We start from the raw sequence: 229,631 nt of genomic DNA, 5'->3' as shown, positions 1-229,631 counted from the left end.
ATATATATATATATATATATATATATATATATATATATATATATATATATAACTAAATAGCACTGTAAAGTGAAAAACACGTTTTTGTTGCACTTTTGTTACCACGCGTCTAATATCTCACAAAAATTAAATATTCCATCTCACGAGCAAAAACATAAATTTCGCGCGGCAATCAACGTGCCAAGGTGTTTCATATTATCAGAGGACCAACCTGTCAGAGAAATGTCGTTAATTCTTTTTTTTAATATATTTGAAACAAATTCCTATGGAAATTTCTCCTATACTTAAAAATTATAAAGATGCCTGTGCAAGTTTTTTGCAGAGAAAGTTTTTTCAATTTCTTACAACTCGATTACGTATCAGTTGTCGAGGAGAATTCGATTCTCGATGGGAAAGGGTAAAATAAAGGGTAAAATTCTCGTTAGAATGCACGACGAGGAAGCTGTCAATACTAGTAGAATAGATCGGCCACGAATAATGTCGCGTTTGTTCATCAGCCGGGAAAACATTACACCGGCAGAGTGGGGACCGTGCATAAAAGTTAGCGTGTCGTGTGGTCCGACATCACTCGATGAGTGTTCGCCAGAGAGTGGACAGGTTCTGTTACACAAGGCAACGATATTTTGTTTAAGACTTGTGAAAGTTGCTCCTTAATCGGCTATAATCGTCGGTCAGCTGTCTCGTTAATTCGTCCAACTTCAACGAGCTGCGAAAAGGAAATGCTGCGCCCGTGAGTATACACGATTTTCGAGTTACTTGATATTATTTCCGTTATTACCGTTCATTTCAACATTTTTTTTTTTCAAATGCACGCGACAGACATGCCATGTACATATTTGTGTTTCGTAACGAAAAATCCAATCGTACGGCGATAAAACTTCTCATAATCATCGGATTACGCAGTTGTGATACGAAATAATATCGTGTACGATAAGAACGTATTCGGTGTTTTGTATTCTTTTCTTTTTTTATTTATAAAAAATTAATAATCATTGACTGAAAGTTGCTGGATCCTGTAGCATGTAGGAAACTTGTTATCGCTAGAGCAACAGATTTTAATTACTATTTATTTTATCTAGCTATTATGAACTACATCTTTCATTTTAATACTATTTTAATGTATTTCAATTACTATTTATTTTATCTAGTTATTATAAACTATATCTTTCGTTTTAATACTATTTTATAATGTAATTATTTTTTTCTTTTAAGAAACAAGATAATGTTTATATATATATATATATATATATATTATATATTATATATATTATTATATATATATATTATATATTATATTATATATTACAGTTTTTATTATAATATATTATATATTATACAGGGTGTTTCGTAACTTGTGGGACCCACTTCGGGAGCTGATTGTAAAATAATGAAAAGAAATCATATAAATATATGTCCTATCTGTCTTCGTTTATCAGATATAATGAATTTTATAAACAGAGCAAACTCTCTGTCCGGCCTCTCTTTCCATAGACCGCAATAGTTCGTAAGCAAGAATTCGCACTGTTTACAANTGGAGCTCCGCCGCATTTTAGCCGAGTGGCCAGGCAATTTTTAAATCAACACTTTGCAAATAAATGGATTGGTCGTGGAGGACCCATTTGCATGGCCTGCTCGTTCTCCGGATTTGAATCCATTAGATTTTCATTTGTGGGGACGTTTAAAATCTATCGTATACGCAACGTCGATTGAACATGCTGAAATACTACGAAATAGAATAGAGCAAGGCTTCCGACAAATTCGAGAAACACCAGGAATGATAGAGAGAGTAACCAGATGAATGACAAAACGCGTGCAGGCTTGTCTTCAAATGCAAGGTGGCCATTTCGAGTATCTTTTTAAAAACAGAAAATTCATTATATCTCATAAACGAAGACAGATAGGACATATATTTATATGACATTTTTTTCATTATTTTTAGGCGTACAATCAGCTCCCGAAGTGGGTCCCACAAGTTACGAAACACCCTGTATATATATGATCAATCAACATCAGCTAATAGAAAATACATCGAAAGATAATCAAGTTGGAACATTCAAACATCATCACACGTTCTTTACACGAAAAATACAAGACTTTTAACGTAGTCGTCAGTATTAATAATTTGTTCCTCTTGTACAGTAATTTACTAGCAATACTGGTAATAATAATAATTTTACAATAAGATTCAAATTTCACTAATAATATTCAGTCATAGAAAAGAGTATCTGGTACTGTCGAATTTTCTTCTTACGCGACTAGTCAATCCAAACACAAGAATTCTCATAAATCCTCGTCAACGATAAACTTATTGTTAGTTACAGGCGTTTATCTTGTGTACTTTTAAATGAAAAAAAAAAAAAAACAAATTTGTAAAAGCGAGATTTACTCCGCTATTCTTATCACGTTGTAGTACTACGTGATTGATTGTTGGAAGCAATTATCTTATTGCAGCCGATTGAAAAATACAAAGAGCACGGATGATTAAGGCACTATGACCACGCGATGTTATAATTTAAACCCTCTTACTGCCTCTAGATGTATATCACACGCGTTAGAAGTCCCTATTTATTGTCCATCCGCGTAAACTTAACATCACATTTGTAAAATTTTCCTTTTTTACCGCGTTTTTCCTTTGCATTCTGAAATTCCCTTTGTAAAACGTTACGAAATTTCATTAATAATATACGATACGGCTACACTCGAAGTTTAATAAATCATATGAAAGTTACAACACACAGCGAATTAGTGTACAATCGTTTTTTAACTGTGATAAACAGCAAAATTGAATATTTAAACTCGTTTTAATATAATTCAATCGCTTTTCTGATTTCTGCGAAACACGTACTATATTGTAATATCTACATCATATTTTCAGACTTGAGTACCACCGATAGTTTTGCAGCATTATAATGAATGTTTCGAAACGTTTTGCAGAACGGAGATAACGTTTTTCATAAAAGATTTTTACAAGTGTTGAAAAATGAATTACGAACTCGTTGAAGTCCTTCGGTTACCATGTTATGAAATTTCGCTAAAATGATATCTTGTGAAGGACGATTTCTACATGCTGTACCATGAACCATTTTCGATCGATTTAATGCACCGATTAATGTTGCCGTAATTCGTTGAAAGGATACAGAAGGACACGAATCAGATGAGAAATATATCAACGAACTTTTGCGAACTTGAAAACTTTCAGATCGTTGGATCGAAACGATTGTGCTCGATCTTACAGCCACTATTTGAGAAACTAACGTTACACATCAATGATCAAGTTTATGTACATTTTTCTATTTCCGTCCTAAATGTAGATATATATATTTAAAGTGTGGATAGGATAATTGATAAAAATACAGCGACTATAGCAATAAAATCCCTTCGACTCCTGTTATTTTTTTTTTTTTTTTTTTAAAGAATCTTGTACTTTACAAACATTCCAAAATATTGGGAATAAATATTTCTAACAACCACACGATATTAATCTTCAATTCTTCTGCTTTTTTGAATCCACGACTTCATAACATTTTTCATCTAAGAGAAATTCTGACTAACGTTGAACGTATATTTTCACAGAGTTAATTAATTAATAACGGCATAGTAAATTCACAAAATTCACAAAATTACAACGTAAATTCCACAGACTATTGGTGGCGGTCCTCGTGACGGTGGCATGGGGAATACCAACACCCGAGGATGCCAGTAACGCCGCAGCAGATTCGGAACAAGACCTCCAAAGGGCCAAAGAATTTCTGGAACAGCTCAACAAGGAATATGGGGAATGGAACAACAAGTACACGCTGGCAAATTGGGCGTACGCGGCGAATTTAACGGAAGAGAATTTGGGAAAGAAACTGAACGTCTCCGCGGAGGTGGCACGGTACTTCAAATCCGCCTGGGAGAAAGTGAACGAATACCCTTGGAAGGACATTAAAGATTCACGGATCAGGCGACAATTCAAGAAATTCAGTGTCCTAGGACGGTCAGCGCTTCCCGAAGATGTAACAATCGAATTATTTTATATATTACAGTCTAAAGTCTCGAAATTTCTACTCTCACAATCAGATTCCTACAAAGAGAAATTTCTCCCAGAAAGAAGAACTTTTTGTAAATTTCATTAACGAGATACGACTGTAATGATTATAAAATTTAAATTGCGTATAGAAGATATAAGAGATTTATTAATTAATTTGCTAATAATCTTTACAGTGTACGTTTGCAACAAGTATCTTGTTAGTTCTATGCAAATACATTTTCGTGTTTATTTCAAATTTTACCAGTATAATCGCGATAGCCGTGTACTATGAAATTCCACCATTTCTGCAATTAATTGAACATTTGTTACAGCGTTATCAAGAGTACGAAAAAATTGTAAGCGACATGGAGAACATCTACAGCACGGCCAAAATCTGCGATTACAAGAACCGAAGTAGATGCGACCTCGCTTTGGAACCGGAACTGACGGAAATTCTAATGAAGAGCCGTGACCCCGAGGAACTGAAGTACATTTGGGTGGAATGGAGGAGAGCAACGGGCGAAAAAGTGAAATCATTGTACCCAAAGTACGTTGAACTGAGTAACCTGGCTGCCACATTAAACAATTTTTCCGACAACGCGGCTTACTGGCTGAAAGATTACGAGGCTGATGACTTCCCTGAGCAAATTGGTAAGTTAGATGTTAGAAAATAAATTAATAAATATTAACATAATATTTTATATTTTTTTAAAAAATATTTAATAATTACAATTATTAAATAATAATATATTTCAAGAAAATATTTAAAAATATCTAATAATTATAAATATTAACATAAACGTTTAAAAACAGAAGCTAAAGCAAGAAGCGCGAAATAACAATCTTCTGGACCAAAAAAATTGAAAATAGTGCTCGTTTAACTAGTATGAAAGACTAATCTGATATTTTAATTAATTAATTTCGAAATGAATCAGAATAAAAATCACTGGACTATAGAATTTTTTACTCGTTTTACAAAATATTTTCAGAGGCACTCTGGCAACAGTTGAAACCCCTTTATTTGCAATTACACGCATACGTTCGCCGAGAGCTTCGAAAAAAATACGGGGAGAACGTCGTTTCGAAAGATGGCCCTATCCCAGCGCACTTATTGGGCAATATGTGGGCGCAAACTTGGACGAATATCGCAGACTTCGCTATTCCATACCCGGGAAAGCAAATGCCAGACGTCACTCACGCCATGATTAAACAAGGTTTGATTAGCGTTTAAATATAAATTGGCAAGATGTGTAGCATAATTCATTCCGTAAAAAAATATTGACGATAGGAACTGCATAAGTATCTATAACGTGTAATTTTTAATTATTTTGTGTATATTTGTGTGTATATTTGTGATCGTTCATGTTAATATTGTATTTCTATTTTAAATTTTAGTACAAAATTTCGAGTTCTGTATTTGACGAGTACATAATTCATCAAATCAAATTTCAAAAATTCCTAAATATTAATAACATAAATTAACACGAAATGAACATTAATGCTAATGATGTAGATTAAAAGATATAAATACGATTAAAAAGTAATATAAAAGAAATATAGTATAGTATGTATGTAATACAAAAAAATATATATATATACATATCAATAAAATATTTGAGAATCATTCAAATAGAGATTCTTTAAAATCTATTACATCAATATTTTATATAAATGAGTGGTATATAATTCATTCTACAAATACAAGATTAAAAGTTGAATGCCAAACTTACAGACAAGTCCCTTTAATTTCTGTACAAACGATTCCTCAGGATATAACGCTACAACTATTTTCCGTGTTGCCGAGGACTTCTTCACCTCGATCAATCTCACTGCAATGCCCGATCTGTTCTGGCAACGATCGGTATTGGAAAAACCAAAAGACCGCGAGTTAATCTGTCACGCGAGTGCTTGGGACTTCTATGATGGCAAGGACTTTAGAATTAAACAGTGTACCAGAGTTAACATGGAAGATTTGTTGACTGCACATCACGAGATGGGTCATGTGGAATATTATCTGCAATACAGAGATCAACCAAACGTTTTCAAGGAGGGTGCCAATCCAGGATTCCATGAAGCTGTTGGCGATGTTATATCGCTTAGCGCATCTACACCGAGCCACCTGAAAGCCATTAAGTAAATAACACGTTAATTGCACATAATTTAGAGAATTTTGTTTCACATATTTTAATTAGTCCGGCTGTAAACCATATATATTTTTGAAACTGGAACTATAACAATAAAGCGATAAATTGGCCAAATTAAATTTTATCCCTTTTGTTATATTTTAGATTATTAGATGATGATTCAACCGACACGGAAGCCAATATTAATCATCTTTTCTTGAAAGGCCTCGAAAAAATTGTCTTCTTGCCATTTGCATATATGATGGATAAATGGCGCTGGAATGTGTTCCAAGGACAAGTCACATCAGACAATTATAATTGTAATTGGTTAGTATTATTGCTAAGTTATATTTAATTAAGCTACAAATTTGGAAAAATTATAAAACGATTGATTTAATTCATAATTAGGTGGGACCTTGCTGAAGAATTTCAAGGTATTGAAGCTCCAGTAGATCGATCGGAAGATGACTTTGACCCTGGTGCGAAATATCATATAATAGCTGATGTTGAGTATATGAGATATTTTGTGAGCTTTGTGGTGCAATTCCAATTCCATAAAGCACTTTGTGTTGAAGCAAAACAATACGATCCACAAAATCCGAATTCAAAACTATTACATGAATGTGATATTTATAATAATACAGCAGCTGGAAACCTATTGAAGTAAGTTTCCATTTTTCCAATTCTATAATTTATTTAACATATAAAATTACTACTATGAAGCTTGTTTCTACAATATAGGAACATGTTGGAATTGGGATCTTCTAAACCTTGGCAAGATGCAATGGAAAGAATCACAGGTCAGAAAAACATGGAGTCTGCTGGACTCTTAGAGTACTTTAAACCATTGACAGATTGGCTTACAGCAGAAAATAAAAAAACTAATGAATATATTGGATGGAAACCTAGAGCAAGGCGTATGTATAGTTACAATCAAATACACTTTTTCTTTGTCTATATACCATCTATATAACCGAATAGTTATGCAATACAAAAATATAATTACAAATATGTATTTTACGTGCTAATTTAAAAATTTTCAAATTTTGTTTATTCCAGAATGCGTACAAACCAGATCAGAACTCGCATCTTTTGAAGAAACTGAAGCAGAAGAGTAAAAAATATATCCTTTTGAACAATATTACTTCAAAAAAGTTACTTGTCCATTTTGACATAAAAGATGCATCAAAAAGTGATTTATATCATTTTTTGCAAAATAAAAAATAAAAATATATAAGTGTTAGGAAATGATAAATTCTTACTTTCTTTTAAATAAAAGTCACATCCCAATTTTATATTTTTGTATTATTTTGCTTTTCCTCGTCCTTTTCCACGTTTACTGGGCTTATTATTATCTTTTTTGCCTTTCTCCTCAGTTTTATTAGTATTTTTACCCTTTGATTCAATATTCTTGCTTGTAGCTTTCTTTGCCTGAAATACATTATAATCAATAAATATCATAATTATACACGTACAATCTTAATAATGTAAACTATTTTCTAACAAACCTTAATCATTTTATCTGTATCAACATTATCGTCATTATGATCAGAATCCATTTCTTCTTCCTCTTCTACCAAGAAATCTTCTTGTACACTTGACACTGCTTTTTTCTTTGATGTATCACTCACTATATATGGTACAGCTACAGAATTTTTATTATATGCCCTTGTAAAAGCAGCTTTTACCTACGAGATGAATTTTTGCTATATTATTTTATACCTGAATATGCTAAAATGATTAAAAACTATTTAAAATTTATAACATACCTTGCTATCTATAACTTGAAATGGATCACGATCACCAGGCCACAAAGAAATTTCTACCAGAGAATCTAAATCTTCCCTATTAATAACAAAAACAATAAAGTTTAACGCCAAAAATTAATACTATAAAACATTTACTATAAAATATTTATATAATAAGTTTTAACGAAATATTAACCTGAGTAAGTGATAATTGTTCATAACATCTATTGCTGCATTTACATTTTCAATGCCATCAATTACTAAAGGTCTGATAATAGTATCTCTGAGAGATTTAATATAATCTAAATTTATAGCTTCCTTACTTGCACTAGTAGCCAAACGTGCATGTAAAGTAATTTCCTGCATTAAACTGCAAATTATATCATTAAGAATTTTATATAATAATACAATAATAATTGACAGAAAAAACTATTAACTATAAAATTACCGATTAAATTTACCAGCTTTTGAATTACGTCCAAGCCAAGCTGGAAAACTAATTTGACTACCGATGTGACCAGACATTACTGTTCCAGGAATTACAGAAGAATAACAAGCTTGTACTGGTAAAAGAGACCAAGCATTATTACTTCTTATAGATTTTTCAACTATATCTCCTAGTGCTAAACTTTCAGCACTTTCTGCTATCCTTTCTAACAATTTATTTCTGTATAAAAATATAAAAGTAACGTTAAATGTAAATAATGCTGAAATTAATGTAAAAAAATTTTTGTCTAATATTAATTTTTTTTAAATACTATGAATATTTTTTTATAATTTCAGACATATACGACAATAATTTAAATTGTGTAATTCATACAAAAAGGAATAAATATATCATTTTACAGAAATACATACTTTGGAGCTTGCGGTATAACTAGTAAATAATTTTCTTGCACAAATAATGGTGCTATGTTGTAATCATGAAAAAATAAATCACTCTTATCATTTATATTCATGTGTTTATGTTCTTCTACGGAAAATACTTTTTTTACAACATCCCAAGGACCCAATTTCAAATCTTTGTTTATATGTTTCTTCTCGTTTTTCTTTTGAGAACCAGTTTGCCCAACAAATAATGCCAAATGATTAATAACTTGACGAATATCCTGATTAGTTGATTCGATTAAACGATCAAGATCTTCATTTGAAATTGTAATATTTTCTTTAAAACATATAGATTTCATTGCAGCCTGTATATAAAAAAAAAGCTATCAAATAATGAATAATAATAATGAAGTATTTTTTTGAATTCGATGTTATTTTACCCTAATCTGTTCCAATCTAGGTTTTGGAAAACGAAGATCAAACGTATAATTAGCAAGCGTTCTCATTTTAGGATTATTTCGATCATTGCAAATGCAAACAATAGGTATATCAGTTGATTTGATCAAATTAATTAATTCCTGTAGACCACCACGATCCTCATTACCAGCCATTCCATCCACTTCATCCATTAATAACACGTGTTTCAATGATGGTTTATTTTTAACATCTATAATATTATTATTATAAAATAAAATATATGTCAACAAAAATTTAATTAGCTATTTTAAAAATGTTTACAAATAAATATACCTTGAAAATAATTTTTTAACGTAGTGTTAGATAAAAGTTCTGATACTTCTTCTTTCAAAAGCTTTTTACTTCTAGTATCAGATGCATTAAATTCTATGAGATCAAAACCTAACTCATTACAAACAACTTGGACAGTTGTAGTCTTCCCAATTCCAGGAGGACCAGATAACAAAACAGCTTTGAAGAAAGCTCCATTATCATCTTTTGCCCAAGGACCTAACATAAACAAAATTAGTAAAAGTTTAAATTGTATTAAATACCAGAAATGTTTTATACATGAAAAATAAAATAATTACTCGGTCTTATATGTTTCACTTGACCACTTTGATTTTTATGCCAATTCGCTAACCAACTATATATTTTTTTAGCATTACTTTTGTCTCCTTGTTGCCCTAGTACTTGTTTCATAGTTTTTGGCCTATATTTTTCAACCAATGCTTGCACTGGTATGTTTCCATTTACCTAAAAAAAAAATTTAATATAAAATTTTTATTTTATTTAATGTAAAACTAGTAAAAAAATTAACATTATTTTATTTATTTATTATTCCTTACATCTTGTGAAGTGTCCGTTTGTATTTTTATATCTTTTATATCGTTTATCTCTATTTTATTTTGTACAACCGATTCTTTATGTTCATTATGTTGCTTCTCAATCAAAGGTTTTACTTTTGTATCTTTATCATCAAGTTCTTGTATTTGTGGTGATACTTTTAAGGAATCTTCGATTTCTTTATTACTATGTTCTTTTTTGCGCGGTGAACATATTTTTGTTGTCTTTTTTGTTTCTTCATTTGATGTAATTTTTATTTTCTTTGAAGGTGATGATTCATCTGATTCTATCGATCTTTTCTTCGATCTCTGTTTTGATTTTACAGGAGATTGCTTCGCATTATCAGACTGACCAGCAGGTCTTGTTCGTATTAGCTCTAATAAATCATCTTCTGATATTTTTTTTATGTTTAAGCTATTAGCCTAATCATTAGTTTAAATCATTAGCAAACTGAATTTTTTGTATAATACAATCAGTCTAAATAAAACTTAAATATTAATATTTATATACTTACTTTCGACAATTTTGTAGGACCAGCTTGATCACCTACTATAACATAGTCAGTCTTTTTTGAAATTTGATGTAAAATTCGTCCGCCATATTTTTTAATAAGTTCTTCAGCTTCCTCTCTTTCTAAAGAATCCAAAACACCAGTTATTACAAAACTCAATCCTACCAGACAATTTTCAGCGCCCTGAAATTTAATTACTTTTGTCTTTTACATATATACTAAAACATGAAAAAAAATTTTTTACAAGTGATATTATCTACATACAACAGGGATTTCTTTTGAACCTGGATTTCTGGCTCCACCTCTTTGAAGATATTGCTGATACATCGCAACATGTTGTTTCCTTTTTTCAATTTTTTCTTCATATATATCAGAAGTGTCTATCTTTTTGGGAGAAGTTTTCTTTGTTTCTTTATGTTCAACTTGCATCTTAGAAATAGTAGAAGTTTTAGATTTCTGTCTAGATTTACTATTGCGTTTGGAATTCTTATGTTCAATATCTTCATTTGAACTACTACTAGAATGTTTTTTATTCTTTAATTCATGTCTCTTATTATCTTTTTGTTGATTTGATCTATTAAATGTTTTTTTCTTTTCATTTTCTTCATTTTTAACAGGTGACTTTCCTTTATTTTCAACACTGCTCTCAGATAATTGAGAATCTATAAATATAAAAAAATAATATATTAATACAGTATATTAACGCTAAATTTGATATATTGATTATTGCAATTTGCTTATACTAATACCTTCATCAACTTTAGTCTCACTTAAATATTTCTGTTCAATATCAGATGTATCTAACTGGCATAAAGTAGCTTCAAAATCATCATCATTATGACCTTTAGCCTCCTACAATATTGAATAAAATTAATATATATATAATTACTTTATAACATTATTAAAATTATTAAAATTCATCATCACCTTCTTTTGTAACGATTTAGATATCCCAGCTGCTTTTACAGATTTCTATAATATTTGATAAAATCAATATACTTAAAAAAAAAAACAGTTCAAAAATTTTAGAATAGATAGTTCATATGAAATGAAAGAAAAAAGATCTAATAAATATACACTAAAAAATTAACAGTCTCAAAGTTATAAACAATTTCTCATTTTAGTTAAAGCAAATGATTTATTTCTTTTGGAAACTATCATTTGCCATCACCCTGTATACATATTACCTTCTTTTGTTTAGATATTTTAGGTGCTTCTTGCCTGCTTACTGGTGTTTTACCAAACATATCAGAAGGAGAAAGAACTTTAATGTTTTTGTCGGAATCAGAATTAATTATCTCCTTCTCCGATGTCTTTGTTTTCTATAAATAATCACATTGAATTAAAATTATTGGAACAAATATCGCAGTTGTTTCGTTTTAAAAAAAGGGTAACTTTGAAAAGTTAAATCATGATAAATAAATATATTGAAAAACCTTGGACCGCTTAAGCGGAGACTGAGGTTTCTCGTCTTCATCTTCATCAGACGAAATAATCCGTCTTTTGGTAGGTTTCGTCGGAGCGACATTGGAACTCGTTTTAACAGGTTGAAAATAGGATCGTATATCCTAAAAAGAAACAGAAAGCATTTAACTGCGGAATCAGAATTCTAGTTTCAATAATGTAATTCTAAAATGTAATGGGAACAAATGCGTTTAACCTCAATCGTTGGAATTTCGTTGAGAATTTCGAAACTTACTTTTGACATCTTTCAAACGTATCTCAATTTGATAGAGGCACAGTATCTAAATTAACTGAATGATATTTCATACGATAAAAATTAACAAATAAAGAGATGCAAGAATATTACTCCAATACACACATCACATCAGCGCGCGCTTTCGCGATATATACTATTGTAGATATGTGATACGTAAATACGTGTGTACATACACATGTAACTTCGAATACAGATAAATCTAAAACTATTTATATACAATGTCTATTATAGGAAATAAAAAGAAAAGAATGAAGATTAATTTAGCGGAAAAAAAATGGAATGTTGAACTATTGTAAGAGAATCTTGTGCAAATATTTTAGCATTGATTAGTTCAATTGACATGCACTATGAGATTGTATGTATAAAACTATCAAATTCGAGAGGGCAGCACAAGAAGAGAACAACACGTGTTTCAAGAGTTCTCGGTTTGCCTCTGGTAATTTATGTGGAAAGGTAATGTGCAGTAGTTAAAGATTTATTTACTTTGTTTATTTTGCTTAATATAATTATTATTAATTTGTAAATATAAATTTATATTTTGCAGTACTCATATAATATATCATACGTGAAGAAATAACCTTCACGATGGTAAAGGAACAATTTAGAGAAACAGACGTAGCCCGAAAAATGTATGTATGAAATTACTTTAATTCACTTTTTCATGGATTTTTTAAAATTGCTTTCATTATGTTTAGAAAAATATATAAATTTTATAATATATAATAGATCTTATAATCTGATAATTTGGTCTATTTATCTGATTAATTGAATTTTTGGAAATAGAAAACATTAAATAATAATAAGCAAGAAATAATAATAGTAAAAAATAAAATAATAATAACGCTTTTATATTTAATTGGTATGTCTTGCTTTTCTTTAACTTTACTCATTTACTTTTTAGCTCTCATGTATCATTTGGAGTGGACAGCCGCCACAACATGGAAAGGCAAGCCCATATACATGTTGTGGCAAAAAATTTATACAATCAGGATGTTGAACATACTCCAGTTCCATATGGAGTTCTTGATAAGAGGATGGTAATTACAATATATGAAAATCTTCTTTATATATTATATTATAATACGTTCTTTATAAATAATTATTAATATTAATGTTCTCAAGGGAACTTGCAATAATACCACCAATTGTGCATCATGTGGCAAAACTTTAAGTGAGTGCATTGGACACTTTGGTTACATTGATTTGGAATTGCCTGTTTTTCATGTTGGTTATTTTAAATGCATCATTGGTATTCTTCAAACTATTTGCAAAGTAATTTACCATTTATTTTATTTAACGTTAAATTGATCAAATATAAATTGATTGATAATTATAACATCTTAATTTATAGAATTGTTCTCATGTTTTGCTATCTAAAGCAGACAAAAGAAATTATTTAGCTAAGGTATTAAATCCTAATTTGGGATACCTAGTACGTAAAGCATTACGTAAACAAATTTTGGATAAAACTAAAAAAGTAACAGTTTGTCAACATTGTGGAGCTCTTAATGGAAATGTTAAAAAATCTAGTTTACTTAAAATAGTTCATGAAAAATATAAGGCAAAGAAAAAAATAGATACCATTGTTCAAGAAAAATTAGCAGAATATAGCAATGTGCTTGAGGATAATAAAGCATTAGAAGGAATACTTCAAAGTGGATTGGTCAATATATTAAATCCTTTAGAGGTAAAAAAGAAAATTCATTTGTAATATTTTTTTTATCATTTTCTCTTTTTATAAAACAATATACTTTAAGGTACAAAGCATTTTGGAAAAAATACCAGAAAGTGACATTCCCTTATTAATGATGAATACAGAGTGTGCATTACCAAAAGATTTAATATTAACAAGAATTCCTGTCCCACCAATTTGTATTAGACCCAGTGTTGTGTCTGATATAAAAGCTGGTACAACAGAAGACCATTTAACTATGAAATTATCAGAAATAGTTTTTATCAATAATGTTATTCAGAAACATAGACAAAGTGGCGCTAAAGTACAAATGTACAGTGAAGATTGGGAATTTTTACAATTACATTGTGCTCTTTATATAAATAGTGAAATGTCTGGTATACCCGCTAACATGCAAGTAAGTTACAAAGAATTATTGAATTTATTTTTTGCTTTGAAATCAGTAATAAATCGTTGAAAATCTTAGCCAAAAAAATCAGGAAGAGGATTGGTTCAAAGATTAAAAGGAAAACAGGGTCGTTTTCGTGGCAATTTATCTGGAAAACGTGTGGACTTCTCTAGTCGTACTGTTATTTCACCAGATCCTAATCTTAGAATTGAACAAGTCAGTGTTTATTTAATAATAATATTATTGTAGTGAATTATTAATAAATGGTTCTAAACATTTAAATAACATATGTTTTATATTTCTTAGGTTGGTGTACCCATTCATGTCGCCAAAATTTTAACGTATCCCGAGAAAGTTAATCCATCAAATATAGAACTAATGAGGAAACTTGTAAGAAATGGTCCAGATATACACCCAGGTGCAAATTTCGTACAACAGGGAAAAACACAATTTAAAAAATTCTTAAGATATGGTAATCGACAAAAAATTGCTGAAGATTTACAGGTAATTTTACATTGATTTTTATGTTACAACCAAAATCACACACACACTAATCTAAGCTTCCCAATAATACTTCATGTTGGCCTGCAAATAATTATATATATTTTGATCAATAGTATGGTGACATTGTTGAAAGACATCTGAGAGACGACGATGTAGTATTATTCAATAGACAACCATCTTTGCATAAATTAAGTATTATGGCACATAAAGCAAAAGTATTAGAGCATAGAACATTTAGATTTAATGAATGTGTTTGTACACCCTATAATGCTGATTTCGATGGCGACGAAATGAATTTACATCTTCCTCAAACTGAAGAAGCAAGAGCAGAAGCTTTAATTTTAATGGGGGTAATATAAAAATTTTATATTAACTATATTTTATTGTGTTAATGTATAAACTACAATAATTTTATATATTGTTATTTGCTTGTTTTTAGAATAAATCAAATTTAGTTACACCACGTAATGGAGAACTTTTAATAGCTGCAACGCAGGATTTTATTACTGGCGGATACCTTTTGACACAGAAGGACATGTTTTTAAATAAAGCTCAAGCAAACGCATTAGCTGGTTGTCTTTTAGCAGGACCTGATATTGCTATGTCTATAAACCTTCCTCAACCAGCTATTTTAAAGCCAACTATGCTATGGACAGGAAAACAAATCTTTAGTTTAATTTTAAAACCTAATAACACTTGTAACATTAAAGCTAATTTAAAAACTAAAGGACGGGCTTACACTGCTAACGAAGAATTATGCATTAATGATTCTTGTGCGTATACTTTATTAATGCATACAATTTTATAATAATAAATTATTTTTTAAAACTGTAGGATAATAGTGAAAGTGATGCAAATTGCAGATGTTATTATACGGAATTCAGAATTATTAGCAGGAACCATGGACAAATCAACTTTAGGTTCAGGATCAAAACAGAACATATTTTATATCCTACTACGTGATTGGGGTGAAGATATTGCAACAACAGCTATGTGGCGACTGGCAAGATTGGCAAGTTTCTTTCTTATGAATAGAGGTTTTTCTATTGGTATTGGGGATGTTACACCTGGACAGACACTTCTTAAAGCTAAAGAAGAACTTCTAAATGCCGGGTAAGTGTAGAGTCTTAAATATTACAAATAATATAGATTTATTTTTTAAAATTATGGTTTAGGTATTCTAAATGTACAGAATACATTCGTCAAATGGAAGAAGGACGTCTTATATGTCAACCTGGTTGTTCAGAGGAAGAAACATTAGAGGCAATGATATTAAAGGAACTTTCAGTAATTCGTGATCATGCTGGTAAAGCATGTTTAAAAGAACTTCATCCAAGCAACAGTCCATTAATTATGGCATTATCTGGCAGTAAAGGAAGCTTTATTAATATTTCTCAAATGATTGGTATGCTTATCAATATATATGTATATACATATGTAATATCTGTATACAAAAAATATTTTATTATTGAATTATAATTTGTTTAATATTTTAATATTTTCATTCTAATTAGCGTGTGTGGGGCAACAAGCTATTAGCGGTCATAGAGTTCCAAATGGATTTGAAGATAGAGCTCTACCACATTTTGAAAGACATTCAAAGATTCCTGCAGCTAAGGGTTTTGTAGAAAACTCATTTTATTCTGGTTTAACACCAACCGAATTTTTCTTTCATACAATGGGTGGAAGAGAAGGTCTTGTAGATACAGCAGTTAAAACTGCAGAAACTGGTTACATGCAACGACGATTGGTGAAGAGTTTAGAAGATCTGTGCCTTCATTATGATATGACAGTTCGTAATTCAGTGGGAGATATTGTACAAATATTGTATGGTGGTGATGGTTTAGATCCCACATACATGGAAGGTAAGATATTATTTATAATATTCACTGTGAAATACTAAAATAATTATTTTAACAGGAAAAGACTGCCCAGTAGATTATAAGAGAATATTAGATCATGTAAGAGCCAAATCGCCATGTAAAAATGAGGAACCGCTAGATGGTCCTGATATAATTAAAGCTACATTCGAATTATTAAATTCTAAAGATTATGAATGTCTCAGTGAAGAATTTAAACAAGAATTATCGTGAGTACAGCATTTATTTCAGTTAAATATTACTAAAAAGAAATTATTAAATATTACTTACTCTTGTAGCACATTCCTCAAAAGTGTAGGTCGTAAAATAGTACGTCTTCGACATAATACTCCATTAAACATACCTGTAATTTTTCAACTTGAACGACTCACAGTTTCCCAGTTAGTTGAATTTATTCATACCTGTAAAGAAAAATATATGAAAGCAAAGATAGAACCAGGTACCGCTGTAGGTGCACTTGCCGCACAAAGTATTGGAGAACCGGGTACACAAATGACGTTAAAAACATTTCACTTTGCGGGTGTAGCATCTATGAATATCACTCAAGGTGTACCACGTATTAAAGAAATTATTAATGCAAATCCTAAAATTAGTACTCCGATCATCACAGCAGCTTTAGTATGTTCTCTATTTAAATATATTATAATGCATCTCAAATTTTATGTATGCAAAAAATGAATATATTTCATTCCTTGTTTCATTTTGATACTAGGAAAATGATACAGATCCGGAATTTGCTAGAAAAGTAAAAGGCAGAATTGAAAAAACTACTTTAGGAGAAGTGACAGAGTATATTGAAGAAGTTTATTTACCAGATGATTGTTTTCTATTGATTAAGTTAGATATTGATAGAATAAAATTACTAAAATTAGAAGTAGATGTTAACTCCATACGTTATTCGTAAGTGTATCACTTTATACTTGTAACATAAAATAGAGTATTTCATAACAAAAACTAACATAAAGTAGTATACATTTAATTTATACAGAATTTGTACATCAAAATTGAAACTGACTCCAAAATTAGTAACTGTGAGAGGAGATTCTATCATCACTGTAAATCCAAATAAAACTAAATACAGCTTAAATACAGGTCTCTCACTACTTAAAGAGATGATTCCAAATATTGTTGTAAAGGTAAATCATAAAAATACACATATTATGAATAAATATATTTAATTTTAAAATTGCTCTTGTACAATTTGCAGGGCTTACCATCAGTTTCTAGAGCTGTAATTCATAATGATGATTCAAGTGGTAAAACAAAATATAAATTGTTTGTAGAAGGAGATAATATGCGAGAAGTGATGGCAACTCCTGGCGTTTTAGGCAAAAATACCACTTCAAACAATACTATTGAGGTAAATACAAAATTTATTTTTTTATTTACTTGTCAACTATATAAATAATATTTTAGGTTTTCAAAACACTAGGAATTGAGGCTGCAAGGGCAACTATAATGACAGAAATCAAATTAGTAATGGAAAATCATGGAATGAGTATTGATCGAAGACATCCAATGCTTGTAGCAGATTTAATGACTAGTAGGGGAGAAGTTCTAGGTATTACAAGACAAGGTTTAGCTAAAATGAAGGAATCGGTGCTAAATTTAGCTTCGGTAAAATGTTAAATATATTTATATTTTTTATATTATATTTAAATGTTACATACTAATAAATAATTATTTAACAGTTTGAGAAAACAGCCGATCATCTATTTGATGCAGCTTATTATGGACAGAAGGACGTTATTTGCGGCGTGTCTGAATCAATAATAATGGGTATTCCAGTTCCTGTAGGAACGGGAATCTTCAAATTACTTCACAAATATCCTTTTCAAATTTATTTCTTTAAATTCAAAGAAATTAGTTTCAATTTTATATATTTTACATTTTTTTCAATTTTACATTAGTTTCTATTTTAATATATTTTTAATATGTTTTCCTTATTAATGAAAACACAGCTGATAAAGATGAACCGATGAAGAGAGATTTGATATTTGATGATCCACAATTCAATAAAGTTACAAAAGTGTAAATTAATTATTATATACTTTGTAGAAAAGAATTTAATATGCATAAATGAAGAATTTTAATAGATAAGGTAAAAATATATGCATATATCTTTAAATATAGATGTGTACTTGTTGCTAGGGAACATGTTTGATCCATATTTGTTGTATATTAAATTATTTGTAATATAGTATGTCTAAAACGAATCAACAATATTAAATACAGTAACGGTTTTACAATTTTAGTATCTTTTTAATAAATAAAATTGTGTAATATATTCTATAATATTTTATTTGTCAAATCAATTTTTGATTAAATATTAACGTAAGAAAAGCGTATCGAAATGGTAAATGAAACAAAATTTTGGAATGAAATCCGGAAGGACTTATCAGGACATAAAAAAAAGAAACCCAGAGTTGTTCCTGCTTTTACTATTCAAGCTTTACAGGTAATATTTCAATATTGTAAAAGTTATATTTACGTGGCTTAATATCTATTTATAATATATTTAGGAAAACACTATAGTTGAAAAGCCTCCTCGATATGAATTATATAAACCACAACCACCTAAACCATCAACTTTTCGAAAATTTTATGAATGGGGTGTATTTCCAGTTGCATTGGAAAAGGATAGTTACGGCATAAAACTTAGCTGGAAAGTTAATATCGAAGATTTAGATTTTCATCATTATTTGCCATTATTTTTTGATGGATTAACAGAAACTGAACAACCAATTAAGTTCATAGTAGAACAAGGAATATCTGATATGTTAGAACATGGTGGTCCTAAAATTTTACCTGTTGTGCCACAATTAATAATTCCCATTAAAAGTAACTTATTTTTTATTTTAGATAAATAATTTTACAAATTGTATGATTTTATAAATTTTTGTTTATTATAGAAGCCTTAAATACAAAAATGCCAGAAGTTATATGTGCAACACTGAGAGCTATTCAACATCTTGTACGTTCAGCAGATTGTGTTGGAGAAGCTTTAGTACCATACTTTAGACAAATCTTACCAGTACTTAATTTATTAAAAGATAGAAATGGTAAGATTTTAATTTATTGTAATTGATAAAAATGATACAAGTTCAATTTTATTTCAGTGAATCTTGGAGAAGGTATTGATTACTCACAACAAAGAGGTGAAAACGTCGCAGATATAATACAAGAAACTCTTGCATTGCTTGAAATATATGGAGGTGAAGATGCTTTTATAAATATTAAATATATGATTCCTACATATGAATCTTGCATGATGAATTAAATATTTTTTATTTATTGTTCATTTAATAATAATTTTAAACTGTAAAATTTTAGAAGTATAAAAAGATGTCTATTATCTTAAACATCATTAATACTTATAAATATTATACAAAACATATATAATATATATCATACATAACCATACATAATGTGAATTTGAATGCATATAATTTTATTTACACTTTTCCTGTATCTTCTTTTAATGTTACTGTTCTGTTAAAAACAAGCTATAAAAAAAATAGATATAATTAGTAATAATATTAATATTTATATTATGGTTATAATTACCTTTTCTGATGTTGTGTCTGGATCTACAGAGAAAAAGCCAATACGTTCAAATTGAAATTTCTCAAAAATTTTTGCCGAATTTGCCAAGCTTGCATCAATATATCCAACAATTTCTTTCTTGCTATATGGATTAATATCAGTCAAAAAACCATTTGGCACCTCATTAGGATCTTCAGGATTTTTATGTTTAAATCTAAACATTATAATATAAATAAGTAAAAAATTATAACTATTGTATCAATAACAATAAATTATTATGTTAATATAAACTTAATACTCACAAACGCTCATATAATCTAATGGATGCTAATAGAGGGTTTGATACCCAGTGTATGAAAGCTTTAGGCTTATTAGTTTCACAGATGGGTTCTTGTGTAACAATCAGATTTACGATATTACCCATATTATCTTTTTTGATTTCTTTGATTTTTAATACTACCCCTACGTGCTTCAAACCAACAGATTGGTTTAGTGTTAAACGTCTAAAATCTTTTTCCGCTTTCTGTAAATACATAACGACATTTTTAATGAAATAATAATAAATCTTTAAACTGAATGAAGTATTATATACCTCTTTGAAATCAGATGCTTCAATATATACAATTTCATCAAAAACAATGTCGTGTTGTCCTTTATCTGGTTCATTAGGAAAGTTAGGAACTGTTAGTTTTATAGCATTTTCATGAGGAAAATTACTAATGGTTACTTTTAATGGTTCTAGAACTACCATATGTCGACTTGCAGTTAAATTTAAAACATCTCTAACAGATGCTTCTAAAACGGCTGGATCAATAATTGCTTGAGCACCAGTTATACCCATCTGTGCACAAAAATTATTTATAGCTTCAGGCGGAAAACCTCGTCTACGAAGAGCTGTTAATGTAAATAATCTACAAAAAATATACATAATAATAAATATTAAACATTTATGTTTTCAAGTATATTAATATAATAAACTTTTACATTTATATGATATTAAAAAATACCTTGGATCATCCCAATCAGATACAATACTCTCCTCAATTAACTTACTGATTTTTCTCTTAGAAACAACTGTATAGCATACATTTAATCTACCATATTCCCACTGTACAGGACAATAAATGTCTAAAGCATTACAAAGCCAATAATAAGATGATCTCCTTGATTGAAATTCTTTCGTGCAAAGAGAATGAGTTATATTTTCTATACTATCACACAAACAGTGTGTAAAATCGTAAGTTGGATAAATACACCACTGATCCCCTGTTCTATGATGTGGACTATATTTTATTCTGTATGCAACTGGATCTTGTTTTCCTTCTTCTAATGTTACTTTCATTCGTAATGTAGCTTCACCTTCCTCAAGTAACCCATCTTTCATATCCTATTATAAAAGTATTATAAAGTTAATTGAAATATTTCATGATATAATTTAAAATTTTTTATGATATTAATTTATCTGAAAGAAATAATTATTACATTAAATAGTTGTAAGTTTTCTGAAATTGGTCTGTCACGCCAAGGACTTGGAGGTGGATTAAAACCTTTTATTTCTTCACTAGATTGATGACAGACATATGCTAAGCCTTTTTCAATAAGAACTATGGCCCATTCATATAATTGTTGAAAATAATCAGAAGAATGGGTAATTTTAGCTGGTTTATAACCAAGCCATTCTACCATTTCACGAATACCAACAAAAAATTTTTCTTCTTCTTTTTCAGGGTTTGTATCATCATAACGTAAATAACATATTCCATTATGGGCTGCTGCATATCTACAATGAAATTACTGCTTAAGATATAATTCAAAAACTGCAGAAATGATACTGATTATATAAATATAATCATCATATAAAGAAAGATCAGATATTAAAATATATATATAATTTATAGCATACCCAAAATTAATATTAATTGCCTTTGCATGACCAATATGTAAAATTCCATTAGGTTCTGGTGGAAATCTAGTTATTACTTTGCCATTTGTTACTTTCAAATGTTCTTGAAGTAATTTATGTGTATTTGGTGTTATAATATATCCTTCAGTTTTATAATTTTCACCTGGTTTATGAAAATGAACTTTAGTTTTCATTAATTCACTTATTGTCTGAGCACCTATTTTCTCATTTGTTGCTGGTATAGTGCCAGTTTCAGCACCAGATTTATTTCTCTCTTTTTCTAACTTTGTTGCTTTCATTTGTTTTGCTTGTTTAGGTAATGGTATAAGATCAGAATCACGTTTTGGACCTAACAAATCAAGCATTTGAACATCAAATTCATTTTTTATTGCTTTTCCATCTGCCCATTTTAAAATATTACGCACTTGTTGCATCAACGGACCAACATTAAAATGATACCTATGGAATAATATTTTATTTTATAAAATACAAAAAATTCATAACAATATGAATATTAAATTTTGAATGTTAGTATTAAGTTTACACGTATACCTTTTCTCTACTATTTCCATTTTATGTGTACTTATTACTTTTTCCACTTCATATTCTATTTCTTCTGGAGATATAACAATATCTACACCGCATTCTTTCTCAAAATCAGATACATCAATATTTCCTTCAACTCGATTAAGTAAATAATTTAGCCCGGTATCCAATCTTTGAGTCGTATCTAATTTCTTTTTAGCTATGTATTGAGCAAGAAATGGTAATTTATCTGCAATTTGAGTCTTAATTTTTGAAGCAAGATGATATAACAAAATTCCAATTTCTGAGGAAATAATTCCATACTTATTAGCCTATAAACATAACACATATGGTTCAATGAAACGTTACAAGAGTATAAAATATGTTGCAAAATCAATTTTTCTTAATTATAAATAAATATAAAAATTTACAATGTACAATTCATATTTGCATCATTAAACAATTAGAAAAGTAATTTAAAAAATATGCCTATTTAAATAACTAACCTCTATTATAGCAAGTCTTAAATTACTAGAAACTTGCTTATTTTTTAGAGTCTCTTTAGCTTTTTGTTCACTTAAACCAATAGATTGAAATAATTTTATGTCATCTTGTGATTCCATCGTCATCTTTTCTTCTTTCCTTCAATATCTAATTTAGTATGATCTTAGAAGCCGGAAAACAAAACACGTACAACATATACGTGTATAGGATACTTGGTAAAAAAGTGCTTGATAAATACAAGAATTTTGGGGCAATACCGCGATAAAGTATGTAACCTTTATTAAATGAATTGTTGTATCTTTCCAAGTATTAGAACTTACATATTTATTGCTATCTTTATCTTTTACAACCTATCAAAATTATGTTTTACTTTTTTATATTTTGTTGGAGAAAATGTGATAACTTGAAAATGTAGAAGTATTAGCATTAATAATTATATTAAATGTGTATTTATTAATACCATAAACGCAATGAAACATATTTGAACTTGTTTAGATATAAAATAAATTTCACGTGAACCACCCTAAATGAATCTTTCTATAAAAAAAATTAATTTCTTATCTTCTATAATTACAATCACATCTCTCGTAATCCCCAGAGCAAAACAAATTGTAAAATTTGATATATTATTATTTTTATATTTTGTATGAAATTAAATATATTCTTATCGAATTCAACTGTAATAACTCAATAATCTCCTTGTCTACCGCGCAAATATGTCTGTTCTTGTCGCACGCTATCGCTCTCCTTGTCTACCGCGCAAATATGTCTGTCCTTGTCGCACGCTATCGTTCTCCTTATTTACCATGCGTATATGTCTGTCCTTGTCGCACGCTGTTGCTCTCCTTGTCTGCCGCGCAAATATCTCTGTCCTTGTCGCACGTTATTGCCCTCCTTGTCTAATGACGCTAGACAAGGAAAGCAATAGTGTGCGACAAGGACATCCTTCGATCTATTGAAAAAAATATTCAACTTTTTACAAATACGTTTTTCTAGGACAAAACACACATAGAAAGAAAGCGGGAAGAAAGCCTAATTTTAACGAGGCATATAAAAAAGTTCGCAAATTATTCTTCTTAATTAGGTTTTTTTCGTAATTAGTACGAATTGTCACAAAATGGACATGATGGCGCCATCTAGCGGTAATTCAGCGGTACTAATTATTTATAAAAATACTTATTTCTGCATTTTACGGGAGAAATGGGGTATGAAAAAAAAGCTAAAGGTCTAATTAGGGTAATACTATCAAAAAAGTTCATAATTCATTTCGCTAAATTAGGTTTTTTCGCAAATGAAAATTTCTCTGTTTTATGGGGTAAGAAACACTAGCGCCGCGTTCTTTCTATGTGTGTTTTGTCCTAGAAAAAACGTGTTTGTAAAAAGTTGAATATTTTTTTCAATAGATCGAAGGATGTCCTTGTCGCACACTATTGCTTTCCTTGTCTAGCGTCATTAGATAAGAGGGCGATAACGTGCGACAAGGACAGACATATCTGTGCGGTAGACAAGGAGAGCAACAGCGTGCGACAAGGATAGACATATTTGCGCGGTAGACAAGGACAGAAATAGCATGCTACAAGGACAATAATATAAATTAGTCATCTATCCTAGGAGTGATCCACACGGTGCATGCTTAATATGTGCTTTTGTTTATTATTTAAAGCTAAGTTACACGTGTAATTTTATTTGGTTAAGTTGTACATATACATATATACAATAAAAACCTCAATTGTTTGCTCTTGCAATAGGTACATAAAATCTGACCACTTAAAATTATTATTTATAAATAAAATACATTTGTATATATATATAAAAAAACTAGTAAAAAATGTGTGAAAGCACTGACGATGATTTACAATTGTGTCCTACAACACTGGCTGCTTTAAATGAGTTTCTTAAAGAAAAGGCAGAAAGAGAAAATCAATTAAAATATATTTTAGGAAATCAAAATTTAGATATTTCTTTTGATGAGAATTGGGTAAGTCAGTTTTTATTAAATAGATTGTTTTACATAATGTAATATTTTTTAGTGATTTATATTTATTTGTAAATTTACAACATTTATTACATAAAATATTTTGTAAATATAACTTTTATTCATTAATTTGACAATTGATATTTTTAATAGTTTGATAATTTAAATTCTAGCAACTAAGTCAATTTTGGTATGATGAAAAGACAACAGATACTCTTGTAAAAGGTGCTATACAATGTACAAAATATAATGGAAAAATTGCATTAATATCTTGCCCTACACTTTATAATAAACTGAAGAAAAATTGTGGTGAGAGACAAGGTATAGAAATACATTATTTGTAATTTAATATTATTAAATATGTTGCTACTAATGTTAATGATTTACTTTTTTACAGTAACCCTTTTTGAATATGATGAACGTTTCAGGATATATGACTCCGATTTTATATCATACAACTATAAATTTCCTTTACATGTACCTAGAAATTTGTCAAATTTTTATGATTTGATCATAGCTGATCCACCATTTATTTCTGATGAATGTTTAACAAAAACAGCCCTTACAATCAAATTCTTAGCCAAAAAGAAAATTGTGCTTTGTACAGGTATTTTTGATAATCAATTTTCAACTTTCAAGCTCTTGATTCTTTATTCCTACATTATACTACAGGTGCTATTATTATGCTTCCTACAGGTGCTATTATGAGTGAATTGGCAGAAAGATTATTGAATGTTAAAATTTGCAATTTCATACCTCATCATCAAAATAATCTTGCAAATGAATTTTACTGTTATTCAAATTTTGATTTTGATAAAATGTTATCATAAAATGTAGTAGAGTTAGCGTAATAAAGAAATTGTAGTATTCTATGTAACTAATTCAGTTCAATATAAAAAGAAATTTCAACTTTCGGTTATTCATTATTTTCAAATTGTATTTTTGATTTATGTTACTTTCAATATTTTAAACTTTGATTAATTATTAATAACAATTATACTAAGTGTATCTATTTGTTATGTGCTTTATTTATTATTTAAAATTAATAATATTTGGTTAAATTATATGTACATATACAATTAAAACTTTGGTTATTTGCTTTTCCAACAGGTACATAAAATCTGATATTTAAAATTAAATGTATTTATATACACATATATGTAAAAAAATGTGTGAAAGCGCTAATAATGATTTGCAATTGTGTCCTGCAACATTTGCTACTTTAAATGAGTTTTTTAAAAAGAAGAAAGAAGAAAGGAAAAATCAATCAAAACATATTTTAAAAAGTTAATATTAAAATTTTTTTTTATAACAATTGGGTAAGTCAGTTTTCACTGAATACATTAGTAATATTTTTTAACGAATCACATTTGTAAATTTGTAACTTACAAAATATTTTATAATATAAATATAAAAAACATATAATATAAATATAACTTCTATTAATTAATTTTATATCAGATAATTAACATTTTTAATCGTTTACTAATTTGAATTTTAGCAATTAAGTCAATTTTGGTATGATGAAAAAACAACAAATACTCTTGTGCTATATGGTATACAGAATACAATGGAAAAATTGCAATACCTTATATCCTATACTTTATAACAGACTTAAAAAGAACCGTGGTGAGAGATTTAATAATAATTTATACAATATTAAATATTACATATATACTGTCAATATTAATGATTTATTTTTTCTTTTTTTTTACAGTCACTATTTTTAAATATGATGAACGTTTCAGAATATACAATTCTGATTTTACGCAACTATAAATTTCTTTTACATATACTTGGAGATATGTCAAATTTTTATTATTCGGACATAGCTAATCCACCATTTCTTTCTTATGAATGTTTCGAAAAAACTGCCCTTATAATCAAATTAGCCAAAACAATATTGTTTTGTACAGACATTTTTGACAATCAATATTCAACTTTCAAATTCTTAATTCTTCATTCCTACATTGGAGGCACTATATGAAAGAATTGACAGAAAGATTTTATTAAATGTTAAAATTTGAAATTTCATAACTCATCAAAATAATTTTGCAAGTGAATTTTGCTATTATTCAAATTTCGATTCTACTAAAGTGTAATAGAATTGATGTAATAAACTGTAGCATGTTACTGATTGTATAAATTCAACATAAAAAGAAATTTAATTCAATTTATTTTTTTCAAATTACGCAACTTATGTTACTTCCGATATTTAAAACGTATGTTTTAATATTATCCTATAGGAATATTATATTTTTAAAATATTTCTCTAATTAATCAAATAATTTTCAATATTGCAAAAAATATTTTTATATAAATTTAATTTCTTTTAATTAACAAATAAAAGGTATTGGTAATACTGATACTTTTGTGACATATTCGTTTTAAGTAATAAATTTAATAATTTAATTTACAATTTACCACACACGTTATTTATTTCACAATGTCTACTATATAATGTGCTCTAATTTTATGTACAAACATTAATATGTAAAGTAGCAATTAATTATACGATTATAACAAAAATTGAATAGAAATAAAAATTTTTTCAGTTTCCGTATTTAAAATCCCTAGATAGAAAAAAAATAATCTCTAGGTAAACAGATCTGAAAAGAAGACACGCGATGGAAAGCGTAAATATTTACATTTCTTGAGTGTTTGTGAGAGTAATTTTTATTTATAATCATGATAGACGGAAATATTTCCATGGAGGAGGACACAGAATTACGAGATTTGGTAGTGCAAACCCTTGAAAATAATGGTGTTCTCGCAAAAGTGCGGGTATGATAGAAAATCTTTTTAAGAACTGTATTTTTTTTATAGGTTATGTTCATCTCGTCAAACGATTTTCTTTCATTAAAATTACATTAAATTGATTCTAAAATTTTTTATGATGTTATAGGCGGAACTCAGGGCAAGCGTATTCTTAGCTCTAGAAGAACAAGAATCCGTAATGGTATGTTAAAGTTTTGTAGAGTAGATAAATACAAATAAATTTCTTTTTTTAATGTATTTTTATATAAAAATTGATTCTTTATACGACTTTAAATATATAGAATAATAGAAGTAAATTTTAAACAAAAATTGCAATTGAACTTCAATATTTATCAAAATAAACATTGATAATGTTTCTCACAATAAAGACATTGATTTTGAACATATGGTGTTATTCAGCGACATGAAATAAAAAAATATGCTTTATAGATAATAATCAGCAAAGTATACATCAATATTTAAAAAAGACTTTATAGAAATTAATTCAACTGTTGATCAAGATTGATGTTCTTTCATTTCCACTAATATTTTTTTTATGTTCACCTAACAAACAATAATATATATGAATATTTTCTGCTAATGTTTAGTTGCAGCTTTTTTAAATATCCTCTATGTTATAAAGTTTTCATTACGTAAAATTTATATTTCAGAATCCAGAACCACTTCTCAATAAAACCGTAAAACAGTACCTGGCTAATTCAGAAGGAAAATTATTGTTTTCCTTGGTTAGGGAGTTCCTAGAGTATTTTGGTCTTGATTATACAATATCTGTATATGATCCAGAAACTTACTTTGGAAAAGAATATAATTATGTTGGAAGAAATAAATTATGTGAAGAATTAGGTATTGAATCTAATGAGCCATTACTTGGAGAAATTTTAAAAAATAGCATGAATAGTGCCTTTAATAACACACAGAAGGTATTTAAATCAAAATAATCCCTAATTTTCCTGTTTTTAAAAAATAAAATATTTATACATTAAATTATTTAAATATTGATTGTATAAACAAATTATGTATATATATATATATATAAATATTTTTATAGAATGAAACTGACAGCAAATTTAGTACAACTGAAACAACAACAAATATTGCTAATACCACGTTTGAAATTTCCATTCCAAAAGTATTAAATAATGAAACCACATTTTTGTCAAATGATAATGATGTATCAGATAAATTAGAAAGCATTTCACAGCAAAGTCCAAAACTTCCAATAAATGTGACAATAACTGATAAAAAAAATAAAGAAACATCTGTTCGTGTTTCCATAGATGAGTTAAATTGTGAGATACAAAATGATTCTCTCAGGAATAGTACAACTTCTGAATACAATGAAAAGAATGATGGAATTGATAGTAAAGGGAACAATAGTACGAATTTTGATACACTTGTTACAAGTCCAAATGGCACAAGTACAGTGATGAATCATACAACAAAGGAGACTGAGATAGATACACTCATTCAAACAAGTTTACTAAATAAAACCGAGCCTTTAATTAAGTTTGATGAATCTATAGTTACTGAAATGCAAACAAATCAAAATGAAGATATAAGTAAGCAAAATAATATAAATAGTTTGGAATTACAAATAGTAAATAATATACAAAACAGAAAACCAGTTAATACTGGAAACAGTTTTGGAAGAACTGTATACTTTGGAGAAATTATTGTTGATGGAAAAAGAGAGAATATTAATGATATACATAATACAGACACCTTTTTACAAGATTTACCATCTTTAGATAAAAAATCACATTCTATACTTAGTAATCTCCCGCCATTAAATGGTAAAAAAACTAATATTAATGACTTAAAGGAATTGATGGATATTGGGCTTGGTAGGTTGTTGCATATCGTAACATATTTTTTATACTTTTTGTATCATAAACATGGTATTTCCAGGAACTGATGGTATAGATAATTATGAAGAAGATTTTGTTTCGTCTGCATCTGGTAGTGCTTATGATCAAAGTCCTTCTAAGAATCCTGAAAAATCAGATAGTCCAATAAAATCACAAACGAAAAAACAAGATAAAATTCATAGTAATAGCGAGGATATAAGTGAAGAAATTGAAGATATAAATGATATACTAAGCAGTACATCGTGTGTAAGTAAAACTTTATATGAATTTAAATTCATTCTTTGACATATAATTTTCAGTATGAAAATAATTTCCTTTATAATATTTAAATACTTTGAATATTTGCATGTATAATTCTATTCTAGCTTGAAGATATAAACATGGATAAAAATATGTCAAATTTTGCAACGGGTATTACAGCAAATTGTGCAAAGGAACTGTAATTCATGAATTGCACCACTAGAGAGTTATTGTAAGAATTTTAAAATGTTATTTCATTTATAGCATTGATATTCAATATCCTATATCAGGGCATCAAGTATATTAATGCAAATTGCTATGGATTTATAAATTTGCAAAATTATTTGATTTCTAACATGGCACTGCCGTTTATGGCTCAATACTTATAAGTTTCCTACAAAAAACGTAGAAGGGAAATGTCTGAATATATATTTATAAATGTCATATTTTCCCTATTTTATAAGAACTTTTTATCAAAAATGTATTTTTATAAATCATAAATTTTATTTTAACAATATTTAAGAATTTTTAAACAGAAATTCTATCGAAATATTCTATATTTATCTACATTGGTGACATGAAAAACTTAGCTTTTTGTAAAATAATATCAAATATTATTATAACTAAACAGATGAACTGCCATTATTTTTTGCTATTATAATAAAGTAAATTATATTTATAATTGAGATTATTAAAAATAAGGCTTACGTAGAAAAAAAATTTTTATAAAATACACATTATAAACATTTATAATTTTATAATATAGTAAGAAGGAATTATTTAAAAATTAAAAATGAATTTTATATCAAAAATAAAAAATATTATTTAATTAAAGTGAATATACTTTTGCATTCTTATTTCAAATTATTAACTAAATTAAAAAGAAATAATATTAAAATTTCTGGTTGTATACTTTCAGACAAACTGCCTTCTACGTTATTCTGTAAATATATCTAGTATTATTACTTATAAAATCAATTATCTCAATGTTAAAATATCTTTAAAAAGCGAAAAGTAATCAGTTACATTAATGGTTGTTGAATACTTAGTTATATCTTTCTAAAAAATTCTGTAACAATTTTGTTATGCTTATCAAAATAATTCCTGTGTCTGATTTTATGACTGGAGCGTCATTACCTCATTTAACTAAAGTTACTGGTATAATATTGATAGCAATATCAGTAAATCGTCCGTCTAAAAATGGATTGCCTAAAAAATATATAAAATTATTTTTCTTCAAAGATAATGGTGCTAAACGCATGAAACTAAAAGTATTTATAAAAGTTGAAGTTGATATTCAATGAAAGATTAGGTGCTTATATGTTTTCTTGCATCCATGAATTGTAATATTTAAATAACTAATAGAAGCTTTAGATTAAGCAATTCAATTTTTGGGCAATCCAATACCTTGATAAACATATTGGTATAAATATACTATGCCCCAAATAAGATGCAATAACTAAGTACAATTCATAATGGATCAACTGGATGCTTGACAAATCAAAATCTGTTTGTAGCAATTTTACAGCCTGCTTCCTTCACAAAATTTTTAGTAGCACACGATTATTGTAATATCATCAATAGTAAATATTATAAATGATTCAAACAAAGAGATTTCATAGTTAATTAATGTGTTTCAAAATTCTATTTGTACAAGATTAATTCTATTAAGATATATATTATTTTTATAAAAATTAGTCAATAGTATTAAAAAATATCTTATTTTCCATTATTTTAATGGAAAACTTTTTGACATATATTTGCTCATAAATCGTTTATATTTGAAAACATAAAATTTTTATTTTTTACAGTATAATATAATGAAATCCCTCAGTTTGAATCAGCTTTTATTTCTATGTATATATTAAAGCAGGTGTGTTCCTGACCAATCAACGTGGTTACATTTTAATATTGACATAACATATAATTTTATAAAAACAATTTCAGGACGATACTGAACATTCCTACACTTTATAGAATCTAAAATAGATACATTCCATTGTTATTAAGATTATTGCACTTTTGTTGTATTGTTAGTATTAGTAAAGAAATTTACATAATAAGTATTTTTCACCATTAATTATAAGACAGAAAGGGAGAAAGTAAATTAAGAAATGTTTTACAACTTATCAAATTATATCAGCAAATTTTATTTTATATTCTGACAAAACTAGAAAATGTTTTTATAAGCATTTTTTATGCAGGGTACATAACATTCTTATGTTTATGTAATTTTGGAATTGATTTCAATTAATCTTAAGCTGATTAATATGAAATTAGATATTCTATATATATTTTAATATATACAAAAATCTCGCTATATATATAAATATATACAGAGTGAATTAATAAATCATCTGAAGTACGAAAACTTTTTTAATCAAATCAATAAATAATGAGATAACTAGATAACAATTTTTATTGATTCACTCTTTATATAAATATTTTTTTCCGTTTTCTCTTCGGAAAATTTATAAGATGTACATAAGTGGTACATAATGAATACGTAATCTTTTATTTTATATTACATAACAGACGTAAAAGTAAATACAATATAAAAGAGGTTGAAAATATATTTTTAAAAATTAAAAAAGATATTAATAAATTTTTTTTATATATATATATCTTTGCAGCTGTTCTTTGATAACGAAAAAATGTGTAAAACTAATAACATCGATTTGTTATATTATGAAGGATCTGTATCGATCTGTAAATATAATGGGATATAATGAGATATGCAGTAGTATGTGAATTAATTATAGATTTTGCAAACATTGATATGAAATAGTTGTAATTATTGTTATTTACTAATTTATAATATCAAATTGAACAGATGAAGTATTGATAAATCACTCACAATATTTTTTCATACAGTGCTAAAGGTTTATTTTTGTAACCACGTTGACGTATTGGTAGCTATATTGTGCCTTTTAGTGTGTATGAATAAGAAACAATGCAAATACATACTATGGAATTGCGGGATTTACAAAATACCTAAGTTACTTATTTATGATTTTGAAGTACGATGTAACAATATTCATGTATATGTTATTTATTTTATAAAGATTTTTCTCTTTTGCAATCATTGTGTACTTTACATCTTATAATCAATCCTAACTTAAATTTCATTGAACCTTATATATTCCTAATCATTTATTAATTCTGTAATTCTGGAAAAAGAGGATATTATGGAGAGGATATAACATTAATGTTGTGGGTATACATAAAGGGATAATTTTTAAAGTTTCACTACTTAAATAGACTGACTTTTAAAGCTATTTAAGTTTTTATAAGAAAGCTATTTAAATGAACATGAACACTTGTTTGTAACAAAAAGAGATTATAACACTTTATGTGATCAATTCTATATATAAAAAGAGAAAGCTTGTACATTAAATAAATTACAAGAGATAATAAATCCAAGCTCTTCATTTATTTGTTAACATTTTGTACAGACAGGTGGCAGTGTGTCAGTGTAACAGTAAAATTTGATCTTTAACTTTTAAAATTTTAGAAATATAAAAATCTACTTTTTTTTAAAACTTAGTCAAAAGTGATACTGTTATATACAAAATTATTCAATATTTATAAATGACACACAGATTTATTAACAAATATACATAATAATTACAATTCTAATATTTCTTAAACAATATTTGGAAAATAGTTGATATATAATTACACAATGTACAACCAGAAACAATTTATTAAAATTTTGTACTGTTACATTCTATTATGCTCTCTCTGTATTCGAGTACTGTACGTTTTTGAAACAAGATGAAATGCATCCATATATCGATCCATACACATTGCTACACATTTCTGTAAATAAATTAAAATTAATTACTATTATTAACAGAATACTTAAACATCAAATATTATAGTCTTTTATTTTTATTTAATTTATAGACAATATAATTTAACTTAATACACGAGAAACAATTTATTTATTTAAGAATAAATTATTTAAAATGAACATGAAAATTGTTCATAATAGATAATAATTATATTAATTTCTTTATATTCCTTATTTAAAATAATATATCATTTAAAAAATTGTTTATATTATACAAAGAATGACTAACAAAAATTGACTAAAAAATTGTTTATATTATTCAAAGAATGACTAACAAAAATTGACTAAAAAATTGTTTATATTATACAGAGAATGACTAACAACTTTATAAAGGTATAATTTAAAAAGATATTTTATCACTCAATTTTACAAAGTATTTATTATATTTTTAGCCTGTTTAAATAATTTTTACTACAATAAGTTTTACTACAATGAAAAAATGTTTAGCTTTATTTTATATTTTCAAAAATTCAAAAGAAATAGGTTATATTTTATATTAAGGTTATGTATGGTACATTCCATGAATAAGTTACCTGCTCGGTATTATCCAAAGAAGTTCCAGGTTTAATCACGCATTTTTTGAAGCATTTCTCTGTCATTTTCTGAAAATACGAAATTAAATATACGCTATTCATTCATTTTAAATTCATATAATATATTTCTGTAATCGTACCGAAAGCATTTCTTGGGCATTTGCAACGGCAACTTCTTGTTTAATTTGTTGCATAAGTTCATTTTTTTCTTTATCGGTTAAGGATTCAGATGTAAGGGAATTCATATTTACAATAAAATATTAATAAATGTTTTTCAGGTAACAATATTAAAATCAAAATCACTTTGTTCTGGTTATCAGATCCAAACTACCATGTTCTGACCGGTTCAATCGATAAACCGGAAGCACGTGAACTGCTTCATGCAAGGCTATTTACAACAATTCGTTGAAGGAATGAAATTATTGTAAATAAAGTTACGTGTTTTATATATTTTAAACAATTTACGTGTTTTAGTAGTGTCAGTGAAGAAAGATTAGATCATATTAAAAAATAATAATTGTAGTATGTATTAATTTTCTATCATTTTCCTGATTTTAACTCATAATAATACTGATGTATTAGTATAGAGATATTTATGATGCATATATTATGTGCGTATAAAATGAGAAGCGTGCCAATAATTGGCAGCACTGTTTTTAAGTCAACTCGCGGCTGTATCTATATCAAATACAAAATTGAAACATTATAAAATGCTGTTTTGCGAATTATATATATTATTTAAAAAATATACCAGTTTTAAGTTTCCTGTTGTTATTTTATAATTCGATACGTTATACTCGTTATACTCGTTATACGATACGTCCAAGATGAAAAAGAATGTTAATGAAAAGAAGCAATTGAAACTTCATGCTGAAAATCGAAACAACGTTGTTTCTGAATTACAACGTGCATACGTGAAATACTCATCCGAATTAGGTTGTTTGATAATTATTACCTTCATTAATAAATTTTAACAATTAAGTTTAATAATTATGCTCGACAATTATAAAATATTAACAAATATCGATGCAGGTAATTTTACAAGTAATCCATCAAAGGCTAATGGAAACTCGTATTCGTGTGCTGTTGAAGATCTTTTGATAGAAATGACTAGGAAAGAATTACAAGGATCTAATGACAGTGACAATACAAATTGTTATCGGTGTAAACATTTGTTGAATATACCTCAAACCTTTGAGAAGATATCGGATAATACTGAAGAATGTATAGCTGATTTAAATTTTGTACAAAGTATAGTTTGGTTAAGATCAGCCATATTGTTTATGAAAACCATTCCCGTAGAACAATTTCATTTAGTATTTTATAAACAATGGAAGAATACAGGTAACAATACAAAGTCTTGGTATTTAACATTTTTTTTATAAACTATATTCTATATATTACAAAAAGATACAAATTATGATGTAGTTATTAACAATAGCATATTTAAAGTGATGTACCATATACATATGTAATATATTTTCTAGAAAAAGATTTTCATTCTTACAATCAAGATTCATCGCGTGGTATTGAAGAAAATGATTACGGAGATTTGAGCAGTCCATTGAGTAATCAGAAAAGCGATACGAATTTCGATGATGATTCAGAATTTCTTAGTAGTATCGATTTGTTGTGTAATGAGAAATATAGTACATCATATGCGGAACAAATAAATCAAGAAACTGAAATTTTCTCTCAAAAACGAAACAATCCTTCCGTTTTCACTTCATTTCAAAGCCTCGAAAGATTTTTCAATGTGCAAACTTGCACGCAACAGGGCACTACTGTGAATAATTATATTGTCCAAGATTCGGACAAGGAATATTCCTCTGGCTCTGACATGTTCAGAGATTCTCTGGAAATTGAAGGCAATATTAACGAGAAAGACTATGAATTGTTGGAAGAAAGCGACCTTATCAATGAAGAATCGGCAGATAAATTGTCAATATTTTCCGAAAGCAGCGATATCTTAAAGATAACTTCCCTGGGAACGAAAGATGATCTTGCTGTTCCTTCAGGCGATAATAATTTTTTAGACATTACTTTATCTAACGAGAATTCTTTGCCATACAAACAGAATTGTAGTCAGCTAAGAGAACAATTAACTTCGGAATCGAATAAACCGATACAACAAACGTGTGATTCGATCTTTCGCAATGAAATTCCTATCATTTTACCGAATCAGATTAATGACGTTTATTCTCCTAAAGAAGATAGTGCTTATGATACCTATCAATTGAGCATAGAGTGGACAAATCGCATTTGCGAAGGTAGAGACTCTGTTGTATTGCCTAGTCAGAAAATTGATAATATTACTGCTTATGAAAAAGAAGATATTCCGTACGATACACATAGGAACAGTTGGATTTCCAAACGAAATTCATTTTCTTCACAATCAGAGAATAATAAAACTGTAAAATCGTGCTCGCAGAGGTATAAAAATTTGATGGAAAATACGGAATACGAAGAAAATTGCAATAAGAGAAAGAAATTAAAATCTGTACATGAATTGACCGTATTTAATACTAGTGAAAGAGAAGTGAGAAACATTTCTTCGGAATGGCTGAAATTTACGCTTGACACTCTAAATGTGGACGATATTGCTTTCCAATCGATGAAAATGATTCTCGCAGTTCTTCAAAACGAGAAAATAGCGAGACAATATATGAGAAAACGATGTTGGAAAAATACTTTAGAGGAACAGGCAGTAAACGCGATACTGGATTACTGTGATGTTTCTGAAGCTGAAAATAAAACTAATGTATGTACGCAAGAAATTGTGCAGGTAGTGACAGGTATGCTGGATAAGAGTATAGAAACTGTTGAATTCAATAAGGTAAATTATAATTATCATTAGACATTTACTTAGATTTTTAATAAATCTACTACACTTGTTTTAAAATTTCACTTCTCCAAAGTAAATTCATTCATTTTCAAAAATGTAAACAAATAATTTATTTTAAAACGTAATTTAAAAGAAACATTTCTCGTGTTTTATATATTGTAAAAGCTCTTCCTGTGTGTCGCGCATATAAGTGCATACAAGACGTGCAAACTTAAAAACTTGTTTCGCAAAAAAAAAAGACATTCTATTAATATTTGGATTCGAAATTATTATTTTTCTATTTAACGTTATTTTTCTATTTTATTTCTTTAGGTTGCAATACTGATTCATCAAATCTCCATTATTTTACAACTATGCATTTCAATAAAAGTTTGCATTGAAGTAATAAATTATCTAACTATAAAATTAAAATCGTACGAAAATGTTTTAATCACTTTGATAAATAACAAAAAAGCCGATGTACATGGTATAATAAATCAATTACATATTATCTTTTATTCTTTAACCTTTTGTTTACAAAAATATCGATCAATTTCCTGTAATAAAGAAGCTAATCAATTTGAAGAAGACATGATACCACCTGTTGTTGATTTATGGAAGAAACAGTTAAATTTTGAAGGTGTAATAGTCGAGGATAGCAGGCAAACAAGAGAACGAAGGTGGTTAATGATTTTGAGCGATTTTACAGTAGTAGCTATGGAAAATTTTGTTCAATTTGCCAAAAAATCACAGAAATTAGTCGATTTACTGTCCTGTGAGTAAATGACTATGCTTTAAATGCATCATTTTAAATGTAATTTTAACATAGCAAATATTAAATATTATAATATTTTATATACAGCAGTTATAAAAAATATTTGCGCGTATTTATTATAGCATTTACATTAATAAATTCCAAATATATGAATTTTCATATCATTTAATATTTTCATATGATAATGAAAATAAAACACGTACTGCATTGGGAGTTAGGAATTATCTACAAATACTTTTTACGGCCACTGTATGCATATAAAAATGTTATAATAGCTTGTACATTGTGAATATGATTTAATAAAAAGTAAATTTAATAAATAAATAAATTGTTTATTTGAGTTGTTTTTCGTAAAAATTTTAGAATTATTTGTGAATTATAATGCGTAGAATTATAAATGAATTTAAATAATTAATTAATAATTAATATTAATTAAACATTAATCTAAAATCGTTATTAAGGATATTGAGATTTCTGTTATAGAAAACTACATATTTGACACAAGAACGAAGGTACGAAATAATTAAGAGTATACACCAACTTGTGACAAAAATTTCAATTTATCAACACGAATTGTTAAATAAACTAATTATTAATAAAAAAGTAAGTATAATACTTCTCGATGTATGCCATACAGATCCACTATAAATCGTATTGTTTAATCTTACAGGCTTGTCAGAGAGATTAATCTTCTCCCAATTACATAATCGTTCTGCGTTTTGCGGTAAGATGTCTAGTATCGAGTACAAAAATGTTTTAATCGGGCAAATTTCTGTACAATTTGGCATTTTCAATGGGATAGTGATACCATCTACTCCTGTGTAGTAATTAATCTGAAATAATAATAATTTTAATAATTAAACACTTCAGACTTTTAATCGCATTTTTTTCAAGTGCATTTCTGATTAATTTTTTGAAAGAATGTACCTTCACTCCATGACTTTCTGTTTCATTGTCAAAGTACAGCTCGAAAATCACAGAAGCGGCCTCGTTAGGAATGTGTGGCGACCATAAGTTTAAACCTTTTAAAACACCAACGATATTTCTTTCGTTGCCGCTGTATATCATGAGCTTTCGCTCTTCAGGAATTTGTCCATCGATATACATCAGCGAGTTTGCTAAAATTTCCTTCAGGATCGTTCCCCCATTTAATTGCTTTTGTAACGGAGTTTGCCAAAGTAGATCGTACTCTAACAACGACACATTGTACATTCCTCCGTCAGGGAAAATATCTTTCGCCCAGTGTGGAAGAGATTGATTTAAATCAGCCTGGAATAACATTTATTTTCACTTGTACTTTTGAAGTTTTATTCAATCAACGCACTCGAGAGACACTCGATAAAGTTAAGCAGAAAAATATATAAATCTTATCTCAAAGAGTTCTTGCTCACATGTATGACTAATAATAAGAATGTATCGATTGTACATTTATTTGCTCGTCTGTTTTAATTTTTATTAATTTAATTTAATTTCTCTTAATTTAATTTTAAATTAACTTAATTAATACATAAATATTAACTTTATATAATTAACATATAAATGTCAATTATACAAAATTAATGTTTATATATTAATTTTTATTTATTTAATTTAATTTTTCTTAACTTAATTTATATATATTTATATTAACTTAATTTAATTTTAATTAACTTAATTAATATATAAATATTAACTTTATATAATTAATATATAAATGTCAATATATACAAAATTAATGTTTATATATTAATTTTTATTAATTTAATTTAATTTTTCTTAACTTAATTTATATATATCTCACTTTCGTCTCGAGAACAGCGTACAGCAAAGCCACTTCCGATGGTCGTTGAACTTTTATTCCAGCAGACCGAGATATATGATCGAATAAAGATGAATAATGCGTCAATCTTTCTCGCACTTGAAACATGTTCAATACTTTTTCCATTTCGAGAATGAAACTCGGACACTGTGCTCCCAGTAACAAAGTATCTTCACGCGCGAGTGTGTAATCTACAAAATTGATAAATCGCAATATTTCTCTGCCAGTTGTTTGCATTCTCTTTACTTTTCACTCACGTTTTGCATATCTTTTTTGTTTGATTGTTTCGTAGCGAAAGTTGAAAAGGATTTAATTAAAATTGTATTTTGTTTCATTCAGCTTAAGATTCGGATACTTACCTGTGGGTATTGGCTGCCAGTTTAAATCGATGCTCCATTGTTGAATCTTTGCCGGAGGCCAAAGACCTGCATTCACTAATTGACCAGACAGCATCGACAATGGATATTCGGCCGTTTGCATTTTCATTGTCTCGCATGTGTAAACGTCACCCAAAAATTCATCGTACACCTCCCGCAAATGGACTCCTAGATCGTACATGTTCAGCATGCCAGTCTGTTAAGTAAAATTAAACTAGAGTTATTACTACTAAATAAACATTAAGAACAGGTAGCAAAAATGAATAATGTTAAACATTAATTTGGAAACACTATGTTGTATGTTTGAATTGACACGCAGGATACAAAGATGGTTAGAAAAATTTCAATCAACAGAAAATAATAAGTTTTACTCCGATGTTTGCCTTTAGATTCCCTCCTATATTTGTTTAGATCTGTTGTTTGTTTAGCTCTGACGTTTCCGAGAAACTTTTTAGAGGGAAGATGTTCAAAAGGATTAGATTATGAAATTGTTCAACGACTGAATAGATAGATAAATTCTTGGATGATTAATAGGTGTTATCGATATTACAAGATACAATTTTTCTTCTTTTTTTCTTTAGAAAAAATCTTCAATGAACTTAATTATATAGCTGATGATACAATTTTATTAATTAGTCACATTGAAGTATGTGATTGTACTTTTCTTATCTATTGGTTGAATATAAACAACAGACGAATATAATTAAATGATATACATATCTTTCAATGCTAAATTTTTATTTCGTGTAGCGAAGCCAACGAAAATTAGCATTAAATCTTCTTTAACGATGTACAGTTAATTTTCTTTATAGCAAGGCACAGAAACTTACACGAGGCATGCCGATTGGAGCGGTATTGAAGTATTCATAAGATAAAGGATGTGGTAAATCCGTATCGTTGCTATTTATCAATTCCAAAATTGGAGCGTACGTTTTATGAGCGAATATCTGAAAAATTTGTTTAACTGTAAATAGCATTATACCGCTGAATTTGTACCCTTTACGAAATAATCAAATTACAAAGGAGAAAAACTGTCGTATAAAATGTGCGGTTAGTTAAATAAGTTTCAGTTTACTGGAATATCACGACTCTTACGATCTGTACCAACTGCAACTCCGGTATACATTCAACAGGCTTCCTTACAATACAAACTATACACAGCATAAATACAACCACTTTCATTTTCAGTTTTTTCTCGATTTTTGGTTCACGATCAACAAATCCCTAAAAAAACAGTTCGACTTTAAAATAAAGATCTTCTTCTTCGTTCCTGTTTTTTCGGTACAACATTCGTACGCACGTTCTATCTTATCTCTCAAGAGATTCTACGAAATCAAGAGTAATGTGTCAAAATGAAACATTTTTTTCAACGTCGTTTTCACTTACGTTTTACTCTTTCGTTTAACAATAGAGCAACATGACGCTTGAATAGACAGACATACGCCTCGAAGCCTTTATACCGTTTTGTTTAGAGGTAATTATAATTATTTATCCTGACGATACCTGTGTAGTCACTGCAAAGTATGTAATTGTGATGCTGAGACTTGTTCTAACTTTTCATGGTAACTGGCGTCGCGGTATTTGCTTCTTGCTAGCGCGACGATAACAATCAGATAAAATATCTCCCGATGGTGTCTTCGAGCGTTCGTGCATCGGATCTGTAAATTTAATCGGTAGCCTTCGCGTGAAATCGTCAATTTATCATTAGGTAACAATCTCGCCGGGCTTTGTACAATTCCTGGCCAAACAGGCCTGCTTTTCAGTTATAAGCTCGGCAATCAAAAGATCACGGATCTTATAAAATCGAAAGTTCTCTCTCTGTCTGTTAGACTTGTTTGTGATACGCTGGTTTTTGGAAGACACCCAAGCTCAAAAGTAAGAACGTACATTAATTGTTTGTCATTTTTTTTCGAATTTGTATTCTTAACGTCATCATTTTGAGTCTTTTTTGTCGTTTTATCAACTCTCTCTCATCGCGTTCTCTGTGGGAAAACCGAGTCGCTCGTGTTTATCTTTAATTTCTCTAGGCTTTCAAAGAATGTAAAAAAACTTTAACGAAGTTTTCGCTACATATAATAAGCTTATTATATAATAAGCTTTTAAACCAAATCTTTAAGAGATTTTCTCAGAAGAAACATTTGCCAGTGAAATTTCACATAGAGCATAAGTGAAGGTTGCTGGTTACTGAGGAATTGATGATTTTTAAGGGATTATTTAAAATTTCGGTAGCCTTACTATGATTTTCATGTCGGTTTGGAAAAGTTCTGTTTCCAATTTAATTTTAGTGATACTGATATGAAAAAGTTACTTAAAGTAACTTAAATTTCAACCGACTCCATTTCTGAATTTAAAGATTATTCGAAATGTATTGTAATAATTTGTTTGGTAAAAGGAGTCGTAAATATTTTTAACAATCAATTAAAAGTTCTTCGTTTTTAGTTTTGTTTCATGCGAGAGAACTCAGACACATCTTATTTGGTTCATTAAATTTATTTGCTTTAGCATATAATTCTCGTCAGATTTAATAAGCAAACAATTCGTGTGATATCTCGAGCATATGAATTTGTAATAACATGTAATTAACGAGCAAATGTCTGAATATCATTAAACCAAGTAATTGCAATAGTAAAACATCTGAAGAAAATGTAGTAACTTCCTCTTCGAGGAATTAAACGTCAGAATTAAAATTAGATCGTGAAGTAGAAATCCAGATAAATTTTATCATTAGTAATTAATAATACTCCGAGTCGATGATTGATATTTCGTAATTTAATCGCTGTACTGTGACTCATGTGTCATGATCAGATGAAAATACTCGATTGTGCTTGAACATAAAAAGATATTAGATTAACAAATTGTTATACTTACAGTCAAGCATATACAGTGGACCAAAAAAGAAAAACATTCGCACACCTAGTTTTTCTGCAAAATTTTTATAAAAACAGTTTTTATTACATTATTATTGTTTTTGTTACATTAACAAAATGTATATATATATTGTTTTTGTTACATTAACAAAATGTATAAATATATTGTTTTTGTTACATTAACAAAATCTGTTTTTATAAGTAGTTTACTACACGCAAAAATAGCAATTTTCAATAACAAGTTACATGAATTACAATAATAAAAGTAATATAAAAATTCGAGAATCAAAAAATTATGAGGGCTTTTCTTTGTAGTTCTACCATGTGTTTAAACAAAATATGAATTATTTCAGTACTTAAAATAATATAAACTTATAAAAGAATAATTACAAAATTAAAAAAGATTTATATATATATATATATAATAAAAATATCTATATATTATTAATAAAATTAAAAAATTTAATACTCCACCATTAAATGCAAATTAAACACAAGTGTGTCAATACTGCAATTATTGAAAGTTGTTATTTTGTAGTGAACTATTGATGAAAATAAATAATGTATCATTTATTTTTACAAAGATATCGTCAAAAAATTGAGTGCACCAATACTTTCTCGACACGCTGTAATTATCGTCCAATAATTGTCCAACAAAAAAAACGCATTAAGTTTGATCTTAATTACAAGTAATTTTCTTTAAACGATAAGAGCAACGTGAGCTAAACAGGATGACAATCCTACTGATCATTCCGTCTACCTCTAACTTGGTTTTTAGAAATGAGTTTTCTGCGTATCAGTCGAACGTTATGTATGTACTTATACGGTGATAGCATAAATTGTGAACCTTATCATCGAGAAAATTTCAAGTTTGAAGATTATGTTCACGTTATAAAACTCGCTGCCACGTGCTACGCATGCACTTCGCGTTCCACTATAATAACAGGCATATGGACGTGACGTGCTTCTACGTTAGATTAAAAGAAGCACGTCTGAGTTATCTCTCTCGAAGACTATATGCGTCAAATAAAAAAAAAAAATTAATCTTGTCTAATTCGATTGGCAGATAGTATTGTTTATTTATATTTACGCCGTCATATATTTATTTTGTATCTGACATTGTCATCGATCACTCTTGAATCAAATTTCGAGCTGAATCTTGCACCACCTGGTCGCTTTGTTTCTTTTTCCTTTTTTCCAGAATATTACACAGATTTGTACTTACCGCGACTTAACAATCGTACCCGTGAATTGCTGGTCGAATAATTATTGAGACAATTTCACTGCGGCCGTGTGTTTGCGATTAGTACGCGAGTACATAAGCTGAAGGCCGAATATTTAAATACCGGGAACGTATAACTTATCACTTGATACAGTTTGGCTTTTTTTCACATTTCGTGCATAATATTTGGAAACGTTGCGCAAGAAAGCTATTCGTTTCAAATCCACGGCCTTAGTCAGTTTCTAATACCTTAACTGGAATCGAAGGTAAGACGACAAATTTGTTTCAAAGTGCATTCGTTTTTCGTATTATTACCGAAAGTAATAATTATTATTTCGCTAGTACAACATATTAAATTCTTATTTTCCTCCGTTGGATTGTCATTGTTTTATTACTGATACTAGCCACTGAATTCTCCCGAATTGTGTATTTATATTTGAATGTTTTTCAACAAGTTATAAGACATTGCATTGATGAGGATTCCAAAAGTAATTACGAAGTTTTTTTTTTCCTTTCGTTTGTAAACGTACTATTTTTGTTCGGACATAACAATTTTTTATGCACTGTAACAAGCATTTTCTACTGATAACGATAATAGCATAACAGTGAGACAGAGAACAAAGAGTACTTACATGCACAAATGAATTATTCGTGAAACATTTGATGGTGTTTGCAAAGATTTTTTCGTGAAGTCGAAACATAATTTCTATTTATTAACATTTAATGTGTTCACGTATATATATATATATATATATATTTATATATAATTAATATGTAAATATAATATAAATAATAATTAATTTAATTATTATTTATATTATATTTCTATAGTGATACAGACTATAAAAATAATGTAAATAATATAGAATATATATATATTAAATATAATATAAATAATAATTAAATTAATTATTATTTATATTATTTCTATAGTGATATAGACTATAAAAATAATGTAAATAATATAGAATATATATATATTAAATATAATTAAATTAATTATTATTTATATTATTTCTATAGTGATATAGACTATAAAAACAATGTAAATAATATAGAATAAATATACATATACATGTATAATTAATATATAAATATAATATAAATAATAATTAATTTAATTATATTATTTCTATGGTGATACATACTATAAAAATAATGTAAATAATATAGACTATATAGAAGTAATATAAATAATAATTAAATTTCCCAAATAATACCATATTTCTTTTTCATTTGATTTACATTACAATACTACACGCGCTATTAGCAATCATTTAACTATTTGTAAATGCACGCGACGAAAACCAGGAAGGTGACCCCGTGCGGGAAAATTAATGATTTTTTAATCATGCATCAAAATGTCAGTCACACCACTATAATGTATTAGTCTATTTCTTATTCATTATTCCTCCGCAGATTTATGTAATTACAAGTTCGTATCAGCAAAAATGGAATTACAAATTCGCGTCAGCAGATTGGCTGTTATTATCGAACAATCTCTTTTGTGAATATCGTCTCTACGGATCTGCAAACTTCACGGGTATAAAAATTTACAATCGGATCGTGATTACACTATCTTGTAGTCTTTCTCAAACATCCATACAGAGTAACGAAATTTTCACAAGAAGATACTTTACATGGTAATTAAATTTTATATCTGCGTCAAAAAATGGACCAACGAGACATATATTATTTTCTATATTTTGGAAAATAAGTCATTCAGTCATAATTCTAAGAACGTTAAACTGATAACGTATTACCAGTACTCATCTACTTTTTTATACGTAAGCACGTCATTCTTCATTATGATATATATATATATATATATTCCATATACTGAAATTTAATCAATTAGAAACAATTAATCATATTATCAAATGTAGTCAAAATCACCGAAAAAAAAATCATTGTAATATTACATGACATTATTGTATAATAATTATTACAAATTTGATTATCATACTTAATGAACTTTAAATACATTGTAATTGAAATATTATACTTTTAAAAAGATATTCTAATATTCGTGATATTCGTAATTCAACACGCACAAAAATAATCATTATTTCGCAAAGAAATTGAAATTATAATTTCAGCGAGTGATAATTTTGTTTGCAGAGATAACGACTGTCATAGAGTTATTTTCTTAAAGACTCTGACGTGTCTTATCATTTGTTATTTACAATTATTCTTGAACATTTATATTATAATACCATCACGGTAATGTACAAAGACCCGCCTAAGTGTTCCATATCTGCTTTTTACAATGGGTACTCAAGGCTTCAAACAAACAGGCTTCTGTTAATCGGTAAGGGTACTCCTAAAGGACTCCCCTAAGTGCTTTATATCTACTTTTTACAATTGGATACACAAGGATAAAGTTATGTGCAGAGGATACTTTTGGGTCAGACTCTCGTTTATTATATGTCAATATTAGTTTACAATGCTAGTTTATTCAATTTGAACGAATTGTTTTGACGCGGAACAGAACCTTCCGAGACGATTAGTCAGATCCCTCGACCCTGCTGCAAATTGCCAAATGTCCTGTCGTATTTCAATCGCTTGCCTTGAAGGGAGAGAGACAGGATGTGGAAGGGCTCGGTAGGATAAAAACAAAGTCAAACCTAGGTAAAAGGACACTTGTGAAGAAATATTCTTGGAGTCTCGTAGAATCATTCAGTCAGTTACAGTCAATCTCACACGAAGAGAACTACCGTGCACATCTCCCAGATTCTCATCGTACACACTTGTAAGTCATAATTAAATATAAGTATTTAATTGATACAAGCAATCCATCGTTAAAACATCTCTCCGACGGCTGTAAAAGGCAAGACGAGAGAATCCGAGCAAAGCGGGTAGCAACCATCGTTCACCGTTCAGCTGAGACGTAACACGAATCATGTCTGTAAAAATTCAATAGAGTCGATGCGATTTTCCAAGAAGAAGTTATCCGCCGTGTTTAAAACGCGCGTAAAATTGCTGAATAATCTCGTGAGGATCTTGTTTTGAACAAAATTTTACAATCTTTCATACACTTTCGTTCATTTCTTTCTTTTTCGTATGTTCATTCGTATGTACATTAAATAAGTTACTTTTACCTTTGAAGAATTAAACGAAGCGTGAGATAAGATTGAAACGTTAACGATCGTGAAAGTTTGACACAGTGAAATGGATAAGTTATTATTATACAGTATACACCATAGTTATATAGTTACTACACTAAATTAAATAAATAAAAGACGCAAATATCATCTACATGTAAGAACGTTTATATAAATGTCTGAATCATCAGATGTCACATTATCTGATAAAAAAGTTGAATTAAATTTTTTCGTTCCTCTCGAAGCATCGTTCTTTTACCAAAAGTAAAATTTTGAGTAAGAAAAGTTTACTAAAAGTAAATTTACTAAAAAAGTAAAGTTTCAATGAAAAATTAACTTAAAGGAAATTTTCTAAAAGTAAAGTTTTAATAAAAATTTACTAAAAGGAAATTTTTGAACAAGCAAATAACAAACGATTAAGAAAATATCAACGACATATTTTTGGATGGATGGACAAAGAAGTACAAGCCAGAATTACAACAGGTTATGATTAATTAATATAGAAACACAATTCTGCAGAATATAATGAAATATAGTTTCTTCAGAAAGGCACTTTAAATATTTAAACTTAAAGTGCAATGTAAACTCAGGTGAAAACATAGACAATGTCTCATCCCATTGTATTTACAAAACATACATGTGCACTTCGTCTTTGTAAAAATGATGATCAAAATTTTGCTTGTACTATTTTTCCTGAGCCAACAAAGACACGTAATACACACGTATGACAATTGGAAGGAAACAGACCTAAGGGAAGTGGTCGAGAGGAATGACCTAATAGGAAATTTGTGTTCTTTTATATCGTGACGTGACGATCCTGTTAATTCCCATGATGTGCGTTTACGTTCTTCTTCTTCTTCGGGATCGCCGTTCCAAAGCGCGTCAGAATTATAAAAAAAAAACCCTAATATGGATTTCCTTATCATACTGCGTGTAACTACATAATGAAAGCTATAGCAGACACAATACATTCAGCATGGAAACGGGGACTTCCATTTCATACAATTACGGTGCATATACGGTATCTAATGACATCGAGATCGAATTGAGAAACGAATTCCAGAGAAAGATATGTCCCTTTGACGTGCGTTTGTCCTCCTTTAAATATCATTTGCGCATAGGCGACATGTCCAGTGTTTCGCTAACTGGTGTCATAATCGGTACCTCACCGTTATTAATTGCTTGTCACATCGTGCCGTTACGATAGGCATTCAAACAGTGGAGACATAAGTGTGCTTACTTCAGTTCATCTTCGAACAGGTATAGAAAAATTCGAAAATACGATAATATTGGAAATAGCCTGAAACTGAAAGCATCACGCGTCTGATATATTCTCTTCTTTCAACGTTTTTCTCAAATTTCCCTTGTGCAATGTTGCAAATAAATATATATTATTATTATGCATCAATATTTATTACATATTATTATTATATTATTATATATGTATATTATAATTTTAATATTAATATTACATATTATATATTATTATTATATTATTATATATATTATAATATATTTATTATATATACATTATTATTGTGCATAAATTTCAATATTATTTATTATATTTATAATCTTTGTAATAATAAAATTGTATTTATTATATTTATAATAATAATATTTATTATATTTATAATATTTATAATAATAAAATTATATTTATAATATTTATNAATAATAAAATTATATTTATAATATTTATAATAATAAAATTATATTTATAATATTTATAATAATAAAATTATATTTATTATATTTATAATAATAATATTTATTATATTTATATTTATTACAATTTTAATATCACATTTTTATATTGCACAAATTTTAATATTGCATACACTATACTATTATTAATAAATATGTATATATATATATATATATATATACATATATATATATATATATATATATATATATATATATATATATATATATATATATACATGTACATTAAAAATCATTATCGACAGAAAATATTACTACAACTGTTCTTCATGCAGAAAACGTTACGTTAAGATATTTTATCATTGTTACAAGATCTATATAAGATACTGATTTCTGTTAAATCATTGTCTCATTTCCGTGCAAGATAGACACTTGAAAATTTATATTCTACACACGCGACAGAAAGTTACATTTCGTTCTATCCATTGGTGCTTTATAGCCATTTACATTTTAATTTAGAAGGCTGTCTATTTGATCGACAAATGCATCTTGAAGATTCTTGTCGACAACCGAGATACACTGATTTGAAAAGCACGCAGGTTGAAAATATTTGTTGAATGTCATTGCCGTTCATTCAAAATCGAACGATAATATTTATAATAATTTCATTCACGGAAGATTTACATTGATTCCAGGTTGAACACGGCCAGCATGACTTCGTTTATGTTAAGTCCCAGAAGTTTCTCCCTAATCTTGGCTCTGGCTGCAATAATTGGCGTTACAGCTGTTCGAGCGGAACTCAAACTAGTGAACGTGGTAAGAAGCAAATGTGATATTATTTATGCACGTTTTCCCAGTCACAAGACACTCTTCGAAAATTGAAATATTCCAAAGTAGAAACACGAAATTTTCGCGACGTGGAACCAGTTGAAAAAAAATTTAATCTACAGACTTTCATACGTATTTTATGATTCCAGATATTCCGACATGGCGATAGAACGCCTGATGCCAGTGATGATGAAAAATATCCGAACGATCCCTACTTGAATTATTCTTATTATCCAATGGGTCGTGGCCAACTGACCAACGTACGTATCTCCCCCTTTTTTCAAATTTCCATTCGTTTCTGAATGACTCTCGTTAATGGTAGCATTTTTTTCTTTTTTTTTTTTTTTTAGACGGGTAAAATGCGAGAATACACACTGGGACTATTCTTGAGGGAGAGGTACGAAGATTTCTTGGGAGAGCTTTATATACCTGATGAAGTCTCAGTTCTTAGCTCGGACTACGATCGAACGAAAATGTCTTTGCAACTAGTCCTCGCTGGACTTTACCCGCCGAATGACACTGTGGAACGTTGGAATCAAAATCTGAATTGGCAACCAATCCCCGCGAGATACCTGCGACGCTACGAAGACAACTTCTTTCTACCGGAGAATTGCCTCTTGTAAGTATAGACAGCAGATTTTCATTCGATCTACGAGAAATATCTGACAAACGCGTGTAACATGTGAAAACAATGAGATGTTACATTAAATTTTAAAATATTAAATTATAATATATAAATTTATGTAAAACACTAAATTATATAATAATTACNATAATAATTTTAATATATAAATTTGTGTAAAACATTAAATTATATAATAATTATATAATAATTTTAATATATAAATTTGTGTAAAATAATAACGCAAATATTACAGCATTTAATTCCATTTAGAGTCGATTTCTTTGATTTCGTTCATAGAAAATGTAAATTTGTATGAAAATCTGATTATAAATTACAAATAGAAGAGTTTACTGTATTATCGTTTAATAAATAATAATCAGTCAAAGTCACTGCCTGTGATTGACTTGACGATGATAATTACAATTTTTTTTCGATTTCAGATTTTTAGTTGAATACAACAGAGTGTTGCAATCACCGGAAGGGAAACAGCAACTGGAACATTATAGCGGATTTATGAAACAATTGACAGAGTGGACTGGGAAAAACATATCCACGCCGTGGGATTTGTATTACTTGTACCATACACTGATGGCCGAATCCTCTTACGGTTTCGTCTTGCCAAATTGGACAAACGGTATATTCCCATACGGAGAATTATGGAACGCAACAATATTTTCGTACCATATCGCCAATTCGACTCCTCTGTTGAGAAGACTATACGGAGGTAATGTAACAACATAATTTTAATTCACGCAAAGTTAGTTATTAATTGTCACATCTTAGTCAATTAAATTAGTGACAATATAATCAAATATTAATCTTACGCATTTCGTTTCTATTGAATTTGTTTTATTCTTGTAATTGTATGAATTTTGCATGCTAGTTCGTAATGCGTTCTAATGTATTCTATTATACTCATATTATTATAATTTTAGATTTTGCCAAATTTAAAATTACACTCTTCAATTGCCATTTCCGATGTTTCAATCTCAATGTTTGGTTTATTTTCTTTTCAATTTCAGGCCCGTTTCTCCGGCTCGTTACAAGGCACATGTTGAATCACATAAGCGGCATAAAAGATGAGGGAGAAAAAATAAATTTGTTCAGCGGACACGAGAGCAACGTTGCCGCCGTTTTATACGCTCTCGGAGTCTATTATCCGCACGTTCCTGAATATTCAAGCTCGGTTATACTGGAACTTCATTACATTGGTAACAGTTACTACGTGAAGGTACGTAAAAAAGGTCGAAAAAATTTCGCTCGCCTCTTGTAATTTATTTTCTAAAATTTTGTCTACCTCACACGTGGTTTCATCAGGTGGTTTACTACTTGGGCATTCCATCCAAAGGAAATGAACTTCAGCTACCTAACTGTGACGTGCTCTGCCCTATCGACAAGTTTTTGCAATTAATCGAAGATGTGACGCCATCGAATGAGGAAATGATTTGTGACAAAGGCCTGTCGAGTGCATTCGTAGATAAGATGACAATCGAGGAATTAGATCTATTGAAATACAATCTGATAAAGACTGCAGGAGTCATTGAGTAAATAACGGAACTGTTGAACTGTGAATTACATTCCCTTGATACCAAAGAAAATGAATTTAGAATAGGTTTTAATTAGGTTTTAGGATTTGGAATAGGTTTTAATAGATTGGCGGAAAGATTGGATGTATTTTTAATTATGATATATATATAAAGTTTCATGCGTAAGCATATCACCGGTATTTTTATAATTTAATTATTTGTATTACTAGAAGAAATGAGAAATTAAGTTTCTTTAAATGTGAAATGATATTTATACGTATTATAATTTAGTATTTAATTATTTAGTATTTAATTCATTAAAGTACTTATCGCGTGATTAATTTAATAGAATATTTATTCTTTTTGTCAAAACACCACCCAACACTATAATAGACTATTTATTTTGTCAAGCATCATCAAATATATTCACAGTGAAGAAGCATCGTTCCATTTTGAATATATATTTATTAAGCGAATCAATTTATATTTATTAAACATATCAATTCATCTAAAATCAGTTATTTATGTCGAAAATATTTTCTTTTCTCTATTGAGATCTCGTTGAATTTTTCCTGTAGGCACATTATGTAGCATACATTATGTATCCCGTACATATGTACTGTAGCATTATTTGATTTTCAGTAAAATAAAAATAAATTATAAGAAATATAGAGCGATTTATGTTAATAATCAAATATTATAACATTCTGCCGCTAAACATTGAAATTGTTATAATTTTGTAAAAATAAATCGTACAATAATAAACGGATTCATTTTAGAATTTAGCGTCAAATCGCTTTCAAAATGCATTCTTTTTCAAAAAAAGGATGAATTGCAGGATGCAAAAGCATTGAAAAATTTTTTTCCTGGCTGAATCTACAATCGTTTGAAAATCAAAGCCTTCTCCCGAAAATTTAATGTACGATTTTTCTTCACCAATTTATTGAACTTTGAATATCAGGCGAAAACGATTTCTTGAATTTTTTTCACCTAAGTCTAATATTCAAGGATCATTAAATTTTCGAAAGTCGTTGTAAAGGAGAGGTTCCAATCTTCAAATTCCATTGTAGATTCAGTTGTGAAAAAATTTGTTTACATACTATGACAATTTATAGCATTTTCAAGAAGAAACATATATTTATCCATTCGTAACGTGATGTAGAAACATTTCAGTATAAAACGAATGTATGATGATAGAAATTCCGAAATTTATTATTACGGAATTTCTTTTCCAAAAATATAACAATTTCAATATTCAGTCGAATATTAATGCGATACATTTCTGTATCCATTTATATTCATTTATTTACATGCATTCAGAATTCTTCTATCTTATACAATTACTTACTTTAGATACTTACTTTAGACGAAGCAAAAAAGATCCAGTGAGTCTTAGATCCATATATACTTCCACCTACGTTAATTTTCTTTGTTCCCGGTACCAACAGCTCGAAACGATTTGCTCAGTTTAGTCTGCATCATTCAACATTCACACGTATTCATAACTGTTCTTTTTCTTTTTTCTTTTTTTTTTCTTTTCCTTTAGCTGAAACTGTACTTACGTATCTCGTAAGACCTTGACACTTGAAATTACTGTAACAGTATTTATCTGTCGGAGAGCGTTCTGTAGAAAACAGACGATGCTCAGAAAATCCATCGCCTAAGTAGTTTTAAACAGCTGTTTCAACTTAGCGCAATACACGAGTAAGTAGAAAGTTTAAATGAAAGCGATAAACTTTGCACTTTTAATTCTTTCAATGACACTGTTACTAAATAAGAGATTCCTCGGTGATTTGCAAGATTTATGACACAATGCATGCTATAATTATTCGAAGAATAATTGAACTTACAATTAGTGGAAAGAAAAAAATGTTACGTCGGTGGAAAACGTAAAAAAAGATGCAAGAAAAATTGCCTGACTGGTGTTCCTTTGGAAACTAATTTTTTTTCATATATTCTATGTTAACAATGCTTCGAAATTCTTCAAATCGTTCTTCGCTGTGACTGGTTGACAAATGCGTTTCTTTCTCGAATTTACAAATAAATTTACAGTGACAAAGTTTCCGAGAATTGTTTAATGTAATAATGATAATGATATTACGCGTACGTGATCGCGATAACTCTAAAGAGATAATTGTGTTTCATCATGCTCATACATTACGTTTGCAATATTAAAGCGGTCAGCTTCAGCTGAGAAATTTCAACTCGCAGTCAGAAACGTATAAAAAGTATGTTACACGAGTATATTAATTATACTAAAAGTTAGAATATTTTTAATCAATTTTAATTCACACTTTTACTAACTAAAATACATGATCAATGTTTCAACATGACACCTTAAAATTGTCGCAAAAATAATAATGGCTAAAACAGCAAACGCGAAGTGTCGATAAGGTAAGGCGCTTTAGAACAATAAATCATCGAAATTTAAATGTGCAATGATAACGGTGGCCACGCATAAAACATCAGGAGGGGGAAAAAAAAAAGAAACAGATATGGAAAACACGTGGACAAAAATTAAGGAGATAACCAAATCTGCCAAAAACCGAGACAGCGTGCAATATTTTTGTGTGTTCATTAATCACTTTTAATCGAGTTCCGGGTGAAATATTCGTCTGTATTTCACTTCGTAACCATGAGAAAAGAACTCAATATGGTGCACGAATAAATCGATAATATTTAGTTTTTATCAATGTACTATCTTCAGTGATAAGAGCATTATACACAGAGCTGCATTGGTCGAAGATTTTCAACTTACTACATTATCAGTCCCTTTCACTCCTATCTCTTATTAGGTTACGGAAATTTCGTAGTTATCAAAGAGCTAGTTTAACATTGATGTTCACCGGGAAACGTAAATTGAAGGAAATTTGAGAAATTGAAAGAAATTGAAGAAAAATTTGTCTTTCAAGTAACGTGTAATATATATTTCAGAAACATGGGTGTCGCTTGGATTTTTAGGATCGTAGTTTGCATCCTTTGTTGCCAAGCGTCTTTTGCCGAGCTAAAACTGGTGCAAACAGTATTCAGACATGGAAACAGAATGCCATCGGGGATCGATTACTATCCGAACGATCCTTACGTTAATTACACCTACGAGCCAGCAGGACCAGGAGGTTTAACTAACGTACGTCATCCCTTTTGCAATTATTATTAAATTGCATGGACTATATAATTGTACAATTTGCACGTGTTAAAGTTTCCTTGAGTCTCTTCAAATTGCACACGATAAAGTAATACGTCAATTCTTCGTGGGCAAGCTTATCCGGTCCCTGTCTGGACTTTCAAAAGAAAATTTTTCAAGCTTTTGGAAAAGTGTGAAAAAAGCTTTAAATTGCTCAGCAACGTCAAGTCATTCACTTTCAATAGATTTTTAATAGATTTCTCTAGTCGTGAAAGTTTCAATTATAAAATATATATATTTATATATATATTATATATATATATATTGTAAAATATAAAAATATATTTTATATATATTATATATAAGTTTTAGTTTTATTTTAAAATTTCAATTATAAAATATATATATTATATATATTGTAAAATATAAAAATATATTTTATATATATTATATATATATTTTAGTTTATTTAAATATATATATTATATATATATTTGAGTTTCAATTATAAAATATATATATTGTAAAATATAAATATTAAATATTATATATATATTGTAAAATATAAAAATATATTTTAATAGGTTTTAATAAATCATAACACAGCTAACATTTCACGCCTGCTAAATTTCAATGACACGGACGAATTGAAGAAAACATTTAATTTCAATTAATTAATTAAAAAATTAATAATTAATAACATTAAAGAGAATAATTAAAATTAAAAAAGATTCTAATTAATATTTTTTTTAAAAAATACTGATTAGACCGGTAAACTGGCTTTATACAAACTTGGCCAATATTTCCGCGAAAGGTACGGCCAATTGTTAGGAGAGATTTACATGTCGAAAGACGTTTGGTTCCGTGCTGACGAGGTAGAGAGAGTAATCATGAGCGGGCAACTCGTCGCAGCTGGTCTATATCCGCCAAACAGACAGCAAAGGTTCTAAATTAAATTTCAATTGTTGGACAAGTAATAAATACTCAAATCTGACTTGCGAGAGTATGATAAACTTCACAGATGGGAACCAAATTTAAATTGGCAACCCATACCGGTATGGACATTGCCAGCATCGATCGACTGTCTCTATAATGGGCAATTTTCTACAAATTTTCATGCATGGAGGAATGACGTGGAGAGGACAGATGCGGCACTGGTTGAATTTGAGAAAGAGCATGCAGACGTTTACAGATACTTGTCGAAACACACTGGTGGTAATATTACACAATCCAGAACGATCAATTTGCGTCAGTATTTGTTTGCACAGGTAAATAACATCACATTTTCCCCAGCAAAGGTTACAGACGTGGATAGTTAACGATACTGACGCTAGAACTACCAAAGACTAATCATAGAATTTTTATACAATAGAATACACAAACTTTTATTCATGTATTTTATCAAAAAAATCGTTTGAACCACTAAAAATACACCGTTTTACTGTTTTACATCTGTAATATTACAGATCTGTAATTTGACATCTCTAATATTGCAGATCTGTAATTTTACATCTCTAATATTGCAGATCTGTAATTTTACATCTCCAATATTGCAGATCTGTAATTTTACATCTCNAGATCTGTAATTTTACATCTGTAATATTGCAGATCTGTAATTTTACATCTGTAATATTGCAGATCTGTAATTTTACATCTCCAATATTCCAGATCTGTAATTTTACATCTCTAATATTACAGATCTGTAATTTTACATCTCTAATATTGCAGATCTGTAATTTTACATCTGTAATATTGCAGATCTGTAATTTTACATCTCTAATATTACAGATCTGTAATTTTACATCTCTAATATTGCAGATCTGTAATTTTACATCTGTAATATTGCAGATCTGTAATTTTACATCTCTAATATTACAGATCTGTAATTTTACATCTCTAATATTGCAGATCTGTAATTTTACATCTGTAATATTGCAGATCTGTAATTTTACATCTCTAATATTACAGATCTGTAATTTTACATCTGTAATATTACATAAAAGAAAATTATGAATCAGTCATTTTGACCACTTCTCTAGCGTTGATGTTTGAAATTCTTTCAGAAAGACATTGGTTTGAAATTACCGAAATGGACGAAATCCGTCTTTCCGCGCGGGAAACTAGATGAATTAGCCGTACACGATATTTACATTCGGACGCGTACTCCGCGAATGAAGCAGTTACTGGCTGGTAAAAACTTTTAATCGTCTCAATTCATTTTTTTTTTTTTTCGATTTTTCTCATTGTCGGAGATTTTCGAAGATATTTGACTGTCCGACAGAAGATTTTACTTGACAGGAATGTGGATTCGCGAGTGGTTGAACCACATTGACGATCATTTAAATAAGAACGATACACGAAAAGCGTTCATGTACGCGTCGCACGACCTAAACATTGCTTACATACTCGTGGCGTTGGATAATTTTGACGACGAGATTCCTCACTACGGTGGTTGCCTGATGTTCGAATTGCACGAAGATGACGACGAATATTACGTACAGGTGCAAATGATCTTTCTATTAAATATTCTTCTGTAATATCGATTTCGTAATTACTAATGTAAGAACGCGAGTGAAATTTTTTTAACATCTCCAAGAGGTTGTTCAAGTTTCACATAATTCTTTTGTATATATACAGGTGCTTTATAGAAACAAGGGGAACGTTCGTACACTCAAGTTTCCCAATTGTGACAAAATGTGCCCATTGGAGAGATTCAAAAAATTCGTAACACCCGTGACACCGACAAGCCCGAAAGCAGTATGTGAATAGAAATGAAGGAAAACAAAAAAAAAAAAAAAATGTGAGAAGAGACATTGTCAACGTGAACAGTAGTGAACAAATAGATAACTAAGAAGACTTCTATAATGATACTTCACTGTCTGATTTGATTTGAAATGAAATAACTTGATTTGAATTTCTTTCTGACTTTTGACAAATCATTCCAGAAGTATCAACAAATCGTAATCTTCGCTTTGCAAAGTCGAAACTGCTATCAGAGATCAGTGTTATAAATAATACGATGTAAACTGCAGAAATTATAATTAGATCTCTACACGATTTAATTAATTACTTAACTTTGTTTAATCCTCAGTTAATGCTATCTAATCTTGCCTTTTTAAAGTTATTTTTAACATTTTCCTATAATCTTACACGTTCAATCGGATTGTAGGCATTATGCTAAATAATCCGTTTCTTTTAGCATTTTCAAATGAGTATTTTTGTGTCGATCATTTGAAAATCATTTAAATAAAATTAAATAACGTAACGATGTAACGTATGAGTTTCAATTGCACGAGCAATTATCTTGACTTGAACATTCGTATAAATAATCGTTAACAAAAGCAATATTTGTTTCTTTTGATATTTAATCAAGAGTTAAACGGATTAGAACTATTTAATAGCTATTAAACAGCGTTTGTTATCACGGTTTGTTTATTTTTTGTTTCAGAAATAGCATTCACTTTAAAAATAGCTTCGCGTCAGACTGAAAAGATTGTACGTAAATTCCAATAAGGTAATTCCCCGCAATAACTTCCTATTTTTCAGAACAATCATCCCACAATCAGCCAATAATCGACGACAAATATTACAAAAAGGAAAGAAGAATTGTACTCGGTTGAATTTAATTATCGATAACGTTAATCCATTATCTCGAGTCGATAATATTTTAATCAATTATGATTGATTTCATTGAATTAATTAATTTGATTAATTTCAATAAATCCAGGTGCAGCCTGGATACACAACTATATTTCTTGTTTTAATTACCTCGACTTTTAATTTAAAGGTTTAATTACCTTAACTTTTCAATTTAAATTTTTAAGAAAGACAACATTTTTATCGAAGCATTTGGAAAATCTTATTCTCTTGAGGAGAGAAGCTTCTTCTATACAAACAATGAAAATTTTAAAATTTGTGTAAATAAGAAAAATGAAACGTTCAATAATACAAATAATTATAATTATTAATAATTATGTAGATGTACGTGTAGAATTGTATTACAATAAAATACGGAGAACGTTGCGACGAGTAAAAATTAAAATATTACGAAAGAATAAACAGAGAAAATCCCCTATTAATCAAGAGGAAAAAACGTTGCAGATTCAACGAAGAGGTCAGATTGGTTAATTGAACTTCTCGATGTATGACGAAGATAAAAACTGACTATATATAGCCGTCGTATTTTCCTCTTGAAATTCCCAATCCCTAATCGATGAAACGTGACGCGCATTATCTCTGTTTATCGTTATACACAAAGTCGATCACGTCTGTGATTTTTTTTTTTTTTCCCCCTCGTCCCATTAAATTCAATCGCGTCGAATCATAATCCCAGTATTCAGCAGTCGAGTTGGTCAGAGGACTGATCTCTCCGAGATCTTACAAATGTAAATTACACATTTCTCGCTGAAGTTTCTTGTTGAAATCGATTGATCGGCTTAAAAAGAAAAATGAGTGAACTACCAAAATATTCGTTGAAAGAAGTGGCAAGACGTGATGGAAAAGAGGAAGCAAGAGTGTGGATCGTGATTCACGATATGGTGTACGATGTGACCAATTACAGACACGAGGTAGGCCAGAAAAGAGTGTGAGAATCGAACGAAGTTTTATTTATTTGAAATAAACCAATTTATTTTTGAGATAAATCGAGCTAAAAACTCGAGCGGAATGCAAGAAATGAGGAGACGAGAGATGAAAGTGACATTTTCTTTTTCCCCACCGTTATACGAAATTAGAGAGCATTGACAGATTTGCAACGTAAACAATTTTTCGAACGAATTTCAGCATCCTGGCGGAGCAGAGTTAGTGGACGAGTACGCAGGGCAAGATGCGACGCGCGGATTCGATGATTTTGGACATTCCTCAGACGCGAAACGTATGTTGAAGAAGTTCCTTATTGGTGTATTAGTGGAGGTAAAACTACTTTACTTCTTTCACTAATTTGTTGAAATATTTACTTTATAATTATATAATATAAAATATAATAATAAGTAATGTAAAATAAATAGTATTTTATAATATGAAATATTTACTTTACAATTTGTTGAAACATTTACTTTATATTGCAGGAAGATAAAATAAACAATAGAAGGAGAAAGAATGAAATCTCCGTTGAAGCGAAGAATGGCCGGAGAAGGTATGATAAAAGTTTTTTTCCTTTATGATAAATTGTAATTGGACATCGAAGTGTCTTTTGTGTATGATAATAATGCAGCGTTTTATTTGCAGATTTTTGTCAGTATTATGTTTCAAGTGTATAACTTGACACCATTGGGGGAATAGTTAGATAAATTCATTGACGATCGAATCACGTTAATTTATTTAATACCTCTCATACCAATGTACATGTAGAGCTAATTACAAACTGCTATGCGAATAAGAATCATTAGTATCACGTACAAGATTTATCAAAAGAAATCGCCCCCTTCCAACCGACATACGGAACTCGAAAAAAGAATTGAAAGTACTCGCGAAGCGTTGGCAGCATGCTAAGTGTATACGAATAAAAAAAAAAACCACGAATCAATCAACGAATGAATGTCCGTTTGTTCCTAAAATTGTCTCGCAATATTGTTCGTTTCTTTTATCTCGCTCTTACGTTGTAATGTGTTATAAACGGCACGGAAAAACAGAGAAATGAAAGATAAAAATCCGAAAATACTAAATCTAAAGATATCGTAATCAATAAATCTAAATCTAAATCTCTCGACAAAATTAATTATCATCGAATAATAATGGAATCAACTGTCACATCGGTGATCGATGGTTGTTCTGTCTTGAAGACAGAATAACAGTTCGTCTACAATCAAGAAAGCGACAGATACGAAAAAGTGAATAAACACGTGAAAATCAAAATGCCTCTTTCTCATGTATCATCTATTGTAAAATTATAAACCGTGTAAGTCCTCGACGAGATTATCAACGTTTATGTTAAATCCAACCGCCCATTATCTGGCCAGTTGCCTTCGACTTCCCTCTTAATTGTGTCGTGGCTACAGGAACGTTGTCTTCCCGCGGCGCGGGTTTCGGTGTCTCCTTCTTCTTCTTCTCTTCCTCCTCCTTATTCTTCTTCTCTTCCTCCTCCTTCTTCTTCCTCTCTTCCTCCTCCTCCTTCTTCTTCTTTTCCTCGTCGTCGGTGCTCGCCTTCTTGTCCCCTTGCTCCTGCGACGACGATTTCGCAACCGAGGGTTTCTTCGCCAGGGCAGCTTTGCCCGGAGGCGACCTCTCGACGTTGTCCTCCCTCGGGTCCTCCGGGATCGGCGACGGCGCCCTCACTTCCGCCCCGCCAGCTTTCTCTCCAGCTTTGTCCACGCTACCGCTGCTGATGGATTTCAACAGACTCTTCTTCAACGCCGGGCGACCGCTCGGTACCTCGCCTGCGATTCGCACGGATTTCTGCGATCCCTCCCCCTCGTTCTTGACTTCTACAGAGAGGAAACAAAACGAAAGACCAGCGGTCTTTGTCGTTCGAGATTGTCTGGCGATTGACGACTGGAATTATCTGAATGGCCAATGTAAATGAATCGTCGTAGACGAACTAGTTCACCACGAAATTTTATGGCTTTACACAGGGATAACTCAATTATAGTCTTACGGATTAGCCATTTTGTAGGTTTAGAAGAGATTTTCATTATTTCCTCCTAAAGCTTTTTATCCCAGTTTAAAACAAGCTTTCGTCCAATTTAAAACGGGGATAGAGAAACTATTGACGTGTCTGGAACGTTATATTTCCTTTTCGATATTAATTTACTAATTAATTTTAATACAAGTCGTCTGAACTAAGACGCATTAAAAAAAAGAAAAAAACGAGATATGCTCACCACCATCTTCTGCCTTGACGGGCCTCGACCGACCCATCATGAATTTCGCGTAGGCGATCCTCGTGGTCGGCGACACCTCCGACAAGTTAGGATTGTAATCGACCAGACGATTAGGATCCAACGAGGCCAGGTCCGAGTTCGGACTATGTTGCAAGTGTCTGCGTATACTGCGTCGCGTTTGCTTCATCGTGGCCTCGGTCGTGCTGCCAATCGGGTCCTTGCTAGTCGTGTTCTTCCGGACCATAGCGTTCCAATCTTTCTTCTTACTTCCGCTGCTCTTGCGGCCGATGGCCTTTGCAATTTGGCTGAACACGTCCTTGGGCTCTTTCTCACTCTGAATCACGGCGTTCACGATACCCTCCACTATGCCGATTTGGAAGTCCTTTTGGAGCCGACGTTCCATCACGCGTCCCTTCTTACCGGAAACTAAAATTTTATTTTATACACAAGTTAAATTAATTCCACATCTCTCTGTTTAGAGACGATTATGGGAGGAGAATGAAGACATTCGACAGTCTAGCCGTGGGAATCTCTGGCCTATGGAGCAGAGGTATAGGGATGGGCGGAAAAAGCGGAATTAGAGAGACTACAAAGAAAATATATTAAATGGACGCTTGGCAGGACGCCAGACTATGTAATCATGGTGGAAACGAAAAGGGAGAAACTGAAGATTAGATTGGCATAAAGAAGGAAAGAGAAAACGAGGGAGGAATAGTAAAAGAATGCATAGAAGAAAGGAAAGCAGGAAAAGGGAAAGGCAAGATCACCTCGAAACGTGTGGTTTTAGCCAGATAGGAGTAGAACAATTGTGAAGAGAAGGGAAACCAGCTAGGGGAAAATACTAAGGAAAAGAGAAGCGGAAATACAAAGACAAAGACAGTGGAATAGAATTCAGAAGACAAGATACAATTGGAAGTATAAGTATCTGGTAACAAGAGAATTACCAAAATATCTGAAAGAGAGAAGGAAAAATGGAGAGCAGAAGGTGATAGCCAGAGCAAGATGCGACACCCTAGAAAATGGAAGTAAATTTTGGGCGAGCGAAGAAGAACGGAAATGTCAATTATGCGAGGATGGGGAGGGAACGTTAGAGCATTGGAGAGACTGTAGAGAGATGGAGAAAACATATGCAAGTCTGGAAGAGATACTGAGTGAAGAAGGCGGGAAAGAAGCGGTAAAATGGCTTAGGCGAATAAGGAGAAAGGAGAAAGAAAGATAAAGAGAGACAAGGAGAAGAGAAAGAAGAGATAAGGTCTAAAGAGAAAAGAGCAACAAATAAACATGAAATACAATGAAAGAATTAGATTAAGTTATTAAGTAGACAAAAGAATAGCATAGTTAAGATAAATGTAAGTATAGGATAAAGCAAATAGGATACAAATATTATGTAAATATTATAATATGTAAAAGTAGGGAGATAAGTGCAATGTGAATGTGCAATGTAAAACCAAAGTGAATTTCAAGGCCAAGAAGGCTGAAATAAAAATATACTACTACTACTAATTCCACATTCTCGATCAACTGGACTATCGGTTCAGATCATTGAAAAAAAAGAAAAAGAAATTGCTCGACCGACACGATGAAATACATTAATCAGAGTTCAAGCGTGAAACGTTTCCTTTGGAAATGAAAATACAGTATACATGTATAACTATAACTATTTTATCATTTATATGTGTATTTGTTTATTATTATGTATGTATTTCATGTATTATTCGTCATTTGAATATGTATTCATACAGTATACATGTAATTATAATTATGCCGAGGATTCATCATCACGTTTTGATTTCAAAACGTGTCAACAAAAAAAATTCATAGTTTTCAAATGTAATTCTACTTAATATTCACGTGTGATTTGAACAACTTTGACAAAAGCGAAACGCGGGACGACGGGGAGGTCACGATGGCTTGGAAACTTACGCGCAGCGTCTTGTTTGTCGATCGTCGGCGTTCTCATTCCATTCTGTCGTAGGATGTCGATCAATTCGTATCGCAACGTGGAAATATCCTGCCTGATTTCCATAACGTCGTCCTCGGTGATACCGAACTCGTCCCGTTTCCTTTGCTCCGCGGTTACGTAACGCCTTATGAGCAATCGCATCACCGTGTCGTGTCTCGCCAGAGCCTTTTCCCTCGACTTTTTCTGCGAGTCGTTCGTTGAAAGGTATCGTTTTTGTTTTTTTTTTTTTTTTTCTTTTTTTTTCTTTCAGTTCAATAGGGTCGAAATTTAATGTCACAAATCCTTATGTTACGTTATCGCGAGCCCTAACTTTGACAGCAAGTTTAATTGCATTTACGAATCCCTATCGAGCCTTACTTAGATCTCGATCTACTTTAGAACTAGCGACCAAACGAAAGTACGTACAATCAAAGATCTGGTTTGCCGCTGGCTCTTCCCGCACTTGATAATCTTCTCGAACGTTTTACCAGTTGGAACCATATTGAACGGCGGGGGCACCGTGTCCCCGTCCTCGAAGTAACTCATCCACAAGTGGCTCCTGGCGAACTTCCACTCGGTGTCGGCTCTTTCCTGCAAATTAAGAGGAAACACTTCACCGATCGTTCGCTTTCAATGAAAATGTTCTTTGACACGTCGTAACGTAACATAACAATTAATATATAGCACAGTATAGTATATATATGTATATATATACACTGTAATATACTATATATATAACTATAGTAACTATATATATAACTATAGTATATTATACTGTACTAACAAGTTATACTGTATAATAATTAATATATAGTACAGTATAGTATATATATGTATATATATACTGAACTATACTATATATATAACTATAGTTAGTATAGTGTATTATACTGTACTAACAAGTTATACTATATAACAATTAATATATAGTATAGTATAGTATACATGTATATATATTATATTGTACTAACAAGTTATACTATATAACAGTTAGTATAGTATAGTATACATGTATATATTCTATATTGTACTAACAAGTTATACTATATAATAGTTAATATATAGTATAGTATACTAACAAATTATACTGTATAACAGTTAATATATAGTATAGTATACTAACAAATTATACTATATAACAATTAATATATAGTATAGTATAGTACACATGTATATATATTATATTGTACTAACAAGTTATACTATATAACAGTTAATATATAGTATAGTATAGTATACATGTATATGTTCTATATTGTACTAACAAGTTATACTATATAATAGTTAATATATAGTATAGTATACTAACAAATTATACTATATAACAGTTAATATATAGTATAGTATACTAACAAATTATACTATATAGCAGTTAATATCTAGTATAATATAGTATACATGTATATATTCTATATTGTACTAACAAGTTATACTATATAACAGTTAATATATAGTATAGTATACATGTATATGTTCTATATTGTACTAACAAGTTATACTATATAATAGTTAATATATAGTATAGTATACTAACAAATTATACTATATAATAGTTAATATCTAGTACAGTATAGTATACATGTATATATACTATAATACAGTATAGTATACATATATATATATACTATACTATACTATATATATTGTATTATATATATAGTTAGTATATTATACTATACTATAAATCTCTACGCTCGTCACGTGTCGATGAAAATCCAGGAAACAAACTAGTCGTACCGAGATGATTTGGTAGGAATTAGACATCATGGCAATGAGCATGTTCAGCAGCACGATGACGTTTATCACGGAGTAAGAGCCGAACATGAGGAGAGCCCAGAATCTGGTGAAGCTCTTTATCCCAGTTAGATCGAACGACATCAAATCTATCATACCGAAGCTGGCCCAGAAAAGCGACTGCGACGTCTCGAACAGGCTAAAAGCGATGATTAATTGAACGAACCTATCGTGTTGTTAATTTGAAATATGTGGAAGAAGTTTAGCCAGTTTTCAAGCGATTCATTTTTCGTTTTCAAGTTTCAAGCTTTCGACAAGCGGGACAACACTTTTACGTACTTGGCGAAACGTCTCCAAATCGAGCAAGCCTTCTCCTGATTGTCGAAATCAGGCAGATCCGGAAAGTCCTTCATGTGATAACACTTTTGCTTCTCCAAATCCGCGTAGTACCACATTAGCTGATTCATTCCTATATCAATAAAAAAAAAGAGATTTCAAGGTTCTCAAATCTTTCTCCCATTTTTCCACCTCGTTTCAGATATTAGAACTTGAATGTTTCCGATTTGAAAATAAATTGAGGCTGTATATACAGGCTGAATAATGAACGTTAGCAAGTTACTCACCGCAGCCGAAGGCGAACAACACCAGAGTATAGATAAAGAAGAACTTGATAATGTCTATTATCATCCTCCCCAGGGAAATTTGAAGTGGTCCGAGATGAGGGTTCACGCTGAATATGTGGACTAGCTTCAAGAAACTGCGAATGGATCATAGCACTCAGATCATATTAAAATCACCGTCTACCTTCGTTCGATCAAGTGTTATTTTTATTATTCAGATTGCAACTTTAACTGAAAGTAAGTGAAAAAAGGAGAGCCTTCTCTGGACAGATACGAAACAGTTCTTAGTTACAGATTGAAGTCGAACTGTTGAAACGAGTGTTTTTTTAAATTAACTTTAATTAACTTTTCAATTTTCCATAGCGGAATGAATAAATTTTGATAATTTTGCGTTTACCTGAAGATCATACCAGCAGCAAAGGCACCCTCCGAAAGAAGCATAGGATCGAAGGCATGCCATTGATCTCTGGGATACCAAGGATCTACGCCACTCCAGTATTCCCTCTACGAAACAAATAATAATATAAATAATATAAATTTTTTTGTTATAATAATATATAATATATAATTTATTATAATAATAATATAAATTTCTTTCATATTTTTTGGAATGTAGATACGTTGATAATTATTATTAAAACTCAGAAAAGTATATAATAATTAATAATTATTAAAACTCAATATATATTTTATTATTAAAGTATATAATAATTAATAATAATTATTATTAAAACTCAGTATATACTTTATTATTAAAGTATATGATAATAATTAAATAATTATTATTAAAATTATATATTAATTAGTAATAATTATTATTAAAACTCAGTATATATTTTATTATTAAAGTATAAAATAATTAATAATAATTATTATTAAAACTCAGTATATACTTTATTATTAAAGTATATAATAATTAATAATTATTATTATTAAAACTCAGTATATACTTTATTATTAAAGTATATAATAATAATTAAATAATTATTATTAAAATTATATAATTTATTATAATAATAATGTAAATTTCTTTCATATTTTTTGGAATGTAGATACGTTGATAATTATTATTAAAACTCAGGAAAGTATATAATAATTAATAATTATTATTATTAAAACTCAATATATATTTTATTATTAAAGTATATAATAATTAATAATAATTATTATTAAAACTCAGTATATACTTTATTATTAAAGTATATAATAATTATTAAATAATTATTATTAAAACTCAGTATATACTTTATTATTAAAGTATATAATAATTATTAAATAATTATTATTAAAACTCAGTATATATTTTATTATTAAAGTATATAATAATTAATAATAGTTATTATTAAAACTCAGTATATACTTTATTATTAAAGTATAAAATAATTATTAAATAATTATTATTAAAACTCAGTATATATTTTATTATTAAAGTATATAATAATTAATTAAATAACTATTAAATAATTGTTATTAAAAGTATTTATTAATTAATAATAATTATTATTAATGCTCAGAAAAGTATATACCTGAACAACAATCCACGCGGTCACCCTCAGCATTATCCAAATCACATAAAACATATTTTGAATGAAGTCCACTATGTTCCAAAGGTCCGATATGTACTCTAGCAATCCATCCGACCACAGTGATCTTATTTCCCCGACAACCAAGCCTAAAACATTCAGAGCTAATTACTCTGCTGTTCAAGCGATCACTCTGAAATAAATCAGAATACAAATCACGCATGTTCAATGATCAGAATAGAAGATTAAAATAAAATAAAATAAAGTTACCTTTTGTCGAATATAATATAATATAACAATAAAGAAGATGGTACGAAACAAAGTAAAATAAAATAAATGAAGAGACGCTCTTGTTGTCTTCTTCTTTCATTTTTCTAAAGAGTCATTCATCAAGATGCGAGAGCAAGTGATCACTCTAAAATAAATCACAATACAAACCACGCGTGTTCAACGATCAGAACAGAAGATAAAATAAAGTTACCTCTGTCGAATGATATAACATAATACAACAATAAAGAAGATGGCACGAAACAAAGTAAAATAAAATAAACGAAGAGTGAAGAGACGCTCTTGTTGTCTTCTTCTTTCATTTTTCTAAATAGGCATTCATCAAGATCTGTTTACTGATTACGTAGATGATGACACCGGATTCGACGAAGCCTGGGATGCACCCACGTTCCCGCCTCTTCCACCCAGCCAGTATCTCCAGCATCCAAGCATTGCCGAATAATTCGATTGCCAAGTACTCGATACGTTGCGACGCCATTCCGAGAAGCACTGATGGAAATTTCAGTCAGTATACCAGATACTAAACCAATCGGTTTGAGTTCTCGTCACTCGTTATAATTAAATTTCCGACAATTAATTCTTTTAGGAGCCGCGAGAGGCTCGCCGAGGTAGCTGAGTGAAAACTTAATTCTTTTACAACTTGCTTGATCAAAAGTCGAAAGCTAATTCTGACTTTTTCTTTTTTTTTTTACTTTTAGAACGAGGTTTGTTAGAACTTGCTGTTTTATTATTTTATTATTTAGAGTCCATTGAATTCAGTTGACCAGAGGAAAAGAGACGTGTAAACGATTCGAGTTACGTAGGAATGTGTTATCAAGTTTCACTCGTTTCATTCGAATTATTTATTTAATCATTTAATGACTGTTCAGTCGCCAAATTCAATTATCGTGAATTTAGGGTGTTGAAAATTCGACCAAGTCGAACAAGTTGTTTCTGACAAGTCGGTCAGAAGTCAGGAAGACTTACTCAAGAAGAACGCGTAGGAGGAGGAGTGGCAGATGAATTTGACGAAAGGTTTCTTCATGAACAGGCCCATCGGCGACGTCGGCGAGAGCATGTAGATCGTGCTGTACACCGGGAACATCGCTCCGAGCTTCCCGATCTCGATAAACTGTCCGATCATGCTTTTCCTTCGAAAGCCAGGCAAACCGTCGTACCAGATAGCAGCCAGTAATTGTTGAACGTTTGGATGAGCCACGAACTGCAGGCAGAAAATCAAAAAAAAAAAGAAAAAGATGAAACGTCGTCTCGTCAAAAATATTATACCTAGACGAGTAACTTCGAGAAGAAGATCGTAGAAAACGGCAACGTGTCTGCCTCACCTGTTTCTGCTTGTACTTGATGGCAAGCTTGAGCCGATCCAAGGTTTGCCGCTCGCCAGGCTCCCAATTGTCGCCGGTGGGATTGTAATTCAGCATTATCTCCAACTCCAGAGACGTGCGAGCGTGGTCCAGCAACGACTGTGAAAAAATTTGCGTCTGCTCTCGCATCTCCTACGGGACAGGAAATTCAATAGAGAAATTGATGGACAGTTCTCGGATGTACGACTGTTTGTGAGAAAGACGTTAGTGAGAAATTGTGATTACGTTGTACTCGAAGCGAAACTCCTGCTCCATTTGGCTCAGCCGACGTAGTTCCCAGGAAAGTTCGAAAGCGGTCAGAAGGGGATCCCTCGATGACAAGGCGATCAAAGACGGCGACGTGAGCGCGCGATACGCGTTTATCCGTGCCTGCGAATGCCTCAGGGAATCCTGTTCGCTGGATGTCACGCACTCGTCGCAACCGCATCTGGTTCAAGAATTATTGATTCAAGGGGTGTTCTTGAAAAAACTAACGAGTAACAGTGGCGAAACAAAAAATAAATAAATAAAAAAGATTTCTAAAAAGAATGATAAAAAAGAGATGTAAAAAGGTTCCAAGTTCTTCTTCTTTTTTTTACATTGATTTTTACATTGATTGGTTCAAGAATTATTGATTCAAGGGATGTTCTTGAAAAAACTAACGAGCAACAGTGGCGAAACAAAAAATAAATAAATAAAAAAGATTTCTAAAAAGAATGATAAAAAAGAGATGTAAAAAGGTTCCAAGTTCTTCTTCTTTTTTTTACATTGATTTTTACATTGATTGGTTCAAGAATTATTGATTCAAGGGATGTTCTTGAAAAAACTAACGAGCAACAGTGGCGAAACAAAAAATAAATAAATAAAAAAGATTTCTAAAAAGAATGATAAAAAAGAGATGTAAAAAGGTTCCAAGTTCTTCTTCTTTTTTTTTTACATTGATTTTTACATTGATTGGTTCAAGAATTATTGATTCAAGGGGTGTTCTTGAAAAAAACTAACGAGTAACAGTGGCGAAACAAAAAATAAATAAATAAAAAAGATTTTTAAAAAGAATGATAAAAAAGAGATGTAAAAAGATTCCAAGTTCTTCTTCTTTTTTTTTACATTGATTTTTAATTTGAAAAAATTCTTTTAAATCACGAGGGGAAAGTAAGAGATCAATGCTATTTAGGATTACGGCTCGAGTGATGGAAACTTGATGTGAAGCTCCAGGAGGTGTCATATTTTTTAATAGAATCGAACGCGAACACGCGTTGCTGCACGCGACACGTTTTGAAATCGGCACGTGCCACTTTTTTTTTCTTTTCAATAACATAATTAGCCCGCTTAATCGAATAACTGCATCATAAGCGGCAGGCGAGTATTGGCGTGAAGCCAAAAAATAAAGCGGAACTGGTCTAGTTCGAGTAGGTACTTACCGATACTCGAATTAACACTGTTTCCAGACAACTTTAGACAATTGTTCGTGGATGGATGACGAAATTCAATTGAATTTCCATTTAATGTACATTGAAACGCGAATGAGCAGAGGAAAGCCGCGTTTTGAGCACGTTCGTGCGAAATTAATGATCATGCACGAAAGAAGAGAAAACAAATTGATAATAGATTAATTTAGCATTGCGAAAGTATACCTGGCGTCGTGAGGTGTGGGAAGCGTGGCGCCACGATCCAGCAGGATTTTCAAAATTTCGTAATTGTTCTTATGCGCTGCCAAGACCAGCGGCGTTATGTCCGGTGTAAAGTTCGATGACGACCTGTCGACAGCTTCCCAACTCTGCAGAGAAATGATAAAAAATCCACAGAAAAATGACGAAAGAAAATTAAACGAGCAAAGTATGGGAAAGTGATGGGCAACAAAGAATGTTCGTTCCTTGAGACTTTCGATGATGAGATGATAAAAATCCACAGAAAAAATGGCGAAAGCGACGAAATTGACGACAAACGAAAGAAAATTAAAGTATGAAAGTGACGGGCAACGAAGAACTTTCAAAAGCAAGAATATTTTATCAAAGGGACGAGCTTACGTAAGGTTGACCAGACTGGTGTATTCTTTCCTCCCATTCGAGTAGGATCTCCACAGCTTCCACATACTCTTCCTTTATGGCGTGTAAGAGTGCATCCTGAAAGTAGCAGAAATTATGTTTGCGGCATGCTTTTAAACGCGTGGTCTTTTCGTGTCGCAGCAGAAGGAATTTTATCGGTGGTCTGCATACATTGTACGCTACCACTTTTATTCCATCGTTTGCTACGACACAGCCAATTTAGTCGTATAATATCACGAGGGAGTGTGATATATTATACTGCTGCATACTAAATCGAAAGAACGTATCTTGAGAGAATCAACGATTTATTAAGAGACAATCCACGAGACCGACGAAAGTCTCTGTCGAGTTTGATCGTTAATCGTATTGTCAATTACCTTCACTTGAATGCCTAATTCGAGAAGCAGCCTGATCAGTTCAACATTCTCGTTCTCGATGGCGGCGATCAGAGCAGACCGGTTGAGAGGATCCACGCAATTAATGTTGAGGATCTCCGGGTGATCCTTGTTCTCTTCCAGCAATCTAATGCAAGATACAGTGTTTCATTTCTCTCGCGTGATTTTTCCCATGTATTTACAAAAAATCGTAAAATAGACTTCTTAACTTTAGATGCTTAAGCATAAATTACGAATCTCTCCAGTTTCAGATCATCAGCTGTATTGTATTCCCACCAAATGCATTCACGTGTGTCTAATATATTATACATTCCTATACAAAAGTCTTAGGACGAATTTATTATATTATAATATTGTAGTATAATAATATTATAATATTATACTATATTATTTACTGCAATATTATATTATATATTGTGTTATAATATTATTATTATACTATATACTATAATATTATATTATAATAATATTATAATATTATACTATACTATACACTATAATATTATATTATAATAATATTATAATATTATACTATACTATACACTATAATATTATATTATATTACAGTATAGTATTTAGTATAATTATACTATATATATTATTATATATAACAATATATAATACAATATTATATTATATACTATTATAATAATAAATAATATAATAAATACTAAATAATAATAATATTAATAATAAATACTAAATACTACTAAATTAAATACTAAATACTACTAAATTAAATACTATTATAATATAACGTTACATTTAGTAGTATAATAATGTTATAATATTATACTATACTATATACTATAATATTTATATTATATTACAGTATAGTATTTAGTATAATTATACTATATATATTATTATATATAACAATATTATATTATATACTATTGTAATAATAAATAATATAATAAATACTAAATAATAATGATATTAATAATAAATACTAAATACCACTAAATTAAATAAATACTATTATAATATAACGTTACATTTAATAGTATAATAATATTATAATATTATACTATACTATATACTATAATATTTATATTATATTACTGTATAGTATTTAGTATAATATAATATAATATTATATCCGCAATATATAACACACGTTTCATACGCTACATGTAGTTTATGTATTTCAGTTCAAAACCGCGATATACATATTTCTCTTGCCCTTTTCCGTCTCGAATACCCGTCGTTTAAGCGTCGAGTGCCAGAACCAACAATTGACGAAACAAGGAATCGAGAAACGATCCTCGCTCTATAATCCTGCGGTTCTTCCAGTTTCCACAGATCGATCCCTTCCTCAGGAGTGTCTGTTACGCTACACCAACCCCCCCCGTCGATTTATCTTCGAAGGATTACCTTTTGACAGTGGCACAATCACCTCGTTCCGCGCTGAGCAGGAAGTGCTTCTCAACTGGGCCAAGAATGTAGTCCGTGGGCGGACTTAAAGATTGCATCGACGGCGCTCTCCCCGTTGCTTCGTTCGCGAGAAGATTCTGCTGCGACTCGGACGGATTCATCCTGGGAGACTCTCGTGTTACATTCACTCAAACTCGATCATCGATTTCCACAGGAACAACCTGCGAACAGGCGCCGCTGAGGAACATTTGCATTTTTGAACGTTTTTTCGTTGTTTCAGGGATTGGAGACTGGAGGACTGGCTAAAGTAAAAGGGAAAAAGATGAATATTCTGCGTTTCTCTTGACATTCAGAGGAGAATGAGAGAACTATGAATTAAATACAAGGTCTGATCGGAACATTCGATCACGTTATTCGGGAATAAAATTTGAGGGCTGGAATTTTAAGGTGATTTGAGTTTGAAATCGGTTTTCCCTTTGAAGCCGCGTATTTAGAAAAATGTGAGTGAAAAGATTCGTTCTTGCGTCCGTTTTAGGAATTTCAAGGTGATTCGGTTTGGACTCGATTTTCACTTTGAAGTCGCGTATTTTAGAAAAAAAAAAAAAAAAAAATGTGAGTAGAAAGATGTAAAATTTATTCAAAAACAACCGTAGAAACGACGGTTGTACGTTACAAATTGTAGAACGATAATTAGAGAGTAGCAGTACGTTGAATATTGCGTGAATAAAACGCAAAACGATTGCAGTTGTCTGTGACTAGAAATTGAATACGATGCCTGATAAGAAAATATTCATCTAATTCGCGGCAACACATTAAGATTCTGAATGTGAAAGACAATGGAGAGAGAATCGGGGAATGAACTTCGACAACATCGCGTTGCTCAAATTAAGTTTCCTCAGGACTGAATATCGAAATTGAATTATGATTTTCACGGAGGGAATGCGGAGCAATCGATAGGTATGACGTATCCGCGATCATAAGATTATCTTCGGATCGTTACAAATGAATCCTGCATTCTCCACACACGGATCCGCGATTCTACTTTCCCTCTCTGTCGCGACCTGTCTTCTGTGTTCAAAATTCCACGGAAATTCGGAAAACACGGAAAAGATAAATTAATGGAAGAAAAAGAATCTATTTTTATTTTTTTTTGGTTTGTTTCTCTTTGAATCTTTCCCGACATAGATTAAGAGCATCAAGTTTGCTTTAACTGACGTGTAGTTAATCCAACAGAGATTCAAGTTTCGTCTTCACGACGAAAACGCGTGAAATTACGTCTCTGGTTACACGAAATACGACCACATCAGTGAAACAATTTCGTCTAGTTAGCTAGATCAACCTAAATGTCACTTTCTTCAAAGTTTCGACGCTTTGCAGTTACAGTAGATTTTCTATTGCCAGTACAGTAGTTTTCTATTTGTCTCTAATCCAACATCTGCTACTCTTAAGTGTGGTATTTCAGTCTTGTATCACACCATCGATATTTGAAGTTATCAGCGTCCATGAAAGTCTATTATATTTGAAGCCTACGAAATTCTATCTGTAAACACATCCCACAATTGTACCTCGATCACAAAAGAGTACATTACCTCGCGTTAGAAAACTATCTAACTTCTGATCTATTGCAAGTAGAATGATCCAACAATTTTCACAGACTTGTCTCGATTTACCACCACTAGCACGACAAGTAGATAAATAGTAATTCTCTACAAATGCACACGCCACGCGTACACATACACAGTGGTGTGAACATACATCGTACCTCGTACGTATCACGTAGATCAACGTGAACCAATCATCCTGATCCTCAGTCAACTCGTCAGATCAACCCTCGACAGACTCCTCTGTTCCGCTCTCTAGTCTTGCACTCGGCTCGATCTCAGCCGTTGAGAAACTTGGTCGCAGCCGACGGTGGAATAAAGCCAGCGGTGCGTTCACCAGAGCTCGACATAGTTGCTCGAAGCCATAGGACGTCGGTCAGCTGGGGCATGGATTAAGCACAAACACGTGGTTCGCATCGAAAGAGGAACACCTCGTGATCACATCCCTGCGTGCACATCCACGTGCACGAGATCCACGGAGAATCTCGCGAGTCTGTCATAATTCTTCGGATTAATGGATCACGACAATGAGAGAGAGAGAGGGAGAGACGGGTGTGGGGATGCTTGAAGAGGAGGCTCAGCCTCGATCGTTCCTCTTCGTTTGTCCCTGGACACCTGAGGACAATATGGCGAAAGAGAACTAAACCTGTCTGTGAAAATAGCTCGAACGAATTTCCTCGGTACTGATTGGGAGAAATAGCGACATTTAAGAAAGTTTAGTGCTTGCCTTTGTTCCCTACGAGAATTTCGTTCCGGGGTTATTTCTTGTTCCAGAAGCAGATGAGTTTCTTTCCATCATGACTTCTTCTTTACGGCGTGGATAACTCGATTTTATTTATCGTCGTTGTTGTTGTTTCAATGTTACTTACCGTAACTTATGCAAGAGGCTGAATGTTTGGATTAAGGTACCCTCGGGGATCGGGGACACTTTCGTCCGAGGTATTTCAAGTTTTATGTTTTGCATAAACGAAGCGAGCGTTGTGTTGGTAATTAGCTCGGGGGGCTTGAATGGTCAGGGACGAAACACCTTTTTTTTAATAACGGTATTCTCTCCTCCCTCAACGATGTTTATTTATGACAACTGCGAAATCTAGAAAAAGTTACGATGATATCGATCGATTACGACTGGCTATGATATTTAATCGGCTCGGGAGAATATGTGTCATGGTTATTCAGTACTTACATGCATTAAAAATTCAGGAGAATCAATTTCAAATTAAAGTGTAGACACTTGCTTGGTGTCTTATTCCAGTGACGATGAAATTTTGAAAAGTTTTCCATAACGTGCAGTGTCATTCGTAGAATTTTCTACAGTAAGTGTTCTACTTTGTTTGAGTGCTTTTGCGAATCGTATAAATTTGAAGAGATGGTAGTGGTAAATACCGATTTGGCCCAGGTCACCCTAAAAGAAGGAGGCGACACGTGTTATGGAGAGGGGTGAGTGAATCATAAACGAAAACCACATTTTCTAGCCACTTTCTTTTGTCCCTTTAATCATTTAATTATACATGCGTATTAAATTTATATTCACTTTAAGAATAACGTTCAGGCTACAGATAATGTGCAGTACTGTAATACTAGCTCCTATTATAATTGTAGGATACTTGGAGAAAATAACAGCCAAGTTTATAAAAAAGAGAACGCCAAAGCTATATCTCCCTTAATAAAAATATATCTCATTTTTAATTTCGTCAGATAGAACTTTCCTATTTAAAGAATTTTATCTATTTGACAATGAAAGAATTCGATTGATTCAATGGTGTAACATAACAAAATTGAATTGATTCAATTATATTAAAGAATTTCGACCAGTTTTTGAATAGAACATTGTACAATTTTTGTTATTCCGGGCAAATTGTTCGCGTCATTTAGGATACAAATGAATATAAATTTTGCCATAAATTAAAATTATTTATTTTCATTTCCAATAAAAAACATTGACACTGCAATTGGCCGATCGAACTCGAAAAATAACGAGATATGTAGTTATGTTAAAACGAACGAGGATATTTAACTGGTATGTATTTCTTCTTCAATTTTCCACGTATTAAACCAACATTTGCGACCTAATTCATCGGTGATTTTCTCGAGGTTTTGAAATAGTTGTCTTCTAATTTCTTTTACCCTACATTACTTTATGGAATTGCCTGATGTGTTTTAAAGTTAGCGAGATATACAGATAATTTAAAATATTTTATTCTCCTAGGTTCTTATAGACTTGGCGAAAATCTTCTCAACTTAGTTTTGTCATCGACAATGACGACGATTGTTGACACGTTGCATAAAACGCTTAGATTTTTACTTCTTCTTTTTTGTATACTTTGAACCGTAGATATTCGATTCACGTGATTGATATCAAAGCCAATGAAATTTCCTTTATTTACACTGAAGACGCAGGTGGATGCACATTAGAGTACCCGGAAGCGACGTTATGGTACAACGTTATTTTGTCGGCCAGTTTGTTAATCGGACAAACAGATCTTTATGAAAAAATGACCACCTACGCATTGTGATACATCGCTTGAAGATACATAAATAAATGATTAGAATAATCAACGACGATGTAAAATTTAAAAGAGCTCCTTAAGAAATATTTTCTTATTACTGTTAAAGTAAAAATTAATTTAAAAGAGAAAGTAATTAGTGAGGTAGATCGTTACAGACTATGGTAAAAATTGACACAAACTTCCACTGTAGCGGTTCGTACAATTAGTAGTACTTTGTTTGTTATTACAACTATTTCTCTAAATAGTGAGATACGTTTGTTGCTTAAAATAGATCAGTGCTTTCAAATACGTAGAAAATCATCGAACGAACAACGAGCACAGTTAAATCAACTAATTAATCACTTGTAACATCAAGTCACATTCCTGGCAGAGATCATAAATTTGATCAAAGTGAATAAAATTTAGCTTCGATTGTACCTTTCTGTTTCTCGTTCTTCAAATTATTATTAAAATATCATTTCGCGCCGTATTTATCATCTATGAATATTTTATTTCTTGTCAACCATCTTTAACTGAGAAAGTACTCTCCATCCCTTGGTCCTGATCCGCAAATTCGATCCTCCAATTTGTCTTTTAAATAAAATTAAATTACATGCATCTTTCACAAACGCTGTATAAATAAAAGACATTTGCGAAAAGTGTTGTAAAAAGGGAGTGTCATCGGTGTGAAACATGTATGATAGAAAATTAATGTAAGACAACGTATCAGTGTTAACGTTCAGCTACTAAAGAAATTAAGGAGGATTAAAGTATATATACAAGTTATCAAAGTACTTTGAGAACTCAACGCATTCACAGCCTAATTAAATAATAACGTATTGACGAAAACGCTAACTCGAACAACATCAACTTGCACGTGATCACTCAACGATCCACCGAGTCGTCACGAAACTCAAACAGCTTTCGTTGAAATTCTAAAATTTGATTTCTGATACAAGACGATACAATTCGGAATTTCATTTGATTCCTATTAAGCGCCTGTTTTACCTGAAGGGCCACGACGAAAGCATCAGCCAGCTCCATAAAATCATTTATATACCTTAATAGCTAAAAGCACGAGGGAAGATGTAATAAGTCTTCGTGAAGTCGTAACAGAGAGTATGGATCGACCGATAATAACGTTGTTCCATCGGAATTTCTGGATCGAGTGCGATGCGGCGTCCCGAAAAATGAGCTGTTGACGACGGGTCGGCACAAAAATCCCAAATTACGAGAGCATCTTTTAGTCGTGTTTCGAGTCGAATCGATTCTCCAAGAAGTCCAGATTGTTCCTATGCTCGACATCAATGTTGTTCAAAATGTCACACAAGTGAAGTAACTTCGCATCGTACGGCTGAAGTTCCTTGATCTCGTTTGACAGTAGATCGGAGCATAATGCCGTCATGTCGACCTCCACTGGATAGACGTGCACGTTTCGGCCGTATCTGATGAAAAAGAATGGACATTACAAGAATTATGAATATTATTATAATGATATTATATCTCATAATAATAATATAATAAATGTAAATATAATATATATGTAATATAATAATAGAATAATATAATAAATATGATACAGATATAATAATATAATAATATAAATATAATATAATAATATAAATCATACATGGAATTAGGAAGAAAGCGATACTTATAAGAGACGATTGCAGATGATCAAGAAATTTAAAGAAATTCACAAACTTGTCCTTCTACTTCACTCACACTTTAAGCTTTTTTTTCACAAAGGAATAAAATTCTGTTGCCATTTGCTCTTAACGGAACTAGAGAAAAAAACGAGTGTTATCAAAAATTCAAAAGTAACAGACTATCAATAATCCTAATTCCTTTACTTTGCGTTTTCCCCAAGGAAATAAAGTTGTCAGATTTTATAACGAAAAGTTGTCAGATTTTATAACGAGGCAGTTTTTATAACGAAACGATCCAACGATTGAAATTTCAACGAGTTCAACACACGGATTAACTGTGATTTTAGTTCAAATGCACGCACGTGTGTTCGATTCGTCACACTCACCTGATAAAATTCAAATAACTCTTCCCCCGCTTGTAATCCCTATCGCCATTCTTGAAGTCCGATCGGCCAAATCTAATTACGATATCCGGCGACTTCCAGCGAGGATACCTGTTCACTTTTGAGCTGCCGTCGTTGTCGCTGCTGAAAACTTTCTCCACGTTTCCAACGGGATCGCTGCGGCCGTACCTGATGAAGGAGGAGCCCATGTTGCTTCGCCGTTCCTTCGAGTCAGCCTCGTCCGAGTTTCTCCCCAGTATGTACTGAAATTCGTCAGGCGTGTTCTTGAAGATCCTCAGGCCTCCATCGTTAGTTAGTATGGATGGAGAGACGGAAACGCAGTTGCAGATGAAGGGCAGCACGTACAGCAGCGAGCTCTTCTGAAAAGAAGAATTGATATCCCTTGACCATCAGATGGAAATATTTATTAAATGTTTGCTGGCGAACTTGTGAGACAATTGAAATCTGAAAATTCTAAGTTACGACTGAGCAAGTTATACACACACACACACACACACACATGCATTGTGTTTAACTAGAAGGTTTTATCACACAACGAATGAGATCGTTATTTGTGATTGAAGAAAAGGATAAAAAGAAAAAAAAGAATAGGGAACATGTAAGAACACCTATGGGAAAGAACTTATTATATATTCTACGTAATAAGGTGAACAAATGGTAACATTGTTTACGTAACTTTTGAGAACACTGAAGCCTTCTATTGAACAGGACGCACAATAGGAAGTAGTTATTAGGGTCCTAAGAATGCAAGAATCGCTCAACAATGTTTCTTTGTATAATTTCACAGATATTCTTCCAATTTTCCCGTTGTTCGCACGTGGAGTGAAATCGCCTAGTATATAGAATTCATTTTTTTTTAAAACTGAAAGCACTTTCATCGAACATTTTTACATATATTAAAACTAGGATATCTTTTCTTTTACAATCTATTGGAAAAATCATAAATTAAAAATTAAGAATTGCACAAATTCGCAGGATTCCTAATATGAAATTTCACTTATTCTTTGTCTTCTCCTTTTTTTCAATGTTTCCGAACGATTGAAAAAGGGAGCTACAACATATAATCAATAAAACTTGAACTTTAATTAAACTTAAACTTAAGATTAACTTAAAATTTTGCCCTATATAATAATACCTAAGAAAATAATCGAACACCATAATAAAGATTCATAATTGATTGAAAATCTTTCAAAAACTTCTTGCGGTGCAATTTCAGCAACACTTTCACTTACGAGCAAAGAAACAATTGCAAGTTCGACAATTCTATTTATACAAAGATATGCCAGAGTCTCGTATTAGAGGAGAGATTAGGCGACTTTGTTCGAAACAGCGTGATTAGTGAGAAAGCTTTGAAAACACAACCAGTTAAAAGAATTATAAAACTGTAGAAATATAATATAGGAAATGAGGATATAGATCGAAGTTTTCTCATAGCTATCGCCCACACTGTTGCAACTTTCAGCTCACGAAATATCTCGTGTCGCAGTCACGAGATACCAGAGGACAGAAGACAGAGGAGCATGGGTCAAAAGATTCTGTTACAGATTCCTCGAGATTATTCGAGATATATGTTAGCCAGACAGAACCGGGGGCCGATGATAAATAATATCGGCTTGTTATTAGGTGTCTTAACAGGATGTTTAGTAATAACGTGGTATACGGAGCCAGATTAATACGACGCCTTACGTTACCTTAATTAACCCGGTACACGGTCATCCCTCGTAATGACCGCGTCGCCTACATTATCTGCTGAAAAGCTACGGATTTACGAGGCCAGCTCGCAAGAAGAACCGACATAAACCACGGTTGAAAACAATATTGATATACTTTACCGAATTATTACTATTTTTCATTTCCAGCTAGCTTCTATCCTTCTTCAACGACGAGTTCAGAGGAGTGCAATATGAATCAGAGCCACATAATCAAAGGGAAAGGATACAAAGAAGGGGATTGCAACGACGATGAAGAAGGAAGATTTGTGGAAAAAGCGGAAAAACGCAGGCTTTCTCTTGTGGGAGATGAGATCTCTTTTGGGGAAAATGACGATAGAGAATATTGTATATTGAATATTCAAAGGATTGAGCTTGATAGAGAAAGATGAGAAAAGATGGATAATCGTGCGCAGATGCTGGAAGGAAGGGAAGAATTTTTTTTTATGACAAAATGTATTTAGATATAAGATGAAGAAAAGAAAATAAAAGAGCATTATCGTTGAATGAATACTAACAGTCAACAACGAACATTGTTTTCGCTATGAACAATTCTTTTACAATCACAGGATAAGTTATGAATTCCGGTCTTCCAGTCTTCGTTAGTAAGTTTCAAGTTTACAGTCGCACAAAACCTGTCGGAATGCTGTGAAGAAAAATTAGAAACGAGGAGAAAGAAGGCGGACGAGTTATGTAAAATTAAAATTCACCCTTCATCTGATATCGTATTCGTTGCCCGCGACGGAAGAAGCCCGACTTCGTAAATTATGTTATCCCTCGTCCTCGATACATCTACTGCTCTTTTAATAGCAATTTATACGTCGAACAAGTCGTAAGAAAAGTGGCGAAACAAGATAAGTACAGCCGCAAGGAATTTTAAACGTATGCCACTGGCAAAAGGAACGTCCTCTTGCAACTTCGTCGAAAGAAATGCAATTAACTTTCGAAGAACACAGGGGACGGCAAATAGCCGAGTCATATTTAAATTGTATGTTCTCCGTGGTTGTTACATTGTTACATGACTCTATTAATTTGTTAAATTACGTATTATACAAAGTTAAATTAAGGAAATTACACAGATTTATGAATTTTATAATGGACACTTGCTCATTTTTGACAAGAATGTAATTTTATTAGAAATCGAAGGAGTGAAAAGAAAATCGTTAAACTTCTGTTGTTGTTTCACTTAGCTTCGATAATTGATGACTTGATATTACAGATAATCATCGAAATACGTAGATTGATTTGTATAAATGATCGGTGAACTCTAACTGAGATTTCATTTATCGAATATTGAAAGAACAAATTGTGTTCATACAACTGGTGTTCAACTTTTTCATTTGAATGATAGGGATTCACATTTCATAAAAATCAGTGATTCAATTAGCCAAATATTAATTGAAATTTCTAATAAATAGAGTTTAGATAAGTGGACAATGCTACTGTGACAATATTTCTCAATCAAACAATGTATACGAATTTAATCACAGATGGTTCGATTAGATTTCTCAATGAAGAATTCTTGTTATCTAAACATTTTCATTCAAATGATAAGAATTCACGTTCCTTCTCGATCTCAGATAAATTCAATCACGTACTAAATAAAATTCCATTCCAATAAATGAACATCTGCTGTATACGAATATCAATTATAATTGTTTGCCCGTGGAAATGAAGTTCTACTGTGATTTGTTTTACCAGTAACATTCGTTGCTTCGGTACGTTCGATTCGTTAAATGATTTCGAACAGTGTGTATCACAGTGCTATAAGTAAGTTGTTTCGAAAGTTCTGGAATACTTCTTACACATTTTGAAATTACCTTTCTCACAAAGTTTTTCTCTTCTTCATAAATTGATTCGCGTATTCCTTTTTTTTTACTGAAAAAAAAAGTAAAAAAGAAATAAGAAGAAAAGAGTAAGAAACTAAGTAGGAAGGTGTAACTTTGCATTTGAAATGCAATATTTAAATTATTTAAAATTTAACAAAAAAAAATGTCAATATTCGAGTTAACGAGAACAAGTGAAATTAATTCACATGGTTTATAAATAATGTTTTATTTACTGTTTTGATTGAAGTATCGATGATAATGAATCGCCAGAACGGAAAAACAGATGCAAAATAATTAAGAACATAGTCATAATATCGTAGTAATCAGAGCAGAAGGGCAATGAAAATATTCGAGTGCTTTTAATATTGCTTCTGTTATTTTCTCATTATTTTCTATCGACTTTCGCTTATTTTTTATTCTTATCAGAAAGAAAATGAAGACGAAGGAGCATAAGATAAATAGTATTTGGGGGAATGGCGAGTGCAAAGAGCAACAACGAAGTTCTCGTTCTATTTATTATCAATATTGAACGATGATTAAGTAAATAAGGAAAATTGAAGTGAAAAAAAGTAGGATTAATGAATCAACTGTTAAAGATGATGCAAAAGTGCCAACACCATGGAGTGAAGTGTATTATTAGAATATATGGTGTATGAGATAATGAGAATTTCACCGTAGAAGATCAAAGGATAACAATGAAAAGCGTTTATGACAATATGGGAGCAAAATCTTCAATAGATTTCATATCGAGGAATTTAAATGCTAATACTTAAGAAAAATCTTAGGTATGATTACTATTAATCGGCAGTGAGCGACGCAATCATTTTAATGTTATAAAGTGGTACACTATGGTATGTAAGGCTGTAAAATTTTTTTCTCAAATTTGTACTTTCGGAAGTTTCTTTTAGGTTGCTAGAGACAAAAATGATGGTCATTTTTTAGGGAAACAATGGTTTTAAAAATTCAAAAACTGTGATAGCCAGATTGCAAAAGTTTCATTTGAATATCTGTTTTGATGGTGGTTACCTTAGGTCGTTAAAGAAATGAAAATTATTTTTGACATACATAAAGGCTTTTGAAAATTCGGTCTCATAGATAATTCTTTATTTGCAGCCTGGCTACTACCGTTGCTGTTAATTTTATAAGGTGATAATAACCAGCTGGCTTCCGCCGGCCGGGGATATACTTAGTCCAAACCTAATCCATACTTCTTTTTAAGAGAAAGGTTTTTTACTGGTCGTTATTTTAAAAATATTTATTTCTGTCACAAATGACTATCATTTAACAATCTAAGATACTCCTCAGATGAAACTTTTGCAGCCCGGCTACTACAGTTCATCAGACTGAATTTTCAAAGCCTTGAAAAATCATTATTTTCGTTTCCAGTGTCTCGAAATACCCTTGAAAATATAAATTGGAAAGAAAAATTTTGCACGGATACTATATTTCAAACAAAAAAAAAAAAAAAAAAAATTATCAAAGGTCGAATCACGATCTTTAAATTGCATAAAAATGCGAAAATCATGATCACAGCGCGCAGTGCATTATTTACTAAATCTAAACTTATCCCAAGAAAAGAAGAATAAAATAAATAAATCGAAAGCCAAAGAAGATAGAAAGATAGAAAAACAGAAAGTGAAACGAAAAAGAAGGAACCAGAACGACAAAGATCCACTGGTGCACCAAAGATTCACAAGAAGAACATTGAAACACTCACCATGTTGTAAATCTCGCTATTACTATGACTATCGAAGATCTTCCTCGATGGTCTTCGAACGTGTCAAGTTGCTCCTCTTGATCCTGTAGTTTCCGGCAAGTTAATTCGTTGCACAAGACGAAGAAACAGAAGAAAGATAGATAGGGAAACAGAAGGGAGACGATTGCGTTCGCAGGAAGGATACGCGACGTTCGCGGCCTGTTGCTGCTGTGGAACAAGTGTCCGGGGTTAGAGATGTCACCCTTTATATAGAGGCATCTCGGCGCATCCCCCGTAGCCGCCATGGATACGGACCGACATAGAGACGAGATAGCCTGAGTTATGATTGCCCGAGGCGTATAACACGATACCTCTATATTTTGATTCAATTACACCATCGGCTACCGACCTACGTAATCTCCTTTATTTATGAGTCTTAACAAATGATAATCATCACAGGCCAAGAATGATAATCTTGGTACCCACGATTTCAGAGATAGATCATGTTAACCGCTTCTTTCCCCGTAGTGACACGATGATCTTCACGATTGTACGAAATAATGGCTTGAGATTCTGTTCGAGTGATTTAGTGGAACAAGAGTAATGAAATGAATTACACCGATCAATTTGTAATCGCATCTTTCCATTTGTGTTTACTTGTATTTAAAAATATCCTCCAAGTGATTTATATTCTAATATTTTATTCTAGAATTGTCCTTCGCTCATATGGCCGTTTAATATGGGATCTCTTCAATATGAGTCCTTAGCTTATCTTCGTTATGAAACTGTCGAACGTGATCAATCGCACATGTTTGTGAATTGCATCGCAAAAAGTTTTCGAAAGATTTATAATTAATTAATAATTAAAAGATTTATAATTATAAATATCTTCAACGTGGTTTTAGCGTTTGGTCATTTTTTTTAAGTACTATTACATAGCACAAACAACAAAGTTGTTACTGAGATTTACTGATTATCTGTTGTAAAATAATAAAAGATTAATCTTTAAAGTTATTGAATAGTTATCATTATAATTTCCTGATATGAGATCATTATGAAACAAGTCTCATATAAGGTACGCAATTATGTTCATTTTAGGCGAGGATTCTGCTAAAAATTGGATATTGTCAGATAATGAAAGTAGTTTGAGAAAATAATATTAAAAAAACGACAAAATTTTTCAATATTCCTTAAGGGATTCTAGAATGTTACGTAAAAAAAAATACCGACGTTCCTCTTGAAGAATTGATGTCAAAGCTTCTTGGTAGAAAGCCAAGAAATCGAAATTACCAAATTTCCATTAGGGAATATAATAAGCAATGACGAATCTGTAACAACTTCATCATCCTACAAAGATAATAAAAGAAAGCTTGACTAAAGTAAGTAAAATCAAAGTAATGAAGAACAAAAGAATAGTAATAATTGAAAATCCCATTAAAAGGAAATGCGTAAGTGAAAGTTCAAGTGATGAAGGTGATGAAGGTGATGAAGATATTATTCTGAATGACGAAAGCGGCCATGAAGAAAATTATGAATACTCATTTTGTACAAATACTCCATACTCTTCTGATATATGTACACGGTGAATAGTGGGTTCAGTGCACAAAATGTTACTGTTTTTTCTTATTTGCGAATTTATATAATTTTTGTTTTTAATTTAGTATGAAGATATTAATTTTTTTTTACTCCATTTTCTAGTAAACTGTAAAAAAAAGATATCGTTTTATGTGTAAAAAAATTAAGTAAAATAAAAATATTTAGTCAAGAATTATATTATTTTTAAATAATTTTACCTTATTTGGTCTAGATATGTAGATCGTATTTAATTTATTTGATAGTTGAATCTTCAGAGAAATATTGGAAATTTGATTAAATATTTACATTGCACGGATAAAATTTCAATTTTATTAAAACATTGTAGTAATATTATAGTAAAACATTGTAGTAATATCTTTTATTTATTTCATTATATAATTGTCTTTTATTCATTTCATATTCAGTTAAAATAATCGTAATTTATGCTTCTTGTATAGTGGATGATTGTATGAAAAATTACAGGAAGTTCAATAAAGATTTAAATGAATATTCACATTTAAAAAAAGAAAATATTCTCTTTTTCTCTCTCTTTTCCTTTCTCTCACAAGCTTATTTACTTTTCATCATTTGTTTCGTATTTGTTTTTCATTCGTACCACGCTTTTTATCGATTATCACTACTTCTACAATATCTTAATGTAACACCTAAAATTTTATGATGTAACACCTAAAATTCTTTTTTTAAAATATACTTTGGTTTTACTTACTATTAATTTTAAGAATTCTTTTCACCGATAAAAGTCAAAAAAGTTAAAATTAGTAAAATTCTAAGTAACTAATTTCATCAGTTCCTTTTTTTTCCAAAGTTTTTGTTTGCGAAAAAGCATTTCTTTCTCTTTATTTCTTTTTTTAAACAATTTTTCGATCTTCTTGTTGAAAGAACATTCGTTTACTATAATTCTTTTTACTATAATTCTCAAATGGAAGAAAAAGATGAAGATGGAAGAAAAATAGGAAATAAACCAAAAAAAAGGAATATTATAGTACGTATCTTAAAAATATATATATACGTATATATATATTTTTTACCAGATGAAATGGAGTCTTTTACGAATCGAAAATGAAGTGCAACAGGTAGAGATATTTGTTTTGTGAAGGCGAATCTGGGTCACTTGTTTCCCATCGTACAACAATCGTGACACAGGTGCAAATATTTCCTCCGTGTTCGATATATGTACGTGTCTGTTAAATGTTTTTAGTCGCTTCCCAGTTGTGAAGATGGAAAACATAACAAGGACGCATTTAATTTCAATTAACCATAAATTTTTTTCCTTATATAAACTGTAGAATAATAAATCTACGGTAATAGAAATTCATTTTGAAAAGTTAAAAAATCCTTTTTCTAAAAAAAAGGATAGATGCATATTTCAGAAAAGGAAACAAAATTCTAACACTATGCTTTTTATTTTAAATTTGTGTATTAAATTGAGCATTATTTCCGCAAAATCGATTTCTCTACTATCTTCGGTGAAAATAACTCTAACGTAACATATAAATAAATGGCCATAGAATGGAAAATGGGCGTAGAAGAAAAATATTTGGAAAATAAATTAAACTCTTACAAATTGTATCAATGTTGACATTTGATGAAATTAATTTGCATAAACTTTACGCATCATTGACGTAACTTCTAGCTCTTTTTGGAGGCATAAGTACAACGACGCGACGCCGTAACTTTCAGTAATGCGCAAGTATTGTCCAACTCGACTCGAGGTTAAACTTTAAAGTATTCAGACGTAATTCTCAGCGACGTGATTGTACCTTCAGAAAAGTTAACCGATTTTTATTCTCGTCGTTCTTTCTTATTGTCCTCTTTATTCCTTCTCTCTCCCCTGTAGGTGCGCAACGTATCTAAGTGCAATATAGCGCGCCTTATCTTGAAAAATGTTTGTTTCCTCGCTCACCTGCAACCATTGTGCTTGCTATACGTATGAAAAAGGCGGACTGACTCTGAAAGTATATAATCCGATGTTAAGTCGAATTGACGAAGAAGGGGTCATGAACTGTCTACTGAAAATCTCATATCTGTGCATGACGTCGATGATAAACCATAAAAATCAGTTGAAAGAATGATTTTAATACTTATTATTCAATTAATCATTTCGATTTCTTAAATTCCAAGGAATTGAACTCTCTGACTCTAAAAAAAAAAAATAAAATATTTAGTAAAAAATTAAATTAATGTTCTTTACGATTCAATTAATTTCTAAAAGCACCAAGGAATAGAAAGGATCGTCAAGTAAGCAACATAAGTTTGTGCAAAAACGAACTATATTTTGTATTTTAGGAATTTGATTCCACAATAGGCGATTTTTCACGAGAAATATACCACAGACCAAAGTAAAAATTTCATTTTCACTTTAATATCAAAATATCTGTGTGTACGATCATGTAGAAGATTAAGAATAAACGATTGAATATTATTATATACATGGAATGTTACTGTGTTTCTAAATGAAATGCAATAGTTGCCAAGAATTTAGTTTTATTTGTGAAAACGCGAATGCTCCTGACTTTTATTCCGTAGGAAATATAAATAAAGTTGAAAAAGAAGTTAAAGAGGAATAATGTATTAATTAAACATTAAATGGTGCACTAAAATTTTATCTTAGCAACCTTAATTTATTTGTACCTGAATTCAAATCAACGTATTTCCTTTTTTAAAATTTTATCCCTGTCATTTAATATTATCATTTAATACGCTATCTAACACTCTTTCTTGTATTCTTCAAAATTATTCTTTAAATAATATGAATATACTATTTCTAGTATATTAAAACTAAATAAACCAATATCTTTTATTAATGAAAATCTTTAATTAAGAAAAAAACGAAAATATCACCTCCTTAATTTTTCTCTTCTTTCTTTATAATATTATCTTATGGCAGGACAATTATTGTATTTCGCATAATTAAAAATACAATTGAAATCTTTCATTTTTGCAACATTCTGTGGAATCTTCTCTTTACATTCATGAGAATCTCTTCAAGTTAAGCTACCTAAATTCTTCTTTATTGGTACACGTTAAAATCGGCTCACGGAACGACATTTATGTCACACATGTGGCCATTATAAGTTTATTTAGCACGCAACCACTTATAAAATAGTATCTGTAAATTATTTTATGTTCAGTCTTTGTAAAAAATCTCCTTAAGAGCTATTTCTTGTTTCACATTTTCTTCTTCTTATTTTTGGATACAAAAACATTATACAAATGAACAACAACAATTCCAGTTATTTGCCGTATCGTTGCTCACATTTACTGTACTTTTCCAACAGATACGTGAAATCCTTCGCAGATAAAGTATTGTGTAAAGGTAACGTGCTAAAAGAAACAAGAAATAATACATTTTTAATGCAAAAATGTTAAAAGATATAAAAACTACGACAATTGAGATAAACTTACTAGAATTCTGTTATTCGTGTTTGCCATGGCAAAACACCATACGTGGAACAAAAGCGGCCATAAATTACTCCCATGTCAGGGTCTGGGATTCTCCGTGAATTTAATTTTTCATTAAGTAAATCGATATTTATTTCTTCTGGCTTAATCGTTCCAGTGACGACAGCTTCAGCTAATGTCTTTGTTAACGATACTATTTCCTGTTTCCCATCTAATGGACACAACAAAGATATTCGCGTTTTCAGCTTGGAAACTAGAAATTTAAAAAAAGCAATATATTAACATGTTTATCAACATTATAAAATTAAAGATACATATATCATGAACTAGAAAACACTGTTTATAAAGAAAACATACCAGTTATTCCATTTTGTGTGAACCCTGCATTTGGTTTACTCCAATTGATATGCTCCACTAAATCAGGCCGTCTTTTTGCGAGTTCGTATTTTAATAAATTCTCATTTTGGACTAAAAAACCTATAATCAGAAAAATGACAATAAATATAATTTATAATTTAGTAGAATATTAGTTAGAAACACTATATATAAATTATATAAATTTGACAATTTTAAAACATTTTATAAATTTTTCCATCGATTTAGTAACAAATCAATAGCCAAATTATTGTATTTTTTAAATAATAAATATTAATTGAGATCGAGTACATCATAGTAACATCGCACGCGCGTTTCATTTGTCCTTGCTAGATAAGATTAACTAAACTTTATATACGCAAAAATCTTTTTTTTTTTTTATAAACCTACTACATTTTATTTTTAATATTTACATTTTTACCTTACAATTTATACTCAAAATTTTAGAAAACTAAATACGTTTAATGCATTATAATTATTATCATATTATTTCATTTCCTGATATAAATGTGTAAATATAGTAAATATTAAATTACAAAAATCTGAGATTTTCATATAAACATTTCTTTTATAAAACATAATGTTTGTACAAAATTATTTAAATGAATTATTTAAGTTATATGATAAAGTTTATCAGAATGTTACATCATTATTACAAAACAATTTACAATATATATTATTAACAATACATTTTCGAACAAAAAATTAATATAAGAAGAAAATAAAGCATTACATAAAAACAAACAAAAAATTTTAAAAAGAGTACTTTAATATTAAGTTAATGCCAAGTAATGTTTCGACTTTTGAGGTTAGAATAAAATCCATGAAATAAATATGGAGAGAAATATTAATGACACAAGGATATGGTTACACAATGTAACATTACGTTAATATTATAAAAAATTTACAAGATTTTCTAAATAATAATTAACTATACTAAATATTTAAATAATAGTTAGATTTAAAATAAAATGTAAGTTATGAAATGCTCCAAATTTTGTTGATAGGATCATTGTTTCTACATTCTTTTAACAAAAAGAAGTATCTTTCTTCGCGTATAAATTATTCCGTAAATTGATATGCAAATGACAAATCTAAAATGACTAGCAAAATGTTTGTCTTTCAAAATTCGAACAGAATGATTGGCATAAAGAATATATTCGAATAGTTGAATATATTCGAAAAAAAGTGGAAGGATAATGATAAGAACAATGACGTTATAAAGCAATAAACAAAAATGAACGTTACCACTGATGTCAAAGAAACTGATGTAAGGTATACCAAGGGTAATACACCATCCAATAATTCGCACGCAGTCACAGATAGTGTCCTCCTTCGCGCCGAAAATGATCACTACGTGCCTCGGTAGATTTTTCATTTTCTTCGCAACACGCGTTAACATGTCAGTCTCTGTCCTTAAATTATCATTATACCAAATATCGATGCACTTACGATGAAGGATCATACAATAATTATAAAACGCGGCAAATAAGTCACATGAAAGGTGGATCAGCATGAGTAACATGCGAAATACAGTGAACATTATAACGTCCGGTAATCGTTTGGTCTATGGAACATAATCATGCGGAACTAAATGTGATTTTAATGTTAAAATAAAAATCTTTCAAAACTACCCGGGGAACGGCCACGAGGAAACTCGTACACCTAGCCACTAATCCGTCTAGCAGACGGTCTCCTCACGTGCACCTGCTTACACCGAATGACATACGCACCCTTCTGTCAGCAAGGAATACTAAAACACATCTTGCCAGCCGCCAAATTACATGAATCGCCTAGTTACTTTATTAAGTTCGTTGTTAACTACTTTACCAGCGAGATATAATTCCGATATAGTCTATTCTTAATGACTATTTCCGTCTTATCGAAACGATATATTCAAATTTATGCTACATGTAATTAACGTTTGAACAGTGTACAATTTTTACTGCTAGTTACATTGCAGAGAAGTTAGAATATTAGATGATGAAAGTTTCCAATATTAATGGTGGTACATTTACTAATTATTAAATGATAATCATGATCACATGAGATAAAAATAAAATATGCTTGATATCATTTCAGTGATGTTATTAAATTGGCGCGATGCGTTCAATAGAGTTGTCCGACAGAGATGGAAGATAGTCTGGTAGTTCGACTGGTTATTGAATTATAATTGTAACAAATCACAAATACTAATAAGAAGTTTAATATATTGAATATCTGAATATTAAAATGTTATTAATTAATGATATCGTAATTGCTCTTAGTTTTCAGGTTATCTTTATCTGATAAGCATTGTCATTAGTATCATTTTAATAAATTACAAGTATGTTATGATACAAAAAAATTAAACCATTATTTATTGATAGGTCTTTTAAATAAAATAATAGTGCGCTCTAAAAAAAACTATTGAGAAAAATTAGGTATATTGATATAACTTGAGAAAAATTAGGTATATTGATATAAATTGATTTCAAATTTCAGTTTAAAAATATAAAATATAATTATGTTAATTTTATTTTAAAAAATGATGATTAACCCCATTTATATATAAATTTCGCAATATTATATTCATGATTAATACTTCAAAATTAAATTTTTAAATCATTTCATTCGTTACATGTTCATAACATACTGCACATGCGCAGAGTACATCATATGTGTAACTGGTTTATAGTGTACATATACTACACATAGTATTTAACTCGAAGAAGAAAGTGCCGATATTTCGTGATAACTGATTGTAATAACATTTGTGTATATATATATATATATATAAAATTAGGCCTGACATTATATAATTAGTAATTTTAATTATGAAAATTGTTTCATAATTGCATAGAAATAAAGATATTAACAATTTATTGACTGGCACTTGTACAGGTTAGGCACGTGGTTTTGCTTTGTATTTATACCTAACCTTATGATATTTGTATTTTGAAATTTATAGAATGAATTTTTTTTTCAGTATTTTTATAAAATAAAAAAAAAATGTCATTCCGAGGACGTGGTGGTGGATTTGGTAGAGGAGGAGGCGGTGGCGGATTTCGTGGTGGAAGAGGTGGAGGAGGATTCAGAGGACGTGGTGACAGGGGTGGAAAAGGGTAATTACTATATTTGATAATTTTTCACTAAATATAAAGTAATAATTCATATATTACAGATTTGATCAAGGCCCACCAGAGCATGTGACTCCATTAGGACATTTTACATGGACAGTTCAAGATGACTTAGTTGCTAAAGTCGACATAGAACAAGTACCTTTTTTTAATGCTCCAATTTATACAGAAAATAAACAACAAATTGGGAAAATAGATGAAATTTTTGGTAATATTAGAGATTATTATGTGTCTATAAAATTATCAGAAAATATAAAAGCATCCAGTTTTCAAAAGGATACACAGGTATATGTATATATATTTTTAATATATATGAAATTACTTACAAATTCTATTAATATCATTATGTTTTATTACAGTTATTTATAGATCCAAATAAATTGTTACCTTTACAAAGATTTTTGCCTAAACCTCCTGGATCAGTACAAAAAAGAGGTGGTGGTGGAGGTGGCAGAGGAATAAAAAGACTTGCTGGTCGAGGTGGTGGTAGACCATCATTTGGACGAGGTGGTGGTGGTTTTGGAAGAGGAGGTGGTGGCAGTGGTGGTTTTAAAGGACGTGGTGGAGCTGGTGGTGGAGGAGGAGGGGGAGGAGGATTCGGACGTAATAGCTTTAGCAGAGGACGTGGAAAAGGAAAATGGTAGAAGAGTAAAATCTGATAATTAAATTTTATATAAGGATGTATAAAATGACAAGAATTCTTTAAAAAAATTAAAATATAGATAATTTGTAACATATGCACCTGAATATATATGCTGAAAACATATACAAATATAATTTATATAACAGCACTGCTAAATATTATTTATTACTTCTGTTTTTATAATTAAATGTATAATATAAAACTACCTTTTATATACAATTAAATGTAAGAGTTTTATAAGTTTACACTTCATCAAATTTGATATGCTTTCCAAGTTCTTTTTCTGCTTTTTTTAATAATTTATTTCTCCCTCTTTGTTTAGTTTTTACTTTCTTACTCAATTTTTGTTCCCTATCGTGCAAAATTTTATCCCAATACATCTTTTCTTCTTCACCTGTGTAGTAATACAAATATATAAACAAAATTATTACCTATATATTAAAGTATTCACAAGGTTCTTTTACCTTCTAATAATCTCATATGTCTTTCCTCATCAGATTTTTGTACAAATATCTGTGCAGCTTCAGCTGTATCACACCTTACATAAGCAACACAAGAGCCATCTTCAACATCCGTGTACTTTATAGAACTATTATTTTTTAATTCCATCTGAAAAGATTTAAAATATATACTTACTTTTACTAATTTACTTACTTTTTTCTTATATTTTCATAGTATGTACCTTTAAAGCTTTTGAATCTGTACATGGTTTATTCATTTCAATTTTAATTATAACGCCTGGTGTAAACGAAAAACGGCATCCAGTCATAGCACTCATTTTATCTTTTTCATCATTTTCTTCCCTTTCAGATTTATTTTTTTCATAATTTGACCATTGGTTCCATCTTGTTTTTCTCAAATGTTGTTTGAGTTGTTTCATCTTACTCCTTTGTAATTCTAAGTATTTATTCCTAAGATGTTTCCAATCTTTCTTAGCCATTACCTGTAACCCTATGCTATAACTAAAATCTTCCAGTTTACTTCGCTTTTTGCGTTTTTTTCTTTTCTTTTTCTTTTCATTTGTATTTGTACTTTCTTGTTCCTCATTAGTCAGAGTAATATTATCATCAGTTTTCATTTGTTCATTTTCATCACAATTGTCTGATACCTGTTCTTTCTTCATAGATACATTTTTTTCACGTTTCAATTTTTTTGATGTACCTTCAAAAGAAGAATCACTTTGTTTCTCATTACTTGATTCTACTGTCTCATTGTGTACATCACTTGAACCTTTCACCTTTTTCTTTTTACTTTTTATCAATTCATTATTCGATTTTTCTTTTGTTTCAGTTAGTTCTGCAGTTTCTGTATCTGAGTGTTTTCTCTTTTTTGTTTTCTTTTTATTATTATTTTCATGATTTTCTAAAGTAGTACTAGTATTTGTATGTACTTGCTCTTCATTACTTTTATTCATTTCAGTGTCTTGTAATTTTTCATTATCAATAATATTTTCAGTACAGACAATGATTTCATTTGTTTCATTTTCTAACATGTTCTTTTCCGTATCATCAAATGTGGTAATGCTTAGAAGTTTATTAGGAGTTGTGTATGATGGTAAAACACAACCCTTTTTTTCAAATGCCTAGAATATATCAATTCAAGATTAAGTATGAAATAATTAAAATTTTTTTATTGTTATGTATGTTTCTCTTACCTTCAAACATTTCTTAGCATTCTCAACTGTATCAAACTCTACAAATGCAAATCCCTTTATCTTTCTATTAATTTTAAATCGCGGAATAGAAACATATACAACTTGACCATATTGAGAAAATACTGAACTTAATGTTTCATGGTCTGCATCTGGAGGTAGATTTTGTACATAAACTGTACATTCATCAGTGTTTTCTTTTATTATTATTGGTGTCACACGTCGAACTTTCATTCCATCTTCAGATAAAGATAACATTGTTGATACTTGCACAGCTTTAGCTATCCTGTTTATATCTGTAGTCAATTCTTTTATTTTATTAAATCTTAGAAAAACATTGAGATCTACATCTGAAACATTTAAAGATAGATATTTAAAATGTCAAATGACAGTAATTAATTAATATTGTAGTAATTTTAATAATTCTTACATGGATCTTCCTTAATTAAATTACTTAAAAATCTATCTTTACTTAGATTCGCATCACCAAAGTAAAATTCCATTTGTTTGAGTATAGCAGCATGTAATGCCTTTTTTCTAAGTCTGGGTTTTCCTCTAGAGATGCTTGTAACTTTATTAACTGTTTCTACGTGTGAATCCTCTACTGATTTTTGCACTTGTGGTACAGGAACTCTTTCCGAATCTAGCTCCATATCCGACTGTTGTTCTTCCATCACCATTGTTATTCCAAGATTTATATTAACGTTGGAGGACTATGTATCTTCTGTTTCTTTTCTGTCTCTAAGTATCTGTAAATGCATTTTCAATAGGTATGTAAATCTGAACCTTAACCAAATTTAATAGGTGTATTTGTTAAAGTTAGAATAATTACTGTAACAATATATATATATACACTTATATATATACACTCATAAGGATAAAATTTCTTACACATCAATCCAAACTGTAAAGGTTTTCCGGTTGAAGAATCTTGTAAACATATAGTCCGAAATCATAAAAAAAGTAACAGTTAGATCATCTAAAGAAATATATAGGAATATTTCAAAAATGTAAAAATCACAAATCTATAGGGAATTTATTTCGTTATTTTAGGGATCACTAAAACTTTAATTTTTGAACATTACAGTTATTAACAAATGTCTGTATATATGTATATATATCTATTAAAAGTAAATTAGTAGATACATTTTGAAATAGAATTTTCAACAAATGTTTAATTATCTATATGTAAAAATAAAATTCTGTATGTTTTAGAAAATATCTTTTTTGTTGAGTTTCTTTCTTTAGTCGATTCAATAGTTAATGGTTGTCACCTCTGTGTATGTGTAATCACTGAAGTGAATTGTTCAAGAATCTCAAGTCATTCATTGATTCGTATGTTTGGTTGAAATTAATCAAAGAAACTCTATTTAAAATAATGGATGAAATGGGTATTATCCTGCCTGATAAGGTATATATTTTTTTCGTATTTTCTTTTAATATTTCAAAAATAATTTCAAAAGTCATGATCGAATTAAAAATTATTCATTATAACCTCAATTTTTATTCTTTTTCATTTCTTTATATTGATGCTTATATACAGAAATTGTTAATATCTATTGTAACGTGAAATTTTGTAATTAAATTTTAGGATATTGGAGAAATAGATTGTAAACCTGTAATTGGACACTATACTGGTGCTGGCGATGAACTGGATGTTGAAGATCTTTATACAAAGTACAAGGTAAAAAAATTTGATGTTCCTTTTACATTCTTCCTATATAAGAATTTTGTACTTGTAGAAACTACAAAGAATGTTAGAATTTCTTGAAGTTCAAGAAGAATACATTAAAGATGAACAACGTAATTTGAAAAAAGAATATTTACATGCTCAGGAAGAAGTAAAGCGCATACAAAGTGTGCCTTTGGTTATTGGGCAATTTTTAGAAGCTGTAGATCAAAATACTGGTATTGTAGGTTCAACTACAGGCTCTAATTATTATGTGCGCATTTTATCTACAATTGACAGAGAACTATTAAAGCCTTCTGCCAGTGTAGCTCTTCATAAACATAGTAATGCTTTAGTAGATGTACTACCACCAGAAGCTGATTCAAGTATTTCAATGTTACAAGCAGGTGCTTATTTGTTATTGTTGTCAATCTAGAAGATTAAAAAGAATTATTATTTCACATATATTTTATCCTACAGATGAAAAACCTGATATCCAATATAGCGACATTGGAGGTATGGACATGCAAAAGCAAGAAATTAGAGAAGCAGTAGAACTACCTTTAACTCATTTTGAATTATATAAACAAATTGGAATTGACCCACCAAGAGGTGTGTTAATGTATGGTCCTCCTGGATGTGGTAAAACTATGCTTGCAAAAGCTGTAGCTAGACATACTACTGGTATGAATTATTTTCAATATTATATATTTTAAAAATACTCGAGTAAACGGTACTCAAGTTTTTCTAACTTGATACGTTCAATATTTTTTTAGCTGCATTTATTCGCGTAGTAGGGTCAGAATTTGTACAGAAATACTTAGGTGAAGGGCCAAGAATGGTCAGAGATGTCTTCCGTTTAGCGAAAGAAAATTCGCCAGCTATAATTTTCGTTGACGAAATCGATGCTATAGCTACAAAAAGGTTCGACGCTCAGACTGGTGCTGATCGCGAAGTTCAACGTATTCTTTTGGAATTGCTTAACCAAATGGATGGTTTTGATCAAACTACTAACGTTAAAGTTATAATGGCTACAAATAGGTATGATTTTGATCTTCGTTGTTATTGTTATGAGAAATAATTCGCATAAGTACAATGATATTTTCTTTTTAGGGCTGATACATTAGATCCTGCATTATTGCGTCCTGGCAGATTAGATCGAAAAATAGAATTTCCTTTACCTGATCGCCGTCAGAAACGTTTGATTTTTTCGACAATCACTGCGAAAATGAATTTGAGCGAAGAAGTGGATCTTGAAGATTACGTGGCACGACCAGACAGAATTTCTGGTGCAGATATTAACGCAATTTGCCAAGAAGCAGGAATGCATGCTGTTCGTGAAAATCGATATATAGTCCTAGCAAAAGATTTCGAGAAGGGTTACAAAAATAATATTAAAAAAGATGAATCTGAACATGAATTCTATAAGTAATTAGGGAGAGAATGTATTACTATGCGCCACTTACATCTTACGATTATATATGTATTTGAAGATTTATGTATTGCTATAAATCTAATAATCAATATACGTTTATACAATTTTTGTTTTATCAATTGCACATATTGTTAGTTACATTCACCAGTTTACGAATTATTAATGATTGTTTATAGATATTTGAGAATGGTATTTTAAAAAAATTTGTTCCGTATACATAATTAATTTATTTAAAATCATAAAATAAATCATTACGATATTAATTGATTTTCTAAATTTATCAAAATTTGTCAAATCAAATAACTATGTTTTCGTTTTATTAAAATTCATTGAAATTAAATTCATTAAAATGTATAAAATGAGTAAAAATTATACTAGTTTTTTTTTTACGACGAAATAATGACAAATGTCATTGTGAGCGTCCATCATGAAATATGACATGGATCTGCATCAATGTTTAAAATAATTCAATTAATTCATTGCTTAGAAAATACATTGAAAAAAATATCGCTATATATTGAATAAAAGTGGTTTATTTTATTTGTTTAATATTATATTATTTTTATGTCAACTAATACGACGGTCGTAATTCTAACCTAAACGTCAGCAACTGCTACTATCTTTTAAATTTTGTATCATATTTCCAAATTGTCGAACATTTCCAGATTATTATTAATTTCCTTAATTAAAATTCTACTACAAAATGAATTTACCACGAATATTAATAATAAGCACCGAAGAAGGAAAAGCTAATGAAATTGCTATGAGTAAGTTGAAACTATATTTGTATGTACGATATTAAAAGTCTAATAAATTAATTTTTTTAAATAAATAGATAAATATTTAAATGAGAATTGTTCAATGAACTTATTTTTATATGTCATTTTATTTTATAGATATTGGTGGAGAAAAGTTATCTAACCAAGACCATTTTGAATATCATTTATGGAATATTCAAAACAAATATTACAAAACGCAGGTGTTAATATGTGTTACAGAAAATCCTTCCCAAGATATTCCGGTTGATGATATAGAAGCATTGATTGTACATCATGATCCACAGGCAGTAAGATATTTAACTTCTAAGTAGAACTTTTGTCAAAGCAAATGATCTTCAGCACCGATTTTCTTAGGAAAATGCAGATCAGAATTTAAAAAAATGGACATCTTTGATTGCTTCTTTGGCAGAAGCTGATGTGCTACTGTTTTCTTGTAATTTTATAACAGATACTATTATTAGGAACAAAGGTACATGCAAGTAACAATTGTCATATTAAATTATGGAACATTAAACATGTACTTAGTGTATTTCAGTGATAAAGTGGTGTCTACAAAACAAATTTGAGCTGATTGAATTAAATAGACCTGATGTAGATGCTTCAGAAGCTGATTCAGAAAATAACAAATATGGTATTGAGAGGATTATTGAAGCTTTACACGCTCATATGTGGCCAAATATGATACTTAAAGGTTCTCAATAAAAAGCTGGATTATTTGCTTGAACTAAATTGGCTAAAATACTGTTTCATAAGTATTTGTAATTCGTTGTAACGTTATAGGAAAATCATCGAATGTGGAAGAACAAATTCCTGATATGAATGAGGTTGAAGAGCAGTTTGAAAACATTGAGTTAAGTCGAGATTCTACAGAAACATTGCCAGTAGAGAACATGTTAGGTCAGTTGAAGAAATATTTGTTATGAGATTTTATTCCAGCTTATGTACACTATTTTTTTCAGATGGAATTATGGGTGAAGAAAATGCAGATTTTGGAGAATTATTTAGTCAATTGAGAGCTATGAAAGAACATGCAGCAATGTTGCCGACTAATCAAAGACGAATAGCAGCTGAACAATTAGTCACTGCTTTCTGGAAAGCAATGGGTGGTGATCCATCAGAAATGGAAGATTAATTCGTATATTAATCGTGTAATGCATACGAATTCATATTGGAACTTTGATATTTTTGATGTATTAATTTTTAAGTAAAGAGCAGCAAGAAAGTTCTCATGACAGTTAATTATGAAATATTCAAAGTTGTTTAAATAAAAATCGGACGTAACGCAACAACGTTAAATTGCAATAAAGCATAAAATTAAAAGACATAGTATTGCATGCATAAAGAGTACAGTTAAACATGCAAATATTCTGTAGTAAAATATCGTCGAAGTTATTATTTTAAATGATTTCTTTTTATATAAATATTTTCATCGGAACTTTGTATAGCTTCATCATGGACGCAGTTAAATTAAGTACAATATAAAAATACATTATTTCAGGTCAAACGTTAATGTGCAGTTGTTATTTATAGGTAAGAATCTGTGCATAAGTCTGAAATTATAAAGTTATAATCTTTTTCAAACATCGGACCGAATGAAATGTACAGTAATGCTTTGCTAACTGATCACGGACTTTATCCAGTAATCAAGGAAAGTATTTTAAGAAATTCTGAATACACATCTCTTTCTGCCTTTGAATGCAAATACATATATTTATTTATCTTATATATGTGTGTGTAAAAATAGATTGTAGATGTAAATTCATGTTTTTGTAAACATAATTTAAAAAAGTAGACTGAACAGAGATTTAGTTTATTATCTAAATCTTATAACGAGTGTTCTATTTCGAATATAGAGTTTTACATTTAATTTGAAGTCTGAACATCAAAGGTTCACTCAGTGAATTTTAAGAATTAGTGGAGATAAAAATGGTCAGCTAGCAAATCGAAAATCCCAACTAGTTAACGTGGCACTACTGTATTTAGTGGTTGTTCGTTGTTACTCGTTTATTTCTGGAACATTGGTATGCCTTGTTTTCGCTGAATCAGCGAGCGTTTATAGTTGCCGGCCTGTCGTTTGACTAAAATGTCTGACGCTTTCCTCGCTGTGGCTCCGTTTAATTTGGATGAACACAGGAATAGATTAATAAAATTAAAAACATTCGTGGAATTAAATAATCGAGCGTACAACGTTGATATCTTGTCGTTTTTATCGTCAGCAACATGTATCCGCTGGTTACTTAGCATTCAAGATGAAGTAAGTTCTCATAACAACCAATAATAACTATACTTACTGATATTTAGTCCTCTATTAACCTTTTCTCCTCGGATTTCTATATGTTTAATTGGATAGTGATAGCGTTGTAAATTTGGGCAGAAAGTAAATGTAATCGCCATAACCTTTTAAAATACGTTAGAAAATTGAACCTCCTTCACTTTACTTGAGATTTTCTGTGATTAGAACCAATTGATGTTTTAACGTTTTATCTGTCTGTCGAATCGGTTTCGTAATTAGTTTTTTATTTCGAAAATTATCAAACTGAAATTATTATTCGGTACGATAATGTACAGAATACAATTGCGGCAATAAAATTTTTCTGTATGTATATGTGAATGTTTGTATTTAAACATTTGATTGTATTATATATGAAAGTGGATTCTTTTCTCATAAGGCGTATTATAAAATATTATAAAAGAAAAGGATCAGAGACAATAAATTTTTGTTCTTTTTGATTATTTGACTACATATTTCTTTTCTTATCGGTGGGTACCAATTCACAAAGTGTTAAATCCTTTTTTTCTGTAATGCATTAGAATAGAAAAAGTGTTAATAATATTTTTCATTTAAAAGAATATATACAAATAGCAGAGTTATAATTGTTTTATATAAGAGAGTTATAATTTTTTTTACATAAGTATAAATTATATATGTTCTATTTTATTTTAGAATCTGATATACATTAAGCATGAAAAGTAAAACTTTTGTTGATGCTTGTAATACTAATTTAAAGAATAATCATATGCATGATAAAATCAATCATTGTCAATGACAGACAAATGTAATCAATTTTCTAGAAGGTAAATTTTTATACCTCTCTGTTTATTTCTACAACAAATTAATTAGGTTGTACTATATTCTCTTATTATGATGTCATTTTGTATGTAGAAAAATCCTAAAGGAAAAGTATTAACACAATGTCACAGTTAGAAGATGCTTATGCTCCGGAGGAACCAACACCAGACATTCCAATATCTTTGCTTGATATACAAATGCCAGAAACACCAGATAGTACAAAAGGCCAAACTAGTGATGGAGATACATCTAGATTAGAGAGTCCTAAGATACTCAAGCCTGTTTTAGGAAAATTAAAAGCTAAAAAAAGATTAATGGCATTTGCCAATAAATTTAATGTGCCATCAAAAATCCAAAATAAGTCCAATCTGCTTCAAGTGCACTCTACCAAAATTTCTAAATCTAAAAGTATGTCAAGTGATAATGGAAAGTCTTCAAAAAATGACTCAGTCGTGAATGTTAACCCAGATAATTCTGTACAATATCATAATCGTCATTCAAGTGGTGGTAAATCAAAAAAGAAAACAGGTAATGTACAAACAAAGTACAATTTATAGTCATTGCTTATGTGAAATTTCTTTTTTTTTTTTTTTAATATGGAAACATTTCCATTGTGCAGAGGAGAAGATACTGGCTATTGAAGAAATTAGAAGAGAAGAATCGAAAAGTAAAATGTTATTAGCTGAGGCTATGGCTGCAGGTATTTAATAATATATTTTAAACTGAACTAAATTGTTGACACTGATTGACTTATCTTATAGCTAGTTTAGAAGAGGAAACTTATGCAAATAGAAATGGACAAAATTTATTAGAAAATGAAAAGATTATCAGAGAAAGAAATAGACAAGATGATGTTAATGTTTCTTATAAAAGTGCTTCAAAATCTACAATAGAAAATAAATATTCAGGAAGGTATAAGAACATTTATCGTTTTTATATGATAAACAGTTAATTCTTGCATTTTTATATGTATAAATAATGTCCAAAAACTATTTTAAGAAGACGTTATGGAAGGGAAGAACGAAGGGATAACACGAATAGAGAGTCAAAAGATTACAATAATAGCAAAGAACGATATTATAAAGTCTCGCGCAATAAAGAACAACGTAGAAAAGATAAAGGTAGAAAAGTTGATAAAGATAAGCGAGAGGATAGTAATAGGTATGAAGAGAACCGAGATAGGAGGGATGAAGAAAGAGATAAAAAGAATAGTGATAAATGGGAAGATGTACGAGAAAAGAAGGGAATAAAAGAAAAAAGAGAGAGTTTTAAAGAAAAGAGAAATGAGTCGCAAGAAAAACTTTCTGAAATCAAAGAGAGAAAAGAAAAAGAGAAAGAGAAAGGGAAAGAGAGAGACATAATGAATTCTTCCTCATGGGTGGAGTTAAAAAAGTGTGGTATAACAATAGATGATATCATCGAGACTAGAAGATACGATCATTCGGAACGAACAACAAAAAACAGGTTTGTTTGAATTCTTAAAGTATATTTGTATTATTTATATTTTTTTATGTATTAAACAAATACTCAATAAATACATATATTACAGAACAGCCGAAGATTACTTACGTCACTTGGAGCAAATGTTAATGATGAACGATTATCGTTTAAAACGTTACGCTTTTATTGCCGAAGGACTTGAAGGTCCTAAAGAATATCCTCCTGAATCGATAAGAATAACTAAACGAGGAAGGCCTCAATTATTTTATTCTGAAAATCCCCGTATGTCTCTTTTTATGGACCATCAACAAATTCTTCAAATAGTCACCACCGATCATCGTGAAAAGATGCGGAATATATATGAGGGAGATTATATACGGTATACCAAAATATTTCTTGTCACGATAATTTTCTTTTACCTATTCAGATCTTAACAATTCTAGAAATGACATGGAAGAAACGGAAAACTCTCAACATGTACGTAACTGGTATCCAAAGACAGGCATATGTAAATCCGGTGAAAATACCAAGTGGCATGTACCAATTAATGTACAACTGCCAAGATCAAAATGGGATAGTGAAGATGAAGATAAGTTATCTGATACCGAGAAACAACAAGAAAATGAAGTGATATCAAAGAATATTGCTTCGGAACAAGGTAAATATTTTTTATTTGTTACATTTAGAAAGTAAACGAATATGTACGCACTAAGTTTATTTTAGAACCTGAAGAATTTTCTCCAAGATTAAATACAATAGAGGAAGACATTAATAAAGACAAGGAAATAATCAACGAAGATGAGGCTTCCAGTGTTAAAAAAATAGATGACAATAGGCAACCATCTCCTTTGTTACAGTCAGCAGGCAACGAAAAATTAGCGTCGGAGTATGAACAATTCATGAAAATGGTTTGCAATGACATTCCAATATCGAAAGAGTTCTCTCCAAAACTGAACAAACCTTCTGCCTCGACGTTAAGTTATCATGAGTTTAACATAGAAACTAATTCGCCGAATGACAATAATTTCTCATTTGTAGAGCATGATATATCTGGAAAGTTGGATGAGAGTGATTCAAATAAAATTGAGGAGAAATTCAAAGCTAATGAAAATCGACAGAATTTGGAGAAAGTTTCGAAAATCGAGGATGATCAAGTATCGTCAAGCAGTTCTCATATTCAGGCGCAAAAATCTGCAACAGCTGATAATAAAAATATACGTGATAAAAATGAATCAGAAGATTCTAAATCAATACCCAGCGATTGGGAAAATGTTCGAATCAAAGTAGAACGTATGAGCGACGAAAATTCTGACTCTAAAGAAACAAGAAAGAAAAAAAGACTGAAAAAGACAACTTCTAGCAGCAGTGAGTCATCTAGTTCATCAAGTTCCTCTGACTCCGAAGAAGAAATAAAAAGGAAAAAGAGGAAACGGAAAATATCGAACGATTCGGACTCTTTGTCGGATTCAGACAGTAGCGATAGTAGCACTAGTAGTAGCGATTCTTCTAGTTCTGACGATAAGCGGAAGAAAAGGAAGAAGAAGAAACGAAAAGCTGAGAAAAAAAAGAAAAAAGCAAAACGAATAGCAAAGACGAAGAAGAAAAGAAGAAGAAAAATCAGTTCTGATTCTAGCAGTAGTGATTCGTCTCAAGATCGGAAGAAAAAAAGGGTAGTAACAAAAAAGTCTAAACAGAAGAAAGAATCAAGCAATAAACAAGATAACAGAGAAGATATAGTAAAAACGATACAAAAATCACCATTGGAATCGTCCTCGTTGGAAAATGCAAAGCTAATACGTTCGCAAGTTCCATTAAAGAAAATTAAAGAGGAAGTGAAAATCGAAAATAGAAAAAGATCTGCCGATAAGCATGATGTTTGGAGCAAAGAACAGGATATGGTTAGAAAGGTGATTTCTGATAACGATATTCGCAACAAAACTCGCAAAGATGAAGAAAAACGAAACAAAGTTGAAGAACGATACTTAGAAGAATGGGAAATGGATCCTGTGATCATACCACAGAAAGGAGAAAAATTATCAAAAAGTAATGTTGAAAAAGTAGAAAATACTAACGTAGAAAACATTCGGAAGATAGAGGGAAAGGACGAACGAACTAAAAAGGATGACAAAAGCAAAAGTGACGAACATTTTAAAGAGAAATGTTCAAGTATTAGCAAGGAGATTATCCCGGGAAGTTTGAAAATAGAAGAAGACATTGATGGAAAGAAAAAGAGGAAAAGAGATAAAGAAAAAAAGAGCAGTGAATTTCTAACTGAATGGGAGAAAGAAAGCGAGCGCATATCTCAGCAAATAATGCAAGACGAAATGAAGCTCTCTAAGAAGTTAGATAAACAAAAAAAGGAAAAATGGGGAGAAACTGAGTTTGATACTCTCAATGTTCCATCATTGACACAACTTGAAAGGGAAGTAAGCAGTAGACAATTATTGGCTGACGAATGGGAAGTTGATAGTTTGGAAGCTGTGCCTGATTTAATGATTAATAAAAGGAGAACTTCTCGCACTTCAAAGAAATTAGAAAAAGAGGTTCGATATGATAAGAAAACAGATATGTATATTACCATAGAAAAGGAAACTTTAAAGGAGTGTAAAAAGAGACAAGATAGATTGTCTGCAATGAGAATTTGGGAGGAAGAGCAAGAAGAAGGGGAGAAAGAAGCTATGATGCTTCTAGAACAGAAGAATAAGAGAAAAAGAGATGATTGGGATATTGAAGAGGAATCATACTTAAGAGAAAAAAGTGAGAGGAAAGAAAGCATAGAAGATAATATTGCTATAATCGATAACATTCATAAGGAAGTAAATATAGTTAGTAAAACTGCAGATGCATCTATGAAACATGACGTTATTACTAGAAAAAAGGGCAAGAAAAGTCGTTGGGACATGGCGTCACAATCTGAAGAAAAAATAGAACTCAAAGCTCCTGTTATGTGGGAAGAAGAGTGTACAGAATGGACCAAAGGAAATAAATTTGATCACAACATTGAGAGAGTGTCTTTGGAACATTGTGATTCGATATTACCTAATACGAAGATAAGAGATGAAGATGTTTGTATAATTGAACAACAATTGAGAAAGTCTACAGCCAAAAATTCGACAGGTTCGGATATTATTGATTTATTTCCTAGAAAATCTCAGGATATAGATTTGTTAGAATCATCCTGGACTCCAGAAGAGCACACTAGAAGCAAATCGCGAATAAAAAGTTTGAATAGTTCACAGGAAGATGTGTTCTTTGACAAAACGAAGGAGTTGACTCCTTCGAAAGAACAATTAAAGGACATCTTTGAAATGGATGTGAAACTAACGAAAAAAAATACGGAACTGTATAGCCCCAGTTCTCCAGCAGGCTCTCAAAAGTCCGAGGATATGGAAGTTTTCAAAAATAATCATACAAATTCTTTGAGCCTTAAGGAAAATTTCTTACATGATAAACCAAAGAATGAAACTGTGGTTAAGTCTGATGATGAATCAGTTCCTAACATACCTCTTCAAATAAAGTATTGCGATGGTAAGTATGCGACATCAGCAATAAAGGAAGAGTTTGAAGAGATTCTAGGAATAAAGAAGACAGAGGATCAGATTCTCCGAGCAAAATTCGACATGAAAGCATCTGAGAATTCACCTGAACTTCAAATCAAAGAACCATATTCAGACATGAGTTATAAATCATTACGAATGGATATATTTACAGGGTATGAATCCGATGAATTGCGTGGAAAATTAATTAATAAAAGTTCGGAGACAGCATCTTCATCTGCCAGTACAAAAGGAACAGAAGAGACGAATGAGGGGAAAGCAGCGCTCAAACTAATTCCCAAACAGCTGTTAGTCCGACGAAACAACGAACGTGTGAAAACAAAATTAATTTCAGATGATCCCATGCAACACGCCGCAGCTCTCTTGACTATCCAGAAGAAACTTCGAGAATCGCATGCTGCAAAGAACGACATAAAAGATACATCTTGCGAGGAGCCTTCTGCTGAATTTAAGATTGAATGTGAAAAAACAAGTAATATACATGCGCCAACTGCGGCTGAAGTTATTCCCACGGAACAGACCACTATTACGGACGTTAAAGTGGACTCGAAAGACTTGTCAATAACAGTGAAAACCTCGATCACCACAAAATCGGAATCGCCAAGCGCTGTAAAGCTTGATTTCAATGAGTACAAGTCTGGGAATAAAGGAATCAAACTGGAAGAACTTAAAAAGTCTAGACCGCGTAGTAGTAAAGATGTTAGTGACATAGAATGTCGGATAAGATCGCCAGGCGGAGAACAGAAAAAGAAAAGTCCCAGTAGGAAGGAGAATAGGGAAGATAAACGAATTAGCGATCGCAATAAAGAAAAAAGAGACAAGAAATTCGATGATAGAGAAAGAGGAGATAGGAGAGACAATAGGGGTTTGAAACAGGAGTACAACGAAAGCAGAAGGAGATCCAGCCCTTCTGGATCCAGCCGCAATAAGAAAAGCATTTCTTGGGAACGAGAAGGAAGTCGTAGCGAAAGTCATAGTCGTAGTTGGAGCAGAAGTAGAAGCAAAAGTCCAAAAAGAAAGGAAGAGTTGTTTGCAGGCTCTAGTAAAGAAAAACGATTAAGTAGAATCGATGAAGATAGATGTAGTAGATCTAGAATAGATGATAGGAGAGAACGACCTGTAAGAAGTCCTCATCGATCTAATACTGTCCCATATGGCAAAGGTAATATTTCTTAAATATTATTTAAATAAATCTTATTTCTTTTTTTTTCTTCTTTTGTTTTTAACCTTCAGTTTTTATCAATATTATTGATAATAATTGTCTACAGAGCATTTTAAGAAGCATGGAACTAAAGGAGACCGAGATGAGTGGAATAGAAGGAAATACGATTTTATGGAAAGAGAAAAGGAAAGTAGATCATACGAGCCAATAGAAGTACTAAGAGAAAGAAACGTGGATTTTGACAAACACAGGGAGAGTAGATTTCGCGAAGATGAAGGGGATCGATCATTATGGCCGTACGAGGCAGAGAACATGCTTCAAGATGGAAATGAGTCCTTAGATTCCTACCCTAATAGCCAAGATTTAGATCTTGATTATGAAGAAAAATCGTATTACAGAGATGACAATATTGAAAGGGATATTATGGAAGGCCCTTTTCGTCCCTCATCAAAATTCAAACATAGGTATTATTAATACATTAATTGTTAATGAAACAAGTATTGATACTAGTAATAAATATTAAAAAAAATTATATCATTTCAAAAGAAAAAGTAGGCCCGCTGCAAAGAGAAACAGACAATGGGAGAAAGAAAAAGAACCTTTGGATCTAGACAGACATGGGCACGTTCGAAGAACAGAAAAGTTGCTCCCGTCTAGAGGTCGTTCTCCACCACGATCACGAAGATCACCTCGTAGATCGTCGCACGAGCGTTTTAGACACGAATCTAGGTCGCGGTCGAAGTCGTGGTCAAGATCGAGATCACGATCTAGATCTCGATCAACCTCCAGATCCCGGTCAATAATGCGTTCAAGATCAAGATCCAGATCTGGGTCTCGATCAAGGACTAGATCTACTTCGGGATCCAGAATGAGAACTCCGGATCATTTTCGAATGACGGAACGATTGCGATCTTCCAGGTGAATTTTTTTGAGAATAATTCATGTAAATTAATCGTTCGTGTTGGATAATCAGTAAGTCTATCTTACTGTCAATTCAGATCACCTTCTATGGGACGTGGTAGAATCAGCGAAAGTTCAAGGGAAAGGAAGGATGAACACGATAATATGAAACTAGATAGCTATATCGAAAGAGGTAGACGAATAGAGACGATCGTGCAGTCCGTATCTGGACTACCTAGGGACTCGACCGTGTTAGATTCGGAAATGCACATCGGTGACAATATGGAGACGATTGCAGCAGGTTTCCAATATTCAGCTGAAAACGAAGTTGGAAATGAATATTATTATACAGAGAATAACTTGACTTATCCACCGTGCATTGATGACTCGACGGCGAGTTCTCCGAAACGTTTGTCCCTCGATGATAGGTAATATAATAGATAAAAATCGTGTTCGGAATCCTAGCCCTAACTACCCTTCCTTTCCACTGTTTCCTGAACCATTATAAGATCTCAATATTAATAAAATATACATCTAACTTTAAATATTATGCTTATGTTTATATCTTCTGGTTAATTTTAGACTCGAACTTGAGTTAGGAATTAAGAAGCAACAGGATGGAACAGCAGTGTCGAATGATTATGGAGAAAGCTTTAATTCGAACGTATGTTACCCATCATCGCCTCAGCAACAGCAGCAAATGCTTTATCGTCAACAACCTACCGTTTTACAAGTACGCCATATTTAAATTAATCAAAGGATCATCATATTTGACATAATAATCGTAGCTTATTTTATTTTTTCTTGTTCACACTACATTTTATTTAATGTTACAAAGATATTAAAAAAAAAAAAAAAATAGGCAGCATATTTTCATGTAAAATGTTGAACAGGTGGGCAATGTGTTGCAAGTGGTACCTGCAGATTTTAATGGAGTTCCAGCAACACACAGAGAACCGACCAATTCCTCGTCAACATCGGTTGTACGGGGATCCAGCCAAGTAGTTCGCGTAGGTAATGTTCTTCAAGTTGTACCAACGTCATTGGACTGGAGTGGTAGTGGACAGCCTTCGTCAGTCGACCAATCAGGAGGGATGATATATTCAACTACAGTCCCTCAATCTTCTCCAGTTTCTTCAGTCCCTATGTCTGTACCTGTTCCAGTTCCTGTCCCCATGCCTGTACCGGCCGTTCCATCCGCCGTGAATTCATCGACACCAGTTTCTACTTTATCCCCATTGCCCCTGTCCGTTCCTGTCCCTGTCCCTGGTCCTGTTCCACTTCCTGTAACACAAACAACGTTCTCCAGAACCGAAGTAACACCGCAGAGTAAGTCAACAAGAGTATACTCTTTTTTTTATATTGCATTGTTGAAAATGCTTATGTAAATGTTTATTCAAACAATCGATTGATTTGTAGGGGTGCCTGTTCTACCGGTCTATAATTACGATGTTATCTTAGAAACTCGCAAGAAAGAACGGGAGGAGCGTAAACGATTGCGCGAGATTAAAAGAAAGGAAAAAGAACGTAGGCGAATCGAAAGGATTAATCGGCGTGCTCTTCAATTGTTAGAAAAGAACAACATGCGCCAGTCAGAAAGCACGAATCAGCAGAAAAGTTCAGCCTTGGATCCGTCGGTTTTGAAAGCTCTTCGAGAAAGTGAAGAGCAATGTGACACGGAGGAACAGCAAACTTCTGCTACTGTTTTTGAAAAGGAAGAAGAAATAACGCCGGTAGTCGCGTCTTCTGCTCCCACGGAAGAGGAAGAAGTACCCGTTGAAGAGGACGAGGAAGAAGAGGAGGAGGAAGAGGCTGAAGTTGAAGATGATGAAGAAGAAGAGGAAGAAGCAGAGGATGACGAAGAGGAAGAAGAAGAGGACGATGAAAAATCACGGTTAAATAAATCAAAAAACGAAGTTGATGAAGCTGTTGCAACAACACCGATGGACGAAACAAATAAAATCCAAATTGAAACGGAGTCCAAAGGATGGCCGGAATTACTCCCACCGCCTTTGAAAGGAATTTTAGTCGCATCAGGTTTCAGGTATGCGATTGTTCGTATTTATATTTGACGAAAGAAATTCATCAATCATGTTTTATTTTCTAAATGTAAATATATTTATTTAGAAGGACGTCGGTTCCTAATGGCAATTTGGATGACCTATCTACTCCCGAAAATGATAGCGGAGACAATACGGATAAAGAAAGTACTGAAATAGATAAAAATGAATCGAATAAAGATGAAACTGGTGAGAACAAGCCAAGCAAATTGAAGAATCAAACGAAGAAAACGAAATTGATGAAGCAAAGTAAACGAAAACAAAGGAGTAAAAAATCTGTGCAATTCGCGGATGGAATTAAACCTGGGGAAGGTACTAGTCCTAGTGGTGGTGAAGGAGATATGCCTTCTCCTCCACCACCAATATCTGTTGCTCGGAGTGGAGCTCGTGACGTTCGAAGATCCAGTTCCAGAAAGAGTAGAAAACAAGAGAAAAGAACACGACCTCCAAAAGCAAAGAAAAAAGTGAAGGTCGGTCTGTTTATAAATTTAATTTCGTTATTTTCATTATTGCTTTTTAAGGGAGAAAGGAAGAATAAGAACGCAAACTTTTTGTTATAATATGTCAAATCAATGTTTTACTAATTAATTGTTCATTAGGTGAAGATCATAAAACTAAAGAAGCCCCGAGTCACTCCATTAACAGCAATGATGATGGATGATTCGGATGAACTAGATGATCGTTCTCCGCCACCACCACCTCCAGGGTCACCTCCGCCACCGCACCTTTGGCCGAGTTATCTTTCCGCTTACAACGCTACCAGTCGTACTAATGAAGCTCAATCAACGGCTACAGTTTCGAGCACTGTTCAAACTCCTCCACCACCTACTCCGCTGCCTCTTTTAGTTCCTCCTCCTCCTTTGAATTATACGATACAACCTTGCAGTAAGGCGTAAAAATTTTTTGTATTTTAGTTGACGTTATTCTATGATAAAATGTAACAATCGTAGACGTTAAGCTTGTAAAATGAACGACATGAACACTTATTTCTCTCTGAAGAAACAAAGAGCGTGGCCTTGATATAAAGGCTTTGTGAGATCGTTGAAATTTCTTCGTAGAACTTAGACGCAAAACAAATGTATTATTGTTAGTAAATTCATCGACTGTTCGCTTTTTGTAAATAACTTCATTCTTCGTGATATTAATTGATTGATCGCTCTTGGAATGAAGAGAATTCGTGTACGAATAGTGTTCTATTGCGTCCACGTCTCTGCAAATTCGCGTTGCGTTTATATATTTTTCGATACGAAGAAAGAAACAGCGAAGGAAAACAGAGGGAGAGGATACAATGGAAAATTATAATGCATTACGAGTGTAATTTATCTAAAAAATTTGAAGAATCGATTGTTAACAACTATATTGTTGATAATGTAACATACCCGTAAAACAAATGAGTTTATCATTGTATATTTTACTTCTGTAATTTATCGATTATGTTTTATTTAGATTTTAATGCAAAAAAGGGTCTTAATGTAATTCATTCTTTTTTTTTTCTTTGGTCTTTTTTTAATTATTCAAACTCATTTTACTGATGAGATTGAAATTTGTATATACGTGGGGAAATATATATGATTAGCCCAAATTTCATATTAATTAATGAATAAGGCAAATAAACAAGAAAATGAAATTAAGCTTGATCAAATAATTTTCTCTAAATTTTTAACATATGGTGTACATATCTTGATTGATCATTTTAATGTGTGAATATTGTAATTTCTTTTTGAACTACCGCGAACAAACTTTCTTCTTTTGCACCGAACTTTCTTATCTGTAATATGGTGATGTTAAATCTTATCTATAATAGAAACGTTAACTGCCCATAATATCTGAATTATCACGATAACTTTTTGAGAAGTATCGATTTGTATTAAATAAACGTAATTCTTTTAATAAGGCTTGTGCGTTCATTTCAAAGTACGAAGCACGTATCGATTGTAGTCATAATAGTTTTATAAATGGTATACGTGGTGAGAAAAATTTGTTCAACAACAGATAAGAGTTATAGAATTTTTAGCACTTAAAGTACACTGATACTCGTGGTAAGTTCTTCGACGATCAATAACATATTGAAGTGTTTTCCACTGGAGTTTTTAAAGAGGAAAAATTTGTAACATTTAGAAAAGACAAAAATGAAAGTAGCCATAGTTGGAGGTGGAATAATTGGTTTAACTACAGCCTCACAATTAAATCGTGAATTACGTAACGCTGAAGTCACTGTTTTCGCTTCTGACTTTAATGATACTGTCAGTCATGTGGCTGCTGGATTATTTAGAGTTGGTTCATCATATTCTGGACCAACCGAAGAAATAACAAGGTTCATGTGCAAAAGCAAATCTTGTATCTATTTTTACATAAATCTTTCCATCTTATAATTGAATTTTTCTTTTTAGAGATTGGCTGCGAGATTCGTATGCATATTATGATAATATTCGAAAATCTCACGAAGCTTCTTCCGCTGGTGTAACTGCTATTTCCGGTTACATGTTCGCAAATTCTTCTCCGGAAACCGTAAAGGTTTATTTTATTTATACTTCCAGAAATTCCTTTCTTATTGCGATTACATTTCATTACAAATAATGATAATTAAAAATAGAATTAGTTGAGAAAAAACTGGCATTTGTTCTTTAAAATAGAGTCATTGGATGAAAGATTTGGTACCAATATATAGAAGAGTTACGGATGAAGAATTTCAATTAGTGGAAGGTAACTGGAAATATGGGTCATTTTTTAGTACTCTCCTCACCGAATGCAAACTACATCTGCCATGGGCACGCAAGAAGTAACGAATCTGATCTATTGATAACGCATCATCTTTATAATTATTATTAAAGAAATATTTATATTCTAGATTAGAAGAAAATGGTACCAAATTAATTGTAAAGAAGGTAGATTCTCTAAGGGAACTTGTATCCGATTGGGATTTAATCATAAATTGTACAGGTCTTGGTGCACGATATTTATGTAATGATAGATATCTTGTTCCTATGCGTGGTCAAGTATTCAAAGTATGTTGCCCTTGATGTAAAGTTTATTTTGTGAAAGAACAAAATTAAATTTGTAAATGTTAAAAAAAAAAAAATAGGTAAAGGCACCATGGATGAAAACATTCTTTTATGGCGAGATAGATACTTACATTATACCCGGTTTTAATGGTGTAGTTACTCTGGGTGGTTCAAGATATTTTGGTTCTGAAAACAAGAAACTCTGTCCGTATGAATCTAAAGCGATTCGCGAGAGATGCGAAAATTTACTCCCAAGTCTCAAGAAAGCAGAACTTGTAAAAGAAGAGGTTGGCTTGAGACCACACAGAGAAAACAACGTCAGAGTGGAAGTTGAACATATCGTAAATGGGTTTTCTAAAGCTATTGTTAGTTTCAATGAAACATTACTTATTTCAGTGAATGCATTTTGTTGTCATTGATAAAATACTGTATTACAGCTAGTGCATAATTACGGACATGGAGGTTACGGAGTATGTACAGCACCTGGAACTGCTAAGTATGCTGTTCAATTAGCAAAAGAGATGCACAAATCTACTGCAAAATTATGAAAGATTAATATTGTTTTAATTTATATTAATGAGATATTAATCTAGTTATATTTATAGAAATTTTACAACAATTGCTCACGAATATACAGTTTATTAACGAATTTACAGAAGAAAATCGTTAATACGGGCTAATACTGCGTGGTAATCTTTTCCTTTCTTTCGTTTTACGCGCAACATAATATACTTGTATCTTCAGATTGTATTTACGCATCATGAAACTGATAAATCTCAAACGAAAATAAAGTGGTTCTTTCATTATCAACATGTATTTCGGATCGCTATCATTTCTCTTTTTGTAATGTACTGCCAAAGGAAGCAGAATTATATAAAGGATATTTATCTTAAACATCTTAAACTTCTGTACGCTTCGAAAAACTAGCGAAGTTCTACAAATCAACGTATTCATCTGTGTTGTCTTCTAATCAAGAGACCATACGTACTTACAATGCATATTAATGGAGACTGTAATGCATCATAAAAAAGTTATTCAACTTGCAAGGATCGTTAAAAACTATCACTTTTACAAGTGCTTCGTCAAGTGTTTGCTAAACACATTAAATCGTGATGATAAAAATCATTGGATTCCCATTTGCTTTCTGCTACTTTTTGCCAGACTTTACATTTTTTCGTGGGGGAGCACCCCATCTAAGTGCACTACTGTCCACTGTTAAACGTGGTCTCTTATACTGACTACTTTTAATATGTTCTTCGACTAACTTAGGTGTTACGCAGATTACGTGTTGTCCCTTCCAGTATTTTACCATATTCATACTTTGAAGTGTTGATATGATATCTGTTTGTGATATACTTGTCATTTGACTGCAAATTACAAAGATATATATTTAATGTTATTATATAATTTAATTAAAATTTTATCTATTTCAATGAAAAATTACCTCAGATCTTTAATACTAAGAGTACCCCGGAAATCTCGCAGAATTTCTAAAAGTATCCAACTCCAATAACTTCTATATGATAATTTTCCTAGGTCACTCAATGGTTTCTCAGGACTACCAACAGTTTGTTCTATTCTACTTAATTCATAACTAAACGCGATTAGCAGTTTTCCATATCCTTGTCTTTGAAACGGTGGTAAAGTTAAAATACAAGCAACATTGTTACCATCAGGTGATTCTTTTTCCTGAAAGCAAATTAAACATGATAAAAAGCATAATTGATTGATAGAAAAAAAAAGTATAATTTGCAAATCACAAATGCGATTAAGAACAGAAAAAAAAATACCTTTGAAAAATAACCAACTAAATGAGCTCCATGTTTGTCAACCTCACAAAGAATATAAAAAAGGAATGGTTCTACATCAAAGTAAAGTGTTTTATGGTCTAAAAATAATTTTGCGAGTAAGCATAAATTTTGACAATAAATTTTATGCTCTCTACCATCGACTTCCCAAATGCTTAGTGTGCCTTTACGATATATTTCTTTTCCAACTGGTTGTCTATGTGTACATTCACTCTGAAAATTAAAAACAAGTCAAATTTTATTCCAACTACTTTTACAAGAAATTAAATAACACCGTTTCTTTACCATGTGATATCTGTAAGTTTTTTCAAGGCGCATGTATTTAAGACAATATTCACAAATCCACAGCTTTGGTTGTTTCCCATATTCTTCTGGATATGGACTAAAATACCAGGTATCAATTTCATACTTTCCTGGAAGTGAACTTTTGAAAATAATGAGACCCTTTTCACACATAGGGTTCAGTTATTACAAGATACATATTGATGATTACCGATTTGAATTTTGTCAATGTACTTGACCTTTGTTATTGCTTCATGTTCCTTTTCTAAAGCAGCAGTTGTAGGATCCATTTCAGCATATGTCTGTAATTAAAAAATAACTTTTAGTAGACATATTTGTAACTTGATAAACACATTCACAAATGTATACCTTTTGAATATGATTAATTTCATCATGCCTCCTTTTTTGATTTCTTGTAATTTTACGATCTGAAGAATCTGCCAACAAGTCAGTACCAGAGTTTCTATCTCCAGTTTTCCAACTTCTATCGCTCATATCAAATCTGCTTGACATGATTCTATCTCTGGGCACCCATTCATCCAATCTTCTGTTATGACCTTCGTAATGTACATAATATTCGTAGTGACTTTCGCTCTCATTATATCGAGTCTGAATAATCTCTGCCGGATCTAAATGCAATAAAAGAATTTTTTATTTAATATCATATGTATTTCTTCTGTTCATGCACTTCCAAGTAAAACAATAATAAAACAAAAGAAGTTTATAAGAAGGATATATAAAATAATACTGAATCATATAAAAACTTTCAAGAAGAAAATATAACAAGTCACATTTTCTATCCTTTTTTACAGAGTAACAGTTTCGCATCATCACTTTTCATAATTTTAAAGATATTGCTCTTGATATAGAAATATTGATCTTTCAAAATTCATCAAATGTATCTTCAAATCTTTCTAGTTTTAACAATTTTATATCAAAATACTGCTCCTCGATCACAAGATAATATCAAAATAATACGCTTATCGTGTTTCTTTTTTGTAAAAGAAAGAGATCATATGACATCGTTTGTGATGTTTTCAAAACGAGTGACGGTCATCGAAACCGGTAATACAAACATAAACACAAAGCGGCGAAAAATGCATGCGGATAATCGTCTATAAAGAGTAGATAATTCTTCACGCATGATCGTCGATAAAAAAGATCACAATCACGTGATAATATATTTACGCCAAGATTCGTCGGATCTGCGAACGAGATAGTGTTCGCCTATATCGAGTGGCAATTCTTCAAGACTATCCGCGTCATCGCCAGAGCCCTTCCCGCCATTCGTCAACGTGTTCTCACGCTTTTCTTGCTTCACCATCATTTCCTTCGGTCCTACGATGCAGTTTTCTTTGTTCCTTTGTTCCGACTCAGCCATTTTCCGAACGGGAAATCACTAATTGTTGAAATAGTGCGTGCCGCTGCGAAATAATCGAAAATAGATGAACATTGCACTCGCTGATGCAACGCGACCAATACGGCCATGAAATTCTCCGCACCATGTTACGTATATACGTATGCAATACGTTTGTACATACATATATGTGCAAAAGTAACTATATACGTTTCATTCGACGAATTGAGTCAAGAAGAGGTAAATAAAACCATGTGATCAAAATCTAGGGGAAAATACTGTAACAAAAAATCAGATACATACATATCAGATTTAGTAACTTAATAAACTAACATCATATTCTCATAGTATTCGTAAAAAATTTCGTCGCCAAGTTTTTTAATTGTTTGTTTTTTAATTCCTCATTGGAAACGTATAGCATGTAAAGTCTATTACGAATTAATTTTTCACTAGTATTTGATACAAAAACAATAATAAATAACTTTAATAATATAATAGTCAATAATTTAATTTTTTTTATCGTATTTAACATTTTCAGTATTTGAAATTGTACCAGAATAGAATACATCCAATGAGAACGATCGAGATAAAAAAACGTGATTGATTTGAAACTATAAATGGCGCGCACAGAAAGAACATAATGCCCATTCCATCATAACTGCTTCCATCTATAGTGAATTATGCAGTGCTTTGTAAATATCGATTTTTATTCGAAATAAGGATGATCCAAACAGAATTTATCTGTATCCTTCCAATTTTTGTATGGTCAAATCAATTTCGCGATCGAATAGTTGACCATTGCACGATTATCCATACTATTTAACGAGGTACGCGTGAAACGCTAATAGATTGTTTTTTTTTCTGTGATTATATAACCTTTTAGTTAATTAGATTATTGTGTATCGCAGAAAAACAAGATCATGACAAGGGTTTTTTACACTTTACAGTAGAAAATGTACGAATCTACTTATTGGTCTTAAGATTACCAATGCTATCAAATATTAAAAATCTTAGAAATGTTACGACGAAACAGGTAAAGTGTATTCATTGTGCAGTTGACACTTTACACTACGTTTAACTGACTTTCTGATTAAACATTACTATCTTATTACTGTCATTTCTTTTGCTTGTTTTTAAGAATATTAATAAAACATTTGTTTAACAAATTGTACTATACAGATTAAAAAACAAAGCCATCGCAATTGCCTTGCTGGTGCTGGCTGCTGTAATTTACAATGAGTTTTCAGTGTACGATATACAAAAATTAAAGTGGTCAGTACAAGAATGTTCAGAATGTGTCAAAGTGCTAATTGTTGCTGACCCTCAGATATTAGGTGAAAAGAATGAAAATTATTTTGGCTCTTGGTTAGCACAATGGGATAGTGACAAGTACGAATAATAATTAACTTGTTTATCAGATCAGTCTTCTATCGCTTTGTTATTATCAAATATAAATATTGATGTGAATTTTGTTCCACAGTATCTTATTTGCAGGTACTTGGAGAAAACATTTTCCAGAGCCTTAGACCACTCTGATCCTCATGTTGTTGTATTTCTTGGAGATCTTATGGACGAAGGACATGTTGCTGGTGCAGAAAGTTTTAAATCTTATAAAAGAAGATTAGATTCTATCTTTCAAATGCCTGACCATATAATGGTATTATTATATACAATTAATCAAATAAATAATATTGTTCATGATAAATTTAAATATACTTTTGTTTTAACAGAAAATTTATATACCAGGAGATAATGACATTGGAGGTGAAGAGGATGCAGTTTCATCCAATATTAATAATAGATTTAATTTTGCATATAGTCAGCCAGATACTTTAGTTTATAAGACAGTAACATTTTTCAAGGTAATAAAAAAAAAATATATTAATATATTACAATATAATATTATATTAATATATATATATATTTTCTAGGTGAACAGATTAACACATACAATGCCAGAAGCACCAAAAGATGCCTTCCTTAATGATTATGCAGAAAGAAACACAACAAATGTAGTACTTAGTCATATGCCTTTATTATTTATGCCTGGTACCTTCGTCCAAAATGTATGTGATATTTATTCATTTATTAGAGAGTGATATTATTTTTAGTTTCTGTTAATAACTATATTGTAATATTAGGTACTGAAAGAATTATCTCCCCAAATTATTTTTACTGCACACAAACATAAGGCCATGCATATCAGTTTAGATACAGCAACAGACCAATTAAGTGAAATTTGGGTTTTACCTCCCTACGAAACTCCGTTATATCGATTAAGAATGGACGTAGGTGATATTCACGAGTTACAAATACCCACATGTTCATACAGAATGGGTACTCCGCATACGGGTTACGGACTTGTTTATATCGGTAGAGAAAATATAACATCGTGTTCATTTATGAAATTGTCAGTTTCTTTTTCCTTTTAATTATATTTTTTCTTTTTCATTTTTAGATACACAAGAGAAAGTGGTAGAATTTACAATTTTATGGCTCCCAGGAAGATTTCCTCAATTATGGCTTTACGTTTTCGTTGGAATATTTATTTTAGCTTTTAGTATTTGCACGTGTATCTCCAGTTATTGCATAAAAGGCCATGCAGCATATAATCGTATGTCCTCAATATAAGGCAACATATAATCAAAAGTACACAAAAAATACTTAGATATTAAATAAGATCTGAAATATGACAACTTGACATCAGAAGTAAGGTATAAAGATCCGTCCACTGTAAGTGATTCTGTGTCAAGTTTCGAATGGAAAAAGAATAATGTGATAGTAATTAGACGCTTCGCAAGGAAATTTACTTATTATCAAACATAAGTGGTATAATTCTTAGAACATGTTCCTAAATGACTTAATATGATTGACACTTAAAGATAAACAACTTCATTCATTCATGACTTATATAAATTAATTACTTAATTTTATTTTAAATATTATTCTAACACGATGCTATATTTATTTGTTTTTTATTAAAATAAGCTCGTAATTGTTAATTACAAGGCTGAAGTAATGTAGTTTTATAGCATATATGAATTTTTTTTTATCTGTAATATTCAATAGCATAGTACTAAGTATGTACTAAGTATAGTACTAAATGTATATAAAATGAACGCAGAAATATCATCTATATTGAAAGTCATCTATATTTCTCCTGTTCAAATAAATTGAAAGAGATTATAATCGCTATATTGACATAGCGTGACATTGTTAATTTTTTTAGAAGAGACGGTTTATATTTGTGTGTGAAAATGTATATACGTTTGCCTAAAATAAATATAGTATATTAAATTTTGATTTATCATTTTGTATGTTAATTATGCCTAGTTCATGTAATTATGATATAAAAAAAATTTATTAATTATGAGATAAAATGTTCAATGTTATATTTCTTGAATCTTTGATCGGTCTTTTAAAAAACCGCCAAAATATTTGAAATGGAAATGTAAAATAAATCGTCCAATCATTGTCAGCATGCGCAAAACATGTAAGGTCGCGCATGTATCAAACGACAAATAGCGCACATGCCGGTTCTGTTTTGCGTTGGTTTTTGAAAAAAAATTACTCGGTGAAAAAGTTGATAAATTAGACTCGTTTGTATATATAATTTATATTTTTTTATTTTGTACAATGGGAAAGAGAAAGGCCACTGATAATGCAGGAAATCCAAATCAAGATTTATGTGATTTTCTTATAGGTAAGTTATTTATTATATACTCTATATACATCATTTTATTAACGAAACTGTTGTAAAAAAGATCACCCAATAAAATATAAACTTTAAAATTACATGAAATATTTAAATGTTATAACTCGTGTAATTAGTAATTGTACAATGAAATTACAGACTTAGCAAATTATGAACGAAATGTTAGCAAAAATATTTACAAATACAATGCCTATCGCAAAGCAGCAGCCACTTTAAGTGGATTACCAGAAAGAGTAAAAAATGGTCAAGAAGCAAGAAAATTACCAGGAATCGGAGAAAAAATTGCTAAAAAAATTGATGAATTTCTTAGTACTGGAAAGTTACAAAAGTTGGAAGATGTACTTATTTTAATTTATTTGTTTAATAACAAAATATATTTCACTTATTTTGCATTGATATTGAAATTTGATGTTTATACAGATTAAAAAGGATGAAAGCAATGTTGCAATTAATTTGTTAACTCGTGTGTCCGGTATTGGACCTGCAAAAGCCAAAGAATTAGTAGATAAAGGAATTAAGACTTTAGAAGATTTGAAGAAGCATCAAGATAAACTAAATCGTCATCAAAAAATTGGCCTGAAGTAAAATAATCAGATATATGGAACTTGTTACATACTTCTTTCTGTAATAATTGTAACTTTTTTTTAGATATTTTGAAGATTTTGAGAAAAGCATTCCCAGAAAGGAGATTGAAAAGATTGAAAAAATTATAAAAAATTCTATTGCAAATTTGAATGAAGAATATATTGTAACTATATGTGGAAGTTACAGACGTGGGAAGAAAGAAAGTGGAGATATTGATGTTCTATTAACACATCCTACATATACATCTAAAGAAAAAGAATCAAAGAAAAAAATTTCACTCTTAAAAGACGTTGTAGAATGTCTTGAGAGAAAGAAATTGATTGTAGATACAATATCACTTGGATCAACAAAATTCATGGTAACTTATTTTACTATTTACCAATTAAATTTAACTAAAGGAATTATGTTTAAAAACGTTTTTAATTTAATTTTAGGGTGTCTGTAAAGTATCCACTAATAGCGAAAAACCATTTAGAAGACTCGATATCAGACTTATACCTTATGATCAATATTATTGTGGTGTACTTTATTTTACTGGGAATGATCTTTTCAATAAAAATATAAGAGCACATGCTTTGGAAAAAAACTATACTTTGAATGAATACACGTTAAAACGTCTAACACCTGAAGGTACATATATAATCTATAAAAGATTTTACAGATTTTATATGATCTTACAAAATTTTATATGAACATTTGTATACATATCTGTGTTACATATGATATAGGAACTCCAGGAGAGGCAGAAAAAATCACTTGTGAAGAAGATATTTTCCAAATTTTACGATTGCCATATAAGGAGCCAAAAGACCGAAATTCATAAGCAGTAATATATATCATAGAAGAAGAATTATACGTTGGTTATTTATATATTTTGATTATCTAACAAGTGAATTATTAAAAATGTATTTAAAATAATAAAACAAAGATTTATTTATTATCTTTATTTATAAAAATTAAATACAGCAATTAAACTATTTAAAGCTAAAATAATTATGCTTCTTATTTGTTAATCAGTGTTAATAATATCAAATGCAAATATGTCATTCATTCTCTTCTTAATTTATAGTCGCCTTATTAGGCCTTATCACAATGTTATTTTATGTTTTTTTTTGTTTTAATAAAAAAAAATTTTTTAAAAATGTTTCATTCATATCAAAACATTATAATAACTTGAATATTTTTAAACAGTTATAATAATATCATTTCGATAAAGAAGATACGCAATTATTGCCCATAAAGTTGTTGTCCACAAGTTCATAGCTAGAACAGATGCGTGGGAAGGATGAGCAATATTCCACGCCCATGGGAATAAATCTTTTGTCAAAATATGACCCACATAAAGAAAAATTGGATTTATCCCTATAAAAAAATAATAAATACATTTCATACAAATTTCATGCAGAAAATCATACTTGTTTACATAACAATTCTTTTATGCGTTAATACATACCAGCATAAATAAATGGAGCTCCATTCCATAACTGTTTATAATCAATAAGAACGTACAAAAGTGCATACAATAAGAAAGCTAAACTAGAACTAGCCAAAACATACGATAGTGTCATCATTCTTTTACTAACTGGAATCACTCCTCCTTGAGTTTCAAAATTGCATAAGATTCCAGCAATAATACCCTTAAAAAAATAACACTTCCAGTAGTGGAAATCAAAAAATCTTTCAAAAGCTTCAGTTTCAATTACTCACCGTAAATATCGCCCATACAAACCACCTGATCACTCTAGCATTTGGCTGGTAATACAACAACAAAATTTTGCCAGCATGAACTCCCAAATAAACAATAAATATAGCGGATATAGTGTTCATCAATCCTAATTATGGATATCAAATTATATATGAAATTTTTTTATTAAAAATTTGAAGTAACAGTTTTATAATTCATTACCTTCAGGGTCATATGGTAAAATTTTACCATAAATAGAATTATTTGTTTTATTATACAAGTGATTTCCAAAAATCAATCTATCTATGTAACCAGCTGCGCCAGCAGTACAATTCATATAATGTTCACGATAATGATATTTTCCACCTGGTCCAAAGTAGCCCGTCGGGCAATTCGGTACCGGAAGAAGGAAGGTAATTAATGTATGCGTAGTTACAATGCCTGCCATAATTAACCACTGAGGCCAACTATCTAAGATATCTCTGATAACAACGAAACGGCCGAACTGGAGTAAGATATCCTAATGAGTAATTTTTGTAGATACCAATTAGATAAATGTAAGAATTATGCGTAATAAAAATAATTATATTCAAACCAGGGAATGAGGTTTCATGAAGATTGTTTCCAATACGGCGCATACGAAATATGATACAGCCAATAACTGAAGAATACCAGGAAAACGAAGATCGTTTAAGGATGTACTATGTATCGAATTTAACATTAATCCAAGAAGAATCAATTTTGCTGATCGTTGAAGACCGCATAAAGCTATTTTTACACGTGATGTTGTCAAACGAAGTTCTGTACGTTTTGAAATTGTTATAGTCAGACCCATAATCCATGCGAACCTGTAAATTATTCATTGTAATGCTTGAAAGATTAAATAATTGTAATAATTATAAATGATTATTTACCAAGGAAGTACTAAATCAGCTACAAAAAGTCCAAACCATGCACTATGATTGAAGAAAACATATTTTCCTCCTCCATTATTGACAAATATCATCAATAATATTGCAATTCTAAAATAAATGCGATATTTAAATTGGCAAAGAAGTGAAAAACAAATTAAAAATATAAAATTACCCTCTGAATGCATCTACTGATTGTACTCTGCTGCTGAATTTTGTAGTTCTTATTACTGGATGTGTCAGATTTTCTTCCTGAAGCCTATCTAAATCCTAGAATAAAATATAATCAAACAAAAGGGACTGGAGATGTATAATAAGATACTAACTATATACAATACAAACTATATTTACATCGTGTACGTTATTAGACGATAATTTTCTCCTTATTATTTGCATAATAATTTTAGATGTTATCCATACAACTGCTAATAACATGTATATTGCAAATGCTATCAAAATTGCTGCAAAAAGAAATTTATTAATATTTTATGATGGATTACAATTATGATAATGTATCACAAAATTACTTACGAAAGTAGGGATTCCCTGGTTCATGTATCACATAAATATCAGAACATAGATGAGCAGCTGATATATTCCATCCATAACTGCCATGTTCTTTGAAGGTGTATGTTGAGCTATAAAGATGATTGGGAATGAATATACATATATACAAAAATACTTGTCAGTGATATATAGCAGAAAGAATACTTACTGACAATACTCGTAAGTCCTGTTTGGTTCAACACTTTTGTAGTATATGTGTAATGGATATTTTGTGTCTATTACTAAACTTGTGTTACTCTCTGGATTTAAAGTGGTTATTGGGAAACCAGTACCCTACAAATCAATGATTTACACATAATTTATCAATTGTCTAAAATCATACATCTTAATCTCAAAAAATGAAATGAACGCATACCGTATAAGCTTCCCATGCTATTGCATAAAAGATGACAGGATTAAGATACAAATTCAAAATGCTCAAACATGCTTGGTCTATCCCGAGCGAAGCATTTGAATTAATACAAGGATTCAAAGTGGCATCTATCATTTTAAAATAAATACTTGAAATGATCACATCTGCAAATGGGAAATGGTATTTTTACAAATTCTCGTTTAATTTATCCCATGTAAAGTGTATGGAATCATATCTGAAATCAAATACATAACGATATTAAAACGAATCATCATCAAATTATTAGTCCCGTTAAAAAACAATTTTAATGTTAAATGAATTTTTCAAAGTAATATATACTTTGATTTGTATAATTTGTCCCAAAACAATCAATTCACGCATTTACAAATCTATTTTGGCGCAAATTGGAAACGCATTTTTGCAAACGAAATGCATGACTTTCTCCTTTCATTGCAGAAACTGAGGTTAACGAAACATCGTTGACTACACGCGGTCAAATACAAATGAACGTTTACCAATAAATGATGATATGTGAATTAAATCGAAACGCGTTATCAAACATATAATGCGTCGTAATTAACAAAAACAATCATACAAACACATACAATGCACTGCGTAGTGGGCGAAATATTCTTGCACTTAAAGATACATGGGTTACGTAGAGAGATAGTATCGAAACGGATGGTAAGTATATAATTGCAAAACCATAATTTTGCTATGAAATGAAGTAAACAAAAATTGCTTCTCAAAAGTTGCTCTACTCACAATATTAGCAGATACAGGAAAATATGGTAGATTTCTCTTACTTTTTAATAGTTTAGTGAAAACACGTCACTTGCATAGATATATATATATGTACATATATAGATAGGCTAAATACGAATACGCAGTTGCGATTTATGTATTTTGCGTTTGATATTTCAATAGATACGATAAATATATATGCAATGTGCATTGTACATATATTATCAAAGTATAAATAAAGACAGTCATTTTCGCTATTAATATTAATTCCTTTCTTTTTTTCGAAATATCATCATTCGCAAGCAATGTCTCTAATCTATGTAAATTACAATATTACAATATAGAGAAAGTGTTTTCTGTACGAAAGTAACAGTTTATTTTTTTCAAAAATTTCACTGAAATTTTATCCAGTTATTATTTGTTGTCAATTTATATACTCGATATTTATTGGACGTAGGATGATACTTTTCATTCTGTACTTCCGGGAATTGCGATTCTCTACGGATTACCGCATAATCTGTAGCATGCGATTTACTCTCCTCGAAGAAAAACTGGAAATTTCCTAAGTTTTGTTTGATTTAACAAAGGAATTTCATAGACTACTAGAAAATATGTTATCAGGTATAAGGTTGAATAAAATATAATCATACAGTTAAGATATAAATTATATTGAACCATATCTGTCAAGGACAGTATGAAAATCAATCAGAAATAATACAGGATTTGTCATCATCGGTATTTAATATTGATACAGACGATACCACTGGTCATCAATGATTCTGAATCATGTCTTGAATAATGTAAAATCTTAATCTTTTCACAGATATTTCTACAAGTACATGAAGATAAACAACAGTTAATTACAACTATTGATAACTAGTTGAAGTTTGATATCTATAAAAAAAATCTTAACACAAGTATCGTTGTACTGTTGTACTTGAATTGTTGGACGTTTATGCATTTATGAAAAATTGAAAGATGTGAAAATGCACGTAATATACAGAAACATATAAAATGATTGGAATGTAGTAAATATTATATATTATAATAATCAGAGCAAAACAAATTTCCGCCCGGATCTTATCTGCATCTTAAAGTTACTGTACCATATATACCTACATGGAATTTGACATAGAGGAAAAGATAATAAATTATACGGAATATTTTTAATAATTTCTTTATTTATTAATTTATCGTATGAATTATATTATAGAATAATCAGAATGGAGATTTTGTTATTTTATAAACTATATTAACTTTAACTATATTGATACTATCAATATCCGTTTCATGAAAACTTTATATTGATACTATCAATATCCGTTTCATGAAAGTATTAAGCGGGATTCTTAACTTAAAATATGCAAACTTATTTGATAAAAATATCAACACCAATTTAATATCAATCTAATAAAAATTTGAGATCTAATATATCTAATTGTATATATATTTCAAGAAAATATATCTATGAATATTTTAAAATAGTTTTGGTCTTCGTTTTGAAAGAGGAAATGCATATTTAATCAGATATTTCTATAAAATCTGCATAGAGCATCCTATGTTTGGAAATTAATTCCTGCCGTGAGTGGTCACCGTTCGTAAAACACATCCGATAACGATCGACTATTGATAAGGATAAAGTAACGTGAGAATCCATCAGTCAAAGATCAACTGGGAAGACAACAACGTGCCTACAAAATGTTTGTCTTAATGTTCCATTTGATCAGCTTCGGTCGTGCCGTTATGAAATATATTTTGGAAAAACATCTGGCGATTTCTTCTCCAGGCAGCGAGCCAAATTCGGAAGCAGAAGAGGTAAATGAGATACGTAATCACGGTATCGAATCATATTTTTTCATTTTGCAGAAACTTCCAAAACACATTGCATAGTCAGTTTTTATGTTCATCGTGTAATTGACGATTATATGAGAATTATGTATAATATTATATATGATATACACTGTCGCTATTTCATTTTATCATTGTTTGTAGTATTTTTCGTTTTGGTGACATGGGGCCATAAATATCTCATGGCTCTGATAATGGGGCCCGAGATACTGATCGAGATATGTGGTATTGGTGGTTTTTGAATCAATGATATTTCTTTCGATCCTAAATTTGATTTTTAAGATTTCTTCTTATTTTTGTCCGGTACGCTGTATGAAATGTTATCTGTAACAGAGCACTGCCAGTGATCACAATGATTATGTTTGGTAAATTGTTCCTTGAAAATTGGATGTTGAAAGAAGAATGTTATATTTCTTTTCGCACTCCCTAGGAGTCGAATTTTCTTTGTTATCTTTCGAATTATGAAAAACACCGGATGCATGCAGTTGCTGAACATCAGCCGTGATAAGAGATACGGGAACAAAGAGAATCCACGTTAATCAATAGCGAGGATCAATGAATGAAAAATAGCGAATTTTCGATGATCGCGTCACACGTTTCTTTCTGTCTTTGTTTTAAAAAGCAAAGTTCTTATCGAACGGAGCAAGCAGAGTTCAATATACGAGCCATTTCGATACGATTAAATTAGGTTTTTCCCAGAAAACCAGAAATGAAAAAGTTCATAAAACGAAGTTCATTATTTTCAGAGCGTTCTCACGAGAAATGATGATGTACCCGACGCTCGAATAATGCGTGGTATGTCGTATACGAACGACATCGTTCATACTATCTCAACGCATAAAGATCTGGAGATTTATCCGATGAACCTGGAAAAGCGCGGCAAATGCGTGATATTCAATCATAAAATTTTTGACAATCAGAGGACTCGAGAGGGGACCGAGTACGATCAGAAAGCGATCGAGTATACCTTTAACAATTTGGATTTCGAAGTGACAACTCATCCGGATCTGAATTACGAAGATGTTATGGAAGAGATTGGAAATCGTACGTCTTTAGTACGTTTTAGAATTTGATATAAAAGGACGAGTACACATGCTCCATTGTTTTTCAGTATCTAAAGAAAATTACGAAGACTGTGACTGCATCTGCATTTTTATATTAACCCATGGCACTAGCGGTGATTATGTGTACGCGAGGGATTATCGCTATCGACTATCCGATATCTGGGAGAAATTCACCTCGGACAACTGTCGAACATTGGCCGGTAAACCGAAGCTATTTTTTATACAGGTGAATGTCTTGATTTTAAAGGAGAGAAGAAATCAATCGATTAAACCAACATTGTAACAAGTAATCCATCGTTTGATAATTGTCATTCCTCGCAGGCTTGCAAAGGATATTCAACCATGCACGGCATTCATGCACAAGGAAGGTCTGCTACGGATTTAGCCGACGCGAGTTACACAATTCCCACTCATGCAGACTTCCTGTACGGCTATAGCACTGTGGAAGGTAGAGTTTCAATCAAAATAACGTCATTCTTTATATATAGTGCTCAAGTCTAAATATATAGCGCTTAAGAATGATAAAAAAGATCGCAGACAATCATTTTTATCACTTAACGCATCTGTACATGTTGTACGTGAAATTAAATAAAATTTAGTTAGTTTACCACTGAAAAGTGAATTAGTTTAGTAATAAGTTTAAGTAAACTTGTCTTTGTGATATAAAAATCACATTTTGTGAATTCTTTCTGGATCTCTCGTGAAAATATAGTGTTAATATCGTTTACTGGTTGCAAGAAATATTATTTGCAATCGATAGATCGTCGATCATTTCTCGATCGAGGAAAGAACTACTATATTATACTTATTTTGTTCGCAGGTTATTACTCGTTTCGTGCCAAAGAAGGTAGCTGCTACATTCAGACTCTATGCGAGGTGATCAACGAACACTGGAGGACTACCGATCTATTAAAAATGTTAACAATGACATCGCGAAAAGTCGGTTTCGAATTCACGGCTACGCATGCAAATGTACGTATAAGTGGGACGAAGCAAATGCCCACCTTTAGTTCAACACTGACCAGAGATCTATATTTCATGCCAAAACATACATCGTAGAATGGTAACAGTCTGTTTTTGAACGAATGATCTTTCAAAAATAATCAAAATAGTCTTTCAACGTTAGTGTAATTAATGTGTACCAGAAAAGTGATGAAAATTTTTGCTCAGTGGAACAGAAAAGAGGAAGTTTAAACACTCACCTCTCTGCCCGTAGGGGCAGTGTTTGAACGTATTGGCCTTGAGTGATTAACTGATTTTACACAGACTTTAATCGTAGGTCGTTTCATTGTGATAAGCACGCACGCGTGAATAACTTAATTCTCTTGCCGTGACTTACGATTCTACTAATCACTTAATTTTCTTTTATTAAGCTGCCAATTTATGTTAACGGAATTCATAGTATTATTCGTGATTCGACCTTCTCATGACAAATGAATGGTACAGATGGAGTTTTGCATCCTTACAATTATATTTACATCCATACGTGTATATGTTTGTATCCTTTGAAATGAAGTGTACTCACACATATGTGTCTGTACTTCTAAAAAGGAATAATCTCATGTTAATAAATAGTATATTATTTATATGAAATTCTGACCAAATTTGTATCGTCTATTTTATATAAATGTATTCAATAAAAATGCACGTTTAGAAAAACCAAAACGGTCTCTCCTATCTTATGTCAAAAAATGGAAATAAAAATGATAATGCTACCATAACAAAGTTTGAAAGTTTATCGAGATTCGTTTCATTTTATTAAAATACATATATGTAGGTATTTCCTACCGATCTTCCTTGCATTGGAATAACTTCTAGAAGCAGAATTATTTATCGAAACGGATATCTTCTTTTCCTCTTCAACGCTCCAACGCTAAAGCGTGCATCGTTCCTCTTCAATTTCTCGGTCGTGCAACTTCCTCTTGATCAGTTTTATGTTCCTGTTTCTTTTCCTTTTCTTTCTGTTTTCTCCCCTCTCTCTCTCTCTCCTATTCTGTCTTTCTTTTCGATAGTCGCTCTTCGGTGCAACATTTTCCGCGAATTTTTCTCGAGCACTTGTTCCTGCTCGATCTCCCATCAGTATTTAATTGGCTCTCCGATCCAAACTGCTGTCTGCTCTTCGAAATGAAAAAAGCTCGTTAACTTTAAACAAGCGATACCGCCGTGCCACCAATTACCGGCTCGCTGAAAAAAAAATCCGCTTTGCGGGTTGCCCGTGAAATTCTGCTCGAAACTGTACGACGACGATGTTCAAGCTGATACACACACACATACATATCCTTTCTTTCTTTTTTTTCTTATTTCAAAGTTATAGCGCGTGTTCGGAGGAATCTGATGGCTGGACTGCAGATATTTAACTCGTATAAAAACGTGGAAACTAAGCGTAGATTTTGTAACGAGTGTTACATTTTTGAAGATTTTACATTTTACAGAATGTCCTAGGACTCATGAGTATTGAAACTTAGTTGGCTAGAACAATCTTATTTTATCTTGGATCATTCGACAGATGATTTTTAAGCTTGAAAGGAAAATTTTAAAACCGTGGAAAATTTACGGTGACTTTGCTCGAAATACTTGAATGAATATGTTTAGGAATCTATGATCCGTGTTTCCAGCAAGGTTATTCTTCTAATTGGCAAATGATCTTCGCTGATGGATCTGATTTAAATCGTACTCGTGGGCGATGAAAATTGGTTCAATCTGAATGCAACGTAATCGCTATGATTAGTCTCGTTCCTTTTGTATGTTAGTATATATAGTAGATACTTTATAGAAGTTTAAGGTACGTTAAAGAAAGATCTAAAAATATGTTTATACGAGTAAGGATACGAGCAAGAAGAAAAATGTAGAGTTTCTAAGTTGATAGACAAAAATTATAATTTTTCCTAGTTAAATAGAATGATAATAAGATGTACAGTTCTAAAAGTTATGGATTAGAACGCAAAGGAAATGGGATATTCTGCACGACATTCACACGTCCTATTAAATCAAGCATTCAGCAGCCTGTTCGTAGAACCTCTTGACAAACATATCCCTACAGACTTACGCTCAACATGACGCTACGTCTCTCCGTTGAGCGGTTAATAAACCGCGTCATGATATTATCAATGTGTCCAACCGTGATGCATTATAATCATCTGGACGTTGTTCCATGCCTGAAAAGTCATCGTTATCGCGTGAATTAACATTGACTGATTTATTGTTCTTATTATTGATTGCTCTAAAAGAATGAAAGGTGTAAATATTTAGTATGATAGTGCCGTAATAATAGCGCACAGAATAATAACAGCAAGGAACATAAGTCACCGATTTAATTATTATTTTAAGAGTACATCATCTCTTCGTTTGAGAAATTGACGCTCCACCTTTCAAACTACTATACTCCATCGTTAAACTACTATACAAGGTAAACTGTATATCTTGTTTAAAAGCGTTTAACTTAATCCAATCTCAAACGCCAACCGTTCCATCTCCGAGCCAATTTCCATTCAACAAAAAGAAACAAAAGAGAGAGAGAGAGAGAGAAAGAGAGAGAAAGAAGGAGACAAGTTGTCCTAACTCTGTGGACGAAGCAATCAGTGCAATTACCAACGGAAGGACGAGTAGCAGTCCCCTCCGGACACTTTCGCTTCTGTGTTAGGATCGTGAGAAATAGTTCAACTAACGACTTCCTTTGACGTGGATCACTTAGTGGATCGTATCGTTATCGTTTCATAAAAATACTTGAAACACGCGCGCCGAAAGTTCTCGATTAGGCGACGCGTGGAGGAGAATGACCAGGGTCATAGTCGATGCCAATGGAGCACTTTCGGCGTCGACGGGGGCATTCGTACGTCGGGAACAGGGGCGGAGCGGAGCAGAAGAGGAAGTGGGGAGACACGATTCTGGCCGTGGAGCGAACGTAAGAGTCAGGAGTTTGCGCGAACAGATCAATACTGCCCCCGCGCGTGGATATGTCTCTTTCCATCTGCCCTTTTCTCTCCTCTCTCTCTCTCTTTCTCGTGCTCTCTAGCGTAAAAATCCCGTCGGTCTGTCCCGTTCTCTTTTATCTCCGCTCCCTTTTCCACTTCCTCTTTCTCGCTATTACTCCGATTCTTCTCAACAGCGGTGTCTCTACTTCTCCATTTTTCCTTTTTCGTTCTTTCGTACTTCCTTTCTGCCTCATCCCGCCCTTCATCGAGTCCAACGTATATATGCACATTTTTTTCTACCTCTTTAATCGTTCTTTCGACTATTCGTCCAGCATGATTTCCATCGTCTTCTCTCCTGTTCGTATATTTTATCGCAAGAGTTCGTGGCAAATTCTGTTGGAAATTATTTTCAGGTCCTTGAATTCTCAATAATTCCTCTCCAACTTTCATCCGGAGAATCTACAGAGAAGAACTTTATCGTAAAATTTATCGTTTCTTTCTAAGAAAAAAAAAAAAAAAAAAAGTATTTAATACCTGTTTCATCTATTACTCTGGCTTCTTTAGTACCGCGTCTCCATTTCATTTTTCCTTTTCGTTCTTTTCTTCCATTCAATTTGCTCCACCGTCCATGGAGCTGTATGTACGTGCGTCTTTTTCTATCCTTTTAATCTCGTTCTTCCGACTTCCGTCCCTCACGGTTCTCCTCGTCCTTTCCGTTGGTTCCTCTTCCTTTTGCTAACGCGTCACTTGATTCCTCTCTCTCTCTCCATCCTTATGGTCGAGTTCTCGCGTGAGCCTTGGTTTCCGGCCTAGCAGCGGATCTTTTCATCACCACTCCTTCCGAGTTAGAGTAATCGTGTACATATGCCTCCGACAGCCATGCTCGTCTTCGTCGTCGGTTCTTTTCTCTTCTTCTCTTTCAGGACCCTTTTCTACTTTTCATTTCTCTTTTACACGCTGATGGATCTTCCTTTCTTCGGCTGACCAGTTACGTATCGATGTTTCAATTGTATCCACGTGATGGGTAGAATTGTAGTATTTATCTATAATATATGTTTTGGTATTATAATACGTATTTAGCATACGTAAAGTAGCAGTATTGTGTGTATATTTACAATTCTAATTTATAATAATATTTGTTAAATATTTGAATATATATAAATAAAACCTACTTGTCGTAATACTCGCGAGTATCTAATATCTTCGTTTCCGTGTTGTGAATGAAACCTGAATAAAAGAGTCACCCCTTTGCTCTATAATTAGTAAACGATATTCAGCTCCGTCACATGTAACAAAGGGTAGCAGAATGAATAATCTCAGTCCACTCCATCGATTTTCATCTCATTTCTACTTGATGTGTAACTTTCTTCTTTCATCTTCCTTTTTTATTCCCATATCTGTTTATTTTGTTCTTCAGACTTCAGCCTGAAATCCGGCCCTACCCTTTCAACAAATAAGTTCTACTTCTAGGCAGGACTACACAACCGCTTTCATCTTTCCGCGTGTCGTGCGTAGAGTTGATGCAAACGACACAACAAGGCCGTGAATTAAAATGAATATTGAAGCCTATTAATATACTGGATAAACCAACGATTTAGATACTTTTCTAATCTTTACAAAATATATACTTTCATCAAATATGTTATTAGCTTTTATATAGTTTCCAGTTTGTTGCAAGCTTTATGTATTATAATTGTAATAACTTTAAATTCTTTTATGTATTTTGTAATACAAATAATAAATTTGCGAGAGTATACTTCTTCTATGACTGTGTAACTCACTTTCAGTACATTTTTTTTACCAACTTCAATTCATGCTCTATCCAAAGCACATAATTAATTGCCATGTTAATACGCAAATGTAAATGTTTGAAAATATTGGTAACATTTTAACTAAGAACGGCGATGTAACGCCTGACCGATTTTATGAGCTCACTATATCGCTTCTAGCGACTATACGCGCGTTTTCCCCGCGACGTACGACCCTTCTCTATTTGTATCGTAACCTCCCTCGACCTTCCTTTTATCTTCCTCCATGCTTCATCCCTCTTTTTCGCTACCCTCTCTGTGAGCCCCTAGCCTAGTGTTTCTGTTTCCGCGTACGTTCTCTCTCCTCCCCCATTTTCCTACTTTTATCCCTCGTTCCGTCCTTTTTTTACTCGCCGCTAGTTCACCAACCCTCTTCACCTATCTTTATTCCTCTTTGTTCACCGCGTTAGCTAGCCTCTATCCTCGCCCGAAGCTCTTCAACTATCGTTCCTAGTCGACGTTTCGTAGCCTCTTCCTGTTTCTGCATAACGCCGGCGATATTTCCGTCCTCGTTTCGAGAATCGCGCAGCCACGTATACGCCGTCTCTGTTGCGCAAAGTTTCTCGTCCGTTCATTCAACACATAACGCGTTTCGTCGTTTTTAGATCCTCGTCTCGTTTTCACCTTCGTCGCTTCTCGTTGTTTGAACGCAGTTTTCAGCTCTGCCGCTCTGTTTTCCCTTGATCTCTCCCTTTGTGTCGCGTTTCTCAGCGTTTGCTCTTCCATCCTCCTCTTGATTCGCATGCGTTTCTTTTTTTTGCGACCGCACCGTGCCTAATGTTTCATCCACTCTTCGATTCTCTGTTCTTTCATTCGTTGCTCATTGCTTTAACATTCGACTCTCTGTTTTATTTATCGCCGCGAGCTCGCGTTGATGCCGCAGAGATTTATTCAGATATTTGGAATTTAACTGTGAAACCTTAGAATTCTCGCAAATTGAGACCTGCGAAATTGTGAGATTGAAGTCGCTAAATTCGAATTTCTACTTACTCTCAATTAGCCCCGATTGATTATTGATTCGCGTACAAGTATTGATCCGAGAATCGAGCGTTGAACTTCCAATTCGTAATTCTAAATTAGCCTGCATTGTCCGTGGTTACATTGCTCCCTCGATTCGCAATACTCGCGATGCCATTTCCATTTCAAGCAGCAACCTTTTTCTACTTTGTACGTTGGTCTGTTTCCATCAGCATCACTGTCTATATTTATCGTTTATCCTCCCTTTACCTAGCTGTCATTCTGTTTCGCGTTTCTCCGCGTCTACCGCGGCTGTCTACCGCGTCATAGGTTTTCTGTCACTTTTCTATCTCCCGTGTCGCGTTCCTTTGCTTTTTGCCCACGGTATCTCTCTATTCCTGTCGCAACAGCAACTTCGTCACATTTCCTCTTAATTCGTAATCCTTCTCCGTCCAGTTCTTCTTCTCCCTCCAGTTTTTCCCACCCTCCTTCGCTGCTGTACATGATGCTTTATCATCTTCAATTTTCTATCTTATATTTCCTCTATGGATCATATTTGTTTTCTTTTTACACTTTGTTTTTTTTTTTTTCTTTAGAATGACGAACGGGGCGCTCTTTATCTTTTTGATCCTCGCTTCCAACTTTTGCTGCTGATTCAATATAAATTGAATCTCACGTGTTTTCATTATCTGAATTTTTCTGATTTTTCAAATAATCATTTTTTTCGTGTCTTTCGTTCCTTATCTTTCCCCAACCATTTCGTTCTTCCTTTTATTCGCGATGCAAGATTCATTTTAGACCCCTCTTTCCGTCGTATGTCTCGTAGCTGGAAGCTTTTTATCATCATTTTAATGGGAAATTCTATTTCACAAGCTCTTATACTTTGTATTAACATCTTACTTTGCATTTGAATTTCTCCTCGTGCTTGAGTTTTTCTTTCTCCTTTTCTCGGTGTTTCATCTCCCTGGATCATAAGATTACCTATCCACGTCCCATTTTTTCCTCTTTCCTATTCTTTCATCTCGTAGATCTCCTGTATTTTCATCTTCTATCACTTTCTTCCTTTGGTTTATTTTTTGTTTCTTTACATGTTTATTGCCTTTTGATAATTTCTATGTTTGTCTGTTCAATTTTTCTTCCACTTCCTGATGTACTTTTGCTTCTCTTTCTCATGTTTCGTTTCATCATCTCTCTTCAACAGGGACTGGGCTTATCCCAATTCTTCGATAATTCCTGTCTTCATCTCTTCGTTCATTTCTGTTTCGCCACTCAGTAGGTTTCGTCTCTTCCTGTTCCTAATTTCATCTCTTTCTCTCCCTTAAAGAGTATTCGTGTTTCTTTCTTTCACTTTTGTTTCCCTTCAATTTCAACTATCTTCCTCCCCTCCACAACGGGTACAGTGTATATACACGTCTCTCTCTTTTTCTTCTTTCCATCTCTCTTCGTTTCTCTTCCTCATTCCACCATCTCACTCCTTTGCACAATTTCTATCCTTGTTACACTCTCTTTGTAGCCCCATCAACACCCTTTTTCTTACTCGCACTTCCGCGTATATACCTTTCAACATCTCTCTCTCTCTCTCTCTCTCCTTTTAATATTACCTCTTTCACCCTCCGCAGTAGCTATCCTTCTCCCTCTTTTTCTGATCCTGTTCTGCACGAGAAACAGAGAGCTACATACAAGCAATGAGGAAAGTAAAATTAAAGAGAGAGAGAAAGACAAACGAAAAAAAGAGAGGAGGAATGGAATAAATATCGTTAAACAGAACGAGAGGACAAAAACAGAGAGAGAAATGTTGAAAGGTACACGGGAGCGAAGAGAAACGAAAATGAGAGAGGAAGAGGGATGCTGCGAAGGGTGAAAAGAGCGAAGGGAATATCTTCCCCTCCCTCCGATCGTAGACACCCTCCCTCGTCCCCTTGCGTGGTAACAGCTTCCATCTTTCTCCCTCTCCGTCTGCGGCACGACCCCCTGGCAAGGTGGTGGTCCAGCGCGCACGGTCTATCAGCCGTACGGGATGCTGCGAATCCAGAGTACTAGATTCAGTCGTACGCTTGGCTCCCTCCTGTCGCCGCCGGTTCTGCTCGCGTACGCTCTTCTCGCGCACGATCCTCGTTAAAAGCGTCCGCGTGTCGCGGCCACGAGCCAATCTTCCACCGACCTATCCGTCACGCGTCTTCACGCCTCGTCCCTTCTACTCGTCTCACCCCCACGCGTCTCGTCAGTGTGCTTTCCACGCGTCTACGTTCTTTCTGTTCGTCGACCCCTTTCCGAACCGGCGAGCCCCTTTCGTCGTTGTTCGGCGTGAACGAAAAAGCCAGGCACCAAGCCGATCTCTGGCTCAAGGAGATCCGATTCCTACGCCAGGAAATCGAAGCGGCAGCGGCAGCAACATGGGCATTCTCACGTGAGAGGCGTGTTCCGGGGGTAAGTCGCCATAACATCTTCCTTCCTTTCGCTAGAGAAGCCAGCCCACGATTCTTCCGCGATTTGCTTCCTCTCTGAAAAGACAAGTGCAATTTCGCAGTCCGTGTCTTTCTCTCTGTTTCTGGCCAAATGTTTATCTGTTCGCTGCGTCTTTTTTTGGTGTTTCTATTTTTACGCTTTGTTTTTGGAATGGAAAAACAACGTCTTCTTTCCAACTATTCTTCCTTAAGGTTTGTTCGTAGAAAGAAAGACGGAAAATTGGAAATATTATTTATCTGTTGTATTTTTCTTACGATTTGTTTTCCGGGGAATGTAGAGAGAGAAATATTATGTCAAGTCTGATCTTTTGTCTTCTTTTCCATGGAGAAATTAGGGATATTCTTCTCCTTTGTTTTAGTTCGGAAATTTATTTTCTGAAAGAAGAAAACAAGACAGTTTTTAGAATAGGTTCTCTTTCTCTATTTTTTGATTTTTTTTGATTAAGTTTCGTAGGAGACTGCTGAAATCATCGATTACCGGAAAAAGGAAAGTATGGTAGATGTGATTCAGGGGTTAAGTGCGCTAATAAACTTGTTTTGAACGGAGGGTAGGCAGCTGTATAGGGTGACTCACCTAGAGATAATTCTCTAGGAATAAACAATAATTTGGAATAAAATCTAATCGTGAGACTATCATAAGATAAATATTATTTATTTAAAATTATTTATGCGTATGTTACATTCTATTTGTCGAAAATTAGACAAATTTATTCTCGAAATTTGTTGTCAAATTGATATTACAGTAAAAATAATAATTTGTTGATTAACAGCACTATGATTCTCAGCGTTTCGTATATTTGTAATACCTTGGACCAATTAATCATCCTGCAGTCTTTGAAAATAACTTACGAAACTTGAAATTGACTTAGAACATCTTTAATCGACTTTTCGTTTGACACTTCCATTGATACTGGTTGAAAATGATCAAACAATTTTCTTTAGAGAAACAAACAGCCGCTGTAAATGAGATGCTTCGTCGAGAAGTACAATCTCCCTTTGTTCTCGTCTTCCTCTGTCATATTTGGAATACCGTTGTAATGGAAACATATCGGACAAGTAGAATAGAATGCAGTCTGAGAACTAATTCTACTTAATGAATTAGTAATTTTGGTAAAAATGAAATTGTCTCATATTCAGTAGAAAATTTAGACAGTTCAGATTCTCCTATTGAATATTAACTCAACTCGCAACTTATTCCAATTGAAGATTTTGTCCTCTCCGCTGCTTTTTTCTTAATTATGAAAAATTGATTTCTCTCAAATATTCAAGTACAATTTTACCGATCAACTAGTCCCAATTTTTTTCTATTTTTTCATCCTTAAGAACAATAAAAATAGAAAGCAGCTATCTTACTATCAATGACCTTCATTTTATGATCTTTTCAGAGTTTATTTAAAATTCAAAGTACGTCATCTGGAGGTTATTTAAAACATTCGCAAAAATAAAATTTTCTCCTTAAACAATCGAGCAAATTGCTACATGACGATACGATAAACAATATATCTCTTTGTTTTTACCCTGCTTATTTTCTTCCTTAGTTTATCGATTGAACGCTGGTCACAATTGAGGATATTCTACGGTGAAAATGTTAAATCGAGCCAACCTATTTCTTCGGAGGAAATTTCTTCGCGGAACAGAAGAATAAACCCAGCAACTTCTTAAACTCGTTTCCTCTCCCCGGAGTCTCAGAGTCATTTAATCCTCGACTCTTGCGTTTTCCTTCCACCTCTTTTCTTTCTTTTTCTTCCATGCCTAATCCTCTCTTTTCTATATATATTTATTTTCTTTCTCTTTATCGTTCTCTCTCTCTCTCTCTCTCTTGTTTTCTTCCTTTTTTAAAAATCTCTTCAGAAACGATTCGCGGTCTACAGAGTCTCTGAAACGTCCTTTCATCCGTTCCAATTCATCCAACGCACTTTTCTACAAATTTATAACGAGCCGCGCGCGCTATTTATTCTTGTCTCTGCCCGGCAACATTTCTGGTCGTTAATTTTTTTTTCTTTCCCTCCCCTTTTCCTTCTCTCTCTCTCTCTCTTTTTATTTTTTCTTACTCACTTCGTCCTTACCACTCTCTCCTTTCGTTACACTTAATTAGTAAGCAATTTCAGTAACGAACCGGCCTTTGTCGGACAATTACTCGCGTTCCGTTTCACGCGGTATCGCGCGCCTCATCGCGTGTGTTTTCCTTTTCCGTTTATTTCCTTTTTTCTCTCATCAAATTAGTTTTCTTTTTCTTTCTTTAATCTTCCTCATATTTCGCATATCTACGTATATATATTTAGATTTATCTACAACTTGGATATTTACTGGTACTTCAATCTTCTAAAATTTCTGTTGACGAATTTAAGTGAAATCAGCCCTTTCATTCATTGTCAGACTGCGTCCGAGTCTACTGTCCGAATCTTGGTGCGTTCAAATTACTATTTTTGTTTACTTCTCCTTCCCTCCGATTTCTCTCTTTCCTCCTTAGGGTTTCTGGATACTGTAAAAATTTATTTAAAACGTGTATCAAATAAGTTTTGCACGCATATCAAATAAATATTATCATCAAATGAACATTTTCCCCAAAAGAGTATAGTAAGAGTAAAAATGAAGAAAAATCTTCGAGGAGATATATTGACGAAAAACGATTCTGTTTATGTCTGTTTCGTTTGGCTACGATGGATTATTTATACCCGCTCACCAATTGGTCAAGAGTTGGATACGCAAATTTATCGATTGTCGGTTTTAGGTGTTTACCCGATTTAATGCGATGTTTCTGATTGGGTAGAACATGCAAATACCAGGCATGCTCGTTCTAATTGGTTTCGCCAATAAATAGGGTGGAAAGGGGTGGAAAAGTATGAGGAATAACGAAAAAAGGAGAGAGAGAAAAAAAAGAAACGAATCTTAATAGTCCGTTTAATTAAACGACTGCTTAATGTTGCTTTCCTAATAGAAGCAGCTATTAAGAACTTTAATTTCACGCCAATTAACCCATCGAGCACGAAGCTGATATCACAAGAATTTAATCGTCAATTCAATTCGAGATTTATCCAGACTCTTTGCATTTGATTAAAATCAACATAAACATCGAGTTGGCTTATTAAACTTTACTAAAATTCAATATGTTTGTCAATTATCGATCGACAGATTTTATCATTTATAGATTCTAAAACACCCAATACTATTAAAATACATGACATTTATAATTATAAAATATTTTAATCTCGCAAGGAAAAAGAAAGAAGATGTAAAAAAATTCCAGAAAAATACGTTTTCAGCATTCCATTCGTAATTTCAGCGTGTTTTAGAATTTTTGAAAAGTAGAGCCTTTCGAAAATATAAGCAGTTAAGGAATGCTCGTAATTATGAGAATTTCTTCAGCATCGGTAAGAACGAAGCGGTCTCTTTTTTTCTGCTGGTTTCCGAGTGAAAAGTGTGCGTTTCTTCTTTTCATAAAAAAAAAAAGAAAAAATGTCTGCGGTTAACGAATTCGCTGTGAAGCCATCGTGAAATCGTGAAGATGCGTCCTGAACGCTCTTAAGTCTCTTATTACGATCTCCGCGAGGAAAGTCGCTGAAAAGCCTGGGATATATATATATTTTGACCCGGGAACGAACGATGGAACACGTGAAACGAGACTCTGAAGGCTGTTTTTTCTTGTAATCAGGCCGAGCTTCAGATATAATAAAAGTATTTGGTTGAACGATTTTTATAACTTCCTCTTTTATTATCGTTCCTGTGAATTTAAAGTGAAATAGTTTCTTCAATTTTAATAATAAAGAGAACAATATATAATCTCCCAGTTTTATAATAAAAAGAAATTAAAAAGAAAGCTAATGAAATCCTTGATACTGTATGTATCTTGTTTTTTGAAGAGACAAAGTTCAGTTTTTCATCTCAATTGTAAGAAAACAAATTTTCAAACATTAGTGCAGCCGCTAGTATAATCTATTTAGAAATTGTTTGTTTGGATACAATTGTTTATTTGATCAACTAACTTGTTGAAAAGAATAAACGTTCGTCGACGATCTTATGTCTGAATAATACACACGAGTATCACCATAATAGAATTTCAGTTATTTAGCGTCATATTTGATCTTACAGAAGGAACGCTCTTACAATCTCATCATTACTTTTTCCCCTTTTTACCAAGTTATTAATACGCGCACTTGACCTGACAACGCGACAAATCCTCCACAAAATCGAGCAACGAAGCTTACGTAAACAGAATCGTACAAAACAAAATAACCAGATAATTATAGAAAATTAAAGCAGCCAGCTATATCGCATCCGTGCCTTGGAAAGTGACCCTTGCAAAGAATTTTGATTTCAAGCAAAAATCTAAATTTTGGTAAATATTGGTAATTCGCAAGGACATTTTATAGCAAGAGTGCGATATTTTTACATTTTATAAGACGAAGTACACTAAAGTAGTACAGACAAAGAATTTTTAAAAGGATCACCTTTATTTTTCCACTCATAATCTCTTCTCCTTTATCCGAGTTATTTCCCGAAAAATTGTTTTTACTTTTCTTTGCACCAAACATTCTTACATACACAGACAGTCCTGAAACATTATTCAAACATGAAATACATCGAACGCACGGAAGACAATAAATTACAAAAATAGAATCAAAAAAAAAAAAAATAAAATAAAATAAAATAAAATACGCGAGATCGGAAAATGAAATCAACGGCCGAAGTGAATACTTGACACGGCGAGTGCAAAGAATTCTCGAACGTGCGATTGCACGATCGGAAATCGTTGAAAGAGCGGTCCCGGGAACGGGAACAAAAACTCGAAGAGAAACGCGTGCCACCCCTTTTGCGAACGGCGCTTTGCCCGTTCAATCGAGGCGTGCGGCGCGATTCTTTTATTTTGCCTGTTTTTCACCCCTATTTTTCAGGTGGTCTGCCAGAAACAAAAACGAATCCGGGGAAGGAGCGAAAAAACGAAAAAGCGAAAAAAAAAAGAAAGAAAGGAAAGGGGCAGCGACTCGCGAACGAATTAATAATGCCGCGCGAGAGGAGCGCGGAGGATCGGCTGAACTTTACGTGAGTAAAGCGGCGAGCCGGGTCATGACCCGACGACCCATCCATGTCCGATATCTAGGCCACACTTGAATTTTAATCCACGCTGCAATTGCCACCGCGGTCGATTAGCTCTTCCACCGTTTGCCCGACGAGTTTACCGAGCTTTAACTTTTGCTTCGAACCTGCCTGCCTGCCTGTCTGCCTAGCCTGGCTGCTTAACGCTGAAAACGATAGCCTGGTGTCCGAATTTTATTGGATAGCCCGGCACGCGATCAATACGAGGAACCGGTGCTTGGTTCAGAATGCCGAAGATTGGATAGAATGAAAATAGAAGAGGGAATTTTCAGTGGCTCACCAAAGTATTTCAACAGTTTAGTGTTCAGTTAGACGGGATATCCGTTCGAACGATAGAAAGTTCTCGTGATAAAAATTCGGCACGAGTCTTCCGAATGAAATTACCCGACTGTAAATACATTTTATTAAATTCGTTTATAATAGAATCCCAAATAATTTGTACAACTGAATTGTTCATTTTAATCCCTCTACTAATGGTTTTTCGTTCGTATAATTCCGGTTCAATTAAGTGAATTTAACCAGCCAAAATTCATTTAATCGGACATTTCCAATTGAAATTTAGCTCAAATAAAAGGAATTCTACTATGCTTAATTATCTTCTTGTCTTCGCAAATGTAAATTTGAACGGGCATTTAATCCTTTATTTCCTTACCAAGGACACTATTGAGATTGGAATGGAAACAAATTTTAGGAATTGTTTCATAATTTGCCGGCTAGCAATCTCTGTATTCCAATGGGGATTTTCTCATTAATCTTCGGCAGGTTCGTGTGGCAAATACGTGTCGATAAGTATCAAGGTTTCGACGGCCGACGATTTGTTCATTTGCAAATCGCCGAGGGAGGCTGAACCGTTTCTGTTCTACAAGGGGCCTGAATGAAAGAACAATTAGAGTATTACGATTGTTCTGCCGATACTGATCACAGACACCGGAAAATTAGTGTCGAACAGATTCCAGTCGGAATGCGTCTTTGTTACGAACGGAGGAGACAAGCTCACCCCTTCCTTTCACTCGCATGCAATTAGTATAGATGCGTTCTTGGCATCCCTTTAATTAATTACCATCCTTGTCCAAAGTGTAAACTCGAATGTAAACTCGGTAATGATAATTGCTTGGCAATTGCTCGATCACATACACACTAACGTATTCTTCTCTTCTATTTGTCATACTTTTTATTCTACTGCGAAAATTAAGACATTTATAATTTCTTCAAATACCTTTTATAGAACTTCTAGAGTAATTTACCTAATTTCTTACCTACGGTTCTTGAGTAACTTTCTCAAATAAAACTTTAGAAAATGTTACTTCAGAAAATATGTTAATTTTGAGATCATTCCGTCACAGGGGATCACGCAACAATCCCGGAAGAGAACAGAACTGAAGGTGCAACGATGGGGGTGTACGTGATAGGTTTAGCCGGCGTGATTGTGTTTTATGTGGCGGTATTGGGTGTCGGCATTTGGGCGGCTGTTGTGAAGAAGAAAAAATCCCGTCATGGCCAAGATGGTATGATATTGGCCAATCGTGGCTTGGGCCCGGTCCTCGGTATCTTCACACTAATCGGTGAGTTTTACAAATTGAACAAATCATCGTTCTTCGTGTACAGTCTAGATGATCAAAGAAACAAAACGAGGCGATTAAAAACAGAACATACATAAAGAATTCTTGACAAAATGATTGGCTGAGAGTACCGTAACGTAATTTAAATAATTCAACTATATCCACCAAGAATTCAATTAAAAATGAATCTACCTCTATAATTAGGATTATCCAAATCCATCTATCCCTTCTGAAATCCCAAGTTCATTAATCCGGCGGAGAATTGAATCCGACGTGAGAGTTCCTACTTAGGATCGTTAAACTCTGATTCTGGACTCTCTCTCTCCCTCTCTATCTCTCTTTCTCTCTCTCTCTCTCTCTATACATACCTATCGAAACTCTAAGTATTTTAATCGCAGATTAGCATTATATATACATAATACAACATAACCTCTTTCAAAATCAGAAACGTGAGATCCCTCGCTTATTACGTCGATACAAAATCCGTTTGGGGAACTCGGACATTAATCAAGCAACAATCAACGCTTCGACGAATCCCTTTCACTTCCGGAAGAATTCCTCCGAAGCCATTTCTCTCTTCTTCGCTCTGCTTCTCCTGTCCCTTGAACGCGTACGCGCAACGTTTCACGGAGCACGAGCATAGTAGGACATCCGGCGAATGTTCCCGGCTTTGTCGTCGCGTCAATCGCATTTCTCATTTATTCCTCCGGTTTATTTCCTCTTGTTCCCGTTCGTTTTCATTCCGTTCTTCTATGTCTCACTAGCTTCCCCCTTCCTCGAGTCAAGTTTGCCCTTCCCCTTCCTCGTCCCCTCTCGCCTACATCAGATTCCGTTGAATCTGTTCCACCGAGAACCGCGTTTCATTTATACATGCACATATCCAACCATACTCTATATCCGCAGTGGAAATCATTTTTGCATCCGTCCATTAGCTTAATGAACGCTACGCGGGAAAATATGCCACGGAAAATGCTCGCGCTCGGCCATAACTGTCCGTATTATGTTCTTTCTCCACCGCTCTTACCACTCCTCCTCTTTTTTACTCAACGGCTGAATGGTAAGAGCAACGACGGTTGGAGGGCGGGAGAGAGGAGAGGGGGATTTGCACGCGTTTCTGCGGTCGTCCCGATTGTTCTAGCGACGGTTCGGTCAGCCACGCCAGGATTTCGGGTCGGGGAAATTGGTTTTACACCGGCGATAGCTTTATGTATGTTTTATGGTTGAATTGATAAAGGATCGGTTGGTCCGATGATGCATGAATGGGATGAGCTCTCGATTTTGTACGAATTGAAATTTACACGTGGAAACTTGCAAATTTAATGAAATTTAATGAAACATCGCGACTAACATCATGGTTATAGGTTTATTGCACTTGTAAACTGATCGTACTGTTGCGTAGTATGTACGTCGGCAGTTCGATAAATATCGATAGATCGAGAGGTGAGTTTCGTAGTTCGATAAATATCGATAAATGAGTTACCTACCTCCTTGATATTAGATCAAGACAATTCTTGTATAGTGATTGCATAATACAGGATAAGATTAGTTTAACCTGACTGAGAATATAGCTGTAATATCGAACTTTCAATCTCGATAAACAAATATTTATATAAATAACACAGATAATAATAAACGCTTACGTTGTACTTAAGGGGAATCTTATACAGCCATTTTCAAATATTCGAAACTGGCGCGTGCGCATACGACGTCTGTTCCTAACCTTCTCCAATTTCAACAAAAATAAAAGAAACGTCATTTCCTCCTAATAGACTGTATAAGGAAACCCTGTGTACCCTATTTGTCGAGCTTTCACAGATCACCGGTCTCGCCCCCTAACATTTTCCCTCGAAAGAGCGATTTCCCGCTTAATCGAAGCTAACTAATCGAGAGAAACCGCGTTCGTTCTCTGTTTTTTTTTTCTCCCATAGCCACGTGGGTCGGCGGCGCTTACGTAAATGGGACCGCTGAATTGATGTTCACCAGAGGATTGGCCTGGTGTCAAGTGCCCTTCGGTTACAGCCTCAGTCTGCTGTTCGGTAAGCTATTCTCTGGACATTTTCTGCTGACGATACGGTGTGCATGCTGCATGTTGACTAAGAGCTCTTTTATGTAGCGATTTCTGTAAATGAACAACTATAAACCAAGAGGCACTAATCCGAAGATTGTTTTTCTAATATTCTTTATTTTTTAGCAGTCTGAAATAAACATCCTACTCTTTGGCACGAGTATTTTGTTATCCGAAATGGCATTGCCATGTGAAAGAGCTGTAACTAATGATAGGACTGACACAAGTAACTTTCCAGAATACATATCTTCCTGATTAACCTCTACCTTCATAAAATAAAATGGAAAGATAGATTGACTGAACTTTAACATTGTTCTTTTATGAAAAACAGAAAGTGTGACTAAATACGTTTGGGTATAGGATCCAGATTTGTAATCTGATACCGATAGGTATCAATGCGACATTAACCCTAACACTAGATGTAACCTTAACCCTTTAACTGCCACACGCGTCAGAGGTAATACGGCGATGAAGGGGGTGGAAGTAAATCGATGAAAGGAGACGATGAAACTGTCAAAGTCGAGGATGCCCGACCCTTGATATATTTATCTTTTCTTCTCTCCTTCAGTTTGCTCAAGGTTCTCTCTCTTTTACTTTATTTCTTATCTTCTTTCTTTTTAAATATTTTCCTTTGAACTCTGAGAATTACTAATGAGAATTAATAATGATTGCAATTTCATGAAGGTCATATTTACTCAGTAGTCATTGTTCTGCTTGATGCAAGAGGGTGATATTGATGGACAGCATGATGGAAGGAGTGGGTAAGGGTTCAGCCGATGATTCGAAGAGGGAGTTGTTTTTAGTTCGGGGTGTTCTCTGTGTTTTTAACGGTCATTAAACATTCATGGAACTTTTTTGGCATGCAATGGCTCACGGAAACTTTCACGGATATGCTGTACGTGTTATAGGTATGAAACGTTCTGAAAGTTTGATAATTTGAAATAATTTATTGAACGCAGTTTCACGCAGGAGTAAGTAAGCAGCGGTGATTAAAAAAGTTTATCAAAGTAAAAGGAAGAGGAAAATGTTTTAATGTCAGGCGCGGCGCGTGTGCGGTACGTGTAATTAGGAAGAAATTTCCCGCTCCGTGGAAAACGCGGTAAATACTTTTTTCGATGATCCCGACGAGCGGATCCAATCAGACCGACACATATAAGCTCAATTTATTTGCAGACCGACGGGTATGCGGACCACTTTATCACCAATTTTTTACGCGTTCTCCAGAGTAATGGATATCCCTTTTCGCTAACGATGTTTTCTCCAACCCCTTCTCCGCTGATACCCATACCATCACCGCAGATCCCGAATTTGATTGAACTCCAATTAATCGAGTCTATACATTTGCAACGAGGTTTGCATTTCACTTAACCGAGGCTTCTGCCTACCTAATTAAAAGTGCGAACCCATCACGCCCATCTCTCAATCATTCGCTTCCATCTCTTTCACTCTTTAAAGTCTAATTTTAATCGATTCTATCAGGACTTGCGTCAATTTAATATCGTGTTCTATTTTACCCGGGATCTTTGATTCCGACGTGTCTTTAATTTTGATGAGATCTTTAACTCTCGAGCAACTGGGTCAATTCTGACACGTCGTATATAGTCGTACATACACTTCGAGTTAATTGGAGGATTTGAAACACAAGTGGCGTATCTTGATCTTGAGATGTTCAATTTTCAAGAGACTTCTCAAATCGGATATCTGAATTCTTTCTAAGAATAATCTGAAAGAATTTCAATCGAATGTCCTGATTTTAAAGAGAAGGCAGTTAGAGGGTTAATCTTGGAATCGAGGGGATTGTTGAAATGACGGTGAAACGGTGGCAGGTGCGGTGTTATTTGTACGACCAATGAGAAAAGCGGAGCACGTGACTATGCTGGACCCTTTTCAAGAGAGATATGGCGCCGGGGTTGGAGGACTGTTGTTCCTTCCTGCTCTCTGTGGTGATTTGTTCTGGTGTGCTGCGGTGCTGAGAGCTTTGGGAAGCTCGTTGGCCGTGGTGGCTGGCGTGGATCCGGACATCAGCATTGTCGCCTCTGCGCTCTTGGCAGCCATGTGAGTGAGACCGAGTGTAAATAGTAAATTTAAAATGTCTCCTCCGGAAGAGCTATCGTGAAATATCATTATTCGTCAAAAGTTGTAGCAGTGATATATCTTATTACGAAAGTAATTTAGTATAGAATCTTAGTATATTTGCTTGATAAATGTTTTATCTTCAGATTCTCAAGTTAAATTCATTAAGTTATATAAAGTCTGACAATTTCTTTTTATTGAAAGTTTCATTTGCAATTCAATTGATCCGTAATTTAATTGAAATACACTTTGCCAGCAATGAACAAATGTCCTCATTTAATAAATCCTCCATTTTGGTAATAACGTATTTACATATTCACTGTTCTGAGAAGATGTCAATCAACAGATCAAGATGCCACGTGAATTGCAGGTATACCGTATTTGGCGGATTGTATGCCGTCGCGTGCACCGATGCGTTGCAGTTGGCGTGTATTATAATCGGTTTGGGAGTGTCCGCGCCGTTCTCTGTTCTTCATCCTGCCGTTTCTTTCGAGAAGAATCTAGCACCGCACGAATGGCTGGGTGAAATTAAGAACGAGGACCTCGGCGAGTGGGTTGATTGTATGCTGTTGTTGGTATTCGGCGGTATACCTTGGCAGGTATTGAATATTCATTGATCATTATAATACTGTACACCGTGGTGCTCAATATGCAAAGCACGCCCGCTTGAATGAAAAATTTTTTTCCGAAGCGTATACTTGACACTCGCGAATCTACATTTACGATCCAAAATGAAGGGGATAAATAGGGAAACGAATATTTAGAAAAATCTTCTAACAATTTCACCTGTGAAAATGTTAAAAGATTTTTAATTTGTATTTATTCAATCAATCGTATTATTTATTCTACGTGAATTTGTAATTGTTCAGGAAGGATCGGAAGGGGAAGATTAATAAAAGAAGAATTGATTTAGATTATCAATATTCTGTCGGTCACTGTACTAAATACGGTTTAATAAACATTTATCCAGGGTTATTTCCAAAGGATCCTAAGTATGCGAAGTACGTCAATGGCAACGGCTCTATCGATAGCCTCAATGTTCGGCTGCATGATACTCGCGTTTCCATCAGCTTTAATCGGCGTGGTGGCACGTGCCACCGATTGGTCATCCATAGAAGGATTTAACAGGAGTATAATAGCGCATGATGGGAACGCAGCGTTACCGGTTGTTCTCCGATACCTAACACCGCAGTGGGTCTCATTTGTCGGTGAGTTATATCACTGTGACTATCTAGCGTTTCATGAAACGTGACAAAATGAGAGGAATTATACTCCCGAATGCTTCGTTAAAATCGAGTTGCAATTATTATTTTCTAAACAACAATTGATCTTAAATCTTTGACTTGAAAGTAAAACCTCGTTCGTTAAAATCGAGTTGCAATTGTTATTTTCTAAACAACAATTGATCTTAAAAGATCTTTAAGCTTATTTTGACTTGAAAGTAAAAGCTCGTTCGATACGGTGAATTAGAATAGAAAAAATTCGTTTTTTTTTTTTTTTTTTTTTGCAATTAACGGACGTTTCATAGGCTGGCAAGCATTCTTTCGTAATTTTGCCGTAAATCTCGCGAAGAAAGCATTTCTGCACCTACCACCATTTGACCCTCTTTCACCCTCAAGATAAGCACACTCCCCCGTTTCAGGCACACCCTGTACATTAATCGCTTAAGAAACCGCGAAACAGGTCGAGTGTCTATAAAGAATAAAATTGAAGAACCGCATAGCCCGCGCCCGAAGACTCTGCAAATTCTTATCAACTGATTACAACGCTAAATCTTATCTGTTCCGTTCGTTGGAAAAGAAAATTCCGTCCGCCAAAGAGGAGAGAAAATTATTCTCTTTAGAAAGGAGAAGTAACAGAACCAGTCGGATAAAATTAATTTCAATAACGATTGATTGCCAGGTCTGGGTGCCATTTCTGCGGCGGTGATGTCGTCAGCAGATTCGAGTATATTGGCGAGCAGTTCCATGTTCTCCAGAAACGTCTATAGACTCACGTTAAGGCCAAAGGTAAATGTGAAAAGAAGGCTTTGGATATTTTGTCAGATGCCTTTCGTAGAAATGTTTTAAATTTAAAACAATTTCTAAAGAAAGGGGAGAAGAAGAGAGAAGCTCCAACGGGAAGTCTGAGCCCTTTTATCTTTATTCCATTGTAGGCATCCGAGAGGGAACTGAACTGGATCCTCCGGATATCTGTTGTCGTGATCACGGTACTGTCGACTGTAATAGCGCTCACTGTGGACAGCGTTTATTATCTGTCGTAAGTAGCAGCAGAAACGCTCAAATTACTTGCTTTGTTGGCTCCGCTGACTGCCGACAATTAACCAGACCAACTAATTAACCCGGTTGCATCCTTTGTTTTAAAGGTACTTGAGCTCTGATCTTGTTTACGTGGTGCTCTTCCCGCAATTGTTAACCGTGGTCCATTGGCCCTCTCTGGTCGACACTTATGGATGCCTCGCTGGCTATTTCGTCGCCGTTGTTTTACGTCTTTGTGGTAAAAAAAAAAAAAAAAAAAAATGATGGAAATTTCACTATAAAAGACACGCCATTCAGTTTCCAATTCTCCATTGAATATACTTGAAATCACAGTAAAGAAACTCGATTAAATCTTTTGCCGGAATTAATGTCATTTGATAATTGAAAAGAATCAGTTTGACAATAGAACAACTGAAAAATTGGAATCAGTTAGAGTCGACCGAAGGTGTTAACTGTTAAGATAAAATGGATATTATTGTTCCAGGTGGAGAGAAAGGATTGGGAGTGCCAGCTCTGATCGAGTATCCTTTCTACGACACGGAAACGCAGTCGCAGAAATTCCCATTCCGCACCGGCGCTATGATCGTGGCTTTATTTACCCAGCTCATCACCAGCTTCTTTACGAGAAATCTCCTCGGTAAAGGCTACTTTCCCCGATGCTGCGACGTTCTCAGCGTATACTCGCCTGGGAAATCGAAGGACCAATCCGGAGTTGTACAGAGCAGTTCCGGTGCCGCTTTAATGGACACTTCCTCTGTCAATGTGAGTCTTCTCACAGTCGTTTTTTAGTTCGAAAAAAGAACAGAAAAAAGAAAAGTGATTACCTTTCTATGTAGAGATTACATAGATTTTTCATCAAGCTTTGTTCTGTGCCTTTTAGTTTTATTATTATCTGATTGTTCGAAATTTTCTTCTCTGTCAAAATCAGATGAAAGATAAAAGCTATTGAGATTGTTTCTATCACTAAGAATTCAACGATGGTTCGCGACATTCTGTCGATTAGTGAAAGAACACGAATGATCCTAAAGCGTCATTCGTCTGGACAGAAATCCACCTCGGGAATGGACTCGTGCGATGGAATCGGGCCGGGAAGCTACGACGACGACCGTACTACTTCGAATTCAGTGGAGGACATGACTGATCGGGTAGACAGCGGGACCATAGCCGGCGATCCTTACGAGAAAGACACTACCAAAGTGAATAGCGTCGGTTCGGCCGCTCAGAAAGCGAACCAAAGCCTTCAGCACCTTCAAATCTTGAGAAACTCCATTCACACGAGCTCCATCAGCGGTAGACACACACCGACTCCCAATCAGTACGCTCCCATACAAAGCAACGAAGTATCCAAAGGCCAAATATTAGGTGTACGAAACTTACGAGGTTCTATGGGCCAGATACTCTTGTCAACCGATCGGCCAGCCATAACTCCCAGCAACGCAGGCATAGTGAACGTACCAACGAATCCCACCGTAGCCACCCCGATGACTCCAGGCCCTCATTACACCAAACCTAACGACGGGGCTCTGTTAAACGACAAGACGAGAGAGAACGAGAGGATCAGTATCGTGGACAGAGGAAACACGGAATTCCAAATTGTTCCGGATAACATGCTCACTACTATCAACGTTAAGAAGAACGTGAAGGGTGTGAAGTTGGTCGGTATGGAGGGTGGCACGCTGAGGAGACCGTCTTTGCAGGTGAGCGAGTCCGACGTCACCTCCTTGTGAGATTCAAACTCATTTTGATCGCTTTTTTTTATCACGGTGAAATCTCGTTTCATCAAACGCCTGGAAACTTCAATCGTGAGAATATAAGTGAACCCGACTCTGTGTAATAAGAAGAACCGAAGATAAAATAGTCAGCGAACGTTTCATTGTCGAAACTTTCCGGGAGTTAACTTGATGTTAAACGAGGTTCTACCAGGTATCCAAACCCTTTGGTTTTGTATTTATGAACAGAAGTTATATTGGTTTTGTTGTTGGATTAAACGGTTTTATTAAAACGAAGTTTATTTTAAGTTAGTTACCCCGGTAGCTGAATCCCCGTTCCCATTCGTCGGACGTTGAGGAAGGACGATCATTCAGTTTCGCGAAGCGTTTCCTGATTATTTTCCTGGGTTTTCATTTGGTAGCGTTTTGATTTTGCTAGATTCTGTTAGATTGTGAGGATGGTGAGGTTTGATGTGAAGCGTCTTTAGGGCACGTTTTCACCGACACCGTCGGTGGAGCTTGTCCACATCTTGGACAGAAGACAGAGCAGTAGCTCGTACGGGCCTGGATCCCTCTCTCCCGTTCCTATGGGAATAGAGGCGTGCAAGACCCACGGGACAGCGTTAGAAGGACAGAGTGGAAATGAACATTGCAGGATCAAGAGGGGCATCGTCAGGCATCACAGGTATCTATAATTGACAAATTATTCTGTTCGTCGTTCATATTTTGTTAGCGCTCATCAAATAGCGAACAGCTTCGACTTTTCTTTTATTTGCGATCATGCAAAATCTATATTGTAAATCTATATTATAAAATTAGTCGTTGTACGTGTATTAGTTGGTTGGCCATTGAATGTTTTCAAAATCTTCGAAATTTAGGCTTCGCTGTTCAGCTTTTAAGCTTCGTTGTTTAGCGAATTTTAGTATCTAACCGCTACGTAGTGTGTTTAGTGACTTAGCTTGTAGTTCAAATCCTCGACGACACGGCCTGACAATTTGTTACAAGAAGTTAAAAGTACCTTTCATGTCTGATACAAAAGAAAAAAAAAAAAAAAAATTCTCATAATATTTGCAACAGTCTGTTACTATTAAAAAATATCACAATCTACAGTCAAAATACTAGAATACTAAAAATCTCACAAAATTCCACCCTTATGAAAATTTACACGTGTTTCCTCGATTTTCGAACACCCTCTCCGATCGTACGTTCAAACGTTTGCGCAGCTTCAACGACACGGGAGACCGAGCGCTGACAACGTTGGCCAGACAGCCAACGTACCCATCGATGCCATTGCGACCCGAAGATTGCCGCATGACCCTGGTGAAGAAAGACAGGAGAACGTCGACGATCGCTCGACACGGTTCCGTGACGAACGAGAAAGAGCTAAGCGGTTGCACAACCGGGCTCGTCGTTTGCAGTCCTACATACAGCATGTACAGCTCGGCAGTGAAGAATTCCAACTACTTCGTGACCGACGACGAGGCGGTCAGCAGGTTTTAAACGCATACGTTCAAGGGAAATGATACAACAAGCTCGTGAAGTAAAACAATTGAATCACAAACTGTTCATTAATCGAGTGGTTGAAGATCTCACGGTGGTGTAAGTTAGATTTCTTTATTAGATTTTCATTAAATAGTGTATGTTTTGTAGGTTCGCTTCAAAACGTGTGGTTTTTGGAAACGGAAATTCTCAAAAATTCATCACCACTGTGAATCGCATCCGGATACGTATTTCCTTTTTTTTTTTTTAACGCTGTGTGAACACACTGGCACATTAGTATTTTTTTAATCTAACTTCATTGAGCTTGCAAGTTAGAAACGAGTAACTTGCAAACAAACAACAAACGACAAATCTTTTTTTTTTCTTCTTTTTTGTTTTATTCCCGGACACGTTTCTAACTATTCGGTAACTGCAAACTTTAATTTTAATTCGATTTTACAAGCTCGCTGCATCGTTTCCTCCGAGCACGCAACAAGGACTACGAGCCCGAACGAAAGGACAATCGAATTTCAAGCCTGATCAAGCCACAAAACCCGATCGCGTCTTCTCACGTCTCCCATTTCTTTTCTCGAATCGCCGTGCAACTCTACCACTGCCCGTCTTTTATGACATTCTTAGAAAATCACGAGTTTTTTATGGGAAGATAAAAAGAGGGGTTGCTTTCTCTAGTAGCAAGTAACCCTAAATCTCTGGATCCCGAGGCACCAACTATTAAATCCTGGTCGAAAAGATCAGTTCAATTTTGATGTAAACTCTGTCAACTGTGGTAACGAACAAGTGAGATCAAGGTGAAAAATACAATTCACGAAGATCGAGAAAACCGATGTGATTTCACTACGATTGTCAGAGTAAGATCGACGGAATTTTATCGAGGAACGTTGAACGTAGCGGTAAGGTTTTAATTAATAAACGATGAGAAAGTCGTAGTCGTTAGATAAGCGAGACACGTTTCTCTTGTAACATAATTTAGTTAATTTCCACGTGGACATTTCCACACGCGAGGTACCATTCGATTTATCGTGAACGTGTTTCGTGACAGGACCGTGCTATTGCTGTACTTAATCTACCACTCAGGAAAGTAACTTACCTTTTAACTAATTGATTTTTATCAGATTTTGTCAGACGAACGTGAAAACGGCCAAACTTTTCGATCAAGCATTTACACTGCGGACATCCCATAAAAATTTGTGAACCTTCTCGACTCGTTTTTTCTTCATTCACCCCGTTTCACGGTTCCTTTTTTACGTTCGGCTGATAAACACGAGGAACAATGAGAATCTCCGAACGCACAGTTTCGAAAGAACAAAGTAGCAAACACGATAATCCGAGAATTGCTGTGCATTCCTATCGTTTGTTTTTGTAAATCAGTGGAAGACTAAAACTGTATCTTTCTATCGAGTCGTTTATATACGTACATACATACAAGGTGACGCAGGGTTGTTTGAAGCAATAGGATATTTCTGATGACTAGAAAAATTTTCGCACGTATTTATTATGACACCGATATTATGGTAATTAACTAGATACGAAGATGTTACATTTTTTTATTATTTGGCAGCACTTTCATGTGACTTCATTGCGTACCAAATCTTTTTCTTTTGTTATTGTAAATGACGCGATTGTCTTGCAACTCGCCGAGTTCGAGTACGTGAACAACTTTTGAGAAATTTACATTTGAAGACAGATTGCTCAACTTGTGCGGTGTGATTTTGATTTTCGAAATTTTTCCCAATTCAAATAGCCTTACTGTAGAATCACTCTCTCTCGTCTTTTTCACATTATTTCTTGTTAAATTTAAAGCACGCAAAATCCTTTTGTTCTTCCGACCGGTAGAGAATTCAAGATTGAAGCTTAGCCGATATAAATAATCCTGCCTTACCCTGCTCCTCTTAAATTCAAGAACACCTCATGTGATTCACAATGCTCTCCCTACTTGGAGTCAAGTATCTAAACGAATTTGACAAAGACTTCATCCTCGACAACTTAGAGTATTTTTGGTACACGAACTTAAATAATAACCGAACGTCAATGTACAACGCGAATTAGCGAACGAAAACGAAAGGTTGAAGGAAAAAAAAAAAAAATTGTTCTCGAGAGAATACAGTTCTAGTCAACGAGCGCGTTTTCTAGTCTAGTTGAAAAATACCCCTTTTCAGACTGATTCAACCAGAGGACCCAAGTAACCCAAAAAAAAGTGATTCATTTTTGTACAAAAAAAAAAAAACACAAAAAAAAAACGCTCACGAGCGAACGTAATATTTTTTTTTTCTGCGTGACTCTGTGTAGATAGAGCGATTGATAAAGTCGAGGACCTTTGGCCAGTTCGTGTACGAAGGGCAAGGGAAGAGGGGAACCTTCGAGAAGCACGATTATGCATTTAGATAATTACGTAAGAGGTAGATAATAGACAATTTAACTGATAACACGGTGTGAATTGGTGTCACGCGGCTCCACCATTTCTGACGTCCAGTTCGAAGTGGTAAAAGAGGAGAAATATGCGAAGAGGAACGATAGCTGTGAGAGATAGAGGCAGCAGCGTGAGCTTCACTACTCGAAGCCATTTTTTTCCGTTTCCAGCGTGAGGAAAAATTTCAAGCTTTTGACGAATATCTCTCCTCGACTCTTGAATCAGATCGTTATCCTAGGAAATGAAATTTTAGATTCTTTTCAGTTTCAAAGTTAAGAAAGTCGAACGAGTGCAATTCAAATATTTCAGTTTGCTCGATTGCTAGTTGGATAGTAAGAAAAAAAAAGAACGTTATTATTTGCATTTGATTACAAATAGATAAACAGGACCGTAATATTTACAGGTTGAATCGGTGAACTTTTAAATAATTGGAAATTGGAAATTGACAATTCCAAATTTATATATTAATTAAATTTCTTTCTTAATCTTTAAATCTGTGTACGTGTGAGTATTCTGAAATTTCTATAAATTCCTGAATATTTAAGTGGTCTGAAAAATCGCCTCGTGAGGTGTACGGATCGCTAAATTTTGGAATTTTTACTTTAAGTAGACAGATTCTTAAATTTTCTCGTTTCTCTTCCACCAAAAAATCCGCGTTTCGAATTAATCGTCTGCTTCGAGGAGAAACAAAGAAAAAGCAAACGTTATTTTTCCTCTAGCCGGAAACGGGTCAGGGGTTGGGTAGGGGGAGGGGAAAGAGAGAAGTCAAGAGTTTCCGTTGCTCAACCTACTTTTTCGTACTCGTGAGGGAAGGTTAAGCTGCTGGATACAGAACGTCCAATGTATTACGTGCAAATTTATGATATTCCGACGACGAAGAATAACGATATTTTTCCACCGATTGTACGTCTAGTCTTGTAGGATAAACTGTAAACTGTAGCTGTACAATATTATATATATATATATATATATATATATATACATACACACGGAGGTTTCTCTCTATATTAACCGATGTAACGATAACGAGAATTACAGTGGTACAGAACCTCCGTTGGCTCAATACCATATGCGACAAACAAAAAGAATTCTCCGTAGAGTAAATGATTACTTAACACGCTTCCGGTCCTTTGCATGGTACCGTGTAATATCATGCTATTTTTCTGAAAAAAAAAAAAAAAAAAAAAAAAAAATGAACGACAGACACAGACTGATCCTCAGAAGTCGTAAGTCGAATTGGAAGCTTCGAGGCAGTTCGGTCGCCCGGCGCCAGTAATTGAATCGTATTTTTAAAGATGTCCGACGGCTGAGCAAGGTCGGTGGTTTTTCTCTTATTGGCAGGAAACAGATCAGATATACTGTAATTCATTACAGCTTCCTTCGTTTAATGCTCCTAATGCTTCCGCCAGTTTCTTTTTCTTCTCATTTTTTTTTTTTTTTCTTCTTCCTTTACGCGCTTCGCGATCCGACTTTCCTGGGGCCGTACTGAAATTCATCTCGAAGGAAAGGTGGCCCTCGTACGAGGGAAAAACGAAGAAAAGGAATTAACGATGGGACGGAGAGCGGATCGCCCTGATGGTGCAATAAACGCCCATGAAACGCGTAACGCAACGTAATGAAAGTCAAGAAATCGCTCGATCGTGGCGTGCAAGACCAGGCGGATTTTTGGAAAAAAAAAAAAAAGAAAAAGAAAGAAAAAGCGAAAAGAAGAAAAATCGTCGACCACCCCTGGATCCTCCTGGATGAAACGATTTTAACGATCGCCTCGAGGATCGTGGCAATTGGTAAATCGTTCAGTGAATTTAATCGATCCTTTAGACTGGACGGAATTTAACGTCGGAGGTTACGATCGAGGATCGTAATTATTAGTGTCTTTCACTCTAATAAAATTATTTTATTGTTTTTATTTCATTTCTATAACGATACACGAACATACTTCGTTTATAATATTACTAACAGACGCTTATTAAAATTTCCCGATAATATTTGGGATACTACGAAGCCACCAAGTGTCTACCTTCAAAATTCCAAATTCGTTCTCTTCAAGGATGTTTCCCTGAAATTCGGTTTAATAAATTATTATTAAATCGTTATTGAATTAAATTGAATTATTAATAAAATTCTCTGTACCTTTGAGACGTTGAATTTTTAATGATCGGGGAGAGTCTTTGAGAAATGGCAAACACGAAATCGTTCTCAATCGTCGTTGCAATTTACAATTACGATTAAATTATAATCACAACGACTGTGCAATTTACCATTGATAACTAAAAAAAGTAACATATCAAAAACACTTTTGAAATATACTTTTGCTTTCTCTGTGCAAGTAATCGAGAAGCAAGTCGGTATTAGCATCAACCGTGTTTATATGCAAATTTGCGAATTTAAGTGGATTTAAATGATGCACTTTCTGAAAAATTTGGTTGCTGTTGGCACTCGCGTTGTTTCCTACGACGACTCTCTTTCACTTGATCAATGAAATTGAGAACGGTGAGCCGATCGGTTCGTCTTGTGACGAGTTGACAATCGGTCGATGGACACGCGTGCTGTTTCTTCGCGCGATATCGCGCCGAATTTGAAGGGAAATTGTTAACAGAAGATGGGAAAATAGTAACGATGAGAAATAGTAAAGATGAGAAGAATACGGAGCGGCACGATCGAGGCAACGCACACGCACACACCGAACGTTGCACCTGTGCCGGAGAGCCGCGTGCGGCTCGATCTCGATATTGAGTACTCGACTTTAATGACAGCCACTCGTAGCGCAGGATCACTCGTCCTTGCAACCTGTCCAGGATCCTTGCCCCTCGCGTTGCGTCAGTCCGCGTGCTTCTCTCCCTGCGTGTTTGCTCATGCCCGCCGCAATTCTTCGTACCTCGCTTCGTATACCTTCCATTAATTATCATCGGAGGCTTATCATTAGCGGGGCTGCGGATTTTTATGCGTCCGCGGGAAATTGGGAGTTGCGAAAGTGCACGCAATGCGTGGCAACGTGCAACGAGATCTAAAGCAGAGGGATATAAAAACGTCCGGAGGTGAAAGAACGTCTCGCGAACAGTAGACGAAACGATTTCTTTCGTTTGCTCCTTTTCTTTCTTTGGTTTTTATCTCTTTGGCGATTTGGTTTGTGGAAATGTCCTTCTCGGATTTTTTTTTACACGCACGTTTATGGGAAATCGAGAGTTGCAGAAATGTACAGATATGATGTACGAAGAAATACCTATATAAAATACATAAAGTAGAATATGTGTTTTATTATATATATATATATATATATATATATATATATATATATATATATATATATAATGGATAAAACAAATCTTTTTAGGTTTCATCTTTTTAATCAATTAAAGAATATAGATGTTGTAGATCTTTTCTGAACGAGAGAATTTCATTTGGAAATTTGGAATTTAATTGTGAATTTTTGATAGTCTCCAAGTGTTGCTTCACTTTATTTATTAAAGACTTATTGTCAATGAATCTTTAATGTTGATTAAATATTGGTATTTCTTGAATAAGACAATTTCTGCTGGAAATCTAAAAATTTAATTTAATAAAATGATGGATTTTCGTTGCTTTCAGGATAAAGTTTGCTATTACTTGACTCTCTGTTGGCAGTTAAAGTGATTGTTTACTAAAAATTCGATACGACTTCTTATTTCAATCTGGAAATTTCTACCAACTCTTATGAGAAACTATAGTTGTCTCAATAAAAATAATTACCCCCAATATTTCTATGTTCTCTGCATCTACAATTTCTGCAATATATATTAGGCCATAAGTAATATTATACCCATAAGTAATATTTTTCAAATTTAATAAACATTACCATCTAGCAACAACAATTTAAAGGGAAGCAATTTAAATGAAATAAAATTTTATACACACACTCACAGTTCCGAAAAACGACGGTTTAATTATGGTCACGTGGGCTTTATGTTAACTTTTTAACTTCTGTCGAGCGAATTTACTAGATATTAATGAACGAAAGTGAAGCACGAACGAAAAGAAAAGAACGAGATACGAGGCACGAAGGTTTCCTGTTAACGACATTCATTTCCGTGGCATCGTACAATATTCTCTAATTACAATCTCTTTTATTCAAGATCACTCATTACGATAAACGTCGGCAGTATTCCTTGAATTTGCGTACACGTCGATACGTTTGCGTTTCGCAACTTTTTTTTTTTCTCTCTCGTTGTCGTTACCACTTAATGGACGTATTATCTCGTGTTAATCGGTCGACGATGAACGTCTGCGGACATTTCTCTCTCTCTCTCTCTCTCTCTCTCTTTCTCTCTCTGATTCAATAATCAGCTCCAGGAAAACCAGCGAACCAGTTTAATAAATAAATATTATATTCGCCGCGATAGCGACTTTCTAATCTGGTTAGATCACGATCGTAATGTTGTATTTATACAGATTTATAAACAGAAATTTCATGCGGATTACGACAGTTATCGAATCTCACGTCGTGCGATGTACTTGAAAATATCTTCTCTGTTGTTATTAGTTAATTTATTTGTTTGAAAGTGATGGTAATTAGTCTTGTAAAATTAAATGTAAATGATATCTCTAGTATTTTTCAAATTATTTAAAGCTCGAAACAATCGAATTTATTTTTAAGATCGCATTTCTGCTGATGATAGAAATTCTTAATAGTATGTTGCAGTGTAGATGTTAATTTATTCGTTTATGAAATATTGTATACGTTATTAAAAGATTTCTTGAAATTACAGTAGGAATCTGGGGGAATTTCTTCTTTTTCAGCTTTAAAACAATCAAATTTTACTCTTCTCTCTGAGCAATATCTGTTTTATATATAATTGACGAATGTTTCCGACGTGAATATTAATTTTTTTACTACCCTTTCCAATTCAAAACAGCCAGTTTTCATCTTCACTACAGTTCGATGTTTTAAAGTGACCGTTCAAACTGTCGTGGTAATAATTGAGGAGAACATTCGATTAAAAAAAATCTTTCAGAATCTGAATCACGTAGAGAATTAGCCATGGAAGATTTAGTTTTTACATAATAAATCATTCAGTTCTCTCGGCAATCCTTTTTTTATGCTTCTCGCACTGTCACAGGAATAAATTACAAAGTGGGTTAATTAAAGCCTGAATCACTGAAGATTGGCTTAATTAACATGACGCGGCGAATATAATTATTTACAAAAAAAAAAAAAAAAAGAGAAACAAGTTCTCGCGAAGTTAAATTAAATACATGTTCAACAAATAATATGATTATCCTTGATATTTGTTGATTTCAGGTGACGAGCAATACCGAGGTGCCGGGGGATCCAGCAGCGGAAGTCCTCCAGCGAGTTTGCTGGTGGTTCCTCAACCCTTGACCGTGAAACCCTCTCATCCGTCGCATCTGAACCCTCACCTGGGTGGGCCGCACTCTCATCCACCGAGAAAGTACCAGTGCAAGATGTGTCCACAGGTAAGTGATTAAAAATTTCCTCTCGAAATCCTCTGTTTCGTTCGTTTCAATCTTCCTCTTGATTGAAAAGATCTGCGTCGTTGATGTGTCGATCTTGGAAAATAACGCGGTAATTGTGACCTTAGGAAATTTAGAGAATTTTTCGGTAATTTTTTGAGAATTTGAGAGTTCAGAACTTTTCAAGGAAATTTTCTGCGTTAAATTTAGACTTGGACGCGTTCTGTTGAAAGTTTCAAACTCGGTGGATATTTTCAGCGGGTATTCTTGTAAGTTTTTGTCGAGGGCGGAAGGTTTTTTACAGTTCAAGTTTAAATTAATTCAATTGTTTTTCTTCTTTCGAAGTTCAACATTTAAAATTGAGATTGTCAATTTAATTTCTCGAATTTGAATTTCGATGTCGGACTTGTCAGTTTTAAATTTAATTGGATCTTCCCGGAGTTTGAATCTTGAGATTGGAGTTAGTAATTTTTAGATTCTTAATAAACTTTGTCAACTATTAATACGACCGACAAAAGGAAACTGATTCGCTAAATCGACGATTTTATCCTTGAAATTTTTGGCGTTTAAACTCCGTCTTACGGTCAAATTCTTAGCACACGAGTGAAATTACTTTCACAACTTCCAACAGATCCTTGCTAAAGCACGGTCCTTCGAATGCCGATAGATCTAGTACTTCTCCTAACGATCTTAGCTCTCGCGGTAAAACGACTTTCAAAGAAAACAACTCTCCAAGCTGCTCAAAACACGTTTCTCCGTTTCCATTCCAATTACTTTCGATTTATAATCAGACGTCAACCGGCGGAATAACAGTTGCTCAATCCTACCTAGAGAACAATTCTAAAAAAAAAAAAAAAAAAATAAAAAATAAAAAAAGAGAAGAAGAAACTAAGCAGAAAAATCAGCAGTAGAGTCGTAGGAGTGCAATTAAACTGAACTTCTTTCTTTTTTCTTTCTTTTTTTTTTCGAAGCCGATAATGGGTCGTTTTATGGCGTTTCAACCCTTTAACGGTGTCCCCTTAGGCCTCGTGCGCACGGTAGCGGCTGATTTTTACCGCAGGTACACTCGTGAAGCCGCGATTCAACAAAGCAACAAGGGTTATTCGACTCTCGCCACTGTTGTAAAACACCGGCCATTCAGCTGGCAACCACTTTTTCCTCTGCACTCGGTGCAATACACCATGGAAACACGGGGGAGAAGCACCGTCTCTAGCCTTCCTCCTTTCTAATTTCCCCTCTTTCCTCTGTCTGCTGTCCCAGTGTAATCTTCGTCCAATATTCTTTCTTGTCTCTTTTCTTTCTCTTCTCTTGCCTTAATCGCAATTTCTGTTCTTTTAAATAAGAAGGGACATTTAAAGTTCTTAAGCTGGGAGATGTTTGTTTTTTTTTTTTTTTTTTTTAATTATTTTAGAGACAGGAAATACAAAGTTTTCGTTTCGTTTCGTTTAGTTAATGAAAAATGAATTGGTTTCAAGAGATGTTCTTGTAGGAATGAAGAACTTATTAAGGATCGATCATTCGTTGTAGTTCGGTTTCTTGAAACTTCACAACTTGGTGAATTTTCAAACTTGTTTTTCTCAGAAACGAAATCTTATTATTGATAAAATTTTATTTTCGTGTTTTTTTATGTATTTTTTCACCTTTTCACGTAGAATCGCCGTGTTATGAGGTGATGCTAGGATATTCTGTGCAATGGAGCAAATAAAGATAATAATTTAGCATATTGCAATAAATATCAGTCTCTGTAAATTCTATAATTATATAAAGAATTATATAAAGAAATAATTTTATGCTATTTTTACAACAACGTAATGTTCAACTTGCCAATTCCATCTTTTTCTTTTCGAGTTCAGTTTGAGAAAGCTCCGCTACATTATCTCCTGTCGATTTTCATTTTTAAAAATATTTTCTTTCTTCAGTTGGATTTAAAAAGGAGACAGAGAGAGGCAGGAAATATAATTGTATTTTTAAAATATTACAATCAGTCCTCTTCAATTTATTTTAGAGAAACTTGATCATTTTCTTCTGTCAATTACACATGTACAAGCTCTAAAAATATTTCAACCTAGCTCAAATAAAACAGGAGGCAAAAATACAATTGTATTTTATAAATCGATCTTCTCGTTCACTGCATATTGCAGAGTCGATCATTGCAATTTCTAAATACATTTTGCCGATCAACTTTTTCCACAAATAGTCAATCTTCTCGATTTCCTTTTTTTAATTTCCAAAGATATTTTCAACCAAACGCAGTTCGCTTCTCCAAATTCCGCCCTGACCTAAGCCAAGAAAGGAAGCCAAAAATACATATAAATTTCGTTCTCTTTCTTTCCTCTAAATTCTTCTTTCTCCTCTCTTCCCCGACACTCTTCGTCTTTCCGTACCTCGTGTATCGATTTTGTTTCTATTTGTATCTCGCCTCCTCTCGAGCGTCGAGCAAGTCTGCGAACGTCGCCGAAGGGGTGGTCTCAGGTACGGAAAAGGGGGTTGCTCATGCGACTGTTTCTCGAAAATCGAGCCACGGCTCGTTTACCACGGAGGATCCTTGCCGTTTACATCTTGTAATCCGACGACAGGGCGGGGAATTAGCTTGTCGAAAAGACCGGGGGATTATCGCGCCCTCTCGCTTGTGCTTAATCGCGAAAACACACGAAAACGAAATAGCCCGGCTGGTGTGTGTTGGCAATTAGCCGCGTCGTGGAGATTGGACGAAAGAAACTTTTTTTTCGAAATTATCAGATGTACGAAGAACAATCGTGATGTATAATTCCGTGTTAAAGAATCGTGTTTGTGTCTGATCAATGGACATTTTCGTATACAGGCCTTGATATTTGCTCGTTTTTAATTAATAGGTACATCGTTAACGTTAATTCGATTCGACGATGTAAAATGATTGAAAGGGTAAAATATTGGTACTTGGTTATTTTCACGCCAAGAATAATTCATTCTTTCCACTTGAAGTCTGTTTCATATTCGCGTGCTATAATAAGATGACAGATAATTTGGAAGTAGTATAGATAGTACTAATGTTTCGGAAATAAAGAGTTGCTAAAATAAAAAAAAAAGAAACATTTGAAACGGAAACTAGCCTCGATCTTTTCCAATTTTCTCAGGTCAGGATTAACGAGACTTGAATGTAAATCTGAGGGAATAAATATCACACCACGTTTCATTGAACAGAGACTAGCTAGAAATCGGTGTTGATAAAATTCGATTAGATCAAATTGGATCTGAAGAAATAAATGCTCGCAGCATTTTCTCGTATAATCATGTCGAATAAAGTCAAGAAGCGTAAGATGTCAACTCTCAAGCCTCTGAACGTAATCGTAGATATAGATATTCGTTTGGCCTGTTGTTACGCAGGTAGCAGAAGGGTTAAAAACTGATTTTCGGAAGTTGTCACCGACTGTTTCTTTTTTTTTTTTTTTTTTCCCTCTTTACGACCGGATTTTACGGGTACGTCTATCCAAACAGTAGATTCTCTAACCCTTTTTTCTCTTCCGGTTGTTCTCAGATTTTACGAAAGTCCTTCAGTCCTGTAACTCCCTTCACGAGGAATTTTATAACTCGAATTCCAACTGTCGAAACATATTGGTTTATCTAAGGAGAATTATTATTTATTTTTTATTATTTTTTTATTATCACATATATTTTTATTGTTGTTCGTTATCATATATATTTTTCGCTAATAATTTCGTTTGAAGAGATTAATCTGAGGTTCAAAGGTTCCTTTAACTTTTGGAGTGGATATACTGGAGATACTTGGAGTAGCGATCAGTGATCGAGTCGTACACATTTTTCTATTATTATTTTATCATTTATGTCATTTTTTTTTTTTTTTTACGTGTGCTAATATAGTAGAATGTGTTTTACGTACAGACAGTCAGAAGTCAGTATAAACATTGGTGAGATTTCAAATATTTCAAGCAGATAATTTCGATTATATATATATCATTTGTTATATACTTAATTCTACAAAAAAACGTCAACGCACAAGTCAAACTTGTTATATTATTTACGTGAATAGGTAATTATATAAGGGTAAAGGTAGAGTGAAATATGAAATAAGTATATTGTAATAAATTTCAATTGGAAAGAATGAACGATTCTGTATTTATATAAATCCAATTACATCGAAAAGTTGTATCAAGTTAAAAAAAAAAAAATCACATCGAAAATTGTGTTTAAGAAAAATTTCGAATCTTCTTTGAGCAGAATTAAATAGAATCTAGAGAGAGAAAATTGAATAAGCTACACGTCTACTGCAGAGTCTGGGAATTCTGAACAGGATAAAATGGTGATCTAAAACAGAATAAATCTGGAGGACAGTTCTGTGTAATCAAGTTTTCACTGTGAAATTTCATAAATCGACAACTTCGTAAATCGTTCGAGAGAAGAAATTATATAGAACCGCTGTTTGAAGAGGGAAACGTCGCAATAAAGAAGAATATCGCAAGGCCTGTATGAAAGAATATCATAAGGATAATAGAAGAATAAAACGAAAGATAATGTGCCAGAGAGACGAGAGGAAATATGCAAAACCAAAAAGGAAAGGGAGACACTCTGAAGAGGAAATGAAAGCGTATGATGAACAAGGGGAAGACGAAGTGCACTCGAATTAAAATAACATTTGGTACCGTCTAATCTCCCGACATTGAAACACTCCGAGAGCGGTTAATGACAAAAACGACTTCCATGATAAAAACCAAACGAAAAAAAAGTAAAGATCTCCTTTCAAGAAAAAGAAGAGAGAGAGAGAGAGAGAGAGAAAATAATTCAAGAAAACGTATACTCTCGCTCAGAGGTTTAAAGCACTCTTCACTTTACTTTAAACGAACGTCGTCGTGAACTCTTCCGAGAAACAAGGATATTGTAATGAAGATTTTGATCTTTTGATAAATTTCAATGGTACGAAAATCATATTATTATGTTTGTATATATTTCGTTACATTTGATTTCCATTCTAACGATTCGATTATTTTTATTTTATTTGCGTTGCACGTGACATTAACAAAACAATATCAATTTTCGTACCGTGATCGATACAAATTATTTATTACTTCATTATCGGTTCTGTTACATTTTATATTTCCATTTTAATTCAATCGTTTTTTATTTTATTTGTACTGTATATATTATCAGCGATTACAATATCGAGAAAGTAATACTAATAATTTTCCACGTCATGGTCGATACGATATCAACTCCGGCTTTATTTAATTATTATTTTTTACTATAGTTGTCGTTACAATTTGATCAGTTTAATTATATCTGACGTTGTTAAAAGGAATCTGTCGTTTCTCTTGAAATATCCAAATTTTCGTACGAGAAACAACGAGCGAAGACTCGGGAGAGAAGTCATTCGATTCTAGATCGCGGTAGCGAGCAAAGGAAGACGATGAATCGAGGCAAGAAAAAAAAGAGAGAGAGAGAGAGAGAGAAAGAGCGAAGGACATGCAGCGCAACGTACCATAAGACAGATCGTTAAAATTTAATGATATTCACCGAACGGTTATTGAATAGGACAGATTATCATAGGCCGGAGGCCAGTGAAACACATCGTGCCTGATCTGACACGTATACCTTGCCCGTTTCCGTTGAAAGAAAAAAAAAAAAAAAAAAAAAAGGAAAAAAAAGGCCAACAATTATTGCCTGCCATTAGGCGAGCAAACGCGAGGATAGAACACCGATTGAAAAACGTACGGATTTCATATCTGGAGATATCGTAAGCCGAGCGTTACGACCGCGCTTCTCATTCGCGTTATTACACACTCGTACCCAGGATCGGATCTAATGCCGATCGATCAGTGGTTTCTGAGGGTGGAAATTTTTGGAAAATAGAGGTATTATTCTTTTACGTGTCTACCGTCTTCCGGTAGATTCTCTTCACGTTTTCCAATTTAATTTTCGTCTAAATTGTTTTTCTTTTTTTTATTATCATTCTGAAATATGTACGTACTTTCGCGCAATTATTAAATCTCTTGGCTGTTTTAAACTTTCGTACATCTGTGCTTGGACACGTAGTTTGAAGGAGTAATTTGTCATTACGCCAATTTTCTTCGCTCCGGCGACGGTGAAGAGAATGTTGAAAACAGATACATATTATTATCCCCGGACGCGAGTCACTCTTAAGTTTAAAATGCTATAATAAAAAGCTTGAGTAATTCCTTTTTCGTTATGAAATTATTTCTTTCGCGAGAGGTCCGCGTGTTTTTTCGAAATTTTAAATATCACCGCGAAGAATCCACACCGGGCTATTTTTCTGGCGTCGAATTCAAAAGAATAATGCAATTTTCTCGCGTGTGCTTGTTATTCTCTCGAATAATTAATATCTTTTTCACACTTGCATTTTCGATTAACAAATTTCTTTTTGATATTATACGTAGAGTATTTTAACATGGCTGTGATAGTATCGCGTTCGCTAGCAGTAGCAAAATATGCGCGATATTCGTAAAAATTCGAAACGCGAGTTTATATTTGGAGCGTCGCGGTATCAGTGTCGCAGAACGAGACTAAGCCTCAAGATAGATATCTTAAGAAAGTCGTAATTTCAATGCACGTAGTATAGTTCAAGGATCGCCTGATGGGAACAAAGTGCAACTGCATCGCAATTCTAACCTTTTCTGCCGTGACACTGAAGAAAGTTGCATACGCTCTGAAAGAACATCGAAGAACGATTTCATGTCTACGCGTCTTCTCCAGAATCTTTCTCGAATCAAATACCAAATATCTGATTGACGACAGTTCTTCGAAACTTCAACTTTCGAGAACAAATAGATCTTCTAATGAACTTTCGTCCTAATTGCAAGAAATTTTATTTCCAAGTGTCTGCCGCGAAAACAGTCTTAAAATCCAATGAAAATTTTAAATTTTTCTAAAAGGATTCATTCTTTTTTTTTTTATGTCTTATAAATTATTCGATTTATCGATTTAACTGCTTCAGTAGAAATTCCATTTTTGTGTTCGCGAAGAAGGTACCGTGTGAAATTTTCAATAAATTTTCTTGTCGCGAAGAAGAGAAACGCTTGTTAACATTTCAAATTATAACCCTGATTCGAGAAGTCGCAGAAGAAAAGACACTATATAGAATCTCGTTATTACATACGCTTCTACAATACTCGATGATCTTTAGATACAATAAAATTGTTTTAACTCATTTATATATTACATTCATACATTTCTATAGTTTGCAGTACATTTATTTATTTATTTATCAACGATATAGGATAGAACTTTGACAAGTATGTAAGAGAATTCTAAAATATCCTTTCGGTAATTCCTCTCATGAAAATGGCTATCTCCTTTTGTCACGTGTGCTTCCTAATTTTTCTAAAAATCTACCCCGACGACGCGACCCTCGAATCATACCAAATTACTGTTACACAATTCGACAAAAGGCGCGATCTCTCCTCGGTCACTCGCGAGTTCTTTCACTGTTTAATCCACCCTGTGGACAAATGTGGACAACACCCGTTCTCGGTGCAGCTCACCTTCGCTTCCCCTTCCTCCTCCTCCTCCTCCCGCCTCGTGCCAGTCCAACACGCACGCGGATGAAAAGTTTCGCGAACGCGAAACCATTGCACAAGATCTATGTAATTTGCCCAGCCGACTTCTTTCCCTCTCTCGAACCGGGAGCCCCCACCCCCTCCCTCCTCTCCCTCTCGTGGTCGCCGCCGGGAATCTGTAATTTTCGTCGATTTAATCCCCGGCGAAGTCCGCGCTCGCTATTTATTACACTGTAATATTGAAATAAGCGGCTGACGAATAAGCGGGTCGGCGTGTATCTCTCTACGCGCCTTTTGCCGGTGTTTGCGCGCTCGTCTCATTCGCCACTACGTCTGATAAGACCCAGAAAGCCATTAAAGCGTTGCCTTGATCGGCATTTAATGAAGAAAATCATAATAACGAAGGCAGCTGCCGTGCCTGCCCCCCCCCCCCCCCCCCCCCCCCCCCCCCCCTCTATCCAACCTTTCGCTCGCTAATCTCGCCGCCGCTTCCTCAATTATCGACGCCGACGACCGCAGGATCGGACCGTGACTAGTATCGAATTAAGGGTATCGAGAAAGGGGGAGGCGGAGGGACGTCTTCGTAAGAAGAAGAAAAAGAAGAAGAACGTGAACACACACGCGAGAGACCGTGATGAGCCCCGTCTCTCTCTTCTTTGTCGCTAAGGTGGTGGACGTTCTTTATTTCTTAATCAATGGAGCGAGGTGGGGCAATCTTGGACGCTTTAATTCATCAGGGATCGCCCAGTGAGTCGATGGGGCGCTTTGCCGAACTTTGCCAGTGTGTTTTTACAGGCGAGAGAATTGGTGTATTGAGAAGTTATGTACGTATTCTTTCGCGGGCATCTCGAAGTCCGTCGCTCGCCTTCGTCAATGCAAATCGATGTCGTGGTATTGCTTTAATTTCAATCTCTCGTTGTATTTCTTCGCGCGTAGTTCCTCAGATTCACGCAGTCAGTCCGTTTCTTGCAAAGGCTGTTGTTCTGTAAATTTTTCGTAGTTTTCCCGCGGATGATGAATATTGAATATCGAATAATGAATATTGAATATTGACGCAAGGTGGTTTGACGATCTAAGGAGATTGGGATTCTTCTCGACTTGTTCGCGTTTGTTCACGCGTTCATATTTCCCTTTATAACTTTCCAATGAAAGAAGTTTAAGGACTTTTTTTCATGTAATATTTTAGTCTTATTTTTATCTTTATGGAGCACGCTATAAAACGCAAAATCTGTACAATGAACTTTGGAACAACTTGTACAATATGAATGAATATATTTACATACATGTATACGTATTATGCATACGTATAATTCATATTCATATTTTACAAAAAATATTTAATATTCGCGTGAGTGCTTATATTCATTCGAATGAGAATCGTGTCACTGTTATATTTATTTAATTACATTATGTCGTACATAAAGAAAGGTGTTTAATGGACGAAATTACTCACATTTTATTCGGCAATTCTTTTCGCATTATCCTTTACAATGAATTTTTCGTTTTTCAAATGTGTCACGCGCACGTGACCGTATGAAAACATAAAACAAAAAGTAATAATTGTCTGCATCGTTACTCGAAGAAATTCAGTCGAATGAAATATCCGAACAAACGAAGAGAATAAGTTATTACAAATAATTATTATTCATTGTCAGGTAAAATAATCGACGAAAGAAAAAGAGAGAGAGCCGTTTATTTTGAAAACGGCCACAAGTCACTTTTTAAATCGAGCCATTTAAATCGTGCTGCAATCTTTCTCAACTCACAGATACTCGAAATTAATAACGTGCAATAATAACAGACTGTTGCAAATTCGCAGCAAACTAAACTCTAAATATATACTCTCCCCGGATTTGAAAATTGTTCTTCCAACAATTCTGCTCCTCGAAATACGAAAATGTTTCTTCACACTTCTCTGATTGCAAATTGATACCAGAAAAGATCAGTTTTGCACGATCGCTCGCTGTTGCGTATCTCGCGACGGAAGTGCGTTTACCTCGGTGTGATTTTCGAGCGGCGAGCGAAGCCGAGCGAGGAATGAACTCGCGGCCGATATTATTCCGCGAATAATTTCCGCGGCGCGGTTAACTAGATCCGCGTTGCGGTTTCCCGTTGCGGGCCACGATCTGATGTTTCACGATCGATCGAGAGGCCGATCGATCGTGAGGCCGGCGATGATGATGGTCTGCGAAAACGGAAAAGGAACAGAAGGAAATCGAGCGGTTTGATCGAAAAGGAGGGCAAAAAGCCGATCGCGGAGGGCTCGGATTGAAACGGAAAAGGACGGGGACCGTGCTCGTCAAGGTTGCACCCTTGGATCGTGAACCGAGAGGTCGATGAATGGGAAATAATACACATTTATAATGGGAAATAATATATATATATTATATTAATATATATGTATTGTATTATTAACATTTAATAATAATATAATTTATATATATTTATAATATTCGAAATAATATATATATTATATTATATTAATATATATGTATTGTATTATTAACATTTAATAATAATATAATTTATATATATTTATATAATATTCGAATGTTTCTGTAAGCAACTAGTATGTATATACGAAACATTCGATTTAACGAATACATTGTGTGTGTATATGTGTGTTACGTAAAATAATTTTGATATTTCATCAACACCGTAGTGAGATTCCACTGGTGAATTTTGAGACAAGTTTAAAAATATATTGCATAGAAATTACAAGATTATAGAGGGTATAGGTTAGAAATAAATATATAAATATCTAATTATATATATATAGATGGAAATAATTATAAATATATATAATAAAATATATTATATTGATAATAATATATATTTATCAATATAATAAAGTATATCAACAAATATAATAATATAATGTTGTAAATCAATGCAATAAATTGCAAAAATAAACGAGACGCGATTTGAATACCGTGTCAGAAAAATTGTTTAGTCGTCAGAGAACTTTGGAAAAAGTCCCATGGAATTTAAATTTTCAAATGGGACCTGTACTTTCTCGCAGTTAATATTGAGAACTCTATCTTTCTGCACGCGTATCTTTCGCAAGATATTCGAGTCGTTGACTTTCTAAAATTACGTAATTATAAAATATAGTGTATATAAAACGTATACACAATGAACAAACGTAACATAAAATGATACACGAAGACAAAGCGCACAGGACGACGCTGTATACGAATTGTAATAAATGTTCCGAGAGATCCTTGATGTTAAAAAAATTTTGATCAGAAATCTCGCGGTGAGATTCGCTCGAAATTTGTCTCGTCGCGTACATGCAACGCAGCTTGGTTCAACAGCCAGCCAATGCTACTTACGACGAACATAATGATGATAGAGGGAACGACGTCAGAGACAACTCTCGCATTATAACTCGCAGCTAGAGTAAAATGATTCCGTGGCCAGGTAACGATTCGAGAAATCGTCGATCGGTGGAAGGAACTCGGCTCGACGGAGAAACAGAGGATGAAGAAGGATGGAGAAGGAGGATGAGGCAGGATGCTGCGCTCGTCACGGTACACTAGCCCCCGGACTTGAATCTTCGGGCCCCCCGGGCACGGAGGTGCATAGCTTCATTCACCAGCCAGCCACTTTTTTATCCTTTCTTTTTCTTTCTTCTCTCTCTCTCTCTCTCTCCTTTGATTTATTCTTATTCCCTGTTCCTCTCTTCGTCTTTCGCTCGATGGAGCGCACGGTTGCTCGTGGAAGGACATAGGATCGAGGGGAAACGACGCCGAAGAGATTACAGTGTTGCGAAGTGACAGCCCAGTCGATTAGTGCCCCCCCTCTTGCTCCTCTTTTTCATGTTAAGACGTCTTCCACGACCGTGTTTTTTCTACGCGATGCAACGCGATTCTTCGAAGTTTCAGTTATACAGGTTGATGTATTATGTGATTTCGAGAGGGTTGTTTCCAGTGAGCGGGAGTTCCAGGCGGATTTTGATCGACGATTTCGGATTTAAATCGATTTTTTAATGGCTCTAGTCGGGACTTAGTTTCTTAGGATTTTAGTCTTCCGGGAACTTTTGGAATATTTTTTAAGGATTAGGAATATTGATTTTTGCATTCTCGGGATTGGTTCTAGTTGGTTCATTCGATTTTCTTCAGAATTTCAGTCAGACTTTTTTGTAGGGTCTCAGTTGGAATTCGATTTTTGAAGATTTTAATTACGACTGGTCCTTCAGACTTGCTGGAATTGAGGACAATTGCTCCCGGATGGTCGGAAATTTAATTAAAAGGGACTTCGGAATAGTGAAATTAAACATTTGATGATTGTTTTGTTTAAACGTAACACCGGTGAATGAATTGGGACTTAAAAGTGAAGAAAATTGTAAGATTTTCAGACGCTTTGGAATCTTGCATATCTCTCAGTTTCAATTTCTTTTTTCAAATCTACTGAATTTTCGAATATTCCAGAAATTTTAACGTTTCTTCTTCCCCCGTTTCCGTAACAATTTGTCGTCGCGTCAAATACATAATCGCCTCGATTATATTTTCTCTGTCTTTCCTGCGAATGTTCTCGACAGTTCAGCAAATATGCAGTATGCAAATTTTTCAGCCGTGATTGAAATGGCAGAATTTTTCAAATTATACGTCTGTTTAGTCAAACGCGTTTTACTATCGTTTCCTCGCTCGATTCGTAATATCACGTTCTATTCGCATCCTCGATCGAAGTACCAGTCATTCGAGTCATTACTCGGTTTTTTTTGCAGCCATGTCTCTTTTTATTGAGCTACGTGTGCCTCTGCTTACAATTAGTTACACTTATCGCGCGACTAGCAATCTTTTGACGATTTATTTCTCGCACGTTGACCAGCTTAAACGCAGTCGCTGCGATTCTATTGCCGGATAATCCAGGTCGAAATACTCGAAATATTTGTTCGAAACAAGTCGAAAGGAAATTCTGGCCAAAAATGTTTTGTAGATCTTTCATTCCTTTGTTATTTATTGGTCACGAAATATTAACACGTGATGTTTCCATTTTACTTAAATTTAGAAGATGAATGTATATATATACATTCTATTTTTTTTTCTTTTTGTTCAAATTATTAAACTACAAAGATTTGAAAATTATTATCCAGGATTGCTACAGAATTTATATTACCCCTTTTTTGAAAATTCTCTCCTCGAATTTTCGTCTCCCATTGAAAATATTAATTCGGACGCTACTTTATGGATAAATGAAAATACTTTGATGCATATTTGTAAAAACGGAAGACCTTTTTTTTCAAACATACGGGTTTTTCTAAAATATGTAAATCTTTGAAGTTGGATAAAAATGAACGTGTGCAAAAGAATGAAAAATATATATATATATATTTGATTCTAAAATCAAACAATTAATTTCATGTAATATTTCATGTAATGTAATATGATTCGGTTCGTATTGAATGTTGAATTGAAAAATATTAAAACGTCGAATGCATTGAAGAACATAAATTCCAGAGTTCCCAATTTATTCCAAATTATAAATATTAAACGAGATTCCAAAGTTATTATTTAAACATCTAACGAAATATCAAACGCATCGAAAAGACACAGAATCGACACTCGAAAATCTCTGGGACAAAACCTCGGAGGGAAAATACGCAGTTTGTCGATCACAATCAACGAGGCGAAACCCGAAATTCCAGACTCGAGACCCCAGAGCCGACGAACACGTCAGACATGCACAAAGATTGGCAACGTTTAACAAAACTAAGCAGCGCTCGAGGAGAAGCAGCACTCCACTTAACTCGTCCCTGATACAATTACATTTACAAACGAGACATTTCGCCAAAAGGAAGTCCACGCCGACGTCGCCAATTGACGTGCGGTGTAGAGAGTACACAGAGGAGAAGAAAGAAAAGAGAGAGAGAGAGAGTAAAAAGAAACGAAAGAAAAGAGAGCGAGAGGAGCCACACAAAGAAACAGACACGGGGTCTCTCGTTCAACGTGTGAGGGTTACAACATCTCCGACAGAAGTGGTCGGCAGAAGGCTCACCTGATCACGCACCACGGTAGCGAGAGGCCCGTCATTTTTTCCGCTCGATTCTTCTTTTTCTACCCCCATCTCTGTTTCTCGCCCGCTACCGCGGAAGAAGGAGAGAAGAAAGGGACCGGCCGGTGAAACGAACGGGCGGCGTTCCCCCCGTCGATGAACCCTCGAGCCTCCCCACCTCACCGTCTCCTCGACCGTCTCAAAAACATCGGCTTAGATCTAATTTTAATCGAGTCTCTGCCGCCAGGCATCCTCCACACCAATAATCTTTCTTTCCTGACTCTTTCTGTCTTCCAGCGAGATCGTCGGCTCTTCTCGCCTGAACTCTGGTGTTTCGCCGACCGAGATGGTTCGCGTTATATACGCACAGCGTGTGTCGCGTCACTTCCCGGGACTTTTGGCTAATCCGATGGACAATTTGGCGCTGGGAATAATTTGAGATCATCTGGATAGAATAGCTTTCTTCCTCGGTGATTTGTTCGCAAAGTTTTCTTTTTCTTTTTTTCTTTTCTTTTTTTTCAACGTGTTTTATGCTCGTTTTGTGTCAGTTTCGTTTTTTTTTTTTTTTTTTTTTTTTTTTTTTTTTTTTATTTATTTATTATTTTCTGGAGTTTGAATTTATTACTCTGTAGATTAGAGTAAATATTACTCTATCAAATAGTAGTAATAATTAGTTTAACAATTTAATTAAATATTAAATTTGTAAAATTTAGTGATTAGATTCGTGTTATTCTGATAAGTCAAAATTCGTTCGCTGAAAATTTGATTATACTCGAGTCACTCGTATCTCTCGTATTACCATGCGAGCATCGTAAGATCCAAACAGAATAAACTAATAGACTTGAGGCTGCTTGAACAGTTCACAAATAAGCAAATAAGAAAGCTAAGAAATAGCTTCTGACTCAGCGTCAATTTATCAGAAAACTCGTACGTATTTCCTCGAGTTGTTAGGCATCGAATGATTGTCCATCGTGTAATTTCTCACTGATGCTATGGAGCGTCCCTTTCCGCTTCTGGAACTCGGATCTCGCGGAGAGAAAAAGAGAGAGAGAGAGAGAGACCGTTCATAGTGGATTAACTATGTCGAAGCAACGTGAAACTTTGAATTTTCAAATCTTCCAATTTCGAATTTTGAATTTTCAAACTTTCGAAGTTTTCTAAGACTTTGAGTGATCGAATTCATTCTGAATTTCCAAGATTTCGTGGTTTCAAATCTTCGAATATCTGAGTCTTCGAATTTAAAAATTTGCTTAAAAGCCCTGGAACTTCCGAATTCTCAAATCTCTAAATATCTGAGCCTTTGAATTTTCAAATTTTCGAACTGTCGAGCTCCGGAATGTTCAAACTCTCGAGTTTTGAAAAACTTCGAATTTCCAAGGCTTCGATTTTCTGAACTTACGTTCAAATTCCCAAATTTCCAAGCCTTGGAATTCTCGAACTTTCAAGTATCAAAACTTCCTAGAATCCTCAAAATTCAAATTTCCAAAACCCTCGAGTTTTCCAATTTTCAAACTTCGGAATTGCTAATTTTTCGAAATCGAGGAACAGCCTCTGACTTGTAAAAACAAAAAAAAATCGATCATTCATAAAAGAAAGAAAGAAAGAAATTCTTCCCCGTGACAAATATTCCCTTCGTATTTTTGTTTTTACATCGAACGATCGTCCATCGTGCAATCTCTCACCTGGGTGATCCGTGGATCGTCCCTTTCCGCTTTTGGGACTCGGATCTCGTCTCGCGCGCGCGAGAGAGAGAGAGAGAGAGAGAGCAAGAGAGTACGTTCACACTGGACTAGCTTCGAGAAAGCTATCGTACCGGTCGATCCCGAGGGCTGTGGCCCATTCACGCGAACAGAAAGAAGCTTTTCGTGGGCAAGAGACGTGGCACACACGGGCCAGACGGACAGACGGACGGTTACATAACCGTGAGAGGAGAAAGAGAGAATGAGACAGAGAGAGACTGCGAGCCATTGTGCCCTTAGACTAGCATATAGGTATATACAGCATAAGGGTGGAGGGGAATTTCGGACTTAGAAATTTAGTACATGGAGGTAAATGGGGTATCATGTTCAGTCTAAGGCTTAAGGACTTTTGTTTGGCGTGGGAGGCTAGCTGCGTGCACTGGCCGCTCCGCTGGGCCCCACCTGACCCCCTTCAACAACAGACGGGGCCAGACAACCTGACCCCATTCAATAAAGCCAGCTTTTCGTTTTCATTTTCGATCTCTCGTGGATCTCTGTGGATTTCGTCGTCCCGTTTTGATCGAATTTTCGCCGGGTTTCTTTTCTCCTTTTCTTGAGTAGCCGAGAGGGATTGTTTAATTTTTCTCGAAAGAAGCTGGAACGTGGAAGATTGAGTTACGTACGTACGCGTGTATCAGTTGGGAATACGTGTGTAAGGGAATGGAAAGATGCTGATACGGTTTGAGTGTTGAATAGTGTGTTTGTTCATCTCTTGAGTTATATATCTTGTTGGGTGAAAAAGTATTGTTTCAAAATTGTATAAATATATTGGATAATGAAAGTAAAAAGAGTCTAGAGACTCTTACAATTAGCACTTGGTGTTACAATGCAAAGACGCAGAAGACAGGCATTAAATTAAAGTGCCGAGTGCACAAATGTTAAATAGTAAAATTTCTGAGAAATAAATATAATCTTGGGATTAGCTGGAGTAATCTAAAAAAAAAAAAAAAAGAAAAAGAAATTAAAAGATTACAATTTCGTGTTGAATGAAGAAATTTGTCTATTTAAGAAAATTTGATTTTGAATTACAGTGTTAAAATGTCAATGATAAATGATCAAATTTAGCAAACTTAAACTGATAAAGTTAATAATTACGTAAAATTAATTAATAATAATAGTAGAAGCGGTCGAATTTACCTACAATCTTGCAAAAAGGAAAATCTTTCATGGTGAGTGAGATCTTTTTTAAAAAGTTGTAGCAAGTTTGTTTCTTTTCAAGATAAATGTATAAAGTATAATATCTCTATACTTCGTGCAAAAATAAGAATAATAGTTTCATTGAAAAATTGCCCACGTTTGTATACTTGAATATCTAAAAGCACGTTAAACATAAAATACCATTTAACGATCTCATCAAACTGAAGCAAATCTAAATTCCATTTCTTTAATTGTACTTGTAAAAACACGAATTTCCATTAACATCCGCAATCCGCTAACAACCGTAATTACGTGCATCCTTCTTAACCTTAAAACTTCCCATAGCGATCAAAGCGTAATAATGTTTCACTTCCCTGCTAAACTAGCGTTAGACCTCGCCGCTGCTGTTTAATATCTGCGAAACAATTTCCTAGCGAACTCGATAATTTCTGGCGGATTCCTTCTCACAATCTCGTTAACCTCAACGAAACCGTGCGTTTACTCGATACTTTACATTCACCACGCTCTGTCCCGCTTCAAATCGCTCGAACGAGAAACCAGAGATCCGTAGATCCTCGTCCTGGCTACTGTACACCGCACTTGGTCGCAAGTTTTCTTTCGGAGATAATAACGATTACGAAACGAACAGATTGCAGAATTATTCAATTTAATTATTTTTCAATGTCCTCAACGCGAGATCAAGCCGATCTTCCTACGTTTATTTTCGAAAGGAAATCCCCCATTATTTCCTATCTTCCAAATGAAAACCCAACCCGCTGCTCGCATGCGGCAAGTGCCTTACTTACTGTTTCGCCCTCGCCGCGCCATGAGTCAAATGGTCCAATTTTAAGCACTCGAGCCTCTGTTCCCACCGATGTAGAGAGGCATCCTCGATAAATCCCCGTTGTCGAAGAGAAGGAGCAAACTTCCTGTTCGCCCTCCCTTCACCTACCTCGCTTCCTATTTTAAGATCCAGCGCGGCCAAGTCAAACGCCTGATCGTCCTCGAACCCTCGATCACTCTCTCGTCGTACGATCACGCGGCTGAGAACCTCTGCACCACCTCCGGCCCTACCGTGATAATGCGTGACAATTCGAATTTACTTGCAATTACCTATGGCCGGATGATCACGTGACGCCTGGAAAGGCGATTAAAGCGGGCTTCGTACGGGCAACCTGTGTTTCTGTCGGCAGAAACGAGCCTATTCCTCGAACGGGATACGCGGCCACTGCCTGGTAGACCGTAACTAGTTGACTGGATTCGTCGTTTCTTTTTCTCCTTCATCTTCTTCTTCTTCTTCTTCTTTTTCGTTTTGGTTCTCTCTTTTTCTTTTTCCTCTCTCTCTCTCTCTCTCGCGCGCTTCTTTTCGCCGTGGTCTCCCCTTTCACCTGTTCGCATCCTATACGTTTCGTCGCGTCTCGCCCGTGATCCGTGACGAAACGCCCGCGCTACGAGAGCTCTGGTGAATGTAACGCGATTAGTCACGGATCGGCTGGAAGATTCGGCGAAGATTCGCGTTTGGAGATCAAATTGTTAGTTACACGTACGTACGAATAATGCACAAATAATTGGACAGCTGGCAACGGAGTTTCATCAAAGGGTTTGATACTCTCGTCTCGTTTTCCACGATCACGATAGACGAATATTCCTCTGTTGTTAATTGTCGACAGAGATATACGAAATTGACTGAGAATTTGAAACGGGAGAGACGATACTCCTGCATCATAAACGCCCACATTCATCATGCCCGTTTCTGACACTTTGTGAAATTTGTCTGAACCTTTTGATATTTTAATCCTTCTAATATCCTCGGTACTGGAGGTTGAACAAACACGCAACGAAGACGTATAACTGAAATTAATCTTCAGCCACGTTCAATTCGTACCGATTGATATATCAGCCATTCTGATATTAAATAACTGCGCTTGTGCTGCAATTAAATTGAGAAGATTGAATACGATATTTTATAACCGTCCAAATATTTATGCACGATAGTGCACACACACGTAATTTCTTGCAAAGGAACGGAGGGGAAAATGTGGAATTAAATTCTTTTGTTCGAGGCTTCGTTTTAGAGTGAGTCGAAAGTTGATCGAGTATGCTTGAGGTTAATTTTAGATTTGAACGAGTTTAGATGGGAACGAAGCAAGAAGTGTTAGTGAAGAATTAATCGACAGTAGACAGTTATTCTACATATGAAAACAAGTAAAAAAAAAAAAAATAAAAAGTGTGGGATAGATAAGCTTCGACAGTGAAATTCAGATGTTATTAATTATTTCATTCAAAAAATTTCATTTCATTTTTAATAATTCCGTGAGGCTGGTGGATTGTGATGAAGAAGCTCTGGAATTTATATAGAGGTTTGCGACGAAATTCGGGAAATGTTCATTCAAAGTTTGAATAAAAATAGAAGATTGATCTGTGAAAATTGCTTAATTTAGAATGGACACGCAGATGGTTGACTTTTTTCAAGGACTGTTCCCCTCACAAGGATTTCTCCAACCTCCTGTTCCCTTTTTTCTTCGTTTTTTTCCATCGACGTGTTCCTGGATGCACTATATATCTTGGTTTACACCCAGTTTTTCATCGTTTCCGCTTCGAAAAGGTGGAATGTGTCGCGTGTCACGGGGAAAATCAAGGTTGCCTTGTAAATTTGGCGTCTTTCTTAGTCACTTTTTCCTCTTTTTTTTTTTTTTTCTTTCTGGAAAATTTTACGGTGCGCTTACAGATGAGATCGAATCAGTGAATCTTTTTCAACAGCTTGTTATTTTCAACGTAAATTAAAATAACGTTGGAAATGTAACTATGCCTCTGTAACCTGAGTTGCAAAATAACATAAAAATGATGCTTGAATGGTCATTCTTTAAACGTTTTCTATTCAATTTTGTTGTTAATTAATCAAGTATCTTTAATACACCGAATCATGTTCAATCATTGCCAACATTTTCATTATAAAAGAAAAATTAAGAAGAAATAATTAAGAAAAATGTTTGAATCTTTTACTTTGTACAATTCCAGAATGTTAGATACGGAGTCTGTTAAATTTTTAACCATATCAGACTTCAAATAACTCTTGAAATTTCTCGATCAACCGGTGGATCTGGCGACGATAAATTTTACTCTCCTCGCAGTCGATAATTTTTGTAATCAAGTGACATTCTGCATTTCTCTCTTTCGTGTCATTTTCGTATCGAATCGAGCAGCAAATTATAGTACCATATCGGCACCATGTTCGTTTCATTCTAACGTGGCAGCGTTGTTCGAAGAACACCGCCGAATTTCCGCGAGAATTTCATTCAAATGAAACGAAAACCGCCCACAGACGCAAAAAAAAAAACCGCCATCAAAGCCAGAAATATCGAAGTCGCGTGGCAGATCTCGACGAGATCCGTGCGAGCGTCGCGCAGATTCGGCCTCTTAATGCGCCAGCAAGTGGGAAAGAGACGAAAGGAGGGAAGAAAACAGCAGGTTTGGTAGTAGCCAACGTGAAGGGAACCGACAAAGAGAAAGAAAGAAAAGGGGGCAAAATGGAATAAATAAGAAATGATGCTATGAGAGAGAAAGAGAGAGAGAGAGAGGCTGTCGATCGTAAATCTGTGGCTGGACCTCATCATGCACTGAATATTCTCTTCCCTTCCCGACACAATCTTTCTTTTCAACGTACGCATACAACTCTTCCCCTTTTCTTTCTCTCGCTGCGTCTTCCTTTAATCTAGCTTTTATTTCCTCCGCGTTTTTCCAACAGCGTTTGTCTTCTCCGCTTCCCTTTTGTTGAAGTATCATCCGCTAAAGCCGAAGAATATACGTACACGTACAGAAGCAGAGAAGTTGCGTGCTTCTTTGATTTAATAATGGATCACTCGCTTTGAAAAGTGGAGAGGGATTTTTAATCTATTGTATTAGTTCTATTCAGCCTTTGTTCAATCTATTTTATTTCGAGTGTGTTCTAGTAATAAGTTTGGGATTTAAATCGAAACAGTTCTTCAAGTGTTCAAGTTCGGACATATTTGACGTTAAATCGTTACTTGATAATTATTCAACGAAATTTTATAACGTATCATGATCGATTACCTTAAAATGTTAATATACTCTCATTTTTATCGAGTCTATTTTAGTCTGCTTGTTTGTATTTAAAAATTTTCTCTTGTATTTTATAGAATTTTTTGTTTCGGCAAAAAATTCTATAATCTATGGATTCGCTACTTTTATTAACTGATAATTTATTACCATCGGAAGCCGTTGATACGTGTACTCGTATTTCTTCTTATTCCATTTATTTTCAACCTACAATATATTCTTCTCTTATTTTATAGTAAATTTGTTTTACAGCAACAGAATTCTATAATTTATTAAAATTGATAAATTGTTACCCTCAATAGCCTCAGTATATCAATTCATATTTACCATCCTTCAAATTCTTACTCCATTTATTTCCAACCATTTTACTGGAATTCATCTACCTACGAGCAAAATATTCTTCTTTCACATTTCGTAGAAACGAAATTCTGTAACACACTTGATTTCGTCACTTCTGTTAATCGGCAAGTGTTCGAGAGCCTCGATGTATTTATTCGTATTTACTATCTTCTAAATTTTTACTCCATTTATTCCCAAACCATTCTATCACGGTCTACCTACTTACACACAAAATATATTCCTCTCTTACGTTTTATCTACCCCCGGCACTCCTTCTTTTTCTTCGCGTTTCTACCCGCGTTTGTAACTCTCTTTTCCCCGCGATATCTTCCCTTCTACATTTTCCCTGCCGCACAATCGACTCTGTGAAACTCCCGCGTTATTCTTCCTACGCTTTTCTTCTACACCAGCTTTTGCATATCTTCCCTCAGCCATACAACCTCTTCTTCTTCTTCTTCTTCTTCTTCTTCTTTTTTTTTTTCATTCTTCCACGTATTACGCTACGCGTGTTCCTTCCCTTCCTCTCTTATTTCCGAACTCTCCTTCTCCAGTGGTGTGGAGAGGCCTTCATCTGGTTTTTTTCTTGCCGCGACTGAACGAAAACAGGGCCCCGCGGGCCCCGGTAGCCGATTCCCTCGGAAATTGAGTAGCTATAAAATTAATTATCCTTCGTACTTTATCGCCCGTCAGTAGCTGGCTTGCGCGTCGACGTGCACCTTCCGTTTCTTCCACCATCTCTTCGTCCCTTTAGCACCCTTTTCTCACGCGAGAGCGACAGAAAGGTTTAAGAAGCAGGAAATATCGTACGTGGATACTCTCGCCATCTCTACTCTGGAGAATCGATTTCTCCTAACGATACTCGAGTTAATTTTGATGGGCATTCACGAAGGAAGTCGTGTCACACGTCGCTCTTTCTCGTTTCGATTTCGTTCTGCTTTATTCATTGCTTCGTTGTATCGAACAGTTTAGAAATATCGTTGCGTGCAAATGTCACGTTTCTTTGGTGAATATTTTGTAATATTGTAATATTAATAACGTGTTGCGGTGAATTTTTAGAGTATTGTATTTGACTTTCAGTTTTTGAAGACTATTTCGAGAAAGAAAGTTCTCGGAGATAATCCAGAAGGATCCATTTTTTTTTTTTTTTTTTTTTCAAATTTATTATACTTGTGTCGTGGTATTTTTCTTTGGCAAAAATTGGAAAATGAACTTATTCTTAATCTAACTGTGCCGTAAGATACGCACGTATTAGTTTATTACAATGCACGACGAGCCAGTATCAACGAAACAGTCTCAATAGTACAACACAAGAAACAACTGAATCATTCGTTCAATGTTTTCCTCTACGTGGAAATAAAAAACATTCCAGAAAATGTTTCAAAGTGGTATTAACTCTGCAAAAATATTCCCGTATCGAATGTATCTTGTGAACATAGCATGTATAACATTAGTACATAATATAACATACTATAACATTAGTATGACATACTAGTATGTTGTACTAACAATAATAGTAATATAATAGTATGATAACTGATAGTATAACAATAACATCAATATACTAGTAATGTAATAATATAGTACCAATAGTATATACTAGTACAGTACCAGTAATATACTAGTAATATAATAGTATAGTATTCGTAATATACTAGTAATATAATAGTATAGCACGTTACTAGTAATAGTAATATACTAGTAATATAATAGTATAACAATAACAGTAATACATTAGTATGTTGTACTAATAGCACAACAATAATAGTAATATACTAGTATTATAGCTGATAGTATAACAATAACAGCAATATACTAGTAATGTAATAATATAGTACCAATAATATACTAGTAATATAACAGTACAGTACCAGTAATATACTAGTAATATAATAGTATAGTACCAGTAATATACTAGTAATATAATAGTAGAGTACCAGTAATATACTAGTAATATAATAGTATAGTATTAGTAATATACTAGTAATATAATACTATAGTACGTTACTAGTAATAGTAATATACTAGTAATATAATAGTATAGTACGTTACTAGTAATAGTAATATACTAGTAATATAATAGTATAACAATAACAGTAATACATTAGTATGTTATACTAATAGTATAACAATAATAGTAATATACTAGTATGATAGCTGATAGTATAACAATAACAGCAATATGCTAATAATCTAATAATATAGTACCAATAATATACTAGTAATATAATAGTATAGTACCAGTAATATACTAGTAATATAATAGTATAGTACCAGTAATATACTAGTAATATAATAGTACAGTACCAGTAATATACTAGTAATATAATAGTACAGTACCAGAAATATACTAGTAATATAATAGTATAGTATCAGTAATATACTAGTAATATAATAGTATAGTATCAGTAATATACTAGTAATATAATAGTGTAACAATAACAGTAATATACTAGTATGTTGTACTAATAGTATAACAATAGCAGTAATACAGTAGTATGTTGTACTAATAGTATAACAATAATAGTAATATGCTAGTAAGATAACTGATAGTATGACACAATAAAAATCTATTGCTCGCCGTAATATTAAATCCCCTCTCAAACTTGCCAACACTGAACGAAATTTCATCGCTGATCCGCAATATTTTTCCCGCCCCCGGTAACGAGCAGTAAAATCTGAGAAGAATTGCGCTCGTGGGTTAAAACGGGGTTCACCCCGTGTGCGAACGTGGCTATCGAGAGGAAAATTGTCGCGCGGGACGCGCGTTTCTCTCTGACGTGCATATTTTTCTTCTTCTTTTTTTTTCTTTTTTTTTCTTTTCGGGAAGGTTCGCAGCGGAGCGAGAGCGGCGAAATTCAGCCAGTCCTTAATGAAGCTCCTTTCCGCGGACGACGTTGTGGAATTAATTAGGGAGCCGCTCTGGCCCATTTAAGTTTACGACCGTGGGTTTACGTTAATTATTACCGAGAACTAGTTGTAATTAGTCTTTCTCGAATACAAAATATCGGTTACGCGGCCTCTGGGAGCGAAGCGCGGCGGCGGCGGCGGGGCGAGGGAAACGAGAGGCTCGTAAAAGTTTTTAATGCCCGGCGCGCAGATTTATTAAAATGCGCGACATTCCCGGAACAAAATTTCTCAGATTAATACCGGGGGCCCGTCTTTTTCTCCTTTCCGTTTTTTTCTGTTTTTTTTTTTCTTTTTTTTTCTTTTTCTTTTTGGACAAAAAGAAGAAGAAAATGAAAATAGGGAGAGGAGAAAAAAGAAAAGAGAAGTATTTTTTTCGGCCGCGTTTCTCTTAATTGCCTCTCCGTTTCGCGTTCACGCCGGAGAGGTATTTGAACGGGGCCGAGTGCTCCGGGTAGAAATTTTAATGCGATTCGCATTAAATGGAAAACGATTCAACCGAGAGCGAGGGAGATCTCGTCTGTGAGGGTAAATGGATCTTCCTCGAAGTGGATGTTTGCGTGGAACAATCGTTTGATACGTTCGCTGGTGTTTTAGTTTGAATTGTTTAGGATATTTCAGTCGTCGCGTCGGGTGAAAGTTATGTAACGTTATTGGAGAACGTGAAAGCGTGTCTTTTTACGATAACTTCGTGGTTGAAGAAGGAAATACAGCATTCGTATGCTTGATGAAAAATTGCCGGTATTTTAAACGCTTCTAAGTTTGGATTCGTTTCAAAGCGCCAAGCTTCCACTTTTGTAACATCGAGTCCGTTTCTTTCAAAGATATTTTCACATCATTTTAAAATGGAGTAAGTAAAAATAGCTTTTCGCTGACTCGAGCGTTTTTATGGACGCTCGTGAATTGTTTTCATTATTGAAACGACCGTAGCCTTGAAGATTGAAGTCTCCTCTTTGCAACGATATCTGTCGCGCAAATTTACTTATAACTTTTTCACAAAGTCACAAGCGTCGTTGCAGAGTATCGACGGTTTTTCATTAGGCGTATAAATATTCTTTACACTAATGAAATCTTAGTTACAGGGGAAAATGCTACGCAAGTGTATACAACACATGAACAACGTTAAAGAGCGAAATTATTCTCGAATCTATGTATAACGTAAGATCAAAAATTTAGAACTTATCTTCGTTCGTTTTGGTACTTTGCTATTAGTAACTCTGACTACATTCAAGTCCACAGGATCAATAGCTGTATCTTCCAGATTATTTTAAATAACAATTCCACTCTTTCAAACCTACGTAAAAAAGAAATTTCGATATTCCCAATAAAACCTGCAAAATTCAAATTTTTCACTCTGACTATATAATAAAATCCAGAGAAAATCGATGGACACATCTCCGAAATTATTTTAAACGACACAGTCCCGTTCTTTCCGTTCAGTATCAAAAATTCCCGAGCTGCCGATAAAACTTCCAAAATTCAAATATATCTCCAGTTCAGTGATACCTCGCAGTCGACAACTCCGACCATTTTAAATTCCAGGAAATCTCGATCCTATATTCGTACCAAAAAAAAAAAAAAAAAAAAAGACCCGAAACTCCCGTATGACACCTCTAAAATTCAAATGTATCTCCAATCGCTGATAACCTCGCCTACCAGGTTACTCAAACAGCGATGTAATACAGCCGAGAGAAAGAGCAGATCAGATCGAGATCGTTGTGACGTGTGTGTTTAAAACGCGCGATGGTCGGCCCTCTCTCGTTTCTATCGGGCCCCCTCTATTTCTCATTTTCTCTCCCCTGTGCCAGGTCGGATACCCAGGTCGCGGGGGGAAGGAGGGACCCTTCGGTGGCTCCCTTGCTCACTTCCTAGGGATGCTGCCCCCGAAAGTCAGGTTCCCATGCCCTCTGGCGTGTTCCCCTCTTCGTTTTGCACGCCGGCAACCGGGTCGTTCTCTTTCTGGGCCACGGGGGCCCAGTCTGCCACCTGTCCCTGCGTCTGCAAGGAGCAGCAACGATGTCTTCCTACATGTTGAACACGCATCGAGCTCTCTGGCCCATTGTCTCTTGTTCCGGCTTCTGCTTCTTCTCGGTTTCGTCGTGTTACGATCGTCGTCCTCGTCGACTTGGACGCTTCTTTTTTTTCTTTTTTTCTTTTTTTTTTTTTCGGTTGTTCTGCTCGTCAAGCGCGCGTGGATTTTTGCTCGATTCCCTTCGATGATCTGAACTGGTTTTTTGGTATTTTTTTTTCTTTTTTTTTTGAAGTCCTGTTTGCGTCGACCTGTGACGGAGGTCAGTGCTTCGAGTGGCCTGTTATCAGGATCCTCGGTCTGGGTCAGGGACTCCTAGCTGCTCGAAGCTAGCCTTTGGAGAATGGCTCATACTAGCTGGAAGACAATGGTTTTTCCTTTAGAGTCCTTTTGGAGATCGAAATTCACGTTTTTTCTTATCGGAAGACGCTTGAAAATTTGCGGATTCGCGAGTCGGGGACTATGAACTAAAAATTTCATTGAGAAGCAGCCGAATCGAACATCCAAGTTCTTTTCAAGACAATATTTGATAGATACGTTCTGAAGATTTTTCCGTTACGGTACGAAGTAGCAGAATATTAGAATATTTGTCAGGAAAACGTAGTCAAACAAAGTCAAACGTCCAAGTTCTATCAAAGATAAGAAACACTTTTACTATGATACATTAAATATCGATTTCGAAATTCAATGTCGAACGTCCAACTTTCCGCTCTTTCCGTTCTCCACTTTCGAAAGAATATCGACTTCATAGTACAAAAGGGAGTAACAATTTCAAACTTGATAAAATCCATCGAGTACGCAAACTCAAATCCCTGCCCTACACCAGTAGCTTCCAAACAGTTTAGTTTACTGAGCGCAAAAAAAGAGAGAGAGAGAGAGAGAGAGAGAGGGGAGCGGAAAGGAAGCGAAACAAAAAGGAAGAGAGAGAAAAAAAAAAGAAAAAACGCGTGTTCTTCGTTTCACCTCGTCGGAGGAGTCGATACTGGGCGAGTTTCGCTTTTTGATCTTTCACATTCTTCCGTGCACGGGTTTAATTAAACTTCCCCGGATGATGTTGTTCACAAGGGGACCAAGTTGAAATTGAATTCCCACTTTTTCTTCGGGGCAACTACTCTCTTTCTCTCTCTCTCCCTCTCTCTCTGGCGCGCGAGCGAGCGTTCCGCCGCGGCCCTTCGACTTTTATCCTTTGAATCTTCGCGTTATTTTTTTCCCTCCTTCTTTTCTTGCGCCTGTAATTTCACTCGGGCGTCATCGTGATTAAATTGTCCTTCCGCCCTCTTCAGGGAACCGGTGGGAATCGTCGTTAGAGGGAAACCCCTCTCTGTATCGAGAGGGTTTATTTCGAAATTTCGCGGTGGTTCTTGGACTTTTTGTACGTAGCGGAGAAGAGGAAATGACGAGATATTTCTAATTACTAAGGTTAGGTTGTCTGTTTCATTAGTTTTCCACCATTCGCGAATGTATTCGAATACTTGTATATGTATATTTTACGTATATATTACGTGTGTTGTATGAAACATTTTGCACATGGAATTACAAGTTATACATATATATTTATTAAGAAATGAATATACAACGTGAACAAGCATGTAATAAACTGCAATTGTTATATATTTATTACCTATTTTTACAATCAGGCGATCTCTATGTGTACTTTTAAATTCGTCCCGGTGTAATCACGATGCAGCGTGCAATGAAATTTTCAAACACGCATAATACACTCGTAACAAGTTGCTATTAACATTCGAATACTTCCGCCGAGCAATTTTATTCTCGTGAGCTTCTATTCGACGATTGTTTGAAATATTTCGTTGAATTTCGAAGCGTACAGATAAAAATAATAAGACCGGTCGAAATAATGTACAGTGTAGCAAGTAAATGTATTTAAATATAGCTGACTAAGTATCTTCTCGAATCCAGCGGATACAATTTCACAGTCTGCAGTTTAACAATTTAAAGGATCAATACAGTTGATTAAACTCCGTGTTAAATTTGTCCGCGTAATTCGCTCGGGTTAAAAAACCTTCTATATTCCGACTGGAAGGAATCTATTTTAAAACGAGCAGTATAAACAACGGCTCCTTATTTTTATATCCCCGTGCTCGAGACGTGCCCATTTAGAACCGTCTGATGAATATTTGGAATATTGAAGTGGACAGTAATCGCGGCGGAACGGCGATAGATCAGCGATGATCTTCAATCTTTCACGAACGCGCCAGTTTTAGGCGACGAAAATTTTACCGATCGTCACGTCCTTAACAGTCCTTATTGAAATTGACGAGCCGACCAAAAGCCAGATCCCCGGACGGAAATAACCCGATGGACAAAGGGGAAGTTCGCGTTCATTCACAGACGTTCGACAATGAATGATTTAGAAGGTGGCTGACGAACACACAAAACCTATATCCTTATAATATTAAAATATTACGGGCGCTGACTTTCTAGACTTTGCTTAGTTGATCCTCGAACCGAACCAAGTCGAGTCATTTTTGATCCACAGAACAGTATAAAATATTGTTTCCTGTGTTAATAAATAGAAAACCATCATTTTTTTCTTTTTTTTTTATAATGTAATATAATATAATATAATTTATATATAATTTTATAATTATAATTTATATTATATTAATAATTTTATGATATTTTTATAACATAATTTTTATTGAATGATATTTATTAGTATCTACAATATCGATATTTTCAGTCAGAAATGATTCGAATTGGTAACCTTTTAGGTTCCCGACAGTTCGAGGGTTAATAGGTAGAATAATAATTAATGTTAAAATGACACTGCTTACCCCGTCGAATTTCAAGTATACTAAAATATCGTACAGATTGTATGAATAATCCATCGAACGGTGGATGTTGGTACCCAATAGAGAAACGTTACTTTAGTATTTTTCCAAATATAAATTCCAACATCAACGTATGCTATATTTATAAAATATATCTTTCAATGATAATAATTATATCAATTATCCTTATTGTTATTGTATTATTGATAGTCAGGATGAGCCCAATATCCGCTAAAATAACTAACTTGCTTGTTAAAGGTTCAAGGAATACAAGATAATTTTGAATATTTATTTTTAAACATTGCAATATATTGTTACATTAATGTGTCAAAAACATCGGCCGTTAAATTTTATTCTACAGTGATTAGAATCATGTGTTATTAGGAGAGTCACACCTTTTTTCGCATAGAGTTCGAAATATCCTTTCTTACTTTGGCTCTTTTTCCCTAGAGAAAGCAAAATATCGCGATCGTCTTTTTTTTTCCAGACGAAAAGGAATTTCGCGAAATTGGAATATTTAATTATTATTTATCGATATTCAGATTTTCGTTTTAGATTGTTTGTCAGCAAAATGAAACAGTGTCATTCCAGGATTAATTAGCGAATTAACGTCGAAGAGTGGACGGCTTTGTAAATTTTATCCGTGCCACTCTCGAACGATACTTAGCGCTAACAGGAGAAGGCAAGTTGAAAAATCGCATGAAAATTGCATCGGGTTATTTAATTAATTAAATTCCGCCAAGTTTCGTCTTCCTTCGAGAGGGAAGACACGGCTCGTTCTCAGGACAATCAGCTTCGTACGAAATTTTAATTTACTCCATCCTCGCCATTACGGTGTCTTTTAATAAATTATTCGTTCTGTTGGCCACTCGTTGCGTCAACTGAATTGAGAACGTCGTGTGCGATTTAGATTTAATAAATTTAAAATCATCTGGCGAAAGTTAGAATTCATATTAAATTCTTTGTTGGAGATACGAAGACGATGCTGCTTTGTTAAATTAAAGTAGTTATTTCGCGAGTGTCTCTTCGCATACTCGGGAGCATTTTCTAAAGATAATTATTCATTCTCGTATTATTATTATTATTTTTTTATTAATAATTATTCGTATCATAAAATGGAAGCTTAGATGAGATCCTTTTTTCTTTTAAAAGAATTAATATTATCATTTATATCTCGATATTACAAAATAGAAGCTCAGTTGTCTGATTTTCTAGAAATCAGCATTTAATATTTTCCAAAATATATTCACAGTCATTAAATGAATATTTAGATGGAATTTATTCTACGTCTAAATATTCCTATTCTTGTCGATTGTTTCATTATCAAATAATAATATAACAATAGAATACACTCTGCGAAGAAACTACTACACATACAACACGAAAAGATTGAGAAATTCCATTAAAAATTCGACCGTGTTGAGAATTCGATGTTCAGTGTTAAAAATCACGTGTAAAGTATTATCAAAGACAAAGCGTAGAGTCGGAGTGACCGAGATACCAGGTATTCCAGATGCAACCCTTTGACTGATCGGGTCCAGGGGAACCGACGCTTCCCTATAAAAATGATCCCATGGGGCCGGAGCCAGGATTGATTTAGCGAGCTAATGACGAACGAAGCCAGCCTCCCACACATCAAGGGAATCGAGAGGGCGAGAGAGAAAAAGAAAGAGAGAGAGAGAGAGAGAGAGATGGTCTTCGATGGGCCTCCGCTCCCAAAGGTATTTTTTTACCTGGGGCCCCGCCGACATCTGGTCAGATTTTGTTTCACAAAAAAGTCCAGTAGGCCCTTATCAAACACGAACCAAGCCCTCTGCAACTTGCGCCTGTGGGAACTACCCCTCCCCCTCCTCCCCAGCCCTCCAACAGATGATTGCCTCCTGGAATCATTTTCCGGTGTGTAACACGAGTTATCCCCTGGTTAACACGATGCTTCTTTGTCTAGACGGGTATTAGGTGGTTCTTGATACGTTGCGGCCGGTACATCGTATTCCAAGTCGATCTGGAATTGGATAGTGAGAGTAATTGAACATTTACTACGGGGGAGAAAACTTTGTACCAATGTGGATGTCACGGTCAGATTCGGGGATTCTTATAAATAAATTTGTGAGAAACTTGCAGTTGCAGGTAATGCACTGAAGATATATGAACGTGTACAGGTCGTTTGTGTAAATACATAAAAAATTCAGATACATGGAAATTTTATATGAATATATAAAAATCCGAATATGTAGATAAATTTATATAAATATGTCGGAAATTAGATAAATGTCTAGAAATCGGAGGAGCTATTAAAAAAGTATTTATTTAGTATTTATTTAGTAAATGTGTATTTATTTTCTAAGAAATTCATAAAATCCACCTGAATATTATATTTTACATGATGCTTACACAAATAATCCTAGTCGTTGCATGATGTATGACTTATAACAAAATAATGAAAGTTCCGACATTTCCCCTAAGATGGAAGTATAATAAATTCATCACAGAGTTTCTACAAATTTTTTAATACTCCAGAAATTAAAATATTAGCTCGTTAGAATAGTAACAGTAACTTTCAACAGCGAAGAGATCATTCTCAGTGATAAATATCAGACAGTCGTCTTCAATGGTCCACCTAATAAGACACGCGTCTCGTAATTTCGGCAAATTCTCGCAGAAAAGTTGCTGGAAACGAAAGGAAAGAGAAAGGAAAAACCGCCACGGATACGGTTGAAAATTAATCAAATAGTTCACACTCGAAAATTTCATGAAAAAATCGCGGGTTTTAATGGCCGGGAGTTGCAGGAGGAACAAAAGGTTCGTTTCCTTGCCGGCGGAATAAAAAGGAGAATCAACAAATTAATTTCACCTGCAGAGGAAAAAAGTGGGTCGCCGGCAAAGGAAGCCGGCTCCGCAGAATTTCCAGACTCGTTTACCCCGGCACACGACCACCCCTTTTGTCCCTTGTCGGTCGCGTGCACTCCCTGCAAACTACGTGCGCGCGCGCGCGTGTGTGTGTGTGTACGTGCGTGGATTTTTTTCGCAGAAAGAAGAACACAGAAAACGCACGTTTCTTCACGAATCGAGTAACGCGGGTTTACTACCCTCTGCGCTGCCATTTTTCTCTCCCCCATCGATGCTACCCCGTAGCCGATGGATTTTGTAGGAAATTTGAAAGTCTAGGGGACTTTTCCCTTCTTCCGGGTTTCTTTCCTTTTTTTTTTCTTTCTTTCTTTTTTTTTTTTTTTCTTTTTTTTGGAAGAAAGCACGCAACTTCCTTTCCACATGCCACATGGTAGCTTTGTGAAGTTAGAGTGGTTGCTACATTTTATATTTCGTGTAATAATAAATTGTACTTATGCTCGGTTGTAGTGGATATGTATCGTGCGTATTGCGTTTTAAAATTTCATTGACAGTGCAATTACGTCGGTCGAGTTCAAAACAAATCGAATGTATGTAATAATTGTCTGCGAGATATTTAGTCCTTCGTCTCGGAGCATCGAATCGCAAGTTACGGTTGCAGATTTGAAAGAAAAAGCAAATCGTTATCTCACGAAATTTTTATTCGAATTTTAAATTTAGTTTCCCCGAACTAAACTCTTTGAGAAATAAAAATTATGTATAACGTTTCGATAGTTGCTTATCTAAAATAATGTTACGATTTCGGTAAGTACATTAGCTTACTTCGAGAATTGAAAAAAAAAATTATCAAACAAGGGGTTAATATTTCGTAGACATCACAATAATATTGTAGAAGAATCAATTATTCAATTTTCAGTCATTTATAATTTTACAGTTTAGAATCAAACTTTAATTTCAATTAATTGACAAGACTTTATATTTTTCTAATTTGAAAAATATAGAATTTTAATAGAAAATCATTTTATCTACCAAATGTTAAAGCACTCTGCCACGCGTTTCATATTTCTTACAAAGGCACAAGAATCGACGATCTGCTGATTAAAGTTCGTCCCCGTGGAAAATTTGTCTCGGACTTTGTATTTTTTCTTCCCCATCGACGTTACCTCGTAACCGATGGATTTTGTCGGAAATTCGGAAATCCGGGGGACATCTTCCCCTTCCGGGTTCCTCCACGCTTCTTCCACCATCTTTCCCGTTTCTTTTTTTTTTTTTTTTTCTACTCTCGTCCACCTTTCCATGGATCAAAAAAAAAGCACGCAGCTTCCTTCCACGCGCCACATGGTACTTTGTCGTATTTTTTTATATCATTTTTTTTTTTTGAAGGGTGGTGAACTACCCTGCGTCTCCTTACTTTCCACCCCTCGATTCGGACCCCTTTGTACAGAAACGTTGGGCCCTGCCCAGCGTCCAGCAACGTTCGAATTTTTTTCTCTCCTTTTTTTTCCCTTCTTTCTTCAGTTTGGTCGAATCTCACCCCAAAAGAGGGGTGGTGGACAGAGGGAGAAAAAAAAGTTCATTGAAAATTTGCCTAACCGTCGAAAAGACCGGCCACAATGGACCTGGAAGTGGAAATGCTCGGACGTTTCGATAGTTTTTCCAATGTGGAACGACGCACGCCGTGAATGGTGATTAGATTTCCTCGGAGGGTGGGGGGAGAAATCGTGCTCTTTTCCTTGATAGAATTTCTTCGGGGGCACGGAGGTTGGGGGATAGTCGGTTTGGAAATCCGTGAAGGTAGATCGTCCATTTTCCAGCAACTGTTACACTCTCGTCTCGATCCATTTTCGAATTCTTATCGAAATTTATTTATTCGAGTCGTTTTCTATTTACGAAAATGTATTCGTGAAATAGCGAATCATTTGTTTCTTGAAAATTGAAAGCTAAAATAGTTACAACGAATAAGCAGCAAGATCGATCGAAAGTTTCACTTCGAAAACGCTCACGTCGTGCCGAAATTATATCGGGACAAAAAACGAAAAGAAAAAAAAAGAAACGAACGCGACAAAAATTCATTCGTTCTCCAACTTTTTAATTGCGCGTTCGAAGGAGCGACGTAGGTAAGAAACGACCCAGTTAACAGGCTAATATGCGAACTTCTGGTAGCTTGAACGCGTACGTGGCGAAATTAATTAACTTGCCGCGCTCGTTGTGTTTGCTTTTTAAAAATAGCCGGAAAAATTAACTTCTTCCTCTGGTCGGTGAAATTCCCATGCTCTTTCTCCCCTTCGTTTGTCCTTCGGCGAAGCAAGAGGGAGGGAGGGAAAAGAAAGAAACAATCCGCGAAACAATGCCTGCTTAAAAGGTACTTCCATAAAGATTAAGTCCACCCTTGAGGGCTAATCATCCCCCGCTTTCATCCTCGCGAATAACTCGGAAAGATACTCGCCTCCGACTCGAAAGTCGAACTGCTCGTCGTCGAGCCGTGTTAGGTGAAACTATTCGTTACGAATATACGATCTTTTCAATCTTTCATATTTGGAAATAATTAAAAATTTATTAATACATTTGAAATGTTATACGTTTGAAATATTGAAATTCATTTAATACTTGGTTGCATTGTTATTAAATAATATTAAATACATTATCAATTTCAATTCGTCGTAAATTCACTTGAGAAGCGTTACTTTTAATTCGATCAACGTTGTTTAAGAAATAGCTACTGCATTACTGGCAGCGAATATTAAAAATTCTCTTACGAGTTTAGATATCGACGATTAATAATATCTATTACAGTTTAAATTTGTTCCTCAAATGAAGACAGAAGTCGAGACAAAGCTACGAAAAGAAACGTATAAATCTCTCACGTGAGCATGTAAGCTTCTTTTGAATTTCCGTTGGCTCTTGGAACTTTGTACGTTTCAATTTATACAATATAAATTACAAATACAATGTAGCACGTAATATAAATTGTAAACAGCGAATAGAAACGTACATTTACAGAAAGTATGCAAAGAGAATGAAAGATCTAGTAAATAAAGCATTAAGGAATATTTCAAGAAACGATATAATTAGCTCTCTATCGAAAGACGGCGTCAATTGTTCGCAACGTCACATAATTAGAATCGATTTTTCATCGTCGTCGTCGTTTCGTTTCGCGCCGAGTGTCGTTTCAAGGCTGACCTCGAACCGCGAGAAAAGGGGATGATGGCAAAAGAAGGTGGCGAGAGAGAAAGAGAGAGAAAGAGAGACGCGGTTTTCAGCCGCGGGCGTTCCTGGAAAATCCGCTTTCCGCCGTGAGAGACGACAGTTTTCGCGGCTATTATGCGCCCGTCTCGGATCTGACCGGCGTTTTCATCGTTCTGGCAGAGGGTGCGCGTGGATTTTTGACAGGAGGGCCGTTGCCTCAATGGGAAATTTGCACGGCTAAACGGATTACAGATGTTTTCGTGCCGATGGGCACAATGGGTACAGTCGACTCGAGCCTTTCGATTCCTTGATTCGAGGTGAATCGAGGATCCTTCCACTTTTCCTTCCTGCGCCCTCTCAGGGACGTGCGCGCGAAAATTATCACCCCCCGACGAAATTCTAACCGACTGATAATTCTCGTTTCAGTTCTTCTTGACCTGATCCTTTCTGTCGTGTGTTTCCCTTGGAACGTGGAATTTTCCATCTAAGATTAGATGAAAAAGAAACATGACGCGTGTGTACATAGAAGAAGCTTCTTCGTCTTTCGAATAGAATTTCGATTTCCGATTCTCAGTTTCGATCTTTGAAACTTTCTCTTCGCCATCGCGACAGTAAATTGCCCTTGTTTTCTGAGTTTTTTTTTTTTTTTTTTTTGAAATAGGCACATGCGTGGAACAAAGTGTGAAATCTGAAAGTCCAAACGTTTGTAAATTCTTACATTTTTGAAAGTACATTCTGGAATTCACTCTGAAATCTACGCTTGTAGGTTTATGATAATGTAAAATATAGGTAAATAGCATAAAGTGTAAAATCTTGTAGTGTCCAGTATTTGCGATTTGTTCATTTATATTTTTTGAAACATCACTCTAAAATCTGAAAGTCTATGTATTTGTAAGATTCATTTGTGTTTTTCGAAGCATACGTGCGAACAAATTGGAAATGATCGCGCAAAATCTCAGAGTCTGCTAATTACAAATTTCGTTTATATTTTTTCGTTCTTTTTTTTTTATTTTTTTTATTTTTTCACCTTTTCGCTTCGTTTGCACGTATACCTGCGTGAAGGAACAGTTTATAAGCAAAGTAGCTGCGGCACTGTTGATTCACGTCGACTTTCCTCGGATGCACGATCCGCGTCAAGAGACATTCAGAACATTTCGTCGAGGTTTGAATAATCCATGGCCTAATGCCGCGTAAACGTCGACCGTTTTTCCATTTTTCTCGCCCGCTTTTTATTATTCCCTTTCACCGACTTTCTGCCCCCAACATTTCTAGCACGTGGTCTCGCCCGATCGATTCTGCGAGGATTTCCTCAATAATAGGGGCCATCCGTGTTTTGATTCCGGCCCGTTTCCTCGATATTAATCGCCCTGAACCTCGGCACCGTGATCTTGCATATTCTTCATTCCATGTATATCTATATTTCTTTGTAATACAGAGGAATAAACGAATTGTCAAATTTTCGGTGATAAGAAAATGTTCGTAAGGTAAAATTTTATTTTCGTTCATCAACAATTTTCGGAGCAAATGGAATTTTGTGTTTGTGTCTGGGAAAAGTGTGTAAAATAGTTTTGAAATTCTCATTATGAATAGAAATTCTAAGATGCAGATGTAAAAATACAAAAATTCAGTAATCGTGCGTTCAAAATATCTAATATTTCCAAATATATAAATACAAAATAATCATTTTCAAGGTAAAAGAAAAAATCTTTACTTAGATTTTGCTTTTCTTTCGCTTCAATTTCATTTCTTTAATCAGATGTATTTCTCAAAAATGAGAATTTTCAGAAATCACGTTTTACAATCAATCCTCATAAAATCTACTAATAATAAATTAATACTTATATATTTAATATTGAAATATAATATATATATATATATATATATATATATATATATATATATATATATATAATATTAAAATTATTGATATCGGTATTATATATTAATTAAAACTAATTAATGATTAAATAAATATCTCAATCAATGCAATATATACACATTACATTGACAAAATAAATATACATTAATTAATATTAGCAAGTTTAACATCGAAAAATTGGTAACACAGTTATGAAAACGTTCGACAAAATCCGAACGACGTAACCGTGTCTCGGCAGGTCACACCCTCTAAGTATTCTCCGATCTTTCGCAACCGTCAGCCCTGTTTCGATTTCGTGGTGGTTGAGATCCTTGTTTAAAGAGGCCAGCTTTGGAAACGGATCCAAAGACACTGCCACGTGAAATGCAGATGTTTGCAAAAGGGATTTCGCCAAGAGGCTGGCGTGCAAGGTGAAAATGGAGCCCCGTTTGTGTGAACCGGGACAGACGGGGGTGGTGCAACTGGCAAAGCGTTCCCGTAACGAGATTATTCGACGAGTGAGACGGGTGTTGCCGGTGTCGCCAGTCTCCAGTTTCTTTGTGTTTCTCCGTGAAAATGAGAAAGAGAACGCGCGTCCATCGAAACGCGTTTATCGTTCGGGATCGTCGGGATTTTTAATAAAATTCGGGGATTCCAGGATCGTTCCATTTCCTCCGAGGTATATCAAATCTTGTGAGGATATTATTTTGTGGGTATTGTACGTATTAAATTTTATTTTTATTGAATATTACTTATTTTTATTGTTATTAATTTATTTTTATTTTATTCATTTTTATTATTATTAATTTATTTTTGTTTTATTCATTTTTATTATTATTAATTTATTTTTGTTTTATTTATTTTTATTATTATTAACATTATTTGTTATTATTTATTTTTACTTTTATTCAATATTATTTGTTGGCGCAATTTCGACGAAATTGAAAATTCACAGTTGCTTTTTTGCTTTTGAGGGGATGATTATCAACGATTTTGAGATCTGAACGGTATTATCTTTTAAAGGTCAGTTTCTTTTTATAGTATCGATGCTACGTACTTTGAATATTTATAATTTCACGTATTTTCGCGTTTTTCCCAAAACGGACGTGCGAGAATTCCCTTTCGTTTGCAATATTTTCCACCTAAATGTTTTCAATGATAACTCAAACACTTTTGGTCACTTTGACGTTTTCGTCATTAATGAAAAAAAAATATTATCACGAGACTCTTTGGTTGGTTTTAATGATAAAGATAGAAAGGGTGGACTGGTGAAAAACTGGTGATATTACGTTACAGTGGTATCGAGTTGCGAAGATCGCGGTATCCGTGCTAGTTCGGTTTCATTTTTTACTGCGGGACGTGTGTATTGAATGAAAAATTGAGCATCTAGGGTTGTATTATGTATGACAAGTTTCCGTAGCGATTTTTACTCGTCACTTACGAAACCCCCTGGCCATCTATACTCTCGTTTAACGCGTAACAGAATTTGAATATTTCCACCACGGGTGCAAAGCTCTTTCGTAGAAATAAGACGAATAAATTGTAATTTATTGGGTGAATAAAATAGTTTTTCGTTTGTTATAAATAAAATTTTCTCGATGCACGAATCATTTCACGTGAATATAATTAAATTAAATGATCGAAATTTGCAAGGTGAATGTTTTTCGTGATACTAACGTCACGAGTGATAATAACACACCCACATAAAAGATTCTAATTGCGTGCTCTTCAACGCCAATTAGAATTTATTTCGAACCTCATTTCCCTTCTTATGTGACGAAAGGAAATTTAAAAATCATCTGTAACGCTGTTTGGACACCGACCAAAGGACCGAGAGACTGATCCTTCTTTTTTTTTTTTTTGGCTCCCATTGGTAATCCAGAAAGATGGAACCGAAACTCTACCAGTGGAGGCAAAAAATTAACAGAGTGGAAAGCCGGAGAATTTTCGAATGAGAGAAAGAGAGAGAGAGACAGTGTTTCCAGCGTGAGTGAGAAAGAAACGAACGACGTCGTGGACAGGTCACGAAGGAAGATGTCGACCAGTTGGTGCACTTGTTCTTCGTGCTGGCCCCCATTTTGGGATCGTCTGGTCAGTCCCAAAACACGGTCCTCAGGCTTGGCTGCCACCGATAGTCCAAGTGAACGAGATCAAACGTGCCGGAGGTCCAGATTTTCCCCCCCGTTTCTTTTCTTTTCCCCGGAGACCGCCTTTTCGTGTTTGTTTGCTTGTTTGTTTGCTGACTCGAATCATTCGAGCCGCTTCGAGGAACCGTAGAAGCTCTCTCTAAATCCTCCTCGAGCCGAGGATTGAGAGCTACTGATTTCGAGAAATTTTTGTTTCGACACTGTTTCTGTTAGATTGAATTAAAATGCAATGACGATTGACTATCGATGCAAATTTTGGCTCGATCGTTGGAATTTGTTACAGGCGAAATTTGCACAGATGGAAACGAATTTTAATACACAATAAGATATTTGTCAATTCGAAATCATAGTACAATGATTCATTTCAGAATAGATGAGATTGTAACAGCTTCTATGATCCGCTTGGGGTTAAAATTATACTCGTTTGTTGCTTTGTGTTATATATTTATCCGCCAAAAGTTGCTTGTCGTTAAAAAGGTTCTTATCATTATTGTGTATTTTCGCGCGTGTTCTTATTCTATTCACCTCGGAAATAATCCACACACGAACGGAATGATTTACTTCGGGGACAATGGGAATTTTTAAACTCCTCTTTGTGTTCCAAGAATAAAGAAGGATTTATATTTTCGAGATACAGTTTCGTTTCGGCAAAGAGTCGCATTAATACATTACGTTGTGTCGGATAATTGAAAAATATTCATGCGCGAACGAAACGTTATAAAGATACTTCGCCGGCCAGCGTTATCACGTTTCCAAAAGTCATTAAATATCCAGAAGAAGCAAAAGGCCAGAATTCCATTGGTCCGTGAATCTGATCCACGTGTTACGTCATCGTGCTTTGCCCGACGTGACTTTTTTTTTCTTTTTTTTTTTTTTTTTTGTAAAATTATATCCAACGTACAGTGACAAGTGCAAAATAAAGTTTTAATGTAAATTCTCTGAAACGTGATAACAATTGTGCAGTATAAAAATTCTTATACGGACGATAATATTATTATTTAGATGTTTCAACGTTCTTTTCGTAATATAGCGTATTTGCAAATTCCAAATGTCATTGAATTTCATTCGAATCTTTAATTTCGATAAAAGAGAAACCCCAAGTAATTCTATTTCCTTTCGACGATTTCACCGTTCTGTAACACCTTGGACGCGGTTTTTCGACGCGAGGCGTGTGCCCTCGGAGAAAAGGGTGCAGATAGGGGTTGCTTGCGGGGCACCGTCGCATTGTCGCGCGAACCAATTTGGGTATTGAACTGCAATCGAGAAAAAAAAAAAAAAAAAAAAAGAAAGAAAGAGGAAGAAGAAGAGAAAGAAGAATCCCTCGATCCAGAGCGAGAGATATCTCGAACTGCGAGTCGATAGATTCTTCCGCCGTCTCTTCGCCTAAACGACAGAATGGAGCAAAACTTTCGAGGCTTTCCTCGATCGGCGGTGACCGGGGAGAAATTTCACGAGGACGTTCTCCTCTTTTCAGGAGAACGGGTTAACACCGACGAAGAGAGGCAGAACGTGTCGTTGAACAACGCGAGATACGTAATATTTCTCAGGCAACGAGATGAAACGTTCGACACGATCGTTTGGGAGACGTTCACGTGGACCGAGTCGCCCGACGAAACGAAACGTTCGAATTTTTCTTTCTTTTTCATTTGGCTCTCGCTTCGACCGAAATGATCCTCGTCGCCGAGTCTGCCGCTCGATTAATTAACTTTGCCGCGTAGTTCGAATACCGCGGCTTACTGACTCGAGATGCCGGGGCAACTGCAACTCGCCGCTCGAGAAAAGGCGATTTCTGTCTTTGGGAGGAAGATCGATCGATCGATCGACGATGGCCTGCCTGTCGCGAAAAATCGACATTTGGCAAATAAACGAGCGCCTCGACGATACGCGATACATTTCCGCTCGTTTTTCCCTCTCCCCCTCTCTCTCTCTCTCTCTCTCTCTCCCTCTCTCGTTTCTCGAGTGCTTCCGCGTCGTTCGTACGGATTTCAAATAGTATAATTTTTCAATCTCATCCGATAAAACTCGTACGTTTCAATCTCCCGCGCGGAGCTTTTAAAAGATAGCAGCTTGAAGTTGCCCCCGTTCGTTCGGAACTGCAAATCAAAACTAGCTTTTGGGACTTGAAAGGAATTCACCTGCGTGAGGGCTTCCGCGAAATCGTTCGCAGATGTAACAAATTACTTCGTAATTTCACTTTATGAAGTTTCACGATTTTTATCTCCCCGGAGTTTAATCTCTCCTTTGAGCTTTTCAATTATCCTCAGCTCGTACGACCGTGTGCACTAATTAGTCCGTTTCCAAAGGCACTCATCAAGAGTGCACCAAAGAACCATTGATAAATACGATTTCTATGAAACGTGCCTACTATGCAGATATTCTAATTATAGTTTCCCCGCAAATTATTCGCGATACGTCTGCCCGATTCGTAGCCTGCGAATCACAGCCTGTTCTCAAACGATTTCACCACGAATCTACCGAGGAATAATTTAATAATTCTGTTTAGCAACAGACGTGATGAGGAACCATTAATAAATACAATTTCTATAAAATATTCTAACTACATTTTCCCGTAAGTTATTCACGATACATTTGTCCATTCGAAATCGCGAATCGAATTCTCAAACGACTCGCCACGATGTAATTTCTCCGTTTAGTAACAGACGTGACCAAGAACCATTAATAAATAGGATTCCTATAAAATTTCTATAAATTGTAAATACAATTTCTATAAAACACGTTTACTGGCGACGCTACGCGATGAAGAATTACATTGACGAATACAATTTCTATAAAATATTCCGTTTATATTTTCCCGCAAGTTATTCGTTCGAAGTCGTGAAACAGCCTGTTCTCAAACGATTCGCCACGAATCCACCGAGAAATAACTCTCTTACTGTTTAATAAAAGACGCGATCACGGCGATTCGAATTGTTTTTTACGAAACCTTGGGCCAGCCCTCGAGTCGTTCGAGATCGCGAGCTAGTCCTCAAAGAATTCACCGGGAGCAAGAGCGAGAATGAAGAAAAAAAAGAAAAGAGTATCCCGGCCGTGGTTTCGGCAAGAGTGTTCCTCCACTTACCACCGGGCACTCGGCGAAATCGTGCCAGCGCGTAATTAATTCACGAATCTCGGCCGGGATCGAGCTTCTTCGTAGCTCCGTCGCCCCCCACCCCTCTAATAACCCCCTGCTTTTAATCACGCGGTCTCACGATCTTCCTGTTATCACCATCAGATCGCCAGCAAATAATCGCGAACACCACTGTGCCACACACATACACATTCACGGCAAAACTGCAAGAACCCTTCTTCTCGGATCCGCGACAGGCAAAGAGCGAGAGGCCACAATAATATATCGTCGCCTCGAGCACGACCACAATTCACTGACCGAGCATCGAGCACCACTCTGACCAGCGCTGCTTGCAAACAAGATATCACAAATATCATACGCGTGTGTCGCGCAACGAAACGAGTGATTCTTCTCGACGCGACTCGAGTGAATCTCGCGATACGAACAGCGAAAAATTGACGAGAAGGTGACAAACCGACTCGTCAAGAGAGGTTTCACCGACTTTCCCGCCAGTAGGTACGAGCGGGCCGAACTATTTCCAGTTTCCTCCGTAGGAGAGCAAGACGGGACTGAGCGTCTCTCGGCTGGCAGGCCTCGATCGGCGGGGTGGCACCCTCGGTAACGGGGCTGTGGCCCAGCGCGCTTGCGTTACGCTCCTGCGCGCGTATAACCACCCCGCGACGTCTGTCTCTTTTCATCTGACCGTTTCCCCGTGCGTTTACCATCTCGCTTCGTGCGCGAGTGTAACGCACGTCCCTCGCGCGACTCGCCAGCTACCTCCAGCTTCCTTTTTTGCCGCCGGGAACGCAGGAAATTTGCGAGAAATCGCGACGCGCGTCTACGATCGTTCGAGACGAACGAGATCGGCCGAAACGGACATCGAACTGAGGTGAAATTCCTTCGGGACGCGTCTAGGCAACGTTGTTCTCGTCCGCGAATCCGCGGCGGACTTAATTAAAGAGCGACGACCGCTCTCATCGCGATGAATTCTCCGAAGCGTTTTTTTTTTTTTTTTTTTTTAACTCGTTAACGACGGATCGGTCGGTCAGCCGATAGAGTTCGTTAACGAAGAGCTGACAGCGAGAAATCGTCCCTCCTGTAAGACTGTGACACGTTTCAGGGAAAAGGAGAGGCGTGCAAAGAGAATGGTTCCCGAAAAACCAAGTTGAATCGGCGAACCGTGCGTTCTGTTTCGAATTAGGTGAAATTCAATTGGGAAGTTTTTCATTATGTAAAATTAATACGGGAATGTTTAAATTGCAGTCGCAGAAAATGTTCGAACGCTTGGTATTTAAATTGCTTCTCGATAGTTTAAATGTATCGATAAATTAAATATCACCGGAGATACCAAGCGACGCGATCGTGTTCCTTTCGTTTCGTTTGTTTAAAGATCTTTGCTGTTGTTGTGAATAAAATGTGTTGAACCAAGTACGTCGGCGAGATCGCAAAAACATATTGTTTAACAATTCCTGAGCTTACGACGGCAAACATTTCAGTTTGGTAGATTCTCGCGAAGAAGTGACAGCAAAGACACGCAAAAATCGGTAAAATCGTACAGTCAGTTCGATTCAACGAGCAATTGACTTTCAGACAATGAGCGAATGATGTGCGATCACGCCGTCTGACACTCAAACATTTCTTGTATCATCTACCAGAGCATCATCACTGCAAATAAAATGATGTAGCACCGGAAATGATCATTCGAATGGTATTTAACACGAGATTTTGTTGAGCATATCTTTGAACATGTGATATCGTTTAAATTTAAAGCTAGCATTGTATTGCAAGTGTTCGATATACAAGAGTTTATACGTGTACAATATACAAGAGTCAATGATACATAGTTTTAATGTTTGGAAAAATAATATTCTCCGCCATTTTGTCAACTTTCGTAAGAAACAATAAGAAGTCTAGTTTCGTGTGAATTATCGAGTGTCAATCGACTCAGGACTGTCTTCAGAAATTCTTCTTGTTCTTCTTACGTCGTTACTCAGATATTATATGTATCGCCATCATGCAACATCAAATGCGTATGTTCGTTGTCATTATAAAAACTCCAAGCTGTTAACCAGACGTGCCCCTCAGAAGGGGCAGTCGAGTGCAAAGAGTCAAGTATTTAAACTTTAAATCATGTACCGGGTACGTTCAATAACGATGAAATACGATCTGTTCTGAAACTCTATCGCTCTAGAATCTGAACTTCATTACTCTGGGACCCGTTGTTCGTACTTTTCACGACCATTTATTATCGTCTATTCCCCGGGTCTCAATTTCTATATATCTTTCACCTGTGACCGTTCGCTTGCACGCGAAATGAATTTCACGTGTAATAAAAAATTGCGTTCGAAGTGTTCGATGCTCTTCTTTCTCTAGTCGACGAACAGGCGAGTAGCCTAAACGTAATTCTTATATATATATATATACATATATTTTGTGGTATTCTTAAATATATATAAATATTATATATAGCATGCGGAAATGTCAAATGGACAATAGACGCGTGGAATAAATAACTTTAACTGGAATTTTTAACGATCAAACTTTGCGCAAAAATAAATTCGCGCTCAATGGCCTGGCCAGTAATGAACAGTAATTATTTTTTCATGGGAAACGATGGTGTTTCGAGTATTTGCGAAACCAATTTTAAATTTGCTGAAGTTTTAACGACGGAACGCTGGATTCCGAAGGTGAAATAATAAAATAATGTAAAACCTCCGTGTTCCGTGAGATGTAATTGTTTTCCACTCATCGGAATATTAATTTTAGGAATACCAACATTGATGTAATGTTTAATATCGATATACGATGCCGTTCCCCTTTATTGGATATGCAACGTGCAACTGACTTCATGAAATTATTATGAAGAATTATCGAAGATATCGGCGTGCTACTGTTGCTGAAAATTTCTTTCATTTAGTGCAAGTTTACTACATTAGCGTTTGTTTCGTAGCGGGAAATTGAATCGTGATAGAAATTTGACGGTCTCGAGAAAAGATATTAATTTCCTCCTCTAGTTCGTTTAGACTAGTCGAAAATCTTTTTGAAAGCGCTGTCTGGACAATGATTTTCCTTGCGGACAGTGAAAATACTGAACACACGATATACCGAGTTATTTATTTCTTGCCTTGAGGCAGCTCGCGGTATATTAAACGCTCACGGTTATCTTCCTCTTCGGTTTCACGCGCAAAACGATCAACGCGAAGGCAGAATTTCTGTACAAAACAGATGCAACGGACAGATTAGGGGAATATTTATGGAACGTGTTAATTTCCCGCGAATTAATTGTAACGTTCTCGTGCCGTGCAAATAAACGCGAGACTCGCACACGAAATACCAAAAATTTAATCGAACGGAAGTCGGAATGAGATAGCGCACGTTCCAGCGTAATTCTTGGCACCAGAACACGTCTGTACATTGCGCTCATAAACTTTCAACGTTCATTCAAGCATATTTGAAGCAGTTTATAGCAAATATCACGCTACGATACCGTTCTGTCCGAAATTATTTTCTAACTATCGTTTCTGCACAATCTCGCAAATCTCAATTTGGAATCACAAGGCTGAAGGGGTCGTACATGTCTCACCATTGCTCCCACTATTCCACTAAATTCACACGACGCCCTTTTCGCTCACGTATCTCCCATTTTCTTTCACCTAACGTACGACTTGTCGTTTATTTTCACAAGTAGTAAATTACAAATATCGAAGTGATTACAACAGAGTAAGAGACATCTTTGTGCTTTGTTTAGTGGCTTACGAGACCGTGGCCTGTTGTTACAGTTAACATGTTTCGCTAGACTGCACAGTGACAATAAACAAGCATTACTGCGCACGTATATAATTGAAACGAAACGACGCTACAAAATTAACTACTGAACAAGCAGCGAATGTTTAAAGGTAAGGGAAAGGATTTGAACGAAACGATGCGTTGGAATAGATATTGTTACGCGAAATAAATTCAATAATTGATGAAAAACGAAACGTAAAGTAGTCAAGAATTTTTCGAAAGATTAAGATTGCTCGGAATTACTTTGAATCGCTCAAAGAATCGAGGGAGAAGGTACACGGTTAATGTATTCTCTCTTCAGCGTTCATTAACGCGCAAGGTGTCGTTGCAGCGTCCGCGTCGTGTTTGCAACCACGTTATGAGCATTCTCAGGCAGAAGTTAGCATAACAGAGTCGCGTCCGCATGGCGTCGCGTAGCTGTCAGGCCAATGATTAACATAACAAACGTGCAACAACGGTGGTGGTTCGCGTGTCTCCATTTAGGAAAATCGACCGATCTACGGTGGCGCGTTGAGAGAATTCCGCGACTCGTCTAGATTTACGAAGGCTCGTTTCGCGTCCGCTGCGAAAAGTTTGAAGCTGCAAGAATGCGCAGGATTTTATTCCAAATTAGAACATGTATAATATATAAAATTATAAAATATATAAAATTTTCCGAATTAGAAGATCGAAACTTTCAATAAAAAATTATACTAATAATAACAATCATTTCATCCTATTTTACATCTGATGAAATCTAATATCTGTAACAATATATATTCTACAACGTTTGCATAAATTTTAAAGAAAATTTAAAAGAAAAAAACTACTATTTTGTTACTTTTCTTCACCTTTTGTTCTACGTAGTTAATCGTGAGCGGTTCATGCGCTAATTAAAGAATTATCGATGAATTATCAGTCTCGAGAAGCTCCAATTTCAGAATTTACAAAAAAATAAATAAATAAATAAATAAATGAATATCTTCTCGAGAGGAAAAGACAGCAGGGTAGACGTAACGAAAACTCGGGCAGAAATTCGGTAATCCCGCAGCGACAACACGCGTAAATCCCGAGGTGGAACCGCGTGGCGAAAGGAACTGAACGGAATGTTAACGCTCCGCGGATGACGCGTTTCATTTGCGAAAAGGGCACCGAACCGTAATTAGATCCCAGTGTTTCAACGTTCGCGCATACAGGTAACTTCGCCGTGAGTTACGTCTGTTTTCGTGTTGTACGCCTTTTAGCATAATCGTATCCGCTGCCGGGAAGATGGCTCAGATTTTGAACGAAGCGCAGTTAAGAAGGGCGGCCTCGCAGCGCCAGAGCTTCATGAGAGAATTTCCCTTCTTGCCCGCGCGTGGCTCTGGAACACGGGTTCCTCGCGAAATATTTTAATAGCCGCGAGCTACGCGGGATTTTCTCTTTGCCGCGCGTTTTCAAGAAAGACCCCGGCGAAATAAGAGCGAGCACGGGTGGGCGGAGGGGAGGGAGGACGTTACAATTAACATGAAGCACTTCCGCCTTCCGGCATTGTTTCGTAATTTACGTTACATCCACTCGAAGCTGTGGCGTTCGTGTGGCGTACGTTTATTGAACGTTGTTTACTACGTTTGGCAGTTCAGTTCACATTGACGAGAATATTTCAGAGTTTTTGATCGCGTTAACGACAAGTTAACTCGTTATTAAAATGTGATCGATTGTTCCTGATGACGATAGATTTAAGCGTAAAGAATTTAAGCGTATCTTCTGACTTTTTTTCTACTCTTGTATGTGTTGGCTCCGCAGTTAAATATAAAAGATTAATTTTCGTGGACGTCGACCACCGAGACAATTGACGGAATTTTCGAATTTGAGAAGTTCAACTTCACCTTGTTAAGAAAGTGTGAACAACAAGAATGTTGAAGACGCTGATAATCGCGAGTGTACCGAAAGTATAATTTCTGTCTGCTCGCCGCCTGATTCCGATAATTAATAATGTAGCGCGGAATTGCGATACACCATAATCACTGCACGGTTGGAAAGTTCCGCGGGGCAATTAATCACATCGCGTTCGAGTTAAATGCGAAAATTGTGTAATAAAACTGATTGCTTTGACGTCGGGGCAGAGTAATAAACGCTCAAAAATTGGCGCTGATGTTATTACTGATTCTCAAAGGGGCGTACCTCCCCAGAAAATTTCTTGGCTCGTTAGATGGGAAAATTGCAAGGTGGTAAGGAAAATATTTAAAGTATATAACCTCGAGGAAAATGAATGGCACGCGTCACGACAATTACTATCACGAAAATTTGACATGACAGTGCAGTTAGCAGATGTCTCGTTCGACTCGCTTAATTAATACTTTTATTCTATATAATTATTTATTTATTATAGATTTGTGGAATTAAGTGCAAAATTGCACGGTTACCATATAATCTACGTATGGGAAAAATCCAGGACAATACCGAAATTCCTAATTATACTTTCAAAAGCTGCGAACTAGCTGTTCTGCTCGTGGGAAAACTTGTTTTTGCAACTGAACGTTCTTACAAATATCAAACTACGAACCATCTATGCCATTTCCCGGAACAGAGAAGAAGCATTCACTGCACAAAACTGCGAAGCTTCCGCCGTTGCTTGGAACTACTACGTGGAAAATACCTGTTGTACAGCGCGGAACCGGGACGTTCAACGTTTTGTCAAAAGTTGGTACGCTGGGACGCGTGCGCGCGTCCATAGAACGTATTAGTTAACTCGCGTTCAGTTAATGTAACGATAAGCTCGCAGTCTGCACGCATCTCGGAACGCGTGGGTTATTCGAAAGCACACACACGGCGGCAAGCAATTTAGAAACTTGCTCTCAGCAACTCTCTCGCTGTTTGAAAGACAGCGTGCGCGCACGTACGCACATTTCTCTACGGCCGCTTTCATTCGAAACGCGCTGCAACACGCGTCTGATTTATGCACCTGTGCTCGCAAGGACGTAATTCTTTGCGAGGTCCTCTCTCGCGAGGAGGGCGATACGTCTTAATAATTACACGGAGAACTTCGCCAACGTTAAACGTGTAATTACGTCATACCGGTTCATTAAGATGGTCGTTCGTTGAAGCGTGCCGGGATTCTCTGTCGTAATTATAACTTCGGCTCAGCCGGAGTCGAGTGGGAATCGAGAAACGATGCCGTACTTCCCCCCCCCCCCCCTCTTTAAGGATCCTGTATCAGCGTCATCTTCGTTCGATGATCATTTCGCACGTAACGATGTAAATTCGAACGATCAGACTACAATTGTTGTATTATCTTAATCAGTTGCCTTAGAAAATTGAATAATGAAAACGAGATGTTAAAAGTCAAAGAGGAAATATATGTTTAACGAGAACGTGGATACCATTTCTCTGAAAGAAAAATTCTCTTGTTCAAAATATTACGATCAATTATCAATTGTCAATTAATAGTCTGTTCAATCTACGTCGCTAACAATTGTGTTGCTCGTATTCACCAACTTTTCAAAATGCGAGACAGATAAAGACATTTTCAATTGGATTGACATCGAGGGACTGAGATACCGTGCGCAAGTGCAGCTTGGGGCCATTATCTTCTTCAAGTGTCCAAGATTGATTTCCTTCATTGAGTCAGTCATTAAAAATCCTCTCTCGTGCAATTTGATTCGTCTAGATTGTTTGTAAAGACGCGTAAGGTCCCAAGCGTGTGGATTCCTCCGTTTGTCGTACACTTTCATTGGCTGTTTGATAGTTCTCTCGATAAAAGTTCGTTTGATAAAATTTGGTCAATCGTAGTCTCGTACGCTGAAAAGTTAACAAACGTCTCGTCACATCAAAGCGATAATCGCCAGCAGTGGACACGCTATTAATTATTTCACGTGTGCTTTCGATCTGCGCGAAATTTTTTACAAAAAGAATTTTTCCTCTCAGAGAAATGACGTCCACGTTCTCATTAAACGCGCTGTACATACATACGATCGCGTGGCGATCGCGAGGGACAGCTCGATCGATGGGAACTCTGTCCGAGTACCGAGGGCCGCCTTGTCGCGAGAAATTGGATTCCTTCGTTTGTCGTGCACTTTTTCCATCGTTTCGTGGGAAACAGTTGCCGCACGGCGCCGTAGAAATCAGATATTCCCTGGTTTTCTCCGATCCACTTGCGCCTTCTACACCGACGCTACGAGATCTCGAACCGTTGCTGTACGTTATTACCCCCTGTAACCATATGTGTACAAGGCTCGAGGGTCTCGATGGAAACTCGAAGTAAACTATGCCGGACGTTACGACGCAACTCCGATGCTAGAACTGCTTTGTGTGTGTGTGTGTGAGCGCGCGCGTTCGCAGTGCCACGTAGAATGGTAATAGACGGAAGGGATTCGTCCACGGGTCCATGACCGCAACTCCGGCCACCGTTAACTTGAAATTGTTACGTGTGTAACGAAGTGATAATGCACCGATGAACCACCCGCAGTAACGTTAGTCCGCCACGTCTCTCCGATCGAGCATGGAGATAAAAGCGATCTGTTGTCGGACGTAAAAGTTTGCAGCGTTCCATTGCCCATCGACGTTTTCATCGGTTTTCAATTGATTCGTGATTGGCTCGGTATAGTTTCACTAGAGCGAAACTCTAGGCACAAAAGTTTAATAGAATACGTTGATACAAGATCAAACGACAGGGTTTCTTTTTCGTAAATAATTAGAAACCTTTAATTGAAACAGAATTCCACCGTTATATTATAGTTTTATTATCGATTTCAATATAATTTGATCAGCAAACTATTGAATTAGAAATTATAAAAATCGTGTCGCATCGCATCGAGATTTAGAATTGTTAGCAGCGACACGAAGGAATTTCGCGCTATTAAGAAATCTACGATTCAACGTGAATTATTCATGAGAAGCGTTCTCCATATTTTCCAGTCGTCCGATCGCGCGCCAGCGCATTCTACTTGCTGCCAGTTCGTCCACACGTAGACTTACTCTACTTGTCGCCCGTCCAGACACATACTGATTTAGTCTGCTTACAACCTGTGACAGCTCGTACAACAAATGCACTCGTGACACGTCCAGCTGTTGCACCGGCTTAATCAAATTCACCGTATATTTTTAAATATCGTTGTCGATATTTCCTCGACTGTAGGATCGGAGACAAAGGGCAAAATTCTAAATGGAATTGCAGCCCGAGAATTCATTTCACACTTGTGAAAATTGAAAAACTTGACAGACGCGCGAATAAAGGAAAAAATCTTTGACGCTTGTCATCCGTTTCCCGTTTCGTTTCTTCCATTTTTAATCTACCGCGGAGAACTCCGTGTACTCGAGCGGGAGGGAAAAAAACTTGTTCCCCTTCGACCGATAAAATGGCCAGCAGCTAATTTCGATACTGCACAACGAGGCTGCACAACGACGCCACGTGATTGGTCTATCCACGCGGCCGCGAAATCGTATTAACTTCGGGTTAATATCCGCAGAAATCGCGGCTTCGGATCACCGGACAATTATCGTAGCCCGACAGCGAACGCCGACCAATCGTGGCCTAGGATTTTCATCCTAGCTGCGTCAGGCTCGCCTCGTAATTTCTCGCCACGCGAGATACCCAGCCTGCCGTTCTCAATCATTCGACATCCAGTAATCCTCGAAATTTCGAAACGTCTCTTCTTTCGAACGAAAGAATACGTGGAAACATATTTATGATTTTTTTTCGAAATACAGTGCATTAATGTAGTGTTTAGAGGTCATGGTTACATTTCTGTAACGAGATATCATATTATTATAAAAATCACAAGTAAGTTATCACTCTGCCAGACCTCTATTGGCTCTTAGATGGCTCGAGAGAAAGATGTTTGAGAGAATTGACTCAATAGTTGGTAAATATTTTTCTAGAGAACTGAATATAAAAAAAAAAAAAATTTAACAAGGTGATTATAGACAAATGAAGGATTTTTGTATGCAGTTTAGAGGCAGTTCGAAGTAATAAAATGGACATCTGGAATTTTTAATATTCTTTAGCTCCTACAGTAAGGAGACGGATGAAAAAAAAATGATTATTCAAACAAAACTTTAGGACCACCTTCTTTGCTAGGTATAGAAAATAAAGAGAGACTTAAAATTCAAATAAAAAAAATTGCAAAAGTACGATTTCGCATGAACAAGCGAGTGCGTAAAATCTATGGCAATTAATTTGGCTAAAAACTTGGGGATAAATCGTAAATTTAACAAGGAAAAAAAATTAGCTGGACTTAATTGGCTACATATATTTTTAAAATGCTATCCAGAACTCAGTGTCCGAAAATGAGAGGGTGCTAGAGAATAAAATAGAAGTTGACTCATATTTTCAATTGTTAAACAAACCGAGAAATATATCCATTATGAATGATAAACCGGCCTATGGTTGAATAATAAACTAAACGTTGAACTCAAAACGTGTATTTTTGATCCGGATGAAATGACCTTTTTTAATATGTCGTCTCTTTTATTTTTCAAATAAACGATTACTCTGTACCATAATAAATTTTTATCATCTGCTTTTACAAATACATATTTATATTTTCTAGATATAAATATATATTATAAATAAATATTTATTATATATAAATATAAATGAAAATTATTTATATTTTATAGATATAAATATATATATTATAAATAAATATTTATTATATATAAATATAAAGAAAAATTATTTATATTTTCTGGATATAAATATATATATTATAAATATGAAGAAAAATTATTTACGTTTTCTAGATATAAATATATATATTATAAATAAATGTATTATTTATATTTTCTAGATAAAAATATACATTTTCTAGATATCGATTAGATTTAAGAAAAAAAAGTGGGCGATCGCTGTTCGACTCACCCCATTTTTGAAATTTCATTCAGTTGAAAAAAAGAGGAGAAAGAAAGTTCCGCAAAGAATTCCAGCAGCGAGGGCGTTTTCCAACAAACACCATTAAAAAATTAGTCGATAACGAGAGAGTCGGGATAGTCGATGGTTCCCAGAAGGCTTGCGAGGAACGAATTTCCACGGAAATTGTCACCTTAAGCTTCGAGGTCTGCGAAACTCTTCCCGGGATCGTCGCCGGCGGGAGATCCACGTAGAATATCGCCGGCAGATCCCCTCGAACGCGCGAATTCCCCGACACGGAGGAGTAATGCCGCCCTCTCCCCTGTTCCATCGGGTCTAGTAAGTGGCGCGCGATCGAAGAACTTCAGCCACGGCGCGATGGCGGCCGATTCAAAGTTGCCAACTGCGATTTGGTAAACAGGCGAGAAGATATCGGCCGGATTAAGCAAGTTGCCGACAATTGCTCGTTGATTTCCGCGACAGAAACAAAAGGGGAACGAGCCGCAAAATCCAGGAGACACCGGCGAGTTTCACGACGCCGCGAGCATCGACGTTCTCTGTACCAGGGCGGCGAAGTTTTTGGATCTTGATGTATTTCGTTTGTCGAGACGTGTATTTGTCGCCTGGCATTGTTGAATTCTACAGACAAATCTCTCTCTTTCTCTTTCTCTCTCTCTCTCTCTTTCTTTGGAACGAAGTTTTATTTAGTTAATCCTCGATTAATCACGGCGAAGTTCTTACGAGAAGAAGTTTTAATCTCGAAGAGTTCTTCTGAGAACAAGTTTTTAATTTCGAAGCTCGTTATTGTGTAATTTCAGCAACAGGAAAGAAAGAAGCTTAACAGCTTAGAAGTTTGTTTGAAATTGTTGTGATGTTTATGAACGTAGAAGAGACAAATGTTTCGGTTTGAAAATATTAAATTGAAGTAAAAGATTGAAAATGCGTGCCCAAACACAATGCACAACACATTCTCGTCACGTCGATTGTCTTTAGAATTGAACCCTCTGCTCTATGTACCAAAACCCGAATTTCGCGCCACGCGATTAACCAAATGTTCACTATTAATCGAAGTGAAAACGATCTTTGCTGATGAAAAACGAAGACAATGAAATATCTCTGAAAAAAAAATCTGAAATAATAATTCGAAGAAAGAAATCTCTTCGATGTAAAATATTAATTCTGCCACGTGTATCGCACTTTACGTTACAACATTCGTCGTCTTTGAAACCCGGCGAGCCCGATTCGAAAGCGCGCTGCCATGGAAACGTATTCGCGCTTGAAAAATCGCGGGCACGGTACGAACGTTGCTGGAATTTCAGCTGAGAATCATTTACGCGACTGAATAATTCGCCATTGTGGCCAAGCGCTGTAAGCAACCGAAGTCAAACATCTCGCTCACATCGTCGTTTACGCTAACTGTTAATTAGACGGGCAACGAACTGCGAGAGGCGAGAGGCGCGCGTTCCATTTCGGCGGGGACCGCTGTTGTAACTTGGTTGCCGCGAATTTCCACATAAATTCAAGTAAATTCCTAGTCGATTGCTCCGGCGTTATTAATTAAACCGAACGCAACGCGCTCGATGAATTTGCTGGCCGGTCCGATCGGCCGAGGAACGCGCGCGGCAACAATGGTTACCACTTCATTATAATTGTAACTCGCTCACTATGAATTCGTATAATCTGCCGTCGACACAATGCCCTAGTTACGGGCGCTGCCCGGAAATTGGAATCGATTTCACAGCGCCAAAGACCGGCACAGTCGGTGTGTGTCGCTTTATATAGCAACGCTGCACTGTCGTCCGGTTCGTAAAAAACATCGTTGCATGTCGTTGCAATTGGGAACGCGCGAGAGAGCACGTGAAGTTTTTGTCGGCGAAGCTCGCGGGATAGATCGTAAAAGAAATTAAAAGAAAACGTTAAGTTGGCGTCTCAAATTGGAAGTAGTAAATAAGTACCTTGCTATATACAGAAGTAGCCTAAACGTAAAAAAATTTCGCCGCAATAGCTGAGAGAGGTTAGGCAGAATTGTTAGTTTCGCATTGTGATTCGATAATTAGAAACACGTTGAAACTCGTGGCACCTGCAAAACGGGTAATTTAGAAATACGAAAGAAAGAGAATTACAATTAATTGAAATTACAAAATTGATCGAAGCCTGATTAATTGAAATCAAAGGAACTTTGCCTGACTACTACGATCTGACGATGATCTACTATAAACGTGATCAGCAACAGTTTCTCCATATCTCGCGAGAAACACTGCGAGCTCTCGCCAGTTAGACCGAAAACGGAAATTCTCAGAGGCGAAGTTCGCACGCGGAAATATTCCGCCGCGCGGGGGGGGGGGGCAAAAATACGACGGTCGTTCCCCTTTGCTTAGATTTCGTTTCCAGGCTGGCGAGCGGCCAAGGAATTTCGATACAAAAGCCGCGGATTCGCGTAACGTATCGAAGAGAGAAAAAGAAACCATCGCGCAGCAATATTCATCGGATGGGATACGGTGTTTTTAATGTTTTTTTTTTTCTTCGGTGTGATTTGATGAAGAGAACAAGCGCGGGTTTTTACAAATTGTAAGTCTAAATTTAGAGCAATCCTCCAAATCGTCCACAGAATGGAACAAACGCGCAAAAAGCTTCTGACGGAATAAGAAAATGTACTTTCGCCCGCTTTCGGTGCGGTCTTTGAATCGATTGCCGGCGTGGATGACGAGATATTGTCATTAAATGAGAGACACGAAGCCACGAATTGAGAAACAGTGCGAGTCCCATCCTTTTGATCGTTTGCATTTCGAAAATTTAAAAGAATATGAGAGAAAGTGTATGATCTGCAAATGGCGACGCGTACAAAAGGGAATAAAGAACACTGCGAGACAGCGACGATCTCTTTACCGTTTCATAAACGTTGAAAGAACGCCCTCGAGAGCAATGTACCTGCATACTGCGTGGATACATGAAAATTCGTTCGCGTAATGCGCGTTAAGGGAGAAAAATTATTGGCTACATAAATATACGAAGGCGTTTAACGTCAGAATCTGAACGTAGTTTCCTCCCCCATTTAGATTTAATTCCTGTGTTGGCAACGGGCCGAAAGTATCACGACGTAGAATCGAGTCACGATCGTGAAAGTGTGACGTTCGTCGTATCGATCGGCTCCGTGTTACTAAAACTTTTTATTCATCCCTTCGAGGTGTTAATAGCTGACCGAAATAATTTCAAGACTGATTAATTATTAACTGAAATAATTTCAACGTTGACTAATTAATCGTTGACTGAAATAATTCCAAGATTGATTGATTAATCGTCGATGGAATTAATCTCGAGTGAGACTAATTAATCATCGTCCGAAACTACCTTAAGATTGCGTAATTGAGAGTTGAATAATAATTTCGAAATACACTGATGTAAGTGCTATTCAGAAGGTACAAATTCAATCGTGACGATGTTTTCGATGCATTCGCGAGATTTCCCGATTCGTAATTACGTTCGATGAATTTTTCGTGGAATTAAACATGCTTCAAGATTATTTCACTTGTAAATGGAATGACATTTCTCCAGTGGTCGCACCGTTGAATTAAAGTGGATAAAAAAAGTGAAGAGAAGAAAAGAAGTGCAACGCGTTTGACTCGATGCTTTTCCATACCACGAGTCGAATTTTTATTTTATTTTTTTTTTTTTTGTTCTGTTTTATCTGTTAATTTATTTTCGAAACTTTTCATAACACGCGTGTTGTAACCTCTTTTTTTTTAAGTTAGCATTAACGAATTAAATGATGCGTGGAAAATGGCACAAAGGAGCTCGACGAAGATACATACTTTTCACAAGCCAAACAGACATTAGGATAATAACGAATTCGGAAAAATGACTTCCACCTCTACGGATGTTAGAATGAAAATTACACACGAAGGAAACTCCTGTCCTTTCAAATGTCGTCGATTTCGGTGGATTTAATGAAGGCAGCGCGCGGCTCTGCGTCGAATTGAAACGCGTGCTAAGTTCGTCCTTGGGACAGGACGAAGAAGTGGAAGACACCGAGCTTCTTTCTCGTCTCTCGTCCTCGGGTCTTTTTCAGCGTAGCAGGCGACAATGAAAGGACGATAAAACCCTTAACGATACGGGGCAGGGAGAAAAAGCTCGTGAGGCTCCGGCGACGATTGAGATAGTAAGCTGTAATTAACTTTCGATGTTCACCGAGACGTTCGATGCAGCCCACGTATCATCATCCACTTTGTGTCTTGCTTTCCTTGCGCCCCGCGAAAGCCTTTATCCCCGACCCTCCTCTTTCCTCTTCGTCAAACACATTAGCAACTCGAACGACATCTTCTGATAATTAAAACGTACCGTATTCTTTAATGAAACGTTTTACTCTTCTAAATGCAAACGAACTGAACATTGAGAATTTTAGAAGTTTCCCTCGTGTGAAATCATCGATCTTTGTTTTTTGCTCTGCAGAAATTTCTACATTTTTATGTTTCCTTCTCAACTTTGTCGTTAAAAAGTTGTCAGTCGTTACATATATTACTCGGTTGCGCCGTGTACCACTTTGTCCTTTGTACGGCGATTTTTAAATTCATTTAAAATTTTCAGTCGAAATGGACACGTAAGCAGTTATTTACTGCGGTTGACGTTATCGCTCGCGTAGCCGCGGCCAAATATAAATTACGGTAAAATATAAAGCGGCCCATAAAACGGCAAGAAAGAATTTATATGTATATCGCGACGGTGAGTTCAAAAAAAGAAAAAAAAAAAAAAAAGAAAAAAAGAAAGAAAGAAAGAAAGAAAAAAAGGTGCCTCGGCGAATTTCAACGTTATCTCAAACAATTATTTAAGCCCGTCCTTTAAATACCACTCTCAAAAGTTTTCGTATCCGCCGCGCGTAAATTAAACCGTGAAACGTCAAAAATATATTCCATAAACGTCCAGCGTGCCAGAGATTCGCCTCGTATTTTCATATTTGACATAATGCGCACGTTCGCGCAGCCGTTGAAGCGGAATTCCCTCCGATTTCTATATCTGCTACGTACAAAATTTTACGCATGATCATTATTTACGTGATGGATGAGGCTCGACGGTTCGACAAAAATTCCAACGGCAATTTTTCCGAAGCATTCGCGAGAAACGTGCCACGCTGACGTGGATATCGCTCCGTTTGATATCGCCAAATGAGACAGCAAACATCATGGATACTCCTCGACGATTCTCACGGGGAATAGCTTTTCCTCGCGACCGGAGGAAATTTTCCACGACAAGAGAAAGAGGGAGAAAGAGAGAGAGAGAGAGAGAGAGAGAGAGAGAGAGTCGCGTGCGCTTAAACCAGGATCCCCATAGCGGCACGAAGGAAAAGTGGAAACGCGGATGCAAATTGTCTAGCCGGTCTTTCGCGAGAAGACACTCCCTACCATTAATGCAAAATATACGCGAAAGAAAATTTCACGTGGGAAATATTTCCCACGGTTGGTTGAGCTTTTTGAAAACTTTCGAAAGGTGTTGGCCTCTGATTGGCGAAGTTAAACGTTCGTGTTGTTGCTTAATTTGAATTTTAATTTCAGAAATATTCGAAATTTCTTTCCGAGTGTGTTTCACATTTTCCATACTGCCAGAAACCTTTTCCTAATTCAAAGATGTTTCTTCTTTTTAAACACGATGGTCGAAGCTTTAAAAACGAATTTAATTTTAAACAAAATACGAAAAAAACGACGCAACAGCGGAACAGATTTTTAATTTTGCTTTTAATTTCAATTTCAGAAATACTGGAGCTTCCTCTTCTTTATTTCCGAGTACATTCTTTTTATACTGCTAAGGATCATGTAGAGATTTTTTTCCAATTTAAAGCTGTCTTCTATTTTTAAACACGATCGTTGAAGCTTGAAAAAAGAATTTAATTTTAAACAAAATACGAAAAGCTACGCAACAGCGGAACAAATTTTTAATTTTGCTTTTAATTTTTACTTCACAAATACTCGAATTTCCTCTTCTTTGTTTCCGTGTATATTCTTTTTATACAGCTAAGGACCACGTAGAGATTTTTTCCAATTTAAAGGTATCTCTTCTTTCTAAACACGATCGTTGAAGTTTAAAAAAAAAATTAATTATTAGCGGGAACATTGTCCAATGTTTCAAAATAGCGTCGGAGACACGTGGAATTACGCGAGTGAAAAAATTCGACAATAACGGATTGAAACGAAAATTGTTTACGACGTGTATCAAGTTTTACACGAGAGATATTAATCTCTGGCTGTCTCCAGATCACTGGTTGAACATTAACAGGGACATTTAATTTATTTACAAACAAACTTATCTACGTTCGTGCTTCGTTTAACAAGTATAGTAATCAAGCACATTTGCATCGCGGACGCTTCACTTTCCAATTTTATAGCCGCGGCTACCACAGTTTACGATGCTTTGAAATTGTAACGAACATTCAGGAGGAAAGTCGATGTAATGCGCTTCGAAAACCAACAATTTTCCTCCTCTTGACAATTTCGGGATACACATGTTCGGATGGTGGACCAATTTCGCGTTTCACGATACACGTCGACAAAGTCTTGCGAGAAATAAAGCGCAATTGGGTCAATTTGCACCCGTTTTTATTCGAGAATCTCGACAGAAAGAAATTTGTTTAGCCACAATGTTTCTGAATTCAGGTAATACGTCGAGTAAAATATTCGCGAAGCAACGAGACGAAATATTTTGAAAATCCACTACTCTGCCTACTCGAATTTCAATAAGTTAATTAACGTTTTTGCATTTACATCTAAATACAATCGTCAATCTCGACTTGACAAAATCAGCATGAACGATGCCCCCGTTCCTGATTTTCAAAACAAATACATTTCGTTCCGTTGGAATGTAAATGTAATACTCGTTTGGCCAGAAAGCGAGCGATCGCAGCGATTTCCGGGAATTCGTAACACGGCGAAGCAACGAATGCCTTATCGTTCGGGGGGAAGCCACTCACGATCGCCCCAAACGCGATACACAACGCAATAGCAATAAAACGTATCTGCCTGTGTACAAATCATACGACCAACTTTTTCACCATCTGCCGAATATATCTAACCGTGGCGGCATCCGCTTCGACCCTCGCGCGTTCTTCGATGAAACGTGCTGCCATACGCGTAATAAAACGGAAGAAAAACAACAACAAGGACGCAAAAGCGTGCAGGAGTACAGAGATCGGAAGCGAGATGAAGATCGCGTGAACGTAAAAGCCTAAATAAAAAAGAGAGAGAGAGAGAGAGAGAGAGAGAGGAGAAAACAAAACGCGTGGCCGTTATCTGGTGCTTTCTGGTTAATTAAATTTGCATTCGTTTCGCTTTGGCGACGCGCCAGGATCATCCGACTGTGTCCCGGTGCTCGTCGATCCCTCGACAGACCGTAAGTATGGTCTCGGGCAGAACCTACACACGAAGCTTCCCGCGGAAGATCTGCCTCCGGCCGGAGGAAGTAGGAAATCCTTTAATCCCGCAGGAACGTTGTCCTTCCCATGGACCACTTTGTCAACTCGCTGCGAGACAACTTTCAGCGAGGGTACGTACGTACGTTACGTACACACGAGCGCATCTCCGACCAGTCGCGGATAATCGGTCGAACGTATCGAAATCTTCACGCTGACGGAGATTAAACAGTGTCCGTCGTGGTAACACGTGTCCAAATAAATTTCAATTCGCTTTGCTGGGAAATGACGGTTTTCTTAAAAATGGTTTGCTTAAAAATATAGATTGATTAATATAGATGGAATTTGTTTTGAAGAATTCAAAGGAATATTACCTCGCGAAAATAAATTGTTAAAATCTGGAAAATATAGATCGGTACGTTGGAATTTTTTAGAGAATGGTTAAAGTTTAGAAAGAATTCGAAGAAACGTTGTTTTACGAACAATTGTATTAATGATGATAAATTCCCTCGCGCGATAAACTGATGATATTTACTAATGAAATTAATAAATTATGAAAATAAATCTAGAAAATATAGATACACTGGAATTTTCTAGAGAATGGTTTAATGTTCAGAAAAAATTCGGAAAATGTCGCCCTAATTGACGATAATAAATTTTTCTGACTGAGCACACAAATAAAATAAATAAATTATGAAAATCTAGAAAACATACTAAATGGAAAGCCGACAGAAATTGAGTATTTAAACAAGTAATAGGTATCCAAATAAATTTAAATCACGCTTCGAAAAAAACTATCTTCAATGCTAGAAATTTTCTAAAGAATAATTAAAATTTAGAAAGTATTCAAAGTAAAATTGCCGTATAAACTGCATATCGTTATTAATACTAATATCGCGTGATGAATTTCGTACAAATGAAATGAATAAACTAAGAAAATCTGGAATATAAAATATAATGATAATGGCGTCCGCATGAAGTTTCTAAATTATATGGTAACGGATTAAGTCACTTTGAGTCACGCTCGTTTGAGGGAAATTCTGGGAAATTTTTAAGGTTAAAGCCTGCTTTGACGATGGAAATGTTAACGAGAAACAGAGGAAACAGAAAGTTGAATTTTTTTCCGAGGCTCCGAGAGATTTCCTCTCTCTTTCTCTCTGTCTCCATCTCTCTCTCTTTTTTTTTAGGGTCGTTGAAAGTTGATGAAGTGGTGGTTCTCAGAAGTTGGAAACAAGACTAACTTTTTGAAGTCTTACGATTCGGGCACGGAGACTGAACCTGCCGTTCTTGAGGATTATATAAACAGAAATTATGAAAAAGTCTTATGAAGAATCCTCCTAATTTAGGAAATGAGTTCGCGATGAAAGTGTCAACGGGCGTGAGGGCACGCAAGCAGAAACGAAGCTTATGTTTCCAACAGCCGTGTAAATGGAGTATTTTAATGAATTGGGAAAATTCATATAGAACTTGCATGCGTATTAAGGAATTTCTATAAGAGAAAAAAGGAAACAAAATAGAAACACAGATCGTTGAAACAGGAATGAAAAGCGAGAGAACATGGTTAATTATCAAAATCTCTTCTACCACGAAATACCCGAATTAAACTTCATTTTCCTCGATATCAAATTGGTACCACAAGCACATCGAACGAACTCGAAGAAGCTACGCGTACATCTAAAACAAGAGCTGTCAGGCCTCTGTTGAGAAATTCGATCGAAAGAGTCCTGGCAGGCTCGTACCTTTACGGGACAATATACCGATTTCCCTTCTGTCATTTCATAAATCCGCCACGGATTCGTTCGCGGCATGGGACGCGCGGTGGTCTGGCTTGAATATAATACATTATTGGAGAGTGCAAGCTCGGTCGCGGGCTCGCGCAACCAGCGAATGCGTCTATACGGTGGCGGATAAGTTATGGGTCCCGTAGCGAGCCGTAGATCCCATGGACGCAGACGTACCGTTATCATTATCAGCGGATTTATGGGGGCGGTGTGCTTTCGCGTGCCAACGCACCTGTTAAAAGGCCTGTGAAATCTATCGACTGCGTCCTTTAATCAGAACGAAATAATCGCGAACTGCTTAACCGTTCCGTGAATTTTCATCTTGGACGATCGTTTCACAAAACGCGTGATCATCCTCGTTGATTTTTCGAGCGTTCGGTTGCTATTGAACGACGAGGAATGACTCGTGATGCAAATAAAGTCAGGAAAATTTCAAAACGAGATGACTACGAGGAATGGTAACGTTATAGCGGAGAAACTGCAGTTGAAATTTGAAAAATCTGCCACGAATCCTCAAATTCTTCTGCAATTTTTAATCACAGTAAAGGAGCCAATTGTGCCAGTGACAATGAAAAGTTCTCGATAATTTGAAGTGACGTAACTTTGTGAAGAAGAAGAAAATCATGTAACGATCTACGGTCATTTTAAAGAGTGAAGTTTCTACTCTGACGTTCGTGAGTTCGTTTCTTCTTCGTCGCGTAGCAAAATATTTTCTTTCTCGAAAAACGTTCGTAAGAACGTTGAAAGTTTCTTGTAACTAGATCCACCATCATTTTGAATATTAAAGTTTGACCCTTTACAACGACCCCTTAAAACTTGTACAATTTTTCTACACCATTTTTTCGAACGTCGAGTATTGAGGTTATACGACAAAAATTCGAGAGATCCTGATGTTCAATAAAATTTGGTGAAAAATATCATTTTATAAGAAGTCGTTGTGAAGAGAAAATTTCAATCTTCGTGAAAAAAGAATTGTTTCGAACTTGAATTTTTCGAATTTTCAAGGAGAAAGCTACATGATGTAAAATCGTCTTAAAAAGAAAAAAGAAAAGTGAACTCACGAGTGTCGAAGTGAAGGCTTTAAAACGAGACTTGTTTAGAATATTTAACAACGTTCGAATCGAAGAATTGAGAGTACTAGCTTCGAACGAGATCAAGCGAAATATACATTGCGGCCGGTGGTTTAGTTATTGCTGCTACTTCTTCCAGTCTTTTATTGCTGTAGTTTCTTTTATAGCATCCATGCGTCGCGTTTCCACTTTTGAAATTTCCTTCGCTCGCTGTTTTTCTTTAATGCGGCAGCATCTTGTTTAGTAAAGTTGCAGGACGTTTTATTTCTGAAATTTCTTCTTTCCGCAGTTAAACCACTGACATTGATTGATCTCTCGCGTGGTTTCTTCGTTCCGATATTCCAGTACTTTTAGTACGCTCGAGCTACGTAGTACGTGGCTTTATTTCCGCAATTTCAATTTTCCCTTATCGGTAGTTGAAGAAAACAATTGAATTTCCTTGCGTGTTGTTCTATTTTTTTTTAGTATCACTGCGCTGCTTTGTTTCAACGCCTCGCAGGAATTTCTCCTTTCCCAAACTTTTCGATAAAGTCTCTCCGCGTCTAGGAAAGACATCTTCAAGTTTTAATAACCACAATCGCAAAACGAACCCAAGAAGACACTACCAAAGGCATGTGTGACAGGGATAACATGCGCGATTGGAATAATAAGAACATCAAAGGAAAAGTCATTACAAACTCCCACAATAGTCGGATTAATACGATTTCAGAGGAATTGATCGTCATTGATCATTAGTTGAATCCACAGGCAAAAACGTCGGTTAGATGGTACTTATTGGGTCCAAACTATTGTCAGATACTCTCAACGTTTGTAAGAATGAATTTATGAAAAACAAAATACACACTGTCGTGCAATAATTGAACAATCTTCGCTCAAAACGAGCGTCTAGTTATCGGCAGTGCTAGTACTCGCTAGTGCCTCGGCACTTGAGATATATGACACGTATTTACATGAAGATGTACAACGGTGCAGCCCTCATCCCTCATTTCAGCACACGCGACGTACGCTTGTCGTTGCAGATGTCGCATCCTACCTGATGTATATTATTTAATTGTTAATTAAATCTAACGCCTAGTTACGTGGAGAATTCAAATTTTGTGCACATAGTTGACAAAAACAGAATAACCTGTTTGTCCGAATATTTATGTGCAATCTATGCATTTCTGCACCTTCGACTATAAATATCTCACAGAGGCATAAAATTTCGTAGTTTTCACAATCGGTATCGCGTCGTACCTGATGTATAATATTTAATTGTTAATTAAATGTAACGCCTAGTAACGGCTTACGTGGAGAATTCAAATTTTGCGCACATAGTTGACAAAAACAGAATAACCTGTTTGTCCGAATATTTATGTGCAATCTATGCATTTCTGCACCTTCGACTATAAATACCTCACAGAGGCATAAAATTTCGTAGTTTTCACAATCGGTATCGCGTCGTACCTGATGTATAATATTTAATTGTTAATTAAATGTAACGCCTAGTTACGGCTTACGTGGAGAATTCAAATTTTGCGCACATAGTTGACAAAAACAGAATAACCTGTTTGTCCGAATATTTATGTGCAATCTATGCATTTCTGCACCTTCGACTATAAATACCTCACAGAGGCATAAAATTTCGTAGTTTTCACAATCGATGTCGCGTCCTATCTGATGTATAATATTTAATTGTTAATTAAATGTAACGCCTAGTAACGGCTTACGTGGAGAATTCAAATTTTGCGCACATAGTTGACAAAAACGGAATAACCTGTTTGTCCGAATATTTATGTGCAATCTATGCATTTCTGCACCTTCGACTATAAATACCTCACAGAGGCATAAAATTTCGTAGTTTTCACAATCGGCATCGTGTCAATATAACAATCACGGGAAATTTCCTCGGGCTCAATATTTTCGTTTCCGAAAAAGATCAAACGATTTCCCGCGAATTTCATATTGCAAACTGCAACAGCTGTTCGGACATAACAATCCTCGCTCTCGAACCTGGAACGGAACTTCAAGCCGGCCAGATTTTTTCAACCGGAGCCACTTACTTGCAAACTTACTTGCCAGCGATCCATAGACTTGGAAACGCCGAAACGAGAATTGTTAACCGCGTGTGAAAATTAACACGTGGCGCGGCCTGATAGTCTCGCGGTGTTTCTTTTGCTCGCGAGAGAGAAAGAGAGAGAAAGAGAGAGAGTGAGACCGAGGGTAGAACGCTCGGCCCTGGTGAAGTGGCGTGAGAGCGAGAGAGCAAACATTCGGACCGCGACGAGAATTCACAATGCGGGCTGGCACTCGCTGCAACTCGACGACTCGCCACAACATTATGTAACGCCGCGTGTTACGCCGTTACGTGCGAAAAACCACGGCTGGCTCGCGCCCTCGACACTTCCGCATCCGGCCACGAAACGGCACCCTTCTCTTCCCCCTCCCCTCTGTCGTTTCTGCCCTTTCGCCCACTAGATTATACCAATTTTCGAGCTCGTTGCTGTAATTTGTGTATGTGTATGTGTATGTGTGTGTGTGTCGAGCCTTTACTCAGTGAATGCAAGGTGTTCTTATCTAACGAGGGGAACATACCGAAACGTTTGATGAAATTCGGCGTAAATGTGGTTCCCGAGAAAATATTTGACACGTATTTTCTATCGGCAATCGTCGATAGTGAGAGGGAAATTACCCTTGCAAGTTCGGAACGTAACTTTGTCAAATATCTCGGAAATTATTGTTTATATATATACAGTTTTTGTGTAAATTGATGAAACTAGTGTCTTTTTCACGTCTGAACGATATATCAAAGAAAAACTCTATTTTCTTTTATAATTTTTTAATGACTTCTTCCAATAAGCGTAAATGTTAATATTTGTTTGTGAGAACTTGTAAGTTACTTTCGTTCCTTCTTCCTCGACAATTTCGATTTACGACTTGTCCAGGCGATTCATCTTCATCGATCTTTTATTTTCATTTAGATCATTTCCCGATCTTTACACAATGTTTCGCTGCTCGACGATTACGTTCAACTGTTCGCAATTTGTTATCACTTGGTGTCAGGCCTGTCTATATAAGTCTGTTGAAGGTTCAGAGAAAGGAAGATCAAAGCGGCTGTGTTTGCATTTAATTACAATATCAAGAATATTAGCGAGGAAGGAAGATTTTGAAAAATAGCATCCGGCGGACCCGCGTTAATCTGCCGAGAAATTAATCGTGTATACGTTTAAGATTACCAAGGTAAGGAGCGGCGATCTCGTCCAAGAAAAATCGCTCGCGAAACAGAACATTCTGTAATCTCCTCCTATCCTTCCTTTAATCAGAAGATACATTGAACGAGCAGACGTTGAAAAAACTACCGTGAGATCCCAATAAAAGGAAAGTACGAGAAATAGATTGCACGCTGAAAAACTCATTGTCTAAAACAACAAGGAGTGGAGTATATCTCGAGTATATCGCGAATATTACGATCGTAAAAACGAGGTTTCTTGAACGCCAGATGCTTGGTGCTTTTCCCTTCCCTCGTGATTTGTTTCTCATTAAATTCCTTTCTCTCGCCTGATACTTAATCGTCCACGCAGACGTGGAGGCAGCGTGTGCAGTTTCGGGAAAGTTTGTACAATTTCGAACGACGCGAAACGAGGCTCGTATCTCGCGGGAGGGAAATGGATAAACGAGGAGTGGATTGAATTCGAAGCACGGAGGAGGCGTTCGATGGAAATTGAGATGGCGTGACTCTCGACTTTCTCGTCGAGGGGCGAAGAAAAAAAAAAATTTTCCATCGTCATGCCCGGGATTCAAGGTTAGAAGCTAGCTCAGAAGGGGGTGACCGACGATCGTTGTAAAGAATTTTTCCTGTTCACTCCTCTCGAATTCTCGCTTCTATCGACGTTGATTCCCAATCCTCCAGCAGATTGACGCGTCGTATATTTTTCTCTCACGCGTCTATTGCGCGTGTCACGTGAAATTTACTTTAAAATCTCCTTACCGCTGTGTCGCTTGGAATAGTCTCGATATTTCTATGTGTTGCGTTGCTTTAAGAAAAAAAAAAAAAAAAAAAATGCAACAAACGTCCACATTTTGAAGTATAAATTCATTACAAACGAATGCGAAGGTTCTACGTTTTACTTTCCAATGTCCATCATGGCCGAATAATCCGCGACACATCATACAGTGAATTTTAAAGTGAGAAGCTTCTACTTTGTGAATTCGTTTTTCCTCCTTTCCTTTTCCGAAAATTTCACATCATGCGGATGAAGAAATGAGGATACCTTTTACCTCGAAAATTGTAAAAATTCGAATATTCGAAAATGTTTCTCGTAACTAGATTCCTTTTATTGAATATTGGATGGCAAAAATTCGAGAAATCCTGAATCCTTAGTTTCGTCGTCCAAGTTCCAAGTTCGATCAAATCGCACAGCATGTTTCAAGGGCTCAAGCGTTGTAAAGAGAAAATTCAAATCATCAAGAAAATTTTCCTCATCCTCACTTTCGCAAAAAAAAAAAAAAAAAAAAAAAAAAAAAAAAAAAA

At 34.3% G+C, this 229,631-nt stretch overlaps 28 protein-coding genes and 1 long non-coding RNA gene across 65 annotated transcripts; 18 read left to right on the top strand and 11 right to left on the bottom strand.

The window, feature by feature from the left end:
• Positions 1-552: 552 nt before the first annotated feature.
• LOC122533781 (angiotensin-converting enzyme-like) lies at positions 553-7,378 on the top strand. Its single transcript, XM_043663825.1, has 9 exons — positions 553-730; positions 3,641-3,998; positions 4,345-4,663; positions 5,002-5,226; positions 5,782-6,145; positions 6,301-6,462; positions 6,544-6,798; positions 6,877-7,052; positions 7,195-7,378. The coding sequence occupies exons 1-9, from the start codon at positions 720-722 to the stop codon at positions 7,251-7,253; spliced, it is 1,929 nt and encodes a 642-aa protein (XP_043519760.1). The 5' UTR covers positions 553-719; the 3' UTR covers positions 7,254-7,378.
• LOC122533778 (replication factor C subunit 1) lies at positions 7,273-12,432 on the bottom strand. 2 transcript variants are annotated; one of them, XM_043663820.1, is made up of 17 exons: positions 12,224-12,407; positions 11,961-12,092; positions 11,712-11,846; positions 11,452-11,496; positions 11,274-11,376; positions 10,789-11,186; positions 10,528-10,707; positions 10,016-10,435; positions 9,758-9,923; positions 9,462-9,677; positions 9,152-9,378; positions 8,742-9,076; positions 8,332-8,550; positions 8,080-8,253; positions 7,905-7,980; positions 7,644-7,823; positions 7,273-7,566 (listed from the first exon to the last, which is right to left on the bottom strand). In XM_043663820.1, exons 1-17 carry the CDS (start codon positions 12,230-12,232, stop codon positions 7,441-7,443), a joined length of 3,141 nt encoding a protein of 1,046 aa, XP_043519755.1. In that variant the 5' UTR covers positions 12,233-12,407; the 3' UTR covers positions 7,273-7,440. The 2 variants fall into 2 exon arrangements, with proteins under 2 accessions (XP_043519755.1, XP_043519756.1); XM_043663821.1 differs by lacking the exons at positions 7,273-7,566; positions 7,644-7,823; positions 7,905-7,980 and having other exon boundaries at positions 8,113-8,253; positions 8,345-8,550; positions 12,224-12,432.
• Positions 12,433-12,597: 165 nt separating this feature from the next.
• On the top strand, positions 12,598-19,006 carry LOC122533776 (DNA-directed RNA polymerase III subunit RPC1). Of its 2 annotated transcripts, none has more exons than XM_043663817.1 (21): positions 12,598-12,697; positions 12,789-12,873; positions 13,146-13,281; positions 13,367-13,516; positions 13,596-13,931; positions 14,002-14,334; positions 14,404-14,541; positions 14,632-14,829; positions 14,943-15,179; positions 15,269-15,602; positions 15,693-15,942; positions 16,005-16,234; positions 16,344-16,694; positions 16,750-16,918; positions 16,988-17,327; positions 17,422-17,609; positions 17,698-17,845; positions 17,917-18,069; positions 18,126-18,326; positions 18,401-18,534; positions 18,669-19,006. In XM_043663817.1, the coding sequence occupies exons 2-21, from the start codon at positions 12,830-12,832 to the stop codon at positions 18,742-18,744; spliced, it is 4,146 nt and encodes a 1,381-aa protein (XP_043519752.1). In that variant the 5' UTR covers positions 12,598-12,697; positions 12,789-12,829; the 3' UTR covers positions 18,745-19,006. The 2 variants fall into 2 exon arrangements, with proteins under 2 accessions (XP_043519752.1, XP_043519753.1); XM_043663818.1 differs by having other exon boundaries at positions 12,617-12,707.
• On the top strand, positions 18,970-21,104 carry LOC122533787 (parkin coregulated gene protein homolog). Of its 2 annotated transcripts, XM_043663844.1 has the most exons (5): positions 18,970-19,167; positions 19,232-19,550; positions 19,622-19,771; positions 19,829-19,924; positions 20,998-21,104. In XM_043663844.1, the coding sequence occupies exons 1-5, from the start codon at positions 19,063-19,065 to the stop codon at positions 21,039-21,041; spliced, it is 714 nt and encodes a 237-aa protein (XP_043519779.1). In that variant the 5' UTR covers positions 18,970-19,062; the 3' UTR covers positions 21,042-21,104. The 2 variants fall into 2 exon arrangements, with proteins under 2 accessions (XP_043519779.1, XP_043519778.1); XM_043663843.1 differs by lacking the exon at positions 20,998-21,104 and having other exon boundaries at positions 19,829-19,989.
• Positions 19,595-23,380, bottom strand: LOC122533780 (probable glutamine--tRNA ligase). Its single transcript, XM_043663824.1, has 9 exons — positions 23,190-23,380; positions 22,711-23,015; positions 22,159-22,617; positions 21,738-22,035; positions 21,263-21,642; positions 20,848-21,166; positions 20,558-20,778; positions 20,277-20,469; positions 19,595-20,215 (listed from the first exon to the last, which is right to left on the bottom strand). The coding sequence occupies exons 1-9, from the start codon at positions 23,310-23,312 to the stop codon at positions 20,165-20,167; spliced, it is 2,349 nt and encodes a 782-aa protein (XP_043519759.1). The 5' UTR covers positions 23,313-23,380; the 3' UTR covers positions 19,595-20,164.
• Positions 23,333-26,039, top strand: LOC122533789 (EEF1A lysine methyltransferase 1). Of its 2 annotated transcripts, XM_043663848.1 has the most exons (5): positions 23,333-23,453; positions 24,936-25,165; positions 25,336-25,483; positions 25,560-25,769; positions 25,859-26,039. In XM_043663848.1, exons 2-5 carry the CDS (start codon positions 25,016-25,018, stop codon positions 25,990-25,992), a joined length of 642 nt encoding a protein of 213 aa, XP_043519783.1. In that variant the 5' UTR covers positions 23,333-23,453; positions 24,936-25,015; the 3' UTR covers positions 25,993-26,039. The 2 variants fall into 2 exon arrangements, with proteins under 2 accessions (XP_043519783.1, XP_043519782.1); XM_043663847.1 differs by lacking the exon at positions 23,333-23,453 and having other exon boundaries at positions 24,618-25,165.
• A 251-nt stretch (positions 26,040-26,290) lies between these two features.
• On the top strand, positions 26,291-30,738 carry LOC122533782 (centrosomal protein 43-like). Of its 2 annotated transcripts, XM_043663827.1 has the most exons (7): positions 26,291-26,481; positions 26,664-26,791; positions 28,068-28,121; positions 28,591-28,860; positions 28,989-29,784; positions 29,849-30,054; positions 30,174-30,738. In XM_043663827.1, exons 3-7 carry the CDS (start codon positions 28,119-28,121, stop codon positions 30,249-30,251), a joined length of 1,353 nt encoding a protein of 450 aa, XP_043519762.1. In that variant the 5' UTR covers positions 26,291-26,481; positions 26,664-26,791; positions 28,068-28,118; the 3' UTR covers positions 30,252-30,738. The 2 variants fall into 2 exon arrangements, with proteins under 2 accessions (XP_043519762.1, XP_043519761.1); XM_043663826.1 differs by lacking the exons at positions 26,291-26,481; positions 26,664-26,791 and adding an exon at positions 27,718-27,946.
• A 2,998-nt stretch (positions 30,739-33,736) lies between these two features.
• On the bottom strand, positions 33,737-34,822 carry LOC122533792 (mitochondrial import inner membrane translocase subunit Tim13-like). The gene is made up of 3 exons (XM_043663853.1): positions 34,578-34,822; positions 34,438-34,506; positions 33,737-33,870 (listed from the first exon to the last, which is right to left on the bottom strand). The coding sequence occupies exons 1-3, from the start codon at positions 34,680-34,682 to the stop codon at positions 33,772-33,774; spliced, it is 273 nt and encodes a 90-aa protein (XP_043519788.1). The 5' UTR covers positions 34,683-34,822; the 3' UTR covers positions 33,737-33,771.
• A 2,018-nt stretch (positions 34,823-36,840) lies between these two features.
• LOC122533786 lies at positions 36,841-38,044 on the top strand. The gene is made up of 2 exons (XM_043663842.1): positions 36,841-37,273; positions 37,595-38,044. The coding sequence occupies exons 1-2, from the start codon at positions 36,884-36,886 to the stop codon at positions 38,042-38,044; spliced, it is 840 nt and encodes a 279-aa protein (XP_043519777.1). The 5' UTR covers positions 36,841-36,883.
• LOC122533784 (venom acid phosphatase Acph-1-like) lies at positions 37,561-53,523 on the bottom strand. 4 transcript variants are annotated; one of them, XM_043663834.1, is made up of 8 exons: positions 53,413-53,523; positions 41,598-41,869; positions 41,307-41,435; positions 41,042-41,158; positions 40,194-40,407; positions 39,817-40,025; positions 38,964-39,305; positions 37,561-38,869 (listed from the first exon to the last, which is right to left on the bottom strand). In XM_043663834.1, exons 3-8 carry the CDS (start codon positions 41,391-41,393, stop codon positions 38,600-38,602), a joined length of 1,239 nt encoding a protein of 412 aa, XP_043519769.1. In that variant the 5' UTR covers positions 41,394-41,435; positions 41,598-41,869; positions 53,413-53,523; the 3' UTR covers positions 37,561-38,599. The 4 variants fall into 4 exon arrangements, with proteins under 4 accessions (XP_043519769.1, XP_043519770.1, XP_043519771.1 ...); XM_043663835.1 differs by lacking the exon at positions 53,413-53,523 and having other exon boundaries at positions 41,715-41,806; XM_043663836.1 differs by lacking the exon at positions 53,413-53,523 and having other exon boundaries at positions 41,287-41,435; positions 41,598-41,786.
• LOC122533783 (venom acid phosphatase Acph-1-like) lies at positions 41,863-52,083 on the top strand. Of its 5 annotated transcripts, none has more exons than XM_043663833.1 (8): positions 41,891-42,086; positions 46,877-47,052; positions 49,768-49,888; positions 50,050-50,160; positions 50,251-50,519; positions 50,966-51,249; positions 51,548-51,756; positions 51,843-52,083. In XM_043663833.1, exons 3-8 carry the CDS (start codon positions 49,784-49,786, stop codon positions 52,071-52,073), a joined length of 1,209 nt encoding a protein of 402 aa, XP_043519768.1. In that variant the 5' UTR covers positions 41,891-42,086; positions 46,877-47,052; positions 49,768-49,783; the 3' UTR covers positions 52,074-52,083. The 5 variants fall into 5 exon arrangements, with proteins under 5 accessions (XP_043519765.1, XP_043519768.1, XP_043519767.1 ...); XM_043663828.1 differs by lacking the exon at positions 41,891-42,086 and adding an exon at positions 46,672-46,707 and having other exon boundaries at positions 46,883-47,052; XM_043663830.1 differs by lacking the exon at positions 46,877-47,052 and having other exon boundaries at positions 41,863-42,086.
• Positions 53,524-53,601: 78 nt separating the features above from the next.
• On the top strand, positions 53,602-57,951 carry LOC122533785 (venom acid phosphatase Acph-1-like). 3 transcript variants are annotated; one of them, XM_043663840.1, is made up of 7 exons: positions 53,602-53,754; positions 54,979-55,180; positions 55,945-56,118; positions 56,197-56,443; positions 57,239-57,365; positions 57,474-57,676; positions 57,813-57,951. In XM_043663840.1, exons 2-7 carry the CDS (start codon positions 54,990-54,992, stop codon positions 57,942-57,944), a joined length of 1,074 nt encoding a protein of 357 aa, XP_043519775.1. In that variant the 5' UTR covers positions 53,602-53,754; positions 54,979-54,989; the 3' UTR covers positions 57,945-57,951. The 3 variants fall into 3 exon arrangements, with proteins under 3 accessions (XP_043519775.1, XP_043519774.1, XP_043519773.1); XM_043663839.1 differs by having other exon boundaries at positions 53,602-53,755; positions 54,986-55,180; XM_043663838.1 differs by having other exon boundaries at positions 53,608-53,758.
• A 1,457-nt stretch (positions 57,952-59,408) lies between these two features.
• On the top strand, positions 59,409-63,452 carry LOC122533791 (cytochrome b5-like). Of its 2 annotated transcripts, none has more exons than XM_043663851.1 (4): positions 59,409-59,743; positions 59,958-60,086; positions 60,242-60,309; positions 62,473-63,452. In XM_043663851.1, exons 1-4 carry the CDS (start codon positions 59,624-59,626, stop codon positions 62,597-62,599), a joined length of 444 nt encoding a protein of 147 aa, XP_043519786.1. In that variant the 5' UTR covers positions 59,409-59,623; the 3' UTR covers positions 62,600-63,452. The 2 variants fall into 2 exon arrangements, with proteins under 2 accessions (XP_043519786.1, XP_043519787.1); XM_043663852.1 differs by lacking the exon at positions 62,473-63,452 and adding an exon at positions 60,402-60,730 and having other exon boundaries at positions 59,458-59,743.
• Positions 60,409-75,158, bottom strand: LOC122533777 (transient receptor potential protein). Its single transcript, XM_043663819.1, has 18 exons — positions 75,020-75,158; positions 73,258-73,478; positions 71,863-72,007; positions 71,468-71,563; positions 71,075-71,217; positions 69,687-69,888; positions 69,423-69,593; positions 69,067-69,301; positions 68,437-68,589; positions 67,816-67,961; positions 66,687-66,793; positions 66,293-66,426; positions 66,009-66,138; positions 65,673-65,868; positions 64,362-64,526; positions 63,917-64,139; positions 61,994-62,419; positions 60,409-61,597 (listed from the first exon to the last, which is right to left on the bottom strand). Exons 2-18 carry the CDS (start codon positions 73,416-73,418, stop codon positions 61,104-61,106), a joined length of 3,327 nt encoding a protein of 1,108 aa, XP_043519754.1. The 5' UTR covers positions 73,419-73,478; positions 75,020-75,158; the 3' UTR covers positions 60,409-61,103.
• Positions 75,159-77,186: 2,028 nt separating this feature from the next.
• LOC122533765 (FMRFamide-related peptides-like) lies at positions 77,187-84,859 on the bottom strand. Its single transcript, XM_043663785.1, has 3 exons — positions 84,653-84,859; positions 79,380-79,756; positions 77,187-78,789 (listed from the first exon to the last, which is right to left on the bottom strand). Exons 1-3 carry the CDS (start codon positions 84,653-84,655, stop codon positions 78,588-78,590), a joined length of 582 nt encoding a protein of 193 aa, XP_043519720.1. The 5' UTR covers positions 84,656-84,859; the 3' UTR covers positions 77,187-78,587.
• A 4,232-nt stretch (positions 84,860-89,091) lies between these two features.
• LOC122533761 (dehydrodolichyl diphosphate synthase complex subunit Nus1) lies at positions 89,092-91,720 on the bottom strand. Its single transcript, XM_043663782.1, has 4 exons — positions 91,253-91,720; positions 89,987-90,106; positions 89,633-89,882; positions 89,092-89,551 (listed from the first exon to the last, which is right to left on the bottom strand). Exons 1-4 carry the CDS (start codon positions 91,545-91,547, stop codon positions 89,461-89,463), a joined length of 756 nt encoding a protein of 251 aa, XP_043519717.1. The 5' UTR covers positions 91,548-91,720; the 3' UTR covers positions 89,092-89,460.
• Positions 91,721-92,680: 960 nt separating this feature from the next.
• Positions 92,681-93,904, top strand: LOC122533762 (probable H/ACA ribonucleoprotein complex subunit 1). Its single transcript, XM_043663783.1, has 4 exons — positions 92,681-92,887; positions 92,973-93,108; positions 93,168-93,408; positions 93,483-93,904. The coding sequence occupies exons 2-4, from the start codon at positions 92,996-92,998 to the stop codon at positions 93,765-93,767; spliced, it is 639 nt and encodes a 212-aa protein (XP_043519718.1). The 5' UTR covers positions 92,681-92,887; positions 92,973-92,995; the 3' UTR covers positions 93,768-93,904.
• A 3-nt stretch (positions 93,905-93,907) lies between these two features.
• Positions 93,908-96,442, bottom strand: LOC122533760 (la-related protein 7). Of its 2 annotated transcripts, none has more exons than XM_043663780.1 (6): positions 96,309-96,442; positions 95,848-96,166; positions 95,421-95,767; positions 94,449-95,348; positions 94,231-94,375; positions 93,908-94,160 (listed from the first exon to the last, which is right to left on the bottom strand). In XM_043663780.1, exons 2-6 carry the CDS (start codon positions 96,095-96,097, stop codon positions 94,009-94,011), a joined length of 1,794 nt encoding a protein of 597 aa, XP_043519715.1. In that variant the 5' UTR covers positions 96,098-96,166; positions 96,309-96,442; the 3' UTR covers positions 93,908-94,008. The 2 variants fall into 2 exon arrangements, with proteins under 2 accessions (XP_043519715.1, XP_043519716.1); XM_043663781.1 differs by having other exon boundaries at positions 96,250-96,351.
• Positions 96,443-96,671: 229 nt separating this feature from the next.
• LOC122533764 (26S proteasome regulatory subunit 6B) lies at positions 96,672-98,625 on the top strand. The gene is made up of 6 exons (XM_043663784.1): positions 96,672-96,828; positions 97,009-97,101; positions 97,160-97,493; positions 97,567-97,770; positions 97,863-98,127; positions 98,200-98,625. Exons 1-6 carry the CDS (start codon positions 96,796-96,798, stop codon positions 98,516-98,518), a joined length of 1,248 nt encoding a protein of 415 aa, XP_043519719.1. The 5' UTR covers positions 96,672-96,795; the 3' UTR covers positions 98,519-98,625.
• Positions 98,626-98,909: 284 nt separating this feature from the next.
• LOC122533773 (alpha- and gamma-adaptin-binding protein p34-like) lies at positions 98,910-100,522 on the top strand. The gene is made up of 6 exons (XM_043663814.1): positions 98,910-99,288; positions 99,418-99,587; positions 99,655-99,769; positions 99,836-99,991; positions 100,081-100,197; positions 100,260-100,522. Exons 1-6 carry the CDS (start codon positions 99,225-99,227, stop codon positions 100,430-100,432), a joined length of 795 nt encoding a protein of 264 aa, XP_043519749.1. The 5' UTR covers positions 98,910-99,224; the 3' UTR covers positions 100,433-100,522.
• Positions 100,523-101,022: 500 nt separating this feature from the next.
• On the top strand, positions 101,023-112,962 carry LOC122533766 (trichohyalin-like). 5 transcript variants are annotated; one of them, XM_043663789.1, is made up of 17 exons: positions 101,023-101,554; positions 102,245-102,375; positions 102,464-102,898; positions 102,990-103,070; positions 103,132-103,282; positions 103,373-103,834; positions 103,920-104,189; positions 104,254-104,468; positions 104,534-108,529; positions 108,636-108,993; positions 109,076-109,447; positions 109,528-109,857; positions 110,012-110,162; positions 110,323-110,758; positions 110,849-111,473; positions 111,557-111,959; positions 112,089-112,962. In XM_043663789.1, the coding sequence occupies exons 3-17, from the start codon at positions 102,493-102,495 to the stop codon at positions 112,383-112,385; spliced, it is 8,553 nt and encodes a 2,850-aa protein (XP_043519724.1). In that variant the 5' UTR covers positions 101,023-101,554; positions 102,245-102,375; positions 102,464-102,492; the 3' UTR covers positions 112,386-112,962. The 5 variants fall into 5 exon arrangements, with proteins under 5 accessions (XP_043519724.1, XP_043519722.1, XP_043519723.1 ...); XM_043663787.1 differs by having other exon boundaries at positions 103,370-103,834; XM_043663788.1 differs by lacking the exon at positions 102,245-102,375 and having other exon boundaries at positions 103,370-103,834.
• A 171-nt stretch (positions 112,963-113,133) lies between these two features.
• On the top strand, positions 113,134-115,304 carry LOC122533771 (D-aspartate oxidase). 2 transcript variants are annotated; one of them, XM_043663812.1, is made up of 7 exons: positions 113,134-113,528; positions 113,608-113,803; positions 113,880-114,003; positions 114,123-114,268; positions 114,338-114,494; positions 114,572-114,856; positions 114,929-115,304. In XM_043663812.1, the coding sequence occupies exons 2-7, from the start codon at positions 113,619-113,621 to the stop codon at positions 115,037-115,039; spliced, it is 1,008 nt and encodes a 335-aa protein (XP_043519747.1). In that variant the 5' UTR covers positions 113,134-113,528; positions 113,608-113,618; the 3' UTR covers positions 115,040-115,304. The 2 variants fall into 2 exon arrangements, with proteins under 2 accessions (XP_043519747.1, XP_043519746.1); XM_043663811.1 differs by having other exon boundaries at positions 113,134-113,803.
• On the bottom strand, positions 115,111-117,962 carry LOC122533768 (histone acetyltransferase KAT8-like). Of its 3 annotated transcripts, none has more exons than XM_043663798.1 (7): positions 117,770-117,962; positions 116,951-117,210; positions 116,793-116,883; positions 116,585-116,712; positions 116,282-116,512; positions 115,936-116,180; positions 115,111-115,858 (listed from the first exon to the last, which is right to left on the bottom strand). In XM_043663798.1, exons 1-7 carry the CDS (start codon positions 117,960-117,962, stop codon positions 115,639-115,641), a joined length of 1,368 nt encoding a protein of 455 aa, XP_043519733.1. In that variant the 3' UTR covers positions 115,111-115,638. The 3 variants fall into 3 exon arrangements, with proteins under 3 accessions (XP_043519733.1, XP_043519735.1, XP_043519734.1); XM_043663800.1 differs by having other exon boundaries at positions 117,658-117,776; XM_043663799.1 differs by lacking the exon at positions 117,770-117,962 and adding an exon at positions 117,373-117,651.
• Positions 117,963-118,041: 79 nt separating this feature from the next.
• LOC122533769 (metallophosphoesterase 1 homolog) lies at positions 118,042-121,237 on the top strand. 8 transcript variants are annotated; one of them, XM_043663802.1, is made up of 9 exons: positions 118,042-118,178; positions 118,477-118,765; positions 118,889-118,971; positions 119,118-119,327; positions 119,433-119,595; positions 119,669-119,800; positions 119,870-120,004; positions 120,080-120,311; positions 120,397-121,237. In XM_043663802.1, the coding sequence occupies exons 3-9, from the start codon at positions 118,955-118,957 to the stop codon at positions 120,567-120,569; spliced, it is 1,062 nt and encodes a 353-aa protein (XP_043519737.1). In that variant the 5' UTR covers positions 118,042-118,178; positions 118,477-118,765; positions 118,889-118,954; the 3' UTR covers positions 120,570-121,237. The 8 variants fall into 8 exon arrangements, with proteins under 8 accessions (XP_043519737.1, XP_043519738.1, XP_043519736.1 ...); XM_043663803.1 differs by having other exon boundaries at positions 118,886-118,971; XM_043663801.1 differs by having other exon boundaries at positions 118,847-118,971.
• Positions 121,238-121,435: 198 nt separating this feature from the next.
• On the top strand, positions 121,436-123,184 carry LOC122533770 (DNA polymerase beta-like). Its single transcript, XM_043663810.1, has 6 exons — positions 121,436-121,641; positions 121,792-121,991; positions 122,074-122,234; positions 122,302-122,596; positions 122,673-122,868; positions 122,967-123,184. Exons 1-6 carry the CDS (start codon positions 121,575-121,577, stop codon positions 123,059-123,061), a joined length of 1,014 nt encoding a protein of 337 aa, XP_043519745.1. The 5' UTR covers positions 121,436-121,574; the 3' UTR covers positions 123,062-123,184.
• LOC122533767 (heparan-alpha-glucosaminide N-acetyltransferase-like) lies at positions 123,167-126,619 on the bottom strand. 5 transcript variants are annotated; one of them, XM_043663793.1, is made up of 12 exons: positions 126,518-126,619; positions 125,756-125,987; positions 125,549-125,673; positions 125,365-125,471; positions 125,185-125,294; positions 125,009-125,103; positions 124,837-124,944; positions 124,518-124,770; positions 124,145-124,442; positions 123,946-124,070; positions 123,692-123,875; positions 123,167-123,600 (listed from the first exon to the last, which is right to left on the bottom strand). In XM_043663793.1, exons 2-12 carry the CDS (start codon positions 125,885-125,887, stop codon positions 123,422-123,424), a joined length of 1,716 nt encoding a protein of 571 aa, XP_043519728.1. In that variant the 5' UTR covers positions 125,888-125,987; positions 126,518-126,619; the 3' UTR covers positions 123,167-123,421. The 5 variants fall into 5 exon arrangements, with proteins under 5 accessions (XP_043519728.1, XP_043519727.1, XP_043519732.1 ...); XM_043663792.1 differs by lacking the exon at positions 126,518-126,619 and adding an exon at positions 126,358-126,446; XM_043663797.1 differs by lacking the exon at positions 126,518-126,619 and adding an exon at positions 126,358-126,446 and having other exon boundaries at positions 124,145-124,427.
• On the top strand, positions 126,351-131,068 carry LOC122533772 (caspase-3-like). The gene is made up of 6 exons (XM_043663813.1): positions 126,351-126,436; positions 128,047-128,311; positions 129,091-129,388; positions 129,456-129,634; positions 129,730-129,856; positions 130,229-131,068. Exons 2-6 carry the CDS (start codon positions 128,195-128,197, stop codon positions 130,465-130,467), a joined length of 960 nt encoding a protein of 319 aa, XP_043519748.1. The 5' UTR covers positions 126,351-126,436; positions 128,047-128,194; the 3' UTR covers positions 130,468-131,068.
• Positions 128,305-134,344, bottom strand: LOC122533774. The gene is made up of 3 exons (XR_006307776.1): positions 133,854-134,344; positions 132,997-133,778; positions 128,305-128,668 (listed from the first exon to the last, which is right to left on the bottom strand). It is a non-coding gene; the product is annotated as an uncharacterized LOC122533774 (long non-coding RNA).
• Positions 134,345-138,076: 3,732 nt separating this feature from the next.
• On the top strand, positions 138,077-157,901 carry LOC122533759 (high-affinity choline transporter 1-like). Of its 3 annotated transcripts, none has more exons than XM_043663777.1 (14): positions 138,077-138,511; positions 143,442-143,589; positions 144,987-145,205; positions 147,131-147,238; positions 149,094-149,322; positions 149,711-149,939; positions 150,311-150,548; positions 151,243-151,349; positions 151,496-151,599; positions 151,706-151,836; positions 152,083-152,360; positions 152,645-153,295; positions 153,796-153,991; positions 154,521-157,901. In XM_043663777.1, exons 3-14 carry the CDS (start codon positions 145,034-145,036, stop codon positions 154,805-154,807), a joined length of 2,730 nt encoding a protein of 909 aa, XP_043519712.1. In that variant the 5' UTR covers positions 138,077-138,511; positions 143,442-143,589; positions 144,987-145,033; the 3' UTR covers positions 154,808-157,901. The 3 variants fall into 3 exon arrangements, with proteins under 3 accessions (XP_043519712.1, XP_043519711.1, XP_043519713.1); XM_043663776.1 differs by having other exon boundaries at positions 144,981-145,205; XM_043663778.1 differs by having other exon boundaries at positions 144,981-145,205; positions 153,796-153,992; positions 154,531-157,901.
• The last annotated feature ends 71,730 nt before the right edge of the window (positions 157,902-229,631 follow it).

The sequence above is a fragment of the Frieseomelitta varia genome, unplaced genomic scaffold (genome assembly GCF_011392965.1).
Source record: "Frieseomelitta varia isolate USP_RPSP 00005682 unplaced genomic scaffold, Fvar_1.2 scaffold_552, whole genome shotgun sequence".
Taxonomy (NCBI): domain Eukaryota; kingdom Metazoa; phylum Arthropoda; class Insecta; order Hymenoptera; family Apidae; genus Frieseomelitta; species Frieseomelitta varia.
Note: the sequence above shows the minus strand (reverse complement) of the source record. Positions and strands in the feature narration are given on the sequence as shown.

Coding starts and splice junctions, on each gene's coding strand:
- LOC122533785 (XM_043663840.1), top strand. CDS start 54,990: ATGGGTGTCGCTTGGATTTTTAGGATCGTAGTTTGCATCCTTTGTTGC. Junction 56,119..56,196: donor CCGCCAAACAGACAGCAAAG/GTTCTAAATTAA, acceptor TAAACTTCACAG/ATGGGAACCAAATTTAAATT. Junction 56,444..57,238: donor GTCAGTATTTGTTTGCACAG/GTAAATAACATC, acceptor AAATTCTTTCAG/AAAGACATTGGTTTGAAATT.
- LOC122533786 (XM_043663842.1), top strand. CDS start 36,884: ATGGAAAATACGGAATACGAAGAAAATTGCAATAAGAGAAAGAAATTA. Junction 37,274..37,594: donor AAACTGTTGAATTCAATAAG/GTAAATTATAAT, acceptor TTATTTCTTTAG/GTTGCAATACTGATTCATCA.
- LOC122533792 (XM_043663853.1), bottom strand. CDS start 34,682: ATGAATTCCCTTACATCTGAATCCTTAACCGATAAAGAAAAAAATGAA. Junction 34,507..34,577: donor ATGCCCAAGAAATGCTTTCG/GTACGATTACAG, acceptor TCGTATTTTCAG/AAAATGACAGAGAAATGCTT. Junction 33,871..34,437: donor CTTTGGATAATACCGAGCAG/GTAACTTATTCA, acceptor ATTTATTTACAG/AAATGTGTAGCAATGTGTAT.
- LOC122533762 (XM_043663783.1), top strand. CDS start 92,996: ATGTCATTCCGAGGACGTGGTGGTGGATTTGGTAGAGGAGGAGGCGGT. Junction 93,109..93,167: donor GGTGACAGGGGTGGAAAAGG/GTAATTACTATA, acceptor CATATATTACAG/ATTTGATCAAGGCCCACCAG. Junction 93,409..93,482: donor GTTTTCAAAAGGATACACAG/GTATATGTATAT, acceptor GTTTTATTACAG/TTATTTATAGATCCAAATAA.
- LOC122533781 (XM_043663825.1), top strand. Junction 4,664..5,001: donor TGACTTCCCTGAGCAAATTG/GTAAGTTAGATG, acceptor AAATATTTTCAG/AGGCACTCTGGCAACAGTTG. Junction 7,053..7,194: donor ATGGAAACCTAGAGCAAGGC/GTATGTATAGTT, acceptor TGTTTATTCCAG/AATGCGTACAAACCAGATCA.
- LOC122533787 (XM_043663843.1), top strand. CDS start 19,063: ATGGTAAATGAAACAAAATTTTGGAATGAAATCCGGAAGGACTTATCA. Junction 19,551..19,621: donor ATTAATAATTCCCATTAAAA/GTAACTTATTTT, acceptor TGTTTATTATAG/AAGCCTTAAATACAAAAATG. Junction 19,772..19,828: donor TTTATTAAAAGATAGAAATG/GTAAGATTTTAA, acceptor ATTTTATTTCAG/TGAATCTTGGAGAAGGTATT.
- LOC122533759 (XM_043663777.1), top strand. CDS start 145,034: ATGGGGGTGTACGTGATAGGTTTAGCCGGCGTGATTGTGTTTTATGTG. Junction 145,206..147,130: donor CGGTATCTTCACACTAATCG/GTGAGTTTTACA, acceptor TTTCTCCCATAG/CCACGTGGGTCGGCGGCGCT. Junction 150,549..151,242: donor GCAGTGGGTCTCATTTGTCG/GTGAGTTATATC, acceptor ATTGATTGCCAG/GTCTGGGTGCCATTTCTGCG.
- LOC122533765 (XM_043663785.1), bottom strand. Junction 78,790..79,379: donor AGTTATTTGAATTTTATCAG/GTGAGTGTGACG, acceptor CTTTTTCATCAG/ATACGGCCGAAACGTGCACG.
- LOC122533767 (XM_043663793.1), bottom strand. CDS start 125,887: ATGATAGATGCCACTTTGAATCCTTGTATTAATTCAAATGCTTCGCTC. Junction 125,295..125,364: donor ACCAGGGAATCCCTACTTTC/GTAAGTAATTTT, acceptor TTCTTTTTGCAG/CAATTTTGATAGCATTTGCA. Junction 124,945..125,008: donor TCAGTAGATGCATTCAGAGG/GTAATTTTATAT, acceptor CATTTATTTTAG/AATTGCAATATTATTGATGA.
- LOC122533769 (XM_043663802.1), top strand. Junction 119,328..119,432: donor GCACAATGGGATAGTGACAA/GTACGAATAATA, acceptor TCTTATTTGCAG/GTACTTGGAGAAAACATTTT. Junction 119,801..119,869: donor AGACAGTAACATTTTTCAAG/GTAATAAAAAAA, acceptor TATATTTTCTAG/GTGAACAGATTAACACATAC.
- LOC122533773 (XM_043663814.1), top strand. CDS start 99,225: ATGAATTTACCACGAATATTAATAATAAGCACCGAAGAAGGAAAAGCT. Junction 99,992..100,080: donor GCCAAATATGATACTTAAAG/GTTCTCAATAAA, acceptor GTAACGTTATAG/GAAAATCATCGAATGTGGAA. Junction 100,198..100,259: donor GCCAGTAGAGAACATGTTAG/GTCAGTTGAAGA, acceptor TATTTTTTTCAG/ATGGAATTATGGGTGAAGAA.
- LOC122533777 (XM_043663819.1), bottom strand. CDS start 73,418: ATGAATCCGTCCGAGTCGCAGCAGAATCTTCTCGCGAACGAAGCAACG. Junction 68,590..69,066: donor CTCCTACGCGTTCTTCTTGA/GTAAGTCTTCCT, acceptor AATTTCCATCAG/TGCTTCTCGGAATGGCGTCG. Junction 64,140..64,361: donor GGCAAACCAGATCTTTGATT/GTACGTACTTTC, acceptor AACGACTCGCAG/AAAAAGTCGAGGGAAAAGGC.
- LOC122533789 (XM_043663848.1), top strand. CDS start 25,016: ATGTGTGAAAGCACTGACGATGATTTACAATTGTGTCCTACAACACTG. Junction 25,484..25,559: donor AAATTGTGGTGAGAGACAAG/GTATAGAAATAC, acceptor ACTTTTTTACAG/TAACCCTTTTTGAATATGAT. Junction 25,770..25,858: donor GAAAATTGTGCTTTGTACAG/GTATTTTTGATA, acceptor TGCTTCCTACAG/GTGCTATTATGAGTGAATTG.
- LOC122533770 (XM_043663810.1), top strand. CDS start 121,575: ATGGGAAAGAGAAAGGCCACTGATAATGCAGGAAATCCAAATCAAGAT. Junction 121,992..122,073: donor AGTTACAAAAGTTGGAAGAT/GTACTTATTTTA, acceptor ATGTTTATACAG/ATTAAAAAGGATGAAAGCAA. Junction 122,235..122,301: donor CATCAAAAAATTGGCCTGAA/GTAAAATAATCA, acceptor ACTTTTTTTTAG/ATATTTTGAAGATTTTGAGA.
- LOC122533783 (XM_043663828.1), top strand. CDS start 46,687: ATGTGCAGAGGATACTTTTGG. Junction 51,250..51,547: donor GTTGAGAAGACTATACGGAG/GTAATGTAACAA, acceptor TTTCAATTTCAG/GCCCGTTTCTCCGGCTCGTT. Junction 51,757..51,842: donor GTAACAGTTACTACGTGAAG/GTACGTAAAAAA, acceptor TGGTTTCATCAG/GTGGTTTACTACTTGGGCAT.
- LOC122533768 (XM_043663798.1), bottom strand. CDS start 117,962: ATGGCTGAGTCGGAACAAAGGAACAAAGAAAACTGCATCGTAGGACCG. Junction 116,713..116,792: donor CATTGACAAAATTCAAATCG/GTAATCATCAAT, acceptor GTTCACTTCCAG/GAAAGTATGAAATTGATACC. Junction 116,181..116,281: donor TAGTTGGTTATTTTTCAAAG/GTATTTTTTTTT, acceptor ATTTGCTTTCAG/GAAAAAGAATCACCTGATGG.
- LOC122533776 (XM_043663817.1), top strand. CDS start 12,830: ATGGTAAAGGAACAATTTAGAGAAACAGACGTAGCCCGAAAAAT. Junction 14,335..14,403: donor GTATACCCGCTAACATGCAA/GTAAGTTACAAA, acceptor TGAAAATCTTAG/CCAAAAAAATCAGGAAGAGG. Junction 16,919..16,987: donor GAATTTAAACAAGAATTATC/GTGAGTACAGCA, acceptor TTACTCTTGTAG/CACATTCCTCAAAAGTGTAG.
- LOC122533778 (XM_043663820.1), bottom strand. Junction 9,379..9,461: donor GTTAAAAAATTATTTTCAAG/GTATATTTATTT, acceptor ATAATATTATAG/ATGTTAAAAATAAACCATCA. Junction 7,981..8,079: donor AACAATTATCACTTACTCAG/GTTAATATTTCG, acceptor TGTTATTAATAG/GGAAGATTTAGATTCTCTGG.
- LOC122533784 (XM_043663834.1), bottom strand. CDS start 41,393: ATGAAAGTGGTTGTATTTATGCTGTGTATAGTTTGTATTGTAAGGAAG. Junction 41,159..41,306: donor AGTTGCAGTTGGTACAGATC/GTAAGAGTCGTG, acceptor CAAATTTTTCAG/ATATTCGCTCATAAAACGTA. Junction 40,026..40,193: donor CTGGCAGCCAATACCCACAG/GTAAGTATCCGA, acceptor TCAATTTTGTAG/ATTACACACTCGCGCGTGAA.
- LOC122533771 (XM_043663812.1), top strand. CDS start 113,619: ATGAAAGTAGCCATAGTTGGAGGTGGAATAATTGGTTTAACTACAGCC. Junction 113,804..113,879: donor CCAACCGAAGAAATAACAAG/GTTCATGTGCAA, acceptor TTTTCTTTTTAG/AGATTGGCTGCGAGATTCGT. Junction 114,269..114,337: donor CTGCCATGGGCACGCAAGAA/GTAACGAATCTG, acceptor TTTATATTCTAG/ATTAGAAGAAAATGGTACCA.
- LOC122533761 (XM_043663782.1), bottom strand. CDS start 91,547: ATGTTCACTGTATTTCGCATGTTACTCATGCTGATCCACCTTTCATGT. Junction 89,883..89,986: donor CACACAAAATGGAATAACTG/GTATGTTTTCTT, acceptor TTAAATTTCTAG/TTTCCAAGCTGAAAACGCGA. Junction 89,552..89,632: donor ACACGAATAACAGAATTCTA/GTAAGTTTATCT, acceptor TGTTTCTTTTAG/CACGTTACCTTTACACAATA.
- LOC122533772 (XM_043663813.1), top strand. CDS start 128,195: ATGTTTGTCTTAATGTTCCATTTGATCAGCTTCGGTCGTGCCGTTATG. Junction 128,312..129,090: donor CAAATTCGGAAGCAGAAGAG/GTAAATGAGATA, acceptor CATTATTTTCAG/AGCGTTCTCACGAGAAATGA. Junction 129,389..129,455: donor TATGGAAGAGATTGGAAATC/GTACGTCTTTAG, acceptor ATTGTTTTTCAG/TATCTAAAGAAAATTACGAA.
- LOC122533780 (XM_043663824.1), bottom strand. CDS start 23,312: ATGACGATGGAATCACAAGATGACATAAAATTATTTCAATCTATTGGT. Junction 21,167..21,262: donor TCTGATTGGGATGATCCAAG/GTATTTTTTAAT, acceptor TATTTTTTGTAG/ATTATTTACATTAACAGCTC. Junction 20,216..20,276: donor CAGACACAACATCAGAAAAG/GTAATTATAACC, acceptor TTTTTTTTATAG/CTTGTTTTTAACAGAACAGT.
- LOC122533766 (XM_043663788.1), top strand. CDS start 102,493: ATGTCACAGTTAGAAGATGCTTATGCTCCGGAGGAACCAACACCAGAC. Junction 111,474..111,556: donor TTAGTCGCATCAGGTTTCAG/GTATGCGATTGT, acceptor ATATTTATTTAG/AAGGACGTCGGTTCCTAATG. Junction 111,960..112,088: donor AAGCAAAGAAAAAAGTGAAG/GTCGGTCTGTTT, acceptor ATTGTTCATTAG/GTGAAGATCATAAAACTAAA.
- LOC122533760 (XM_043663780.1), bottom strand. CDS start 96,097: ATGGTGATGGAAGAACAACAGTCGGATATGGAGCTAGATTCGGAAAGA. Junction 94,376..94,448: donor CAGATTCAAAAGCTTTAAAG/GTACATACTATG, acceptor AAATCTTTTCAG/ATGGAATTAAAAAATAATAG. Junction 94,161..94,230: donor ACATATGAGATTATTAGAAG/GTAAAAGAACCT, acceptor ATTACTACACAG/GTGAAGAAGAAAAGATGTAT.
- LOC122533791 (XM_043663851.1), top strand. CDS start 59,624: ATGAGTGAACTACCAAAATATTCGTTGAAAGAAGTGGCAAGACGTGAT. Junction 59,744..59,957: donor TGACCAATTACAGACACGAG/GTAGGCCAGAAA, acceptor AACGAATTTCAG/CATCCTGGCGGAGCAGAGTT. Junction 60,310..62,472: donor GCGAAGAATGGCCGGAGAAG/GTATGATAAAAG, acceptor CTCTCTGTTTAG/AGACGATTATGGGAGGAGAA.
- LOC122533782 (XM_043663826.1), top strand. CDS start 27,851: ATGATAGACGGAAATATTTCCATGGAGGAGGACACAGAATTACGAGAT. Junction 28,122..28,590: donor AAGAACAAGAATCCGTAATG/GTATGTTAAAGT, acceptor TTTATATTTCAG/AATCCAGAACCACTTCTCAA. Junction 28,861..28,988: donor CCTTTAATAACACACAGAAG/GTATTTAAATCA, acceptor ATATTTTTATAG/AATGAAACTGACAGCAAATT.
- LOC122533764 (XM_043663784.1), top strand. CDS start 96,796: ATGGATGAAATGGGTATTATCCTGCCTGATAAG. Junction 96,829..97,008: donor GTATTATCCTGCCTGATAAG/GTATATATTTTT, acceptor ATTAAATTTTAG/GATATTGGAGAAATAGATTG. Junction 97,494..97,566: donor TATTTCAATGTTACAAGCAG/GTGCTTATTTGT, acceptor TTTATCCTACAG/ATGAAAAACCTGATATCCAA.